The sequence below is a fragment of the Anomalospiza imberbis genome, chromosome 7 (genome assembly GCF_031753505.1).
Source record: "Anomalospiza imberbis isolate Cuckoo-Finch-1a 21T00152 chromosome 7, ASM3175350v1, whole genome shotgun sequence".
Classification (NCBI taxonomy): Eukaryota; Metazoa; Chordata; class Aves; order Passeriformes; family Viduidae; genus Anomalospiza; species Anomalospiza imberbis.
This window is the reverse complement of record NC_089687.1, coordinates 38,568,946-38,816,331: the sequence shown is the minus strand read 5'-3', so window position 1 is coordinate 38,816,331 and position 247,386 is coordinate 38,568,946. Positions and strand designations below refer to the sequence as shown.

The window sequence follows — 247,386 nt, the reverse complement described above, 5'->3', positions numbered from 1 at the left end:
AAGCCATGGACGGCTGCACGGCCAACACCGCCCTGGCTCTGCAACCCCACCCTGCTGCTGCAGGGCCCTCGGGCCAAAGGCCTGTCCCAAAGCACTGGGGCAGGTGAGGCAGGAGAGCTGGCAGCAGCTGCCTCAGCCCCTGAAGTCCTGCCAGCCCAAGGGGCTGCTTTGCCCAGCGCAGCTTCAGCCGCTGCCCCCTTCTCACCGTCAAGGGATCCTTGCTGAGCACCACGAGGCCTCTGAGCGCCAGGCGACGCCGCTCCCTGCACTCGCTCTGCAGGTGCCTTGACATGATCTTCAGGGATGCTGACACCAGATTTAGTCAAATCCAAGAACTTTAGGACCTGAAAGGCACAGGGCAGTGACAGGGGACCCTGCCGGCAGGAGCCCAGAACCGCACAGGGCTGGGGCCCAGGCAGCAGCACAGGGCGTGGGCACCGTCCTGGCCGCTGTGGCTACGAGAGGGCAGAGAGCTGGGAGGCAGCTCAGCGAGGCAGCGCTGGCCAAACAGGCTCACCTCCACAAGGAATGCCAGGAAGGGCAGATCCCAGTGTGGCGCCTCTCTGCTGAGTGGCTGGAGCAGGTGGAATGCAATGCGGGAACAGAAGGGGACCAAGATATTGCACATCTCCCTGGAAGGGGGAAAAAGCCACCAAGGCCCTGAGGTGGGGGGGCCAAACCCCTCCCAGGACTGACTCACAGAGGTCTGGTTTTTCCCCAGCATCTCTGGAGGGGATGTAGGTGCTTTTTAGGGCAGCTCTTTCTGGACACCCTCCTCTCCCCGCCTTTTCAGTCTCCTTGGCCGTCCCTTGGTGATGAGGCCCTCTGGCCCATGACCACAGGGGCACAGGGCACAGATGCTGGGGGCAGTGGGGAGAAGGGGGTCTCACCTGGCCAACAGACCCACGGCGTAGTGCTGGGTGTCAGCACACAGCAGCATGTCCCAGCCACGCTTGTGCTTCATAGCCTTCACCACACGGTCACAGCGCAGTTGGTAGAGCAGAGCCTTCATGACCTGCACTGCAAACCTGTGTGCAAAGAAAGCCCAGTCACACTGGGAGCACTGGCGCTGGCCACAAGGGCACGGGAAGGACAAGAGGACTGGGACCTGTTGGGCTTGCTGGGAAGGCGGTGTTCCTCCTGGCATGCTCTCCAGAAGTTATCACTTCCTCTGGTGGCGTCCTGCTGTGGTGGTGATGACAACATGGAAGAGCAGAGCCACAAACAGGTGGGAGGAATAAGGGATCATCGCCTTGTTGCACGCAGGCACCTGGACAATCACCCAGATCACCAGAGTTGCCTGCAAGAGAAGCAGCCCCAGGCAGGGCTCAGTGCCGAGGTGTCCATGGGGCAGGGCCCAAGGGCAGACGCTGGGGAGCAGAAGGCCTGGTGCCCCCTGAGCCTGCCCCTGGCCCCGGTTTCAGCCCAGCGCCTGAGGCGGAGAGAGGATGGAGAGCTGCTGGAGAGGCGACCTTGGGGTGAGCAAAGGCCAGTTCCAGAAACTCACAGCCAGGGCAAAAACGTCCTCGTTGTCCCCATCAGACGTGCACATTCTGTGCAGAGGCCAGTCCTCATCACACGGAGCAGTGTTGGCAGCACTTCTCTCCACTGCTGGTCCCGATGATCCTATGGTTCTCCACATCATTGCAGCAGCTCTGTGGGATCAGAGCTCTGTGTCAGGGGCATGTCGGTCACAGCACCATGCCCTGTGCAGCTGTGGGGGCCCAGGTGACAGAGCCCTGGAGCCCTGAAGGGCAGGGAAGGAGCACTGGCAGCAGGCTCAGGAAACAGAGGGGCCCGAGGGTCCTGGGCCTCTCTGCTGTCTGGCAGACCCCACGGGACAGGCTGTGCAGGGCCACGGCCCTAAAGGCTGGCTGAGCCCTGAGCTCTCCAGGCTCGTGGGCCCTGTACCTGTCACACGTTGGGGCACAGCGCAGGAGGGTCAGCACCACGTCAGCAGGGTGTTCTTCAGCCAGCTCACAAGGTCAATTTGCAGCCTGGCATCCACAGAGACGTGGGAGACGAGACTCTGGTGGATGTTCCTTACAATGCCTGGCACCTGGAGGAGGCATGGGGAAGACTTGGAGCACTGTCCAGGGGAGAAACTTCCCATGCTGCCCCCAAGAAGTGGTTTACTTCCCGCCACACTGTGCTGGCCTCAAAGGCTGAGTGGGCCCAGTTACCATGGCTTGAGGGGACACACAATCCTGGGAAGTCCTCCAGGCCTGGCCCCAAGCTGCTTACCTGCTGCTGAGAAAGAACAGCACTCTCCTCGAAAAAATCCATAGTGGGAGCATGAATCATAGTGGGAGTGGGCGTGGTGTCAGTATTTGTGATGCCCTGAGTCTCTTCATTGTTGCTGTTTGTGATGGCCACATCCTCAGTCTTTGACGAGTGAAGAGCCTTTGCCCAGGTTTCAGTCGCTGAGGCGTCAGAGTCTCTGAGCGCTCAGCCGAATCCGGGCTGACATCAGGCTCAGCCTGGAGCTCGGTCAGCCCCGAGTCAGGCTTGGCTGGGCCCTCAGCTGCTGTGCTGCGGTCTTTCTCCGCCGAATGCGCAGGAACTTCCGAACATCTGCAGGAGAACAAAGGACAGGGAAGCCTGGTGTGTTCCATGGAGTGCTCCAAGCGTGGTGCTCGGCTGAGCAGTGACAGCAGGCCCAGCCCAGGTGGGGATGGCTGCTGGTACCTTCAGGCTTTTGCGGAAGCGGCCACGGCTGGGTTCCTGCTCTTGTGTCTGGTCCAGGGCTGCACCTGGAAAAAAGCGAGCACAGCCAGAGCTGAGGGGCTGCTGGAGAGGCCCGGAGAACACAGCCCAGCCCTTTGTTCCCCAGGAAGGGACAGTCCCGGGATGCCCCAGGGGATGGAGCACGGCCACTGCGGGGTGTCTGCCCGGCCACTCTTCCATCCTGTCCATGGGCATGTCCCCAGGGGATGGGATGGGATGGGATGGAATGGGATGGGGTCAAGCTGGCTGCAGCCATCAGCCCTGTGGCTCAGCTCTGCCACTCACCTGAGACAGAGAAACCTCAGGAAGGCTGCAGGACAGCAAGTCCTGCACTCTGGTCTTGAGGGCTCCTGCCACAATGACAGGAGACTCCTTGTAAGGATTGTGGTCACCAATTCCCTCAGTCTGGCCTTGCGGGCACCTGCAAAAGAAAAGCCTCGGGAAGGCCACGGGCTGCCAAGTCCCGACGTCCTGCCACGAGGTCACCTGTAGGAATAACGCCTCGGAAAAGCTCCGGGTCGGACACGAACGAGCGCGCTGTGCGGGGGCTCCTCACGACACCGCTCTGTCCCGTCCTGTTACGTCGCCTGCTCCGAGCACTGTGGCGTGCTCTTGTCACTGCCAGCTCCTATGTCACCACGTGTCACAAAGGGAGGGCCCCTGGACACCCTGTCCCGTTCCATGCCATGGTGACCGTGCTGCAGCGTGTCACAAAGGGCCCTTGCACACACTGTTGCCACCTGCTGTGGGGCCGCCCCCAGCCCACCCTAAGTGGCCAAGGTTGGAAGGAATCCCTGGCCCCAGGTGTCTGAGACAGCCCAACAGGATCTTTAGGAGCAGCTCAAACCATCAGCAAACCCTGCCCTGCTCTGCGGGATCAGGCCATTTAAGAATCCTCAATTCAGGAAGGCTTTACTTCTCATTGGGCCACTGGAGTAGTTCCAAAATTTGCAAACTTCTCAAATTAATAGAGATTGCTGGAGAATGTGAATGATTTGGAAGTTTGTTCCCATCTAAAAGCAGCAACTCATTTGCCGTAACACATTCCACTGAAAGTCTCCTTGGAAACATAGCACTATAGAGAGGCAAAAAGAAGACCATTCTTTGGTGTGCAAATGGTTTTCAATGAAGGGATGATAATGTCGTCATTCTCTTAAGGAATAAAAGCTCTCAAGGAATGAAAGTCCACTCAGTCTTACAAAAGTAGCCCAAACAAATGAGTAGATGGAAAAAGGGCTCATCCTCCCCCAGTAAGTGGCCAATAAGGTACAGCTCTCCCATCTTGTTCCCTGCAGGAGAATCAGGACCACAAAGAGGAAAAGTCACAGATATTCCTTCTGCCCTCCATAAGCAAAGCTGTGCCAAATCACAGATGCTGCCTTCAAGTTTATTCAAATTCCAGCCTAGACCTCTCACCTTCCAGACAACTCCTTCCTCAACACGCTCCCCAACACCAACCCCCCGCAAACACCCGCAGAGAAGCCCTCAACAGCCTGCCAGGACCCCCAGCTGTCCCTGTCCCTCCTCAAAGCTTTCCCACCATCCAGCAGACCCCCTGGTTCCCTGCATGTGCCGTGGGATGGCACTCTGAAGGATCTTCTCCGAGGAATTCCCTGGCAGCAAGCTCAGGCTGCCAGGCCTATGGATCCTGGCTCATCCTGACACGCGGAGCCAGACTCTAAAACTCAGAGACAGAGTGAGTTTTAAAGTAGGTATGTTTATTCAGCCGGACGCATGTGGGACATTTCCCCAAATACATGCGTGCCCCTTGCTTACACACGTGTTCTTTTATCCCTGGAGTGTTACATATGCATTAAGTTTCCCCATGGGCCATTTCCTGGCTCCCCTCCCTCTCCGCTCTGTATGCTAATCAGCTTGTCGGTCCTCTGCGCCTGCGCAGCTGTCTCTGGTGGTCGTCCCAGGCTTCGGGGGTCGTAAAAGGGATGAAGTAAGAATGGTCTTCTTCAGGCTGACTTTTCGACCCCACTGCTTTGCACATGCCCATTGATTCCTTGGCCACGGTCCAAGCCTGGGGTCAGGATCCATCTGTTCCCAGAACATAAGGGGCCCCATTTTCAGTTGTCTTTACACCCTGTATCCTGTTTTCCATATACATTCCTTCTCCTTATCAGGTCTCTCCTTGCTGCTCTGCACGTAGTCTCTTCCTTTCCCATAGGCCAGGATACGGTATATTCTCACGTAACACAAGGATGTGGCCCTAAGCAATATCCATTATTTTATATGCCTATTACTATTCAATACCTTCTAATTAATATCTTCTAGTTCTAACCCCATGTTTCAATCCTTCCCACCAAGCCTTCCTGTGCACGGCTGTTCCACTGGCACATCTGCGCTCAGCTCGGACTTCTCCACTCAGCCAGGGCTGCTGGTAAAGGATTGAGAGCAGCCTGGCAAGCTCTTTTTCCAGCTCCCTCTGTACTCTTGGGGCAGGTAGAACATTCCACAGGAAAGCAACTGGTGCCACAGGGAGTGGGCAGCATCAGGCAGCTCTGGGGAGGCCCCTCAGGACTGCTGTACCCTGAGGGAACACTGTTGGCCATCCCCTGTGTGTATCTGCAAAAGCTTAAAATCAGCTGCCTCAGCTTCCAGGGCCTCTCTTGGCCAGCATCCTGACGTGGATGCAGGACTGCTGCGAGGCACTGCTGGGACCCAGCGGGACAGGACCGGCTGTCTCGTGTCCACGTAGCACCCCTCACGCAGCCAGGGCCATCCCGAAAGCAGACAGACGCTCCCGTGTCAGCAGAGAGGAGCAAGGAGCACTGGGCTCCTCTCAGGGTACCTCAGCTGGGCTCGCTCCACAACACGCCTCCATTGTAAGGCCTGCTGATGCCCAGCTGCCAGAAATGCCCACCTTGTGCTCTCCAAGATGCACAGGGAGAGCCAATGAGCAGGACACTTTGGGAGGCAAACCTTCCAAGCCTTTCTGAGGCCAGGCACGCACCAAGATCAGCCAAGACTCTCCACGCTGCCTGGCCCACCCAGCCCAGCTCTGTGCTGGCCCTGGGCCACAGCAGCTCCCACCAAGCAGGAGGCAAATGCATATTGCCAAGAGCTGAAACCCAGCTGTCTTGGTTTGGAAAGACAGGTGTCTGCTAAGGAAGGCAGGAACCTCCCCTGAAATGGAAAAATGTAGACCTCTTCCCTCTGAATTGCTCTAAGTTTGAAATTAAGGGGGGCTCCCAGGCAAAAATATGGGAGCAGGAATACCAGTTCTTTATTAGGGAAGGAAATAACAGATAAAATAAACAATGCAGTGAACTAAAACAACACTGACAGAGTCAGAATACAACCTGACACCCTGGTGGACAGGGTGTTGGTAGCAGTCCAATTGGAATTGTGGCTGCAGTCCTCCCGGAGTGTCAGGTGTGGTTCTGTTGGAGAAGTGATCTTGTGGAAAAGGGTGCAGTCTTCCTCTGAAGAGGCAGTGGAAGAGGCAGCTGTTCCTCTGGGAAAATCCAGCGCAGAAATAGCTTTGCTCCTGGGCCAGAAGTTCAAGACCATACATGCAGGTAGGGATGCTTGGCTCCTCCCTCTGGGCGGAGCATCTCACAATGGCATGTTACAGTTCTTTTCAGTCTTGCAGTGGCCCACTATCAGCAGATGTCTTTCCAGAGGGAGGATTGATTGTGGAAGAGGTAAGGAACAACTGCCCGCTTCACACAAGACAACTGCCATACAGATGGCAAATAGAATACATCTTGCTTTTTTCGATCTGGGGCAACAGCAGACAGGGAAGATGTGAAAAGGGTGTGTGTAAAGGCCTTTTAATTCACAGCTCCCACAGAGAGCTTTGGGGCTCACAGCGGGACAGAGACGGTTCTGCTCGCACCTCTGTCCAAAGGGGGGTAACACATCCTGCTGCAGGTGCTTGGCTTGGTCTCGGCAGGTCCAGGTGGATGCCAAACCTGCTCTTCACAGCCTTCTTCCTGCCCCTCTGCCAAGTGCAATGGGCCTTCAAGGACTGAAAGGAGCACAGAGAGCCAAAGGGGGATACTCGCACCTACCTCACTGGGAGCTCCCTGGGAAGCACTTTCCTTGAGAAGCAAGCCCCTTTCCTCCAAAGGCGTTTCCCAAAATGTGTAGGTTTTCTGGGGAACAACAACACTCCCTCAAGAAACGCTGGCAAGGCTGAAAGACTTCAGGTCCTTTCAGGACAGGCACTCCAGCTCTAGCTCGTATTCCCCCAAGCGTGTTTCCAGGTGGAGGCTCAGACGTGCAGCCTCAGGCCCTCTACAAACATGAGCTGCCCGCTGCCTCTTCAGCTGCCTCAACTCCTGCCTGCACTCACGGCACCAAAACTAGGCTGGTCCCGGCCAGAGCCCAGAGCCCTGTTCCCACAGGATGCTCTTGCCAGCACCTTCCAGCACGCAGCGCTTTTCATGCCTGCTCCCAACAGGCTTTGGAAGGCAGAGCCCAACCTGGCTGCCTCTGCCACCAGCACACCCCAAACACAGGCGGAGGAAGAAGCAGCAGGGGCTGTTTTGCGGCCATGGCCCAGAGAAACTGGAAGGGCGCCCACCCTGTGGGCTCACTTGGTTGGCTTTCTGACTGGCTCTGAGCCTGGGGCTGCCATTCTTCACTTGTGGGGACCAGAACCACACCTAGGATCCCGGCACTGCCTGACAGCGCTCCAGGCACTGGCACGGTCGCGCGTCCGAGTCTCGGGCACCGCGCTGCTGCTTCATTTGCCCTCAGGCACACCCAAAGCTCCCTGTTAAGCCCGGATGGTCGCTGGTTCTGCCCTCTTCCTCATCCTGTGCAGGGATGGAGCACCGCTGTGCTTTCAGGAAGCTATTCTTGAAAACCTCCAGCATTCCAAGCTCCTTTGCCCTCTGTGGATGCTTGCCATGGAATCCCTCACAGCTGGGTTCAGAGCATACTCAGGCTGGCTCTTCCAAAGTTCTAGGGGCTCCAAGGTGCTCAGCAAGATCTCTAACTCCACAGTGTTGTGGAATTTCAGCACAGGCACCTTTCCAGCCTGATCTGCCCTCGTTCCTCTGTGTGTGTGCACAAACCATGGCATGGAAGAGGACGGCAGCAGGGGCCTGTGTGCCCCAGGGCTCGGGATTTGCGTCGCTTCATCTCCACAGAGATGGAGGCAAAGTGAAGAAGCCAAACTGTTTATTAATGGAAGATGAAACCAAGGGCTGAGGTGGGAGGGAAAAATTGGGATCGGCAGGATCTGAGGGCTGGAGGGAAAGAGGTGTCAACAGGGAGGGAGAGTGGAGGGAAAAAGAGGGGATGGGCAATGTCTGAGGGCTGGAGGGAAGAAGCTATCTATAAGCAGGGAGAGGGCTGGAGCCCTGCAAGTTTCCCACAGGGTCAGGCGTTCCAATCATCCGCTGTGCCTGGAGCTCCAGCTGGTCTCTTCTGGTCTCAAGGTAGTCTCATCTTCCATGGCATTTGGAGGCCTGATGCAGACACTGGTTCTTCTGAGCCAGTTCTGCAGCTCTTTCATTGAATAGATGCTGAAATTCCATGTTTGTCTGGGAAGGTCTGTCATCTCTCCTCAGGGCTTGAAGGGCTGGAAGAGAGAGGAGCAGAGCCCCAGTTAGAGCCAGGAATCCTAGGAGACCTTCCTGTGAGGTCCATCACACCCAGCTCTTGCCATAGCCACAAGAAAAGGGGGTGTCAACTGGATCAGCCTGCCATGAGTCCGCCCCTCCGAGACCCTGAAATCTCTCTGTGCTCTGCCCACGCCACCTGTTATCCACACAAGGAGCAAAGCCCACCCCAGCCGGGACAGGGATTGCAGCACCCTGCCCAGGCATTGCACCTCTCCCGCCAGTCCCCGCTGTCAGCCCGCTGCCCTCACTCACCCTGACTGAGGGCGTGGAGCTCTTCCTGCTGCCCCATCAGAAGCACCCCGGCCATCCCTGTGAACACAGAGGTTGTCACGGCGCTGCCAGCGGCACAGCTCCCTGCCAGCGGCGCTGCCAGCCCTGTGGCCACACGCCCTGGTGGCCCGGCAGGGCTCAGCCCGGGCCCTTGCCGCACGCTGCCGCCCCAGGGCACGGCTGCCGGAGGGCGGCAGCAGCGCCGAGGCCAGGCGGGGCTCCACGGCGCCGGGCCCGGATGGCGCTGCCGGGGCAGCAGCCGGGGCTGGGGCCGAGCTGCGGCGGGGCGGGGAGGGAGCCCGGGCTCGTGGCTCACCCATGAACCTGACGGCCGCCTCTCGCAGGGGCTCCTGTGGGCTGTCCAGGTAGGGAAGGGTCTGGCGCAGGTGCTCGGCCACTCGGCTCCTGTCCTCTTCCAGCTGCAGAGAGCGGCAGGAGGGAAGGGTTGGCGCGGGCTCGGCCCCTGGGCCGGGCGCTCCCTGCGCCCTGCCCCGGCCTCCCCTGCCCACACAGCCCCGAGGCCCGGCCAGCAGCCGCTGGCACCGGGCTCTGGAGGGGGCAGAGGGCCGGCTGCTGCCCGGGGAGCCACGGGGCCGCCCCGCAGCCCTGCCGGGCCGGGCTCCATCAGCACCCGGCTGGGGCCCACGGGAGCCTGGAGAAGAGCCAGTGCGGCCTCTGGGTGCAGCACCGGGCAGGGGCACAGCTGCCAGCCCACACACCGAGCACCGCGCTCAGGGGGCTTCTCCAGGCTGAGCATGGGGCTTCCAGGCCATCCTTACCAGGCGCTCTGCAAACTTCCACAGCTGCTCCTTCTTCACCAGCTGCTTGAGCTTCCTTCTCTTCAGGAACTCGGCCACACGAAGCAGTGTTTCCTGAGAGGCCTGGAGAGCAGCAGAGAGCCAGAGATGGCCCCACAGCCCAGGACACAGGACCCGTGTTCCTGTGCCAAGGCCTGGAGGAGGCTGCAGCCCTGCCAGGCGCCAGGGCAGGAGGCAGCTGAGCTCCCTCCCAGGGATCCACCAGCAACACGCAAAACCTCACCTTTGCAATGCGCTGATTCTCATCATGGCAGTAGAAAAAGAGTGGGAGCAGGCTTTGGCTCAAAATCTTCTCAAGGGGCTTTTTTCCCTCATCCACTACCAGGTCCATCACCCTGAAGAAAAGCTCAAGCGAGAGCACCTGCACATAGCTGTTGTCCTGGAGGAAAGGAAGTGGGTGAAGCCTTAAGACCAATTACTCCAGGTTCACGTGGGCAAAGTTTCTGGGGAGCAGTCATGGCCTGCAGATGGGGACACAGAGCCTTACACGGTCAAAGAGCAGCAGGAGCGCCTCAGCCAGCTTTGGGGCAGTGGTGCTGGATACCAGGATGTCTTTGTGCTGGAGCACATTCCTGAACACACGGAGGCTCATGCTGACCACGTCTCCATCTGCATCTCCCAGCAACTCCAGAAGGCTTTGAGAAACACTGCACATCCTTCTGGCCTGTGTGGAACACAAGGCTGTGCTGGGAAGCCATGGACGGCTGCACGGCCAACACCGCCCTGGCTCTGCAACCCCACCCTGCTGCTGCAGGGCCCTCGGGCCAAAGGCCTGTCCCAAAGCACTGGGGCAGGTGAGGCAGGAGAGCTGGCAGCAGCTGCCTCAGCCCCTGAAGTCCTGCCAGCCCAAGGGGCTGCTTTGCCCAGCGCAGCTTCAGCCGCTGCCCCCTTCTCACCGTCAAGGGATCCTTGCTGAGCACCACGAGGCCTCTGAGCGCCAGGCGACGCCGCTCCCTGCACTCGCTCTGCAGGTGCCTTGACATGATCTTCAGGATGCTGACACCAGATTTAGTCAAATCCAAGAACTTTAGGACCTGAAAGGCACAGGGCAGTGACAGGGGACCCGGCCGGCAGGAGCCCAGAACCGCACAGGGCTGGGCCCAGGCAGCAGCACAGGGCGTGGGCACCGTCCTGGCCGCTGTGGCTACGAGAGGGCAGAGAGCTGGGAGGCAGCTCAGCGAGGCAGCGCTGGCCAACAGGCTCACCTCCACAAGGAATGCCAGGAAGGGCAGATCCCAGTGTGGCGCCTCTCTGCTGAGTGGCTGGAGCAGGTGGAATGCAATGCGGGAACAGAAGGGGACCAAGATATTGCACATCTCCCTGGAAGGGGGAAAAAGCCACCAAGGCCCTGAGGTGGGGGGGCCAAACCCCTCCCAGGACTGACTCACAGAGGTCTGGTTTTTCCCCAGCATCTCTGGAGGGGATGTAGGTGCTTTTTAGGGCAGCTCTTTCTGGACACCCTCCTCTCCCCGCCTTTTCCAGTCTCCTTGGCCGTCCCTTGGTGATGAGGCCCTCTGGCCCATGACCACAGGGGCACAGGGCACAGATGCTGGGGGCAGTGGGGAGAAGGGGGTCTCACCTGGCCAACAGACCCACGGCGTAGTGCTGGGTGTCAGCACACAGCAGCATGTCCCAGCCACGCTTGTGCTTCATAGCCTTCACCACACGGTCACAGCGCAGTTGGTAGAGCAGAGCCTTCATGACCTGCACTGCAAACCTGTGTGCAAAGAAAAGCCCAGGTCACACTGGGAGCACTGGCGCTGGCCACAAGGGCACGGGAAGGACAAGAGGACTGGGACCTGTTGGGCTTGCTGGGAAGGCGGTGTTCCTCCTGGCATGCTCTCCAGAAGTTATCAACTTCCTCTGGTGGCGTCTGCTGTGTGGTGATGACAACATGGAAGAGCAGAGCCACAAACAGGTGGGAGGAATAAGGGATCATCGCCTTGTTGCACGCAGGCACCTGGACAATCACCCAGATCACCAGAGTTGCCTGCAAGAGAAGCAGCCCCAGGCAGGGCTCAGTGCCGAGGTGTCCATGGGGCAGGGCCCAAGGGCAGACGCAGGGGAGCAGAAGGCCTGGTGCCCCCTGAGCCTGCCCCTGGCCCCGGTTTCAGCCCAGCGCCTGAGGCGGAGAGAGGATGGAGAGCTGCTGGAGAGGCGACCTGGGGGTGAGCAAAGGCCAGTTCCAGAAACTCACAGCCAGGGCAAAAACGTCCTCGTTGTCCCCATCAGACGTGCACATTCTGTGCAGAGGCCAGTCCTCCATCACACGGAGCAGTGTTGGCAGCACTTTCTCCACTGCTGGTCCCGATGATCCTATGGTTCTCCACATCATTGCAGCAGCTCTGTGGGATCAGAGCTCTGTGTCAGGGGCATGTCGGTCACAGCACCATGCCCTGTGCAGCTGTGGGGGCCCAGGTGACAGAGCCCTGGAGCCCTGAAGGGCAGGGAAGGAGCACTGGCAGCAGGCTCAGGAAACAGAGGGGCCCGAGGGTCCTGGGCCTCTCTGCCTGTCTGGCAGACCCCACGGGACAGGCTGTGCAGGGCCACGGGCCCTAAAGGCTGCTGAGCCCTGAGCTCTCAAGGCTCGTGGGCCCTGTACCTGTCACACGTTGGGGCACAGCGCAGGAGGGTCAGCACCACGTCAGCAGGGTGTTCTTCAGCCAGCCTCACAAGGTCAATTTGCAGCCTGGCATCCACAGAGACGTGGGAGACGAGACTCTGGTGGATGTTCCTTACAATGCCTGGCACCTGGAGGAGGCATGGGGAAGACTTGGAGCACTGTCCAGGGGAGAAACTTCCCATGCTGCCCCCAAGAAGTGGTTTACTTCCCGCCACACTGTGCTGGCCTCAAAGGCTGAGTGGGCCCAGTTACCATGGCTTGAGGGGACACACAATCCTGGGAAGTCCTCCAGGCCTGGCCCCAAGCTGCTTACCTGCTGCTGAGAAAGAACAGCACTCTCCTCGAAAAAATCCATAGTGGGAGCATGAATCATAGTGGGAGTGGGCGTGGTGTCAGTATTTGTGATGCCCTGAGTCTCTTCATTGTTGCTGTTTGTGATGGCCACATCCTCAGTCTTTGACGAGTGAAGAGCCTTTGCCCAGGTTTCAGTCGCTGAGGCGTCAGAGTCTTCTGAGCGCTCAGCCGAATCCGGGCTGACATCAGGCTCAGCCTGGAGCTCGGTCAGCCCCGAGTCAGGCTTGGCTGGGCCCTCAGCTGCTGTGCTGCCGGTCTTTCTCCGCCGAATGCGCAGGAACTTCCGGAACATCTGCAGGAGAACAAAGGACAGGGAAGCCTGGTGTGTTCCATGGAGTGCTCCAAGCGTGGTGCTCGGCTGAGCAGTGACAGCAGGCCCAGCCCAGGTGGGGATGGCTGCTGGTACCTTCAGGCTTTTGCGGAAGCGGCCACGGCTGGGTTCCTGCTCTTGTGTCTGGTCCAGGGCTGCACCTGGAAAAAAGCGAGCACAGCCAGAGCTGAGGGGCTGCTGGAGAGGCCGGAGAACACAGCCCAGCCCTTTGTTCCCCAGGAAGGGACAGTCCCGGGATGCCCCAGGGGATGGAGCACGGCCACTGCGGGGTGTCTGCCCGGCCACTCTTCCATCCTGTCCATGGGCATGTCCCCAGGGGATGGGATGGGATGGGATGGAATGGGATGGGGTCAAGCTGGCTGCAGCCATCAGCCCTGTGGCTCAGCTCTGCCACTCACCTGAGACAGAGAAACCTCAGGAAGGCTGCAGGACAGCAAGTCCTGCACTCTGGTCTTGAGGGCTCCTGCCACAATGACAGGAGACTCCTTGTAGGGATTGTGGTCACCAATTCCCTCAGTCTGGCCTTGCGGGCACCTGCAAAAGAAAAGCCTCGGGAAGGCCACGGGCTGCCAAGTCCCGATGTCCTGCCACGAGGTCACCTGTAGGAATAACGCCTCGGAAAAGCTCCGGGTCGGACACGAACGAGCGCGCTGTGCGGGGGCTCCTCACGACACCGCTCTGTCCCGTCCTGTTACGTCGCCTGCTCCGAGCACTGTGGCGTGCTCTTGTCACTGCCAGCTCCTATGTCACCACGTGTCACAAAGGGAGGGCCCCTGGACACCCTGTCCCGTTCCATGCCATGGTGACCGTGCTGCAGCGTGTCACAAAGGGCCCTTGCACACACTGTTGCCACCTGCTGTGGGGCCGCCCCCAGCCCACCCTAAGTGGCCAAGGTTGGAAGGAATCCCTGGCCCCAGGTGTCTGAGACAGCCCAACAGGATCTTTAGGAGCAGCTCAAACCATCAGCAAACCCTGCCCTGCTCTGCGGGATCAGGCCATTTAAGAATCCTCAATTCAGGAAGGCTTTACTTCTCATTGGGCCACTGGAGTAGTTCCAAAATTTGCAAACTTCTCAAATTAATAGAGATTGCTGGAGAATGTGAATGATTTGGAAGTTTGTTCCCATCTAAAAGCAGCAACTCATTTGCCGTAACACATTCCACTGAAAGTCTCCTTGGAAACATAGCACTATAGAGAGGCAAAAAGAAGACCATTCTTTGGTGTGCAAATGGTTTTCAATGAAGGGATGATAATGTCGTCATTCTCTTAAGGAATAAAAGCTCTCAAGGAATGAAAGTCCACTCAGTCTTACAAAAGTAGCCCAAACAAATGAGTAGATGGAAAAAGGGCTCATCCTCCCCCAGTAAGTGGCCAATAAGGTACAGCTCTCCCATCTTGTTCCCTGCAGGAGAATCAGGACCACAAAGAGGAAAAGTCACAGATATTCCTTCTGCCCTCCATAAGCAAAGCTGTGCCAAATCACAGATGCTGCCTTCAAGTTTATTCAAATTCCAGCCTAGACCTCTCACCTTCCAGACAACTCCTTCCTCAACACGCTCCCCAACACCAACCCCCCGCAAACACCCGCAGAGAAGCCCTCAACAGCCTGCCAGGACCCCCAGCTGTCCCTGTCCCTCCTCAAAGCTTTCCCACCATCCAGCAGACCCCCTGGTTCCCTGCATGTGCCGTGGGATGGCACTCTGAAGGATCTTCTCCGAGGAATTCCCTGGCAGCAAGCTCAGGCTGCCAGGCCTATGGATCCTGGCTCATCCTGACACGCGGAGCCAGACTCTAAAACTCAGAGACAGAGTGAGTTTTAAAGTAGGTATGTTTATTCAGCCGGACGCATGTGGGACATTTCCCCAAATACATGCGTGCCCCTTGCTTACACACGTGTTCTTTTATCCCTGGAGTGTTACATATGCATTAAGTTTCCCCATGGGCCATTTCCTGGCTCCCCTCCCTCTCCGCTCTGTATGCTAATCAGCTTGTCGGTCCTCTGCGCCTGCGCAGCTGTCTCTGGTGGTCGTCCCAGGCTTCGGGGGTCGTAAAAGGGATGAAGTAAGAATGGTCTTCTTCAGGCTGACTTTTCGACCCCACTGCTTTGCACATGCCCATTGATTCCTTGGCCACGGTCCAAGCCTGGGGTCAGGATCCATCTGTTCCCAGAACATAAGGGGCCCCATTTTCAGTTGTCTTTACACCCTGTATCCTGTTTTCCATATACATTCCTTCTCCTTATCAGGTCTCTCCTTGCTGCTCTGCACGTAGTCTCTTCCTTTCCCATAGGCCAGGATACGGTATATTCTCACGTAACACAAGGATGTGGCCCTAAGCAATATCCATTATTTTATATGCCTATTACTATTCAATACCTTCTAATTAATATCTTCTAGTTCTAACCCCATGTTTCAATCCTTCCCACCAAGCCTTCCTGTGCACGGCTGTTCCACTGGCACATCTGCGCTCAGCTCGGACTTCTCCACTCAGCCAGGGCTGCTGGTAAAGGATTGAGAGCAGCCTGGCAAGCTCTTTTTCCAGCTCCCTCTGTACTCTTGGGGCAGGTAGAACATTCCACAGGAAAGCAACTGGTGCCACAGGGAGTGGGCAGCATCAGGCAGCTCTGGGGAGGCCCCTCAGGACTGCTGTACCCTGAGGGAACACTGTTGGCCATCCCCTGTGTGTATCTGCAAAAGCTTAAAATCAGCTGCCTCAGCTTCCAGGGCCTCTCTTGGCCAGCATCCTGACGTGGATGCAGGACTGCTGCGAGGCACTGCTGGGACCCAGCGGGACAGGACCGGCTGTCTCGTGTCCACGTAGCACCCCTCACGCAGCCAGGGCCATCCCGAAAGCAGACAGACGCTCCCGTGTCAGCAGAGAGGAGCAAGGAGCACTGGGCTCCTCTCAGGGTACCTCAGCTGGGCTCGCTCCACAACACGCCTCCATTGTAAGGCCTGCTGATGCCCAGCTGCCAGAAATGCCTACCTTGTGCTCTCCAAGATGCACAGGGAGAGCCAATGAGCAGGACACTTTGGGAGGCAAACCTTCCAAGCCTTTCTGAGGCCAGGCACGCACCAAGATCAGCCAAGACTCTCCACGCTGCCTGGCCCACCCAGCCCAGCTCTGTGCTGGCCCTGGGCCACAGCAGCTCCCACCAAGCAGGAGGCAAATGCATATTGCCAAGAGCTGAAACCCAGCTGTCTTGGTTTGGAAAGACAGGTGTCTGCTAAGGAAGGCAGGAACCTCCCCTGAAATGGAAAAATGTAGACCTCTTCCCTCTGAATTGCTCTAAGTTTGAAATTAAGGGGGGCTCCCAGGCAAAAATATGGGAGCAGGAATACCAGTTCTTTATTAGGGAAGGAAATAACAGATAAAATAAACAATGCAGTGAACTAAAACAACACTGACAGAGTCAGAATACAACCTGACACCCTGGTGGACAGGGTGTTGGTAGCAGTCCAATTGGAATTGTGGCTGCAGTCCTCCCGGAGTGTCAGGTGTGGTTCTGTTGGAGAAGTGATCTTGTGGAAAAGGGTGCAGTCTTCCTCTGAAGAGGCAGTGGAAGAGGCAGCTGTTCCTCTGGGAAAATCCAGCGCAGAAATAGCTTTGCTCCTGGGCCAGAAGTTCAAGACCATACATGCAGGTAGGGATGCTTGGCTCCTCCCTCTGGGCGGAGCATCTCACAATGGCATGTTACAGTTCTTTTCAGTCTTGCAGTGGCCCACTATCAGCAGATGTCTTTCCAGAGGGAGGATTGATTGTGGAAGAGGTAAGGAACAACTGCCCGCTTCACACAAGACAACTGCCATACAGATGGCAAATAGAATACATCTTGCTTTTTTCGATCTGGGGCAACAGCAGACAGGGAAGATGTGAAAAGGGTGTGTGTAAAGGCCTTTTAATTCACAGCTCCCACAGAGAGCTTTGGGGCTCACAGCGGGACAGAGACGGTTCTGCTCACACCTCTGTCCAAAGGGGGGTAACACATCCTGCTGCAGGTGCTTGGCTTGGTCTCGGCAGGTCCAGGTGGATGCCAAACCTGCTCTTCACAGCCTTCTTCCTGCCCCTCTGCCAAGTGCAATGGGCCTTCAAGGACTGAAAGGAGCACAGAGAGCCAAAGGGGGATACTCGCACCTACCTCACTGGGAGCTCCCTGGGAAGCACTTTCCTTGAGAAGCAAGCCCCTTTCCTCCAAAGGCGTTTCCCAAAATGTGTAGGTTTTCTGGGGAACAACAACACTCCCTCAAGAAACGCTGGCAAGGCTGAAAGACTTCAGGTCCTTTCAGGACAGGCACTCCAGCTCTAGCTCGTATTCCCCCAAGTGTGTTTCCAGGTGGAGGCTCAGACGTGCAGCCTCAGGCCCTCTACAAACATGAGCTGCCCGCTGCCTCTTCAGCTGCCTCAACTCCTGCCTGCACTCACGGCACCAAAACTAGGCTGGTCCCGGCCAGAGCCCAGAGCCCTGTTCCCACAGGATGCTCTTGCCAGCACCTTCCAGCACACAGCGCTTTTCATGCCTGCTCCCAACAGGCTTTGGAAGGCAGAGCCCAACCTGGCTGCCTCTGCCACCAGCACACCCAAAACACAGGCGGAGGAAGAAGCAGCAGGGGCTGTTTTGCGGCCATGGCCCAGAGAAACTGGAAGGGCGCCCTCCCTGTGGGCTCACTTGGTTGGCTTTCTGACTGGCTCTGAGCCTGGGGCTGCCATTCTTCACTTGTGGGGACCAGAACCACACCTAGGATCCCGGCACTGCCTGACAGCGCTCCAGGCACTGGCACGGTCGCGCGTCCGAGTCTCGGGCACCGCGCTGCTGCTTCATTTGCCCTCAGGCACACCCAAAGCTCCCTGTTAAGCCCGGATGGTCGCTGGTTCTGCCCTCTTCCTCATCCTGTGCAGGGATGGAGCACCGCTGTGCTTTCAGGAAGCTATTCTTGAAAACCTCCAGCATTCCAAGCTCCTTTGCCCTCTGTGGATGCTTGCCATGGAATCCCTCACAGCTGGGTTCAGAGCATACTCAGGCTGGCTCTTCCAAAGTTCTAGGGGCTCCAAGGTGCTCAGCAAGATCTCTAACTCCACAGTGTTGTGGAATTTCAGCACAGGCACCTTTCCAGCCTGATCTGCCCTCGTTCCTCTGTGTGTGTGCACAAACCATGGCATGGAAGAGGACGGCAGCAGGGGCCTGTGTGCCCCAGGGCTCGGGATTTGCGTCGCTTCATCTCCACAGAGATGGAGGCAAAGTGAAGAAGCCAAACTGTTTATTAATGGAAGATGAAACCAAGGGCTGAGGTGGGAGGGAAAAATTGGGATCGGCAGGATCTGAGGGCTGGAGGGAAAGAGGTGTCAACAGGGAGGGAGAGTGGAGGGAAAAAGAGGGGATGGGCAATGTCTGAGGGCTGGAGGGAAGAAGCTATCTATAAGCAGGGAGAGGGCTGGAGCCCTGCAAGTTTCCCACAGGGTCAGGCGTTCCAATCATCCGCTGTGCCTGGAGCTCCAGCTGGTCTCTTCTGGTCTCAAGGTAGTCTCATCTTCCATGGCATTTGGAGGCCTGATGCAGACACTGGTTCTTCTGAGCCAGTTCTGCAGCTCTTTCATTGAATAGATGCTGAAATTCCATGTTTGTCTGGGAAGGTCTGTCATCTCTCCTCAGGGCTTGAAGGGCTGGAAGAGAGAGGAGCAGAGCCCCAGTTAGAGCCAGGAATCCTAGGAGACCTTCCTGTGAGGTCCATCACACCCAGCTCTTGCCATAGCCACAAGAAAAGGGGGTGTCAACTGGATCAGCCTGCCATGAGTCCGCCCCTCCGAGACCCTGAAATCTCTCTGTGCTCTGCCCACGCCACCTGTTATCCACACAAGGAGCAAAGCCCACCCCAGCCGGGACAGGGATTGCAGCACCCTGCCCAGGCATTGCACCTCTCCCGCCAGTCCCCGCTGTCAGCCCGCTGCCCTCACTCACCCTGACTGAGGGCGTGGAGCTCTTCCTGCTGCCCCATCAGAAGCACCCCGGCCATGCCTGTGAACACAGAGGTTGTCACGGCGCTGCCAGCGGCACAGCTCCCTGCCAGCGGCGCTGCCAGCCCTGTGGCCACACGCCCTGGTGGCCCGGCAGGGCTCAGCCCGGGATCTTGCCGCACGCTGCCGCCCCAGGGCACGGCTGCCGGAGGGCGGCAGCAGCGCCGAGGCCAGGCGGGGCTCCACGGCGCCGGGCCCGGATGGCGCTGCCGGGGCAGCAGCCGCGGCTGGGGCCGAGCTGCGGCGGGGCAGGGAGGGAGCCCGGGCTCGTGGCTCACCCATGAACCTGACGGCCGCCTCTCGCAGGGGCTCCTGTGGGCTGTCCAGGTAGGGAAGGGTCTGGCGCAGGTGCTCGGCCACTCGGCTCCTGTCCTCTTCCAGCTGCAGAGAGCGGCAGGAGGGAAGGGTTGGCGCGGGCTCGGCCCCTGGGCCGGGCGCTCCCTGCGCCCTGCCCCGGCCTCCCCTGCCCGCACAGCCCCGAGGCCCGGCCAGCAGCCGCTGGCACCGGGCTCTGGAGGGGGCAGAGGGCCGGCTGCTGCCCGGGGAGCCGCGGGGCCGCCCCGCAGCCCCGCCGGGCCGGGCTCCATCGGCACCCGGCTGGGGCCCACGGGAGCCTGGAGAAGAGCCAGTGCGGCCTCTGGGTGCAGCACCGGGCAGGGGCACAGCTGCCAGCCCACACACCGAGCACCGCGCTCACGGGGCTTCTCCAGGCTGAGCCTGGGGCTTCCAGGCCATCCTTACCAGGCGCTCTGCAAACTTCCACAGCTGCTCCTTCTTCACCAGCTGCTTGAGCTTCCTTCTCTTCAGGAACTCGGCCACACGAAGCAGTGTTTCCCGAGAAGCCTGGAGAGCAGCAGAGAGCCAGAGATGGCCCCACAGCCCGGGGCACAGGACCCGTGTTCCTGTGCCAAGACCTGGAGGAGGCTGCAGCCCTGCCAGGCGCCAGGGCAGGAGGCAGCTGAGCTCCCTCCCAGGGATCCACCAGCAACACGCAAAACCTCACCTTTGCAATGCGCTGATTCTCATCATGGCAGTAGAAAAAGAGTGGGAGCAGGCTTTGGCTCAAAATCTTCTCAAGGGGCTTTTTTCCCTCATCCACTACCAGGTCCATCACCCTGAAGAAAAGCTCAAGCGAGAGCACCTGCACATAGCTGTTGTCCTGGAGGAAAGGAAGTGGGTGAAGCCTTAAGACCAATTACTCCAGGTTCACGTGGGCAAAGTTTCTGGGGAGCAGTCATGGCCTGCAGATGGGGACACAGAGCCTTACGTGGTCAAAGAGCAGCAGGAGCGCCTCAGCCAGCTTTGGGGCAGTGGTGCTGGATACCAGGATGTCTTTGTGCTGGAGCACATTCCTGAACACACGGAGGCTCATGCTGACCACGTCTCCATCTGCATCTCCCAGCAACTCCAGAAGGCTTTGAGATACACTGCACATCCTTCTGGCCTGTGTGGAACACAAGGCTGTGCTGGGAAGCCATGGACGGCTGCACGGCCAACACCGCCCTGGCTCTGCAACCCCACCCTGCTGCTGCAGGGCCCACGGGCCAAAGGCCTGTCCCAAAGCACTGGGGCAGGTGAGGCAGGAGAGCTGGCAGCAGCTGCCTCAGCCCCTGAAGTCCTGCCAGCCCAAGGGGCTGCTTTGCCCAGCGCAGCTTCAGCCGCTGCCCCCTTCTCACCGTCAAGGGATCCTTGCTGAGCACCACGAGGCCTCTGAGCGCCAGGCGACGCCGCTCCCTGCACTCGCTCTGCAGGTGCCTTGACATGATCTTCAGGATGCTGACACCAGATTTAGTCAAATCCAAGAACTTTAGGACCTGAAAGGCACAGGGCAGTGACAGGGGACCCGGCCGGCAGGAGCCCAGAACCGCACAGGGCTGGGCCCAGGCAGCAGCACAGGGCGTGGGCACCGTCCTGGCAGCTGTGGCTGCGAGAGGGCAGAGAGCTGGGAGGCAGCTCAGCGAGGCAGCGCTGGCCAACAGGCTCACCTCCACAAGGAATGCCAGGAAGGGCAGATCCCAGTGTGGCGCCTCTCTGCTGAGTGGCTGGAGCAGGTGGAATGCAATGCGGGAACAGAAGGGGACCAAGATATTGCACATCTCCCTGGAAGGGGGAAAAAGCCACCAAGGCCCTGAGGTGGGGGGGCCAAACCCCTCCCAGGACTGACTCACAGAGGTCTGGTTTTTCCCCAGCATCTCTGGAGGGGATGTAGGTGCTTTTTAGGGCAGCTCTTTCTGGACACCCTCCTCTCCCCGCCTTTTCCAGTCTCCTTGGCCGTCCCTTGGTGATGAGGCCCTCTGGCCCATGACCACAGGGGCACAGGGCACAAATGCTGGGGGCAGTGGGGAGAAGGGGGTCTCACCTGGCCAACAGACCCACGGCGTAGTGCTGGGTGTCAGCACACAGCAGCATGTCCCAGCCACGCTTGTGCTTCATAGCCTTCACCACACGGTCACAGCGCAGTTGGTAGAGCAGAGCCTTCATGACCTGCACTGCAAACCTGTGTGCAAAGAAAAGCCCAGGTCACACTGGGAGCACTGGCGCTGGCCACAAGGGCACGGGAAGGACAAGAGGACTGGGACCTGTTGGGCTTGCTGGGAAGGCGGTGTTCCTCCTGGCATGCTCTCCAGAAGTTATCAACTTCCTCTGGTGGCGTCTGCTGTGTGGTGATGACAACATGGAAGAGCAGAGCCACAAACAGGTGGGAGGAATAAGGGATCATCGCCTTGTTGCACGCAGGCACCTGGACAATCACCCAGATCACCAGAGTTGCCTGCAAGAGAAGCAGCCCCAGGCAGGGCTCAGTGCCGAGGTGTCCATGGGGCAGGGCCCAAGGGCAGACGCAGGGGAGCAGCGGGCCTGGTGCCCCCTGAGCCTGCCCCTGGCCCCGGTTTCAGCCCAGCGCCTGAGGCGGAGAGAGGATGGAGAGCTGCTGGAGAGGCGACCTGGGGGTGAGCAAAGGCCAGTTCCAGAAACTCACAGCCAGGGCAAAAACGTCCTCGTTGTCCCCATCAGACGTGCACATTCTGTGCAGAGGCCAGTCCTCCATCACACGGAGCAGTGTTGGCAGCACTTTCTCCACTGCTGGTCCCGATGATCCTATGGTTCTCCACATCATTGCAGCAGCTCTGTGGGATCAGAGCTCTGTGTCAGGGGCATGTCGGTCACAGCACCATGCCCTGTGCAGCTGTGGGGGCCCAGGTGACAGAGCCCTGGAGCCCTGAAGGGCAGGGAAGGAGCACTGGCAGCAGGCTCAGGAAACAGAGGGGCCCGAGGGTCCTGGGCCTCTCTGCCTGTCTGGCAGACCCCACGGGACAGGCTGTGCAGGGCCACGGGCCCTAAAGGCTGCTGAGCCCTGAGCTCTCAAGGCTCGTGGGCCCTGTACCTGTCACACGTTGGGGCACAGCGCAGGAGGGTCAGCACCACGTCAGCAGGGTGTTCTTCAGCCAGCCTCACAAGGTCAATTTGCAGCCTGGCATCCACAGAGACGTGGGAGACGAGACTCTGGTGGATGTTCCTTACAATGCCTGGCACCTGGAGGAGGCATGGGGAAGACTTGGAGCACTGTCCAGGGGAGAAACTTCCCATGCTGCCCCCAAGAAGTGGTTTACTTCCCGCCACACTGTGCTGGCCTCAAAGGCTGAGTGGGCCCAGTTACCATGGCTTGAGGGGACACACAATCCTGGGAAGTCCTCCAGGCCTGGCCCCAAGCTGCTTACCTGCTGCTGAGAAAGAACAGCACTCTCCTCGAAAAAATCCATAGTGGGAGCATGAATCATAGTGGGAGTGGGCGTGGTGTCAGTATTTGTGATGCCCTGAGTCTCTTCATTGTTGCTGTTTGTGATGGCCACATCCTCAGTCTTTGACGAGTGAAGAGCCTTTGCCCAGGTTTCAGTCGCTGAGGCGTCAGAGTCTTCTGAGCGCTCAGCCGAATCCGGGCTGACATCAGGCTCAGCCTGGAGCTCGGTCAGCCCCGAGTCAGGCTTGGCTGGGCCCTCAGCTGCTGTGCTGCCGGTCTTTCTCCGCCGAATGCGCAGGAACTTCCGGAACATCTGCAGGAGAACAAAGGACAGGGAAGCCTGGTGTGTTCCATGGAGTGCTCCAAGCGTGGTGCTCGGCTGAGCAGTGACAGCAGGCCCAGCCCAGGTGGGGATGGCTGCTGGTACCTTCAGGCTTTTGCGGAAGCGGCCACGGCTGGGTTCCTGCTCTTGTGTCTGGTCCAGGGCTGCACCTGGAAAAAAGCGAGCACAGCCAGAGCTGAGGGGCTGCTGGAGAGGCCGGAGAACACAGCCCAGCCCTTTGTTCCCCAGGAAGGGACAGTCCCGGGATGCCCCAGGGGATGGAGCACGGCCACTGCGGGGTGTCTGCCCGGCCACTCTTCCATCCTGTCCATGGGCATGTCCCCAGGGGATGGGATGGGATGGGATGGAATGGGATGGGGTCAAGCTGGCTGCAGCCATCAGCCCTGTGGCTCAGCTCTGCCACTCACCTGAGACAGAGAAACCTCAGGAAGGCTGCAGGACAGCAAGTCCTGCACTCTGGTCTTGAGGGCTCCTGCCACAATGACAGGAGACTCCTTGTAAGGATTGTGGTCACCAATTCCCTCAGTCTGGCCTTGCGGGCACCTGCAAAAGAAAAGCCTCGGGAAGGCCACGGGCTGCCAAGTCCCGACGTCCTGCCACGAGGTCACCTGTAGGAATAACGCCTCGGAAAAGCTCCGGGTCGGACACGAACGAGCGCGCTGTGCGGGGGCTCCTCACGACACCGCTCTGTCCCGTCCTGTTACGTCGCCTGCTCCGAGCACTGTGGCGTGCTCTTGTCACTGCCAGCTCCTATGTCACCACGTGTCACAAAGGGAGGGCCCCTGGACACCCTGTCCCGTTCCATGCCATGGTGACCGTGCTGCAGCGTGTCACAAAGGGCCCTTGCACACACTGTTGCCACCTGCTGTGGGGCCGCCCCCAGCCCACCCTAAGTGGCCAAGGTTGGAAGGAATCCCTGGCCCCAGGTGTCTGAGACAGCCCAACAGGATCTTTAGGAGCAGCTCAAACCATCAGCAAACCCTGCCCTGCTCTGCAGGATCAGGCCATTTAAGAATCCTCAATTCAGGAAGGCTTTACTTCTCATTGGGCCACTGGAGTAGTTCCAAAATTTGCAAACTTCTCAAATTAATAGAGATTGCTGGAGAATGTGAATGATTTGGAAGTTTGTTCCCATCTAAAAGCAGCAACTCATTTGCCGTAACACATTCCACTGAAAGTCTCCTTGGAAACATAGCACTATAGAGAGGCAAAAAGAAGACCATTCTTTGGTGTGCAAATGGTTTTCAATGAAGGGATGATAATGTCGTCATTCTCTTAAGGAATAAAAGCTCTCAAGGAATGAAAGTCCACTCAGTCTTACAAAAGTAGCCCAAACAAATGAGTAGATGGAAAAAGGGCTCATCCTCCCCCAGTAAGTGGCCAATAAGGTACAGCTCTCCCATCTTGTTCCCTGCAGGAGAATCAGGACCACAAAGAGGAAAAGTCACAGATATTCCTTCTGCCCTCCATAAGCAAAGCTGTGCCAAATCACAGATGCTGCCTTCAAGTTTATTCAAATTTCAGCCTAGACCTCTCACCTTCCAGACAACTCCTTCCTCAACACGCTCCCCAAAACCAACCCCCCGCAAACACCCGCAGAGAAGCCCTCAACAGCCTGCCAGGACCCCCAGCTGTCCCTGTCCCTCCTCAAAGCTTTCCCACCATCCAGCAGACCCCCTGGTTCCCTGCATGTGCCGTGGGATGGCACTCTGAAGGATCTTCTCCGAGGAATTCCCTGGCAGCAAGCTCAGGCTGCCAGGCCTATGGATCCTGGCTCATCCTGACACGCGGAGCCAGACTCTAAAACTCAGAGACAGAGTGAGTTTTAAAGTAGGTATGTTTATTCAGCCGGACGCATGTGGGACATTTCCCCAAATACATGCGTGCCCCTTGCTTACACACGTGTTCTTTTATCCCTGGAGTGTTACATATGCATTAAGTTTCCCCATGGGCCATTTCCTGGCTCCCCTCCCTCTCCGCTCTGTATGCTAATCAGCTTGTCGGTCCTCTGCGCCTGCGCAGCTGTCTCTGGTGGTCATCCCAGGCTTCGGGGGTCGTAAAAGGGATGAAGTAAGAATGGTCTTCTTCAGGCTGACTTTTCGACCCCACTGCTTTGCACATGCCCATTGATTCCTTGGCCACGGTCCAAGCCTGGGGTCAGGATCCATCTGTTCCCAGAACATAAGGGGCCCCATTTTCAGTTGTCTTTACACCCTGTATCCTGTTTTCCATATACATTCCTTCTCCTTATCAGGTCTCTCCTTGCTGCTCTGCACGTAGTCTCTTCCTTTCCCATAGGCCAGGATACGGTATATTCTCACGTAACACAAGGATGTGGCCCTAAGCAATATCCATTATTTTATATGCCTATTACTATTCAATACCTTCTAATTAATATCTTCTAGTTCTAACCCCATGTTTCAATCCTTCCCACCAAGCCTTCCTGTGCACGGCTGTTCCACTGGCACATCTGCGCTCAGCTCGGACTTCTCCACTCAGCCAGGGCTGCTGGTAAAGGATTGAGAGCAGCCTGGCAAGCTCTTTTTCCAGCTCCCTCTGTACTCTTGGGGCAGGTAGAACATTCCACAGGAAAGCAACTGGTGCCACAGGGAGTTGGCGGCATCAGGCAGCTCTGGGGAGGCCCCTCAGGACTGCTGTACCCTGAGGGAACACTGTTGGCCATCCCCTGTGTGTATCTGCAAAAGCTTAAAATCAGCTGCCTCAGCTTCCAGGGCCTCTCTTGGCCAGCATCCTGACGTGGATGCAGGACTGCTGCGAGGCACTGCTGGGACCCAGCGGGACAGGACCCGCTGTCTCGTGTCCACGTAGCACCCCTCACGCAGCCAGGGCCATCCCGAAAGCAGACAGACGCTCCCGTGTCAGCGGAGAGGAGCAAGGAGCACTGGGCTCCTCTCAGGGTACCTCAGCTGGGCTCGCTCCACAACACGCCTCCATTGTAAGGCCTGCTGATGCCCAGCTGCCAGAAATGCCCACCTTGTGCTCTCCAAGATGCACAGGGAGAGCCAATGAGCAGGACACTTTGGGAGGCAAACCTTCCAAGCCTTTCTGAGGCCAGGCACGCACCAAGATCAGCCAAGACTCTCCACGCTGCCTGGCCCACCCAGCCCAGCTCTGTGCTGGCCCTGGGCCACAGCAGCTCCCACCAAGCAGGAGGCAAATGCATATTGCCAAGAGCTGAAACCCAGCTGTCTTGGTTTGGAAAGACAGGTGTCTGCTAAGGAAGGCAGGAACCTCCCCTGAAATGGAAAAATGTAGACCTCTTCCCTCTGAATTGCTCTAAGTTTGAAATTAAGGGGGGCTCCCAGGCAAAAATATGGGAGCAGGAATACCAGTTCTTTATTAGGGAAGGAAATAACAGATAAAATAAACAATGCAGTGAACTAAAACAACACTGACAGAGTCAGAATACAACCTGACACCCTGGTGGACAGGGTGTTGGTAGCAGTCCAATTGGAATTGTGGCTGCAGTCCTCCCGGAGTGTCAGGTGTGGTTCTGTTGGAGAAGTGATCTTGTGGAAAAGGGTGCAGTCTTCCTCTGAAGAGGCAGTGGAAGAGGCAGCTGTTCCTCTGGGAAAATCCAGCGCAGAAATAGCTTTGCTCCTGGGCCAGAAGTTCAAGACCATACATGCAGGTAGGGATGCTTGGCTCCTCCCTCTGGGCGGAGCATCTCACAATGGCATGTTACAGTTCTTTTCAGTCTTGCAGTGGCCCACTATCAGCAGATGTCTTTCCAGAGGGAGGATTGATTGTGGAAGAGGTAAGGAACAACTGCCCGCTTCACACAAGACAACTGCCATACAGATGGCAAATAGAATACATCTTGCTTTTTTCGATCTGGGGCAACAGCAGACAGGGAAGATGTGAAAAGGGTGTGTGTAAAGGCCTTTTAATTCACAGCTCCCACAGAGAGCTTTGGGGCTCACAGCGGGACAGAGACGGTTCTGCTCACACCTCTGTCCAAAGGGGGGTAACACATCCTGCTGCAGGTGCTTGGCTTGGTCTCGGCAGGTCCAGGTGGATGCCAAACCTGCTCTTCACAGCCTTCTTCCTGCCCCTCTGCCAAGTGCAATGGGCCTTCAAGGACTGAAAGGAGCACAGAGAGCCAAAGTGGGATACTCGCACCTACCTCACTGGGAGCTCCCTGGGAAGCACTTTCCTTGAGAAGCAAGCCCCTTTCCTCCAAAGGCGTTTCCCAAAATGTGTAGGTTTTCTGGGGAACAACAACACTCCCTCAAGAAACGCTGGCAAGGCTGAAAGACTTCAGGTCCTTTCAGGACAGGCACTCCAGCTCTAGCTCGTATTCCCCCAAGCGTGTTTCCAGGTGGAGGCTCAGACGTGCAGCCTCAGGCCCTCTACAAACATGAGCTGCCCGCTGCCTCTTCAGCTGCCTCAACTCCTGCCTGCACTCACGGCACCAAAACTAGGCTGGTCCCGGCCAGAGCCCAGAGCCCTGTTCCCACAGGATGCTCTTGCCAGCACCTTCCAGCACGCAGCGCTTTTCATGCCTGCTCCCAACAGGCTTTGGAAGGCAGAGCCCAACCTGGCTGCCTCTGCCACCAGCACACCCCAAACACAGGCGGAGGAAGAAGCAGCAGGGGCTGTTTTGCGGCCATGGCCCAGAGAAACTGGAAGGGCGCCCTCCCTGTGGGCTCACTTGGTTGGCTTTCTGACTGGCTCTGAGCCTGGGGCTGCCATTCTTCACTTGTGGGGACCAGAACCACACCTAGGATCCCGGCACTGCCTGACAGCGCTCCAGGCACTGGCACGGTCGCGCGTCCGAGTCTCGGGCACCGCGCTGCTGCTTCATTTGCCCTCAGGCACACCCAAAGCTCCCTGTTAAGCCCGGATGGTCGCTGGTTCTGCCCTCTTCCTCATCCTGTGCAGGGATGGAGCACCGCTGTGCTTTCAGGAAGCTATTCTTGAAAACCTCCAGCATTCCAAGCTCCTTTGCCCTCTGTGGATGCTTGCCATGGAATCCCTCACAGCTGGGTTCAGAGCATACTCAGGCTGGCTCTTCCAAAGTTCTAGGGGCTCCAAGGTGCTCAGCAAGATCTCTAACTCCACAGTGTTGTGGAATTTCAGCACAGGCACCTTTCCAGCCTGATCTGCCCTCGTTCCTCTGTGTGTGTGCACAAACCATGGCATGGAAGAGGACGGCAGCAGGGGCCTGTGTGCCCCAGGGCTCGGGATTTGCGTCGCTTCATCTCCACAGAGATGGAGGCAAAGTGAAGAAGCCAAACTGTTTATTAATGGAAGATGAAACCAAGGGCTGAGGTGGGAGGGAAAAATTGGGATCGGCAGGATCTGAGGGCTGGAGGGAAAGAGGTGTCAACAGGGAGGGAGAGTGGAGGGAAAAAGAGGGGATGGGCAATGTCTGAGGGCTGGAGGGAAGAAGCTATCTATAAGCAGGGAGAGGGCTGGAGCCCTGCAAGTTTCCCACAGGGTCAGGCGTTCCAATCATCCGCTGTGCCTGGAGCTCCAGCTGGTCTCTTCTGGTCTCAAGGTAGTCTCATCTTCCATGGCATTTGGAGGCCTGATGCAGACACTGGTTCTTCTGAGCCAGTTCTGCAGCTCTTTCATTGAATAGATGCTGAAATTCCATGTTTGTCTGGGAAGGTCTGTCATCTCTCCTCAGGGCTTGAAGGGCTGGAAGAGAGAGGAGCAGAGCCCCAGTTAGAGCCAGGATCTATAGGAATCCTAGGAGACCTTCCTGTGAGGTCCATCACACCCAGCTCTTGCCATAGCCACAAGAAAAGGGGGTGTCAACTGGATCAGCCTGCCATGAGTCCGCCCCTCCGAGACCCTGAAATCTCTCTGTGCTCTGCCCACGCCACCTGTTATCCACACAAGGAGCAAAGCCCACCCCAGCCGGGACAGGGATTGCAGCACCCTGCCCAGGCATTGCACCTCTCCCGCCAGTCCCCGCTGTCAGCCCGCTGCCCTCACTCACCCTGACTGAGGGCGTGGAGCTCTTCCTGCTGCCCCATCAGAAGCACCCCGGCCATGCCTGTGAACACAGAGGTTGTCACGGCGCTGCCAGCGGCACAGCTCCCTGCCAGCGGCGCTGCCAGCCCTGTGGCCACACGCCCTGGTGGCCCGGCAGGGCTCAGCCCGGGCCCTTGCCGCACGCTGCCGCCCCAGGGCACGGCTGCCGGAGGGCGGCAGCAGCGCCGGGGCCAGGCGGGGCTCCACGGCACCGGGCCCGGATGGCGCTGCCGGGGCAGCAGCCGGGGCTGGGGCCGAGCTGCGGCGGGGCGGGGAGGGAGCCCGGGCTCGTGGCTCACCCATGAACCTGACGGCCGCCTCTCGCAGGGGCTCCTGTGGGCTCTGCAGGTAGGGCAGGGCCCGGCGCAGGTGCTCGGCCACTCGGCTCCTGTCCTCTTCCAGCTGGAGAGAGCGGCAGGAGGGAAGGGTTGGCGCGGGCTCGGCCCCTGGGCCCGGCGCTCCCTGCGCCCTGCCCCGGCCTCCCCTGCCCGCACAGCCCCGAGGCCCGGCCAGCAGCCGCTGGCACCGGGCTCTGGAGGGGGCAGAGGGCCGGCTGCTGCCCGGGGAGCCGCGGGGCCGCCCCACAGCCCCGCCGGGCCGGGGCTCCATCGGCACCCGGCTGGGGCCCACGGGAGCCTGGAGAAGAGCCAGTGCGGCCTCTGGGTGCAGCACCGGGCAGGGGCACAGCTGCCAGCCCACACACCGAGCACCGCGCTCAGGGGGCTTCTCCAGGCTGAGCATGGGGCTTCCAGGCCATCCTTACCAGGCGCTCTGCAAACTTCCACAGCTGCTCCTTCTTCACCAGCTGCTTGAGCTTCCTTCTCTTCAGGAACTCGGCCACACGAAGCAGTGTTTCCTGAGAGGCCTGGAGAGCAGCAGAGAGCCAGAGATGGCCCCACAGCCCAGGACACAGGACCCGTGTTCCTGTGCCAAGGCCTGGAGGAGGCTGCAGCCCTGCCAGGCGCCAGGGCAGGAGGCAGCTGAGCTCCCTCCCAGGGATCCACCAGCAACACGCAAAACCTCACCTTTGCAATGCGCTGATTCTCATCATGGCAGTAGAAAAAGAGTGGGAGCAGGCTTTGGCTCAAAATCTTCTCAAGGGGCTTTTTTCCCTCATCCACTACCAGGTCCATCACCCTGAAGAAAAGCTCAAGCGAGAGCACCTGCACATAGCTGTTGTCCTGGAGGAAAGGAAGAGGGTGAAGCCTTAAGACCAATTACTCCAGGTTCACGTGGGCAAAGTTTCTGGGGAGCAGTCATGGCCTGCAGATGGGGACACAGAGCCTTACGTGGTCAAAGAGCAGCAGGAGCGCCTCAGCCAGCTTTGGGGCAGTGGTGCTGGATACCAGGATGTCTTTGTGCTGGAGCACATTCCTGAACACACGGAGGCTCATGCTGACCACGTCTCCATCTGCATCTCCCAGCAACTCCAGAAGGCTTTGAGATACACTGCACATCCTTCTGGCCTGTGTGGAACACAAGGCTGTGCTGGGAAGCCATGGACGGCTGCACGGCCAACACCGCCCTGGCTCTGCAACCCCACCCTGCTGCTGCAGGGCCCACGGGCCAAAGGCCTGTCCCAAAGCACCGGGGCAGGTGAGGCAGGAGAGCTGGCAGCAGCTGCCTCAGCTCCTGAAGCCCTGCCAGCCCAAGGGGCTGCTTTGCCCAGCGCAGCTTCAGCCGCTGCCCCCTTCTCACCGTCAAGGGATCCTTGCTGAGCACCACGAGGCCTCTGAGCGCCAGGCGACGCCGCTCCCTGCACTCGCTCTGCAGGTGCCTTGACATGATCTTCAGGATGCTGACACCAGATTTAGTCAAATCCAAGAACTTTAGGACCTGAAAGGCACAGGGCAGTGACAGGGGACCCGGCCGGCAGGAGCCCAGAACCGCACAGGGCTGGGCCCAGGCAGCAGCACAGGGCGTGGGCACCGTCCTGGCAGCTGTGGCTACGAGAGGGCAGAGAGCTGGGAGGCAGATCAGCGAGGCAGCGCTGGCCAACAGGCTCACCTCCACAAGGAATGCCAGGAAGGGCAGATCCCAGTGTGGCGCCTCTCTGCTGAGTGGCTGGAGCAGGTGGAATGCAATGCGGGAACAGAAGGGGACCAAGATATTGCACATCTCCCTGGAAGGGGGAAAAAGCCACCAAGGCCCTGAGGTGGGGGGGCCAAACCCCTCCCAGGACTGACTCACAGAGGTCTGGTTTTTCCCCAGCATCTCTGGAGGGGATGTAGGTGCTTTTTAGGGCAGCTCTTTCTGGACACCCTCCTCTCCCCGCCTTTTCCAGTCTCCTTGGCCGTCCCTTGGTGATGAGGCCCTCTGGCCCATGACCACAGGGGCACAGGGCACAGATGCTGGGGGCAGTGGGGAGAAGGGGGTCTCACCTGGCCAACAGACCCACGGCGTAGTGCTGGGTGTCAGCACACAGCAGCATGTCCCAGCCACGCTTGTGCTTCATAGCCTTCACCACACGGTCACAGCGCAGTTGGTAGAGCAGAGCCTTCATGACCTGCACTGCAAACCTGTGTGCAAAGAAAAGCCCAGGTCACACTGGGAGCACTGGCGCTGGCCACAAGGGCACGGGAAGGACAAGAGGACTGGGACCTGTTGGGCTTGCTGGGAAGGCGGTGTTCCTCCTGGCATGCTCTCCAGAAGTTATCAACTTCCTCTGGTGGCGTCTGCTGTGTGGTGATGACAACATGGAAGAGCAGAGCCACAAACAGGTGGGAGGAATAAGGGATCATCGCCTTGTTGCACGCAGGCACCTGGACAATCACCCAGATCACCAGAGTTGCCTGCAAGAGAAGCAGCCCCAGGCAGGGCTCAGTGCCGAGGTGTCCATGGGGCAGGACCCAAGGGCAGACGCAGGGGAGCAGCGGGCCTGGTGCCCCCTGAGCCTGCCCCTGGCCCCGGTTTCAGCCCAGCGCCTGAGGCGGAGAGAGGATGGAGAGCTGCTGGAGAGGCGACCTGGGGGTGAGCAAAGGCCAGTTCCAGAAACTCACAGCCAGGGCAAAAACGTCCTCGTTGTCCCCATCAGACGTGCACATTCTGTGCAGAGGCCAGTCCTCCATCACACGGAGCAGTGTTGGCAGCACTTTCTCCACTGCTGGTCCCGATGATCCTATGGTTCTCCACATCATTGCAGCAGCTCTGTGGGATCAGAGCTCTGTGTCAGGGGCATGTCGGTCACAGCACCATGCCCTGTGCAGCTGTGGGGGCCCAGGTGACAGAGCCCTGGAGCCCTGAAGGGCAGGGAAGGAGCACTGGCAGCAGGCTCAGGAAACAGAGGGGCCCGAGGGTCCTGGGCCTCTCTGCCTGTCTGGCAGACCCCACGGGACAGGCTGTGCAGGGCCACGGGCCCTAAAGGCTGCTGAGCCCTGAGCTCTCAAGGCTCGTGGGCCCTGTACCTGTCACACGTTGGGGCACAGCGCAGGAGGGTCAGCACCACGTCAGCAGGGTGTTCTTCAGCCAGCCTCACAAGGTCAATTTGCAGCCTGGCATCCACAGAGACGTGGGAGACGAGACTCTGGTGGATGTTCCTTACAATGCCTGGCACCTGGAGGAGGCATGGGGAAGACTTGGAGCACTGTCCAGGGGAGAAACTTCCCATGCTGCCCCCAAGAAGTGGTTTACTTCCCGCCACACTGTGCTGGCCTCAAAGGCTGAGTGGGCCCAGTTACCATGGCTTGAGGGGACACACAATCCTGGGAAGTCCTCCAGGCCTGGCCCCAAGCTGCTTACCTGCTGCTGAGAAAGAACAGCACTCTCCTCGAAAAAATCCATAGTGGGAGCATGAATCATAGTGGGAGTGGGCGTGGTGTCAGTATTTGTGATGCCCTGAGTCTCTTCATTGTTGCTGTTTGTGATGGCCACATCCTCAGTCTTTGACGAGTGAAGAGCCTTTGCCCAGGTTTCAGTCGCTGAGGCGTCAGAGTCTTCTGAGCGCTCAGCCGAATCCGGGCTGACATCAGGCTCAGCCTGGAGCTCGGTCAGCCCCGAGTCAGGCTTGGCTGGGCCCTCAGCTGCTGTGCTGCCGGTCTTTCTCCGCCGAATGCGCAGGAACTTCCGGAACATCTGCAGGAGAACAAAGGACAGGGAAGCCTGGTGTGTTCCATGGAGTGCTCCAAGCGTGGTGCTCGGCTGAGCAGTGACAGCAGGCCCAGCCCAGGTGGGGATGGCTGCTGGTACCTTCAGGCTTTTGCGGAAGCGGCCACGGCTGGGTTCCTGCTCTTGTGTCTGGTCCAGGGCTGCACCTGGAAAAAAGCGAGCACAGCCAGAGCTGAGGGGCTGCTGGAGAGGCCGGAGAACACAGCCCAGCCCTTTGTTCCCCAGGAAGGGACAGTCCCGGGATGCCCCAGGGGATGGAGCACGGCCACTGCGGGGTGTCTGCCCGGCCACTCTTCCATCCTGTCCATGGGCATGTCCCCAGGGGATGGGATGGGATGGGATGGAATGGGATGGGGTCAAGCTGGCTGCAGCCATCAGCCCTGTGGCTCAGCTCTGCCACTCACCTGAGACAGAGAAACCTCAGGAAGGCTGCAGGACAGCAAGTCCTGCACTCTGGTCTTGAGGGCTCCTGCCACAATGACAGGAGACTCCTTGTAAGGATTGTGGTCACCAATTCCCTCAGTCTGGCCTTGCGGGCACCTGCAAAAGAAAAGCCTCGGGAAGGCCACGGGCTGCCAAGTCCCGACGTCCTGCCACGAGGTCACCTGTAGGAATAACGCCTCGGAAAAGCTCCGGGTCGGACACGAACGAGCGCGCTGTGCGGGGGCTCCTCACGACACCGCTCTGTCCCGTCCTGTTACGTCGCCTGCTCCGAGCACTGTGGTGTGCTCTTGTCACTGCCAGCTCCTATGTCACCACGTGTCACAAAGGGAGGGCCCCTGGACACCCTGTCCCGTTCCATGCCATGGTGACCGTGCTGCAGCGTGTCACAAAGGGCCCTTGCACACACTGTTGCCACCTGCTGTGGGGCCGCCCCCAGCCCACCCTAAGTGGCCAAGGTTGGAAGGAATCCCTGGCCCCAGGTGTCTGAGACAGCCCAACAGGATCTTTAGGAGCAGCTCAAACCATCAGCAAACCCTGCCCTGCTCTGCGGGATCAGGCCATTTAAGAATCCTCAATTCAGGAAGGCTTTACTTCTCATTGGGCCACTGGAGTAGTTCCAAAATTTGCAAACTTCTCAAATTAATAGAGATTGCTGGAGAATGTGAATGATTTGGAAGTTTGTTCCCATCTAAAAGCAGCAACTCATTTGCCGTAACACATTCCACTGAAAGTCTCCTTGGAAACATAGCACTATAGAGAGGCAAAAAGAAGACCATTCTTTGGTGTGCAAATGGTTTTCAATGAAGGGATGATAATATCGTCATTCTCTTAAGGAATAAAAGCTCTCAAGGAATGAAAGTCCACTCAGTCTTACAAAAGTAGCCCAAACAAATGAGTAGATGGAAAAAGGGCTCATCCTCCCCCAGTAAGTGGCCAATAAGGTACAGCTCTCCCATCTTGTTCCCTGCAGGAGAATCAGGACCACAAAGAGGAAAAGTCACAGATATTCCTTCTGCCCTCCATAAGCAAAGCTGTGCCAAATCACAGATGCTGCCTTCAAGTTTATTCAAATTCCAGCCTAGACCTCTCACCTTCCAGACAACTCCTTCCTCAACACGCTCCCCAACACCAACCCCCCGCAAACACCCGCAGAGAAGCCCTCAACAGCCTGCCAGGACCCCCAGCTGTCCCTGTCCCTCCTCAAAGCTTTCCCACCATCCAGCAGACCCCCTGGTTCCCTGCATGTGCCGTGGGATGGCACTCTGAAGGATCTTCTCCGAGGAATTCCCTGGCAGCAAGCTCAGGCTGCCAGGCCTATGGATCCTGGCTCATCCTGACACGCGGAGCCAGACTCTAAAACTCAGAGACAGAGTGAGTTTTAAAGTAGGTATGTTTATTCAGCCGGACGCATGTGGGACATTTCCCCAAATACATGCGTGCCCCTTGCTTACACACGTGTTCTTTTATCCCTGGAGTGTTACATATGCATTAAGTTTCCCCATGGGCCAATTCCTGGCTCCCCTCCCTCTCCGCTCTGTATGCTAATCAGCTTGTCGGTCCTCTGCGCCTGCGCAGCTGTCTCTGGTGGTCGTCCCAGGCTTCGGGGGTCGTAAAAGGGATGAAGTAAGAATGGTCTTCTTCAGGCTGACTTTTCGACCCCACTGCTTTGCACATGCCCATTGATTCCTTGGCCACGGTCCAAGCCTGGGGTCAGGATCCATCTGTTCCCAGAACATAAGGGGCCCCATTTTCAGTTGTCTTTACACCCTGTATCCTGTTTTCCATATACATTCCTTCTCCTTATCAGGTCTCTCCTTGCTGCTCTGCACGTAGTCTCTTCCTTTCCCATAGGCCAGGATACGGTATATTCTCACGTAACACAAGGATGTGGCCCTAAGCAATATCCATTATTTTATATGCCTATTACTATTCAATACCTTCTAATTAATATCTTCTAGTTCTAACCCCATGTTTCAATCCTTCCCACCAAGCCTTCCTGTGCACGGCTGTTCCACTGGCACATCTGCGCTCAGCTCGGACTTCTCCACTCAGCCAGGGCTGCTGGTAAAGGATTGAGAGCAGCCTGGCAAGCTCTTTTTCCAGCTCCCTCTGTACTCTTGGGGCAGGTAGAACATTCCACAGGAAAGCAACTGGTGCCACAGGGAGTGGGCGGCATCAGGCAGCTCTGGGGAGGCCCCTCAGGACTGCTGTACCCTGAGGGAACACTGTTGGCCATCCCCTGTGTGTATCTGCAAAAGCTTAAAATCAGCTGCCTCAGCTTCCAGGGCCTCTCTTGGCCAGCATCCTGACGTGGATGCAGGACTGCTGCGAGGCACTGCTGGGACCCAGCGGGACAGGACCGGCTGTCTCGTGTCCACGTAGCACCCCTCACGCAGCCAGGGCCATCCCGAAAGCAGACAGACGCTCCCGTGTCAGCAGAGAGGAGCAAGGAGCACTGGGCTCCTCTCAGGGTACCTCAGCTGGGCTCGCTCCACAACACGCCTCCATTGTAAGGCCTGCTGATGCCCAGCTGCCAGAAATGCCCACCTTGTGCTCTCCAAGATGCACAGGGAGAGCCAATGAGCAGGACACTTTGGGAGGCAAACCTTCCAAGCCTTTCTGAGGCCAGGCACGCACCAAGATCAGCCAAGACTCTCCACGCTGCCTGGCCCACCCAGCCCAGCTCTGTGCTGGCCCTGGGCCACAGCAGCTCCCACCAAGCAGGAGGCAAATGCATATTGCCAAGAGCTGAAACCCAGCTGTCTTGGTTTGGAAAGACAGGTGTCTGCTAAGGAAGGCAGGAACCTCCCCTGAAATGGAAAAATGTAGACCTCTTCCCTCTGAATTGCTCTAAGTTTGCAATTAAGGGGGGCTCCCAGGCAAAAATATGGGAGCAGGAATACCAGTTCTTTATTAGGGAAGGAAATAACAGATAAAATAAACAATGCAGTGAACTAAAACAACACTGACAGAGTCAGAATACAACCTGACACCCTGGTGGACAGGGTGTTGGTAGCAGTCCAATTGGAATTGTGGCTGCAGTCCTCCCGGAGTGTCAGGTGTGGTTCTGTTGGAGAAGTGATCTTGTGGAAAAGGGTGCAGTCTTCCTCTGAAGAGGCAGTGGAAGAGGCAGCTGTTCCTCTGGGAAAATCCAGCGCAGAAATAGCTTTGCTCCTGGGCCAGAAGTTCAAGACCATACATGCAGGTAGGGATGCTTGGCTCCTCCCTCTGGGCGGAGCATCTCACAATGGCATGTTACAGTTCTTTTCAGTCTTGCAGTGGCCCACTATCAGCAGATGTCTTTCCAGAGGGAGGATTGATTGTGGAAGAGATAAGGAACAACTGCCCGCTTCACACAAGACAACTGCCATACAGATGGCAAATAGAATACATCTTGCTTTTTTCGATCTGGGGCAACAGCAGACAGGGAAGATGTGAAAAGGGTGTGTGTAAAGGCCTTTTCATTCACAGCTCCCACAGAGAGCTTTGGGGCTCACAGCGGGACAGAGACGGTTCTGCTCACACCTCTGTCCAAAGGGGGGTAACACATCCTGCTGCAGGTGCTTGGCTTGGTCTCGGCAGGTCCAGGTGGATGCCAAACCTGCTCTTCACAGCCTTCTTCCTGCCCCTCTGCCAAGTGCAATGGGCCTTCAAGGACTGAAAGGAGCACAGAGAGCCAAAGGGGGATACTCGCACCTACCTCACTGGGAGCTCCCTGGGAAGCACTTTCCTTGAGAAGCAAGCCCCTTTCCTCCAAAGGCGTTTCCCAAAATGTGTAGGTTTTCTGGGGAACAACAACACTCCCTCAAGAAACGCTGGCAAGGCTGAAAGACTTCAGGTCCTTTCAGGACAGGCACTCCAGCTCTAGCTCGTATTCCCCCAAGCGTGTTTCCAGGTGGAGGCTCAGACGTGCAGCCTCAGGCCCTCTACAAACATGAGCTGCCCGCTGCCTCTTCAGCTGACTCAACTCCTGCCTGCACTCACGGCACCAAAACTAGGCTGGTCCCGGCCAGAGCCCAGAGCCCTGTTCCCACAGGATGCTCTTGCCAGCACCTTCCAGCACGCAGCGCTTTTCATGCCTGCTCCCAACAGGCTTTGGAAGGCAGAGCCCAACCTGGCTGCCTCTGCCACCAGCACACCCCAAACACAGGCGGAGGAAGAAGCAGCAGGGGCTGTTTTGCGGCCATGGCCCAGAGAAACTGGAAGGGCGCCCTCCCTGTGGGCTCACTTGGTTGGCTTTCTGACTGGCTCTGAGCCTGGGGCTGCCATTCTTCACTTGTGGGGACCAGAACCACACCTAGGATCCCGGCACTGCCTGACAGCGCTCCAGGCACTGGCACGGTCGCGCGTCCGAGTCTCGGGCACCGCGCTGCTGCTTCATTTGCCCTCAGGCACACCCAAAGCTCCCTGTTAAGCCCGGATGGTCGCTGGTTCTGCCCTCTTCCTCATCCTGTGCAGGGATGGAGCACCGCTGTGCTTTCAGGAAGCTATTCTTGAAAACCTCCAGCATTCCAAGCTCCTTTGCCCTCTGTGGATGCTTGCCATGGAATCCCTCACAGCTGGGTTCAGAGCATACTCAGGCTGGCTCTTCCAAAGTTCTAGGGGCTCCAAGGTGCTCAGCAAGATCTCTAACTCCACAGTGTTGTGGAATTTCAGCACAGGCACCTTTCCAGCCTGATCTGCCCTCGTTCCTCTGTGTGTGTGCACAAACCATGGCATGGAAGAGGACGGCAGCAGGGGCCTGTGTGCCCCAGGGCTCGGGATTTGCGTCGCTTCATCTCCACAGAGATGGAGGCAAAGTGAAGAAGCCAAACTGTTTATTAATGGAAGATGAAACCAAGGGCTGAGGTGGGAGGGAAAAATTGGGATCGGCAGGATCTGAGGGCTGGAGGGAAAGAGGTGTCAACAGGGAGGGAGAGTGGAGGGAAAAAGAGGGGATGGGCAATGTCTGAGGGCTGGAGGGAAGAAGCTATCTATAAGCAGGGAGAGGGCTGGAGCCCTGCAAGTTTCCCACAGGGTCAGGCGTTCCAATCATCCGCTGTGCCTGGAGCTCCAGCTGGTCTCTTCTGGTCTCAAGGTAGTCTCATCTTCCATGGCATTTGGAGGCCTGATGCAGACACTGGTTCTTCTGAGCCAGTTCTGCAGCTCTTTCATTGAATAGATGCTGAAATTCCATGTTTGTCTGGGAAGGTCTGTCATCTCTCCTCAGGGCTTGAAGGGCTGGAAGAGAGAGGAGCAGAGCCCCAGTTAGAGCCAGGAATCCTAGGAGACCTTCCTGTGAGGTCCATCACACCCAGCTCTTGCCATAGCCACAAGAAAAGGGGGTGTCAACTGGATCAGCCTGCCATGAGTCCGCCCCTCCGAGACCCTGAAATCTCTCTGTGCTCTGCCCACGCCACCTGTTATCCACACAAGGAGCAAAGCCCACCCCAGCCGGGACAGGGATTGCAGCACCCTGCCCAGGCATTGCACCTCTCCCGCCAGTCCCCGCTGTCAGCCCGCTGCCCTCACTCACCCTGACTGAGGGCGTGGAGCTCTTCCTGCTGCCCCATCAGAAGCACCCCGGCCATGCCTGTGAACACAGAGGTTGTCACGGCGCTGCCAGCGGCACAGCTCCCTGCCAGCGGCGCTGCCAGCCCTGTGGCCACACGCCCTGGTGGCCCGGCAGGGCTCAGCCCGGGCCCTTGCCGCACGCTGCCGCCCCAGGGCACGGCTGCCGGAGGGCAGCAGCAGCGCCGAGGCCAGGCGGGGCTCCACGGCGCCGGGCCCGGATGGCGCTGCCGGGGCAGCAGCCGGGGCTGGGGCCGAGCTGCGGCGGGGCGGGGAGGGAGCCCGGGCTCGTGGCTCACCCATGAACCTGACGGCCGCCTCTCGCAGGGGCTCCTGTGGGCTGTCCAGGTAGGGCAGGGCCCGGCGCAGGTGCTCGGCCACTCGGCTCCTGTCCTCTTCCAGCTGGAGAGAGTGGCAGGAGGGAAGGGTTGGTGCGGGCTCGGCCCCTGGGCCGGGCGCTCCCTGTGCCCTGCCCCGGCCTCCCCTGCCCGCACAGCCCCGAGGCCCGGCCAGCAGCCGCTGGCACCGGGCTCTGGAGGGGGCAGAGGGCCGGCTGCTGCCCGGGGAGCCGCGGGGCCGCCCTGCAGCCCCTCCGGGCCGGGGCTCCATCGGCACCCGGCTGGGGCCCACGGGAGCCTGGAGAAGAGCCAGTGCGGCCTCTGGGTGCAGCACCGGGCAGGGGCACAGCTGCCGGCCCACACACCGAGCACCGCGCTCAGGGGGCTTCTCCAGGCTGAGCCTGGGGCTTCCAGGCCATCCTTACCAGGCGCTCTGCAAACTTCCACAGCTGCTCCTTCTTCACCAGCTGCTTGAGCTTCCTTCTCTTCAGGAACTCGGCCACACGAAGCAGTGTTTCCTGAGAGGCCTGGAGAGCAGCAGAGAGCCAGAGATGGCCCCACAGCCCAGGGCACAGGACCCGTGTTCCTGTGCCAAGGCCTGGAGGAGGCTGCAGCCCTGCCAGGCGCCAGGGCAGGAGGCAGCTGAGCTCCCTCCCAGGGATCCACCAGCAACACGCAAAACCTCACCTTTGCAATGCGCTGATTCTCATCATGGCAGTAGAAAAAGAGTGGGAGCAGGCTTTGGCTCAAAATCTTCTCAAGGGGCTTTTTTCCCTCATCCACTACCAGGTCCATCACCCTGAAGAAAAGCTCAAGCGAGAGCACCTGCACATAGCTGTTGTCCTGGAGGAAAGGAAGAGGGTGAAGCCTTAAGACCAATTACTCCAGGTTCACGTGGGCAAAGTTTCTGGGGAGCAGTCATGGCCTGCAGATGGGGACACAGAGCCTTACGTGGTCAAAGAGCAGCAGGAGCGCCTCAGCCAGCTTTGGGGCAGTGGTGCTGGATACCAGGATGTCTTTGTGCTGGAGCACATTCCTGAACACACGGAGGCTCATGCTGACCACGTCTCCATCTGCATCTCCCAGCAGCTCCAGAAGGCTTTGAGATACACTGCACATCCTTCTGGCCTGTGTGGAACACAAGGCTGTGCTGGGAAGCCGTGGACGGCTGCACGGCCAACACCGCCCTGGCTCTGCAACCCCACCCTGCTGCTGCAGGGCCCTCGGGCCAAAGGCCTGTCCCAAAGCACCGGGGCAGGTGAGGCAGGAGAGCTGGCAGCAGCTGCCTCAGCTCCTGAAGTCCTGCCAGCCCAAGGGGCTGCTTTGCCCAGCGCAGCTTCAGCCGCTGCCCCCTTCTCACCGTCGAGGGATCCTTGCTGAGCACCACGAGGCCTCTGAGCACCAGGCAACGCCGCTGCCTGCACTCGCTCTGCAGGTACCTTGACATGATCTTCAGGATGCTGACACCAGATTTAGTCAAATCCAAGAACTTTAGGACCTGAAAGGCACAGGGCAGTGACAGGGGACCCGGCTGGCAGGAGCCCAGAACCGCACAGGGCTGGGCCCAGGCAGCAGCACAGGGCGTGGGCACCGTCCTGGCCGCTGTGGCTACGAGAGGGCAGAGAGCTGGGAGGCAGCTCAGCGAGGCAGCGCTGGCCAACAGGCTCACCTCCACAAGGAATGCCAGGGCGGGCAGATCCCAGCGTGGCTCCTGTGTGCTGAGCAGCTGGAGCAGATAGCGAAAGATCCGGGAACACGAGCGTATGGAGATGCAGGACATCTCCCTGTCAGGAGTAAAAGTCCATAAGATTGTGAGCCAGGGGAACAAACCTCTCCCAGGATTGACTCACAGTGGTCTGGTCTTTCCCCAGCATACAGCAAGGGGACCTGGGCCATTTGAGATTTGGCTCTTTGTGGGCAGCCCCCTTTCCCTGCTTTTTCCAGGCTGCTTGGCCATCCCTCAGTGACAAGGCCCTCTGGCCCACGACCACGGGGACTGTGTGGGGCCCCCCAGGGGCAGAGCACAAATGTCAGAGGCAGTGGGGAGAAGGGGGTCTCACCTGGCCAGCAGACCCACGGCATAGTGCTGGGTGTCAGCACAGAGCAGCGTGTCCCAGCCACACCTGCGTTCCATTGCCATCACCACATCCTTGTACTGCTCTAGGCACAGCAGGGACTTCAGGGTCCGCACGGCAAACCTGTGTGCAGAGCAAGGCCCGGGTCACACTGGGAGCAGTGGCTCCTGCCCTGTTGATGCAGCAGGGACAGGAGGACTGGAATGGAGCACCTGTTGGGGCTGGTGGCAAGGCCGTGTTGCTCCTGGCATCCCTTCCAGAAGGTATCAACCTCCTCTGGCGTCTCTTCTGTGCTGAAGAACACTTGGAAGAGCAGATGCACAAGTAGACGGGAGGAGTGCACCTTCACGATGTGTGAGACACAGGGCTCCTGGAGGATCTTCCACATCACCACAGTTGCCTGCAAAGGACAAAGCCCCCCGAGACCGCGCTCAGTGCCGAGGTGTCCGTGTGGCAGGGCCCGAGCGTGGCAGGGAGAGGCCCAGAGAAACACAGGGGCAGCAGCGGGACCGGTGGCCCTGCAGCTGCCCCTAGGCCAGGTTTCAGGCCAGCACCTGAGGCAGGGAGATGCAGTGGGGGAAGGAGGAAGGAGAGCTGCAGGAGAGGCGGCTTTGGGGCCAGCAAAGGCCACTGGCCAAAACTCACAGCTAGGGCAAAGACACCCGTTTTGTCCCCATCGGAGGTGCACGTGCTGTGCTTCGGCCAGCTCCCCAGCACATCCAGGAGAATCCGCTGCGCCAGCTTCGCGGTCCTGGGCGAGGACATGATGGTCTTCCACATGGCCATGGCAGCTCTGCGGGGTTAGAGCTCTGTCTCAGGGGGTCTCAGGCACAGCACCGTGGCCTGGGTATCTCTAGGGGCCCGGGCTGACCGCCAGCTCTGCCTCTGCCCACTGCCCCTCGCCAGCAGCACCCAGGCAGCCCAGCCCTGTGGGGACAGGCCCCTGAGGAGCAGCGAGGGAGCATGGCAGCAGGCTCGGGGCTGACATGCCAGGGCTGGGAAAGGGAGCAGCCAGAGGGCCCTGGAACCCTTTGTTGGTCAGACACCTGGGATAAGCTGTACAGGGCGATGGGCTGGGGAGCCCTGAGCCCTCTGGGCAGGTGGGCCCCATACCTGTCACAGGACGGGGCCACACGCAGGAGTGTCATTACTGCGTCATTTGGCTGTGCTTCGGCGAGATGCAGCAGAGTCCTGTTCAGCCTGTGCTCAGCAGAATCATTGGCCATGAGCCACTGGTGGATGTATCTCACCATGGCGGGCACCTGGAGAAGGCACGGGGCGATGTGGAAAGCTGCCAGAGGGAGCGATGTTCCCAGTGTCCCCAGAGAAGTGCTTCCCTTCCCACCGCACTGCGATGGCCTCAAAGGCTCACAGGGACCAGCAGGTGTGGCTGGGGAAGCCATGTGACTCATGAGGGAGTTGAAGCATGGCCACAGGCTGCTTACTTGCTCTGGTCTGGAAACACCCCTCTCCAAAAGCAAATCCAGCAGGGTGGCACTGGTCTCATCTTCCTCCTCCCCCACCCAGGCCAGCTTGGGCACTCTCGGGGGTCTCTGCTCCATGTCAGTGACTGGATTTGTGGGTACTTGCAGGAGAGATGCCTTGGAAAATCTCCAGGTTAGCAGCAGGTCCTGCAGCTGTGCCTGGAATGCACCTTCCAGAGAGAAGCCTCAGGAAGGCTACAGGACAGCAAGCCCTGCGCTCTGGTCTCAAGGGCTCCTGCCACAATGACAGGAGACTCCTGTCAGGGATTGTGGTCTGGCCTCGAGGGCACTGGAGGCAGGGGTGGGAGATGCCTCAGAAAAGCTCTGGGGCACCAAGTGCCACACTGCCCTCAGGGGCACCTGCAGAATCGAAGCCTTGGAAGGCCACAGGTCACCAAGTCCTGTGGTCTGGCCTCGAGGTCAGCTGCAGGAACAACGCCTCAGAAAAGCTCCGGGGGGTCTGCAGAGGTTTTTATAGGGGGGAGTGGTATAGGGCAACCAACCAAGGAGGGCATGGCAGGGGAGGAATCTAGGGCAGGATTAACATTCTATAAACCTATCAGGGAGAGCTGAGGTCCATTGGGATGATCTAGCAAAGGCCGAATGGACATCCCATGGCCCGCTGGAGACTGCTATTCCAAGTCCTGTGAGCTACAAAATTCAGCTGTAACCAGCCGATTTTATCATGTTAGCTTGAAATCCAGGAGAGAAAAGGTAAACACGGAAAAGTGTTCTTCCAATCCTAGTGACAGCTGCGCCTGCACAGCACCTGTGGCCATGGCAGGGCGGTGGGAACTGGATGATCTTTCTGATACTTTGCAGCACAACGTGCTGTGGCATTCTGTGATTCCCCAAGTGGAGAGCAAAACTGAGCCATAGAAGACCCAGCTTTTCTCCGGCGCCTCCTTTGTTCTTTGTTGCAAGCACGTCCAGGATTTAGTTTCAGAGCTGACACATGTGTCTTTACGGTGCCTGCATGAGGGAGAGGGAGGGCAGCTGCAGCGCAGGGCTCGTGCCCCATCAGAGTCTCTCTCTCACCATGGCACCAATGCCGCTGCCTCGGGACGTCCGCCTGTGGAAGGTGGTGACTCTGCCCTCAAGCACGGCCATGGAAGCCAAGCGTTGCTGTGAGGCTGGCAAGTCAAGAGAAAGCCATTGTGGTGAACGCTGATGGAGCCTTTTGCCAAAGCACGGGCAATTGCGCCCACAGTCTCCCCCCGTCTGGCATCCCGGCGGGTGCGGGAGCCTCGTTGAGCAGGTGCCGGCGTTCAGGGTGCTGCTGTGCCTGAGCACGCTCCGGTGCTGTTCCTGTGGGGTCCAGAGGCGCCGGGGCAGCAGCGCCTCCGCAGCCCTGCTCAGTGAGACACGGCCGCCTTCCCCATGGTGACAGCAGCTCTGCGGCCCCAGAGCTCTGTGTCAGGGGGGCCTCGGTCACAGCACCGTGGCCTGGGCAGCCGCGAGAGCCGGGGCCGGCCGCCAGCCCTGCCTCTGCCGCCTGCCCCTTATTGGCAGCAGCCAGTGGCCATGCCCAGGCAACCGCCCCCTGCCCTCCGTGTCCCCAGCCAGCCCAGCCTGGGCACCTTGGGGTGTCCCCTCCCTCCTGCTGGGGTGGTGTCCCAGCATCGAGGGCTTCTGCCGCAGGCCTGGGAGACGATCTGGGGAAGCGCCAGAGCAGCCGGGTGCTGGGAACAAGGCGGCTGCCTGGGGGCCGCTGGTGGCCTCTGACACCCACTTGCTCAGGCCTGCCCACTGCCCCAGCCTCTCAGGGTCTCCCCCAGCCCGGCCAACCTGCCCGGCAGCAGCGCCACAGCCCCGCAGGAGCTCCGGAGGAGCCCCATCAAGAGGCACCTCGGAGCCCTCAGCAATCCAGCCAGCAACACACGGGCAGGAGCAGACGGATGGCGCTTCCTGCCTGGGACAGGGCTTGTGGCCATCTCCAGGCACCGCTCCCGCAGGGATCCCCGCAGCTCCGGCCCTGCCCACCCGCTCTGTGGGCGGCACAAAGGCTTCAGCAGAACCGCCAAAGGCCAAGGGGCCTCTGGCCATTTTCCCTGCAACATTGCACGCCTGGGCACCTGGCTGAGCCCAAGCAAAATTTCCCCCTCCTCCCCTATGCCCTGCACACTCTGGGCAGCAAAAGAAAGATCCTGGGAGTCTGTCTATTATAATACATTCTATATTTACATACTAAAGGAAAACGACATGAAGAAAAGAGCAATTTTGAAGAAAAATAAAATCTCTGCTAACTCAGGTGGCCCCAGCAAAGACAGCCTCCTGGATCAGCCCTCCACAGAGCTCCAGCAGCTCAGCCAGCCAAGCCGCGACAGACGAGGCCGTGTCTGCCATGCCCTGCGCAGCTGATCCCGCAGCCTCTGGAACATTGGGATGGGAGCCTGCTCTACTGCCTTGAGAATGCACATTGTGTCAATTGCCAGGCTTCCAACGGTGAGGCTGATGTCATTTGGGCTCTCCAGGTAGGGCAGGGCCCGGCGCAGGATCTCGGCCACTCGGCTCCTGTCCTCTTCCAGCTGCAGAGAGCGGCAGGAGGGAAGGGTTGGCGCGGGCTCGGCCCCTGGGCCGGGCGCTCCCTGTGCCCTGCCCCGGCCTCCCCTGCCCGCACAGCCCCGAGGCCCGGCCAGCAGCCGCTGGCACCGGGCTCTGGAGGGGGCAGAGGGCCGGCTGCTGCCCGGGGAGCCACGGGGCCGCCCCGCAGCCCCGCCGGGCCGGGGCTCCATCGGCACCCGGCTGGGGCCCACGGGAGCCTGGAGAAGAGCCAGTGCGGCCTCTGGGTGCAGCACCGGGCAGGGGCACAGCTGCCAGCCCACACACCGAGCACCGCGCTCACGGGGCTTCTCCAGGCTGAGCATGGGGCTTCCCGGCCATCCTTACTAGGCGGTTGGCGAAAATCCAGAGTTTCTCCTTCTTGACGAGTCTCGCAAGATCCCTTCTCTTCAGGAACTCGGCCACACAAAGCAGCGTTTCCCGAGAAGCCTGGAGAGCAGCAGAGATACGGGGATGGCCCCACAGCCCAGGGCACAGGACCCACGTGCCTGTGCCAAGGCCTGGAGGAGGCTGCAGCCCGCCAGGGCAGAAGACAGCCGAGCCCCCTGCCAGGGGGACAGCAGCAGCCCACAAAGTCCTCACCTCTGCCACGCGCCGATTCTCATCATGGCAGTGGAAGAAGAGTGGCAGCAGGCTGTGGCGCACTTGTAACTTCAGGGCCTTGCTTTCCCTTCCCAGTGGAAGAGTCAGCAATGTTCTGAAGAGACAAATGGAGAGCAGCTGTACCTGGCTATTGTCCTGTATTAAGAGACAAAAAGAAGACCTCAGCATGGGCTGCGAGGGGGCTCAGCTGGGCGCATGCCTGTAAATCCATAGGGCACCAAGTGTCTGGGCAGTACCCAGTGGCCGTGGCTGGGGGCACAGAGCCTTACGAGGTCAAAGAGTAGCACAAGTGCCTCAGCCAGCTGCAGGGCGATGGGGCTGCCTATCCATCTGTCGCTGTCCAAGATTATAAAGCTGAGTACCATGACTGTTATCTTAACAATCTCTCCATCTGCATCCCGCAGGAGCTCCACAAGACTTTCAGTCAGGCTCCACATTGTTTTGGTCTGTGTAGAACACAAGTTTGTGAATGGCCACCCTGCTGCCACAGGGCCTAGAGGCCAAAGGCCTGTCCCGATGCACTCGGGCAGCTGAAGTGGGAGGCAGGAGAGCTGGGAGCAGCTACCCCAGCGCCCAAACTACAGCCAAGCCCAAGCGACGGTGTTCCCCAGCCCCATGCTGCCTGCACGGCTTCAGCCACTGCCCCCTTCTCACCGTCGAGGGATTGTCAGTGAGCTTGAGAAGGCCCTTGAGTGCCAGGCGACGCCTCTCCCTGCACTCGCTCCGCAGGTGCTTTGAGAAGATTTGCAGGACTCTGTCAGCCTCGCGTTCACTCAAGTCCAGGTGTTTGAGGACCTGAAAGGCACGGGGCAGTGACAGGGGACCCGGCCGGCAGGAGCCCAGAACCGCACAGGGCTGGGCCCAGGCAGCAGCACAGGGCGTGGGCACCGTCCTGGCCGCTGTGGCTACGAGAGGGCAGAGAGCTGGGAGGCAGCTCAGCGAGGCAGCGCTGGCCAACAGGCTCACCTCCACAAGGAATGCCAGGGCGGGCAGATCCCAGCGTGGCTCCTGTGTGCTGAGCAGCTGGAGCAGATAGCGAAAGATCCGGGAACACGAGCGTATGGAGATGTAGGACATCTCCCTGTCAGGAGTAAAAGTCCATAAGATTGTGAGCCAGGGGAACAAACCTCTCCCAGGATTGACTCACAGTGGTCTGGTCTTTCCCCAGCATACAGCAAGGGGACCTGGGCCATTTGAGATTTGGCTCTTTGTGGGCACCCCCATTTCCCTGCTTTTTCCAGTCTGCTTGGCCATCCCTCAGTGACAAGGCCCTCTGGCCCACGACCACGGGGACTGTGTGGGGCCCCCCAGGGGCAGAGCACAAATGTCAGAGGCAGCGGGGAGAAGGGGGTCTCACCTGGCCAGCAGACCCACGGCATAGTGCTGGGTGTCAGCCCAGAGCAGCGTGTCCCAGCCACACCTGCGTTCCATTGCCATCACCACATCCTTGTACTGCTCTCGGCACAGCAGGGACTTCAGGGTCCGCACGGCAAACCTGTGTGCAGAGCAAGGCCCGGGTCACACTGGGAGCAGTGGCTCCTGCCCTGTTGATGCAGCAGGGACAGGAGGACTGGAATGGAGCACCTGTTGGGGCTGGTGGCAAGGCCGTGTTGCTCCTGGCATCCCTTCCAGAAGGTATCAACCTCCTCTGGCGTCTCTTCTGTGCTGAAGAACACTTGGAAAGCAGATGCACAAGTAGACGGGAGGAGTGCACCTTCACGATGTGTGAGACACAGGGCTCCTGGAGGATCTTCCACATCACCACAGTTGCCTGCAAAGGACAAAGCCCCCCGAGACCGTGCTCAGTGCCGAGATGTCCGTGCGCCAGGGCCCGAGCGTGGCAGGGAGAGGCCCAGAGAAACACAGGGGCAGCAGCGGGACCGGTGGCCCTGCAGCTGCCCCTAGGCCAGGTTTCAGGCCAGCACCTGAGGCAGGGAGATGCAGTGGGAGAAGGAGGAAGGAGAGCTGCAGGAGAGGCGGCTTTGGGGCCAGCAAAGGCCACTGGCCAAAACTCACAGCTAGGGCAAAGACACCCGTTTTGTCCCCATCGGAGGTGCACGTGCTGTGCTTCGGCCAGCTCCCCAGCACATCCAGGAGAATCCGCTGCGCCAGCTTCGCCGTCCTGGGCGAGGACATGATGGTCTTCCACATGGCCATGGCAGCTCTGCGGGGTTAGAGCTCTGTCTCAGGGGGTCTCAGGCACAGCACCGTGGCCTGGGTATCTCTAGGGGCCCGGGCTGACCGCCAGCTCTGCCTCTGCCCACTGCCCCTCGCCAGCAGCACCCAGGCAGCCCAGCCCTGTGGGGACAGGCCCCTGAGGAGCAGCGAGGGAGCATGGCAGCAGGCTCGGGGCTGACATGCCAGGGCTGGGAAAGGGAGCAGCCAGAGGGCCCTGGAACCCTTTGTTGGTCAGACACCTGGGATAAGCTGTACAGGGCGATGGGCTGGGGAGCCCTGAGCCCTCTGGGCAGGTGGGCCCCATACCTGTCACAGGACGGGGCCACACGCAGCAGTGTCATTACTGCGTCATTTGGCTGTGCTTCGGCGAGATGCAGCAGAGTCCTGTTCAGCCTGTGCTCAGCAGAATCATTGGCCATGAGCCACTGGTGGATGTATCTCACCATGGCGGGCACCTGGAGAAGGCACGGGGCGATGTGGAAAGCTGCCAGAGGGAGCGATGTTCCCAGTGTCCCCAGAGAAGTGCTTCCCTTCCCACCGCACTGCGATGGCCTCAAAGGCTCACAGGGACCAGCAGGTGTGGCTGGGGAAGCCATGTGACTCATGAGGGAGTTGAAGCATGGCCACAGGCTGCTTACTTGCTCTGGTCTGGAAACACCCCTCTCCAAAAGCAAATCCAGCAGGGTGGCACTGGTCTCATCTTCCTCCTCCCCCACCCAGGCCAGCTTGGGCACTCTCGGGGGTCTCTGCTCCATGTCAGTGACTGGATTTGTGGGTACTTGCAGGAGAGATGCCTTGGAAAATCTCCAGGTTAGCAGCAGGTCCTGCAGCTGTGCCTGGAATGCACCTTCCAGAGAGAAGCCTCAGGAAGGCTACAGGACAGCAAGCCCTGCGCTCTGGTCTCAAGGGCTCCTGCCACAATGACAGGAGACTCCTGTCAGGGATTGTGGTCTGGCCTCGAGGGCACTGGAGGCAGGGGTGGGAGATGCCTCAGAAAAGCTCTGGGGCACCAAGTGCCACACTGCCCTCAGGGGCACCTGCAGAATCAAAGCCTTGGAAGGCCACAGGTCACCAAGTCCTGTGGTCTGGCCTCGAGGTCAGCTGCAGGAACAACGCCTCAGAAAAGCTCCGGGGGGTCTGCAGAGGTTTTTATAGGGGGGAGTGGTATAGGGCAACCAACCAAGGAGGGCATGGCAGGGGAGGAATCTAGGGCAGGATTAACATTCTATAAACCTATCAGGGAGAGCTGAGGTCCATTGGGATGATCTAGCAAAGGCCGAATGGACATCCCATGGCCCGCTGGAGACTGCTATTCCAAGTCCTGTGAGCTACAAAATTCAGCTGTAACCAGCCGATTTTATCATGTTAGCTTGAAATCCAGGAGAGAAAAGGTAAACACGGAAAAGTGTTCTTCCAATCCTAGTGACAGCTGCGCCTGCACAGCACCTGTGGCCATGGCAGGGCGGTGGGAACTGGATGATCTTTCTGATACTTTGCAGCACAACGTGCTGTGGCATTCTGTGATTCCCCAAGTGGAGAGCAAAACTGAGCCATAGAAGACCCAGCTTTTCTCCGGCGCCTCCTTTGTTCTTTGTTGCAAGCACGTCCAGGATTTAGTTTCAGAGCTGACACATGTGTCTTTACGGTGCCTGCATGAGGGAGAGGGAGGGCAGCTGCAGCGCAGGGCTCGTGCCCCATCAGAGTCTCTCTCTCACCATGGCACCAATGCCGCTGCCTCGGGACGTCCGCCTGTGGAAGGTGGTGACTCTGCCCTCAAGCACGGCCATGGAAGCCAAGCGTTGCTGTGAGGCTGGCAAGTCAAGAGAAAGCCATTGTGGTGAACGCTGATGGAGCCTTTTGCCAAAGCACGGGCAATTGCGCCCACAGTCTCCCCCCGTCTGGCATCCCGGCGGGTGCGGGAGCCTCGTTGAGCAGGTGCCGGCGTTCAGGGTGCTGCTGTGCCTGAGCACGCTCCGGTGCTGTTCCTGTGGGGTCCAGAGGCGCCGGGGCAGCAGCGCCTCCGCAGCCCTGCTCAGTGAGACACGGCCGCCTTCCCCATGGTGACAGCAGCTCTGCGGCCCCAGAGCTCTGTGTCAGGGGGGCCTCGGTCACAGCACCGTGGCCTGGGTAGCCCCGAGAGCCGGGGCCGGCCGCCAGCCCTGCCTCTGCCGCCTGCCCCTTATTGGCAGCAGCCAGTGGCCATGCCCAGGCAACCGCCCCCTGCCCTCCGTGTCCCCAGCCAGCCCAGCCTGGGCACCTTGGGGTGTCCCCTCCCTCCTGCTGGGGTGGTGTCCCAGCATCGAGGGCTTCTGCCGCAGGCCTGGGAGACGATCTGGGGAAGCGCCAGAGCAGCCGGGTGCTGGGAACAAGGCGGCTGCCTGGGGGCCGCTGGTGGCCTCTGACACCCACTTGCTCAGGCCTGCCCACTGCCCCAGCCTCTCAGGGTCTCCCCCAGCCCGGCCAACCTGCCCGGCAGCAGCGCCACAGCCCCGCAGGAGCTCCGGAGGAGCCCCATCAAGAGGCACCTCGGAGCCCTCAGCAATCCAGCCAGCAACACACGGGCAGGAGCAGACGGATGGCGCTTCCTGCCTGGGACAGGGCTTGTGGCCATCTCCAGGCACCGCTCCCGCAGGGATCCCCGCAGCTCCGGCCCTGCCCACCCGCTCTGTGGGCGGCACAAAGGCTTCAGCAGAACCGCCAAAGGCCAAGGGGCCTCTGGCCATTTTCCCTGCAACATTGCACGCCTGGGCACCTGGCTGAGCCCAAGCAAAATTTCCCCCTCCTCCCCTATGCCCTGCACACTCTGGGCAGCAAAAGAAAGATCCTGGGAGTCTGTCTATTATAATACATTCTATATTTACATACTAAAGGAAAACGACATGAAGAAAAGAGCAATTTTGAAGAAAAATAAAATCTCTGCTAACTCAGGTGGCCCCAGCAAAGACAGCCTCCTGGATCAGCCCTCCACAGAGCTCCAGCAGCTCAGCCAGCCAAGCCGCGACAGACGAGGCCGTGTCTGCCATGCCCTGCGCAGCTGATCCCGCAGCCTCTGGAACATTGGGATGGGAGCCTGCTCTACTGCCTTGAGAATGCACATTGTGTCAATTGCCAGGCTTCCAACGGTGAGGCTGATGTCATTTGGGCTCTCCAGGTAGGGCAGGGCCCGGCGCAGGATCTCGGCCACTCGGCTCCTGTCCTCTTCCAGCTGCAGAGAGCGGCAGGAGGGAAGGGTTGGCGCGGGCTCGGCCCCTGGGCCGGGCGCTCCCTGCGCCCTGCCCCGGCCTCCCCTGCCCGCACAGCCCCGAGGCCCGGCCAGCAGCCGCTGGCACCGGGCTCTGGAGGGGGCAGAGGGCCGGCTGCTGCCCGGGGAGCCACGGGGCCGCCCCGCAGCCCCGCCGGGCCGGGGCTCCATCGGCACCCGGCTGGGGCCCACGGGAGCCTGGAGAAGAGCCAGTGCGGCCTCTGGGTGCAGCACCGGGCAGGGGCACAGCTGCCAGCCCACACACCGAGCACCGCGCTCACGGGGCTTCTCCAGGCTGAGCATGGGGCTTCCCGGCCATCCTTACTAGGCGGTTGGCGAAAATCCAGAGTTTCTCCTTCTTGACGAGTCTCGCAAGATCCCTTCTCTTCAGGAACTCGGCCACACAAAGCAGCGTTTCCCGAGAAGCCTGGAGAGCAGCAGAGATACGGGGATGGCCCCACAGCCCAGGGCACAGGACCCACGTGCCTGTGCCAAGGCCTGGAGGAGGCTGCAGCCCGCCAGGGCAGAAGACAGCCGAGCCCCCTGCCAGGGGGACAGCAGCAGCCCACAAAGTCCTCACCTCTGCCACGCGCCGATTCTCATCATGGCAGTGGAAGAAGAGTGGCAGCAGGCTGTGGCGCACTTGTAACTTCAGGGCCTTGCTTTCCCTTCCCAGTGGAAGAGTCAGCAATGTTCTGAAGAGACAAATGGAGAGCAGCTGTACCTGGCTATTGTCCTGTATTAAGAGACAAAAAGAAGACCTCAGCATGGGCTGCGAGGGGGCTCAGCTGGGCGCATGCCTGTAAATCCATAGGGCACCAAGTGTCTGGGCAGTACCCAGTGGCCGTGGCTGGGGGCACAGAGCCTTACGAGGTCAAAGAGTAGCACAAGTGCCTCAGCCAGCTGCAGGGCGATGGGGCTGCCTATCCATCTGTCGCTGTCCAAGATTATAAAGCTGAGTACCATGACTGTTATCTTAACAATCTCTCCATCTGCATCCCGCAGGAGCTCCACAAGACTTTCAGTCAGGCTCCACATTGTTTTGGTCTGTGTAGAACACAAGTTTGTGAATGGCCACCCTGCTGCCACAGGGCCTAGAGGCCAAAGGCCTGTCCCGATGCACTCGGGCAGCTGAAGTGGGAGGCAGGAGAGCTGGGAGCAGCTACCCCAGCGCCCAAACTACAGCCAAGCCCAAGCGACGGTGTTCCCCAGCCCCATGCTGCCTGCACGGCTTCAGCCACTGCCCCCTTCTCACCGTCGAGGGATTGTCAGTGAGCTTGAGAAGGCCCTTGAGTGCCAGGCGACGCCTCTCCCTGCACTCGCTCCGCAGGTGCTTTGAGAAGATTTGCAGGACTCTGTCAGCCTCGCGTTCACTCAAGTCCAGGTGTTTGAGGACCTGAAAGGCACGGGGCAGTGACAGGGGACCCGGCCGGCAGGAGCCCAGAACCGCACAGGGCTGGGCCCAGGCAGCAGCACAGGGCGTGGGCACCGTCCTGGCCGCTGTGGCTACGAGAGGGCAGAGAGCTGGGAGGCAGCTCAGCGAGGCAGCGCTGGCCAACAGGCTCACCTCCACAAGGAATGCCAGGGCGGGCAGATCCCAGCGTGGCTCCTGTGTGCTGAGCAGCTGGAGCAGATAGCGAAAGATCCGGGAACACGAGCGTATGGAGATGTAGGACATCTCCCTGTCAGGAGTAAAAGTCCATAAGATTGTGAGCCAGGGGAACAAACCTCTCCCAGGATTGACTCACAGTGGTCTGGTCTTTCCCCAGCATACAGCAAGGGGACCTGGGCCATTTGAGATTTGGCTCTTTGTGGGCACCCCCATTTCCCTGCTTTTTCCAGTCTGCTTGGCCATCCCTCAGTGACAAGGCCCTCTGGCCCACGACCACGGGGACTGTGTGGGGCCCCCCAGGGGCAGAGCACACATGTCAGAGGCAGTGGAGAGAAGGGGGTCTCACCTGGCCAGCAGACCCACGGCATAGTGCTGGGTGTCAGCCCAGAGCAGCGTGTCCCAGCCACACCTGCGTTCCATTGCCATCACCACATCCTTGTACTGCTCTCGGCACAGCAGGGACTTCAGGGTCCGCACGGCAAACCTGTGTGCAGAGCAAGGCCCGGGTCACACTGGGAGCAGTGGCTCCTGCCCTGTTGATGCAGCAGGGACAGGAGGACTGGAATGGAGCACCTGTTGGGGCTGGTGGCAAGGCCGTGTTGCTCCTGGCATCCCTTCCAGAAGGTATCAACCTCCTCTGGCGTCTCTTCTGTGCTGAAGAACACTTGGAAAGCAGATGCACAAGTAGACGGGAGGAGTGCACCTTCACGATGTGTGAGACACAGGGCTCCTGGAGGATCTTCCACATCACCACAGTTGCCTGCAAAGGACAAAGCCCCCCGAGACCACGCTCAGTGCCGAGATGTCCGTGCGCCAGGGCCCGAGCGTGGCAGGGAGAGGCCCAGAGAAACACAGGGGCAGCAGCGGGACCGGTGGCCCTGCAGCTGCCCCTAGGCCAGGTTTCAGGCCAGCACCTGAGGCAGGGAGATGCAGTGGGAGAAGGAGGAAGGAGAGCTGCAGGAGAGGCGGCTTTGGGGCCAGCAAAGGCCACTGGCCAAAACTCACAGCTAGGGCAAAGACACCCGTTTTGTCCCCATCGGAGGTGCACGTGCTGTGCTTCGGCCAGCTCCCCAGCACATCCAGGAGAATCCGCTGCGCCAGCTTCGCCGTCCTGGGCGAGGACATGATGGTCTTCCACATGGCCATGGCAGCTCTGCGGGGTTAGAGCTCTGTCTCAGGGGGTCTCAGGCACAGCACCGTGGCCTGGGTATCTCTAGGGGCCCGGGCTGACCGCCAGCTCTGCCTCTGCCCACTGCCCCTCGCCAGCAGCACCCAGGCAGCCCAGCCCTGTGGGGACAGGCCCCTGAGGAGCAGCGAGGGAGCATGGCAGCAGGCTCGGGGCTGACATGCCAGGGCTGGGAAAGGGAGCAGCCAGAGGGCCCTGGAACCCTTTGTTGGTCAGACACCTGGGATAAGCTGTACAGGGCGATGGGCTGGGGAGCCCTGAGCCCTCTGGGCAGGTGGGCCCCATACCTGTCACAGGACGGGGCCACACGCAGCAGTGTCATTACTGCGTCATTTGGCTGTGCTTCGGCGAGATGCAGCAGAGTCCTGTTCAGCCTGTGCTCAGCAGAATCATTGGCCATGAGCCACTGGTGGATGTATCTCACCATGGCGGGCACCTGGAGAAGGCACGGGGCGATGTGGAAAGCTGCCAGAGGGAGCGATGTTCCCAGTGTCCCCAGAGAAGTGCTTCCCTTCCCACCGCACTGCGATGGCCTCAAAGGCTCACAGGGACCAGCAGGTGTGGCTGGGGAAGCCATGTGACTCATGAGGGAGTTGAAGCATGGCCACAGGCTGCTTACTTGCTCTGGTCTGGAAACACCCCTCTCCAAAAGCAAATCCAGCAGGGTGGCACTGGTCTCATCTTCCTCCTCCCCCACCCAGGCCAGCTTGGGCACTCTCGGGGGTCTCTGCTCCATGTCAGTGACTGGATTTGTGGGTACTTGCAGGAGAGATGCCTTGGAAAATCTCCAGGTTAGCAGCAGGTCCTGCAGCTGTGCCTGGAATGCACCTTCCAGAGAGAAGCCTCAGGAAGGCTACAGGACAGCAAGCCCTGCGCTCTGGTCTCAAGGGCTCCTGCCACAATGACAGGAGACTCCTGTCAGGGATTGTGGTCTGGCCTCGAGGGCACTGGAGGCAGGGGTGGGAGATGCCTCAGAAAAGCTCTGGGGCACCAAGTGCCACACTGCCCTCAGGGGCACCTGCAGAATCAAAGCCTTGGAAGGCCACAGGTCACCAAGTCCTGTGGTCTGGCCTCGAGGTCAGCTGCAGGAACAACGCCTCAGAAAAGCTCCGGGGGGTCTGCAGAGGTTTTTATAGGGGGGAGTGGTATAGGGCAACCAACCAAGGAGGGCATGGCAGGGGAGGAATCTAGGGCAGGATTAACATTCTATAAACCTATCAGGGAGAGCTGAGGTCCATTGGGATGATCTAGCAAAGGCCGAATGGACATCCCATGGCCCGCTGGAGACTGCTATTCCAAGTCCTGTGAGCTACAAAATTCAGCTGTAACCAGCCGATTTTATCATGTTAGCTTGAAATCCAGGAGAGAAAAGGTAAACACGGAAAAGTGTTCTTCCAATCCTAGTGACAGCTGCGCCTGCACAGCACCTGTGGCCATGGCAGGGCGGTGGGAACTGGATGATCTTTCTGATACTTTGCAGCACAACGTGCTGTGGCATTCTGTGATTCCCCAAGTGGAGAGCAAAACTGAGCCATAGAAGACCCAGCTTTTCTCCGGCGCCTCCTTTGTTCTTTGTTGCAAGCACGTCCAGGATTTAGTTTCAGAGCTGACACATGTGTCTTTACGGTGCCTGCATGAGGGAGAGGGAGGGCAGCTGCAGCGCAGGGCTCGTGCCCCATCAGAGTCTCTCTCTCACCATGGCACCAATGCCGCTGCCTCGGGACGTCCGCCTGTGGAAGGTGGTGACTCTGCCCTCAAGCACGGCCATGGAAGCCAAGCGTTGCTGTGAGGCTGGCAAGTCAAGAGAAAGCCATTGTGGTGAACGCTGATGGAGCCTTTTGCCAAAGCACGGGCAATTGCGCCCACAGTCTCCCCCCGTCTGGCATCCCGGCGGGTGCGGGAGCCTCGTTGAGCAGGTGCCGGCGTTCAGGGTGCTGCTGTGCCTGAGCACGCTCCGGTGCTGTTCCTGTGGGGTCCAGAGGCGCCGGGGCAGCAGCGCCTCCGCAGCCCTGCTCAGTGAGACACGGCCGCCTTCCCCATGGTGACAGCAGCTCTGCGGCCCCAGAGCTCTGTGTCAGGGGGGCCTCGGTCACAGCACCGTGGCCTGGGTAGCCCCGAGAGCCGGGGCCGGCCGCCAGCCCTGCCTCTGCCGCCTGCCCCTTATTGGCAGCAGCCAGTGGCCATGCCCAGGCAACCGCCCCCTGCCCTCCGTGTCCCCAGCCAGCCCAGCCTGGGCACCTTGGGGTGTCCCCTCCCTCCTGCTGGGGTGGTGTCCCAGCATCGAGGGCTTCTGCCGCAGGCCTGGGAGACGATCTGGGGAAGCGCCAGAGCAGCCGGGTGCTGGGAACAAGGCGGCTGCCTGGGGGCCGCTGGTGGCCTCTGACACCCACTTGCTCAGGCCTGCCCACTGCCCCAGCCTCTCAGGGTCTCCCCCAGCCCGGCCAACCTGCCCGGCAGCAGCGCCACAGCCCCGCAGGAGCTCCGGAGGAGCCCCATCAAGAGGCACCTCGGAGCCCTCAGCAATCCAGCCAGCAACACACGGGCAGGAGCAGACGGATGGCGCTTCCTGCCTGGGACAGGGCTTGTGGCCATCTCCAGGCACCGCTCCCGCAGGGATCCCCGCAGCTCCGGCCCTGCCCACCCGCTCTGTGGGCGGCACAAAGGCTTCAGCAGAACCGCCAAAGGCCAAGGGGCCTCTGGCCATTTTCCCTGCAACATTGCACGCCTGGGCACCTGGCTGAGCCCAAGCAAAATTTCCCCCTCCTCCCCTATGCCCTGCACACTCTGGGCAGCAAAAGAAAGATCCTGGGAGTCTGTCTATTATAATACATTCTATATTTACATACTAAAGGAAAACGACATGAAGAAAAGAGCAATTTTGAAGAAAAATAAAATCTCTGCTAACTCAGGTGGCCCCAGCAAAGACAGCCTCCTGGATCAGCCCTCCACAGAGCTCCAGCAGCTCAGCCAGCCAAGCCGCGACAGACGAGGCCGTGTCTGCCATGCCCTGCGCAGCTGATCCCGCAGCCTCTGGAACATTGGGATGGGAGCCTGCTCTACTGCCTTGAGAATGCACATTGTGTCAATTGCCAGGCTTCCAACGGTGAGGCTGATGTCATTTGGGCTCTCCAGGTAGGGCAGGGCCCGGCGCAGGATCTCGGCCACTCGGCTCCTGTCCTCTTCCAGCTGCAGAGAGCGGCAGGAGGGAAGGGTTGGCGCGGGCTCGGCCCCTGGGCCGGGCGCTCCCTGCGCCCTGCCCCGGCCTCCCCTGCCCGCACAGCCCCGAGGCCCGGCCAGCAGCCGCTGGCACCGGGCTCTGGAGGGGGCAGAGGGCCGGCTGCTGCCCGGGGAGCCACGGGGCCGCCCCGCAGCCCCGCCGGGCCGGGGCTCCATCGGCACCCGGCTGGGGCCCACGGGAGCCTGGAGAAGAGCCAGTGCGGCCTCTGGGTGCAGCACCGGGCAGGGGCACAGCTGCCAGCCCACACACCGAGCACCGCGCTCACGGGGCTTCTCCAGGCTGAGCATGGGGCTTCCCGGCCATCCTTACTAGGCGGTTGGCGAAAATCCAGAGTTTCTCCTTCTTGACGAGTCTCGCAAGATCCCTTCTCTTCAGGAACTCGGCCACACAAAGCAGCGTTTCCCGAGAAGCCTGGAGAGCAGCAGAGATACGGGGATGGCCCCACAGCCCAGGGCACAGGACCCACGTGCCTGTGCCAAGGCCTGGAGGAGGCTGCAGCCCGCCAGGGCAGAAGACAGCCGAGCCCCCTGCCAGGGGGACAGCAGCAGCCCACAAAGTCCTCACCTCTGCCACGCGCCGATTCTCATCATGGCAGTGGAAGAAGAGTGGCAGCAGGCTGTGGCGCACTTGTAACTTCAGGGCCTTGCTTTCCCTTCCCAGTGGAAGAGTCAGCAATGTTCTGAAGAGACAAATGGAGAGCAGCTGTACCTGGCTATTGTCCTGTATTAAGAGACAAAAAGAAGACCTCAGCATGGGCTGCGAGGGGGCTCAGCTGGGCGCATGCCTGTAAATCCATAGGGCACCAAGTGTCTGGGCAGTACCCAGTGGCCGTGGCTGGGGGCACAGAGCCTTACGAGGTCAAAGAGTAGCACAAGTGCCTCAGCCAGCTGCAGGGCGATGGGGCTGCCTATCCATCTGTCGCTGTCCAAGATTATAAAGCTGAGTACCATGACTGTTATCTTAACAATCTCTCCATCTGCATCCCGCAGGAGCTCCACAAGACTTTCAGTCAGGCTCCACATTGTTTTGGTCTGTGTAGAACACAAGTTTGTGAATGGCCACCCTGCTGCCACAGGGCCTAGAGGCCAAAGGCCTGTCCCGATGCACTCGGGCAGCTGAAGTGGGAGGCAGGAGAGCTGGGAGCAGCTACCCCAGCGCCCAAACTACAGCCAAGCCCAAGCGACGGTGTTCCCCAGCCCCATGCTGCCTGCACGGCTTCAGCCACTGCCCCCTTCTCACCGTCGAGGGATTGTCAGTGAGCTTGAGAAGGCCCTTGAGTGCCAGGCGACGCCTCTCCCTGCACTCGCTCCGCAGGTGCTTTGAGAAGATTTGCAGGACTCTGTCAGCCTCGCGTTCACTCAAGTCCAGGTGTTTGAGGACCTGAAAGGCACGGGGCAGTGACAGGGGACCCGGCCGGCAGGAGCCCAGAACCGCACAGGGCTGGGCCCAGGCAGCAGCACAGGGCGTGGGCACCGTCCTGGCCGCTGTGGCTACGAGAGGGCAGAGAGCTGGGAGGCAGCTCAGCGAGGCAGCGCTGGCCAACAGGCTCACCTCCACAAGGAATGCCAGGGCGGGCAGATCCCAGCGTGGCTCCTGTGTGCTGAGCAGCTGGAGCAGATAGCGAAAGATCCGGGAACACGAGCGTATGGAGATGTAGGACATCTCCCTGTCAGGAGTAAAAGTCCATAAGATTGTGAGCCAGGGGAACAAACCTCTCCCAGGATTGACTCACAGTGGTCTGGTCTTTCCCCAGCATACAGCAAGGGGACCTGGGCCATTTGAGATTTGGCTCTTTGTGGGCACCCCCATTTCCCTGCTTTTTCCAGTCTGCTTGGCCATCCCTCAGTGACAAGGCCCTCTGGCCCACGACCACGGGGACTGTGTGGGGCCCCCCAGGGGCAGAGCACACATGTCAGAGGCAGTGGAGAGAAGGGGGTCTCACCTGGCCAGCAGACCCACGGCATAGTGCTGGGTGTCAGCCCAGAGCAGCGTGTCCCAGCCACACCTGCGTTCCATTGCCATCACCACATCCTTGTACTGCTCTCGGCACAGCAGGGACTTCAGGGTCCGCACGGCAAACCTGTGTGCAGAGCAAGGCCCGGGTCACACTGGGAGCAGTGGCTCCTGCCCTGTTGATGCAGCAGGGACAGGAGGACTGGAATGGAGCACCTGTTGGGGCTGGTGGCAAGGCCGTGTTGCTCCTGGCATCCCTTCCAGAAGGTATCAACCTCCTCTGGCGTCTCTTCTGTGCTGAAGAACACTTGGAAAGCAGATGCACAAGTAGACGGGAGGAGTGCACCTTCACGATGTGTGAGACACAGGGCTCCTGGAGGATCTTCCACATCACCACAGTTGCCTGCAAAGGACAAAGCCCCCCGAGACCACGCTCAGTGCCGAGATGTCCGTGCGCCAGGGCCCGAGCGTGGCAGGGAGAGGCCCAGAGAAACACAGGGGCAGCAGCGGGACCGGTGGCCCTGCAGCTGCCCCTAGGCCAGGTTTCAGGCCAGCACCTGAGGCAGGGAGATGCAGTGGGAGAAGGAGGAAGGAGAGCTGCAGGAGAGGCGGCTTTGGGGCCAGCAAAGGCCACTGGCCAAAACTCACAGCTAGGGCAAAGACACCCGTTTTGTCCCCATCGGAGGTGCACGTGCTGTGCTTCGGCCAGCTCCCCAGCACATCCAGGAGAATCCGCTGCGCCAGCTTCGCCGTCCTGGGCGAGGACATGATGGTCTTCCACATGGCCATGGCAGCTCTGCGGGGTTAGAGCTCTGTCTCAGGGGGTCTCAGGCACAGCACCGTGGCCTGGGTATCTCTAGGGGCCCGGGCTGACCGCCAGCTCTGCCTCTGCCCACTGCCCCTCGCCAGCAGCACCCAGGCAGCCCAGCCCTGTGGGGACAGGCCCCTGAGGAGCAGCGAGGGAGCATGGCAGCAGGCTCGGGGCTGACATGCCAGGGCTGGGAAAGGGAGCAGCCAGAGGGCCCTGGAACCCTTTGTTGGTCAGACACCTGGGATAAGCTGTACAGGGCGATGGGCTGGGGAGCCCTGAGCCCTCTGGGCAGGTGGGCCCCATACCTGTCACAGGACGGGGCCACACGCAGCAGTGTCATTACTGCGTCATTTGGCTGTGCTTCGGCGAGATGCAGCAGAGTCCTGTTCAGCCTGTGCTCAGCAGAATCATTGGCCATGAGCCACTGGTGGATGTATCTCACCATGGCGGGCACCTGGAGAAGGCACGGGGCGATGTGGAAAGCTGCCAGAGGGAGCGATGTTCCCAGTGTCCCCAGAGAAGTGCTTCCCTTCCCACCGCACTGCGATGGCCTCAAAGGCTCACAGGGACCAGCAGGTGTGGCTGGGGAAGCCATGTGACTCATGAGGGAGTTGAAGCATGGCCACAGGCTGCTTACTTGCTCTGGTCTGGAAACACCCCTCTCCAAAAGCAAATCCAGCAGGGTGGCACTGGTCTCATCTTCCTCCTCCCCCACCCAGGCCAGCTTGGGCACTCTCGGGGGTCTCTGCTCCATGTCAGTGACTGGATTTGTGGGTACTTGCAGGAGAGATGCCTTGGAAAATCTCCAGGTTAGCAGCAGGTCCTGCAGCTGTGCCTGGAATGCACCTTCCAGAGAGAAGCCTCAGGAAGGCTACAGGACAGCAAGCCCTGCGCTCTGGTCTCAAGGGCTCCTGCCACAATGACAGGAGACTCCTGTCAGGGATTGTGGTCTGGCCTCGAGGGCACTGGAGGCAGGGGTGGGAGATGCCTCAGAAAAGCTCTGGGGCACCAAGTGCCACACTGCCCTCAGGGGCACCTGCAGAATCAAAGCCTTGGAAGGCCACAGGTCACCAAGTCCTGTGGTCTGGCCTCGAGGTCAGCTGCAGGAACAACGCCTCAGAAAAGCTCCGGGGGGTCTGCAGAGGTTTTTATAGGGGGGAGTGGTATAGGGCAACCAACCAAGGAGGGCATGGCAGGGGAGGAATCTAGGGCAGGATTAACATTCTATAAACCTATCAGGGAGAGCTGAGGTCCATTGGGATGATCTAGCAAAGGCCGAATGGACATCCCATGGCCCGCTGGAGACTGCTATTCCAAGTCCTGTGAGCCACAAAATTCAGCTGTAACCAGCCGATTTTTTCATGTTAGCTTGAAATCCAGGAGAGAAAAGCTAAACATGGAAAAGTGTTCTTCCAATCCTAGTGACAGCTGCGCCTGCACAGCACCTGTGGCCATGGCAGGGCGGTGGGAACTGGATGATCTTTCTGATACTTTGCAGCACAACGTGCTGTGGCATTCTGTGATTCCCCAAGTGGAGAGCAAAACTGAGCCATAGAAGACCCAGCTTTTCTCCGGCGCCTCCTTTGTTCTTTGTTGCAAGCACGTCCAGGATTTAGTTTCAGAGCTGACACATGTGTCTTTACGGTGCCTGCATGAGGGAGAGGGAGGGCAGCTGCAGCGCAGGGCTCGTGCCCCATCAGAGTCTCTCTCTCACCATGGCACCAATGCCGCTGCCTCGGGACGTCCGCCTGTGGAAGGTGGTGACTCTGCCCTCAAGCACGGCCATGGAAGCCAAGCGTTGCTGTGAGGCTGGCAAGTCAAGAGAAAGCCATTGTGGTGAACGCTGATGGAGCCTTTTGCCAAAGCACGGGCAATTGCGCCCACAGTCTCCCCCCGTCTGGCATCCCGGCGGGTGCGGGAGCCTCGTTGAGCAGGTGCCGGCGTTCAGGGTGCTGCTGTGCCTGAGCACGCTCCGGTGCTGTTCCTGTGGGGTCCAGAGGCACCGGGGCAGCAGCGCCTCCGCAGCCCTGCTCAGTGAGACACGGCCGCCTTCCCCATGGTGACAGCAGCTCTGCGGCCCCAGAGCTCTGTGTCAGGGGGGCCTAGGTCACAGCACCGTGGCCTGGGCAGCTGCGAGAGCCGGGGCCGGCCGCCAGCCCTGCCTCTGCCGCCTGCCCCTCATTGGCAGCAGCCAGTGGCCATGCCCAGGCAACCGCCCCCTGCCCTCCGTGTCCCCAGCCAGCCCAGCCTGGGCACCTTGGGGTGTCCCCTCCCTCCTGCTGGGGTGGTGTCCCAGCATCGAGGGCTTCTGCCGCAGGCCTGGGAGACGATCTGGGGAAGCGCCAGAGCAGCCGGGTGCTGGGAACAAGGCGGCTGCCTGTGGGCCGCTGGTGGCCTCTGACACCCACTTGCTCAGGCCTGCCCACTGCCCCAGCCTCTCAGGGTCTCCCCCAGCCCGGCCAACCTGCCCGGCAGCAGCGCCACAGCCCCGCAGGAGCTCCGGAGGAGCCCCATCAAGAGGCACCTCGGAGCCCTCAGCAATCCAGCCAGCAACACACGGGCAGGAGCACACGGATGGCGCTTCCTGCCTGGGACAGGGCTTGTGGCCATCTCCAGGCACCGCTCCCGCAGGGATCCCCGCAGCTCCGGCCCTGCCCACCCGCTCTGTGGGCGGCACAAAGGCTTCAGCAGAACCGCCAAAGGCCAAGGGGCCTCTGGCCATTTTCCCTCCAAAATTGCATGCCTGGGCACCTGGCTGAGCCCAAGCAAAATTTCCCCCTCCTCCCCTATGCCCTGCACACTCTGGGCAGCAAAAGAAAGATCTGTCTGGGAGTCTGTCTATTAAAATACATTCTATATTTACATACTAAAGGAAAACAAAATGAAGAAAAGAGCAATTTTGAAGAAAAATAAAATCTCTGCTAACTCAGGTGGCCCCAGCAAAGACAGCCTCCTGGATCAGCCCTCCACAGAGCTCCAGCAGCTCAGCCAGCCAAGCCGCGACAGACGAGGCCGTGTTTGCCATGCCCTGCGCAGCTGATCCCGCAGCCTCTGGAACATTGGGATGGGAGCCTGCTCTACTGCCTTGAGAATGCACAATGTGTCAATTGCCAGGCGTCTGACGGTGAGGCTGGTGTCGTTTGCCATTTCTTCAAGGGCTGAAAGAGAGAGGATCAGAGCCACGGTCAGATCCTGGATCTGCGGAGAGCCGAGGAGAGGCCCCTGCCAGGGCCATCCCTGCCTGCTCTTGCCATGGTCCGGAGGGAGTAGGGACCAACGGGGTCAGCCCGAAGCTGCGGGCCACGAATCCCCCATGTGTCCCTGAAATCTCTGTGTGCTCTGCCCAGGCCAGCCCTGGTCCGCACAGGGACCAGAGCCCTCCGCAGCCGGGGCAGGGATGGCAGCTCCTCCCGCCAGCCCCCGCTGTCAGCCCGCTGCCCTCACTCACCATTGCAGATCAGCTGGAGCTCTGCCTGCTGCCCCCTCAAGCTCCGCCCGGCGATCCCTGTGAACACAGAGGCTGTCACGGCCCCAGCGGCACAGCTCCCTGCCAGCGGCGCTGCCAGCCCTGTGGCCACACGCCCTGGTGGCCCGGCAGGGCTCAGCCCGGGCCCTTGCTGCACGCTGCCGCCCCAGGGCACGGCTGCCGGAGGGCGGCAGCAGCGCCGAGGCCAGGCGGGGCTCCACGGCGCCGGGCCCGGATGGCGCTGCCGGGGCAGCAGCCGGGGCTGGGGCCGAGCTGCGGCGGGACGGGGACGGAGCCCGGGCTCGTGGCTCACCCATGAACCTGACGGCCGCCTCTCGCAGGGGCTCCTGTGGGCTCTCCAGGTAGGGCAGGGCCTGGCGCAGGATCTCAGCCGCTCGGCTCCTGTCCTGTTCCAGCTGGAGAGAGCGGAAGGAGGGAAGGGTTGGCACGAACTGGGCTGCTCTGAGCCCTGGGGCCTGGGGAGCGCTGACACCAGCAGGTGTGGCAGAGTCCCCGCCCAAGCAGACCTGCCACCCCCCGAGCCCTGGCAGCTCTGGTTCCCCTCTCCTGCCCCAGAGACCTGTGCCCGTGGGGGGCTTCTGTGCCAGAGGGAGCCAAAGCCCACGTGCATCGGGGGCTGTGCTCCTCCCTGCAGGGGCTGTTGGCAGGAGCACCTGGAGCAAGTGGTGGCAACACTTGGTCTCTGTCAGATGACGTTGCTCCTTCCTGAAATGAATGTTTTTCATGGAGGGGTTTGGCCGTCCCACCACAACACCATCAGTTTCTAAGTTTTCAAGGACATTCGGATTTGAACAGAACACTGTGCTTTTCTGACTCTTTTTCCTGTATTCTGGAAAAAAGGAATCTGGCTGGCCTGTTATATTCTGGGCTCCATTCACTGTGTCTCTGGCTGTGGCAGATCTTGTCCAAGCAAAACTGCATCCCTGCTGAGTGTGGCAACGGATGGTCACAAATGGCAAGATTACCCAGCGAACATCAAGGCAGACTCTTGGGGATGTGCAGCGTGTAGTGATAACTCTGGGAGGAGACGCTGTTCTGTGTCTCTGATTAGGGTGCTGATGCCCGAAAACTAGGCAAGAAAACAGCATAAGGCCTATGGAGGAGGTATTTGTTTATTCAAAGCCAGGAGTGAGGGCCATTGCTCCAACCACAAACTCACCCGTCCGTTCTTTGCGCAGCACTAGCCTTTATGTTTTTTACTTCATGCACACTTTATACTTTCCCCACCTTCATGTTGCAACATATTTTCTAATCACGTGATAATGCAAGCCCTTGTAGCACATGCACGGTTCCTGCACGAGGTGGTCGTCAGCCTCCTGCTGGTTGTTTTGAATGAAGGCTCATAAGTCTTCCTCGGGCTTGAACTCTCCACTCCTGCTTCTTGTGTATGCTCTATAGGATTGTCTGCTCAAATAGCCAGTGGTTAGCTTTTGCAGTTAGCTTGTTCTGCTAAATTTGCTGATTTCTAAAAGGTGCTTCATTCACATGCCCTGTTACAAAGTAACTACTTCTTTCTGCACATCTGCAGCTTTTTGTGTAGCTCAAGCATTAGCTCATTGCCTAGGTGTTGTGGTGTGGTTTTTGCTTTAAGTTTGTGTTTGCCCACTATTCTCCTCCCTAATTTCCTCCCCTCCCCAGTGGCCAATCTCCCCAAGCCCTTCCCTAACTTCCTCCCTCCCAAGTTGTCAATCCTCCCTATCCCTACCCCTTTTTCCAGAGGGTTCCTTGTCTATCTTGTAGTATTTGATACCCCATTTGTTTCTTTGTATTATCCCCCTCCCCAGCTCTCGCTGATAGGTTTATAGAATGTTAATCCTGCCCTAGATTCCTCCCCTGCCATGCCCTCCTTGGTTGGTTGCCCTATACCACTCCCCCCTATAAAAACCTCTGCAGACCCCCTAAGTTTTGTCTTGGGGTCCCAGGTCTTGGACCTAATAAATCTACCCAGTTCTACCCCAAGTCCTGTGTCATCGTTATCTGCTCCTGCGCTGGACCAAGCGATAACTGGGCATAGCAGAGCTCACGGGAGGAAGGTCGCGCCCCTGCTGTCGCTGCCCAGCACGATACAACGGCGCGCTGTGACACCTAGGCATCAAGTCCGCCCTTTCTTTTATCCTTTGCAAATTTTTTTTGCAACTATAGTCTTGTTGTGGTCTCAAAATATTTACCTCTTTCCATCCTGTATCTCATTTTATTTGGCTTCCATTCCTGATATGTGGTGGCAGTTTGTTCACAATACCATATGAAGCATTGGCTCATCATGCAGCTTCCTAAGATTGGTGTTCCAATTCCTAAAATTCCTACAAAAAGTTGTGTAGGCCAGTTCAGATTAGGTAGCCAAGATGTCAGAGTTTCCCTCAAACGTTTACTCCAAGATGTAATGTCTTCGGTTACTTCAGGGAGTACTTTTGCATTGTCCTGGTTTAGGGCAAAATTGGGAGAAAACCTCCAGAAAGAGCCACCCCAGAAAGCAAACCCCCATGGCCCCTCCCCCCACCTGGTTCAGGAAGGATTTTCTCAGAGAGAAGTGAAAAAACCCTGTTTATTTAACAGGCAATGCACTCCCCAGCACAAAAAAAAAAAAAAAAAAAAAAAAAAAAAAAAAAAAAAAAAAGAAAAACAGCCCACCAGATGACAAAACTCTTTCACTGCTCTGAAGAGATGACAAATTCAGAAAGTTTCTCCTGGGAGTGGTCACTCTGTTATCAATCCCTCCGACACTGGGAATGGCTGCTGCAGGCCACAAAGTGCAAACTCTCGGTGTTTTCCAGGTCCCAGTCTGGAGCAGGTTCAAATGGTTCCAAGAAAAGGGAAAGAAAAACAGTCCAGGGAAAATTTGGACTGCCTAGCTAAGCTAACTGATGAGCAAAAGCAAGAGCAAAAGCAGGAGCAAGAGCAGGAGCAAGAGCAAAAGCAAGAGCAAAAGCAGGAGCAAAAGCAAAAACAAAAGCAGCACTATGTACTGCGCCATCTGTGTCCAGAAGACCATGGGGGAGTGAGCAGGCTGATAACAAAACAAAACTTCACTTTTCAGAGCCAGCCTTGAGGGCACAGAACATAATATCCAGCATAAACAGGACAGGCGACTGGGGATACAAGCATCATAACGTCACCTTAGGACATGCGTGTTGCCAAATGGTCTGGATATCCATTGCTATTTGCCCTGATTGATCTATATAAGTGCAACAACTGGTATTCATTAGAATGAAAACTCCTCCCATTTGGCTGTTAGCATAGCTAACACCCCGCGGTTTTGAAAGACTGCTTCTTTTGGTGAGTCTATTTCAGTTTGTAGTCTTCTTAAGGCATCTGCTGTTGAATTAGCAATCAGTTCTCTTTCGGCTGAGATGTTTGAAATTGCCTTTTGCAGTTGTGCGATTCCTAAATTTGGGAGCAACACCCTAACAAAACTGTGAAAACTGTTGCTGTATCACACCACTGGGTTACTGAGTGTTCTCTTAGTGAGTCTGTTCATCCACAGTCTTCAAATAATTAATACCTGTCATTTCATGAGTCTGATTTGTAAGTGTAGCCAAGGGATAAGGGATCCCATGGTACATTGGCCAGTCCAGTTACCTGCCAATGGTTTTAATGTTATTCCTGATTTATTAAAGAAATATGGATATTGTCTAGTACCGATACCCAACTGTGATGGACAAAACCTCTCTAACAGTTTAAAGTTAGAAAGTGTATGTTTATTGCGACGCCGGGCAGCGTGAGGGATAGCTCCCAAATACACACTGCACCTTTCAAATGATTACAGAGTCCTTTTATCCATACAAGTTTTGAATACCCAAAATAGAAATACATATTCATAATTTTGGTACATCCTTGTGGCAAGCACATTTCTCTCTCTCTCTCAGGATTTTGATAAAGGTGCACAGAGAGAAGTGAAAGTGAAAACAATTTCTATTTCTGCTCCTTGTTTTTCTCTTGTGGATTGCGTTTGGAGATTGTTTACCTAGAGCGAATGCCTGGTTGGATCACAGTGGATTGTTTGGGCCTGATGGCCAATCGGATCCACCTGTGTCTGGACTCTGGAGAACAGGGTCACGAGTTGTGGGGGCAGTTAGATATGATAGTTAGAGAGAGTAGCATGTAGCTTTTAGTATCCTCTTTTATATAGTATATTAATGTATCATAGCATAATTATAATAAAGAAATCATTCAGCCTTCTGAAATAAGTCAGACATCATCATTCTTCCCATTGGGTTCGCCGACATCTACAACAAGTGGTGACCCCGAACGTTGAATGAAGAACCAGGCCCTGGATCGGTCCACAACCGTGATTTTACACGGGAAAGGAGGTGAACCCTCTTGAAAAGGCATGCCCGACGTCCCTGCGAGGGATAGGGGAAGTAAGACGCCGTGGGAACCCTCTCTAAGGGACCAGGTGCAGCCCCGAGCAGTTGCTGTAACCGGACGCCTCTGCCTGCCTTTGAAAAGGTACTGATTTTTGATTATAATACTGCCCTGGCCTGGGGTGGACTTTAACTTTGGGAAGAAATGTCTGAAGATATAGACACTGGTTTGTATTGTGTCCATGGCCGTATATTTGCCGTCTGGAGAGATTTGGCTAAGGTCTATGGAATTTATATCCCTGAGGATGATCTATTGGAGTTTCTTGAATATGCAGACACTCGTGTTTTTTTCAGGGATCTGGGTTTTTCCCTGAATCCAGAAGCTTGGAGATCCCTGTATTTCCTCATCAGGCAAAGCGCCATGCGAGATCTCCGAGCGTTTCGATACATGAGAGTTTATTTCGAGCTTCTTCCGACAGTCCAGAAATGGACCCCTTTTTCGACAGTCCAGTCTTTGCGGCAGGTGCCCCCCCGCGAAAGGAGGGGGGCAGAGCCTTTGTCCGTGGCTCGGAAGTTTTCTTCTGCTTCTGCGCAGAGGGAGGTTTTTTCACCGCCTCCTCCACCTCCTGCTCCGGCAGCGTGTGAGCCCCCGCTCCTCCCCTCGGAGGGGGCGGGCCCGCTCCCGACCCCGGCGGACGCGGAGACACCGCCTCCCTCGCCGGTCCGCCCGCCCGCAGCCGTGCCTCCTCCTCCTCCTCCCGCCCATTCGGAGCTGGGAGACACACCCGCCGCTGAGAGCCCGCCTGAAGCCACTTCGGCAGGGGCGGAGACACCGCCCGCGCCGGCTCCCCCGCCGGCTCCCGCGCCGGCCCCGCTCGCCGCGCCCGCCCCTGCCTCGGAGTCGGCGGCCGCGCCTCCGGCACCGCCCGTCATCGCTCCCGCGGCGGCGGCCGCGCTCCCCGCACCGGCAGCCGGTCCTCCCGCGCTGGAAGCCAGCCCCCCGGCGCCGCAGCCGGCGATGGAGCCATCGGCAGCCGAGGCCGAGAACCTCCCCGCGTCAGCTCCGCCGCCGACATCAGCCCTGACGCCCGCGCCGGCCCCGCCGGTCCCGGCTGCCCCGTCGCCTCCCGCGGCTTTCGCCGGGTCCCCAGGCGCTGCCACCAGCAGCAGCAGCGAGCAGCAGCAGCCGGGGGCCGCGCTGGAGCGGACCCCGCCGCCTCCAGTCAGCCCGGGGTCCCCTCCCGGCCTGTTCCCTGGTGCTGGCGCTCCTCGGCAGCTCCTTGCAGCTGCCGCGAAAGTGGAGGTTATGAAGTCTAGTGCCTTTCTGGGGAACAGAGTTTTTCTTGGTCCAATTCTTGCTTGGGTGGGGGATTCCCGCGGGAGCTCGAGGCCCCTCGCCCCTCCCGCTCGCGTTTGGGGGGCGGGGGGGATGAGTTCTGGGAATGCTGCCGCTGGTCTTGTGCCCGGAGAGCGTGGGGGTGCTGCTGCCAGGGGTCAGGGAGCTGCGTGCCGGCCCAGCCGTGCCGCAAGTCCTGAGAATCAACATTTCTCTGGGGAAAGCACCTTCTCTGCTGAGCCCGGGGGCAGTTCTTGTGTCCTGCTCTCGTTTGAGGTGCGGGATGAACAAAATGCTGCAGGAATTGCCGTGATGCTGGCCGCGTGGTGGGGGCGGGCTGTGAAGATGAAGATCCCGCCTCGCCGGCCGGGCTGGGGCCGATTGGTGCAGCCCCCCGGCCGGAGGGCCCCGCGCCCCCCACGGCCGGGTTTGGGATCTTGGCTCCGCCCGCATGGACCGGGGCCGCCAGCTGCGCAGGGTCTTAAAGCCTGCTACTTGCTGGGCATTCTTCTGATCCCAAGAGTTCGGAAAAAAAAAAAAAAATCATTGAAGTTATATTTAAGATTAATTAAATAGAGGTGGTTGACAAGAGAACAAGAAAAAAGTGGTCGATTTAAGAGTTTTGGCCATGGCATTTCAGAGATTTTTCAGGTTTTTTTTTTTTCTTTTTTATTTGGTGATGGGTTTTTGCACAAGAAAGGTATGTTTGCATGGTTGATGATCAGCCCAGAGTTGGTTTTATCGGTTGTTGAAGTCTCTGGGATGACATTCGGTGTTTTGGTGTTTGATAATTATATGATGTCGCATTTGGTTTTTCTTTATGGGTTTTTTCATGGTTATTTGGACTTTCTTCAGTTGTTTTGTTTCAGGATTCAGCAGTTCTCTGTTTCAGCAATGAGAAGGACTTTTGAGGATGTCAAGATAAACGTTTCCAGACAATGGACACCTTCTCCTGAGAATCAGCTGTTTGGACTTTGAACTTTGAGCTTTCTTTTCCTTGTTGTTTGGGTTTTTGTATTGTAAGCTTTGTTTTAGAGATTTGATAGATGGTTTGCAGGTAAAGGATCTCGGAACATTCCACATCAGTATGTGATTTGGCTTTTGATTGATAGCTAGCAGATTGATAAGGGGGCCTCTTGAGATGTGTTTGCTCTCTTTTGCAGGGTCCTGCAGAAGACTTGCAGATGCAGTTTTTTATTTTTAATTTTTTTTAAATTTATACTAAAACGGTGATATGTGGCAAGCACATTTCTCTCTCTCTCAGGATTTTGATAAAGGTGCACAGAGAGAAGTTAAAGTGAAAACAATTTCTATTTCTGCTCCTTGTTTTTCTCTTGTGGATTGCGTTTGGAGATTGTTTACCTAGAGCGAATGCCTGGTTGGATCACAGTGGATTGTTTGGGCCTGATGGCCAATCGGATCCACCTGTGTCTGGACTCTGGAGAACAGGGTCACGAGTTGTGGGGGGAGTTAGATATGATAGTTAGAGAGAGTAGCATGTAGCTTTTAGTATCCTCTTTTATATAGTATATTAATGTATCATAGCATAATTATAATAAAGAAATCATTCAGCCTTCTGAAATAAGTCAGACATCATCATTCTTCCCATTGGGTTCGCCGACATCTACAACACATCCCATTCCTCGCTTCGTATGCTAATCATTTCAAAAGCTATTAAGCATGCGTAGTTTGTTCCTTGAAATGGGTCGGTGGTCCCTTTCATGGGGAGGGGTCCCAAAATGAGGAAGTAAATGAAGTCTTCCTCATTCTGACCTTTCTACCTTTTCAATGCAAATATGACAAATGAACCTTGGTAGAACTCCCATTCCCTGTCTTCAATTGGTTTCAGAACAGAGGAGGCCCACAATTGTCTTATGTTCCTAAAAGCTATTTGTCAGTTTCTGTATTCTTCATTATAAACCCAGCTAACTAAACGTTGTGTTGACAAGCAATCAATTATTAGTTAACTACTAACTCTTAACTTCATCGAGGCCTAGTCATCTGTTTTAATTAACTCTAGTAAGGCTTATCTCTAACTAAAATCTTAGCTCCTCTAAAATCTCTAAATCCCTTAAAGTTGATGTTTCATTCCATTCCCGCAAAGGCACCAAGATGTATCAGGAAGATCGCAGTTGGTGTTAATTCTCACTGACTTGTTTCCCATATGTCTACCAAAAGGACAGTTTTTCCACGTTGGCTGAGTGCCATTGACCCACCCAGCTGTGTTACCGCAAAAGCTGCCGAGATTTGTTCCAGTTGTTCAGCCCTGTGTATGTGACTGACTCCTTGATAGGTAGTAATTGGAAAAGGGGCTTTCCCAAGAAGATCCTGCCTGTCTGCATTGAGCACTAGCATTGTGGAAGCTGTAGGGGTTCAAGCCTGACCAATTGCCATTGTTGCACCTCTCCGCAAAGCCTGCAGTCCCTGAGTCCTGTATAATTAGCTCTGGTTCCTATTAGTGTTACACAGGTGTTACCGTCAAAGGCAGTGACAGTATAACCAATTAAAAATACAGGGAAATACAATATGAATTTAATGGCCTATGAGTGAACTTCAATTTCAGCCCATGATCACCAACAGGTTTGGTCGTCCAGGGTTTAGTTTGTGATTTTTTGAATCAAGAAGATTGAAGGGGTGTAGTGAATCCAGGTAGGTTTTCCTAATGAATTCCAGGGAGGAATCCAGGTAGAATCCAGTAAGGCAGATTCTACATCTTTCAGAATGCAGGAGAGAGTCAGAAAAGCACAAGGAAATTTCACAGTGTTCCCTTGCGATTTAATTATCCTGGGAAACTCAGAAACTGATGGTGTTGTGGTGGGACTGCCAAACCCTTCCAGGAAAAACATTCATTTCAGGAAGGAGCAACGTCATCTGACAGAGACCAAGTGTCGCCACCACTTGCTCCAGGTGCTCCTGCCAACAGCCCCTGCAGGGAGGAGCACAGCCCCCGATGCACGTGGGCTTTGGCTCCCTCTGGCACAGAAGCCCCCCGGGGGCACAGGTCTCTGGGGCAGGAGACGGGCACCAGAGCTGCCAGGGCTCGGGGGGTGGCAGGTCTGCTTGGGCGGGGACTCTGCCACACCTGCTGGTGTCAGCGCTCCCCAGGCCCCAGGGCTCAGAGCAGCCCAGTTCGTGCCCTGGCCCACACGTTCCTTGTCCCTGTCACACCCACGGGTTTAGGATGGCCACCAGCCGGGACGTGTCCCAAGGAGGCCGGGGCAGCTTCCGTGGAAGGCCCCGTGCCCTTCCCAGCGCGGCTGCGTCGGCAGCCCTGGGGGCTCCTTCTGCTGCCCTGAGCCTGCAGAGCAGGGCAGGGTTTGCTGATGGTCTGAGCCATTCCTAAAGATCCTGTTGGGCTGTCTGAGACGTTGGGGCCAGGGATTCCTTCCAACCTGGGCCACTTTGGGTGGGCTGGGGGCAGCCCCAGGGCAGGTGACAGTGTTTCCAAGGGCCCATTGTGACACGCTGCAGCATGGTCACTGTGGAATTGGAAGGGAACTGGCTGTCCAAGGGTCCTTTGTGACACGTGGTGACATAGGAGCTGGCAGTGACAAGAGCACGCCACAGTGCTCAGAGCAGGCGACGGGACAGGACGGGACAAAGCGGCGCCGTGAGGAGCCCCCGCACAGCGCACTTGTTTGTGTCCGACCCGGAGCTTTTCTGAGGCGTTGTTCCTGCAGCTGACCTCGAGGCCAGACCACAGGACTTGGTGACCTGTGGCCTTCCAAGGCTTCGATTCTGCAGGTGCCCCTGAGGGCAGTGTGGCACTTGGTGCCCCAGAGCTTTTCTGAGGCATCTCCCACCCCTGCCTCCAGTGCCCTCGAGGCCAGACCACAATCCCTGACAGGAGTCTCCTGTCATTGTGGCAGGAGCCCTTGAGACCAGAGCGCAGGGCTTGCTGTCCTGTAGCCTTCCTGAGGCTTCTCTCTGGAAGGTGCATTCCAGGCACAGCTGCAGGACCTGCTGCTAACTTGGAGATTTTCCAAGCCGTCTCTCCTGCAAGTACCCACAAAACCAGTCACTGACATGGAGCAGAGACCCCCAAGAGTGCCCAAGCTGGCCTGGCTGGAGGAGGAGGAAGATGAGACCAGTGCCACCCTGCTGGATTTGCTTTTGGAGAGGGGTGTTTCCAGACCAGAGCAAGTAAGCAGCCTGTGGCCATGTTTCAATTCCCTCATGAGTCACATGGCTTCCCCAGCCACACCTGCTGGTCCCCGTGAGCCTTTGAGGCCATCGCAGTGCGGTGGGAAGGGAAGCACTTCTCTGGGGACACTGGGAACATCGCTCCCTCTGGCAGCTTTCCACATCGCCCCGTGCCTTCTCCAGGTGCCCGCCATGGTGAGATACATCCACCAGTGGCTCATGGCCAATGATTCTGCTGAGCCCAGGCTGAACAGGACTCTGCTGCATCTCGCCGAAGCACAGCCAAATGACGCAGTAATGACACTGCTGCGTGTGGCCCCGTCCTGTGACAGGTATGGGGCCCACCTGCCCAGAGGGCTCAGGGCTCCCCAGCCCATCGCCCTGTACAGCTTATCCCAGGTGTCTGACCAACAAAGGGTTCCAGGGCCCTCTGGCTGCTCCCTTTCCCAGCCCTGGCATGTCAGCCCCCAGCCTGCTGCCATGCTCCCTCGCTGCTCCTCAGGGGCCTGTCCCCACAGGGCTGGGCTGCCTGGGTGCTGCTGGCGAGGGGCAGTGGGCAGAGGCAGAGCTGGCGGTCAGCCCGGGCCCCTAGAGATACCCAGGCCACGGTGCTGTGCCTGAGACCCCCTGAGACAGAGCTCTAACCCCGCAGAGCTGCCATGGCCATGTGGAAGACCATCATGTCCTCGCCCAGGACCGCGAAGCTGGCGCAGCGGATTCTCCTGGATGTGCTGGGGAGCTGGCCGAAGCACAGCACGTGCACCTCCGATGGGGACAAAACGGGTGTCTTTGCCCTAGCTGTGAGTTTTGGCCAGTGGCCTTTGCTGGCCCCAAAGCCGCCTCTCCTGCAGCTCTCCTTCCTCCTTCCCCCACTGCATCTCCCTGCCTCAGGTGCTGGCCTGAAACCTGGCCTAGGGGCAGCTGCAGGGCCACCGGTCCCGCTGCTGCCCCTGTGTTTCTCTGGGCCTCTCCCTGCCACGCTCGGGCCCTGCCACACGGACACCTCGGCACTGAGCGCGGTCTCGGGGGGCTTTGTCCTTTGCAGGCAACTGTGGTGATGTGGAAGATCCTCCAGGAGCCCTGTGTCCCACACATCATGATGGTGCGTTCCTCCCGTCTACTTGTGCATCTGCTCTTCCAAGTGTTCTTCAGCACAGAAGAGACACCAGAGGAGGTTGATACCTTCTGGAAGGGATGCCAGGAGCAACACGGCCTTGCCACCAGCCCCAACAGGTGCTCCATTCCAGTCCTCCTGTCCCTGCCGCATCAACAGGGCAGGAGCCACTGCTCCCAGTGTGACCTGGGCCTTGCTCTGCACACAGGTTTGCCGTGCGGACCCTGAAGTCCCTGCTGTGCCTAGAGCAGTACAAGGATGTGGTGATGGCAATGGAACGCAGGTGTGGCTGGGACACGCTGCTCTGTGCTGACACCCAGCACTATGCCGTGGGTCTGCTGGCCAGGTGAGACCCCCTTCTCCCCGCTGCCTCTGACATGTGTGCTCTGCGCCTGGGGTGCCCCACACAGTCCCCGTGGTCGTGGGCCAGAGGGCCTTGTCACTGAGGGATGGCCAAGCAGCCTGGAAAAAGCAGGGAAATGGGGGTGCCCACAAAGAGCCAAATCTCAAATGGCCCAGGTCCCCTTGCTGTATGCTGGGGAAAGACCAGACCACTGTGAGTCAATCCTGGGAGAGGTTTGTTCCCCTGGCTCACAATCTTATGGACTTTTACTCCTGACAGGGAGATGTCCTGCATCTCCATACGCTCGTGTTCCCGGATCTTTCGCTATCTGCTCCAGCTGCTCAGCACACAGGAGCCACGCTGGGATCTGCCCGCCCTGGCATTCCTTGTGGAGGTGAGCCTGTTGGCCAGCGCTGCCTCGCTGAGCTGCCTCCCAGCTCTCTGCCCTCTCGTAGCCACAGCTGCCAGGACGGTGCCCACGCCCTGTGCTGCTGCCTGGGCCCAGCCCTGTGCGGTTCTGGGCTCCTGCCGGCCAGGTCCCCTGTCACTGCCCTGTGCCTTTCAGGTCCTCGAGCACCTGGACTTGAGTGAACGCGAGGCTGACAGAGTCCTGCAAATCTTCTCAAGGCACCTGCGGAGCGAGTGCAGGGAGAGGCGTCGCCTGGCACTCAAGGGCCTTCTCAAGCTCACTGACAATCCCTCGACGGTGAGAAGGGGGCAGTGGCTGAAGCCGTGCAGGCAGCATGGGGCTGGGGAACACCGTCGCTTGGGCTTGGCTGTAGTTTGGGCGCTGGGGCAGCTGCTCCCAGCTCTCCTGCCTCCCACTTCAGCTGCCCGAGTGCTTCGGGACAGGCCTTTGGCCTCTAGGCCCTGTGGCAGCAGGGTGGCCGTTCACAAACTTGTGTTCTACACAGACCAAAAAAATGTGGAGCCTGACTGAAAGTCTTGTGGAGCTCCTGCGGGATGCAGATGGAGAGATTGTTAAGATAACAGTCATGGTACTCAGCTTTATAATCTTGGACAGCGACAGATGGATAGGCAGCCCCATCGCCCTGCAGCTGGCTGAGGCACTTGTGCTACTCTTTGACCTCGTAAGGCTCTGTGCCCCCAGCCACGGCCACTGGGTACTGCCCAGACACTTGGTGCCCTGTGGATTTGCAGGCATGCGCCCAGCTGAGCCCCCTCGCAGCCCATGCTGAGGTCTTCTTTTTGTCTCTTAATACAGGACAATAGCCAGGTACAGCTGCTCTCCATTTGTCTCTTCAGAACATTGCTGACTCTTCCACTGGGAAGGGAAAGCAAGGCCCTGAAGTTACAAGCGCGCCACAGCCTGCTCCCACTCTTCTTCCACTGCCGTGATGAGAATCGGCGTGTGGCACGGGTGAGGACTTCGTGGGCTGCTGCTGTCCCCCTGGCAGGGGGCTCGGCTGTCTCCTGCCCTGGCGGGCTGCAGCCTCCTCCAGGCCTCGGCACAGGCACGTGGGTCCTGTGCCCTGGGCTGTGGGGCCATCTCCACGTCTCTGCTGCTCTCCAGGCTTCTCGGGAAACGCTGCATTGTGTGGCCGAGTTCCTGAAGAGAAGGGATCTTGTCAAACAGCTGAAGAACAACTTGTGGATGTTTGCTGACAGCCTGGTAAGGACGGCCTGGAAGCCCCAGGCTCAGCCTGGAGAAGCCCCGTGAGCGCGGTGCTTGGTGTGTGGGCTGGCAGCTGTGCCCCTGCCCGGTGCTGCACCCAGAGGCCGCACTGACTCTTCTCCAGGCTCCCGTGGGCCCCAGCCGGGTGCCGATGGAGCCCGGCCCGGTGGGGCTGCAGGGCGGCCCCGTGGCTCCCCGGGCAGCAGCCGGCCCTCTGCCCCCTCCAGAGCCCGGAGCCAGCGGCTGCTGGCCGGGCCTCGGGGCTGTGCGGGCAGGGGAGGCCGGGGCAGGGCGCAGGGAGCGCCCGGCCCAGGGGCCGAGCCCACGCCAACCCTTCCCTCCTGCCGCTCTCTGCAGCTGGAAGAGGACAGGAGCCGGGCGGCCGAGATCCTGCGCCAGGCCCTGCCCTACCTGGAGAGCCCACAGGAGCCCCTGCGAGAGGCGGCCGTCAGGTTCATGGGTGAGCCACGAGCCCGGGCTCCCTCCCCGCCCCGTCGCAGCTCAGCCCCAGCCCCGGCTGCTGCCCCGGCAGCGCCATCCGGGCCCGGCGCCGTGGAGCCCCGCCTGGCCTCGGCGCTGCTGCCGCCCTCCGGCAGCCGTGCCCTGGGGCGGCAGCGTGCGGCAAGGGCCCGGGCTGAGCCCTGCCGGGCCACCAGGGCGTGTGGCCACAGGGCTGGCAGCACCGCTGGCAGGGAGCTGTGCCGCTGGGGCCGTGACAGCCTCTGTGTTCACAGGGATCGCCGGGCGGAGCTTGAGGGGGCAGCAGGCAGAGCTCCAGCTGATCTACAATGGTGAGTGAGGGCAGCGGGCTGACAGCGGGGGCTGGCGGGAGGAGCTGCCATCCCTGCCCCGGCTGCGGAGGGCTCTGGTCCCTGTGCGGACCAGGGCTGGCCTGGGCAGAGCACACAGAGATTTCAGGGACACATGGGGGATTCGTGGCCCGCAGCTTCGTGCTGACCCCGTTGGTCCCTACTCCCTCCTGACCATGGCAAGAGCTGGCAGGGATGGCCCTGGCAGGGGCCTCTCCTCGGCTCCCCGCAGATCCAGGATCTGACCGTGGCTCTGATCCTCTCTCTTTCAGCCCTTGAAGAAATGGCAAATGACATCAGCCTCACCGTTGGAAGCCTGGCAATTGACACATTGTGCATTCTCAAGGCAGTAGAGCAGGCTCCCATCCCAATGTTCCAGAGGCTGCGGGATCAGCTGCGCAGGGCATGGCAGACACGGCCTCGTCTGTCGCGGCTTGGCTGGCTGAGCTGCTGGAGCTCTGTGGAGGGCTGATCCAGGAGGCTGTCTTTGCTGGGGCCACCTGAATCAGCAGCGATTTTATTTTTCTGTATAATTGATCTTTTCTTCATTTTCTTTTCCTGTACTATGTAAATATAGAATGTATTATAATAGACAGACTCCCAGGATCTTTCTTTTGCTGTCCAGAGTGTGCAGGGCATAGGGGAGGAGGGGGAAATTTTGCTTGGGCTCAGTCAGGTACCCAGGCGTGCAATGTTGCAGGGAAAATGGCCAGAGGCCCCTTGGCCTTTGGCGGTTCTGCTGAAGCCTTTGTGCCGCCCACAGAGCGGGTGGGCAGGGCCGGAGCTGCGGGGATCCCTGCGGGAGCGGTGCCTGGAGATGGCCACAAGCCCTGTCCCAGGCAGGAAGTGCCATCCGTGTGCTCCTGCCCGTGTGTTGCTGGCTGGATTGCTGAGGGCTCCGAGGTGCCTCTTGATGGGGCTCCTCCGGAGCTCCTGCGGGGCTGTGGCGCTGCTGCCGGGCAGGTTGGCCGGGCTGGGGGAGACCCTGAGAGGCTGGGGCAGTGGGCAGCCCTGAGCAAGTGGGTGTCAGAGGCCACCAGCAGCCCCCAGGCAGCCGCCTTGTTCCCAGCACCCGGCTGCTCTGGCGCTTCCCCAGATCGTCTCCCAGGCCTGCGGCAGAAGCCCTCGATGCTGGGACACCACCCCAGCAGGAGGGTGGGGACACCCCAAGATGCCCAGGCTGGGCTGGCTGGGGACACGGAGGGCAGGGGGCGGTTGCCTGGGCATGGCCACTGGCTGCTGCCAATAAGGGGCAGGGGGCAGAGGCAGGGCTGGCGGCCGGCCCCGGCTCTCGCGGCTGCCCAGGCCACGGTGCTGTGACCGAGGTCCCCCTGACACAGAGCTCTGGGGCCGCAGAGCTGCTGTCACCATGGGGAAGGCGGCCGTGTCTCACTGAGCAGGGCTGCGGAGGCGCTGCTGCCCCGGCGCCTCTGGACCCCACAGGAACAGCACCGGAGCGTGCTCAGGCACAGCAGCACCCTGAACACTGGCACCTGCTCAACGAGGCTCCCGCACCCGCCGGGATGCCAGACGGGGGGAGACTGTGGGCGCAATTGCCCGTGCTTTGGCAAAAGGCTCCATCAGCGTTCACCACAATGGCTTTCTCTTGACTTGCCAGCCTCACAGCAACGCTTGGCTTCCATGGCCGTGCTTGAGGGCAGAGTCACCACCTTCCACAGGCGGACGTCCCGAGGCAGCGGCACTGGTGCCATGGTGAGAGAGAGACTCTGATGGGGCACGAGCCCTGCGCTGCAGCTGCCCTCCCGCTCCTCCATGCAGGCACCTTAAAGACACATGTGTCAGCTCTGAAACTAAATCCTGGACGTGCTTGCAACAAAGAACAAAGGAGGCGCCGGAGAAAAGCTGGGACTTCTATGGCTCAGTTTTGCTCTCCACTTGGGGAATCACAGAATGCCACAGCACGTTGTGCTGCAAAGTATCAGAAAGATCATCCAGTTCCCACCGCCCTGCCACGGCCACAGGTGCTGTGCAGGCACAGCTGTCACTAGGATTGGAAGAACACTTTTCCATGTTTACCTTTTCTCTCCTGGATTTCAAGCTAACATGAAAAAACTGGCTGGTTACAGCTGAATTTTGTAGCTCACAGGACTTGGAATAGCAGTCTCCATGGGATGTCCATTCGGCCTTTGATAGATCATCCCAATGGAGCTCAGCCATGTGCAGCCCAGGCACAGGCACCAGGCTGGTCCATTGCAGCATCCCAAGTCTTTGTGGCTTCCTGTGCACCCTGAGGCCCCAGAATCCATTCTTGAATTCCCAGTTAGTGCTGTGCAGGACATGAGAACACAGGAATCACCTGCTCGGCTCATTCTTGGGTTTGCTGTTCCTGCCTAAAGGAATAATCGGGAGTATATGCTGATGTAAAGCTATGGCTAAGCACCAGGGGCTTTTTCTGTAGTGTTTAAAACAAAACCCTTGTGTGACTGTTCAGAGACTCTATAATGCAGGGTGCAAATGACAGCTTTGGTATTTAAGAATCCCAGAAATTTTGACATGTGATTTTCCTGGTCAAGGATTTCAACGCTTATGCAGAAATTACAAAAATGTTAGAAGTTGTTTTCATTGGCAACCCCTTTTAAATGGCATCAGCACACTTGCGGGGGACAGAGTATGACGCTGGGACAGTACTTGGTGTTGTGGTGTGTTAGTTTATTAAGTCAAATGTTCTGTTATCTTGTGGTATGTTCCAGTGTCCCCCGAGTTATTACAGTTGGTTTCTCCCCTGTGTTATGCCCTCCTACCTAGCTGTCCCTCAAAGAATCCCCTCCCTACTTGCCAGACCCTTCCCTGCCTGGCAAGGCAACCTGGCCCCTTCGCCCTGTCCGTCAGCCCAACCCCTACCCTTTGTTCCAGAAGGTTCCCTGTCCCTCCTGCTCAAATCCAATCCTCGGCCAGATCCTTTCTCCTCCCCTTGCTCTGATTTGTTTTAGTCCCAGAAACCAGACCCTAGAAGTTCCTCACTGGTTGCTGTACGGTGTCCACCGCCAGTTTTGAAAGATTTAAAATCCGGGGCACAGGTGTGCTCGGGGCTCTTTTTCGCTTGTGCTCCCCTTTGTCATCCCTCCCCTGCATACCTTCCTCTCGCTTCTCCCAGTAAATTTGCTGGACCTTGCACTGCAGAAGAGCGTCCTCTGCCTCCTTTGCCCAGTCCTTGTCACTCCTCCACGGGTCTCTACTGCTGAGCATCTGGCTCAGAGGTCCTGGCCCAGGCAAAACCCCAGCCTGGCCAGTTGCCCACTCTCGCCACTGGCCCAGGGGCATTGCAGAGCTAGCCAGGGCTCTGGAGGACAGTGGCAATTTGGCACTTAATGGCTTCAGATCAGGGAGATACATGTTTTGCCCAGCTTCACCCAGGAGTTCAAGTTCTCCCAGGACTTTGATCAGCTGGTCACTGCAGGTAACTTTCACTGAATGCAAAAGGATGTAACAGCAGAACTTCTGGAGAATATGCCCTAGGGATAGGGAGAAAACCTTGAAAATGATCAGCAGGCTCCAGAAAACTTTAAAAAAAATCAAAACCAGATGTACCCTGTGACTTTTCAGGCTTGACTCTTTGGGTCTGGAGGAAATATTTGTCTTGCATCAGCTACGACACAGACAGACATGCAGCATCTGGAGGACTGAACATCAGAGACTGGGCTAGTGTTTTTCCCAGAAGAACAGAAAGAAGATCACATTGATACATGACAGTGTCTCTCTACAGTCAAATCGTCCAGGGAAATTCAGCAGCTGACTGTCTTGTGGTGCTACTGCTAATCCCTTCCATGAAAAGAAGCATTTCCGGACTGGCTAACAGCTTCTGCCTTCTCACAGACCCCAAGTGTTGCCAGCACTTGCTGCAGGTGCTCCTGCCAACAGCCCCTGATGCACGTGGGCTTTGGCTCCCTCTGGCACAGAAGCCCCCCGGGGGCACAGGTCTCTGGGGCAGGAGACGGGCACCAGAGCTGCCAGGGCTCGGGGGGTGGCAGGTCTGCTTGGGCGGGGACTCTGCCACACCTGCTGGTGTCAGCGCTCCCCAGGCCCCAGGGCTCAGAGCAGCCCAGTTCGTGCCCTGGCCCACACGTTCCTTGTCCCTGTCACACCCACGGGTTTAGGATGGCCACCAGCCGGGACGTGTCCCAAGGAGGCCGGGGCAGCTTCCGTGGAAGGCCCCGTGCCCTTCCCAGCGCGGCTGCGTCGGCAGCCCTGGGGGCTCCTTCTGCTGCCCTGAGCCTGCAGAGCAGGGCAGGGTTTGCTGATGGTCTGAGCCATTCCTAAAGATCCTGTTGGGCTGTCTGAGACGTTGGGGCCAGGGATTCCTTCCAACCTGGGCCACTTTGGGTGGGCTGGGGGCAGCCCCAGGGCAGGTGACAGTGTTTCCAAGGGCCCATTGTGACACGCTGCAGCATGGTCACTGTGGAATTGGAAGGGAACTGGCTGTCCAAGGGTCCTTTGTGACACGTGGTGACATAGGAGCTGGCAGTGACAAGAGCACGCCACAGTGCTCAGAGCAGGCGACGGGACAGGACGGGACAAAGCGGCGCCGTGAGGAGCCCCCGCACAGCGCACTTGTTTGTGTCCGACCCGGAGCTTTTCTGAGGCGTTGTTCCTGCAGCTGACCTCGAGGCCAGACCACAGGACTTGGTGACCTGTGGCCTTCCAAGGCTTCGATTCTGCAGGTGCCCCTGAGGGCAGTGTGGCACTTGGTGCCCCAGAGCTTTTCTGAGGCATCTCCCACCCCTGCCTCCAGTGCCCTCGAGGCCAGACCACAATCCCTGACAGGAGTCTCCTGTCATTGTGGCAGGAGCCCTTGAGACCAGAGCGCAGGGCTTGCTGTCCTGTAGCCTTCCTGAGGCTTCTCTCTGGAAGGTGCATTCCAGGCACAGCTGCAGGACCTGCTGCTAACTTGGAGATTTTCCAAGCCGTCTCTCCTGCAAGTACCCACAAAACCAGTCACTGACATGGAGCAGAGACCCCCAAGAGTGCCCAAGCTGGCCTGGCTGGAGGAGGAGGAAGATGAGACCAGTGCCACCCTGCTGGATTTGCTTTTGGAGAGGGGTGTTTCCAGACCAGAGCAAGTAAGCAGCCTGTGGCCATGTTTCAATTCCCTCATGAGTCACATGGCTTCCCCAGCCACACCTGCTGGTCCCCGTGAGCCTTTGAGGCCATCGCAGTGCGGTGGGAAGGGAAGCACTTCTCTGGGGACACTGGGAACATCGCTCCCTCTGGCAGCTTTCCACATCGCCCCGTGCCTTCTCCAGGTGCCCGCCATGGTGAGATACATCCACCAGTGGCTCATGGCCAATGATTCTGCTGAGCCCAGGCTGAACAGGACTCTGCTGCATCTCGCCGAAGCACAGCCAAATGACGCAGTAATGACACTGCTGCGTGTGGCCCCGTCCTGTGACAGGTATGGGGCCCACCTGCCCAGAGGGCTCAGGGCTCCCCAGCCCATCGCCCTGTACAGCTTATCCCAGGTGTCTGACCAACAAAGGGTTCCAGGGCCCTCTGGCTGCTCCCTTTCCCAGCCCTGGCATGTCAGCCCCGAGCCTGCTGCCATGCTCCCTTGCTGCTCCTCAGGGGCCTGTCCCCACAGGGCTGGGCTGCCTGGGTGCTGCTGGCGAGGGGCAGTGGGCAGAGGCAGAGCTGGCGGTCAGCCCGGGCCCCTAGAGATACCCAGGCCACGGTGCTGTGCCTGAGACCCCCTGAGACAGAGCTCTAACCCCGCAGAGCTGCCATGGCCATGTGGAAGACCATCATGTCCTCGCCCAGGACCGCGAAGCTGGCGCAGCGGATTCTCCTGGATGTGCTGGGGAGCTGGCCGAAGCACAGCACGTGCACCTCCGATGGGGACAAAACGGGTGTCTTTGCCCTAGCTGTGAGTTTTGGCCAGTGGCCTTTGCTGGCCCCAAAGCCGCCTCTCCTGCAGCTCTCCTTCCTCCTTCCCCCACTGCATCTCCCTGCCTCAGGTGCTGGCCTGAAACCTGGCCTAGGGGCAGCTGCAGGGCCACCGGTCCCGCTGCTGCCCCTGTGTTTCTCTGGGCCTCTCCCTGCCACGCTCGGGCCCTGCCACACGGACACCTCGGCACTGAGCGCGGTCTCGGGGGGCTTTGTCCTTTGCAGGCAACTGTGGTGATGTGGAAGATCCTCCAGGAGCCCTGTGTCCCACACATCATGATGGTGCGTTCCTCCCGTCTACTTGTGCATCTGCTCTTCCAAGTGTTCTTCAGCACAGAAGAGACACCAGAGGAGGTTGATACCTTCTGGAAGGGATGCCAGGAGCAACACGGCCTTGCCACCAGCCCCAACAGGTGCTCCATTCCAGTCCTCCTGTCCCTGCCGCATCAACAGGGCAGGAGCCACTGCTCCCAGTGTGACCTGGGCCTTGCTCTGCACACAGGTTTGCCGTGCGGACCCTGAAGTCCCTGCTGTGCCTAGAGCAGTACAAGGATGTGGTGATGGCAATGGAACGCAGGTGTGGCTGGGACACGCTGCTCTGTGCTGACACCCAGCACTATGCCGTGGGTCTGCTGGCCAGGTGAGACCCCCTTCTCCCCGCTGCCTCTGACATTTGTGCTCTGCGCCTGGGGTGCCCCACACAGTCCCCGTGGTCGTGGGCCAGAGGGCCTTGTCACTGAGGGATGGCCAAGCAGCCTGGAAAAAGCAGGGAAATGGGGGTGCCCACAAAGAGCCAAATCTCAAATGGCCCAGGTCCCCTTGCTGTATGCTGGGGAAAGACCAGACCACTGTGAGTCAATCCTGGGAGAGGTTTGTTCCCCTGGCTCACAATCTTATGGACTTTTACTCCTGACAGGGAGATGTCCTGCATCTCCATACGCTCGTGTTCCCGGATCTTTCGCTATCTGCTCCAGCTGCTCAGCACACAGGAGCCACGCTGGGATCTGCCCGCCCTGGCATTCCTTGTGGAGGTGAGCCTGTTGGCCAGCGCTGCCTCGCTGAGCTGCCTCCCAGCTCTCTGCCCTCTCGTAGCCACAGCTGCCAGGACGGTGCCCACGCCCTGTGCTGCTGCCTGGGCCCAGCCCTGTGCGGTTCTGGGCTCCGGCCGGCCGGGTCCCCTGTCACTGCCCTGTGCCTTTCAGGTCCTCGAGCACCTGGACTTGAGTGAACGCGAGGCTGACAGAGTCCTGCAAATCTTCTCAAGGCACCTGCGGAGCGAGTGCAGGGAGAGGCGTCGCCTGGCACTCAAGGGCCTTCTCAAGCTCACTGACAATCCCTCGACGGTGAGAAGGGGGCAGTGGCTGAAGCCGTGCAGGCAGCATGGGGCTGGGGAACACCGTCGCTTGGGCTTGGCTGTAGTTTGGGCGCTGGGGCAGCTGCTCCCAGCTCTCCTGCCTCCCACTTCAGCTGCCCGAGTGCTTCGGGACAGGCCTTTGGCCTCTAGGCCCTGTGGCAGCAGGGTGGCCGTTCACAAACTTGTGTTCTACACAGACCAAAAAAATGTGGAGCCTGACTGAAAGTCTTGTGGAGCTCCTGCGGGATGCAGATGGAGAGATTGTTAAGATAACAGTCATGGTACTCAGCTTTATAATCTTGGACAGCGACAGATGGATAGGCAGCCCCATCGCCCTGCAGCTGGCTGAGGCACTTGTGCTACTCTTTGACCTCGTAAGGCTCTGTGCCCCCAGCCACGGCCACTGGGTACTGCCCAGACACTTGGTGCCCTGTGGATTTGCAGGCATGCGCCCAGCTGAGCCCCCTCGCAGCCCATGCTGAGGTCTTCTTTTTGTCTCTTAATACAGGACAATAGCCAGGTACAGCTGCTCTCCATTTGTCTCTTCAGAACATTGCTGACTCTTCCACTGGGAAGGGAAAGCAAGGCCCTGAAGTTACAAGCGCGCCACAGCCTGCTCCCACTCTTCTTCCACTGCCGTGATGAGAATCGGCGTGTGGCACGGGTGAGGACTTCGTGGGCTGCTGCTGTCCCCCTGGCAGGGGGCTCGGCTGTCTCCTGCCCTGGCGGGCTGCAGCCTCCTCCAGGCCTCGGCACAGGCACGTGGGTCCTGTGCCCTGGGCTGTGGGGCCATCTCCACGTCTCTGCTGCTCTCCAGGCTTCTCGGGAAACGCTGCATTGTGTGGCCGAGTTCCTGAAGAGAAGGGATCTTGTCAAACAGCTGAAGAACAACTTGTGGATGTTTGCTGACAGCCTGGTAAGGACGGCCTGGAAGCCCCAGGCTCAGCCTGGAGAAGCCCCCTGAGCGCGGTGCTCAGTGTGTGGGCTGGCAGCTGTGCCCCTGCCCGGTGCTGCACCCAGAGGCCGCACTGGCTCTTCTCCAGGCTCCCGTGGGCCCCAGCCGGGTGCCGATGGAGCCCCGGCCCGGAGGGGCTGCAGGGCGGCCCCGTGGCTCCCCGGGCAGCAGCCGGCCCTCTGCCCCCTCCAGAGCCCGGCGCCAGCGGCTGCTGGCCGGGCCTCGGGGCTGTGCGGGCAGGGGAGGCCGGGGCAGGGCGCAGGGAGCGCCCGGCCCAGGGGCCGAGCCCGCGGCAACCCTTCCCTCCTGCCGCTCTCTGCAGCTGGAAGAGGACAGGAGCCGAGTGGCCGAGATCCTGCGCCAGGCCCTGCCCTACCTGGACAGCCCACAGGAGCCCCTGCGAGAGGCGGCCGTCAGGTTCATGGGTGAGCCACGAGCCCGGGCTCCCTCCCCGCCCCGTCGCAGCTCGGCCCCAGCCCCGGCTGCTGCCCCGGCAGCGCCATCCGGGCCCGGCGCCGTGGAGCCCCGCCTGGCCTCGGCGCTGCTGCCGCCCTCCGGCAGCCGTGCCCTGGGGCGGCAGCGTGCGGCAAGGGCCCGGGCTGAGCCCTGCCGGGCCACCAGGGCGTGTGGCCACAGGGCTGGCAGCACCGCTGGCAGGGAGCTGTGCCGCTGGGGCCGTGACAGCCTCTGTGTTCACAGGGATCGCCGGGCGGAGCTTGAGGGGGCAGCAGGCAGAGCTCCAGCTGATCTACAATGGTGAGTGAGGGCAGCGGGCTGACAGCGGGGGCTGGCGGGAGGAGCTGCCATCCCTGCCCCGGCTGCGGAGGGCTCTGGTCCCTGTGCGGACCAGGGCTGGCCTGGGCAGAGCACACAGAGATTTCAGGGACACATGGGGGATTCGTGGCCCGCAGCTTCGGGCTGACCCCGTTGGTCCCTACTCCCTCCTGACCATGGCAAGAGCAGGCAGGGATGGCCCTGGCAGGGGCCTCTCCTCGGCTCCCCGCAGATCCAGGATCCGACCGTGGCTCTGATCCTCTCTCTTTCAGCCCTTGAAGAAATGGCAAATGACATCAGCCTCACCGTTGGAAGCCTGGCAATTGACACATTGTGCATTCTCAAGGCAGTAGAGCAGGCTCCCATCCCAATGTTCCAGAGGCTGCGGGATCAGCTGCGCAGGGCATGGCAGACACGGCCTCGTCTGTCGCGGCTTGGCTGGCTGAGCTGCTGGAGCTCTGTGGAGGGCTGATCCAGGAGGCTGTCTTTGCTGGGGCCACCTGAATCAGCAGCGATTTTATTTTTCTGTATAATTGATCTTTTCTTCATTTTCTTTTCCTGTACTATGTAAATATAGAATGTATTATAATAGACAGACTCCCAGGATCTTTCTTTTGCTGTCCAGAGTGTGCAGGGCATAGGGGAGGAGGGGGAAATTTTGCTTGGGCTCAGCCAGGTGCCCAGGCATGCAATGTTGCAGGGAAAATGGCCAGAGGCCCCTTGGCCTTTGGCGGTTCTGCTGAAGCCTTTGTGCCGCCCACAGATCGGGTGGGCAGGGCCGGAGCTGCGGGGATCCCTGCGGGAGCGGTGCCTGGAGGTGGCCACAAGCCCTGTCCCAGGCAGGAAGCGCCATCCGTGTGCTCCTGCCCGTGTGTTGCTGGCTGGATTGCTGAGGGCTCCGAGGTGCCTCTTGATGGGGCTCCTCCGGAGCTCCTGCGGGGCTGTGGCGCTGCTGCCGGGCAGGTTGGCCGGGCTGGGGGAGACCCTGAGAGGCTGGGGCAGTGGGCAGGCCTGAGCAAGTGGGTGTCAGAGGCCACCAGCGGCCCCCAGGCAGCCGCCTTGTCCCTGACACCTGGCTGCTCTGGCGCTTCCTGAATGGGCAGTTGGAGGGACCCCCTGGAATCAGGCACAGAACCCTGGTCCCGGCCTTTCCGGGGTGTGAGTCCTGGCGTTGGGCTGGGCGTGTGCCCTCCATGTGCTGAGACTGGAGTCCCTGGCCCCTCTGCCTTTGGCTTTGAGCTTGTCTGCCTGCTTGCTGAGTCTTGTTCCTGTTGCCATGGGGGATACCGAGCTCTGTGGATTTAGACATTATTGAGCGAGAAGAGCAGCAGCTTTGAGCCCAAGAGGGGCCACCGAAAGGCCCCCTGGGCAAAGGGCATTCCTGACATTCCCAGGGCAGGCACACAGGAGAGTGCAGCGGGCACCTTCAGGGTGCCACGCTGGCTTTGCACTGGGCCACCTCCCTGTGTGCAGGGCTGGGCCTTTGCTTTGCTGTCGTTGGCCTTTTGCCAACGTTGCTCCTTTGGCTGCCTGCAGAGAGGGGCAGCCCTACAAGGAGGTTGAAAGGCCCTGTCTCTGACACCTCAAGGGGGAACTGGAGCTCTCCCAGCCCTCAGCCCACGCTGTAAGCAGAGCAGAGCCTTTTCCCCAGCCATGGCGTCTTTCTGCCTGCTGCTGGCCCCTGGTCCTCACGACCCACTGCACTCGGTGTGAGTCCCCTAGGGGATGCCTGGTACCTCTTGATTAGAGATTGAGGGTCACTGAGGGGAAGTTGGGTGTCCCAAGTGAAGCTGAGGGGACACATGGGTCACTGAGCAGACATGAGGCTTCCACTGCAGGTTGCAGGTGCCGTATGCGTCACTGAAGGGAAGGCAGACGCCCCGTGTGCCACTGAGGTGTCATGACGGTCTCTGAATGCCAGGTGCCTGCATGCCACTGACAGGATATGAGGGTGACTGAGAGGGAAGGGGGTGACAGCTGCTCTGGATTGCACTGAGGTGACGTGGAGGTCACTGAGGGAGGTGGGTGTCTGTCGCGTCCCTCAGGGTACGTGGGTGTCATTGAGGGAACGTGAGCGTCACTTGAGGGGGACACGGGCTCGCTGAAGGTACGCCCGGGCCGCTGAGGGGACGTGGGCGCGCCCTGTGGGATACGGGAGGGCCGGGCGGGTCCCCGCCGCAGGCGGCGTTTCCCGCCCAGGCACGGTCGGCCCCGCCCCGCCGGTCCCCTCAGCCGCGGGCGGGAACTCGAACCCGCCGCGTCCGCCCCTCCGGGCGAGGCGCCGCGCGGCCTTCCGTAAGCCGTGTGGGAGGTGCCCTGGGGCTGCGCTGCGCTCACACACACGGAGGAGCACGGGGCAGTATTGTCTCAGGACTAGGGAGTGTTTCATCTTTGTGAGGGGTAAAGCTGGAGTAGCTTAGAGGGAGAGAGCTTCATAGTAGAGGAATTCTGGAATTACCTGGTGTCACCTGTAGGGCACGGATTGAACATTTGGGGGTTAACATGGAGGTAATCACTGGACTGTGAGAATAATAAAATCTGAGGTAGTCTGTGGAAATGTGTAAGGTAGTGGACATTTTGGCAGAACAAGTTGAGGTGATCTCTAGGGGGCAAAATTACTTTTGAGGAAAAGTCTGAGTAATTTCTAGAGGGCACATAGAGATAATTTTCTGACAAAAGCTTTAGTAAATGTTAGGGGAAAGAAAGAACATTTGTGGGGTAAAATCTCAGGTTATATCACTTCCCGCTACCTCGTCCCATGCCCCAGCATGGGAGCTTTGCCCTCCGTGTCCCCAGCCAGCCCAGCCTGGCCACCTCAGGGTTGTCCCCACCCTCGTGCTGAGGCCCGGCCTCGAGGGCTTCTGCCGCAGCCCTGGGAGACGCTCTGGGGAAGCGCTGGAGCAGCCGGCTGTCAGGAACGAGGAGGCTGCCTGCGGGCTGCCTGTGGCCTCTGACACCCAATTCCTCGGGGCTTCCCACCTCAGCAGCCTCCTGTCGTTCTGCCAATTGACAGAGGCAATTTAAAGGACACACCACTGGAAATAACGTTCTTATTTTACTGTGAATATTAAGGAACCACAAAACTATGATGATACATTCAATGAAACTGTGTGCTTGGTTTTAGTGACAAGCAAAGTAGTGCACCTCAATCAGTACTATACAAGAGAAAGGAGAGCGATTTAGAAAGATGCATCACCAATTGCCTAAATTGTTTATCATCTTGCAGATCCGCAGTTGCTGGGGAGCCCCGTTTTGCACCAGGGGCCTGGAGAACCATTCCCAGCAACTGGGAAAATCCTAGGTTGTCCATTCACCCATAGATGAGGTCTCCAAATTTGCCCTGAAAGTGGGTCCAACATTTATAGGCCAAAAAGAGCAAGTCAAAGTGACTTGATTATATTTTTTAGCCCAGAAACACCTGGAGCTGATGGCACACTTCACAACCAGCAGGGGACACAGCTAGGCCAAAGCCCAGACCTCTGCTGGGAGGGTTTCTCCAAGAATACCCTTCAAACAAGCCTCTATTCAAGTCAGTTGGGACAGATTCTTAAAATGATACATTTTTGGCACATAACTACACAGGGTTGTGTGAAAGTTTCTAAAGCAGCTGGTTTGCAGTCTGTTATAAACGCCAATCACTTGGTTTTTAAAATTTTAAAAGTTTAATAATAATAAACTAGTTATAAAAAATAGTAATACAATTAGAGTAATGAAAATTGAGAGTTAGGACAATTACAAGACAATGAAAAGCAAAGAATTACGGGCGTCCGGATGCTCTCGGGCACTTAAGCCCGATAAGCATGCCTTGTGAACAAAGGAATAATCTTTAAAAGCAATAGCCTGTTGCATATTCATACATCTCATACATGATGCATAAATTCCTTGCAAATTAAGAACTTTTCTGGGTTTGTCAACTTCTTCCCTTTAGTCCTGGTGGTTCCATAAAGACGGAGATTAGGTGGAAGAATGTTTGTCTTTTTCCGATAAGGAGGCAGTAATTCTTTATGGGCCCCCATCACTGGCATCTCTGTGTGAAGAGATTCTTCATTATCTCATCTCTTGCTTGAGCTAGTAAAAAAAAACCCCACCTACATAGGCTCTATTTTAACTACAAAACTACATTTACCATACTATTAAAATGTTAATACAGCACTTCTAATCAATATAACATAATACATATAGTATTCAATTTAATATTTGCGAAAAGCCAATCATAAAATATGCATTTTTCACACAGTCCAACAGCTAGCATTAAGAGTCCTAGTCAACTATTTTTAGCTAAATCACACTTAGGGGGATTTGAAGGAGTTTGGAATGAGTTAGAGACCGAACCTCTGAGTTTTTTAGATGATGCCATTGTTGCAGTGTGATTTCATGGTTTACCCCCAAACCCTGGTTCCTCCCACCGGGGAAGATTTCCTCCCAGGTGTGTCAATCACTCCTCCTTTCCCCACCCTGACCCCTGCTGAGCACTGTCTGTCACTCCGGGCATTCCAGAAGTGCGTCGAGTGATTGGCAGACTCAAAAGATGCCCTCCGCCCCCGGGGGGCATTGGGCCATCCAGGTGTCCTTTGTCCCCTGAGACCACCCCTCCCTTACCTGGTTGGTGGGCTCCCTATCCCTTCCCCCCCTCCCCTGCTCCAGGTAAAAGAGGGACAACCTCGCGGTCCGGACAGTTCTGCTTGGAGCTGTTGCTACATTCAGAGGCCTGCGGGCCAAAATAAAAGCTCTGGATTAAAACCCTCCATCAGAACCGACTCCTTTCCTTCACCATAGCCTTAAAAGCTTCTCCGGCAGAGGAAATCCTGAGGGAGCAGACCCTCTACAAGAGGAAGCTCCATCCCGCTGCCACCGGAGCTCTGGCATGCCTGGACTTGTCTCCACGTGCCCAGCTGAAATATCCAGCTAGCCAAAAGTGTCTCTGGGGTGAAACACCACAGTGGCCGCTATTTGGTTCAGCAGCAGGGCCAGACAAGCCAAGGCATGTCCCCTTCGCGATACTGGTAACACCAATATGCCATTTATTTCTCTCATCTTCTACCTAGACAGGAAGGGTGAGTTTGGCTCACATCTTCACTGCAAGTCTCAGAAGGTCACAAGACTTCTAGTAACAAGACCGTTAAAGGATTTATTGGCCAATAAAACACTGTCAACAAGGCTATTTATGGTTTTGACCCAATCCTTCAATATTTCCTCTTATGGACTCATGCTACAGTCTAAGCATTCTTAGCCAATCATGTTATGGCACACAAACCTACAGTACTGCACTCTAAACTACTTGTTTACCTTTGTAACTACTTTTATTTTTTCTATATCTTAAAACTCTAAAACTCTAAACTTTGCTCCACCTAGCTTACTGTGTCTCTGCTTTAAACTATAAATCGACTTCTAGCACCTAAGTTTGGAAGGCTTTTCCAAGGCCTCAGAACAAAGCCTGTAATTCTAAGGATTCTAAGCCTTGGCTTACCGGTCCAAAGATCTGAGAATTCCCTGCATTAGGGTTTCCAACAACACTCATGGTGTTACGGAGTGCCCAGGATCTGTCTTGTAAGTCAAACCTGGAATGAACAAGGCGGCTGCCTGGGGGCTGCTGGTGGCCTCTGACACCCACTTGCTCAGGCCTGCCCACTGCCCCAGCCTCTCAGGGTCTCCCCCAGCCCGGCCAACCTGCCCGGCAGCAGCGCCACAGCCCCGCAGGAGCTCCGGAGGAGCCCCATCAAGAGGCACCTCGGAGCCCTCAGCAATCCAGCCAGCAACACACGGGCAGGAGCACATGGATGGCGCTTCCTGCCTGGGACAGGGCTTGTGGCCATCTCCAGGCACCGCTCCCGCAGGGATCCCCGCAGCTCCGGCCCTGCCCACCTGCTCTGTGGGCGGCACAAAGGCTTCAGCAGAACCGCCAAAGGCCAAGGGGCCTCTGGCCATTTTCCCTGCAACATTGCACGCCTGGGCACCTGGCTGAGCCCAAGCAAAATTTCCCCCTCCTCCCCTATGCCCTGCACACTCTGGGCAGCAAAAGAAAGATCTGTCTGGGAGTCTGTCTATTATAATACATTCTATATTTACATAGTATAGGAAAAGAAAATGAAGAAAAGAGCAATTTTGAAGAAAAATAAAATCTCTGCTAACTCAGGTGGCCCCAGCAAAGACAGCCTCCTGGATCAGCCCTCCACAGAGCTCCAGCAGCTCAGCCAGCCAAGCCGCGACAGACGAGGCCGTGTCTGCCATGCCCTGTGCAGCTGATCCTGCAGCCTCTGGAACATTGGGATGGGAGCCTGCTCTACTGCCTTGAGAATGCACAATGTGTCAATTGCCAGGCGTCCGACGGTGAGGCTGATGTCATTTGCCATTTCTTCAAGGGCTGAAAGAGAGAGGATCAGAGCCACAGTTAGATCCTGGATCTGCGGGGAGCCGAGGAGAGGCCCCTGCCAGGGCCATCCCTGCCTGCTCTTGCCATGGTCAGGAGGGAGTAGGGACCAACGGGGTCAGCCCGAAGCTGCGGGCCACGAATCCCCCATGTGTCCCTGAAATCTCTGTGTGCTCTGCCCAGGCCAGCCCTGGTCCGCACAGGGACCAGAGCCCTCCGCAGCCGGGGCAGGGATGGCAGCTCCTCCCGCCAGCCCCCGCTGTCAGCCCGCTGCCCTCACTCAGCATTGTAGACCAGCTGGAGCTCTTCCTGCTGCCCCCTCAAGCTCCGCCCGGCGATCCCTGTGAACACAGAGGCTGTCACGGCCCCAGCGGCACAGCTCCCTGCCAGCGGCGCTGCCAGCCCTGTGGCCACACGCCCTGGTGGCCCAGCAGGGCTCAGCCCGGGCCCTTGCCGCACGCTGCCGCCCCAGGGCACGGCTGCCGGAGGGCGGCAGCAGCGCCGAGGCCAGGCGGGGCTCCACGGCGCCGGGCCCGGATGGCGCTGCCGGGGCAGCAGCCGGGGCTGGGGCCGAGCTGTGGCGGGGCGGGGAGGGAGCCCGGGCTCGTGGCTCACCCATGAACCTGACGGCCGCCTCTCGCAGGGGCTCCTGTGGGCTCTCCAGGTAGGGCAGGGCCTGGCGCAGGATCTCAGCCGCTCGGCTCCTGTCCTGTTCCAGCTGGACAGAGCGGCAGGAGGGAAGGGTTGGCGCGGGCTCGGCCCCTGGGCCGGGCGCTCCCTGCGCCCTGCCCCGGCCCGCACAGCCCCGCACAGCCCCGAGGCCCGGCCAGCAGCCGCTGGCTCCGGGCTCTGGAGGGGGCAGAGGGCCGGCTGCTGCCCGGGGAGCCACAGGGCCGCCCTGCAGCCCCTCCGGGCCGGGGCTCCATCGACACCCGGCTGGGGCCACGGGAGCCTGGAGAAGAGCCAGTGCGGCCTCTGGGTGCAGCACCGGGCAGGGGCACAGCTGCCAGCCCACACACCGAGCACCGTGCTCAGGGGCCTTCTCCAGGCTGAGCCTGGGGCTTCCAGGCCATCCTTACTAGGCAGTTGGCGAAGATCCAGAATTTCTCCTTCTTCACCAGTCTCTCAAGATCCCTTCTCTTCAGGAACTCGGCCACACAAAGCAGCGTTTCCCGAGAAGCCTGGAGAGCAGCAGAGATACGGGGATGGCCCCACAGCCCAGGGCACAGGACCCACGTGCCTGTGCCAAGGCCTGGAGGAGGCTGCAGCCCGCCAGGGCAGGAGACAGCCGAGCCCCCTGCCAGGGGGACAGCAGCAGCCCACAAAGTCCTCACCTCTGCCACGCGCCCATTCTCATCATGGCAGTGGAAGAAGAGTGGCAGCAGGCTCTGGTGCACAGGCCTTTCCAAAGGCTTTTCTTCCTTTTCCAAAAACCCCATCGTGTCTCTAAAGAGTGTTATGGAGAGCAGCTGTACCTGGCTATTATCCTGTATGAAAAAAAGGAAAAAAATACCTCCGCTTTGGCTCCTCCAGGCCTGCCTGGGCACAGGCCTGCAAATCCACAGGGCACCAGGTCTCCAGGCAGCACCCAGTGACTGTGTCTGGGGGCACAGAACCTTACCTGGTCAAAGAGTGGCACAAGTGCCTCAGCCAGCGGCAGGGCAATGGGAGTTGACATCAGGATGTATTTGTGCAAGAATATAAAGCTGAGTGCGATAAGTGTCATCCCAGCTAACTCTGCATCACTGTCCCACAGTAGGTCCATGAGGCTTTCAGTCAGGCTCCACATTTTTTCAGCCTGTGTGGAACACAAGTTGTTGAAACACCACCCTGCTGCGGCATGGCCTAGAGGCCAAAGGCCTGTCCCAAGGCGCTCAGGAAGCCAAAAGGGGAGAGCTGGGAGCAGCTGCCCCAGCGCCTGAAGCCACGCCCAAGTGACTACATTCCCAGCGCAGCTTCAGCCACTGCCCCCTTCTCACCATCGAGGGATCGTCAATGAGCTCGAGAAGGGCCCTGAGCGCCAGGCGACGCCTCTCCCTGCACTCGCTCTGCAGGTACCTTGATGAGACCTCCACAACACTGTCACCACATTCACTTGAATCTAGGCACTCGAGGACCTGAAAGGCACGGGGCAGTGACAGGGGACCCGGCCGGCCGGAGCCCAGAACCGCACAGGGCTGGGCCCAGGCAGCAGCACAGGGCGTGGGCACCGTCCTGGCCGCTGTGGCTACGAGAGGGCAGAGAGCTGGGAGGCAGCTCAGCGAGGCAGCGCTGGCCAACAGGCTCACCTCCACAAGGAATGCCAGGGCGGGCAGATCCCAGCATGGCTCCTGTGTGCTGAGCAGCCAGAGGAGGTGGAGTGCAATACTGCAACACAACTCAAGACAAGCATGGCGCATCTCCCTAGGAGGGCGAAAAAGGGACCAGGACCCTGAAGAAATCTCTCCAAGGATAGGTTCACAGAGGTCTGGTCTTCCACCACGACCCTGCAAGGGGACTTGGGCCCTTTAGGAGGTGTCTCCTTCTGTGCTCTCTCTTCTCCCAGCCTTTTCCAGTCTGCTTGGCCATCCCTCAGTGACAAGGCCCTCTGGCCCACGACCACGGGGACTGTGTGGGGCACCCCAGGCACAGAGCACACATGTCAGAGGCAGTGGGGAGAAGGGGGTCTCACCTGGCCAGCAGACCCACGGCATAGTGCTGGGTGTCAGCACAGAGCAGCGTGTCCCAGCCACACCTGCGTTCCTTTGCCATCACCACATCCTTGTACTGCTCTAGGCACAGCAGGGACTTCAGGGTCCGCACGGCAAACCTGTGTGCAGAGCAAGGCCCAGGTCACACTGGGAGCAGTGGCTCCTGCCCTGTTGATGCGGCAGGGACAGGAGGACTGGAATGGAGCACCTGTTGGGGCTGGTGGCAAGGCCGTGTTGCTCCTGGCATCCCTTCCAGAAGGTATCAACCTCCTCTGGCGTCTCTTCTGTGCTGAAGAACACTTGGAAGAGCAGATGCACAAGTAGACGGGAGGAGTGCACCTTCACGATGTGTGGGACACAGGGCTCCTGGAGGATCTTCCACATCACCACAGTTGCCTGCAAAGGACAAAGCCCCCCGAGACCGCGCTCAGTGCCGAGGTGTCCGTGTGGCAGGGCCCGAGCGTGGCAGGGAGAGGCCCAGAGAAACACAGGGGCAGCAGCGGGACCGGTGGCCCTGCAGCTGCCCCTAGGCCAGGTTTCAGGCCAGCACCTGAGGCAGGGAGATGCAGTGGGGGAAGGAGGAAGGAGAGCTGCAGGAGAGGCGGCTTTGGGGCCAGCAAAGGCCACTGGCCAAAACTCACAGCTAGGGCAAAGACACCCGTTTTGTCCCCATCGGAGGTGCACGTGCTGTGCTTCGGCCAGCTCCCCAGCACATCCAGGAGAATCCGCTGCGCCAGCTTCGCGGTCCTGGGCGAGGACATGATGGTCTTCCACATGGCCATGGCAGCTCTGCGGGGTTAGAGCTCTGTCTCAGGGGGTCTCAGGCACAGCACCGTGGCCTGGGTATCTCTAGGGGCCCGGGCTGACCGCCAGCTCTGCCTCTGCCCACTGCTCCTCGCCAGCAGCACCCAGGCAGCCCAGCCCTGTGGGGACAGGCCCCTGAGGAGCAGCGAGGGAGCATGGCAGCAGGCTCGGGGCTGACATGCCAGGGCTGGGAAAGGGAGCAGCCAGAGGGCCCTGGAACCCTTTGTTGGTCAGACACCTGGGATAAGCTGTACAGGGCGATGGGCTGGGGAGCCCTGAGCCCTCTGGGCAGGTGGGCCCCATACCTGTCACAGGACGGGGCCACACGCAGCAGTGTCATTGCTGCGTCATTTGGCTGTGCTTCGGCGAGATGCAGCAGAGTCCTGTTCAGCCTGTGCTCAGCAGAATCATTGGCCATGAGCCACTGGTGGATGTATCTCACCATGGCGGGCACCTGGAGAAGGCACGGGGCGATGTGGAAAGCTGCCAGAGGGAGCGATGTTCCCAGTGTCCCCAGAGAAGTGCTTCCCTTCCCACCGCACTGCGATGGCCTCAAAGGCTCACAGGGACCAGCAGGTGTGGCTTGGGAGGCCAAGCAATTCCTGCGATGATCAAACCCTGGCCACAGGCTGCTTACTTGCTTTGCATTGTAAAAACCTTCCTCTACAAGCATATACAGCAGGGCAGCACTGGTCTTGGTTCGGAAGATGGGCGGGTATGCTCTGAGCCCAGCACCCCTGGAGAAGGTCTCTTCCTGCCGAATTCTCTTGATGAATTTGCAAATGAGCTGTTGGGGAATGGCGAGAAGCCAGGGATGTTGCATGGAGTGCTCCACACACGGTGCTGGGCTGAGCAGTGACAGCAGGCCCAGCCCAGGTGGGGATGGCTGCAGGTACCTGCGCTGCTCTGCGGAAGCGGCCACGGGCAGGTTCCTACTCTTGTGTGTGGTCCAGGGCTGCACCTGGCAAAGATCGGCCACAGCCAGAGCTGAGGGGCCGCGGGCCAGCCCCGTGCTCCCCAGGCAGGGACAGCCCAGGGGGATGGGCCACAGCCCCTCTTCCGCCCTGTCCATGGGCATATCCCCAAGGGGATGGGATGGGATGGGATGGGATGGGGCCAAGCTGGCCGCAGGCACCAGCCCTGTGGCCCAGCTCTGCCACTCACCCTCCTGTGGTGGATGGATCAACACCACCTTTCCAGTCTCCTGTGCTGGGGCAGCTCCGGGGCCTTCTTCCTCCTCCTCCAGCCAGTCCAGCTTGGGCACTCTTGGGGGTCTCTGCTCCATGTCAGTGACTGGATTTGTGGGTACTTGCAGGAGAGGTGCCTTGGAAAATCTCCAGGTTAGCAGCAGGTCCTGCAGCTGTGCCTGGAATGCACCTTCCAGAGAGAAGCCTCAGGAAGGCTACAGGACAGCAAGCCCTGCGCTCTGGTCTCAAGGGCTCCTGCCACAATGACAGGAGACTCCTGTCAGGGATTGTGGTCTGGCCTCGAGGGCACTGGAGGCAGGGGTGGGAGATGCCTCAGAAAAGCTCTGGGGCACCAAGTGCCACACTGCCCTCAGGGGCACCTGCAGAATCGAAGCCTTGGAAGGCCACAGGTCACCAAGTCCTGTGGTCTGGCCTCGAGGTCAGCTGCAGGAACAACGCCTCAGAAAAGCTGCGGGGTTCTGCAGAGGTTTTTATAGGGGGGAGTGGTATAGGGCAACCAACCAAGGAGGGCATGGCAGGGGAGGAATCTAGGGCAGGATTAACATTCTATAAACCTATCAGGGAGAGCTGAGGTCCATTGGGATGATCTAGCAAAGGCCGAATGGACATCCCATGGCCCGCTGGAGACTGCTATTCCAAGTCCTGTGAGCCACAAAATTCAACTGTAACCAGCCGATTTTTTCATGTTAGCTTGAAATCCAGGAGAGAAAAGGTAAACATGGAAAAGTGTTCTTCCAATCCTAGTGACAGCTGCGCCTGCACAGCACCTGTGGCCGTGGCAGGGCGGTGGGAACTGGATGATCTTTCTGATACTTTGCAGCACAACGTGCTGTGGCATTCTGTGATTCCCCAAGTGGAGAGCAAAACTGAGCCATAGAAGACCCAGCTTTTCTCTGGCGCCTCCTTTGTTCTTTGTTGCAAGCACGTCCAGGATTTAGTTTTAGAGCTGACACATGTGTCTTTAAGGTGCCTGCATGAGGGAGAGGGAGGGCAGCTGCAGCGCAAGGCTCGTGCCCCATCAGAGTCTCTCTCTCACCATGGCACCAATGCCGCTGCCTCGGGACATCCGCCTGTGGAAGGTGGTGACTCTGCCCTCAAGCACGGCCATGGAAGCCAAGCGTTGCTGTGAGGCTGGCAAGTCAAGAGAAAGCCATTGTGGTGAACGCTGATGGAGCCTTTTGCCAAAGCACGGGCAATTGCGCCCACAGTCTCCCCCTGTCTGGCATCCCGGCGGGTGCGGGAGCCTCGTTGAGCAGGTGCCGGCGTTCAGGGTGCTGCTGTGCCTGAGCACGCTCCGGTGCTGTTCCTGTGGGGTCCAGAGGCGCCGGGGCAGCAGCGCCTCCGCAGCCCTGCTCAGTGAGACACGGCCGCCTTCCCCATGGTGACAGCAGCTCTGCGGCCCCAGAGCTCTGTGTCAGGGGGGCCTCGGTCACAGCACCGTGGCCTGGGCAGCCGCGAGAGCCGGGGCCGGCCGCCAGCCCTGCCTCTGCCCCCTGCCCCTTATTGGCAGCAGCCAGTGGCCATGCCCAGGCAACCGCCCCCTGCCCTCCTTGTCCCCAGCCAGCCCAGCCTGGGCACCTTGGGGTGTCCCCTCCCTCCTGCTGGGGTGGTGCCCCAGCATCGAGGGCTTCTGCCGCAGGCCTGGGAGACGATCTGGGGAATCGCCAGAGCAGCCGGGTGCTGGGAACAAGGCGGCTGCCTGGGGGCTGCTGGTGGCCTCTGACACCCACTTGCTCAGGCCTGCCCACTGCCCCAGCCTCTCAGGGTCTCCCCCAGCCCGGCCAACCTGCCCGGCAGCAGCGCCACAGCCCCGCAGGAGCTCCGGAGGAGCCCCATCAAGAGGCACCTCGGAGCCCTCAGCCATCCAGCCAGCAACACACGGGCAGGAGCACACGGATGGCGCTTCCTGCCTGGGACAGGGCTTGTGGCCATCTCCAGGCACCGCTCCCGCAGGGATCCCCGCAGCTCCGGCCCTGCCCACCTGCTCTGTGGGCGGCACAAAGGCTTCAGCAGAACCGCCAAAGGCCAAGGGGCCTCTGACCATTTTCCCTGCAACATTGCATGCCTGGGCACCTGGCTGAGCCCAAGCAAAATTTCCCCCTCCTCCCCTATGCCCTGCACACTCTGGGCAGCAAAAGAAAGATCTGTCTGGGACTCTGACTATTATAATACATTCTATATTTACATACTAAAGGAAAAGAAAATGAAGAAAAGAGCAATTTTGAAGAAAAACAAAATCTCTGCTAACTCAGGTGGCCCCAGCAAAGACAGCCTCCTGGATCAGCCCTCCACAGAGCTCCAGCAGCTCAGCCAGCCAAGCCGCGACAGACGAGGCCGTGTCTGCCATGCCCTGCGCAGCTGATCCCGCAGCGTCTGGAACATTGGGATGGGAGCCTGCTCTACTGCCTTGAGGATGCACAATGTTTCAATTGCCAGGTGTCCGACGGTGAGGCTGATGTCATTTGCCATTTCTTCAAGGGCTGAAAGAGAGAGGATCAGAGCCACGGTCAGATCCTGGATCTGCGGGGAGCCGAGGAGAGGCCCCTGCCAGGGCCATCCCTGCCTGCTCTTGCCATGGTCCGGAGGGAGTAGGGACCAACGGGGTCAGCCCGAAGCTGCGGGCCACGAATCCCCCATGTGTCCCTGAAATCTCTGTGTGCCCTGCCCAGGCCAGCCCTGGTCCGCACAGGGACCAGAGTCCTCCGCAGCCGGGGCAGGGATGGCAGCTCCTCCCGCCAGCCCCCGCTGTCAGCCCGCTGCCCTCACTCAGCATTGTAGATCAGCTGGAGCTCTGCCTGCTGCCCCCTCAAGCTCCGCCTGGCGATCCCTGTGAACACAGAGGCTGTCACGGCCCCAGCGGCACAGCTCCCTGCCAGCCCTGTGGCCACACGCCCTGGTGGCCCAGCAGGGCTCAGCCCGGGCGCTTGCCGCACGCTGCCGCCCCAGGGCACGGCTGCCGGAGGGCGGCAGCAGCGCCGAGGGAAGGCGGGGCTCCACGGCGCCGGGCCCGGATGGCGCTGCCGGGGCAGCAGCCGGGGCCGGGGCCGAGCTGCGGCGGGGCGGGGAGGTAGCCCGGGCTCGTAGCTCGCCCATGAACCTGACGGCCGCCTCTCGCAGGGGCTCCTGTGGGCTGTCCAGGTAGGGCAGGGCCCGGCGCAGGATCTCAGCCGCTCGGCTCCTGTCCTCTTCCAGCTGGAGAGAGCGGCTAGAGGGAAGGGTTGCCGCGGGCTCGGCCCCTGGGCCGGGCGCTCCCTGCGCCCTGCCCCGGCCTCCCCTGCCCGCACAGCCCCGAGGCCCGGCCAGCAGCCGCTGGCGCTGGGCTCTGGAGGGGGCAGAGGGCCGGCTGCTGCCCGGGGAGCCACAGAGCCGCCCCGCAGCCCCGCCGGGCCGGGGCTCCATGGGCACCCGGCCGGGGCCCACGGGAGCCTGGAGAAGAACCCACGCGGCCTCCGGTGTGCAGCACCGGGCAGGGGCACAGCTGCCAGCCCACACACCGAGCACCGTGCTCAGGGGGCTTCTCCAGGCTGAGCCTGGGGCTTCCCGGCCATCCTTACTAGGCAGTTGGTGAAGATCCAGAATTTCTCCTTCTTCACCAGTCTCTCAAGATCCCTTCTCTTCAGGAACTCGGCCACACAAAGCAGCGTTTCCCGAGAAGCCTGGAGAGCAGCAGAGATACGGGGATGGCCCCACAGCCCAGGGCACAGGACTCACGTGCCTGTGCCAAGGCCTGGAGGAGGCTGCAGCCCGCCAGGGCAGGAGACAGCCGAGCCCCCTGCCAGGGGGACAGCAGCAGCCCACGAAGTCCTCACCTCTGCCACGCACCCATTCTCATCATGGCAGTGGAAGAAGAGTGGAAGCAGGCTCTGGTGCACAGGCCTTTCCAAAGGCTTTTCTTCCTTTTCCAAAAACCCCATCGTGTCTCTAAAGAGTGTTATGGAGAGCAGCTGTACCTGGCTATTATCCTGTATGAAAAAAAGGAAAAAAATACCTCCGCTTTGGCTCCTCCAGGCCTGCCTGGGCACTGGCCTGCAAATCCACAGGGCACCAGGTCTCCAGGCAGCACCCAGTGACTGTGTCTGTGGGCACAGAACCTTACATGGTCAAACAGTGGCACAAGTGCCTCAGCCAGCTGCAGGGCAATGGGAGTTGACATCAGCATGTATTTGTGCAAGAATATAAAGCTGAGTGTGATAAGTGTCATCCCAGCTATCTCTGCATCACTGTCCCACAGTAGGTCCATGAGGCTTTCAGTCAGGCTCCACATTTTTTCAGCCTGTGTGGAACACAAGTTGTTGAAACACCACCCTGCTGCGGCATGGCCTAGAGGCCAAAGGCCTGTCCCAAGGCGCTCAGGAAGCCAAAAGGGGAGAGCTGGGAGCAGCTGCCCCAGCGCCTGAAGCCACGCCCAAGTGACTACATTCCCAGCGCAGCTTCAGCCACTGCCCCCTTCTCACCATCGAGGGATCGTCAATGAGCTCGAGAAGGGCCCTGAGCGCCAGGCAACGCCTCTCCCTGCACTCGCTCTGCAGGTACCTTGATGAGACCTCCACAACACTGTCACCACATTCACTTGAATCTAGGCACTCGAGGACCTGAAAGGCACGGGGCAGTGACAGGGGACCCAGCCGGCAGGAGCCCAGAACCGCACAGGGCTGGGCCCAGGCAGCAGCACAGGGCCTGGGCACCGTCCTGGCCGCTGTGGCTACGAGAGGGCAGAGAGCTGGGAGGCAGCTCAGCGAGGCAGCGCTGGCCAACAGGCTCACCTCCACAAGGAATGCCAGGGCAGGCAGATCCCAGCATGGCTCCTGTGTGCTGAGCAGCCAGAGGAGGTGGAGTGCAATACTGCAACACAACTCAAGACAAGCATGGCGCATCTCCCTAGGAGGGCGAAAAAGGGACCAGGACCCTGAAGAAATCTCTCCAAGGATAGGTTCACAGAGGTCTGGTCTTCCACCACGACCCTACAAGGGGACTTGGGCCCTTTAGGAGGTGTCTCCTTCTGTGCTCTCTCTTCTCCCAGCCTTTTCCAGGCTGCTTGGCCATCCCTCAGTGACAAGGCCCTCTGGCCCACGACCACGGGGACTGTGTGGGGCCCCCCAGGCGCAGAGCACAAATGTCAGAGGCAGCGGGGAGAAGGGGGTCTCACCTGGCCAGCAGACCCACGGCATAGTGCTGGGTGTCAGCCCAGAGCAGCGTGTCCCAGCCACACCTGCGTTCCATTGCCATCACCACATCCTTGTACTGCTCTAGGCACAGCAGGGACTTCAGGGTCCGCAAGGCAAACCTGTGTGCAGAGCAAGGCCCCGGTCACACTGGGAGCAGTGGCTCCTGCCCTGTTGATGCGGCAGGGACAGGAGGACTGGAATGGAGCACCTGTTGGGGCTGGTGGCAAGGCCGTGTTGCTCCTGGCATCCCTTCCAGAAGGTATCAATCTCCTCTGGCATCACTTCTGTGCTGAAGAACACTTGGAAGAGCAGATGCACAAGTAGACGGGAGGAGTGCACCTTCACGATGTGTGAGACACAGGGCTCCTGGAGGATCTTCCACATCACCACAGTTGCCTGCAAAGGACAAAGCCCCCCGAGACCGCGCTCAGTGCCGAGGTGTCCGTGTGGCAGGGCCCGAGCGTGGCAGGGAGAGGCCCAGAGAAACACAGGGGCAGCAGCGGGACCGGTGGCCCTGCAGCTGCCCCTAGGCCAGGTTTCAGGCCAGCACCTGAGGCAGGGAGATGCAGTGGGGGAAGGAGGAAGGAGAGCTGCAGGAGAGGCGGCTTTGGGGCCAGCAAAGGCCACTGGCCAAAACTCACAGCTAGGGCAAAGACACCCGTTTTGTCCCCATCGGAGGTGCACGTGCTGTGCTTCGGCCAGCTCCCCAGCACATCCAGGAGAATCCGCTGCGCCAGCTTCGCGGTCCTGGGCGAGGACATGATGGTCTTCCACATGGCCATGGCAGCTCTGCGGGGTTAGAGCTCTGTCTCAGGGGGTCTCAGGCACAGCACCGTGGCCTGGGTATCTCTAGGGGCCCGGGCTGACCGCCAGCTCTGCCTCTGCCCACTGCCCCTCGCCAGCAGCACCCAGGCAGCCCAGCCCTGTGGGGACAGGGCCCTGAGGAGCAGCGAGGGAGCATGGCAGCAGGCTCGGGGCTGACATGCCAGGGCTGGGAAAGGGAGCAGCCAGAGGGCCCTGGAACCCTTTGTTGGTCAGACACCTGGGATAAGCTGTACAGGGCGATGGGCTGGGGAGCCCTGAGCCCTCTGGGCAGGTGGGCCCCATACCTTTCACAGGACGGGGCCACACGCAGGAGTGTCATTACTGCGTCATTTGGCTGTGCTTCGGCGAGATGCAGCAGAGTCCTGTTCAGCCTGGGCTCAGCAGAATCATTGGCCATGAGCCACTGGTGGATGTATCTCACCATGGCGGGCACCTGGAGAAGGCACGGGGCGATGTGGAAAGCTGCCAGAGGGAGCGATGTTCCCAGTGTCCCCAGAGAAGTGCTTCCCTTCCCACCGCACTGCGATGGCCTCAAAGGCTCACGGGGACCAGCAGGTGTGGCTTGGGAGGCCAAGCAATTCCTGCGATGATCAAACCCTGGCCACAGGCTGCTTACTTGCTTTGCATTGTAAAAACCTTCCTCTACAAGCATATACAGCAGGGCAGCACTGGTCTTGGTTCGGAAGATGGGCGGGTATGCTCTGAGCCCAGCACCCCTGGAGATGGTCTCTTCCTGCCGAATTCTCTTGATGAATTTGCAAATGAGCTGTTGGGGAATGGCGAGAAGCCAGGCATGTTGCATGGAGTGCTCCACACACGGTGCTGGGCTGAGCAGTGACAGCAGGCCCAGCCCAGGTGGGGATGGCTGCAGGTACCTGCGCTGCTCTGCGGAAGCGGCCACGGGCAGGTTCCTGCTCTTGTGTGCGGTCCAGGGCTGCACCTGGCAAAGATCGGCCACAGCCAGAGCTGAGGGGCCGCGGGCCAGCCCTGTGCTCCCCAGGCAGGGACAGCCCTGGGATGACCCAGGGGGATGGGCCACAGCCCCTCTTCCGCCCTGTCCATGGGCATATCCCCAAGGGGATGGGATGGGATGGGATGGGATGGGATGGGATGGGATGGGATGGGATGGGATGGGGCCAAGCTGGCCGCAGGCACCAGCCCTGTGGCCCAGCTCTGCCACTCACCCTCCTGTGGTGGATGGATCAACACCACCTTTCCAGTCTCCTGTGCAGGGGCAGCTCCGGGGCCTTCTTCCTCCTCCTCCAGCCAGTCCAGCTTGGGCACTCTTGGGGGTCTCTGCTCCATGTCAGTGACTGGATTTGTGGGTACTTGCAGGAGAGGTGCCTTGGAAAATCTCCAGGTTAGCAGCAGGTCCTGCAGCTGTGCCTGGAATGCACCTTCCAGAGAGAAGCCTCAGGAAGGCTACAGGACAGCAAGCCCTGCGCTCTGGTCTCAAGGGCTCCTGCCACAATGACAGGAGACTCCTGTCAGGGATTGTGGTCTGGCCTCGAGGGCACTGGAGGCAGGGGTGGGAGATGCCTCAGAAAAGCTCTGGGGCACCAAGTGCCACACTGCCCTCAGGGGCACCTGCAGAATCAAAGCCTTGGAAGGCCACAGGTCACCAAGTCCTGTGGTCTGGCCTCGAGGTCAGCTGCAGGAACAACGCCTCAGAAAAGCTCCGGGGGTCTGCAGAGGTTTTTATAGGGGGGAGTGGTATAGGGCAACCAACCAAGGAGGGCATGGCAGGGGAGGAATCTAGGGCAGGATTAACATTCTATAAACCTATCAGGGAGAGCTGAGGTCCATTGGGATGATCTATCAAAGGCCGAATGGACATCCCATGGCCCGCTGGAGACTGCTATTCCAAGTCCTGTGAGCCACAAAATTCAACTGTAACCAGCCGATTTTTTCATGTTAGCTTGAAATCCAGGAGAGAAAAGGTAAACATGGAAAAGTGTTCTTCCAATCCTAGTGACAGCTGCGCCTGCACAGCACCTGTGGCCGTGGCAGGGCGGTGGGAACTGGATGATCTTTCTGATACTTTGCAGCACAACGTGCTGTGGCATTCTGTGATTCCCCAAGTGGAGAGCAAAACTGAGCCATAGAAGACCCAGCTTTTCTCCGGCGCCTCCTTTGTTCTTTGTTGCAAGCACGTCCAGGATTTAGTTTCAGAGCTGACACATGTGTCTTTACGGTGCCTGCATGAGGGAGAGGGAGGGCAGCTGCAGCGCAGGGCTCGTGCCCCATCAGAGTCTCTCTCTCACCATGGCACCAATGCCGCTGCCTCGGGACGTCCGCCTGTGGAAGGTGGTGACTCTGCCCTCAAGCACGGCCATGGAAGCCAAGCGTTGCTGTGAGGCTGGCAAGGCAAGAGAAAGCCATTGTGGTGAACGCTGATGGAGCCTTTTGCCAAAGCACGGGCAATTGCGCCCACAGTCTCCCCCCGTCTGGCATCCCGGCGGGTGCGGGAGCCTCGTTGAGCAGGTGCCGGCGTTCAGGGTGCTGCTGTGCCTGAGCAGGCTCCGGTGCTGTTCCTGTGGGGTCCAGAGGCGCCGGGGCAGCAGCGCCTCCGCAGCCCGGCTCAAGGAGACACGGCCGCCTTCCCCATGGTGACAGCAGCTCTGCGGCCCCAGAGCTCTGTGTCAGGGGGGCCTCGGTCACAGCACCGTGGCCTGGGCAGCCGCGAGAGCCAGGGCCGGCCACCAGCCCTGCCTCTGCCCCCTGCCCCTTATTGGCAGCAGCCAGTGGCCATGCCCAGGCAACCGCCCCCTGCCCTCCGTGTCCCCAGCCAGCCCAGCCTGGGCACCTTGGGGTGTCCCCACCCTCCTGCTGGGGTGGTGTCCCAGCATCGAGGGCTTCTGCCGCAGGCCTGGGAGACGATCTGGGGAATCGCCAGAGCAGCCGGGTGCTGGGAACAAGGCGGCTGCCTGGGGGCTGCTGGTGGCCTCTGACACCCACTTGCTCAGGCCTGCCCACTGCCCCAGCCTCTCAGGGTCTCCCCCAGCCCGGCCAACCTGCCCGGCAGCAGCGCCACAGCCCCGCAGGAGCTCCGGAGGAGCCCCATCAAGAGGCACCTCGGAGCCCTCAGCCATCCAGCCAGCAACACACGGGCAGGAGCACACGGATGGCGCTTCCTGCCTGGGACAGGGCTTGTGGCCATCTCCAGGCACCGCTCCCGCAGGGATCCCCGCAGCTCCGGCCCTGCCCACCCGCTCTGTGGGCGGCACAAAGGCTTCAGCAGAACCACCAAAGGCCAAGGGGCCTCTGGCCATTTTCCCTGCAACATTGCATGCCTGGGCACCTGGCTGAGCCCAAGCAAAATTTCCCCCTCCTCCCCTATGCCCTGCACGCTCTGGGCAGCAAAAGAAAGATCTGTTTGGGAGTCTGTCTATTATAATACATTCTACATTTACATACTAAAGGAAAACAAAATGAAGAAAAGAGTTATTTTGAAGAAAAATAAAATCACTGCTAACTCAGGTGGCCCCAGCAAAGACAGCCTCCTGGATCAGCCCTCCACAGAGCTCCAGCAGCTCAGCCAGCCAAGCCGCGACAGACGAGGCCGTGTCTGCCATGCCCTGCGCAGCTGATCCCGCAGCCGCTGGAACATTGGGATGGGAGCCTGCTCTACTGCCTTGAGAATGCACAATGTGTCAATTGCCAGGATTCCAGCGGTGAGGCTGATGTCATTTGCCATTTCTTCAAGGGCTGAAAGAGAGAGGATCAGAGCCACGGTTAGATCCTGGATCTGCGGGGAGCCGAGGAGAGGCCCCTGCCAGGGCCATCCCTGCCTGCTCTTGCCATGGTCCGGAGGGAGTAGGGACCAACGGGGTCAGCCCGAAGCTGCGGGCCACGAATCCCCCATGTGTCCCTGAAATCTCTGTGTGCTCTGCCCAGGCCAGCCCTGGTCCGCACAGGGACCAGAGCCCTCCGCAGCCGGGGCAGGGATGGCAGCTCCTCCCGCCAGCCCCCGCTGTCAGCCCGCTGCCCTCACTCAGCATTGTAGACCAGCTGGAGCTCTGCCTGCTGCCCCCTCAAGCTCCGCCCGGCGATCCCTGTGAACACAGAGGCTGTCACGGCCCCAGCGGCACAGCTCCCTGCCAGCGGCGCTGCCAGCCCTGTGGCCACACGCCCTGGTGGCCCGGCAGGGCTCAGCCCGGGCCATTGCCGCACGCTGCCGCCCCAGGGCACGGCTGCCGGAGGGCGGCAGCAGCGCCGAGGCCAGGCGGGGCTCCACGGCGCCGGGCCCGGATGGCGCTGCCGGGGCAGCAGCCGGGGCCGGGGCCGAGCTGCGGCGGGGCGGGGAGGGAGCCCGGGCTCGTAGCTCACCCATGAACCTGACGGCCGCCTCTCGCAGGGGCTCCTGTGGGCTGTCCAGGTAGGGCAGGGCCTGGCGCAGGATCTCAGCCACTCGGCTCCTGTCCTCTTCCAGCTGGAGAGAGCGGCAGGAGGGAAGGGTTGGCACGAACTGGGCTGCTCTGAGCCCTGGGGCCTGGGGAGCGCTGACACCAGCAGGTGTGGCAGAGTCCCCGCCCAAGCAGACCTGCCACCCCCCGAGCCCTGGCAGCTCTGGTGCCCGTCTCCTGCCCCAGAGACCTGTGCCCCCGGGGGGCTTCTGTGCCAGAGGGAGCCAAAGCCCACGTGCATCGGGGGCTGTGCTCCTCCCTGCAGGGGCTGTTGGCAGGAGCACCTGGAGCAACTGGTGGCAACACTTGGTCTCTGTCAGATGACGTTGCTCCTTCCTGAAATGAATGTTTTTCATGGAGGGGTTTGGCAGTCCCACCACAACACCATCAGTTTCTAAGTTTCCAAGGACAATCGGATTTGAACAGAACACTGTGCTTTTCTGACTCTTTTTCCTGTATTCTGGAAAAAAGGAATCTGGCTGGCCTGTTATATTCTGGGCTCCATTCACTGTGTCTCTGGCTGTGGCAGATCTTGTCCAAGCAAAACTGCATCCCTGCTGAGTGTGGCAACGGATGGTCACAAATGGCAAGATTCCCCAGCGAACATCAAGGCAGACTCTTGGGGATGTGCAGCGTGTAGTGATAACTCTGGGAGGATACGCTGTTCTGTGTCTCTGATTAGGGTGCTGATGCCCGAAAACTAGGCAAGAAAACAGCATAAGGCCTATGGAGGAAGTATTTGTTTATTCAATGCCAGGAGTGAGGGCCATTGCTCCAACCACAAACTCACCCGTCCATTCTTTGCCCAGCACTAGCCTTTATGTTTTTTACTTCATGCGCACATTATACTTTCCCCACCTTCATATTGCAACATATTTTCTAATCACGTGATAATGCAAGCCCTTGTAGCACATGCACGGTTTCTGCACGAGGTGGTCATCAGCCTCCTGCTGGTTGTTTTGAATGAAGGCTCATAAGTCTTCCTCGGGCTTGAACTCTCCACTCCTGCTTCTTGTGTATGCTCTATAGGATTGTCTGCTCAAATAGCCAGTGGTTAGCTTTTGCAGTTAGCTTGTTCTGCTAAATTTGCTGATTTCTAAAAGGTGCTTCATTCACATGCCCTGTTACAAAGTAACTACTTCTTTCTGCACATCTGCAGCTTTTTGTGTGGCTCAAGCATTAGCTCATTGCCTAGGTGTTGTGGTGTGGTTTTTGCTTTCAGTTTGTGTTTGCCCACTATTCTCCTCCCTAATTTCCTCCCCTCCCGAGTGGCCAATCTCCCCAAGCCCTTCCCTATCTTCCTCCCTCCCAAGTTGTCAATCCTCCCTATACCTACCCCTTTTTCCAGAGGGTTCCTTGTCTATCTTGTAGTATTTGATACCCCATTTGTTTCTTTGTATTATCCCCCTCCCCAGCTCTCGCTGATAGGTTTATAGAATGTTAATCCTGCCCTAGATTCCTCCCCTGCCATGCCCTCCTTGGTTGGTTGCCCTATACCACTCCCCCCTATAAAAACCTCTGAAGACCCCCTAAGTTTTTTCTTGGGGTCCCAGGTCTTGGACCTAATAAATCTACCCAGTTCTACCCCAAGTCCTGTGTCATCGTTATCTGCTCCTGCGCTGGACCAAGCGATAACTGGGCATAGCAGAGCTCACGGGAGGAAGGTCGCGCCCCTGCTGTCGCTGCCCAGCACGATACAACGGCGCGCTGTGACACCTAGGCATCAAGTCCGCCCTTTCTTTTATCCTTTGCAAATTTTTTTGCAACTATAGTCTTGTTGTGGTCTCAAAATATTTACCTCTTTCCGTCCTGTATCTCATTTTATTTGGCTTCCATTCCTGATATGTGGTGGCAGTTTGTTCACAATACCATATGAAGCATTGGCTCATCATGCAGCTTCCTAAGATTGGTGTTCCAATTCCTAAAATTCCTACAAAAAGTTGTGTAGGCCAGTTCAGATTAGGTAGCCAAGATGTCAGAGTTTCCCTCAAACGTTTACTCCAAGATGTAATGTCTTCGGTTACTTCAGGGAGTACTTTTGCATTGTCCTGGTTTAGGGCAAAATTGGGAGAAAACCTCCAGAAAGAGCCACCCCAGAAAGCAAACCCCCATGGCCCCTCCCCCCACCTGGTTCAGGAAGGATTTTCTCAGAGAGAAGTGAAAAAACCCTGTTTATTTAACAGGCAATGCACTCCCCAGCACAAAAAAAAAAAAAAAAAAAAAAAAGAAAAACAGCCCACCAGATGACAAAACTCTTTCACTGCTCTGAAGAGATGACAAATTCAGAAAGTTTCTCCTGCGAGTGGTCACTCTGTTATCAATCCCTCCGACACTGGGAATGGCTGCTGCAGGCCACAAAGTGCAAACTCTCGGTGTTTTCCAGGTCCCAGTCTGGAGCAGGTTCGAATGGTTCCAAGAAAAGGGAAAGAAAAACAGTCCAGGGAAAATTTGGACTGCCTAGCTAAGCTAACTGATGAGCAAAAGCAAGAGCAAAAGCAGGAGCAAGAGCAGGAGCAAGAGCAGGAGCAAGAGCAAAAGCAGGAGCAAAAGCAAAAACAAAAGCAGCACTATGTACTGCGCCATCTGTGTCCAGAAGACCATGGGGGAGTGAGCAGGCTGATAACAAAACAAAACTTCACTTTTCAGAGCCAGCCTTGAGGGCACAGAACATAATATCCAGCATAAACAGGACAGGCGACTGGGGATACAAGCATCATAACGTCACCTTAGGACATGCGTGTTGCCAAATGGTCTGGATATCCATTGCTATTTGCCCTGATTGATCTATATAAGTGCAACAACTGGTATTCATTAGAATGAAAACTCCTCCCATTTGGCTGTTAGCATAGCTAACACCCCGCGGTTTTGAAAGACTGCTTCTTTTGGTGAGTCTATTTCAGTTTGTAGTCTTCTTAAGGCATCTGCTGTTGAATTAGCAATCAGTTCTCTTTCGGCTGAGATGTTTGAAATTGCCTTTTGCAGTTGTGCGATTCCTAAATTTGGGAGCAACACCCTAACAAAACTGTGAAAACTGTTGCTGTATCACACCACTGGGTTACTGAGTGTTCTCTTAGTGAGTCTGTTCATCCACAGTCTTCAAATAATTAATACCTGTCATTTCATGAGTCTGATTTGTAAGTGTAGCCAAGGGATAAGGGATCCCATGGTACATTGGCCAGTCCAGTTACCTGCCAATGGTTTTAATGTTATTCCTGATTTATTAAAGAAATATGGATATTGATCTAGTACCGATACCCAACTGTGATGGACAAAAACTCTCTAACAGTTTAAAGTTAGAAAGTGTATGTTTATTGCGACGCCGGGCAGCGTGAGGGATAGCTCCCAAATACACACTGCACCTTTCAAATGATTACAGAGTCCTTTTATCCATACAAGTATTGAATACCCAAAATAGAAATACATATTCATAATTTTGGTACATCCCTGTGGCAAGCACATTTCTCTCTCTCTCTCAGGATTTTTATAAAGGTGCACAGAGAGAAGTGAAAGTGAAAACAATTTCTATTTCTGCTCCTTGTTTTTCTCTTGTGGAATGCGTTTGGAGATTGTTTACCTAGAGCGAATGCCTGGTTGGATCACAGTGGATTGTTTGGGCCTGATGGCCAATCGGATCCACCTGTGTCTGGACTCTGGCGAACAGGGTCACGAGTTGTGGGGGCAGTTAGATATGATAGTTAGAGAGAGTAGCATGTAGCTTTTAGTATCCTCTTTTATATAGTATATTAATGTATCATAGCATAATTATAATAAAGAAATCATTCAGCCTTCTGAAATAAGTCAGACATCATCATTCTTCCCATTGGGTTCGCCGACATCTACAACAAGTGGTGACCCCGAACGCTGAATGAAGAACCAGGCCCTGGATCGGTCCACAACCGTGATTTTACACGGGAAAGGAGGTGAACCCTCTTGAAAAGGCATGCCCGACGTCCCTGCGAGGGATAGGGGAAGTAAGACGCCGTGGGAACCCTCTCTATGGGACCAGGTGCAGCCCCGAGCAGTTGCTGTAACCGGACGCCTCTGCCTGCCTTTGAAAAGGTACTGATTTTTGATTATAATACTGCCCTGACCTGGGGTGGACTTTAACTTTGGGAAGAAATGTCTGAAGATATAGACACTGGTTTGTATTGTGTCCATGGCCGTATATTTGCCGTCTGGAGAGATTTGGCTAAGGTCTATGGAATTTATATCCCTGAGGATGATCTATTGGAGTTTCTTGAATATGCAGACACTCGTGTTTTTTTCAGGGATCTGGGTTTTTCCCTGAATCCAGAAGCTTGGAGATCCCTGTATTTCCTCATCAGGCAAAGCGCCATGCGAGATCTCCGAGCGTTTCGATACATGAGAGTTTATTTCGAGCTTCTTCCGACAGTCCAGAAATGGACCCCTTTTTCGACAGTCCAGTCTTTGCGGCAGGTGCCCCCCCGCGAAAGGAGGGGGGCAGAGCCTTTGTCCGTGGCTCGGAAGTTTTCTTCTGCTTCTGCGCAGAGGGAGGTTTTTTCACCGCCTCCTCCACCTCCTGCTCCGGCAGCGTGTGAGCCCCCGCTCCTCCCCTCGGAGGGGGCGGGCCCGCTCCCGACCCCGGCGGACGCGGAGACACCGCCTCCCTCGGCGGTCCGCCCGCCCGCAGCCGTGCCTCCTCCTCCTCCTCCCGCCCATTCGGAGCTGGGAGACACACCCGCCGCTGAGAGCCCGCCTGAAGCCACTTCGGCAGGGGCGGAGACACCGCCCGCGCCGGCTCCCCCGCCGGCTCCCGCGCCGGCCCCGCTCGCCGCGCCCGCCCCTGCCTCGGAGTCGGCGGCCGCGCCTCCGGCACCGCCCGTCATCGCTCCCGCGGCGGCGGCCGCGCTCCCCGCACCGGCAGCCGGTCCTCCCGCGCTGGAAGCCAGCCCCCCGGCGCCGCAGCCGGCGATGGAGCCATCGGCAGCCGAGGCCGAGAACCTCCCCGCGTCAGCTCCGCCGCCGACATCAGCCCTGACGCCCGCGCCGGCCCCGCCGGTCCCGGCTGCCCCGTCGCCTCCCGCGGCTTTCGCCGGGTCCCCAGGCGCTGCCAGCAGCAGCAGCAGCGAGCAGCAGCAGCCGGGGGCCGCGCTGGAGCGGACCCCGCCGCCTCCAGTCAGCCCGGGGTCCCCTCCCGGCCTGTTCCCTGGTGCTGGCGCTCCTCGGCAGCTCCTTGCAGCTGCCGCGAAAGTGGAGGTTATGAAGTCTAGTGCCTTTCTGGGGAACAGAGTTTTTCTTGGTCCAATTCTTGCTCGGGTGGGGGATTCCCGCGGGAGCTCGAGGCCCCTCGCCCCTCCCGCTCGCGTTTGGGGGGCGGGGGGGATGAGTTCTGGGAATGCTGCCGCTGGTCTTGTGCCCGGAGAGCGTGGGGGTGCTGCTGCCAGGGGTCAGGGAGCTGCGTGCCGGCCCAGCCGTGCCGCAAGTCCTGAGAATCAACATTTCTCTGGGGAAAGCACCTTCTCTGCTGAGCCCGGGGGCAGTTCTTGTGTCCTGCTCTCGTTTGAGGTGCGGGATGAACAAAATGCTGCAGGAATTGCCGTGATGCTGGCCGCGTGGTGGGGGCGGGCTGTGAAGATGAAGATCCCGCCTCGCCGGCCGGGCTGGGGCCGATTGGTGCAGCCCCCCGGCCGGAGGGCCCCGCGCCCCCCACGGCCGGGTTTGGGATCTTGGCTCCGCCCGCATGGACCGGGGCCGCCAGCTGCGCAGGGTCTTAAAGCCTGCTACTTGCTGGGCATTCTTCTGATCCCAAGAGTTCGGAAAAAAAAAAAAAAATCATTGAAGTTATATTTAAGATTAATTAAATAGAGGTGGTTGACAAGAGAACAAGAAAAAAGTGGTCGATTTAAGAGTTTTGGCCATGGCATTTCAGAGATTTTTCAGGTTTTCTTTTTTCTTTTTTATTTGGTGATGGGTTTTTGCACAAGAAAGGTATGTTTGCATGGTTGATGATCAGCCCAGAGTTGGTTTTATCGGTTGTTGAAGTCTCTGGGATGACATTCGGTGTTTTGGTGTTTGATAATTATATGATGTCGCATTTGGTTTTTCTTTATGGGTTTTTTCATGGTTATTTGGACTTTCTTCAGTTGTTTTGTTTCAGGATTCAGCAGTTCTCTGTTTCAGCAATGAGAAGGACTTTTGAGAATGTCAAGATAAACATTTCCAGACAATGGACACCTTCTCCTGAGAATCAGCTGTTTGGACTTTGAACTTTGAGCTTTCTTTTCCTTGTTGTTTGGGTTTTTGTATTGTAAGCTTTGTTTTAGAGATTTGATAGATGGTTTGCAGGTAAAGGATCTCTGAACATTCCACATCAGTATGTGATTTGGCTTTTGATTGATAGCTAGCAGATTGATAAGGGGGCCTCTTGAGATGTGTTTGCTCTCTTTTGCAGGGTCCTGCAGAAGACTTGCAGATGCAGTTTTTTATTTTTAATTTTTTTTAAATTTATACTAAAACGGTGATATGTGGCAAGCACATTTCTCTCTCTCTCTCAGGATTTTGATAAAGGTGCACAGAGAGAAGTGAAAGTGAAAACAATTTCTGTTTCTGCTCCTTGTTTTTCTCTTGTGGAATGCGTTTGGAGATTGTTTACCTAGAGCGAATGCCTGGTTGGATCACAGTGGATTGTTTGGGCCTGATGGCCAATCGGATCCACCTGTGTCTGGACTCTGGAGAACAGGGTCACGAGTTGTGGGGGGAGTTAGACATGATAGTTAGAGAGAGTAGCATGTAGCTTTTAGTATCCTCTTTTATATAGTATATTAATGTATCATAGCATAATTATAATAAATCATTCAGCCTTCTGAAATAAGTCAGACATCATCATTCTTCCCATTGGGTTTGCCGACATCTACAACACATCCCATTCCTCGCTTCGTATGCTAATCATTTCAAAAGCTATTAAGCATGCGTAGTTTGTTCCTTGAAATGGGTCGGTGGTCCCTTTCATGGGGAGGGGTCCCAAAATGAGGAAGTAAATGAAGTCTTCCTCATTCTGACCTTTCTACCTTTTCAATGCAAATATGACAAATGAACCTTGGTAGAACTCCCATTCCCTGTCTTCAATTGGTTTCAGAACAGAGGAGGCCCACAATTGTCTTATGTTCCTAAAAGCTATTTGTCAGTTTCTGTATTCTTCATTATAAACCCAGCTAACTAAACGTTGTGTTGACAAGCAATCAATTATTAGTTAACTACTAACTCTTAACTTCATCAAGGCCTAGTCATCTGTTTTAATTAACTCTAGTAAGGCTTATCTCTAACTAAAATCTTAGCTCCTCTAAAATCTCTAAATCCCTTAAAGTTGATGTTTCATTCCATTCCCGCAAAGGCACCAAGATGTATCAGGAAGATCGCAGTTGGTGTTAATTCTCACTGACTTGTTTCCCATATGTCTACCAAAAGGACAGTTTTTCCACGTTGGCTGAGTGCCATTGACCCACCCAGCTGTGTTACCGCAAAAGCTGCCGAGATTTGTTCCAGTTGTTCAGCCCTGTGTATGTGACTGACTCCTTGATAGGTAGTGATTGGAAAAGGGGCTTTCCCAAGAAGATCCTGCCTGTCTGCATTGAGCACTAGCATTGTGGAAGCTGTAGGGGTTCAAGCCTGACCAATTGCCTGTCAAGGGAATTGGCAATTCCCTGTTAAGGGAAGGTTCCATTGTTGCACCTCTCCGCAAAGCCTGCAGTCCCTGAGTCCTGTATAATTAGCTCTGGTTCCTATTAGTGTTACACAGGTGTTACCGTCAAAGGCAGTGACAGTATAACCAATTAAAAATACAGGGAAATACAATATGAATTTAATGGCCAATGAGTGAACTTCAATTTCAGCCCATGATCACCAACAGGTTTGGTCGTCCAGGGTTTAGTTTGTGATTTTTTGAATCAAGAAGATTGAAGGGGTGTAGTGAATCCAGGTAGGTCTTTCCTAATGAATTCCAGGGAGGAATCCAGGTAGAATCCAGTAAGGCAGATTCTACATCTTTCAGAATGCAGGAGAGAGTCAGAAAAGCACAAGGAAATTTCACAGTGTTCCCTTGCAATTTAATTATCCTGGGAAACTCAGAAACTGATGGTGTTGTGGTGGGACTGCCAAATCCTTCCATGAAAAACATTCATTTCAGGAAGGAGCAACGTCATCTGACAGAGACCAAGTGTCGCCACCACTTGCTCCAGGTGCTCCTGCCAACATCCCCTGCAGGGAGGAGCACAGCCCCCGATGCACGTGGGCTTTGGCTCCCTCTGGCACAGAAGCCCCCCGGGGGCACAGGTCTCTGGGGCAGGAGACGGGCACCAAAGCTGCCAGGGCTCGGGGGGTGGCAGGTCTCCTTGGGCGGGGACTCTGCCACACCTGCTGGTGTCAGCGCTCCCCAGGCCCCAGGGCTCGGAGCAGCCCAGTTCGTGCCCTGGCCCACACGTTCCTTGTCCCTGTCACACCCATGGGTTTAGGATGGCCACCAGCCGGGACGTGTCCCAAGGAGGCCGGGGCAGCTTCCGTGGAAGGCCCCGTGCCCTTCCCAGCGCGGCTGCGTCGGCAGCCCTGGGGGCTCCTTCTGCTGCCCTGAGCCTGCAGAGCAGGGCAGGGTTTGCTGATGGTCTGAGCCATTCCTAAAGATCCTGTTGGGCTGTCTCAGACACCTGGGGCCAGGGATTCCTTCCAACCTGGGCCACTTTGGGTGGGCTGGGGGCAGTCCCAGGGCAGGTGACGGTGTTTCCAAGGGCCCTTTGTGACACGCTGCAGCATGGTCACCGTGGAATTGGAAGGGAACTGGCTGTCCAAGGGTCCTTTGTGACACGTGGTGACATAGGAGCTGGCAGTGACAAGAGCACGCCACAGTGCTCAGAGCAGGCGACGGGACAGGACGGGACAGAGCGGCGCCGTGAGGAGCCCCCGCACAGCGCGCTCGTTCGTGTCCGACCCGGAGCTTTTCTGAGGCGTTGTTCCTGCAGCTGACCTCGAGGCCAGACCACAGGACTTGGTGACCTGTGGCCTTCCAAGGCTTCGATTCTGCAGGTGCCCCTGAGGGCAGTGTGGCACTTGGTGCCCCAGAGCTTTTCTGAGGCATCTCCCACCCCTGCCTCCAGTGCCCTCGAGGCCAGACCACAATCCCTGACAGGAGTCTCCTGTCATTGTGGCAGGAGCCCTTGAGACCAGAGCGCAGGGCTTGCTGTCCTGTAGCCTTCCTGAGGCTTCTCTCTGGAAGGTGCATTCCAGGACTGCTGCAGGACCTGCTGCTAACCTGGAGATTTTCCAAGGCACCTCTCCTGCAAGTACCCACAAATCCAGTCACTGACATGGAGCAGAGACCCCCGAGAGTGCCCAAGCTGGCCTGGGTGGGGGAGGAGGAAGATGAGACCAGTGCCATCCTGCTGGATTTGCTTTTGGAGAAGGGTGTTTCCAGACCAGAGCAAGTAAGCAGCCTGTGGCCATGCTTCAATTCCCTCATGAGTCACATGGCTTCCCCAGCCACACCTGCTGGTCCCTGTGAGCCTTTGAGGCCATCGCCATGCGGTGGGAAGGGAAGCACTTCTCTGGGGACACTGGGAACATCGCTCCCTCTGGCAGCTTTCCACATCACCCCGTGCCTTCTCCAGGTGCCCGCCATGGTGAGATACATCCACCAGTGGCTCATGGCCAATGATTCTGCTGAGCCCAGGCTGAACAGGACTCTGCTGCATCTCGCCGAAGCACAGCCAAATGACGCAGTAATGACACTGCTGCGTGTGGCCCCGTCCTGTGACAGGTATGGGGCCCACCTGCCCAGAGGGCTCAGGGCTCCCCAGCCCATCGCCCTGTACAGCTTATCCCAGGTGTCTGACCAACAAAGGGTTCCAGGGCCCTCTGGCTGCTCCCTTTCCCAGCCCTGGCATGTCAGCCCCGAGCCTGCTGCCATGCTCCCTCGCTGCTCCTCAGGGGCCTGTCCCCACAGGGCTGGGCTGCCTGGGTGCTGCTGGCGAGGGGCAGTGGGCAGAGGCAGAGCTGGCGGTCAGCCCGGGCCCCTAGAGATACCCAGGCCACGGTGCTGTGCCTGAGACCCCCTGAGACAGAGCTCTAACCCCGCAGAGCTGCCATGGCCATGTGGAAGACCATCATGTCCTCGCCCAGGACCGCGAAGCTGGCGCAGCGGATTCTCCTGGATGTGCTGGGGAGCTGGCCGAAGCACAGCACGTGCACCTCCGATGGGGACAAAACGGGTGTCTTTGCCCTAGCTGTGAGTTTTGGCCAGTGGCCTTTGCTGGCCCCAAAGCCGCCTCTCCTGCAGCTCTCCTTCCTCCTTCCCCCACTGCATCTCCCTGCCTCAGGTGCTGGCCTGAAACCTGGCCTAGGGGCAGCTGCAGGGCCACCGGTCCCGCTGCTGCCCCTGTGTTTCTCTGGGCCTCTCCCTGCCACGCTCGGGCCCTGCCACACGGACACCTCGGCACTGAGCGCGGTCTCGGGGGGCTTTGTCCTTTGCAGGCAACTGTGGTGATGTGGAAGATCCTCCAGGAGCCCTGAGTCTCACACATCGTGAAGGTGCACTCCTCCCGTGTACTTGTGCATCTGCTCTTCCAAGTGTTCTTCAGCACAGAAGAGACGCCAGAGGAGGTTGATACCTTCTGGAAGGGATGCCAGGAGCAACACGGCCTTGCCACCAGCCCCAACAGGTGCTCCATTCCAGTCCTCCTGTCCCTGCCGCATCAACAGGGCAGGAGCCACTGCTCCCAGTGTGACCCGGGCCTTGCTCTGCACACAGGTTTGCCTTGCGGACCCTGAAGTCCCTGCTGTGCCGAGAGCAGTACAAGGATGTGGTGATGGCAATGGAACGCAGGTGTGGCTGGGACACGCTGCTCTGTGCTGACACCCAGCACTATGCCGTGGGTCTGCTGGCCAGGTGAGACCCCCTTCTCCCCACTGCCTCTGACATTTGTGCTCTGCCCCTGGGGGGCCCCACACAGTCCCCGTGGTCGTGGGCCAGAGGGCCTTGTCACTGAGGGATGGCCAAGCAGACTGGAAAAAGCTGGGAAAGGGGGGTGCCCACAAAGAGCCAAATCTCAAATGGCCCAGGTCCCCTTGCTGTATGCTGGGGAAAGACCAGACCACTGTGAGTCAATCCTGGGAGAGGTTTGTTCCCCCGGCTCACAATCTTATGGACTTTTACTCCTGACAGGGAGATGTCCTGCATCTCCATACGCTCGTGTTCCCGGATCTTTCGCTATCTGCTCCAGCTGCTCAGCACACAGGAGCCACGCTGGGATCTGCCCGCCCTGGCATTCCTTGTGGAGGTGAGCCTGTTGGCCAGCGCTGCCTCGCTGAGCTGCCTCCAAGCTCTCTGCCCTCTCGTAGCCACAGCGGCCAGGACGGTGTCCACGCCCTGTGCTGCTGCCTGGGCCCAGCCCTGTGCGGTTCTGGGCTCCGGCCGGCCGGGTCCCCTGTCACTGCCCTGTGCCTTTCAGGTCCTCGAGCACCTGGACTTGAGTGAACGCGAGGCTGACAGAGTCCTGCAAATCTTCTCAAGGCACCTGCAGAGCGAGTGCAGGGAGAGGCGTCGCCTGGCACTCAAGGGCCTTCTCAAGCTCACTGACAATCCCTCGACGGTGAGAAGGGGGCAGTGGCTGAAGCCGTGCAGGCAGCATGGGGCTGGGGAACACCGTCGCTTGGGCTTGGCTGTAGTTTGGGCGCTGGGGCAGCTGCTCCCAGCTCTCCTGCCTCCCACTTCAGCTGCCCGAGTGCTTCGGGACAGGCCTTTGGCCTCTAGGCCCTGTGGCAGCAGGGTGGCCGTTCACAAACTTGTGTTCTACACAGACCAAAACAATGTGGAGCCTGACTGAAAGTCTTGTGGAGCTCCTGCGGGATGCAGATGGAGAGATTGTTAAGATAACAGTCATGGTACTCAGCTTTATAATCTTGGACAGCGACAGATGGATAGGCAGCCCCATCGCCCTGCAGCTGGCTGAGGCACTTGTGCTACTCTTTGACCTCGTAAGGCTCTGTGCCCCCAGCCACGGCCACTGGGTACTGCCCAGACACTTGGTGCCCTGTGGATTTGCAGGCATGTGCCCAGCTGAGCCCCCTCGCAGCCCATGCTGTGGTCTTCTTTTTGTCTCTTAATACAGGACAATAGCCAGGTACAGCTGCTCTCCATTTGTCTCTTCAGAAGATTGCTGACTCTTCCACTGGGAAGGGAAAGCAAGGCCCTGAAGTTACAAGTGCGCCACAGCCTGCTGCCACTCTTCTTCCACTGCCATGATGAGAATGGGCGCGTGGCAGAGGTGAGGACTTCGTGGGCTGCTGCTGTCCCCCTGGCAGGGGGCTCGGCTGTCTCCTGCCCTGGCGGGCTGCAGCCTCCTCCAGGCCTTGGCACAGGCACGTGGGTCCTGTGCCCTGGGCTGTGGGGCCATCCCCGTATCTCTGCTGCTCTCCAGGCTTCTCGGGAAACGCTGCTTTGTGTGGCCGAGTTCCTGAAGAGAAGGGATCTTGCGAGACTAGTGAAGAAGGAGAAACTCTGGATTTTCGCCAACCGCCTAGTAAGGATGGCCTGGAAGCCCCAGGCTCAGCCTGGAGAAGCCCCCTGAGCGCAGTGCTCGGTGTGTGGGCTGGCAGCTGTGCCCCTGCCCGGTGCTGCACCCAGAGGCCGCACTGGCTCTTCTCCAGGCTCCCGTGGGCCCCAGCCGGGTGCCGATGGAGCCCCGGCCCGGAGGGGCTGCGGGGCGGCCCCGTGGCTCCCCGGGCAGCAGCCGGCCCTCTGCCCCCTCCAGAGCCCGGTGCCAGCGGCTGCTGGCCGGGCCTCGGGGCTGTGCGGGCAGGGGAGGCCGGGGCAGGGCGCAGGGAGCGCCCGGCCCAGGGGCCGAGCCCGCGCCAACCCTTCCCTCCTGCCGCTCTCTCCAGCTGGAAGATGACAGGAGCCGAGTGGCCGAGATCCTGCGCCGGGCCCTGCCCTACCTGGAGAGCCCAAATGACATCAGCCTCACCGTTGGAAGCCTGGCAATTGACACAATGTGCATTCTCAAGGCAGTAGAGCAGGCTCCCATCCCAATGTTCCAGAGGCTGCGGGATCAGCTGCGCAGGGCATGGCAGACACGGCCTCGTCTGTCGCGGTTTGGCTGGCTGAGCTGCTGGAGCTCTGTGGAGGGCTGATCCAGGAGGCTGTCTTTGCTGGAGCCAACTGAGTTAGCAGAGATTTTATTTTTCTTCAAAATTGCTCTTTTCTTCATTTTGTTTTCCTTTAGTATGTAAATATAGAATGTATTATAATAGACAGACTCCCAGGATCTTTCTTTTGCTGCCCAGAGTGTGCAGGGCATAGGGGAGGAGGGGGAAATTTTGCTTGGGCTCAACCAGGTGCCCAGGCGTGCAATGTTGCAGGGAAAATGGCCAGAGGCCCCTTGGCCTTTGGCGGTTCTGCTGAAGCCTTTGTGCCGCCCACAGAGCGGGTGGGCAGGGCCGGAGCTGCGGGGATCCCTGCGGGAGCGGTGCCTGGAGGTGGCCACAAGCCCTGTCCCAGGCAGAAAGCGCCATCCGTGTGCTCCTGCCCGTGTGTTGCTGGCTGGATTGCTGAGGGCTCCGAGGTGCCTCTTGATGGGGCTCCTCCGGAGCTCCTGCGGGGCTGTGGCGCTGCTGCCGGGCAGGTTGGCCGGGCTGGGGGAGACCCTGAGAGGCTGGGGCAGTGGGCAGGCCTGAGCAAGTGGGTGTCAGAGGCCACCAGCAGCCCCCAGGCAGCCGCCTTGTTCCCAGCACCCGGCTGCTCTGGTGCTTCCCCAGATCGTCTCCCAGGCCTGCGGCAGAAGCCCTCGATGCTGGGACACCACCCCAGCAGGAGGGAGGGGACACCCCAAGGTGCCCAGGCTGGGCTGGCTGGGGACACGGAGGGCAGGGGGCGGTTGCCTGGGCATGGCCACTGGCTGCTGCCAATAAGGGGCAGGCGGCAGAGGCAGGGCTGGCGGCCGGCCCCGGCTCTCGCGGCTGCCCAGGCCACGGTGCTGTGACCGAGGCCCCCCTGACACAGAGCTCTGGGGCCGCAGAGCTGCTGTCACCATGGGGAAGGCGGCCGTGTCTCACTGAGCAGGGCTGCGGAGGCGCTGCTGCCCCGGCGCCTCTGGACCCCACAGGAACAGCACCGGAGCGTGCTCAGGCACAGCAGCACCCTGAACGCCGGCACCTGCTCAACGAGGCTCCCGCACCCGCCGGGATGCCAGACGGGGGGAGACTGTGGGCGCAATTGCCCGTGCTTTGGCAAAAGGCTCCATCAGCGTTCACCACAATGGCTTTCTCTTGACTTGCCAGCCTCACAGCAACGCTTGGCTTCCATGGCCGTGCTTGAGGGCAGAGTCACCACCTTCCACAGGCGGACGTCCCGAGGCAGTGGCATTGGTGCCATGGTGAGAGAGAGACTCTGATGGGGCACGAGCCCTGCGCTGCAGCTGCCCTCCCTCTCCTCCATGCAGGCACCTTAAAGACACATGTGTCAGCTCTGAAACTAAATCCTGGACGTGCTTGCAACAAAGAACAAAGGAGGCGCCGGAGAAAAGCTGGGTCTTCTATGGCTCAGTTTTGCTCTCCACTTGGGGAATCACAGAATGCCACAGCACTTTGTGCTGCAAAGTATCAGAAAGATCATCCAGTTCCCACCGCCCTGCCACGGCCACAGGTGCTGTGCAGGCGCAGCTGTCACTAGGATTGGAAGAACACTTTTCCATGTTTACCTTTTCTCTCCTGGATTTCAAGCTAACATGAAAAAATCAGCTGGTTACAGCTGAATTTTGTAGCTCACAGGACTTGGAATAGCAGTCTCCAGCGGGCCATGGGATGTCCATTCGGCCTTTGCTAGATCATCCCAATGGACCTCAGCTCTCCCTGATAGGTTTATAGAATGTTAATCCTGCCCTAGATTCCTCCCCTGCCATGCCCTCCTTGGTTGGTTGCCCTATACCACTCCCCCCTATAAAAACCTCTGCAGACCCTCCGCAGCTTTTCTGAGGCGTTGTTCCTGCAGCTGACCTCGAGGCCAGACCACAGGACTTGGTGACCTGTGGCCTTCCAAGGCTTCGATTCTGCAGGTGCCCCTGAGGGCAGTGTGGCACTTGGTGCCCCAGAGCTTTTCTGAGGCATCTCCCACCCCTGCCTCCAGTGCCCTCGAGGCCAGACCACAATCCCTGACAGGAGTCTCCTGTCATTGTGGCAGGAGCCCTTGAGACCAGAGCGCAGGGCTTGCTGTCCTGTAGCCTTCCTGAGGCTTCTCTCTGGAAGGTGCATTCCAGGCACAGCTGCAGGACCTGCTGCTAACCTGGAGATTTTCCAAGGCACCTCTCCTGCAAGTACCCACAAATCCAGTCACTGACATGGAGCAGAGACCCCCGAGAGTGCCCAAGCTGGCCTGGCTGGAGGAGGAGGAAGATGAGACCAGTGCCACCCTGCTGGATTTGCTTTTGGAGAAGGGTGTTTCCAGACCAGAGCAAGTAAGCAGCCTGTGGCCATGCTTCAACTCCCTCATGAGTCACATGGCTCCCCCAGCCACACCTGCTGGTGCCTGTGAGCCTTTGAGGCCATCGCCATGCGGTGGGAAGGGAAGCACTTCTCTGGGGACACTGGGAACATCGCTCCCTCTGGCAGCTTTCCACATCACCCCGTGCCTTCTCCAGGTGCCCGCCATGGTGAGATACATCCACCAGTGGCTCATGGCCAATGATTCTGCTGAGCACAGGCTGAACAGGACTCTGCTGCATCTCGCCGAAGCACAGCCAAATGACGCAGTAATGACACTGCTGCGTGTGGCCCCGTCCTGTGACAGGTATGGGGCCCACCTGCCCAGAGGGCTCAGGGCTCCCCAGCCCATCGCCCTGTACAGCTTATCCCAGGTGTCTGACCAACAAAGGGTTCCAGGGCCCTCTGGCTGCTCCCTTTCCCAGCCCTGGCATGTCAGCCCCGAGCCTGCTGCCATGCTCCCTCGCTGCTCCTCAGGGGCCTGTCCCCACAGGGCTGGGCTGCCTGGGTGCTGCTGGCGAGGGGCAGTGGGCAGAGGCAGAGCTGGCGGTCAGCCCGGGCCCCTAGAGATACCCAGGCCACGGTGCTGTGCCTGAGACCCCCTGAGACAGAGCTCTAACCCCGCAGAGCTGCCATGGCCATGTGGAAGACCATCATGTCCTCGCCCAGGACCGCGAAGCTGGCGCAGCGGATTCTCCTGGATGTGCCGGGGAGCTGGCCGAAGCACAGCACGTGCACCTCCGATGGGGACAAAACGGGTGTCTTTGCCCTAGCTGTGAGTTTTGGCCAGTGGCCTTTGCTGGCCCCAAAGCCGCCTCTCCTGCAGCTCTCCTTCCTCCTTCCCCCACTGCATCTCCCTGCCTCAGGTGCTGGCCTGAAACCTGGCCTAGGGGCAGCTGCAGGGCCACCGGTCCCGCTGCTGCCCCTGTGTTTCTCTGGGCCTCTCCCTGCCACGCTCGGGCCCTGCCACACGGACACCTCGGCACTGAGCGCGGTCTCGGGGGGGCTTTGTCCTTTGCAGGCAACTGTGGTGATGTGGAAGATCCTCCAGGAGCCCTGAGTCTCACACATCGTGAAGGTGCACTCCTCCCGTGTACTTGTGCATCTGCTCTTCCAAGTGTTCTTCAGCACAGAAGAGATGCCAGAGGAGGTTGATACCTTCTGGAAGGGATGCCAGGAGCAACACGGCCTTGCCACCAGCCCCAACAGGTGCTCCATTCCAGTCCTCCTGTCCCTGCCGCATCAACAGGGCAGGAGCCACTGCTCCCAGTGTGACCCGGGCCTTGCTCTGCACACAGGTTTGCCTTGCGGACCCTGAAGTCCCTGCTGTGCCGAGAGCAGTACAAGGATGTGGTGATGGCAATGGAACGCAGGTGTGGCTGGGACACGCTGCTCTGTGCTGACACCCAGCACTATGCCGTGGGTCTGCTGGCCAGGTGAGACCCCCTTCTCCCCGCTGCCTCTGACATGTGTGCTCTGCCCCTGGGGGGCCCCACACAGTCCCCGTGGTCGTGGGCCAGAGGGCCTTGTCACTGAGGGATGGCCAAGCAGCCTGGAAAAAGCAGGGAAAGGGGGGTGCCCACAAAGAGCCAAATCTCAAATGGCCCAGGTCCCCTTGCTGTATGCTGGGGAAAGACCAGACCACTGTGAGTCAATCCTGGGAGAGGTTTGTTCCCCTGGCTCACAATCTTATGGACTTTTACTCCTGACAGGGAGATGTCCTGCATCTCCATACGCTCGTGTTCCCGGATCTTTCGCTATCTGCTCCAGCTGCTCAGCACACAGGAGCCACGCTGGGATCTGCCCGCCCTGGCATTCCTTGTGGAGGTGAGCCTGTTGGCCAGCGCTGCCTCGCTGAGCTGCCTCCCAGCTCTCTGCCCTCTCGTAGCCACAGCTGCCAGGACGGTGCCCACGCCCTGTGCTGCTGCCTGGGCCCAGCCCTGTGCGGTTCTGGGCTCCTGCCGGCCGGGTCCCCTGTCACTGCCCTGTGCCTTTCAGGTCCTAAAGTTCTTGGATTTGACTAAATCTGGTGTCAGCATCCTGAAGATCATGTCAAGGCACCTGCAGAGCGAGTGCAGGGAGCGGCGTCGCCTGGCGCTCAGAGGCCTCGTGGTGCTCAGCAAGGATCCCTCGACGGTGAGAAGGGGGCAGCGGCTGAAGCTGCGCTGGGCAAAGCAGCCCCTTGGGCTGGCAGGACTTCAGGAGCTGAGGAAGCTGCTGCCAGCTCTCCTGCCTCACCTGCCCCGGTGCTTTGGGACAGGCCTTTGGCCCGAGGGCCCTGCAGCAGCAGGGTGGGGTTGCAGAGCCAGGGCGGTGTTGGCCGTGCAGCCGTCCATGGCTTCCCAGCACAGCCTTGTGTTCCACACAGGCCAGAAGGATGTGCAGTGTATCTCAAAGCCTTCTGGAGCTGCTGGGAGATGCAGATGGAGACGTGGTCAGCATGAGCCTCCGTGTGTTCAGGAATGTGCTCCAGCACAAAGACATCCTGGTATCCAGCACCACTGCCCCAAAGCTGGCTGAGGCGCTCCTGCTGCTCTTTGACCACGTAAGGCTCTGTGTCCCCATCTGCAGGCCATGACTGCTCCCCAGAAACTTTGCCCACGTGAACCTGGAGTAATTGGTCTTAAGGCTTCACCCTCTTCCTTTCCTCCAGGACAACAGCTATGTGCAGGTGCTCTCGCTTGAGCTTTTCTTCAGGGTGATGGACCTGGTAGTGGATGAGGGAAAAAAGCCCCTTGAGAAGATTTTGAGCCAAAGCCTGCTCCCACTCTTTTTCTACTGCCATGATGAGAATCAGCGCATTGCAAAGGTGAGGTTTTGCGTGTTGCTGGTGGATCCCTGGGAGGGAGCTCAGCTGCCTCCTGTCCTGGCGCCTGGCAGGGCTGCAGCCTCCTCCAGGTCTTGGCACAGGAACACGGGTCCTGTGCCCTGGGCTGTGGGGCCATCTCTGGCTCTCTGCTGCTCTCCAGGCCTCTCAGGAAACACTGCTTCGTGTGGCCGAGTTCCTGAAGAGAAGGAAGCTCAAGCAGCTGGTGAAGAAGGAGCAGCTGTGGAAGTTTGCAGAGCGCCTGGTAAGGATGGCCTGGAAGCCCCAGGCTCAGCCTGGAGAAGCCCCGTGAGCGCGGTGCTCGGTGTGTGGGCCGGCAGCTGTGCCCCTGCCCGGTGTTGCACCCAGAGGCTGCACTGGCTCTTCTCCAGGCTCCCGTGGGCTCCAGCCGGGTGCCGATGGAGCCCGGCCCAGTGGGGCTGCGGGGCGGCCCCGCGGCTCCCCGGGCAGCAGCCGGCCCTCTGCCCCCTCCAGAGCCCGGCGCCAGCGGCTGCTGGCCGGGCCTCGGGGCTGTGCGGGCAGGGGAGGCCGGGGCAGGGCGCAGGGAGCGCCCGGCCCAGGGGCTGAGCCCGCGCCAACCCTTCCCTCCTGCCACTCTCTCCAGCTGGAAGAGGACAGGAGCCGAGCGGCCGAGCACCTGTGCCAGACCCTTCCCTACCTGCAGAGCCCACAGGAGCCCCTGCGAGAGGCGGCCGTCAGGTTCATGGGTGAGCCACGAGCCCGGGCTCCCTCCCCGCCCCGCCGCAGCTCGGCCCCAGCCGTGGCTGCTGCCCCGGCAGCGCCATCCGGGCCCGGCGCCGTGGAGCCCCGCCTGGCCTCGGCGCTGCTGCCGCCCTCCGGCAGCCGTGCCCTGGGGCGGCAGCGTGCGGCAAGGGCCCGGGCTGAGCCCTGCCGGGCCACCAGGGCGTGTGGCCACAGGGCTGGCAGCGCCGCTGGCAGGGAGCTGTGCCGCTGGCAGCGCCGTGACAGCCTCTGTGTTCACAGGCATGGCCGGGGTGCTTCTGATGGGGCAGCAGGAAGAGCTCCACGCCCTCAGTCAGGGTGAGTGAGGGCAGCGGGCTGACAGCGGGGACTGGCGGGAGAGGTGCAATGCCTGGGCAGGGTGCTGCAATCCCTGTCCTGGCTGGGGTGGGCTTTGCTCCTTGTGTGGATAACAGGTGGCGTGGGCAGAGCACAGAGAGATTTCAGGGTCTCGGAGGGGCGGACTCATGGCAGGCTGATCCAGTTGACACCCCCTTTTCTTGTGGCTATGGCAAGAGCTGGGTGTGATGGACCTCACAGGAAGGTCTCCTAGGATTCCTATAGATCCTGGCTCTAACTGGGGCTCTGCTCCTCTCTCTTCCAGCCCTTCAAGCCCTGAGGAGAGATGACAGACCTTCCCAGACAAACTTGGAATTTCAGCATCTATTCAATGAAAGAGCTGCAGAACTGGCTCAGAAGAACCAGTGTCTGCATCAGGCCTCCAAATGCCATGGAAGATGAGACTACCTTGAGACCAGAAGAGACCAGCTGGAGCTCCAGGCACAGCGGATGATTGGAACGCCTGACCCTGTGGGAAACTTGCAGGGCTCCAGCCCTCTCCCTGCTTATAGATAGCTTCTTCCCTCCAGCCCTCAGACATTGCCCATCCCCTCTTTTTCCCTCCACTCTCCCTCCCTGTTGACACCTCTTTCCCTCCAGCCCTCAGATCCTGCCGATCCCAATTTTTCCCTCCCACCTCAGCCCTTGGTTTCATCTGCCATTAATAAACAGTTTGGCTTCTTCACTTTGCCTCCATCTCTGTGGAGATGAAGCGACGCAAATCCCGAGCCCTGGGGCACACAGGCCCCTGCTGCCGTCCTCTTCCATGCCATGGTTTGTGCACACACACAGAGGAACGAGGGCAGATCAGGCTGGAAAGGTGCCTGTGCTGAAATTCCACAACACTGTGGAGTTAGAGATCTTGCTGAGCACCTTGGAGCCCCTAGAACTTTGGAAGAGCCAGCCTGAGTATGCTCTGAACCCAGCTGTGAGGGATTCCATGGCAAGCATCCACAGAGGGCAAAGGAGCTTGGAATGCTGGAGGTTTTCAAGAATAGCTTCCTGAAAGCACAGCGGTGCTCCATCCCTGCACAGGATGAGGAAGAGGGCAGAACCAGTGACCATCCGGGCTTAACAGGGAGCTTTGGGTGTGCCTGAGGGCAAACGAAGCAGCAGCGCAGTGCCCGAGACTCGGACGCGCGACCGTGCCAGTGCCTGGAGCGCTGTCAGGCAGTGCCGGGATCCTAGGTGTGGTTCTGGTCCCCACAAGTGAAGAATGGCAGCCCCAGGCTCAGAGCCAGTCAGAAAGCCAACCAAGTGAGCCCACAGGGAGGGCGCCCTTCCAGTTTCTCTGGGCCATGGCCGCAAAACAGCCCCTGCTGCTTCTTCCTCCGCCTGTGTTTGGGGTGTGCTGGTGGCAGAGGCAGCCAGGTTGGGCTCTGCCTTCCAAAGCCTGTTGGGAGCAGGCGTGAAAAGCGCTGCGTGCTGGAAGGTGCTGGCAAGAGCATCCTGTGGGAACAGGGCTCTGGGCTCTGGCCGGGACCAGCCTGGTTTTGGTGCCGTGAGTGCAGGCAGGAGTTGAGGCAGCTGAAGAGGCAGCGGGCAGCTCATGTTTGTAGAGGGCCTGAGGCTGCACGTCTGAGCCTCCACCTGGAAACACGCTTGGGGGAATACGAGCTAGAGCTGGAGTGCCTGTCCTGAAAGGACCTGAAGTCTTTCAGCCTTGCCAGCGTTTCTTGAGGGAGTGTTGTTGTTCCCCAGAAAACCTACACATTTTGGGAAACGCCTTTGGAGGAAAGGGGCTTGCTTCTCAAGGAAAGTGCTTCCCAGGGAGCTCCCAGTGAGGTAGGTGCGAGTATCCCCCTTTGGCTCTCTGTGCTCCTTTCAGTCCTTGAAGGCCCATTGCACTTGGCAGAGGGGCAGGAAGAAGGCTGTGAAGAGCAGGTTTGGCATCCACCTGGACCTGCCGAGACCAAGCCAAGCACCTGCAGCAGGATGTGTTACCCCCCTTTGGACAGAGGTGTGAGCAGAACCGTCTCTGTCCCGCTGTGAGCCCCAAAGCTCTCTGTGGGAGCTGTGAATGAAAAGGCCTTTACACACACCCTTTTCACATCTTCCCTGTCTGCTGTTGCCCCAGATCGAAAAAAGCAAGATGTATTCTATTTGCCATCTGTATGGCAGTTGTCTTGTGTGAAGTGAGCAGTTGTTCCTTATCTCTTCCACAATCAATCCTCCCTCTGGAAAGACATCTGCTGATAGTGGGCCACTGCAAGACTGAAAAGAACTGTAACATGCCATTGTGAGATGCTCCGCCCAGAGGGAGGAGCCAAGCATCCCTACCTGCATGTATGGTCTTGAACTTCTGGCCCAGGAGCAAAGCTATTTCTGCGCTGGATTTTCCCAGAGGAACAGCTGCCTCTTCCACTGCCTCTTCAGAGGAAGACTGCACCCTTTTCCACAAGATCACTTCTCCAACAGAACCACACCTGACACTCCGGGAGGACTGCAGCCACAATTCCAATTGGACTGCTACCAACACCCTGTCCACCAGGGTGTCAGGTTGTATTCTGACTCTGTCAGTGTTGTTTTAGTTCACTGCATTGTTTATTTTATCTGTTATTTCCTTCCCTAATAAAGAACTGGTATTCCTGCTCCCATATTTTTGCCTGGGAGCCCCCCTTAATTTCAAACTTAGAGCAATTCAGAGGGAAGAGGTCTACATTTTTCCATTTCAGGGGAGGTTGCTGCCTTCCTTAGCAGACACCTGTCTTTCCAAACCAAGACAGCTGGGTTTCAGCTCTTGGCAATATGCATTTGCCTCCTGCTTGGTGGGAGCTGCTGTGGCCCAGGGCCAGCACAGAGCTGGGCTGGGTGGGCCAGGCAGCGTGGAGAGTCTTGGCTGATCTTGGTGCGTGCCTGGCCTCAGAAAGGCTTGGAAGGTTTGCCTCCCAAAGTGTCCTGCTCATTGGCTCTCCCTGTGCATCTTGGAGAGCACAAGGTAGGCATTTCTGGCAGCTGGGCATCAGCAGGCCTTACAATGGAGGCGTGTTGTGGAGCGAGCCCAGCTGAGGTACCCTGAGAGGAGCCCAGTGCTCCTTGCTCCTCTCTGCTGACACGGGAGCGTCTGTCTGCTTTCGGGATGGCCCTGGCTGCGTGAGGGGTGCTACGTGGACACGAGACAGCCGGTCCTGTCCCGCTGGGTCCCAGCAGTGCCTCGCAGCAGTCCTGCATCCACGTCAGGATGCTGGCCAAGAGAGGCCCTGGCAGCTGAGGCAGCTGATTTTAAGCTTGTGCAGATACACACAGGGGATGGCCAACAGTGTTCCCTCAGGGTACAGCAGTCCTGAGGGGCCTCCCCAGAGCTGCCTGATGCCGCCCACTCCCTGTGGCACCAGTTGCTTTCCTGTGGAATGTTCTACCTGCCCCAAGAGTACAGAGGGAGCTGGAAAAAGAGCTTGCCAGGCTGCTCTCAATCCTTTACCAGCAGCCCTGGCTGAGTGGAGAAGTCCGAGCTGAGCGCAGATGTGCCAGTGGAACAGCCGTGCACAGGAAGGCTTGGTGGGAAGGATTGAAACATGGGGTTAGAACTAGAAGATATTAATTAGAAGGTATTGAATAGTAATAGGCATATAAAATAATGGATATTGCTTAGGGCCACATCCTTATGTTACGTGAGAATATACCGTATCCTGGCCTATGGGAAAGGAAGAGACTACGTGCAGAGCAGCAAGGAGAGACCTGATAAGGAGAAGGAATGTATATGGAAAACAGGATACAGGGTGTAAAGACAACTGAAAATGGGGCCCCTTATGTTCTGGGAACAGATGGATCCTGACCCCAGGCTTGGACCGTGGCCAAGGAATCAATGGGCATGTGCAAAGCAGTGGGGTCGAAAAGTCAGCCTGAAGAAGACCATTCTTACTTCATCCCTTTTACGACCCCCGAAGCCTGGGACGACCACCAGAGACAGCTGCGCAGGCGCAGAGGACCGACAAGCAGATTAGCATACAGAGCGGAGAGGGAGGGGAGCCAGGAAATGGCCCATGGGGAAACTTAATGCATATGTAACACTCCAGGGATAAAAGAACACGTGTGTAAGCAAGGGGCACGCATGTATTTGGGGAAATGTCCCACATGCGTCCGGCTGAATAAACATACCTACTTTAAAACTCACTCTGTCTCTGAGTTTTAGAGTCTGGCTCCGCGTGTCAGGATGAGCCAGGATCCATAGGCCTGGCAGCCTGAGCTTGCTGCCAGGGAATTCCTCGGAGAAGATCCTTCAGAGTGCCATCCCACGGCACATGCAGGGAACCAGGGGGTCTGCTGGATGGTGGGAAAGCTTTGAGGAGGGACAGGGACAGCTGGGGGTCCTGGCAGGCTGTTGAGGGCTTCTCTGCGGGTGTTTGCGGGGGGTTGGTGTTGGGGAGCGTGTTGAGGAAGGAGTTGTCTGGAAGGTGAGAGGTCTAGGCTGGAATTTGAATAAACTTGAAGGCAGCATCTGTGATTTGGCACAGCTTTGCTTATGGAGGGCAGAAGGAATATCTGTGACTTTTCCTCTTTGTGGTCCTGATTCTCCTGCAGGGAACAAGATGGGAGAGCTGTACCTTATTGGCCACTTACTGGGGGAGGATGAGCCCTTTTTCCATCTACTCATTTGTTTGGGCTACTTTTGTAAGACTGAGTGGACTTTCATTCCTTGAGAGCTTTTATTCCTTAAGAGAATGACGATATTATCATCCCTTCATTGAAAACCATTTGCACACCAAAGAATGGTCTTCTTTTTGCCTCTCTATAGTGCTATGTTTCCAAGGAGACTTTCAGTGGAATGTGTTACGGCAAATGAGTTGCTGCTTTTAGATGGGAACAAACTTCCAAATCATTCACATTCTCCAGCAATCTCTATTAATTTGAGAAGTTTGCAAATTTTGGAACTACTCCAGTGGCCCAATGAGAAGTAAAGCCTTCCTGAATTGAGGATTCTTAAATGGCCTGATCCCGCAGAGCAGGGCAGGGTTTGCTGATGGTTTGAGCTGCTCCTAAAGATCCTGTTGGGCTGTCTCAGACACCTGGGGCCAGGGATTCCTTCCAACCTTGGCCACTTAGGGTGGGCTGGGGGCGGCCCCACAGCAGGTGGCAACAGTGTGTGCAAGGGCCCTTTGTGACACGCTGCAGCACGGTCACCATGGCATGGAACGGGACAGGGTGTCCAGGGGCCCTCCCTTTGTGACACGTGGTGACATAGGAGCTGGCAGTGACAAGAGCACGCCACAGTGCTCGGAGCAGGCGACGTAACAGGACGGGACAGAGCGGTGCCGTGAGGAGCCCCCGCACAGCGCGCTCGTTCGTGTCCGACCCGGAGCTTTTCCGAGGCGTTATTCCTACAGGTGACCTCGTGGCAGGACGTCGGGACTTGGCAGCCCGTGGCCTTCCCGAGGCTTTTCTTTTGCAGGTGCCCGTAAGGCCAGACTGAGGGAATTGGTGACCACAATCCTTACAAGGAGTCTCCTGTCATTGTGGCAGGAGCCCTCAAGACCAGAGTGCAGGACTTGCTGTCCTGCAGCCTTCCTGAGGTTTCTCTGTCTCAGGTGAGTGGCAGAGCTGAGCCACAGGGCTGATGGCTGCAGCCAGCTTGACCCCATCCCATTCCATCCCATCCCATCCCATCCCCTGGGGACATGCCCATGGACAGGATGGAAGAGTGGCCGGGCAGACACCCCGCAGTGGCCGTGCTCCATCCCCTGGGGCATCCCGGGACTGTCCCTTCCTGGGGAACAAAGGGCTGGGCTGTGTTCTCCGGCCTCTCCAGCAGCCCCTCAGCTCTGGCTGCGCTCGCTTTTTTCCAGGTGCAGCCCTGGACCAGACACAAGAGCAGGAACCCAGCCGTGGCCGCTTCCGCAAAAGCCTGAAGGTACCAGCAGCCATCCCCACCTGGGCTGGGCCTGCTGTCACTGCTCAGCCGAGCACCACGCTTGGAGCACTCCATAGAACACACCAGGCTTCCCTGTCCTTTGTTCTCCTGCAGATGTTCCGGAAGTTCCTGCGCATTCGGCGGAGAAAGACCGGCAGCACAGCAGCTGAGGGCCCAGCCGAGCCTGACTCGGGGCTGACCGAGCTCCAGGCTGAGCCTGATATCAGCACGGATTCGGCTGAGCGCTCAGAAGACTCTGACGCCTCAGCGACTGAAACCTGGGCAAAGGCTCTTCACTCGTCAAAGACTGAGGATGTGGCCATCACAAACAGCGACAATGAAGAGACTCAGGGCATCACAAATACTGACACCACGCCCGCTCCCACTATGATTCATGCTCCCACTATGGATTTTTTCAAGGAGAGTGCTGTTCTTTCTCAGCAGCAGGTAAGCAGCTTGGGGCCAGGCCTGGAGGACTTCCCAGGATTGTGTGTCCCCTCAAGCCATGGTAACTGGGCCCACTCAACCTTTGAGGCCAGCACAGTGTGGCGGGAAGTAAACCACTTCTTGGGGGCAGCATGGGAAGTTTCTCCCCTGGACAGTGCTCCAAGTCTTCCCCATGCCTCCTCCAGGTGCCAGGCATTGTAAGGAACATCCACCAGAGTCTCGTCTCCCACGTCTCTGTGGATGCCAGGCTGCAAATTGACCTTGTGAGGCTGGCTGAAGAACACCCTGCTGACGTGGTGCTGACCCTCCTGCGCTGTGCCCCAACGTGTGACAGGTACAGGGCCCACGAGCCTGGAGAGCTCAGGGCTCAGCAGCCTTTAGGGCCCGTGGCCCTGCACAGCCTGTCCCGTGGGGTCTGCCAGACAGGCAGAGAGGCCCAGGACCCTCGGGCCCCTCTGTTTCCTGAGCCTGCTGCCACTGCTCCTTCCCTGCCCTTCAGGGCTCCAGGGCTCTGTCACCTGGGCCCCCACAGCTGCACAGGGCATGGTGCTGTGACCGACATGCCCCTGACACAGAGCTCTGATCCCACAGAGCTGCTGCAATGATGTGGAGAACCATAGGATCATCGGGACCAGCAGTGGAGAAAGTGCTGCCAACACTGCTCCGTGTGATGGAGGACTGGCCTCTGCACAGAATGTGCACGTCTGATGGGGACAACGAGGACGTTTTTGCCCTGGCTGTGAGTTTCTGGAACTGGCCTTTGCTCACCCCCAGGTCGCCTCTCCAGCAGCTCTCCATCCTCTCTCCGCCTCAGGCGCTGGGCTGAAACCGGGGCCAGGGGCAGGCTCAGGGGGCACCAGGCCCGCTGCTCCCCTGCGTCTGCCCTTGGGCCCTGCCCCATGGACACCTCGGCACTGAGCCCTGCCTGGGGCTGCTTCTCTTGCAGGCAACTCTGGTGATCTGGGTGATTGTCCAGGTGCCTGCGTGCAACAAGGCGATGATCCCTTATTCCTCCCACCTGTTTGTGGCTCTGCTCTTCCATGTTGTCATCACCACACAGCAGACGTCACCAGAGGAAGTTGATAACTTCTGGAGAGCATGCCAGGAGGAACACCGCCTTCCCAGCAAGCCCAACAGGTCCCAGTCCTCTTGTCCTTCCCGTGCCCTTGTGGCCAGCGCCAGTGCTCCCAGTGTGACCTGGGCTTTTCTCTGCACACAGGTTTGCAGTGCAGGTCATGAAGGCTCTGCTCTACCAACTGCGCTGTGACCGTGTGGTGAAGGCTATGAAGCACAAGCGTGGCTGGGACATGCTGCTGTGTGCTGACACCCAGCACTACGCCGTGGGTCTGTTGGCCAGGTGAGACCCCCTTCTCCCCACTGCCCCCAGCATTTGTGCCCTGTGCCCCTGTGGTCATGGGCCAGAGGGCCTCATCACCAAGGGACGGCCAAGGAGACTGGAAAAGGCGGGGAGAGGAGGGTGTCCAGAAAGAGCTGCCCTAAAAAGCACCTACATCCCCTCCAGAGATGCTGGGGAAAAACCAGACCTCTGTGAGTCAGTCCTGGGAGGGGTTTGGCCCCCCCACCTCAGGGCCTTGGTGGCTTTTTCCCCCTTCCAGGGAGATGTGCAATATCTTGGTCCCCTTCTGTTCCCGCATTGCATTCCACCTGCTCCAGCCACTCAGCAGAGAGGCGCCACACTGGGATCTGCCCTTCCTGGCATTCCTTGTGGAGGTGAGCCTGTTGGCCAGCGCTGCCTCGCTGAGCTGCCTCCCAGCTCTCTGCCCTCTCGTAGCCACAGCGGCCAGGACGGTGCCCACGCCCTGTGCTGCTGCCTGGGCCCAGCCCTGTGCGGTTCTGGGCTCCTGCCGGCCGGGTCCCCTGTCACTGCCCTGTGCCTTTCAGGTCCTAAAGTTCTTGGATTTGACTAAATCTGGTGTCAGCATCCTGAAGATCATGTCAAGGCACCTGCAGAGCGAGTGCAGGGAGCGGCGTCGCCTGGCGCTCAGAGGCCTCGTGGTGCTCAGCAAGGATCCCTCGACGGTGAGAAGGGGGCAGCGGCTGAAGCTGCGCTGGGCAAAGCAGCCCCTTGGGCTGGCAGGACTTCAGGGGCTGAGGCAGCTGCTGCCAGCTCTCCTGCCTCACCTGCCCCGGTGCTTTGGGACAGGCCTTTGGCCCGAGGGCCCTGCAGCAGCAGGGTGGGGTTGCAGAGCCAGGGCGGTGTTGGCCGTGCAGCCGTCCATGGCTTCCCAGCACAGCCTTGTGTTCCACACAGGCCAGAAGGATGTGCAGTGTATCTCAAAGCCTTCTGGAGTTGCTGGGAGATGCAGATGGAGACGTGGTCAGCATGAGCCTCCGTGTGTTCAGGAATGTGCTCCAGCACAAAGACATCCTGGTATCCAGCACCACTGCCCCAAAGCTGGCTGAGGCGCTCCTGCTGCTCTTTGACCACGTAAGGCTCTGTGTCCCCATCTGCAGGCCATGACTGCTCCCCAGAAACTTTGCCCACGTGAACCTGGAGTAATTGGTCTTAAGGCTTCACCCTCTTCCTTTCCTCCAGGACAACAGCTATGTGCAGGTGCTCTCGCTTGAGCTTTTCTTCAGGGTGATGGACCTGGTAGTGGATGAGGGAAAAAAGCCCCTTGAGAAGATTTTGAGCCAAAGCCTGCTCCCACTCTTTTTCTACTGCCATGATGAGAATCAGCGCATTGCAAAGGTGAGGTTTTGCGTGTTGCTGGTGGATCCCTGGGAGGGAGCTCAGCTGCCTCCTGTCCTGGCGCCTGGCAGGGCTGCAGCCTCCTCCAGGTCTTGGCACAGGAACACGGGTCCTGTGCCCTGGGCTGTGGGGCCATCTCTGGCTCTCTGCTGCTCTCCAGGCCTCTCAGGAAACACTGCTTCGTGTGGCCGAGTTCCTGAAGAGAAGGAAGCTCAAGCAGCTGGTGAAGAAGGAGCAGCTGTGGAAGTTTGCAGAGCGCCTGGTAAGGATGGCCTGGAAGCCCCAGGCTCAGCCTGGAGAAGCCCCCTGAGCGCGGTGCTCGGTGTGTGGGCCGGCAGCTGTGCCCCTGCCCGGTGTTGCACCCAGAGGCTGCACTGGCTCTTCTCCAGGCTCCCGTGGGCTCCAGACGGGTGCCGATGGAGCCCCGGCCCAGTGGGGCTGCGGGGCGGCCCCGTGGCTCCCCGGGCAGCAGCCGGCCCTCTGCCCCCTCCAGAGCCCGGTGCCAGCGGCTGCTGGCCGGGCCTCGGGGCTGTGCGGGCAGGGGAGGCCGGGGCAGGGCGCAGGGAGCGCCCGGCCCAGGGGCCGAGCCCGCGCCAACCCTTCCCTCCTGCCGCTCTCTGCAGCTGGAAGAGGACAGGAGCCGAGCGGCCGAGCACCTGTGCCAGACCCTTCCCTACCTGGAGAGCCCACAGGAGCCCCTGCGAGAGGCGGCCGTCAGGTTCATGGGTGAGCTACGAGCCCGGGCTCCCTCCCTGCCCCGCCGCAGCTCGGCCCCAGCCCCGGCTGCTGCCCCGGCAGCGCCATCCGGGCCCGGCGCCGTGGAGCCCCGCCTGGCCTCGGCGCCGCTGCCGCCCTCCGGCAGCCGTGCCCTGGGGTGGCAGCGTGCGGCAAGGGCCCGGGCTGAGCCCTGCCGGGCCACCAGGGCGTGTGGCCACAGGGCTGGCAGCGCCGCTGGCAGGGAGCTGTGCCGCTGGCAGCGCCGTGACAGCCTCTGTGTTCACAGGCATGGCCGGGGTGCTTCTGATGGGGCAGCAGGAAGAGCTCCACGCCCTCAGTCAGGGTGAGTGAGGGCAGCGGGCTGACAGCGGGGACTGGCGGGAGAGGTGCAATGCCTGGGCAGGGTGCTGCAATCCCTGTCCTGGCTGGGGTGGGCTTTGCTCCTTGTGTGGATAACAGGTGGCGTGGGCAGAGCACAGAGAGATTTCAGGGTCTCGGAGGGGCGGACTCATGGCAGGCTGATCCAGTTGACACCCCCTTTTCTTGTGGCTATGGCAAGAGCTGGGTGTGATGGACCTCACAGGAAGGTCTCCTGGGATTCCTATAGATCCTGGCTCTAACTGGGGCTCTGCTCCTCTCTCTTCCAGCCCTTCAAGCCCTGAGGAGAGATGACAGACCTTCCCAGACAAACATGGAATTTCAGCATCTATTCAATGAAAGAGCTGCAGAACTGGCTCAGAAGAACCAGTGTCTGCATCAGGCCTCCAAATGCCATGGAAGATGAGACTACCTTGAGACCAGAAGAGACCAGCTGGAGCTCCAGGCACAGCGGATGATTGGAACGCCTGACCCTGTGGGAAACTTGCAGGGCTCCAGCCCTCTCCCTGCTTATAGATAGCTTCTTCCCTCCAGCCCTCAGACATTGCCCATCCCCTCTTTTTCCCTCCACTCTCCCTCCCTGTTGACACCTCTTTCCCTCCAGCCCTCAGATCCTGCCGATCCCAATTTTTCCCTCCCACCTCAGCCCTTGGTTTCATCTGCCATTAATAAACAGTTTGGCTTCTTCACTTTGCCTCCATCTCTGTGGAGATGAAGCGACGCAAATCCCGAGCCCTGGGGCACACAGGCCCCCTGCTGCCGTCCTCTTCCATGCCATGGTTTGTGCACACACACAGAGGAACGAGGGCAGATCAGGCTGGAAAGGTGCCTGTGCTGAAATTCCACAACACTGTGGAGTTAGAGATCTTGCTGAGCACCTTGGAGCCCCTAGAACTTTGGAAGAGCCAGCCTGAGTATGCTCTGAACCCAGCTGTGAGGGATTCCATGGCAAGCATCCACGGAGGGCAAAGGAGCTTGGAATGCTGGAAGTTTTCAAGAATAGCTTCCTGAAAGCACAGCAGTGCTCCATCCCTGCACAGGATGAGAAAGAGGGCAGAACCAGCGACCATCCGGGCTTAACAGGGAGCTTTGGGTGTGCCTGAGGGCAAATGAAGCAGCAGCGCAGTGCCCGAGACTCGGACGCGCGACCGTGCCAGTGCCTGGAGCGCTGTCAGGCAGTGCCGGGATCCTGGGTGTGGTTCTGGTCCCCACAAGTGAGGAATGGCAGCCCCAGGCTCAGAGCCAGTCAGAAAGCCAACCAAGTGAGCCCACAGGGAGGGCGCCCTTCCAGTTTCTCTGGGCCATGGCCGCAAAACAGCCCCTGCTGCTTCTTCCTCCGCCTGTGTTTGGGGTGTGCTGGTGGCAGAGGCAGCCAGGTTGGGCTCTGCCTTCCAAAGCCTGTTGGGAGCAGGCATGAAAAGCGCTGCGTGCACAGCGGAGAGTCCTGGAAGGTGCTGGCAAGAGCGTCCCGTGGGAACAGGGCTCTGGTCTGTGGCCGGGAACAGCCTGGTTTTGGTGCCGTGAGCGCAGGCAGGAGTTGAGTCAGCTGAAGAGGTGTAGGAATATAAAAAGGTAAAAGACACTTTCCAAAGCTGAGAAAGGCTGGGAAATTTCTACACCTTCTCCTGAGAAAGGAAGTTAAGAACCAAGTGAATACATTGATATTTGTCATAAGGAACAAGAAAGAACAAGAACGTATTGATAGCTCAAGATGTGAAGAGTCCGAGATATATGCTTTGCAAAGATAGAACAAGTTTCCATCTTAAAGAACGAATTATTGTGTATTGTTTGAGGTTCATAGAAGTCCTTTTGTCAATGTTTAACCCACGTGGGTCCTTTTCTGATTGCTTAGAGTATAATGACTTTACACCTTTTCTTTTATGCTATTGGTTCAAAGAATGTGTATAAAAAGGCTTTGCATGGGCTGCCATCTTGTCTCTGATCTGTGTTTGCATGGATGTTGTCATTTTCCTGTGCCTCTTGCTTTTTGCTTGTATGATGCAGACAGATAATAAATCACAAGTCTGCAATCAGTCAGGGTCCCGTCCCGTTTGTGAGACACGGACCGATCCGGAAGAAAGAGGCAGCGGGCAGCCCATGTTTGTAGAAGGCCTGGGGCTGCACGTCTGAGCCTCCACCTGGAAACACACTTGGGGGAATACAAGCTAGAGCTGGAGTGCCTGTCCGGAAAGGACCTGAAGTCTTTCAGCCTTGACAGTGTTTCTTGAGGGTGTGTTGGTGTTCCCCAGAAAACCTACACATTTTGGGAAACGCCTTTGGAGGAAAGGGGCTTGCTTCTCAAGGAAAGTGCTTCCCAGGGAGCTCCCAGTGAGGTAGGTGCGAGTATCCCCCTTTGGCTCTCTGTGCTCCTTTCAGTCCTTGAAGGCCCATTGCACTTGGCAGAGGGGCAGGAAGAAGGCTGTGAAGAGCAGGTTTGGCATCCACCTGGACCTGCCGAGACCAAGCCAAGCACCTGCAGCAGGATGTGTTACCCCCCTTTGGACAGAGGTGTGAGCAGAACCGTCTCTGTCCCGCTGTGAGCCCCAAAGCTCTCTGTGGGAGCTGTGAATGTAAAGGCCTTTACACACACCCTTTTCACATCTTCCCTGTCTGCTGTTGCCCCAGATCGAAAAAAGCAAGATGTATTCTATTTGCCATCTGTATGGCAGTTGTCTTGTGTGAAGTGGGCAGTTGTTCCTTATCTCTTCCACAATCAATCCTCCCTCTGGAAAGACATCTGCTGATAGTGGGCCACTGCAAGACTGAAAAGAACTGTAACATGCCATTGTGAGATGCTCCGCCCAGAGGGAGGAGCCAAGCATCCCTACCTGCATGTATGGTCTTGAACTTCTGGCCCAGGAGCAAAGCTATTTCTGCGCTGGATTTTCCCAGAGGAACAGCTGCCTCTTCCACTGCCTCTTCAGAGGAAGACTGCACCCTTTTCCACAAGATCACTTCTCCAACAGAACCACACCTGACACTCCGGGAGGACTGCAGCCACAATTCCAATTGGACTGCTACCAACACCCTGTCCACCAGGGTGTCAGGTTGTATTCTGACTCTGTCAGTGTTGTTTTAGTTCACTGCATTGTTTATTTTATCTGTTATTTCCTTCCCTAATAAAGAACTGGTATTCCTGCTCCCATATTTTTGCCTGGGAGCCCCCCTTAATTTCAAACTTAGAGCAATTCAGAGGGAAGAGGTCTACATTTTTCCATTTCAGGGGAGGTTGCTGCCTTCCTTAGCAGACACCTGTCTTTCCAAACCAAGACAGCTGGGTTTCAGCTCTTGGCAATATGCATTTGCCTCCTGCTTGGTGGGAGCTGCTGTGGCCCAGGGCCAGCACAGAGCTGGGCTGGGTGGGCCAGGCAGCGTGGAGAGTCTTGGCTGATCTTGGTGCGTGCCTGGCCTCAGAAAGGCTTGGAAGGTTTGCCTCCCAAAGTGTCCTGCTCATTGGCTCTCCCTGTGCATCTTGGAGAGCACAAGGTGGGCATTTCTGGCAGCTGGGCATCAGCAGGCCTTACAATGGGGGCGTGTTGTGGAGCAAGCCCAGCTGAGGTACCCTTCCGCCGTGCCTGCCTGAAGCTCCCTGGGTTCCCCTGCCCCACCGAGGCACGGTCAGCAGCAGGGGATACTCCCCTGTTTCTCGAGGAGTTTCGGGGAGCGGCTAAGACAGAGCGCTTCGCTGTTTGCCTGTTAAGGAGGAGAGGCGGCGTCCGAGGAGGTCATGAGGGAGTCAACACAAGGCTGGGGAAAAAGTCTCAGGTTTAATGCAAGCTCCAGGGAGCTCTGAATGCCCTTGTCCCAGCTTTTTTCAATCTCCGCCATTATCTACTTCTTAGTCTATTTTCCACCTGTGTTACAATGCAACTTTAAAGACTGTTTTTACTTAAGACTAGGTTTTCCTGTGGTATACAATGGCTTTCTCCATCTCCATCTCCATCTTTCTGCAAAACTTACTAAGTGTGACTAGGTTCTTGAGCAAAAACAACCTCACGGATGGGTTTGCCTTTGCCTGAGGTGGGATTAATCTAAACAGTCTTTCTTAAAATACTTTCTATATGTACCACAGGGACTTTATCGCTGTTTACTGTGTGCAGGGGTTCAGACTGGGCAGGACTAGCTTGATTGATGGATCTTTGGGTGTTGACTACCTAGGTGGCTTTTGTTAAATTTATTTTTCAATTTCTAAAAGTTTCTCCGCCAAGTGCCTTCAGGGGAGTTTTAAGTAGTCTGTTGCACCGTTCAACTTTCCCGGCAGTTGGTGTATGATAGGGGATATGATATATCCATTCAATACCATGTCGCCTGGCCCAGGTGTTGATAAGGCCGTTCTTGAAATAGGTCCCATTGTCCAATTCAATTCTCTCAGGGGTGTCGTGTCTTTACAGGACTTGCTTTTCTAGTCTCAGGATGGTGTTTTGGGCAGTAGCATGAGACACAGGGTAGGTATCTAACTAGGGCTGCTTCAGAAAGTCCCAATGGATGGAAGGCAGAGACAAGACCATTGAGGAACTTGGATATGAGCTCTACCAAATCTGCCAACACATCAAGCTCAAAGGTGGACAGCACAGTGTGATTTAAATAACATTCCTGTTCCATTATACTGGGGAACAAGATGTTACCATCTGAACTAGTCCTTCATTAATTAAGTCTGGACAGGAGAGTTCTGAAGGTTGGTTCGGAGCAGATGCTCATGTAGGAGGAAACCTTGAAGGCACCCTGTGAATCTGCATGTGCAGCTTTCTATCTCTGTATTTCATGAGTTACTTTTTATTTCTTCTTCTGGATCCTTCTCAAAACGGGTCAAAAAAAAAAAAAAAAGGCAAAATGGTAGTGGCAGAGACTAAAGAGAAACATGAAAAAAGAAAAAAATTTGGAAGAGGACATCCCTCACAGCATGCAGCCAGTGCTGTTCCCTGGAGGGACAGCCATGCTTTAAAGAGCTGATTTTCCTCCTTCTTTTCCAGGAGACTCTGAAGCCAAAATGCAACATTTGTAGGCCAGCTCACTCACTCCACCAAACTCCTCCAGTGCTGCAGGCTCTGCAGCTAAGGATGAGCCTGGCCCAACACCTGGGTTTGGGAGGCAGAGTGGGGACAGAAGGGAACAAACAGCTCATCACTGACACTCCAGAGAGGAAATATATTAATTAAACACCAAGGGTGACAGAGAATTCCCATGTGCCAATAGGATGACGAAACTGAGGAAAAAATATCTGAAATTAATGATTATTAATCTTCTATACCCACCCCAACTGATTATTCCTGCAGGTATAGAGTTAGAAATGCTTTATGTAGGATACATGCTGTTGATACTGTTTACTCAGCCCCAAATAAAGTTTTCAAATGCTTCAAAACCCTGTTTGTATTAGGAATACATAAATTCCTATCTGATTCAGACATTCATCACCTGCATATTCTTCTGAATATTTCAATGTAATCTGGTTTGAATGCAGATCATTGACTTTCTGTTCCAACACTGTCTGTAAACACCACGCTCTATTTTGCTCAAAGCACACTAAATAATCTCTGACTTCACTGTAAGTGTCCAGAAAAAAATTAGCACTATTAATCAACTGAAACTGTTTACAGACATGTTTGGACAATGGATGCAGAAGATCAGGACTAAAGATTATTTTTAGCTGTTATTGTCCAATTTTACTTCTCTCCACACAAACCATTAAAGAACAGGTTTGAATAGTCTCAGAAACATTTATTAAAGCACTACAGGCAGCTGCAAACAGTCAGTTCCAAATAAATGCACCATTTAACAGCTAGAATAGCTGAAATTCCAACTAGCAATAGAGAGCAGCACATAAGTATTTGCCTGAAGGGTTCAGACAGTTTAATTCTCTTTTATTACCAACAAAGCAGAAAAGAAAGCTAGCTGAGAATTCTGCAGGAAAGGATGTGCTTTTGCTTTGAAGGAAGGGATTATTTTTAACCATTGCACCTCCTTGCTCAAGGGCTGAGGACAGCACCCCGTAGTAGCACCTGCTCCTGGGCCTTCAGCTCGTTGCGCTGGAGCCTCCTCTTCCTCTGAGCATCATAAACCTGCCCACGGTCATTCTCCACCTTGTCCTGCAAGGCCTGCAACAACAGCAAAACACACGTGAGAAACATGGGATGGCAGCAAAACTTCCAGGTCACGTCTCCAACGAGCTCGGGAAGGACGTGGAGCACTGTGAGTCCAGCTGGACTTGGTGCTGAGGCATGACAGAGGCAGTTTGGCCACTCAGAAAATTTACTTTGCACAGGTGGGACCGTTGGCTGAACAAGAGTAGTTACAGCTTAAAAGTCTTATCTTCTTATAGGCTACTCATCCTAAAAATATATTATTTTTATATCTTCTTACCGACTATTCATCCTAAAAATGCAAGAAATACTCTCAAAGGTTGGAAGGCAAATGGAAATATTGCACCATTTGCATCTGCAAATGTCCCAGGTTTTTGTTGTCATCCTATCTGCACCACCTGAGCTTCTTAGGTGCAGTTTTGCAGTGTACCAACAGGTTTTTTTCTTTAAGCCAGAATAATCCTCTCTCTGGAAAGCAATGTCTGGAATTTGGAGTGGAAATCTATTCCATATTACTGAAGTGGGATGCTGGCCGAGATGAGGGTCTCCCCTCCTGCCCTGTAGTCAAATCTAGCACGTGATCTACAAATGAAGTATAAATGGCAATAAATAAAAGGAATAATATGATCCTGTCACTTTACCACAACTACCCAGTCCTTATTTAGTTCAGAAGTAATCACTCCTAAACCAAGCTCATAAAATGCATCAACAAATTTATTTTGCCATGATTGTTCTCCTTATACATTTATTTTTATTCCAGCAGTCACTCAGAGCCTTGATCTTTTTGTTACGTGCTTAAGAAAGGAACAGCATGCCCCAAGGAACTGATAGTCTGTGTTATTGCTAACAGATACACACCAAGCAAACAATACAAAGTTTTTTTTGTTTGTTTCCTCCTTATTGTGGGATGTTTGAATACACGCTTAACATTTACTTACACATTTACTAAAAGCTTAGCGATGTTGTCAGCTTGAATAAAGGCATTGTTAACTGCAAGTGCTGACTCCAAGCAAAGTGCACAATGTGGATGGGGGATTGACACCAACACAGAAGCGGCTGTGGCTGCAGAAAGGGAATATTTTGAGTTATCTTTTGTATGGCAGGAAATCGGGGCATTGATACCCATCAGAAAAGCAGCACGGGGCTGGACCTGGGAAGGGGCTCGTGCTGCAAATGCCACTGAAGGAGCCCTCCAGTGCTGCTTTTAAAAAAGCTGATCTGCACAGAGGCCTTCTGCAGAGCACCCTGGAGTTACAGAATCATTAAGGCTGGAAAAGACCTCCCAGATCATTGAGTCCAACCTTTGACCAACCCTACAATGGTCACTAAATCGTATCACGAAATGCCACGTTCACTTGTTTTTTGAACACTTCAGGGATGGTGACTCCACCACTTCCCTGGGCAGTTCCAGTTCTTGACCGTACTTTCAATGAAGAAATTTTTCTTAATACCCAACCTAAACCTCCCTTGCTGCCCCTGCCTTTCCCTTGAGAGGAGAGACCAAGAACCCCACGGACTCAGGGAGTTTTGCAGGACCTGCCATATGGTTTATGTTTGCTTCCAGCAGCCCAGGGTACCCGTGCACAACTCAGGATCATTAAAAGTCCTCATGGTGCAAAGATTTAACAGCAAAAATGCCTCGCTCTTTTCCACAGCACCAAAATCCTGCACTCTCCAATAATTTACAGGCTAAAATTGCTATTGAGGTAAGATAAGAGGACTACTTATGATAGATCTTGCATGCTGTTTTGACGTGATGCCAGGCATTAACTTTAAAGTCTTATAGCTGTAAGATTGTTACATGTTCTGATGCCAAAAATTGCAACCAGACCCAAGCATGAACTTCAAATCTGCCCAGGGACTTTTATGCTATCAGAGCTGCTGAGAAATGTTGAAATCCAGGCTTTGAATGCATAACCCGTCTTCAATAATCAACAAGTCTTGCAGGACCAGGAATTTGCATTATGAGAATGAAATATATGTGGCAATTATATGGGAACTGTAGGCTTTTTGTTTGCTTTTTGTCCACCTATCTTGTGAGGTAAAACACAAACAAACATAAAAGCTAAAATGAGCAGTGTAGATATGCAATAAGGAGCAGGGTCATTCCACATTTGAGGAAGATCACCAAAAACCCAATTAATTAAACAAAGATCCTGCCATAACCCCACAGTGTCCATTCATAACCAGCCCAGGATGACTCTCAGGAACATTCCTGAAGCACATTTTGGATAAACTACAAAGTATGACCCATCTTCTCCTGCTCTTTCAGGATCAGCTTTTCCAGCCCAAATGCTGAAAAATAAGGAGGCAAGAAACCTCATCACACATCACTCATCCTTCCCTTGTGCTCAAGAGCAAGTTGGACCCTTTCACAGGACTTGGAAGCTGGCCAAGAGATAACATTTAAAGGTTTAAATACATGTGAGTCCATATAAATGAGTTTGTGCCAGAAAACAGATTTCTATCACCCCCATCCGCAGGTCCTGAGTACAAAACTGGATCTCAGACTGCTCATGCACAGGACAGCAGCCCCGTGGTGGCAAAGAGAACTGGTGCCCTGCTCCTTCCTTCCCTTCTCCACTTTTACATCTCTTATTTACAACAAACTTCTTCTGCAGAGGGTAAAACAAGAGGCTCCTTTAAATCTGAGGGTTTGCAATGCATCTGAAAGTCTTTAAATTTGGGAAATTCAGATAGCACAGCCTTTATTAGGTTCACCTACTCTAGGTAGTGTTTGCCAGCACGGAGCACACATGTTTTATTTCATTAGGACAGCAGAAAATGTCCTAAATTTAAATTTAGAAAGAAAGTATTTTTACTATAGCATGTAAGTACAGCAAACTAACAACTCTTCCAGTTATCCATTCACCATTTGTCCAAACCAGAACTGACTGTATGAACTCCCAGATTTTTCCAATCACATCATAACTGGCTGTTGGCAGGTTTTGTATTGGGATGGCAAAAAACAACTCAGCTAACTCCTTGGATCAATCACAAATACCTTTACTGGACCCTTTTTGGACTATTCCTGTGCTGCATAAATTCCACGAGTAATTAATGTTCATTTGAGTACTCCAGATATTGTATCAGCACAATGGCAAAAAAAGTAAAACCAAAAGCTCAGCATTTGATCAAAGCCGTGCCAGAATGAAAAAGCAACATCAAAATCTCATGGTTGCTGTAGATTCCTGCATGCGATTAACTCTGAAAATAACTATTGGAAGTACACAAGTTTGTTGCTCGTGATTTTAATTTTCTAGGAGGGATCATGAGAGATGTCATGAATAATGCACCTTTTTGAAGATCACACTGAAAATTCTCTCTGTAGTCAAAAAGCCTCACATGCAGTGGCCAGAGCCTGAATGCTGATGGCAATTCCTGAAGCTACCAGAACCTCAGATCTTTCTCTGAATCAGACAGGGAAGCTTTTGCCATATAGAACGCTCTTAAAAACAGCAGAGGATTTACCCCAGGTACACCCCAGAACATCTCTTTTATAAAATTAAACAAAGTTCTGTTTTGTTCAGAAATGCAGTTTTTATTCTACTTCAAAGTGTCACATTTTGCCCAAAGAGCAGCAGAGCCTATGATTAATAACTGCCGAGATGAGGAAAAAGGGATTAAAAATAAAAATCCAGGCCAATTTTTAAGCGTCAGAGGCTTTTTTTGCCCCGAACAGAAAACAAAACTTAACTTATTTAGTTAAATTTGTCCAGGTTCGTTTCACCGTAGAGCAGGACGGGAACAGAAATGACTCCAAGTCGAAGGCAAGAGAATGAACTCTGATTTATTTCAAATGCACCGCTCTATTTATAGGGATCATCGTGCAGACTGATTTCGTTGGTCTTAGAGTAAAAACACCTCACACCATTGGTGTGCAGTGAATGACGCACGGTGGCAGAACCTATCTATAAACAATGTGAGCAACAAGATAGATTAGAGAGGTATTTACATTCTTTCCCAACTGTCTCCCAGGCTCTCGCCTGGTTAGAAAACCTTCTAAAGCTGAACACCTGTGAGATGTCCCTCACCCTTCCAGAGGCCAGCATGTCACCTCTGTCAGGTGGCAGCACAAGTGGTGCCATTGCTTTGATCTGGCCCAACAGACTCCCTTCTGTTCCAAAAGCCACACACAAAACACACCATTGTTCCCCCCAGCACAGAGCAGGGTCTCTCAACACCTACCAAAGTGATCTTGTTCCTTAATTCCCTGAAAAAGCCCCTTCCAGATGGACCAGAGCAGGCCTGGCACCAAAGCCGACCGCAGTGTTTCATCCTCTCACGGCACAGAAGATAAACAGAAATGAAACCACATTTCCCTGCTGGAAATGCAAGCTTAGATCCACACAGGAACAGTGATAAGAGAGAACTTTCGTGGATTAACCACCTCATTCCTACAAAGTACTAAAAACCCCCTTTCAATCCTTCAGCAGGTGTCACCAACAAAGGCCACTTGAGTTTCATGACCAAGCTCACACCCGTGTCTGGTGCAGCTCCTTAGCTCCCTAGTCTGTGTCATGCAGTAATTTCTCTCCTTCTGCTTTTCCCCCCTTTACATTTCACAGCAGTACTGAACAAAACTTTCTTGTCTCCACCCAAACGTTTCCTGAGTATTTCCCAACCCTGAAATTACATTACAAAGAAGAAAATCACCTTCAGTGGGCCAAATCCAGCATTCATACGAACATTCCCCGTGTCAAAAATGATAAAAAGAATAAACCGCTGTTTCTTGACAAGAAGAGAAACAGATAATGCATTAAATAATTGAACCTGGTGATTATGAAAATAGGTGTTGCCACCTGTAAGCCTGGGGAACAATTTGAAAGAGTCGGAGGTACAAAGGATTGTGAGGAGGAAACAAAAAGCATTTTCTGTGTAGGTTCTCCCCCCTCCGTCCCCATCACAAAATTCTATATATAAAATAAATATAATATCTAGAAATGGTGCTTTTATAGGAAGGACAGCAGCACACCGTGACCTACAGCTGCAGGAAGGGGTGTTTTCTCCCCTCCACCTGCAGGAGCAAAGCAACTGCCCTGTTGTTCATATCTTTTCTCGATCTCATCCAACTGCCAGGAGAATTCTTTGGCTTGCTTTTCCCAGAGCAATTTTGATCTGCTTAGATCTGCTTCAACCTCTGCCATCTACATGGGAAAAGAAAGGGAATATTTAATTTTTTTTTTTTTAAGGCATAGGTTGAAATGTTCTGACATTTCTACAGTTGTTTGTAAACCATCAAAGAGGAGAATATCACTTGTTGGGAATGATAACAACACCATTTGTACGTAGTGAAAATGAATATTCAGTCTCTACCGGATTATTAGTTACTCAAGGTCATAGTGATCACTGTCATGCCACTCCCTAATTACAAAAGATTGGCTCCATTTTTCACTTAAGAGTGCTGAATATCCCATCAAAATTAAGTAAATATTTTCTCTAGACATATTTAAGACTGAAATATATTTCTCCTAAAAATATACTGCCTGTGGAAATTCAAGGGAAATCGTGTGAGTCAGAGCATATACTACACAATTAAAGCAAGTTTACATTAAATCAGAAAATAACTTTAAATAACTTAAAAGAGAATTAATCGGGCTGCAAGTGAAGTCCTCTGAAGATAGTCATCGCCTATGAATAATGAGTCCCACAGATTCCAGCACGCAGCATCAAGGAAGCAATTTCACAACTCAATTGACAAAGGCTTTTGTATCAAAAGCACAACTGTTAGCTGCACATCAGGCATGTTTCCAAGGAAATGTATATAAATATACATATGTAACTCTGCTGCAGTGCACACTCATCAGTGACTTTCAGATCTAGATCCCAAGAGAAGCAGTGAATAAACTGTGTCCCTAAAAAGGGAAAAGAGGTGGAGGGGTTTGAAGGACCACAAGCCCATCTGCTCCAAAAAAAGAAGAAACCCATGGATTTCTGAACCACGAGCCAAAATCCTGCTTGGGCTAAGGGAGTGCTCAGTGTTCAAGAGATGTCTGTGCCAATTGGCCTGGACATCACTCCCCAGGCAGGAAGGAGGAGAAAAGGCAGCACTCGCAGTGGGAAAAGCATTTTATTGCAGAGTACTCCAGCAGGAAAGGAAGGGACTGGAGTAGGAGCAGTTGGCCAAATAGAAAGTGGAAAAAGAGAACAGCGAGGAAGCAGCTCCTGAACCTCACTGCTACTATCTTCCCTTAAGAAAAGGGACTGCAATCAATGTTTTATGAATCATTTTCTTCCAGCTCCAAACTTACTCAAATTGCATGTCTATGGCCATATTTTACTCAGGTTCATAAAACCCAGAAAAATAACAGATCTTGTTGCTGCACCAAAGGAGGTCTTTTTGGGGTTTTTTTTTTGAGAATGAAAATGTTCTAAAAAGTGAAATAGTAAAAACACGTGCAAAGATGCTTTCAATCTACTGGCTTCTGCAGTTTATTCGCTAGGTCACGTTCATCTGTTTCCAACAACTGCCACAAAGGCTCTTGATCACTGTTGGCCAAACCCAGGAAGCCCCAGATCTACAGTTCCATGACATAGCCTATGTATTATTTCTCTTTGTTTTAGTTACTACTGGAAAAAATGCAGATCTTGCAGTTAAACACATGCCACCCACCCACCAGTGGACATCAGATGACTCTTAATAATCACAAGCTTGACAAAATAGGAAGCAGATGGCAAAATAAATGATATTATCATAGAGCCAAACTAAAGAATCAGATATTGATTGCAACAACTGAAAATGACCCCATCCGACTCATCTCCATAATTAACTTCATCTCACACCAAAAATGGGTTTAAAGCCGAGTATTCCTAATGCAGATCAAAGGACAGAGTTGCTATGGCTTCTGCAGTTGTTTTGTAAGTAATACCTATCACCTCACCGCAAAACACAGAATTTTCCAGTATGTCCCAATGTACTGGGGGATTTATCTAAGGGTAGGTGGATTCAGAGGAATGAGAAAGGCCAAAGCCATGAAGAGAGAGCTTCAGCAGTGTTCCTCTGATGTATTTCCTTGGACCTTGGCTCCTGGAGAATAGAATAACTCAACTGCACAATATCATTTAGTATTTCTAGATTTTAGCACCCAAGTAGTAAAGAGAAAGAAGTAAAGAGAAAAGAAGGAGTAAATTTTGGCTGATTCATGAAGTACAGCAAAACTGATTTTCAAAATTTCCCAGAATGCAGCAATATTCTGAAAGAAATTGACTGTCATTTTAAAATTATGGTTGACTATGTTTTCCAATTTTTTTTACACATTCTTATGTTTTTTATTGGTTTTCTTTGATGAAGTGTTTTTTGGTTTTTTTTTAAGTGAATGAAACTATTATTAGCCTTTCTAGAACTAGACAACATCCCTTTTAGAGCAGAACTAGGGTATTATTTTAAGTCATCATGAAGAAATTTCAGGAGGGTCACACAGTACAGAAAATGTCAGATCAAAATGGTGGTGGGATTTCTTGTATTGCCCTTGTGGGTATGGCCTGCTGTACATCTTGTTTTTATAAGTTTGTTCTTACCTTTTTTTTTTTTTTTTTAATTTCCAAATTCTGTTATTTGCTGCCTGCCTGGGTCTTAAAAATATCAGCAGTGAAGATTTTCAAAAAACTTTGAGAACAACAAAAAGGGAGTTTCCTCAGCCCTAAGGCAGCACTCTCAGGCACCCATTCCAGTCCCAGCCTGCAGCACCCTCCTGTCAGCAGTGAGGTTTGGTCAAGGTAGGTGAGGTTGGAACTTGCAATCCAGAATGACAAGCTGGAGTTCTGCCTGGAGATCTCAACCACAGGAGGAGTAAGGAAATATCCCTTCTCTCCCCTTCTTTTTGATCACCTTTTGCTTGTTCCCTTTCACTCCTTGGGCTGCTTTTATAAACTCCAAGGAGAATGGTTTCACTGCTGTTTGCTCCATAAGAAATTTAAGCCACCAAACTCCCTGATTTTCAGGGACACAAAAGTGGATTTTTCCATCCTCTGCACATGACTGCCAGCAGCCACCATGGCTCTGCCCCTATTTGGGCTCAAACTGATTACAGGAGCTCATTAATGGAAGACAGAGTTGCTGGGAAAAGAGTAGGAAGAGACACATGTAAGTGGGAAATGACAAGCGTTGTTCCATAGGGTGTATAAACTAACCCTTTATACTCTCACTCCTGAAAAATCCCTAATCGGTATCATAACTGCAGCTATCTTTATAACAATGACAATTCTGGCTTTGTCAGAAAGATCAAACACCCGCCACCATCCCTTTCTGACTTGCTGCAAAGACACTACATTGTGAAAGATTTTGACGTAGCACTCTCAAGCGGAGCATGTTTCTGGCATTATAAGATCAGAATCCGCTATCCCACTGCGCCAGAGTTTCAGGAAGGCTGGCATTGTGACCTCCTCACCGGCTGTTTCATTTCAGCAGGGTCTTTCTCTGCGTTCAGCTCCACCTGCCGCTTCAACTCCTCCCGGGCAGCGCCTGCCTGCTGGGCCTGCAGCCTCTGTACCTCCGTCACCCGCCTCAGCTGCTCCTCCTTCTCCCTAGAAAGTCACAGAAAATTTTCAGAGTTCAAGTATCAAACAAAAGAACAAGTGTGCTGGTGTGAAAGAGAGGCCTTTCACCCCATCAGTTTAAAATAGTATTCAGATTTCAATTTCCTGTCCCAGCTTCTGCCCAACCTCCCTTTGCAGGGCTTTGAAGAAGGCGATGGAAGGCCCGAGTTATTTTCGCTTTCTCTGATAGAATTTCACACGCCCAAACACGGCGTCCACAGCTCACAACAAAACCTCCACCTTCAAAGTCTCTCTTCCTGTCAATGGCTCCCTACCCACTGTAGAACCCCTTTTATTAATCTCATCTAATTAATAAGATTGAATAATAGTAACAATAAATAAATACAAATTAGATTTCATTAAATTAGATTTAACACCCCCCAATATTTAAACAAACTCTTTTTAGCATGATTGCCTTTCCAGATTAAAAAAAAGACAAAACAAAACAAAACAAAAAAAAACCATGAAAAGTATCCCAGTGCCATCTTTGCTCAGACAAGGGACAGGATTATTCCCTGCTTGTCATAAATCAAAAAGCAAAGCAGGGCAGTGCGTGACACGTGGTTCCTTCTTAATCTATCAGAAAGCCATAATGCTGTGATGTCTAGTCAGCCTTTACAGTAATGACAGATGTTAAATCTCTGTGCAAAGATATTTCATATCAACAGCCCGCACTATTTGACATATTAAAGCTGATACATCTATAGAAATCAGGCTGGGTTTCTTCAGACTGGATGGTACATCAAAAGTAAGGTTTCTGTAATATTTTATGTACATTCACATATATGAAAAGATACACATGAAAAGACAGAGACATTCACTGTATTGACACAACACAGACAAAAGTTCGGGTAACTTATAAATATTTCAGAAATGTTGATGTGAGTCCTCAAACATTACTAACTTTTATTAACTTGTTACTGGCTTTGTTATTAACTTTCTGTGACATGTTGCTGCTCCCACAGGTCAGCAGAGCTTCCTGACTTTGTGTTCAGACACTGGAGAACACGATGGTGGCATCGAGGGACAAAGCTGACTCCACCCATGGCTTGTAACAGAAGACACATTCAAACAGACCTGGGGCTGACATTTTCATTTTGCAGGCAGAGGACGTACCTCACGATAAATTTCCCATTTTGACAGAAATTATTTCCATATAAAACAAAGAATCTGACACGTAAGAGACGGAAAAGCCCAGTTAATTCATCTCGTCTGTCACCTCGCCAGCCCTGGAGGAGCTGCTGCAGCACTGAGTGAGCCTTTCAGAAAGGTCAGGAAGCTGCCAAGCCCAAAGTTACAGTACTCCCATCCTCTTCTGTGGTTTGCAGACCAGACTTTGACAACAGGACAAAGACCATAATCCTACATCTTCACAAAGCGGCCGTTTGCAGTGCAGGAGAGCCGCGTAATTCCATTAGCAAAGAGATCAAAGAAATGCCACAAGCCCTGAGTCAGTACATTGCTGTTTACTTCTAGAGGTTTTGTTCATGGAAAAAAAAAAAAAAAAAATTGGTGCCTCACTCACAGCTGATGGAATAACTGGGAATAGGGAGACTGCTCCTCTCGTTACAGAAGAAGGAAAATTCCCTTTTTCCCCAGCAGAAACTGGAGGAAAACGGAACAAAGTCCTGAACCACAGTTTTGAGGATGATTGTTTTGGGGTTTTGGTTTTTTTGTTCTTAGAATACCTGTGCAAATTATCTTCAAATTTGCTAGAGAGCATCCATCACTCCTCCAGACATGCTTTATTTCCACAGCCTCATCGATTCCATTTCCCACACTCCTTTGAGGGGGAAGCACATCTGTGTTAATCTAAGCCATCACATTCCCCACTCATTGATGAGACAATAAAAAGTATTCCGCAAAAAAACATCACTTCCAAAATCAACATTTCTTTCCCCATCTAAACTCAAATGGCAAAATGCCATTTAGGATTTAAATTCCTCCTGCAGAGGATCCAACAGATCCAAATCCCAAGTACAAAACTCCTCCTCCACCATTCCTCAGAATGGGCACACCAGTGACACCTCCAGAGCTCAAAGTGATAGGAACTGTCTGATGGATCAGTTATCCATCTGCTCCTGCTGTTTGGCTCAGTTATCCCCCAAAGCCCACATCCCAGGGAGCTGCTGAATACAGGTATTTTTATTTTACAGCTGTTTGACACTGAATTGCATCAAGCACATCACTCCCCTCTCCCAGCACAAAATCTGCCTCAGAAAGAAGAATATGAAAGAGCTCCGCCCGATTTTGTTACCTTGGAGAGACCACGGAGAGGGGAAAATGTCCACTTCTCCTCCCAAAGATCCATAATTCAGCAATGGGCCCTGGATAACAAATCTCTCTCCCTGCAAAACACATCTAACAATTCCACTCCACACTGGAAGCAAAACCGAAAATTGAAGCTTAGTCAAACACTTTCACACTGCCAAGTGTCACAGGACACTGGGACAACAGCTTTGGTCCAGTCAGATGGAAACACAACAAATCTAAACTTAAAAGGACAAGATATCAGGCCTCGTGCTCATAGTGAGGCTCCAAATTTATGCATCTTCTTCCTCATGAAGATGTTTTTATTTCAAAATATTATGATGTAAACTACTTGGAATGTGGTTTTATGCACCTTCCTTTCTTTTAAGGACTTAATCCCATGAATAAATGCAACATCTCATTATAAGCAGGAAAAAACCTTCATTTTTAAGGATTTAAGGATGTGGGAGCCAGCACTCTATTTTTTGTGCAGTTCAGATTTGTACAGAAGCTTAGAAAACCTGTACAACAATGGCCCTCGGTTCACAAATAAAAGAAAAGCTTCACTTTTTTTCCCAAGACACCGAGCAATGTGCCTTGCATGAAGCACTAAAATATTCACTTTGAAGATTATTTTTTTTCAGTTGGACTAGTTGTGGGGCCCAGTACAATACAATTACATCACTCAAATCCCCTAAAGCTGAGCTGGTCTGATTATAAAAACAGGGTGAATTTACTCTTGGCCCCCAACTTAAAAGGCAGCAAATTCCTCTTGTTGCAGTGTATAAAGGACATGGCAATGGAATGAGGAGTCTTACAGCACAAACCATCTCAGGGAAAGTTGGCTGTGAAGACCAGAATTTCAGTTTCAGAAATCAACACCCTGAAGTGCACTCATGAGAAATACAAATATCTTACGTGCTTCCTCTTCATGCCTAATCATAAATATTTGTCTTGCTCTGTAAAATGTCTTCCAAGAGGTAACAACTAAACGCAGTGAGACTTTATAGCACTGCACTAACAAAACCCAGGGCAATTCAGGGGTTAACGGGAAAGGTTAATGAGTTTGGGCTGTCCCAGCAAATGTTGGATGAATCAACACCTTCCTGGAGGGCTCCCACCATGCCCTGAACAACAGCAAGGGCTCACCAACAGCACAGGGAGCAGGAGATGCACCTGGCTGGGTCTCAGCCTCATCAACAAATTAAAACCCTTGAGACATGAAGTGCCAGCACACACTGAGCACACTCACCCCCAAGGCTGCACAGGGACAGAGTTTCACATCCCAGCAGTAAACCCACACCCAAGCTCCCTGTGTGTCATTTAGAGAGATTTTCAGTGGAAAATGGTAGTAGGCTGTGAAACTCTTCATGATTTCTTATAAACTTACCCCAGGCTTTAATTCACAAATAGGCAAATTCTCCCCCAGGTTTTCAAAACCTGCTGGCAGCACAGCCCACTGAATCCCAGCTGTACTGGAGAACAGAAGCAGAGCAAGGAATATATTTTGCCACTGAATGAGCTTCTGAAATTTAAATTCTGATGGACTCCACAAGAGGGAGAGGCTCCATCCCTTGTCTAAGTCTCTCTCAGGTTGTTATGACTCTGGGTTTCTGCCTGGAGATAAACAGGAACCCCAGAATATCTCCAGTTGGAAGGGACCCACACTGAGTCCAACTCCCTGCTTCCCACAGAGCTACTTACAACAAAATCAAATGACTGAGAGAAGGCTGAGGTATGGGAAAAGCAGAGTCATGGCTGAGCCTGCAGCCCCTCTGCTGCTGCTGAGATCTGCTGGGAAAGGCCAGGCTGCCCTGCCATTCCCACATTACACATACTCTAATCCTAGGTACTCAGATTTGATGTACTCACACAAGTCTTTGCCCATTCCTTCCTCTCTTTCCTAAATATTGCTGCTTCTGAGGGAAAATTGCTTTGCTCCCCACCAAACTGCAAACTATTCACTTGCTGGAAGGCAGCTGAAGAAGGATATTGTTGGTTCTGCACAGCCTTCCTTTTCATTTAATGTCACAAGAAATAAAAAATTGACTCTCACTAATACCTGCTGAAAAAAAAACAGTTATCACCATTCATATAATTAATTGAGATTCAAAAAACCCTAAAAAAACCCTCTATATAAACACATTTCCAAAGGAGAGCACAATTTCTTATATAATACACAGCAAACTGTGTAGCTGAAAACACAACCTGCATCAAAACATACCCAAATTTCCCATGCAAACCAAAATTCAGGAATTTCACCTTAGTATCTTCAGTGTCTACAGATATGAGGACCCATCCAGTGTACAGACACATGCACTTGACTGTACATAGGGAAATTCAAGCAGACCCATGATCCTGCTCCTGTTCCCAGAGAGTCCCTCACATGGAGATGCACTGGTACTGCCAGGACTCCACCAAATTGCAGCAGTTTAATTAATTCATTAAATTTATAGCCAAATGCAAGACCCATGCTACCACCTTTAGTACCACAACCAGTAAAATCCACTCCCTGCCACAGCCCCTCTGACCTAACTTCTAGCATGCAGCTATTCCACTACGTAAATAATGTATTCAGGCCTAGAACACCACGTATCTATAAAAGAAGGGGTTAATGGGCTAATTGTTACAGAAAAATGCTTCAGTAGTAATGCCAAATCTGTGAAATACACAACAATCTATTTTGTTTCTCTGCTCTGTTTTTAACACACAGTGATAGCTCAGCTTTGGGCCTAACTCCATCCCAGCTGTGGCTGGAGCATCCCTGGGCACAGGCTGGGATTCCCACAAACATCGAGGAACAACCAGGGCTCTCCTACCATGCCAGCCCCAAACATATGGAAGATGTGCAGAACACTCCTTTTTGGTGTGGAGAGGAGGAGAGACACTGCAAAGTCATTCAAGCGGAATGATAACTAAACCAAAGCCAGCTCCAAGGAGCGAAGAAGAAAGACTGAAATGTGAAGCCGAAATACTTATTGCCTTCAAAACATCATCCCTATCCTGTCCCTGGGCACTTTAATATCTGGGACTTGTTAGAAAGCATTCTAACTTGTTTCACCATTTCAAAGAAATAAAGCCAAAAATATAAAGGCAAGAAATAAATATAAAGTGTTCCCCAGTTTTAAGAATAAGATGAGTTTGTCTTTGTGAGAAAAAGCACAAATCCACTCATAAACTGTTTTCAGTTTGCATAATTTGAGATGTATAACATCAAAAAGCTGGTCTGCATTCCTTCAAGTAAGCTCCAACAATGGAAGATATTTACAATACAGTTATTGTTTTAAACTATAAACTTATGTTTTAAACAAATCACGAGAAAACATTAACAAATTAAATCACTCCTTAAAGCCATTAATGATTTCGGAGCAAATAATACTCCACGTGTGCAGTATCCCACTGAAATAAGAATAACGCATTAGATTCAAAATGAACGGCTCACAAATTAGGCAGGCATTGGTTAAACACACTAATAATTATTATAACTATTTCTCATTACAAAAATGACAGGGCACTGTTGTGCTAGGTGCTGTGCAAACAGAATAAAAGAGCAACTGCCAAATGATGAATGTGATGTGGGTTAGAAGGCTGGGCAAGTGCTGTACATGTGGCTGGAAAGGAAAACTTGGCAATTTTGCTCCAGACTGCAGAAACTGTCTCCAAGATTTAGATCCACCACATATAGGAGAGAGCACAGGGCCTCAGTTATCAAGGGAGGAGGATTAGAACAGAGATTAAACAGTCACGGCTTTCCCATGCTGAGACCACGGCTAAACCTCAGCGAGGACAACACGGAGGGGAGAATTAGAGAGACAGGTGCAGCTAATGGCTTAGAAAAGGGGAGACAAGTCTGTAGTTAAAAGGTGGCCCTGAAAGCCAGCACAGACAGCAAAGAGATTCACGAGGTACCCAAAGAAGAGGAGCAGGGAAGGCAAAGAGGGAGATCAGAGAACGGCGCTGTGGCACTGAGAGCTGGGGGTGGATAAAATAAACCATCCAAGGACAAACTATGTGAGAAATCACCAGGCACAGGACAGAGACAGGCAAGGAGAATCACTTAACACTAACAAAGCACAGCCCAGGCTGTGTGAAGAGTGGCAGAACCAATAGTGGTTGGCAAACCAAAGATGCTGAGGATGAGCTGCCAGGATTAAGACTGTTAAGGAGGTACAAGGGCTCAGAATTCATCTTGTCATTCTACTGACTTAAGGTAACTAATTATATGGTTAAAATAATTGGTTAGTTCAGGATTCAGAGTAATAATATTAATGTTGTAGTAGATAATTAAGATATTTAATTCTGGGGAACCATGAGTGTCTACTTGGCTCATTCGTTTCTTCTTTCCAAGAGGACATGGATTGTGTCACAATTTTCTTTTCCTTAAAAGTACTGTTTGAATGATCAGATTCAACTCCTCCATGAAGGTTGGTTGTATTGTTGCTGAAGCTGAAGGAAAGTTGTACAAAGTACATAAAAAGCAAAAGCAAAATTAAGAAAATCAAATGTAATTGAAGTAGAGAGATCACAATCATCACGCAACAACACAGAACAGAGTTTTTCCTTGTACTGTTTTGTAGATGGTTTCTAAGTGACTCAAAGGAGGTGACTGCCTGAAACATTTCATGCTTTTTAACAATCAGTAATCAAATTCAATCATCTGTACAACTTTCTTTAGCCAACTGAAAGCTTTTCTCATTTCATCAATGTTTTGGCCATTATATAACCTCAAAATGAGAAAAGAAACAAGAAATCTGAAACATACACCAATGTGAGAGGGAAGCCTTTGGAGTTACAAGGAAACAATTCTGCCATTAGTGTTGTTTATTTGTATTTTCATTTAGTCAATGTAATTGTGATAGTCCTTAACTACATGAATTATTAGAATAGCAATTTACAGCAATTAATGAAGTGCTACAGCATGACACAGCAACGCTCTTTACCTCACAAGGCAATACTTTCAATTTCATAAGCTGTGTGCCATATCAAACCAGTTTCACAGTTGTTATCACTAAAAAGATGTCATGTGATATCTCTATAACCATCTTGAGGGACGTAACAGTCCCAGAGCCAAGGATTAAAAATCAACTGTTACATTTTTTTCTACAACTGGAGCCTTCCTTTCAAGACATATTTCATTATTGCCAGTAGGTCTCCAGAGAAAGAGGGGGAAAGAAAACGAAAGGCTGCAAATAGTTAATAGAACACTTCATTTTTGCTTTTAAGTGAGACTATTAAACAAAGCTACCATATTTCGGAGCCCTCTGTTCATGCTCCACGTTGTGGCCCCTCGAGCGAGGGTTAGGGAGTGTTTACAATACGCTGGAAACTTTGACTGGGTTTGCTCTAAAAGGTTTCAGGTGCTCAAGCACCAAGTGGAGAACGGCTGCTAGGCTTTCCACTGATTCTTAAAGGAGAAAAAAAAAACAAAAGCCAAACCAAAACCCACCATACCAAAAAAACACACACGGTTTTAAAGAGTAAGACTATATCCCAACTCCTCAGCCACATCACATTGCCATTGTTTTTAAATCACAGACGCGGCTTTTTTCATCATATTGCAATGGCTGTAACGAGACAACCCTCAACATTTAATAAAAGATAATGATGAACACAATGAACATGAGTATAAACTCTTAACAATGCTCTTCTATTGCAACACTTGGAAGTAAAGACAATGCCTGCTCATATTCCTTTAATTATTTCTGGCTTTAAATAGTAATAGCTTTTCCATTCTGACAAGAATTGTCTCCACACACAAATACTCCATTTTCAAGGAAAAATGGAATTAACTGCAGGAAAACAGCTACACTTAGGCAATTACCCGGAAAATTGTAATGATTAAGCTGTACAATCAAAAACGTATCAGCAGCTCTAGGAAATCCTTTTGGCCAATACTGATCAAAGGCCCAGCAAGGAGTCAAAAATTCAAATGGTGTTCAGCTGTAGCCAAGCTACTTAGCAGGTGCTGCCCTGACAGGGCAGCTCTCCCCCATCCCTCCCTCTCCCTTTGCTTCCAAAAGAAGTGCTCAGGAGGAAGCAGAAGCCGGGGTGGCTACAGGGCCAGCCCTGTCTGGTGTCTTCAGTAACTACAGGCAGGGCTGTAAAACAAACACTTACTGTTCTAACTTCAGGTCTTCTTGTCTTGTCTTGTCTTGTCCTTATGTGGCAGAGAAGTCAATTCTTCTCATCCCCTGCAGATCCCTGAAAAACCACAGAGAGAAAGCTGGTCAGAGAGAGATGCCTAAAGCAATTCCAAAGCCAGGCTTTCCTAAATTTCCAGAGAAAATGTTCATTTCTCCCAGGCATAGTCTATGTAACGGGCTCTTCCGCTCTTGCCTTCTTTCCTAGCACTCCCTCCAATAATCGAAATGGAACCTTGGCTTCTCACCTGGCAGCTCACATTGCTTTGTACCATTAAACTTTTCCCAAGCACAGAAAAATTCAGCAGCAGGTTCCTTGTTCAATGGCTGAGAGTGCAGTGAGGACTGGAAGCAGGAAAATTATCAGGAAAAAGCAAGCAATTAGAAGGCAGCTAATCAGTGTGCACAGTCTGGCCTAACATATAGCCCTGCCCCCGCCCCCCCCCCCAAAACATCCTCGACCCCATAACTCCAGCTGTCAGTAAAGAGCCAAATTTTTAAAAACAGCCAGTAAAATCTGATTTTTTAACCCATAAATGTAACAATTTTGTCAGCATGCTATAAAACCCGAGGCCCAGGTTGCAGCCACACCCACAGTTATTTATAAATAAATCAAAATTTCTTTTTATAAACACACTCCTTTTTATAAACACACTGCAGTTGCCTACAGTCAGAAATGGTCACTTATCTGAGAGGATGCTTCTGAAGTGAATCCCACAGCACGCCTGGGTTGCAGGAATCCTCCCACCAGCTCTCCTGGGTACCAATGTTGATGCCCTGGGATTGCTCCTTGTGGTCTTCCTCCACTTTCCTGTGCTTGGCAAACAAAGGATCCTGGCTCATGGCAGGGTTATCCACGGCAGGCAGGTCCAGGTCATCAGTCGCAGTTCTGGGTCTCTTTTGGGTCGTCGTGGTCAAATTTGGTGCACGTTGTGCAGCAGTCATGGCCGGCAGTGCTGGCAGCACCACATTTTTCCTCTCAGTTTGGAATGAATCTTCTGATGCTCTGGACCAGAGAAGCAAATTCATGATCATGATGTACATATAACCTAGGCATTTCTTAAAAGCTTGCCTATATCCTGCCATTCATGCCAACGTCTCAACTAGACATCACTGCCAAAGCTGAGCGGCTCCAAATAAGAGGGAGTTTGAATTGGCAGAGACTTTCACATTCAATAACAGTGGCCTAGCAGATTTCTGATCATCTGAAATCAGGATGACCTGGGAATTCTGGCAGCAAGAAGCAGCCCCAAATAGCTCTCAGCCTTGTTTCACCACTGCCCATTTCCATCATTTTTAGCCAGCTTCGCAAGGTTTCCAAGAACACACCAAGTAGTGAATCCCAGCTCATGGACTGCAGCATCAGAAGAGCAGGAAATGAAGTTAAACCCAGGGAGAAGGCTCAGGGGTGAGGCTGCACTTCTTGCCTAACTCTGCTGGGCATGGGACGGTCCGCTCACCTCTTTCAGCACCCACTTTTCCCGTGTTTTGGTCCCTACTCACTGCACACGTGCTCTCCAGCTGCTCTGCCTTGGCTCAGCTGATGCTGCACCAAGGATGATTTGACACAGAGCACAGCACCATCCTCGACCCAATCCAGACTCCTCTCTGCCCAAAACTACCTCCTACCCTTCCCACTCCAAAAGCCAGCACATGACTAAGACAGCTGCTCATTTTCCCTGAGGAAAAGGGAGGAAGGAACTCCAGAATTAAAGCTCTTCCACTCCTACTGCAATTGGAATATCCCTTCCCCCAGCCAGTCATCAGCCCCGACACCTCTGTGCTTTCAAAGGATGTCAGAAGCGAAGGGCTCCCTACCCTTACTCACCTACACCTTCAGAGTGGCTTTCTGCACTCGTTGCTTCTGTGGGAATCGTCAAAATCAGAGAGTTTTAGGGAAGCTACAAAAAGCAGACCTCAGAGACAACAAAACTACAATTAGAGCTAAGCAATAGCCGTAAGATTTTTCACCAGAAAAATTATATAAGAAGTAGAAAAACAAGGACAATAGAACAATAGTCTGTATATTAACACTTGTCTAGAATAACTCCCTCAGGTACAGAAAAGTACATCTAGCAAGATATTAAGAAGTTCCAAGCTTAACAATGGAGCTCTGTGCATTGTGTTTTAAAGCTTACAAACAAGTATTACATTCAAAATAAGGAAACACTCTTAACAAAAAATGCATGTACTTCTAGTAGTTAGATACAACTACTATCAATATGCTTTTGTTTTTTGTGATTAGTCAAAAAACTTTTGAAGTAAGTTGTAACATTAAGTTCTTTGTATGCTACCAAAAGTGTAGACTACTACTGTCTTCCCATTGTCGTAACCATGTCATAAGACTAATGCTAAAAAAGAAACTTGACACGCGTTCCACAGCAATCCCATCCCATTCATAATTTATACATAACCCCCCAACCAACAATAGCTTCCAGCATGTAAAGGCCAATCTGCAGCAGCTGTAGCTGCAGAATGCACATCATGTTAGAAGCCAACTCTTGAGTGTCTGGACAGGAGATACAGTTCTTCATCTTTCCCTTCTGAAGAGAGACTTAGATTTACACATCTTTCTGACATCCCATCACTGCATACTCACTTCACTTTATTGGAGCCTTTGTTTGCTGAAAGCTGAAATTATTTTGTTGGGATTTTTTGTCTCATTCCTTTTTCTTCCTGGGAGTATCCCCCTTGTCTTCCCTCTAGCAGCAAGAATAAAAACAGGGAAAAAAATTCACTCAGGTCTTGGAAGTTCACCTAAAGTACAGACCAATACAGCTCAGTTTGATCGATTCTGGTTGAAAACAGAAAAAAACAGCACACTGGAACTCCCTCTAGAGGAGAAGCATCACGGCTCTACTGCCAAACTATGAAGGGGAAACTCCACACGGGTTTTTCAAACACCACCTTGGTCATTGTCCAAACCCACTTCCTCTAGCCCCTCTCACCTTCTTTTTGGGGGACTCCTCAGGACTCCTCATGGCTTTCCTCTTCACGTCTGCCTCCCTTGCAGGCAAGAACAACTTCTTCTCCCCAGGAGGCAAGGGCACCTTCCCTTTGTGCAAATCCCCAGGCCTGTGGCCACTGGGCATGAAGGCATCATACTCCTGAGCATGTCTCAGGAGACTGGGCTCCAAAAAGCCTTTGGTGTTGACCTGGTGGGAGCCCTTTCTCTTCTCAGAGGCCTTGTGAAGTGCTGGCTTCAGGCCTTTTTTGTCGGTGGCTTTTGGCTTCACTGTTTTCTTGACTTGGGGCTGGTTCTTGCAAGATTGGTCTGTGACCTGCAAAAGACCAGCCTCACTCTCTACCTTCCAGACTCTCTTGGATTCGTCATGTACCTGGGACATACTTGGCCTTTTGATACCTAGAGTGTTCTTGGGCAAGGCCTCCTTGGTGTGCACAGGAGGCTTCAGAAAGCTGGGCTTGGATGTAACATCAGATTCGTGGGCAGGCTTGGCCACTTGGCCACAACTCTGGGCAGGAACCTTGGGCACGTGGGCAAAGCTCTTGTCAGGCTCCTCGTGCTTCCTGTTCTCAGAGGGTTTTTGCACTCCCAGCTTCAGGCCTTTTCAGAAAGCAGGTTTTGGTTTCTCTGCTTCTTGGACTTACAGCTTGTCTTTGGAGGACTGGTCTCTGACCTCCAACAGACCAGGCTCACTCTCCAGCTTCAGGACTTTCTTGGATTTGTCATGCTCCAGGGGCTCGCTGGGTCTTTTGATACCCACAATCTTCCTGGGCAAGGCCTCCTTGGTGTGCACAAGAGGCTTTAGAGAGCTGGGTGTGCTCATACCATGAGATTCCTGAGGAGCCTTTGTCACTTGGCCATAGGTCTTGTGAAAATGCTCGGTCATTTGGCCAGAGGTCTTGTGAGTGTCCTCGGCCACTTGGGCAAAGGTCTTGTGGACATCCATGGCCACTTGGCCACAGCTCTTGTAAGAAGGCTCCCTTGCCTTGGACTGGTGCTGGCAGGAATTGCTGCTGATGCCCTGCTCCTGCTTCACACCCTCCTCACGTCCATGCCCATGGGCAATTTCCATGGGAGCCTCTCTTTGTACTGCTCCTCGCTTTATCTGGGTCATTAGGTTGTCAAGCTGCCACTTTTTAGAAGCTGATGGCTCAGGCTGCCAACAAAAGAGAAAAGAAGGATTCAAGACTGATGCCTTTTTGGCTCTTTCTGTCCTAGCACAGCTCCCCAGAGCCCAGAGACTCTTGCCCAGAAGTCTGGCCTTTGGCCTGTGAAGAACTGACTCTAAACTAACAGGCCACAGGCACTAACTTGCTCCTTGAGCACCATGGATGCACGTGTGATGAATAAAATTCATAAACCAGTCAGTGGCGAATGCCTGAGCCTTCACTGGAGTGAGAGGGGTCTTGCAAATCAGTATTTCCAGGACAAACCGGGCAGAATTTGGTAACGGAGGAGAAGTACAACATCTGCGTCCTTCCTAAGACACCAGCCCTGCAGTGGGCAAGGGGCTGTGGAAGCAGCCTCTCCATGGTCTCTCAATTCACCTCACATGCGGGCAGGTCCAGCCCCCTTGGAAGGTTATCCTGCTCACTGTCACAGGAGCTGGTCTCTCTGTCACAGACTGAGGAGCTGTGGCAGTCCCTGGTGCTCTCTGACTCCGAGCTGCTGGGCTGTGCTGGTGCCATCCTCTTGTGCTGGAACTGGAGAGCTCTGCCAGGCCACCAGAAGACAAAATTAGGAAGCAGCAGGGGGGAAGGTTACTTACTTATTCCACTGACATGGCAGCATTCAAAACTAAAACTGAGCCCCGTGTTTGGGCACTGGGAGCAGAGGGGAGAAGGCCAGAGGAATACATTGCCGTGCTCAAAATACCAAGCACCAGAATAAAAAAAAGCTTGGAAATTATCAAACCTTCCACTCACACCCATTCAGACAAACATACACAATTCCCATAGGTTATAGAAACGTTGCCTTTATCCCACTCTACAACTAGCTATATTCTTAGCATATAAAGTGAGGTTTTTAGACCGTCCATGTGAAATACTATATTTCTTTGTGTTTCTTTTTAAATAAAATACCTCCAACACTTTTTTGAAAACTTCTACTTGGGCAATGGAAGAAAGTTTTACAACAAAATAACTTTAAAATGTCATCAGTAGATCTACACAGTTTAGGTAGCTGTAGCTTTACTTGTCCTGCTTGGCATCAAAACCATATCCAGGAATGATCAGATTCAGCTGGTATCCCTTAGCATTTCTACCAGCTTAATCTATTGTCAGTAGGTTGAGAAGTTCAAAGTGTGACAAGATGTTAAGCACCACAGATTAAAAGAAGACAAAAACCTCAGTCTGGTACACAAAGACTGAGGTTTTTTCTCTTCGCTTTTATTCTGTTCTGGTTTGAATCGCAGTCATTGTCACCATGACATGGTTGAGTGCACTCGGCCTTGCTGCGTTAACCATAGGACTTGATGATCTTCCAGGTCTTTTCAGACCTAAACAATTTAGTGAGACCTTCATAAAACAATAATGTTTCTGTTGGTGAAAATTCCCTGCAATGAAGTTTTCTGAGAAGAATCTGACTGATAAGCCAAATTTTTGTACATTCCAGGTTCTTTTAAGTACCTGCCCAGCAGAGATGAGGACAGAGTCTGGTTACTTACACTGGTCTTGGCTGAGAACTCGGCAAGGTTTCTGAAGCTGTGCCAGCCTGCTCTGGAAAGCAAAAATGAAAAAGTTGCATTTATATGCCTCCCTTGTCGCGTATTTTACCCTGTGGTCTGTCAGCACCAGATGAGAGAGCCACTTTTTTCTAGGGAAGGGTATGCCACCAAGATTGTTCATCACTCCAGGTGGGAGTTTCCTAACTAAATACTGCTGGTCCTCTGCTGAACAGCTACCTTAAGGTCTAGGTAATGATTGGTTACAGTTTCTTAAGCCATTCCTAAATTCATCCCTGTTCAGCAAAGCAGAGGAAATCACGCTGCTGAATCAGTGTAAGCATTCTATGGTCTCTGCCACAAATAACATTAAAAAATTTACCTGTCAGCACACAAAGAACTGCGTTTTCTTTGCATTTCTACTTACTCTGCTTCTGTGCTGCAGATCCATCAGGTTGGGATTCCTAGAATAAAAGGACAAAGTAGCTTAGCATGTAGCTAAACAACACAGCTACTGACACCAAGACTGTGTTAACGGCACGTTACGGGCATGTGCACTTTTGAATAAATATTTCTAAAGCATTCTAAGAGCTGCCAAACAGCTGAGCTGGATTTCTGCTAAGCAGAAAGATCTCTTGCATTTAATCAGAAGCCCTGGCATAAATGGGCTGGGTCACCTTTGTTGCCGATGGAAGTTTGGAAGTCTCTGCTCTAGCTGGCGTCTGAAGAGGTGACAGTGAGCTGCTCATTTCCTGGAAAGAGAGGGAGAGAAGCAGCTCTCAAAATGTATTTTTGTCCCCACTCATTTCGTTAACGTATGCAAAACATAAGCAAGCACAGAGATCTTCTATTTAAGAGCACTTACCCTCAAAATGTCTTCAATCAGTGGCACATCAGAGGGCTTCTTTGCCTGAAACAAGAACAAGGGAAACAGAAGGGGTTTGTTTGGGTTTTTTACTAATCGGCAAGAACTCAGCAAACCTTTGCTTACCAACAGCTCTGTATATGCATTGCAAGTGTACTAAGAATATAATTAAAGTAAGGATGAAAAGCCTATCTAAAGGGGAGTTAATAATGGAGACCAGGCATGGAGAGAGCTGAACCCAGAATCTGGCAGTCAGGGAGCACTGATTCCATTTCTACTCCTACTTCTCTTTGTTACTATTACTATTTTTATTTATTATTAATATTATCACTATTATTATTATTACCATCATTATCATATCCTTATTATCACTATTTTTAATAAGGTATGTTCTTGTAGTCTGCTCCCTTAATGGAACTGCATTTTCCTTAAGATGCTGTTGAAGCAGTTGAGCCTTGCCTGCAAAGGCACAGGCTGCCTCTGCATGTAAGAGTTGTGCATAAAGCCTCAGGAGTTAAAAAAAAAAACCAGTTAGAAATAAGAGTTCCCAATTCTCCTAAGACAGTTCACAAGTGACAAGAATATTTGTCATTCACACAAATAAAATCAGACTCTTTCTTGTAAAAAAAAAAAAAAACCCAAAACCACCTGGGTATGATGGAACCCCACACAAGGTGCAGTTTCTGCTTGGTTTCTAACTCTCAACACTGTTTATGGTCAAGGAACTTAGGCTGGCCTCCAGGCAGGCTCCTTCTGCCAAGACTGAAGTTCTGCTCAGCAGAGAGATCTCTTGTAATTTATCAGAAGCCCTGGCCAAAATGGGCAGGGTTACCTTTGCCTGCAATGGAAATTCGGAAGTCTCTGTTCTAGCAGGTGTCCGAAAAGGTGGCAGGAGAGATGACAGGGGGCTGCTCATTTCCTGGAAAGAGAAGGAGAGAAGAAGCTCACAGGAGTTTTGCTGATGGACACAGAGGCAGTTTCACCCTTCCCAGAGTCAGAGGGATCCACCTCCCCATGGATTTGTACCGGCTTTCCCATGGAGATCTGGTATTGAAGAGCACCCACCTCCAGTATTCCTTCAGTGGACTGCTCATACATGTGCACGATGGGCTGAAACAAGAAAGAGGGAAGCACTGTGAGTTTGTTTGGGTATTTTACTCCTTGATACCAAACAAGCATGCGCTCAGCAAACATTTGTTGACCAACAGCTCTAGAAATGTCTTTCAAGTCCATTCATAATGAAATGCTAATAAGGAATAACAGTTCCATCTGAAGGGCAGTAAGGAACAGAGACCAGGCAGAGCAAGAGCTGAAACCACCAGTCACCTCCTGCAAGATCAATGTCTGGCTTCCCTGGCAGTCAGGAAACACCGTTTCCATTGCTGACTTTTATTGAATATGGTTAAGAAAGCTCCACATTCTTACTTTGCTTGGGAGTTTCTGGGATGACGCATCCTTCGCACAAAGACATTCTCAAGTCCCCCAAACCCCAGAGTCAGCACGAGCCACTGCAGAAGGTGCCCCATGGAACGTGTCCATTACATCCCTGCTTAGGTCAGCACAATAAAAAAACAGATTTCCAAATAGCTTTGCTTAGGAAAAAATGCTCAGTGATCAAGACCAAACTAATGTAAAACATAAAAATTGTGTATTTAAATACTGGCATGATTTGAAGACATAGTTTACACTCATTTGCTCTTTCTTCATATCATTATAATAGAGAAAAGCTGCAGGTAGCTTTTATCTTCTTCTTTTTGGAGAAGGAGTGTTTGGGGAATAGGGAAGGGGTAAAACAATGTTATTAGTCCTTCAGAGTCATTAATATGAAGAAAGAAAAGTGCTCCAAGATGACTTGCTTACAGCTGCAGAACATGTCATGGAGTAAACCCCACCTTCATTAAATGGGTGAGAAAGCATTCTAATTGTTTGGAAGTTCTTATGATCAGTCTAGATGTGCTTCATTGTAACGTGATGCTAAAGTGCCTCAATTACGATGTGTATATTTTGGTGCCAGAAGGGTTTTTTTCTTATGCTAAATTATTAAGTTCTGTCAGCTGCTGGGCTGTCATATAGAGATACAGTAAATCACATTATATTTTGTCATGGATTACACAGAGCAATAAATTTGGGAACAGAGATCAAAGTAGTTTTGCAATCACATCTGAGTGTAGGAGGTGTGTTTAACTTGTAGAAAATCTGATTTAGGTGAAATTGTTGCAGTTCTTGTGTGAATTTGAAATGAATTTGAATGTTTGCTTGAAAATGAATAAGGTACAAATCCCCAAAAGAGTTCTCCTGTATGTAGTTCAGAGGAGTTAATTCTGACCTACAGCTGCAGGACAGAGAACAGATAAATAATTAAACATTAGGATTGTTAAGAGTCTTGCAATGCCTTATTTATGTTTTTAATTGCTTTGATGATGGAGCAATATATTCTATTTTCTTTTTAATTGGGCCTTTGCTGGACTTGGGAAGTTTCTCCTCGGCTCGGTAACGCGGTCTGGCTCTGGGAAGTTGTCACTCTTTTGGGGAAGCTTTGTTGTATTTAAAATACAAAAGTAATCCAACATAATCTTGCTAAGGAGCACGGATGGCTTCAGATCACAGATTTGTTGGGGGATATGGTTATGTTTTCAGTGTCTGTCTTTCCAACTGTAGAAGCTTAACTTTTGTTGGGCTCTTGTCTAATGATGCAGCTTCAAAGTACTGAGTTAACTTTGTGATACTGAGTTAATTTGGTGATACCAAGTTAAGTCAGGGGTGCAGAGTTTGTCCTTTGTTCCCACTTTTTCTTCTATTTAATAGCAAAGATTCTGTCTTAAAATTACGCATACGTAGAATATTTTTCTACTCATTGTTCTCTTAATAAATGCTTGTTCTTGCCACAAAACTCAAAACAGCAATGCAAAAGGAGGAGAGCCTTCATCCAGATGACCACCAGAGAGCAGAAGGCGACCCCCTAGCAACTGGAGGCGCACGCGCAGAGTACTCCCGGAAAAGCCACAAACGCGGAAAAAGGGGGAGAATAAAGGACCATGGGAAAAGGGAAACGGGGTGAGCCGTTGGCGGAGCACTGACTCCCCGGCTGCACCCAGCGCTGTTTGCTGGTCATTGCTTGCTGTAATCAATAAATTTTCTAATCAATCTCTAAAGGATTGGACAAATTATTTACCTTAACTTATAACACCACCATCAGCCCTTCTGACGGTCATTTTCTTCTGACATCTATCAAATTACACAGTCTTGAATTTTGGTACAAAGCATAGTGCTGTCAAACTTAAAATATAAATATTCCAGAATGTGGAGTGGTGTGTTGTTTTTTGAGGTAAATGGGCCCCATTTACATTAGTTCATTGATATTAAATTCCTTGCTGCACGTCAGAGAACAGTTGCTTCTTCCCTGGAGCAAGTTTTCTTTCTTCTTCTTCCCCCACCCTTTGATTTTTCCCTCCTTTTTTTTTTTTTCTTCTTTTTTTTTTTTTTAAAGTCTGCTTACACTTTCATCTAACTAATTATTGAGGATCAGCTTATGGATGGCCACTTTTAGCTAGTTGCAGACATTTTGAAAAATGATTCTTTCATACATACTACCCTAAACAGAAAAGTTCTTTAATCTGCTGCTTCTTTATCAGTGAATGTGGTGGTGTGTGTGTGTGTGTGTGTGTGTGTGAGTGTGTGTATATAGCTGGAAGATAGAGAAACATGGAATTATTCAGATTGGAAAAGATCTCTGGGGTCATGGAGTCCAATCATAAACCCAACACTGCCAAGCCCATCACTAAACCCTGATTGTTGTGGTTGGAAGGGGCCTTAAAACTCATCCAGTGCCACCCCTGCCATGGGCACGGACACCTTCCACTGTCCCAGGCTGCTCCAGGCCCTGTCCAGCCTGGCCTTGGGCACTGCCACCGATCCAGGGGCAGCCACAGCTGCTCTGGGCACCCTGTGCCAGGGCCTGCCCACCCTCACAGGGGTGGATTTTTCCCCAATACCTTACACAACGCACAGATTTGTAATGTTTCGAGGCTTCTGAACAGCTTCATTTTTGAGAAATATCCAAGACGTCTCAAATGCTTCCATGGGTGTTGCTGGAGGATGGAATTGTCCACGTGGCTGCCAACCCCAGCATGCAGCTGAGGGAGAAGAGGGACTTAGGGGTGTTCAGGGCATGTGCTCCATCGAGTGGAACTGGGACTGGAAGTTCCTTCTGCTGCACCTCATACCTTCAAATAGCTTATAAATACTTGGTAATTAGGGTAGGACACGGTGTGCTCTTGTGATGTGGTCCTGTCATAGATCCTGTGCTCTTTTACTGATGCTGTTCTGTTCCATGAAAGGAGAAAGTGAAAATGGGGCAGTGTTAGAAGAACATCCATTAATTCAGTCTCCACATCTGGAGTTTTATCCAGATCATCTGTTTTAATTTTTATCTGAAATGTTTTGTTGAAGTCGATGCAGTTTTGCTCAGCAACCACAATATGATGCTTTAAGGCTTGTTAAAGAATTACAGTTGGTTTTTAAAACCAATCAACTGCAAAAAGGATATAATCTTTTTAATGCAAAAGTCCCCTGTAATATAAAATAACTGCATGTAAAATCATCATAATCAGATAATTTTAGCTAAAATATGTATTAACTGTGTGAAACTAAACAGGAGTTTGTTTATGAATTAGTGGAATTCCTCTGCTGCTTATCCAATTTAAACCTTTTTCATTATAAAAATGGATATTCCAATTGATATTTCTGGCAAGCTTCTGCCAAGTGGGAATTTCAGCAGCCACTTCTCGCACACAGAAATCTGGTTCCAGACCATTAACTCTATTTGTGGTGCTGCCCATTGCTATAAAAAGGGCTGGACTTTAATGAACACTGGCTGACCCTCCAAATGTTCACCTTCCACTTGGATTCTTATTCATTATGTTTCTGAAATAGCAGCTAACCCGAAAGGGAGGGAATGCCCTTAAAACAATTCAGAAACAGCTTGTGCTTCCTCCAGCACGTGCACTCAGCAGCCAGTTGAAAAAGAAGGAACCCAGGAAACTGCTCTGTGTATGTGCACCAGGCCAGTGTGAACCTTCTCATTTATGAAGATAAATGTGATATAAATTCCCGCTGATGTTCCCTGTACACAGCTCTGTGTGTATTTACTCATTCCTTAAAACAAAAAAGAGTAAAAAGTGTAGCGGTGCTACCTCTGCCCCGGGGAAGGTGGTTTATGTCTCCCTTGGTTGCAAAGCAACAGTCTGTATAGAGAGGTACTAAATTAGTTTTAGTTGCAGGTTTTAAGAAAGGAGAAGCTTCATATTTCTGCAGTTAAAAGATGGCAGTGGAAAAGAGGGTGCCCAGGCAGCCCCACGAGTTGGCTCTTTTCAGTGCTGCAAATTGTGGTCTCTGCCTTCATCAGAGCTGCTCGTGTGGTTTGTGATGATGCAAGAGCTGCTGGGTGTTACAGACCTCAGGGAAAAGCTGAAGTCAGCAGGAGCCACAGAATTATGGAATGGTTTGGGTTGGAAGGGATCTTAAAAATCATCTCATTCCACCTCCTGCTGTGGGCAGGGACACCTTCCACTGTCCCAGGTTGCTCCAAGCTCCATCCAAGCTGGCCTTGGGCACTGCCAGGGATCCAGGGCCAACCACAGCTTCTCTGGGCACCTGTGCCAGAGCCTCACCCCCCTCGCAGGGACCAATTCCTTACCACTATCCCATCTAACCCTGCCCTCCATCAGTGGGAAGCCATTCCCCCTTTTCCTGTCACTGCATGCCCTTGTGAAAAGCCCCTCTCCAGTCTTCCTGTAAGACCCTTTAAGGTACTGGCAGGGACTGTCCATAGTTTTTAGTGCCACAGGGCCAATATAACCAGTTTTAGACAACCAGAGCCCATGAAGCTGTGCTTGTGCTATTTCCAGGGGAAGCTTTGGGAGCTCAGTACCTCTGCAATTCAGATGCCGCAAATGTTTGGGACTGCGAAAAAATGTAAGAATTTACGGTTTTTTGGTGACTGGGAGACAAAAATTATAAATATTTTGCTACCTGTAAGTTGTTAAAGCCATTATAAAGTAAAATGTTGCAATTCCTTTTAAGTGAACTGGTAGGATATCCATTCTTTGCCTTGAGTTAGGAATAAAACAATGAAATTCTGAGTATCTTTCTTTTGGATCACCTCTGTCCTGTCTCTCAGAGGTCAGCCTGATTCTACTCAGTGTGAACAAACAAATTCTAATTTGTTTATGGAACTCATGAGTGGTTCATTATTTATTGAGATTTCTTCTGTGGGTTCAGGAGGTTATAAAGCAGCATCTGTGAAAGATGAGGACTTTTACCCCAAGCAAGTTGAGCGAGAGCAGCTGTAACGTGATCTGTGCAGTGCCTTGCTGATGAGTCCCTCTCCCTTTCTGGGACTAACAGTCATTTATGCTATTGCAATAAATTTTTTTTTTTTTTTTGCTTCTTTTCTCTAAAGATAAACTGGCAGTTTCGGTCACTTTATGACATGCAGTGGTGGTAAAACATCATCTGAAACTAGGCTGCAGTACAATGGAACGAGTGTTAACGTGGGTCAGCCCGAGTACAAGGAGAAACAGAGCATGGACAGAGCTCCCTGGGATAACTGGTGCTGTGTCACCACTCCTTTTATTTATGCACCCCCACCATGGGCCCTTACAGTGTTTGTGGTCCACTTTGAGTGATAAATGGAGAAAAAGTGAAATTTGATTTGTCTGGTGCTCCAGAATTCTTCCCAATGCTGATTCAAGCCAATGTGTATTGCCATTATCTCTGTTTATAACAAAACCAAGTCATAATGTTATCTCAAAAATGATGCACACATTTGACAATTGGTTCTGATAACTTTTTTAGCAGATTCCTTAGTACCGACAAACAGATGGAGACATCCATATGTTTCATAATTTTAGAATTTGAAGGGATTGAGGATCTGAAATGGCAATTTCATGTAAAGTTTAGGATTACTTTGAACTGGCTGTAATATTCTCATGCTGAACTGCACCTTACAGAGCTGCCCGGATTGCCAAGGATGATTCCAGCCCTACCATGACGATCCGCAGCTCTAAGCTCCTCGATTTATAGCCCGGTGAAATCAACAAGACTCTTTGCCTGCCTGAAATCCCTGGAGTTTGCAGAAACGGAGCCTGAGCTGGATGCACGCAGGGTTCAGAGGCTTTGGGGGCCCCTGTGGGTTTTTTTGGTCCCTCCAAAGAGGGGCTGGTGGCACCTGGGCGCTGGATGCGGTGATGTAAAACTAAGGACGACAGATCAAAGGTTTGAGCAGGAGGTCAGATAGATTTTGGAAACTTAATCAGCTTAAATTTGCTTCAGAACTCAGCTGCGAGATACTCTGTCCCCCCTAAGAAAATATTTGCCTTAGACACCTGTCCTCAGGTTTGAGAGCCAAGGAGATGAGAGCGCCGAGCAGTTCACCTGAGGACAGCGTGGTGGGGCTGGGCTGCTTTCTGCAAGAAAAATGCAAATCAGGTTTCGCTCCTGAAAGGAAATTGTATTTTTTTTTATTAATATCACTATTGTCAAATTATTTCTGAAATTAAATTATTTGATGGAAAAGAAAAACATTAAGAGCTGTTTTTCTTGGGATTATAGAAATATTTGCTGGTTTGATTCTGATATGACCAAGCAGCCTTGTTTCAGTTTGGTTTATTCTTTAGCTTTGAGTTGTGAAAAAAAAAAGCTGGGGTAAGGAAAGAGCTGTATATCCATGCTGGTTCAGCTGCATCTTGGGTGGATTTTCAGTGTTATTCCCACCTTTCCTTAGGGAGGGATGAGCAGTGGCAAAAAGGACAGTTGCAGACACAGAACTGAGAGGTGTAGCTGCATCCCCCATGTCACAATGCATGAGACTTTCTCCTCATTTCCCCCCCTCTGTTCAGAAACAAATTCATCCTGATAAATTCGTTTACGTGTGTTGCCTCCTTCCCCTGCCCCCCCCCCCCCAACACACACACTCTCATTCTCTCCTTTTTTTTAAACTTTTTTTAATCCGCAGAACTCTTTATGTTTTTCTAATAATTGGCAGCAGAGGTACAATTTCTTCCCTCTTCCAAGTGATGAATAGTTGGCCCGAGATCAAAGCCCAGCATTAAGCTGGAAAATAGAGGTGGGTTTTTTGAGTTCTGAATTTCATCTTTTTCATCTCCATTGTCATCTCCTGAGGACCCCAGGGGACCAAGTCCTCCTTCAGCCAGTGGGAAGAAGGTGAGGTGCTCCATCAGCTAGCACACCTCGCAAAATCAGGAGCCGTTGCACAGCCAGGGCTTGCATTTCATGTTAAAGGTGGTGTCACCCAAGGTTTTTTCACCTTTATCATTGATCCCCACCAGTTCTGCATTCGTGCCCAAAACAGCACCTTGAGGAATGTCAGTGCCCTGGAGGCAGACTGGTTTTGACTTGAGTTTTTGGTCTTCAGAGAACTCAAAAGAAGAAAATGAGTGTTGAATTTACAAATATGCCTAAAAATAGGCTGGATAATTTTTACATACTTCAGCTGTCAATTTGACTGACAGGTAGTAGTGAAGTGTGAAAAATGATGGAGGTGCAACCAGGAGTTAAGCTTTTAATAAGAAGAAAATTGCCACCAGGATTTATTTGGAGGTGTCGTTCTCCTCATTGCTCCCAGCCACAGCAGAATGTCTGCCTTGCACTGCAAAGTGAATTTGCAGCCACTAGTCCAATAATAGTCTTTTAAAATCAATAAAAGCTCTACAAAGAAGGGTTTTGCAGCCTCTAATCTAGACAGAAATGATCAGTGAGGCAATAACAAGAAACTGCCAACTTTACTGTTTTACCAACACTTCAAAATATTTAAACCCCTTGATTTCAGCTTTTCAGCTCCTTTGAGTCTTATTCTCTGCAACACTTGTCCAAAACTGTGACTTCAGTTTTGGTGACATTTATTGTCACTTTTTCACACTGCTTTATCAGAATCATTGGTAAATATGTCTTCTATTTCTGAAATCTAACCCGTAGTTTTACACATATATTTGCATACAGAGAGGTTGTAGTGTCTCCATCCTTGGAGATACTTAAAACCTGACTGGGCTGATCCTGAGCACCCAGCTCTGGGTAACACTTCTTTAAACTGGTCCATTCCACCCTCACCAACTCCACGATTTTGTGGTAAAGAGAGATAATGTTCTCTTTCCAAAATACCCTTCCAGTAATTTTAAATTAATAATTTAGTAATTTTAAATTAGTAATTTAGCAATTTTTGAGAGCCTTATTGATTTTTAAAGAAAGAAAGAGACAACAAAAAAACCTCATTTTTTTTAATCTTTCCATCCAAACCTGAAAAGCAGGAACTGGTTAAAGCTCAAAAAGTAACATTTGTGGTGTCATATTTTAGTTAAATGGTATGCTCTGTCTCACCCCTGGAAAATGTATGGCTTATTCCAAGCCTCTGATCCTCCCCTGCAGTATCCTGTGTCTGTAATCCCACTGGCCCAATCTGTTCCGCGCCCTCTTTGAATCTCCCTGTTCAGTGTGCCGGGGGGACGGTTCGCTCTCTCTCTTCGCCGGCCCTCCTGGCTGCTGCCCGCTCAGCCCCTCTCTCTTCCTCTCCTTTTCCCCCTCGCTCCCCTTTCCCCCTTCTCCCTCAGAAACCATGCTGCCTCCCGGGGGTAGGACCCCCAACAGACCCTCATCTAATGAGCACCCTCAGAAGCCCTGTGGAGTCTCCTTGCCTGCCTGCTGCCACCAGCCAACTCACAGCCTGGGGGGGCCCCCCGGAGACACCCCCGGGGGTTCCCCCCGGAATGTGCCGCTACAAACTTTTAATCCATGTCAGACCTGAAGGAAGAGAACCCTTCCATTGCTGCCTCTATTTTAGCTTTTGTCATTGTCACCTACATGTGAGTGGAATCAAGGCAGCCTCTCCGTGCCAGACACAATCCAATGTCGATACAAAAATGGTTCTTGGTCCCTTTTTTAAAGACAGCTGGAATAATTGAAGCATTTCTGAATTTTTAAGCAAGGGACGAGGGAAATTGCTTTAATTGTTGCAGCGGGAACACGTAGGTAGGGCAAGGTAAGAACTTTTTAACCTAAATGTCATAATAAATTTTGTCAGATTGACAAAATTTATTATGTTATATAATATTTATTGGCCTGCTGAACAGTCTCAAGATTTGGGGATATGTTTTGCATTAAGGTGACTTTGCTGTGTAGCTGGGGCATTTTTCTGGTGAGAGCTGGACCCAGTTCCTCAGCACTTTCTGGGGCAGACACAACACATCCTTCATCTGTCAGGGCTGTTTGGCTCAATAAAACAGTTTCACCCTGATGTCTGAATTTCTTTACTTGTAGGGGTTTAAATCAAATGCCTCAAGTTACTTGGACATGTTTGGTTTGGGGTGTTTTTGTAGCTCACTGTTAATAATTGGTCGATTGCAACTTTTCTTGTGGTCGCCTTGCTGACAACATCTGTCCAATCTTTCTCTCTGTGGCCTCTTGGAACATTCACTTTTAACACACACACAGAGAAGATATTTCAGGAAATGTCCTCTGAAGTTTATACAAAGTAAATAGAAATTTTTGCTCTGAAAAGTACTGCACCAAGCAGATCTTTCTTCATCAATTCCTGCTGAAATTTCCTTGCTTGGATTTCAGAACTCCTGTGCTAGACCAGGGTCTCAAACCAGTAAAAGCTTTAAATCTCAGGTTTGTGTTATACTGAGGAGTTTGCTGCTTTGTTTTCTTCTTAAAATGACAAAATGGGACGTACTCAAAATGCTGTAGTTTTGCATGGCTTCAGGTTGTTATCTTAATAATTTATAGAATCCATTGCTTTCTTCTGCTTTCTCCTGTGCATCATACACCTGGTAAAACCACACTTCTGCAAATTGTCTGTCTTCTAAACAATTACCTGAACTGCAAACCCAGAGACACTGTTTAATCCTGGCTAAAGAGTTGCAGCCTATCCAGATAATCTCTAAACTTTGGCATATGGGTCTCCAAAACCCTTCTTTTTGATGGGTATTACCTTTTGAAATATGCATTTCCTTTTTAGAAAAGCAATACAGAAATACAAAGGTAGGTTTTACACATAATCTGGGCTACTTCCTGGGCTCTTCAGGTAGGTAAAGAGAAATAAATTTACTACAAAGTTTTAATCAGGCTTTTCCCCCTTTCTCAATGATTTCAATACCTTCATTTGTAGCACAGTTCTTCTTACACCGGGCCTGGCCTATTATTAGGGGGTTTTTAACTTGATTTTTTTTTTCCTAAAAAACCATGTAATTAATATAGATAAATGTTTTTCTGCCAGTGAGGAGGCCTGGCAGAGTCTAAGCACTCTGGTAGTCTCTCCCTGAACTGCCTGTGTGTTAAAATGCTTTTAGAATTATTCTCTAATATGCTCCTACAGCAGCTTAACCTTAAGCTTGACTATATACATTAAAGTCAGTGACTCTCCCACATGTTTAAGTGCTTTGCTGGGTGATGACATGTCAGTATAAAATTCTGTAAATGTGCCTAAAGGATCAGGGTTAGTTATGACTTTCCCCAGTGATGAAAAAGGTGAAACAAATACGATTCAACCTATGACAAGTGAATCACCTGAAAGGTCTGGATGAAGGTCCTGGATGTGGAGTCAGGCCCTCACTGTATTGCTTAGCAAAATCTGCTCCTTTCAGCAGCTCAGAAATGTCACTGTCAGGTTTAAATTTCATTCCAGTGTGTGAATGTGGGCGTTTTTCTTCTCAGCAGTATCAAGGTGTAAAATATCCCCCCGGAAAAGGAGCAGCACCATCCCAATGTAAACTCACACTCCACCTTTCAGAGCGGTGCAAGACGGGGAAAAGGCTCCAGTTTGAAGATCACAGATGTGCTTTGTTCTCGTGAGTAAATATTTTGGAATGTCACAGTGGAAAACACTTCCAAATATTTTGTGTTCAGCCATTCTTGTCATTGACAGCCTTGCTCTATTCCTTTTCTCTGCGTGGAGTTCCATGCCCTGCTAGAGTGCAGTGTGCTGATTTCAATCATCCAGCTCGCACAGCAGAGCTTGCCGTTACCGTGTTTATATTAAAAAAATGCAAAATACGTGTCTTTTACTGAGGGGAGCTTCAACATGCTGCTTTCTTTTCAGGAGATAGCTGAACTGAAAACAACCCTTTCCTTCCTGACAGAGGAGAACAGCCGGCAGCGGCTCGTGGCGGAGCAGCGGCTCCAGGAAGTGGCACAGAAGTTGGAAGATGAGGAGCAGCGGCTGATGACAGATAATGACAGAGCAATCAAGGTAATCTGGGGATTTCAGTCGCCGATGCTGCTGCCTGGGTGAGGGTAATTAAAAGTTCTGAATGCAGGGATGGTTTCTGCTCACACGGAGCTCACCCAGACGCCCCCAGACCTTGCCTTTGATGGAGCTGACGAGTCAGGCTCCCTCTGCTCTAGCTGATCCTATGCCTGCACAAAACGCCTGGATTTGGCAAATCTGATCCATCCATGTCCATCAAACACTTGAATCTTTCCTGTTCTCTTTCTTTTTGTACTGGCCCTGATGTTCTAGTGTATTTTCAGCACCTTTATGCTGTGCTTTCAGGGCTTAAAAGAGAGGAAAGGTGAAAATTAGGAGAATGAGGCAGCAGCGTGGCCTGGGCTGCAGCCTGGTTTTCACAAACTTTCCCAACTTTTATGTGTAAGGCTGCATTGAAGGACAGTTTGTGCATAGCTTCCACTGAAAAATACAAGCTAAGTCTGTGCTGAATGTTAAAGGAATAAAGTATTTGTTTTCTGTAATTTTATACCTATTTTATTATCTTTTTTAAGACATATTTTGCATCAGAATTCCGTTCTTTGGCCTTTCTCATTGTTCTAAGGGACTGAACAGCCACATTGTGTTCTTGCTGCTTTGACACCTTGACTCAAAGCGGTTGCAGGGAATCGCACCTGTAGAAGTGAGCAGAATTGGCTTTTAAACATTTTTTCTTCTCAGAGTAGAAAAGAGCAATGGGAAAATTTTGAAACTGTCATCTGCCGTGTTTGACAACAAAAGCACCTCATGAGAAGTTGCATAGAAGGATGAAATTCCTTTTCTTTTCCTTTGTAAAGGCATTCAATCATACCAAAGAATTACATTATTAAATGTAAAAACTCATGGAAAAATCAACTCCTGCAGTTTACGAAGATACCATGAAAGTTTTTAAGTGTTGGAAATCCATTGGATTATGGTGCAATTAATGCGGTCCTCTATATTGGAATGACTTGCATTACATTGTCATTACTGTCTCATCATCTGCAGAGTGGCTTTTCCCTTTCTTTCATCAGTTTTTAATTGTCATTATTTTTTCTTAAGGAAAATGTCTGCCTTTCTTTGTGTGCTTGTTGAGGAAAAGAATTTTCTTTCTGATCATTCTGTGAAAGGTGTAACTATAAAATGCTGGCTCTAATCTGTTATGCAGGTAGAATCACCACAGGTATGTTATTTTATCACCAGGCTCTGCAGGGAGGACACAGGTAAATCACATTATTTTCAGGTGCAGGTGAATTTTTACCACTTAGGAACATGGACTATTTGTAGTTAATTTTTCCAGTGGCCACCAGGATCTGCAGAAACCCCGTGACAGTGGAATCATCTTCCACAGAGTCAGAAATACACTGTAATTCAAGTTATCATGTGCCTTCTTGAGTTACATGCTGGAAAAACATGGTTTAGACTCTTAAGCAGCATTTTTCTTCTGGTGCAAACTCTACTCTTGAATTTCTGGATTCTCTTAAGTTACACGCAGTGGAATAATTCAGCTGTTTAAACACCAGTTTTTGAACAGTAATTATTATAGGTGGTATGAAACCCTTCTGCATGTAAATCTGTTATAAACTTCATTTTGATGGTATTACTTCACAATGTAATGAAATCCATAAAAACCACAGGGAAATTCTGCACAGGATTTCTGAGCATCGTCCCAGGGAGTTTTTAGCACTGGTGTTGGGAGTATGTTTTAAAAGATTTTGTCAGCTTGGAGAAGAAATTGGAGAAGCTGTTTTGCTTGGAGTTCTTGAATTTTGTTTAGTATCATTAATACTGTATTTAAAAAAAAAAAATCTTCCTTTGAAACCACTGATTTAATGGAAATATACTGAAATTCAGATACCCAAGCAGAAAATTCCTAGGAAGCTAAAATGCTGTGTATACTTCTGGAAACAGAAAAAGGTGGCTTAATATTTGATCAGTTTGTATTTTTAAGAACCACACATATTTCTAGGCAAGCATATGCAGAAATACTTTGCTTTTTATTAGCCTGGGGCAAAAAAAAAAAAAAAAAAGGGGTTTGGTGAAAACTGAATCCCGGATGTCCTGGAGATGGGGAACAACATCTAACCTAGGGTAAGCTGAAGACCTTGATTAAAGAAACATTTTACAAACAAAGCAATTCTTAATATAATGCAAGCCTTTGAGAAGACTCAGTGTAGTAAAAGCTATTGAAAATACTATCATTAAAAAACAGCCTTTGCTAAATATAACACTGATTTAAACCAACATTGAGGAATTGCAATTTCCTCTATTGGTATTGGGTGGCTTCCTGTAAGACCTTCCAATTATTATTTCCTTTCAAAGACAGAAATACATTTTTACAGAAACCAATTGGCTCTAAGAGAAGTTTGGAATTTAGGCAGTTAAGTGATATCCAGATGTGGATGCCATAACACATGATTTTGATGTTAATTCAAGTTCCTGACTCTCTTTGCTAGTAAAAGATTTCTGATTTGTTATTATTGCACAATTGCATCCATCTCCTTCAACTCAATATTTTTTAAGGTAGTATCTTAAATATTTAGTCAAAAAGAAGGAATGAAATTTTCAAGAATGTTCTGCTTCTTTTGACAACCTAAAAAGGCAATTTGAACAAGGCTTTTTGCCTTCAGATGGCCTCAGTTTGGGTCAGTTTGAGACAAAAGCTTGAAGGCCTTGGCACTCTGTGTTAGGTCTGGCCCAAGGGCAAGTCAGACTTGTCATCACTCCTAAGATCAGGACAAACCTTTGGCTCTCACGTTCCTCTCTTGTGGCTCACAGGGTGACCCCTCTGGGTGTCACAGAGCAGCAATGGCTCGGGGCAGAGCCCACAGCAGCTGAGGTGTGACCCCAAACCCAGCTCCCCCTCAGTGCCATGGATGTCCTTGCTTTGGGCTCTCCAGGAGCTCAATTCAGAGCAGAGCCCAAGGACACTGAGCTGGGGCAGAGGGGACACAGAGCAGAGCTCACCTGGTCACTGAGCTGTGCCTCAGGTGCGCTCACCCCAGAGATCAGGAATCACAGTCCCAGGTCCAGCTGGGATCAGAGCTGTGTGATGTTTTCCAAACACCCTGCGGATGTTTGGAAAACCTGCCTGAAGTGCCATGTCTGGTACCCCTTTGTGATGCTTCAGGCTGGGATTGCAGCTCTCCAGTGAGGGGCTGGCACTGAACTGGCAATGTCTGGGCAGGAGCTTCCCTGGCCACTGATGCGTGGGGTAAGCTTTTTATTTTTGAAAAAATATTTTAATTTTTAATAATTTTGTTATTTTTAATTTTTTAAAATTAATTCGTTTTTTTATTTTATTTTAAAATTTTAAAATTATGTTTCCTGCATCCTTGTAGTGATCTACCCACAGCAGCCTGGAGCTTGATAATTCCAACAATCAGAGCATTTACCAAACTTCTCTGCTGCTTTTGGTTACTGGACTGGGCAAAACAAGAAGTTGGTGGCATCATAAAGATACCTTGAGGTTATTTATGAAATCCCAGCCTTGGTTGTTTAGGCTTAGTTGTTCAGTTTTTTATTAAATCCTTTTGGATCCTGGGATTGAAAGTACAAAACATTTCCTGGGATTGGAACTGCAAAACATGTTCAGAGCATTTTAATGCTGAAATTGATGGCCAAGTGGGGACTCCACATCAAAAAGTAGATTCTGGAAAGAAATGGATGATGGAGAGCATACAGTGACAAACCCACAACAGAAAAGGGGGAAATTGCTGTTTTTTTTTCCAGATGAACCACAATTGTTGTTTGATTCCTGTTACAGATTCTAGGGGTCTGTTAAATCCCTGAATTAGGACCAAAATTTCATTAGCAAAGCATGGTTGGAAGATGACATATTTCAACCCTTTGTATGTCAGCCAGCTTATGATCAGATTAATTCTGTTAATGAATGAGACTTAAAAGATTTCTAGAAAAGAATGGCCTATAATAATGTTCCCCTTTATGTGAAAAATTTTGAAACAGTTGTTTTTCTTTGTTATGTTTAAAAATGTTGAGAGGGGGGGAAAAAGTCAAAGTGTTTTATAGCCATAGCAGAGCAAAGGGAAAAATTTTGGGGTTTAAATTGCCTGGGCCTTTGTGGGCATTGAGTATTCCTGATGTCCTATATTTGTTAAATGCTGCTGCATCTTGGAGTCAAAGACTCTTCTCCTCTGCAAAGTCCTGAGGGTTTTATCAACACAGTGAATTTCCTCCGTGCAACTGTAAAAATTACCAAATTTTTCTATCAAAAATATGTGTTTTCAAAAATTTGATGCACAAGCTAATTTTACTTGTAGTTCTATTTCATCATCAGCCATGTCTATTAGCAAATTCCACTGGTAACTACAAATAATATTCTTTATTAAAAGGAAAAGCACATTAGGTCTCTAGGAACATTAACTGAGCAACTGCAGCCCTGCAGAGGTATTCAGTTTTTTGTCCTCAAAACACCTTTTGGAACACCAGCATTGCACTCTGCCAGAGCCAGGGCTGGAGTTGGTAATAAATAAATAATTTGAGTTGATTGGTTTAAAAGTCCCAAGCAAAGGTAAATCTCAGTGGTTTAAATGCCATTAATTAGTGCTTATTAAGGGATGAGAGGCATCTGAGAGCACCCAAGCTAAGCTGCCCTGATGTGGAGAAGAAGCATTTTTAGTCCTGGTTTAAAAGGGAGACAGGAGGGCAAAGCCTTGACTTCACCCAAGGGTTGTGGCAAAGGTGGAAATGAAGGCTGTGGTGACTGGTGGTTCAGGAGGCTGTGGTCCTGTGTAAGTGACAGCACAGGGGACATTAATTAGGGGAGAAAAGCCCTGAAAGCTTGGTGTAAACTCTAAATGAAAATCTAAAACTCAGGGTAAAGGTATATATTTTGTCAAGGGCTTTTTGGAAGGGGAGTCTTGACTCGCTTTATTCCCCAGGATACACTGAGGTGGCAGAATTAACTGCTACAACCTCAACTACTAGCTCAGGATAAATTTTGTCAACAGATCCATATTATGGGTGAGATTTTAAAGATATTTTGTTGCATTTTCTGTTTTAACTTGGATGAAGGAGTTTTTTGGTTGTTTGAATGTTTTGGGGTATTTGTTGTTGTTGTTGTTGTTTTGTTTTTTTGGGTTTTGTGGTTTCTTTTTTTTTTTTTTTTTTTTTTTTTTTTTTAGCCAGCAGTGCCTGTAGAAAGGAGGTCAGCATTTCAGTGTTGGCACTGGCTGATGTCTTGTAAGACATCTGGTCAGAACATGCCCCACTGTTGGTGGTGGCTCTGTGGCCACAGCCGTGCCAGATGCTGTCAGTCACCGCAGAGCCTCGGAGATGTGCGTGTCACAAAGTTCTCCAGAGGCACTTCTAATCCTCCTAATTGCCTTCGTGCCCAAGCATTACCATGATAAACCATTTGGCATGGTGAAAGAAAGACTTGTAAGGGACCATCTTGGTGTTAAATACATGGAGTGCTTTTTCATGGATTTGTTTGTCACTGACTTTAGCCTGTAATAACATCCATAACTCTGCCGTGTCTTTTATTAGCAGGGAATTACAAGGCACCAGCACTGGTGCTTTAGCATTGGAAGGCAGACCTTAAAATTTACCAGGCAAATGACTTTATCTTGCTCATAACTTCCTATATTCTGTTTGATCAGCAGAGGAAGTCACATCTTCCAAAAGAATAGGCAAATTAAATCTGCAGGTCTTTTATGGCTTTGCTTTCTCTGTTTCATGGGGTCCAAACTCTGAGGCACCTGTTTTTCAGAGTCTTTGTTGATGTAAATGGTAGTTTCACCCAAATTCTGTCTGTTAGAGAAATGAGGGTTTAGCCCTGAGGTTTTCAACTCTTCCTTCAGCTCTGTCTCTTGATTCCATTACCTGGTTATCTTTAAAGGCCTGGATTGACTCATTCCTTATAAATGATAATTAAAATAGGCTGACTTCCGTGTTAGGCTTAGATAGCTATTGATCACAACTGAAATTCTGATTTTAAAATCTCTTCCTTTCAAAAGCATCTCTCTTTTTCTGCTGCCACAGAAATTATTTCATTGTCTGAAGCATAGTACCTTCTCTTCAAAATTACAGGGTTTCCGATGTTTGGCCAGCCAGGCAATCCGAGTGGCTGAGCATCTGTAAGTACTTTATAATATCTTTGACATGCTTTGTGAGGCAAAGAATTGAGTAATCTTTTTTTTTTATTTTTCCTGCAGCAAACTTTGCACTCTGGCATTTTTCTTGACTTTTCATGTCTCAACACATTGAAGAACTTACCATGGCCAACAACAAAATCAGACTTACAAGTTTTATAAAAGACTAAAGCTAGAGCCAGCCTTTTCTTCTGAACTGCAGTCCAGATTTATCTGACAGGTTTAAAAGTTGGTATTTTTACTTTTTCCTACATTATTATCATTGTTGTCCTCAATGTTTTATTTTCCCTCCAGAAGGCACTTTGCTCTGCATGAAGTCCTTTTTATTCCTTGTTAGCCCGAGAAGGGATGCCACCTGTCTCCACATTATGGAGTTAAAGATTCTATAAATGCAGAATAAAATATTAAAATAAAGACGGCTAAACTGTCTTGCTTGTAATAATGTGAACTACACTAAATTTGCACTGGAAAAATAGGGAAAAAAATTCAAAACCAGCCATAAAATTCACTGCTTTTAATTGACAAGACAAGCGTAATAACACTGAGAGGGTCCTGGGTAATTAAAAAGGTGCAGACAAAACACTCTTATTATTAGTAAGTGTTAAGTAATACTGATAGAAGCCCAAACAGTTTGTAAAGAGGAGCGGACAAGGTTTAGAAGTGTGTTATAAGAAAATGGAAATCAGCTTTTTTAAGGCTGCTGTGATGCTCAGAGTTTACTGCTGCATTTCAATGGCGTTTTTCTCTCCAGAGAGCAGAAGGAGAAAGTGGTGCTTAAAAAAGACAGAGCTGGGGAGATACCCAGGAGTTAGGAGGCAGAATGCCCAGGAGGAAGAGCCTGTGCTCCAAGGTCTGGGACTTTACTGGAGAGGGGAAGAAAAAAAGATAAAGATAAAAACAAGTGTCTATTGCCATCCAAAGACGGGGCATCTGTAAAACAGTCTGTGCCCAGGGCTGTGTAGGCTTTCCAAGGGCTGTGCTTTGTTGCAGTTCCAGTGAGTTCCTGGAACACAGCCTCCTTCCCTGCTCCTGGAACAGCCTTGACTGCAGGGCTTCTCCAGCCATGGAGGTGGAAACACAATCTGTGTGAACCACGGATTCCACCAACAAAAGGGTGCCGGGGAAAGCGACGTCTTCAAAGCGAGGCTGCCGCGGGCCACAAACGTTTGTAGCTCTGCACTGAAGGGTTTAAAGCCTGCCACAGCAAGGCAAGGTGCAGGGTTTGGCAAGCAGGGGTTTGGGGATGTGGACCTGCTTTGTTATCAACATCTCCTTTCCCTGAGAGATCTCTCTCTTACGGCCTGGCTCATCCCAGGGGCGAGCTGGAGCAGCACCAGGTTGCCCTGGCTGATGCCACTGTGCCTACACCACTTCCAGCATTTGTGTCCACATCCTTTTTTTTGCAGAGCTGTATGTTCTGCTGTAGGTTGCTTTTGATTTTGTGCTAATCGTGGTGATGGCTACTCCAGGGATATCAGCAGGAGAGAGTCACTGAGGATTTCAGCTTTGTGCATTAAAATGCTCCTGCCAAAATGAGTGTTGACTTAAGAAATCTTCAGATTCCACTTAGAATTTTCTGCTGGCTCTCCAGCTTCATATGTAACTGAAACTCAAGAAGATCAAATATCAAGAGTGTTTTTTAAAAAATGACTGGCTAGCACTTTTGAATGGCACCTCACAGGGAAATTGAAATATATTTGTTAAACTTCACCATTTTCATACTAGTTGGGCTTTTCTTGAGTGTAACAAGGGAAACCTGGAGAATCCGATACCTGTGCATGGTAACTATTTACCAATATTTAAAGGCAGGGTAGGAGAAGAATCAAGTGGTCAGTAGCACTTTTTGAAAGGCGTTGCCTTAATTTTCTATAACAGGAATGATTTTCCATCCAAAATGAAAATACCTATGGTTTTGTTAGCATTAAAAGATTATTTACAAAGAGCTACAAAAGGAAAGCAGCCAAAGCTGCCATATTCCTGCCACTTTCTTGCGTCAGCAGAGTTGAGAATGAAAGAACTTCCCAAGTTACAGTGCTGCACTTGAAAAGGGAGAAAAGTCTGCAGGGACTTTTATCTGTGTGTTCAGCAGATCAGATGGCAAACTCAACTCAGAGCTGAGCAGGGGAGCAGCTCCTGCCTTTCTCTGGAGCCCCAGTGGTGTGAAACAGCACCAGGCACGACATCAAAAGGTCCAAATAAAAGCGTAAAGTTTGGGGTTCTTCAAAACCCCTGTTTAATTAGCTCAGCTCGGTGTTTGCCAGAGCTCTAGCTCTGACTTTCTCACAGTTGTGTGTGGCAAGCACATTTCTCTCTCTCTCAGGATTTTGATAAAGGTGCACAGTGAGAAGTAAAAGAGAAAACAATTTCTATTTCTGCTCCTTGTTTTTCTCTTGTGGAATGCGTTTGGAGAATTGTTTACCTAGAGCAAATGCTTGGTTGGATCATGGTGGATTGTTTGGGCCTGATGGCCAATCGGATCCACCTGTGTCTGGACTCTGGCGAACAGGGTCACGAGTTGTGAGTTAGTTAGAAAGGATAGTTAGAGAAAGTAGCATGTAGTTTTTAGTGTCCTCTTTTATATAGTATATTAATGTATCATAGCATAATTATAATAAAGAAATCATTCAGCCTTCTGAAATAAGTCAGACATCATCATTCTTCTCATTGGGTTCGCCAACACCTACAACAGTTGTGTGCTCAGCAGAAGTGGCTTGTTCATCTCAGAGATTTGGGTAAGAGGTGAAAACTACAGACACTGTCACCAAACCTGACCCATCGGCTCCTCGGTACAAACCTATCCCATTTCCTTGCAGCATCAATCGCCCCATTGTGCCCAGCTAGGAAAGGTGAGGTGGAGCTGTTTGCCAGCTTTTTCTAGAGGAACGAGATCATTTTAATTGAATGTTCCTATCAGCCAGTCCTTGCGGTTTGACATGGATTCAAAGTGAAGCTGCTCATCTGCTTAGAGAACGCGTAGGCACCCACGGAATAACCTCAGCGAGTTTTTGGATGCCTCCATCCTCAGGGAAATTGGTTTGATTTGCCCTTCTGTGGAAATTTTGTGTACTGCTGGCAGCCAAAATAGCACTGGAGTCCAGAAGCAGGAGAAAGTCTATTCTGTGTGTTGTACTCTGCTCCTTTTCCCACTAAAATTTCTGCAGTGAATATTTTCTGTTTGTACACCTCGTTGCCTTTCAGCCCAAGGAACTTGCCTCTGTGAGTTCATACAGCACACCTGTATAAAATAAGATGGAAAACTAGATTAGTTGTATTAAAAATATACTTTATTCTTTGAGCCTGTTGCATGTGGATATGCCTTTTGTGTCCATCCCCCATCCTGCATTGGAGAGTGGGATGCCTTTCCTGGGAACAGTTCATTGTTGCTGATTCTTGCACCATCATGTCTTGATTCACTGATGAACAGGATCTGAGACACTAAATATTTGATTTGTTGACCCTTGAAAATATGCATGAGGAAGACTGAGGGCTTGAGGCTTATGGAAAAGACTGTGAACCTCAAGGCTGAAGCTTTTACTGAAGTGCTTCTGTGCAGGCATCTGTAGTTTTGTATCTTTGGCCTCTTCAGGAAGCCTGACTGACTCATGGGGCAAAGAGTTCCCCCATTTTCTTCTTCAGGGGTCTGTCTATGAAATTTATTCTCAGGAAACAGAAATAAGTGTTGCCTACAGGATAAAATTTAGGACTTTAAATTAATTTCTTGGCAGCATCCCCTCCAAAACTGCTAGATAACAGAGGAGTGGAAGAGCAGTAAAGCAGGGATGAGTCAAGGACAACCAAAACCTTCCTACTCTGAGTAAGGAGGAGGACACAATCACTTTTTAACAACTTCTACTACTAAAACTGCCTCTGCTTATTTTAGTTTAAGCCTTCACTGCACTGAAGTCAATCACTTCAATTAAATCAACACGTTTTAATAATTATGAAACCAAATTCTTCAGCACTGATGCACCTTCATGTACCAATCTAATTCCTGATACACCTCAAAGAGTGACCTGCAGTGGTGTTGGAACTGCTTCACTGATTCTCTTTTCTCTGCTTCTCTCCCAGCTTCTCTCGGGAGAAATCCTGAGAAAGCTAAATCTCTCTGTTCAGAGGGTATGTGAATGCCACACTTCACTGGCCTGGACAACCAACTGTCAGACCCAAATTTGTATTTCCAGCGTTGAATTTGTCTCCTTTGTTTGGCACCTCCAGAAAAGAAGTCACCAGTGAAAACCCCAGATTGCCAGTTATGAAGAGTTCATTAAGATTTGCTGAAGTTCAAAGCAAAAACACCAGTTCCTCGCAGGTCAGGGCAGCTCTTCTAATGGTTCCTGCTTTGCCTCCAGCAGCAGCTTATCCCCAGAATCTGTTTATTTTTCTGCCAGGGCTGTTGGCAGGTGAACAGAGTCACATCAGATCAGCTCACTTGTATTTTATGCTGGAAGCCCATGCCCTGGATATGCCATTTTCCTGGCCCAGCATGGCATGAGATCATGGATTTCAAACCAGGCCACATTGGCCGTAGAAGACAAAACATGCAATGCCCTGTTCACTTCCCTCTTGAGATCTGCCAGGAAGTCCCAGTTCAGTTTTGCCCTGGGGTTTGCTGTCTCACAGTTCAGATCATCCCAAAGGAATAAAGCCTGGTGTGGGGAGGAAGGAGAGCATCACTCGTGTCCTGAAAACGGATCATTTGTAAGACAAAAAAGAGTGGATGCAAGTTCTTCTAGAACCAGATCAGGGGAAAAACAAGTCAGTCCCTTTTCTAGGCAAATATCAGTTCGGACATGGCAGCACTAAAGCTTCATGCAGATATCCTGTGGTTTAGGAAAACACGTCATTCGTGCACTTTCCAGATGGGCAGTGGTGCTGGTCCAGACTCACAGAATTATTAAGGCTGGAAAAGACCTCTGAGATCACTGAGTCCATCCCGGCTCCTGAGAGTTGATGTCTCAGCAGCACAGTATTTTCATTTCAATGGAAGGTTGTGCTATCTCTCTTTCCAACTAAAATTGTTGAAAATATGTTAAACCCTGAAGTGCTGTAATGTTTTCCTTTCCATTTTTTATGTGAGTGCCCAGGGACTGCCATGAGCTCCCACTTGTGGTGCCTCCTTGGCTTTTTCATTCCCTTGCCACCCTGCACCCACCTTTCCACAGCAGGAACCCACCTGGAGGAGACCCAGGAAGAGGATGTGCTCGCTCAGGGAGGGATGATGCCCACAAGGAGTGTCCAACCCCCTGCACCCACAGCGGGAGCCCCGGGTGCTCTCCCTGCTCTGCTCTCTGCCAGCATTGTTATGTAAGAAAGGGTAAAGTAACAAACAAGAACACTGAACGTGAAAAGTGAGTTTGTTTGCTTACTGAGAAGCCTGGCAGGGGCCGAATGGAGCTGTATAAATAAAAATTCAGGATGACAGATGTTAGGTACCAGCAGGAACACCTGCACCACTGAACCAAGCCAGGACTCTGCAGGCAGGTGGAAGGAGAAATGCAGCACGGGTATTGACACTCTCTGGCTCCAGAAAACAACTCTGTGTGCTGTATTTAAATTCCCCTTGCTTTTGTTTCTACTGTCAATATCATTCATGTCCTTTCCAGTTTTGCACTTGTAATTCAGCAATGTAGAACAGCAATTACTGAAGATATTTAACAGTTTGGATATTATCAGTGGATTTTTTAATTGTCTGCCTGGAAACACCTTTGACCACAGCCCTGCTCTGAACTCCAAGGGATTCCTACGTGATGTATTGTTTTCTTCCTTCTACCAGAATAACACATCACTTTTACTCAATGTTTGTGTCTATTCATAACCATTGTATGGAAATGTGTGTTTGCAGATGAAGTCTGGTGTTGCTGAGCACTCATTTGTGTTTCTAACTCAGCCTTGTGGTGGGTGTGAAGAGCTGACGTCCCTTCTCCATCTCAGCAGAGACTAAGATCATTTGCGCTTCCTTATCAGATCCTGAACTGGACTGAGCTTTATGAACTTAACCAGTACTGGAATTCTTAGATCTTTCACATTGTGACACAGTTCTTCTTGTTTTTCCTGCAGTTTTTGTCTCAGTTGTGATAAGGGGAAGGTTTTGAGGTGCATGAAGTTATCTGTGCAGTTCGGCTGAGAGTCGTTAATGTGGAGCTGCACAAATGAGAACCTCATGGTGCTTCAGAACCTGATCTGTTTTCTGTTCTTTTTAGTCCTGTTGTATTTTAAAAATGTTGTCCATATAGGAATGTTTGGAACTATTTACATACATTTTTTTAAAAAAGCTTTGTGTGCCTTTTGGGGGTATCTCGGCTGACTTGTCAGGACCCTGTGGGTGTTCCTGGGAAGCAGAAGCAGGGGGATATCGTGGGGATGCCTGTTAGAGTCACAAGTAACTCAGCAGGACTGAGCTCCTCTCTTCCTGTGCCTTTTCATGTAAGACTTTTCTGCCACTGCAGAAAGATCTTCACACTGAAACACCAGTTTCAGCTCAAAACTAAGCTGAAACAGACTTAACAAAAAACCCCACAAAAACAAACAAACAAACAAAGCCCAAAAGCTCTCAATGGAAATCAATCTGCACTGTCACAGCTGTGATAAGAGCTCTTGACACCCCACTAAAACTGTATCTGAGGCACAGCAATAGCTTTGGTGAGTGTTTTTCCCCTCTTATCCTCTTCCTAGCTTGCCTATGTATAAATTACACCTTATTCTTACCTCTGCTGGAGAAACTATTAGCACCAAAAATTGCAGCATGGGCTTGAATGCTTAAATAATTGCTTTTAAGGGAAACAAACCCAGTAAATTTAAACTAGACAAATTCTGATTTTTTTTTATTGATGATTCCAGTTCAGCTGTAAAGAATACAACAGAGTTAAGGAAATACAGTGGTGAGGACTTCCAGAAACGAGTTATGCAGGAATTGGAGTAAAATGTTTTGTATAAAAAGCTATCAGAAATATTTAAATAAGTCATGGAGCCTGACATTGTTCCATGCTATGTCTGTATGTGTCTGTCTATCTGAAATATTCTGCACTACTTTTGTAGAGCTCTAAAATGGACAGAAAAACTTCTGAAGAAGCTGAAATAGATCTTCCCCATGTCTAATTTGGAAAAAAAAAAAAACCTTAAAGGATTTTAGAAATGTTTAGAAACATTGGCATTATGACAGCAAGAATCTCTGTCATAACGTCATATGATTAACTAGATCAGAAACGTTCTGGGATGTTCTGATCAGTTATGTTAATACCTCTTTTAAAAAGTATAAAGCTAGTGCTCTATAAAATAGATACTTGAAAAACAGTTTTGGTTTTCCTCAGGCTACTGAGATTAGAGTTTTGTAATCTGTTTGACCAGCTGCAGAGGACGATCTGTTTCATTTTTTCTTTTTAAGTAAATGAGCTTCATCTCAACATGATTAAAAAGTAAAAAAAAAATAATAATCAGGCTTAAAAAATACTCCATTTTCACTCATACTTTTAAATAGGAGCAACTGCATTGTCATGTCTTGTTGCAAATGTAATTGAGTTGGAGGTCATTAAAGACTTTGAATAAAAGAATTTCCAAGTTTCCAAGTGTGCATCCTCCCCTGTCAAGGATCACCCCATTTTTGGCTTCCAGACATAATTTTAGCAGCTATTACTTTGCTGCCTCTCACATCTCACATGTGTTGAGTCAAGCTCGCTCTTGTTCAGTTCAAAAAGCAGTGGTTTGCCTTGCGAGTTAATTTTGTTGATTAAGGTTACTTTGAAAGGTAAAAAGACATTGTTAGATTTCTTTGTGTGTGCCTTGTGTGCAAGAAAATGTGTGTTATTTTATGTAATGGGAGAATTGCAGCAATACTGAGCACTTGATTGCACAAAATAAATAGCTTTTCTTTCATTCTTACTGGGAATCAGATTGGCCCATTGATTAGAAATATTTCATATTTCTGTTTTCAAAGAGCAAAACTAAATAAGAGGCTCAGTACGGCCTGTAAGAAAAGTTTATATTTCCAAGTCTTGGTGTATCTGTGAGGAGCAATGCATTTTAAAGAGACATTTGTAGAGCACCAGGGGTCTGCTGGAGCCTCTGCGCAGGCTCCAGGTGTGAAGTATCTGAACACCCACTTAAAGTGGCAGTTTGGTGATAAACTTGGTTGGGAATGAAGTCCCGGGCAGCAGAAGATTGCCTCGTTCAGACAGGGATTGATAAATCTGCTTTATCACAACTCCGGCGTTCTCCAAGTCATTGCAGGAAATTCTGCCCCAACCCCTGATGTTTGTTTTTGCAGAACTGTGGTTAAGAGTACAGCAAGCAGCAGAACCAGATGTTTTGCTGGTTAATTTGTGTTCATAGTAGCATTTTTTCAGTAGCACAGTGTTGACACAACGTTTTAGATGTTCTTGAGACAGAGCATCACAAATTCAAGAAGTTGCCTGAAAATGTTGAAGCTGACATCAGGCCTTCACACGAAACCTGCTCAGAGAGTGGCAGACTCCTCACCATTCCCTTTGATTGCAAAGTGTTTAATAAAAAGCAAATTAGGAAATGAAAATTGTCTCACGGATCAATCAGGCACAGGGGTTCTGCCTGCTCAGCATTATCTGTCAGACATTAACCTGATGGGGAGTGTTGTGTTTTGTATAATAGTCTCAAAATCAGACTGAAAAAATACCTGATGTATTTTGTGTGTGCTCTGAGTCTGATGACAAACTCTGCAGTTCCAGTTTTAATAACTTGGGGGAAGCTAAGAAACTTCAGAAGTTTTGTGATAAATGTTTCTGACAAAGCGTCAGCTGAACATTAGGCAGAGTCTTGGTAAATGCTCTCATGAGTGGTTTAAAATGGAGTTCTGAACTTTTCCTTTATAAGTGTATGCTTAAGATGTCATGGTATCTTTGGGTTTAAAAGATTTTATCTGGTAAATGTGGACCACTGGTGTTTCTGCCTAAGCCTGGGCAAGTGCAAGGGGGAAATAGGTCAGGGCTTTTCTTCTTTTGGCAGCCTCTGCTCTGCTCTTGACCATGGCACTCGTGCAGGCTGGGAAAAAGGGGAAGCAGTGTTAAAGCAAACTGCAAAATACTCCAGGTAAATATTACAGTAAATCTTCCAGCTGTCAGGCTTTTGATTGACTTCATCACAACGGCCCCAAAGTGTCCTGGTCATAGACAAAGCAGTGCTTGGACATGGCAAGTGCTTGTTGGGTTTTGTGGCCCGTTGAGAAAAGCAGATGAAAGCCAGTTTATTACAGCCTTTGAACCTTGCCTCCCTTTCCCTCCTGTCACCTGAGCCACTAAAACAAAGCAAAACCAATTCCCTCCTCGGCTCCCCCTGACAAAAATGCCCGACTTTACAATTTATGCTGCTGTTTTCTTTGAATGGTTATCTCTGCAGGACCTTATGGCATCCTTTGCCTTTCAAAAGAATTGAGTTTATCACGTCCTGCAGTGAAGCCCTGACTCAGCAAAATGCTAAAGCCTCTGCCTAATTTTATGTCTACAAATAGCCCTGTTGGTGCCATCAAGGTTTTTTAGGGATGTTTCTTAGAATCACAGAGTCTTGAAAAGATTTGGGTTGGAAGAGACCTTAAAGCCCATCTTATCCCCCCCCCCTGCTGTGGGCAGGTGTGGCAAGCACATTTCTCTCTCTCTCAGAATTCTTATAAAGGTGCACAGAGAGAAGTGAAAGTGAAAACAATTTCTGTTTCTGCTCCTTGTTTTTCTCTTGTGGAATGCGTTTGGAGATTGTTTACCTAGAGCGAATGCTTGGTTGGATCACAGTGGATTGTTTGGGCCTGATGGCCAATCGGATCCACCTGTGTCTGGACTCTGGAGAACAGGGTCACGAGTTGTGGGGGGAGTTAGACATGATAGTTAGAGAGAGTAGCATGTAGTTTTTAGTATCCTCTTTTATATAGTATATTAATGTATCATAGCATAATTATAATAAAGAAATCATTCAGCCTTCTGAAATAAGTCAGACATCATCATTCTTCCCATTGGGTTTGCCGACATCTACAACACATCCCATTCCTCGCTTCGTATGCTAATCATTTCAAAAGCTATTAAGCATGCGTAGTTTGTTCCTTGAAATGGGTCGGTGGTCCCTTTCATGGGGAGGGGTCCCAAAATGAGGAAGTAAATGAAGTCTTCCTCATTCTGACCTTTCTACCTTTTCAATGCAAATATGACAAATGAACCTTGGTAGAACTCCCATTCCCTGTCTTCAATTGGTTTCAGAACAGAGGAGGCCCACAATTGTCTTATGTTCCTAAAAGCTATTTGTCAGTTTCTGTATTCTTCATTATAAACCCAGCTAACTAAACGTTGTGTTGACAAGCAATCAATTATTAGTTAACTACTAACTCTTAACTTCATCGAGGCCTAGTCATCTGTTTTAATTAACTCTAGTAAGGCTTATCTCTAACTAAAATCTTAGCTCCTCTAAAATCTCTAAATCCCTTAAAGTTGATGTTTCATTCCATTCCCGCAAAGGCACCAAGATGTATCAGGAAGATCGCAGTTGGTGTTAATTCTCACTGACTTGTTTCCCATATGTCTACCAAAAGGACAGTTTTTCCACGTTGGCTGAGTGCCATTGACCCACCCAGCTGTGTTACCGCAAAAGCTGCCGAGATTTGTTCCAGTTGTTCAGCCCTGTGTATGTGACTGACTCCTTGATAGGTAGTGATTGGAAAAGGGGCTTTCCCAAGAAGATCCTGCCTGTCTGCATTGAGCACTAGCATTGTGGAAGCTGTAGGGGTTCAAGCCTGACCAATTGCCTGTTAAGGGAATTGACAATTCCCTGTTAAGGGAAGGTTCCATTGTTGCACCTCTCCGCAAAGCCTGCAGTCCCTGAGTCCTGTATAATTAGCTCTGGTTCCTATTAGTGTTACACAGGTGTTACCGTCAAAGGCAGTGACAGTATAACCAATTAAAAATACAGGGAAATACAATATGAATTTAATGGCCAATGAGTGAACTTCAATTTCAGCCCATGATCACCAACAGGTTTGGTCGTCCAGGGTTTAGTTTGTGATTTTTTGAATCAAGAAGATTGAAGGGGTGTAGTGAATCCAGGTAGGTCTTTCCTAATGAATTCCAGGGAGGAATCCAGGTAGAATCCAGTAAGGCAGATTCTACATCTTTCAGAATGCAGGAGAGAGTCAGAAAAGAACAAGTAAATTTCACAGTGTTCCCTTGCAATTTAATTATCCTGGGAAACTCAGAAACTGATGGTGTTGTGGTGGGACTGCCAAATCCTTCCATGAAAAACATTCATTTCAGGAAGGAGCAACGTCATCTGACAGAGACCAAGTGTCGCCACCACTTGCTCCAGGTGCTCCTGCCAACAGCCCCTGCAGGGAGGAGCACAGCCCCCGATGCACGTGGGCTTTGGCTCCCTCTGGCACAGAAGCCTCCCGGGGGCACAGGTCTCTGGGGCAGAAGACGGGCACCAGAGCTGCCAGGGCTCGGGGGGTGGCAGGTCTGCTTGGGCGGGGACTCTGCCACACCTGCTGGTGTCAGCGCTCCCCAGGCCCCAGGGCTCAGAGCAGCCCAGTTCGTGCCCTGGCCCACACGTTCCTTGTCCCTGTCACACCCACGGGTTTAGGATGGCCACCAGCCGGGACGTGTCCCAAGGAGGCCGGGGCAGCTTCCGTGGAAGGCCCCGTGCCCTTCCCAGCGCGGCTGCGTCGGCAGCCCTGGGGGCTCCTTCTGCTGCCCTGAGCCTGCAGAGCAGGGCAGGGTTTGCTGATGGTCTGAGCCATTCCTAAAGATCCTGTTGGGCTGTCTGAGACGTTGGGGCCAGGGATTCCTTCCAACCTGGGCCACTTTGGGTGGGCTGGGGGCAGCCCCAGGGCAGGTGACGGTGTTTCCAAGGGCCCTTTGTGACACGCTGCAGCATGGTCACCGTGGAATTGGAAGGGAACTGGCTGTCCAAGGGTCCTTTGTGACACGTGGTGACATAGGAGCTGGCAGTGACAAGAGCACGCCACAGTGCTCAGAGCAGGCGACGGGACAGGACGGGACAGAGCGGCGCCGTGAGGAGCCCCCGCACAGCGTGCTCGTTCGTGCCCGAACCGGAGCTTTTCTGAGGCGTTGTTCCTGCAGCTGACCTCGAGGCCAGACCACAGGACTTGGTGAGTTGTAGCCTTCCAAGGCTTCGATTCTGCAGGTGCCCCTGAGGGCAGTGTGGCACTTGGTGCCCCAGAGCTTTTCTGAGGCATCTCCCACCCCTGCCTCCAGTGCCCTCGAGGCCAGACCACAATCCCTGACAGGAGTCTCCTGTCATTGTGGCAGGAGCCCTTGAGAGCAGAGCGCAGGGCTTGCTGTCCTGTAGCCTTCCTGAGGCTTCTCTCTGGAAGGTGCATTCCAGGACTGCTGCAGGACCTGCTGCTAACTTGGAGATTTTCCAAGGCATCTCTCCTGCGAGTACCCACAAATCCAGTCACTGACATGGAGCAGAGACCCCCAAGAGTGCCCAAGCTGGACTGGGTGGAGGAGGAGGAAGAAGGCCCCGGAGCTGCCCCAGCACAGGAGACTGGAAAGGTGGTGTTGATCCATCCACGACAGGAGGGCGAGTGGCAGAGCTGGGCCACAGGGCTGGTGCCTGCGGCCAGCTTGGCCCCATCCCATCCCATCCCATCCCATCTCATCCCATCCCATCCCATCCCATCCCATCCCATCCCATCCCCTTGGGGACATGCCCATGGACAGGACGGAAGAGGGGCTGTGCCCCATCCCCCTGGGTCATCCCAGGGCTGTCCCTGCCTGGGGAGCAGGGCTGGCCCGCGGCCCCTCAGCTCTGGCTGTGGCCGATCTTTGCCAGGTGCAGCCCTGGACCGCACACAAGAGCAGGAACCTGCCCGTGGCCGCTTCCGCAGAGCAGCGCAGGTACCTGCAGCCATCCCCACCTGGGCTGGGCCTGCTGTCACTGCTCAGCCCAGCACCGTGTGTGGAGCACTCCATGCAACATCCCTGGCTTCTCGCCATTCCCCAACAGCTCATTTGCAAATTCATCAAGAGAATTCGGCAGGAAGAGACCATCTCCAGGGGTGCTGGGCTCAGAGCATACCCGCCCATCTTCCGAACCAAGACCAGTGCTGCCCTGCTGTATATGCTTGTAGAGGAAGGTTTTTACAATGCAAAGCAAGTAAGCAGCCTGTGGCCAGGGTTTGATCATCCCAGGAATTGCTTGGCCTCCCAAGCCACACCTGCTGGTCCCTGTGAGCCTTTGAGGCCATCGCAGTGCAGTGGGAAGGGAAGCACTTCTCTGGGGACACTGGGAACATCGCTCCCTCTGGCAGCTTTCCACATCGCCCCGTGCCTTCTCCAGGTGCCCGCCATGGTGAGATACATCCACCAGTGGCTCATGGCCAATGATTCTGCTGAGCACAGGCTGAACAGGACTCTGCTGCATCTCACCAAAGCACAGCCAAATGACGCAGTAATGACACTCCTGCGTGTGGCCCCGTCCTGTGACAGGTATGGGGCCCACCTGCCCAGAGGGCTCAGGGCTCCCCAGCCCATCGCCCTGTACCGCTTATCCCAGGTGTCTGACCAACAAAGGGTTCCAGGGCCCTCTGGCTGCTCCCTTTCCCAGCCCTGGCATGTCAGCCCCGAGCCTGCTGCCATGCTCCCTCGCTGCTCCTCAGGGCCCTGTCCCCACAGGGCTGGGCTGCCTGGGTGCTGCTGGCGAGGGGCAGTGGGCAGAGGCAGAGCTGGCGGTCAGCCCGGGCCCCTAGAGATACCCAGGCCACGGTGCTGTGCCTGAGACCCCCTGAGACAGAGTTCTAACCCCGCAGAGCTGCCATGGCCATGTGGAAGACCATCATGTCCTCGCCCAGGACCGCGAAGCTGGCGCAGCGGATTCTCCTGGATGTGCTGGGGAGCTGGCCGAAGCACAGCACGTGCACCTCCGATGGGGACAAAACGGGTGTCTTTGCCCTAGCTGTGAGTTTTGGCCAGTGGCCTTTGCTGGCCCCAAAGCCGCCTCTCCTGCAGCTCTCCTTCCTCCTTCCCCCACTGCATCTCCCTGCCTCAGGTGCTGGCCTGAAACCTGGCCTAGGGGCAGCTGCAGGGCCACCGGTCCCGCTGCTGCCCCTGTGTTTCTCTGGGCCTCTCCCTGCCACGCTCGGGCCCTGCCACACGGACACCTCGGCACTGAGCGCGGTCTCGGGGGGCTTTGTCCTTTGCAGGCAACTGTGGTGATGTGGAAGATCCTCCAGGAGCCCTGTGTCTCACACATCGTGAAGGTGCGCTCCTCCCGTGTACTTGTGCATCTGCTCTTCCAAGTGTTCTTCAGCACAGAAGAGACGCCAGAGGAGGTTGATACCTTCTGGAAGGGATGCCAGGAGCAACACGGCCTTGCCACCAGCCCCAACAGGTGCTCCATTCCAGTCCTCCTGTCCCTGCCGCATCAACAGGGCAGGAGCCACTGCTCCCAGTGTGACCCGGGCGTTGCTCTGCACACAGGTTTGCCGTGCGGACCCTGAAGTCCCTGCTGTGCCGAGAGCAGTACAAGGATGTGGTGATGGCAATGGAACGCAGGTGTGGCTGGGACATGCTGCTCTGGGCTGACACCCAGCACTATGCCATGGGTCTGCTGGCCAGGTGAGACCCCCTTCTCCCCGCTGCCTCTGACATTTGTGCTCTGCCCCTGGGGTGCCCCACACAGTCCCCGTGGTCGTGGGCCAGAGGGCCTTGTCACTGAGGGATGGCCAAGCAGACTGGAAAAAGCTGGGAGAAGAGAGAGCACAGAAGGAGACACCTCCTAAAGGGCCCAAGTCCCCTTACAGGGTCGTGGTGAAAGACCAGACCTCTGTGAACCTATCCTCGGAGAGATTTCTTTAGGGTCCTGGTCCCTTTTTCGCCCTCCTAGGGAGATGCGCCATGCTTGTCTTGAGTTGTGTTGCAGTATTGCACTCCACCTCCTCTGGCTGCTCAGCACACAGGAGCCACGCTGGGATCTGCCCGCCCTGGCATTCCTTGTGGAGGTGAGCCTGTTGGCCAGCGCTGCCTCGCTGAGCTGCCTCCCAGCTCTCTGCCCTCTCGTAGCCACAGCGGCCAGGACGGTGCCCACGCCCTGTGCTGCTGCCTGGGCCCAGCCCTGTGCGGTTCTGGGCTCCGGCCGGCCGGGTCCCCTGTCACTGCCCCGTGCCTTTCAGGTCCTCAAGTGCCTAGATTCAAGTGAATGTGGTGACAGTGTTGTGGAGGTCTCATCAAGGTACCTGCAGAGCGAGTGCAGGGAGAGGCGTCGCCTGGCGCTCAGGGCCCTTCTCGAGCTCATTGACGATCCCTCGATGGTGAGAAGGGGGCAGTGGCTGAAGCTGTGCTGGGAATGTAGTCACTTGGGCGTGGCTTCAGGTGCTGGGGCAGCTGCTCCCAGCTCTCCCCTTTTGGCTTCCTGAGCGCCTTGGGACAGGCCTTTGGCCTCTAGGCCATGCCGCAGCAGGGTGGTGTTTCAACAACTTGTGTTCCACACAGGCTGAAAAAATGTGGAGCCTGACTGAAAGCCTCATGGACCTACTGTGGGACAGTGATGCAGAGATAGCTGGGATGACACTTATCACACTCAGCTTTATATTCTTGCACAAATACATGCTGATGTCAACTCCCATTGCCCTGCAGCTGGCTGAGGCACTTGTGCCACTCTTTGACCATGTAAGGTTCTGTGGCCCCAGACACAGTCACTGGGTGCTGCCTGGAGACCTGGTGCCCTGTGGATTTGCAGGCCTGTGCCCAGGCAGGCCTGGAGGAGCCAAAGCGGAGGTATTTTTTTCCTTTTTTTCATATAGGATAATAGCCAGGTACAGCTGCTCTCCATAACACTCTTTAGAGACACGATGGGGTTTTTGGAAAAGGAAGAAAAGCCTTTGGAAAGGCCTGTGCACCAGAGCCTGCTGCCACTCTTCTTCCACTGCCATGATGAGAATCGGCGTGTGGCAGAGGTGAGGACTTTGTGGGCTGCTGCTGTCCCCCTGGCAGGGGGCTTGGCTGTCTCCTGCCCTGGCGGGCTGCAGCCTCCTCCAGGCCTTGGCACAGGGACGTGGGTCCTGTGCCCTGGGCTGTGGGGCCATCCCCGTATCTCTGCTGCTCTCCAGGCTTCTCGGGAAACGCTGCTTTGTGTGGCCGAGTTCCTGAAGAGAAGGGATCTTGCGAGACTGGTGAAGAAGGAGAAATTCTGGATCTTCGCCAACTGCCTAGTAAGGATGGCCTGGAAGCCCCAGGCTCAGCCTGGAGAAGCCCCCTGAGCGCGGTGCTGGGTGTGTGGGCTGGCAGCTGTGCCCCTGCCAGGTGCTGCACCCAGAGGCCGCACTGGCTCTTCTCCAGGCTCCCGTGGCCCCAGCCGGGTGCCGATGGAGCCCCGGCCCGGAGGGGCTGCAGGGTGGCCCCGTGGCTCCCCGGGCAGCAGCCGGCCCTCTGCCCCCTCCAGAGCCCGGTGCCAGCGGCTGCTGGCCGGGCCTCGGGGCTGTGCGGGCAGGGGAGGCCGGGGCAGGGCGCAGGGAGCGCCCGGCCCAGGGGCCGAGCCCGTGCCAACCCTTCCCTCCTGCCGCTCTCTGCAGCTGGAAGAGGACCGGAGCCAAGCGGCCGAGATCCTGCGCCGGGCGCTGCGCTACCTGGAGAGCCCACAGGAGCCCCTGCGAGAGGCAGCCGTCAGGTTCATGGGTGAGCCACGAGCCCGGGCTCCCTCCCCACCCCGCCGCAGCTCGTCCCCAGCCCCGGCTGCTGCCCCGGCAGCGCCATCCGGGCCCGGCGCCGTGGAGCCCCGACTGGCCTCGGGGCTGCTGCCGCCCTGCGGCAGCCGTGCCCTGGGGCAGCAGCGTGCGGCAAGGGCCCGGGCTGAGCCCTGCCGGGCCACCAGGGCGTGTGGCCACAGGGCTGGCAGCACCGCTGGCAGGGAGCTGTGCCGCTGGGGCCGTGACAGCCTCTGTGTTCACAGGGATCGCCGGGCGGAGCTTGAGGGGGCAGCAGGCAGAGCTCCAGCTGATCTACAATGGTGAGTGAGGGCAGCGGGCTGACAGCGGGGGCTGGCGGAAGGAGCTGCCATCCCTGCCCCGGCTGCGGAGGACTCTGGTCCCTGTGCGGACCAGGGCTGGCCTGGGCAGAGCACACAGAGATTTCAGGGACACATGGGGGATTCGTGGCCCGCAGCTTCGGGCTGACCCCGTTGGTCCCTACTCCCTCCTGACCATGGCAAGAGCAGGCAGGGATGGCCCTGGCAGGGGCCTCTCCTCGGCTCCCCGCAGATCCAGGATCTGACCGTGGCTCTGATCCTCTCTCTTTCAGCCCTTGAAGAAATGGCAAACGACACCAGCCTCACCGTTGGAATCCTGGCAATTGACACATTGTGCATTCTCAAGGCAGTAGAGCAGGCTCCCATCCCAATGTTCCAGAGGCTGCGGGATCAGCTGCGCAGGGCATGGCAGACACGGCCTCGTCTGTCTCGGCTTGGCTGGCTGAGCTGCTGGAGCTCTGTGGAGGGCTGATCCAGGAGGCTGTCTTTGCTGGGGCCACCTGAGTTAGCAGAGATTTTATTTTTCTTCAAAATTGCTCTTTTCTTCATGTCGTTTTCCTTTAGTATGTAAATATAGAATGTATTATAATAGACAGACTCCCAGGATCTTTCTTTTGCTGCCCAGAGTGTGCAGGGCATAGGGGAGGAGGGGGAAATTTTGCTTGGGCTCAGCCAGGTGCCCAGGCGTGCAATGTTGCAGGGAAAATGGCCAGAGGCCCCTTGGCCTTTGGCGGTTCTGCTGAAGCCTTTGTGCCGCCCACAGAGCGGGTGGGCAGGGCCGGAGCTGCGGGGATCCCTGCGGGAGCGGTGCCTGGAGATGGCCACAAGCCCTGTCCCAGGCAGGAAGCGCCATCCGTGTGCTCCTGCCCGTGTGTTGCTGGCTGGATTGCTGAGGGCTCCGAGGTGCCTCTTGATGGGGCTCCTCTGGAGCTCCTGCGGGGCTGTGGCGCTGCTGCCGGGCAGGTTGGCCGGGCTGGGGGAGACCCTGAGAGGCTGGGGCAGTGGGCAGGCCTGAGCAAGTGGGTGTCAGAGGCCACCAGCGGCCCCCAGGCAGCCGCCTTGTTCCAAGCACCCGGCTGCTCTGGCGCTTCCCCAGATCGTCTCCCAGGCCTGCGGCAGAAGCCCTCGATGCTGGGACACCACCCCAGCAGGAGGGTGGAGACACCCCAAGGTGCCCAGGCTGAGCTAGCTGGGGACACGGAGGGCAGGGGGCGGGGTCCTGGGCATGGCCACTGGCTGCTGCCAATGAGGGGCAGGCGGCAGAGGCAGGGCTGGCGGCCGGCCCCGGCTCTCGCGGCTGCCCAGGCCACGGTGCTGTGACCGAGGCCCCCCTGACACAGAGCTCTGGGGCCGCAGAGCTGCTGTCACCATGGGGAAGGCGGCTGTGTCTTCTTGAGCAGGGCTGCGGAGGCGCTGCTGCCCCGGTGCCTCTGGACCCCACAGGAACAGCACCGGAGCGTGCTCAGGCACAGCAGCACCCTGAACGCCGGCACCTGCTCAACGAGGCTCCCGCACCCGCCGGGATGCCAGACGGGGGGAGACTGTGGGCGCAATTGCCCGTGCTTTGGCAAAAGGCTCCATCAGCCTTCACCACAATGGCTTTCTCTTGACTTGCCAGCCTCACAGCAACGCTTGGCTTCCATGGCCGTGCTTGAGGGCAGAGTCACCACCTTCCACAGGCGGACGTCCCGAGGCAGCGGCATTGGTGCCATGGTGAGAGAGAGACTCTGATGGGGCACGAGCCCTGCGCTGCAGCTGCCCTCCCTCTCCCTCATGTGGGCACCTTAAAGGCACATGTGTCAGCTCTGAAACTAAATCCTGGACGTGCTTGCAACAAAGAACAAAGGAGGCGCCGGAGAAAAGCTGGGTCTTCTATGGCTCAGTTTTGCTCTCCACTTGGGGAATCACAGAATGCCACAGCACGTTGTTCTGCAAAGTATCAGAAAGATCATCCAGTTCCCACCGCCCTGCCACGGCCACAGGTGCTGTGCAGGCGCAGCTGTCACTAGGATTGGAAGAACACTTTTCCATGTTTACCTTTTCTCTCCTGGATTTCAAGCTAACATGAAAAAATCGGCTGGTTACAGCTGAATTTTGTGGCTCACAGGACTTGGAATAGCAGTCTCCAGCGGGCCATGGGATGTCCATTCGGCCTTTGCTAGATCATCCCAATGGACCTCAGCTCTCCCTGATAGGTTTATAGAATGTTAATCCTGCCCTAGATTCCTCCCCTGCCATGCCCTCCTTGGTTGGTTGCCCTATACCACTCCCCCCTATAAAAACCTCTGCAGACCCCCGGAGCTTTTCTGAGGCGTTGTTCCTGCAGCTGACCTCGAGGCCAGACCACAGGACTTGGTGACCTGTGGCCTTCCAAGGCTTCGATTCTGCAGGTGCCCCTGAGGGCAGTGTGGCACTTGGTGCCCCAGAGCTTTTCTGAGGCATCTCCCACCCCTGCCTCCAGTGCCCTCGAGGCCAGACCACAATCCCTGACAGGAGTCTCCTGTCATTGTGGCAGGAGCCCTTGAGACCAGAGCGCAGGGCTTGCTGTCCTGTAGCCTTCCTGAGGCTTCTCTCTGGAAGGTGCATTCCAGGACTGCTGCAGGACCTGCTGCTAACCTGGAGATTTTCCAAGGCACCTCTCCTGCAAGTACCCACAAATCCAGTCACTGACATGGAGCAGAGACCCCCGAGAGTGCCCAAGCTGGCCTGGCTGGAGGAGGAGGAAGATGAGACCAGTGCCATCCTGCTGGATTTGCTTTAGGAGAAGGGTGTTTCCAGACCAGAGCAAGTAAGCAGCCTGTGGCCATGCTTCAACTCCCTCATGAGTCACATGGCTTCCCCAGCCACACCTGCTGGTCCCTGTGAGCCTTTGAGGCCATCGCAGTGCGGTGGGAAGGGAAGCACTTCTCTGGGGACACTGGGAACATCGCTCCCTCTGGCAGCTTTCCACATCGCCCCGTGCCTTCTCCAGGTGCCCGCCATGGCACCAGTGGCTCATGGCCAATGATTCTGCTGAGCACAGGCTGAACAGGACTCTGCTGCATCTCGCCCAAGCACAGCCAAATGACGCAGTAATGACACTCCTGCGTGTGGCCCCGTCCTGTGACAGGTATGGGGCCCACCTGCCCAGAGGGCTCAGGGCTCCCCAGCCCATCGCCCTGTACAGCTTATCCCAGGTGTCTGACCAACAAAGGGTTCCAGGGCCCTCTGGCTGCTCCCTTTCCCAGCCCTGGCATGTCAGCCCCGAGCCTGCTGCCATGCTCCCTCGCTGCTCCTCAGGGGCCTGTCCCCACAGGGCTGGGCTGCCTGGGTGCTGCTGGCGAGGGGCAGTGGGCAGAGGCAGAGCTGGCGGTCAGCCCGGGCCCCTAGAGATACCCAGGCCACGGTGCTGTGCCTGAGACCCCCTGAGACAGAGCTCTAACCCCGCAGAGCTGTCATGGCCATGTGGAAGACCATCATGTCCTTGCCCAGGACCGCGAAGCTGGCGCAGCGAATTCTCCTGGATGTGCTGGGGAGCTGGCCGAAGCACAGCACGTGCACCTCCGATGGGGACAAAACGGGTGTCTTTGCCCTAGCTGTGAGTTTTGGCCAGTGGCCTTTGCTGGCCCCAAAGCCGCCTCTCCTGCAGCTCTCCTTCCTCCTTCCCCCACTGCATCTCCCTGCCTCAGGTGCTGGCCTGAAACATGGCCTAGGGGCAGCTGCAGGGCCACCGGTCCCGCTGCTGCCCCTGTGTTTCTCTGGGCCTCTCCCTGCCACACTCGGGCCCTGCCACACGGACATCTCGGCACTGAGCGTGGTCTCGGGGGGCTTTGTCCTTTGCAGGCAACTGTGGTGATGTGGAAGATCCTCCAGGAGCCCTGTGTCTCACACATCGTGAAGGTGCACTCCTCCCGTGTACTTGTGCATCTGCTCTTCCAAGTGTTCTTCAGCACAGAAGAGACGCCAGAGGAGGTTGATACCTTCTGGAAGGGATGCCAGGAGCAACACGGCCTTGCCACCAGCCCCAACAGGTGCTCCATTCCAGTCCTCCTGTCCCTGCCGCATCAACAGGGCAGGAGCCACTGCTCCCAGTGTGACCCGGGCCTTGCTCTGCACACAGGTTTGCCGTGCGGACCCTGAAGTCCCTGCTGTGCCGAGAGCAGTACAAGGATGTGGTGATGGCAATGGAACGCAGGTGTGGCTGGGACACGCTGCTCTGTGCTGACACCCAGCACTATGCCGTGGGTCTGCTGGCCAGGTGAGACCCCCTTCTCCCCGCTGCCTCTGACATTTGTGCTCTGCCCCTGGGGGGCCCCACACAGTCCCCGTGGTCGTGGGCCAGAGGGCCTTGTCACTGAGGGATGGCCAAGCAGCCTGGAAAAAGCAGGGAAAGGGGGGTGCCCACAAAGAGCCAAATCTCAAATGGCCCAGGTCCCCTTGCTGTATGCTGGGGAAAGACCAGACCACTGTGAGTCAATCCTGGGAGAGGTTTGTTCCCCCGGCTCACAATCTTATGGACTTTTACTCCTGACAGGGAGATGTCCGGCATCTCCATACGCTCATGTTCCCGGATCTTTCGCTATCTTCTCCAGCTGCTCAGCACACAGGAGCCACGCTGGGATCTGCCCGCCCTGGCATTCCTTGTGGAGGTGAGCCTGTTGGCCAGCGCTGCCTCGCTGAGCTGCCTCCCAGCTCTCTGCCCTCTTGTAGCCAGAGCGGCCAGGACAGTGTCCACGCCCTGTGCTGCTGCCTGGGCCCAGCCCTGTGCGTTTCTGGGCTCCGGCCGGCCGGGTCCCCTGTCAGTGCCCCGTGCCTTTCAGGTCCTCAAGCACCTGGACTTGAGTGAACGCGAGGCTGACAGAGTCCTGCAAATCTTCTCAAGGCACCTGCGCAGCGAGTGCAGGGAGAGGCGTCGCCTGGCACTCAAGGGCCTTCTCAAGCTCACTGACAATCCCTCGACGGTGAGAAGGGGGCAGTGGCTGAAGCCGTGCAGGCAGCATGGGGCTGGGGAACACCGTCGCTTGGGCTTGGCTGTAGTTTGGGCGCTGGGGCAGCTGCTCCCAGCTCTCCTGCCTCCCACTTCAGCTGCCCGAGTGCTTCGGGACAGGCCTTTGGCCTCTTGGCCCTGTGGCAGCAGGGTGGCCATTCACAAACTTGTGTTCTACACAGACCAAAACAATGTGGAGCCTGACTGAAAGTCTTGTGGAGCTCCTGCGGGATGCAGATGGAGAGATTGTTAAGATAACAGTCATGGTACTCAGCTTTATAATCTTGGACAGCGACAGATGGATAGGCAGCCCCATCGCCCTGCAGCTGGCTGAGGCACTTGTGCTACTCTTTGACCTCGTAAGGCTCTGTGCCCCCAGCCACGGCCACTGGGTACTGCCCAGACACTTGGTGCCCTGTGGATTTGCAGGCATGCGCCCAGCTGAGCCCCCTCGCAGCCCATGCTGAGGTCTTCTTTTTGTCTCTTAATACAGGACAATAGCCAGGTACAGCTGCTCTCCATTTGTCTCTTCAGAACATTGCTGACTCTTCTACTGGGAAGGGAAAGCAAGGCCCTGAAGTTACAAGTGCGCCACAGCCTGCTGCCACTCTTCTTCCACTGCCATGATGAGAATGGGCGCGTGGCAAAGGTGAGGACTTTGTGGGCTGCTGCTGTCCCCCTGGCAGGGGGCTCGGCTGTCTCCTGCCCTGGCGGGCTGCAGCCTCCTCCAGGCCTTGGCACAGGGACGTGGGTCCTGTGCCCTGGGCTGTGGGGCCATCCCCGTATCTCTGCTGCTCTCCAGGCTTCTCGGGAAACGCTGCTTTGTGTGGCCGAGTTCCTGAAGAGAAGGGATCTTGCGAGACTGGTGAAGAAGGAGAAATTCTGGATCTTCGCCAACTGCCTAGTAAGGATGGCCTGGAAGCCCCAGGCTCAGCCTGGAGAAGCCCCCTGAGCGCGGTGCTGGGTGTGTGGGCTGGCAGCTGTGCCCCTGCCCGGTGCTGCACCCAGAGGCCGCACTGGCTCTTCTCCAGGCTCCCGTGGGCCCCAGCCGGGTGCCGATGGAGCCCCGGCCCGGCGGGGCTGCGGGGCCGCCCCGCGGCTCCCCGGGCAGCAGCCGGCCCTCTGCCCCCTCCAGAGCCCGGTGCCAGCGGCTGCTGGCCGGGCCTCGGGGCTGTGCGGGCAGGGGAGGCCGGGGCAGGGCGCAGGGAGCGCCCGGCCCAGGGGCCGAGCCCGCGCCAACCCTTCCCTCCTGCCGCTCTCTGCAGCTGGAAGAGGACAGGAGCCGAGTGGCCGAGATCCTGCGCCGGGCCCTGCCCTACCTGGAGAGCCCAAATGACATCAGCCTAACCGTTGGAAGCCTGGCAATTGAAACATTGTGCATTCTCAAGGCAGTAGAGCAGGCTCCCATCCCAATGTTCCAGAGGCTGCGGGATCAGCTGCGCAGGGCATGGCAGACACGGCCTCGTCTGTCGCGGCTTGGCTGGCTGAGCTGCTGGAGCTCTGTGGAGGGCTGATCCAGGAGGCTGTCTTTGCTGGGGCCACCTGAATCAGCAGCGATTTTATTTTTCTGTATAATTGATCTTTTCTTCATTTTCTTTTCCTATACTATGTAAATATAGAATGTATTATAATAGACAGACTCCCAGGATCTTTCTTTTGCTGCCCAGAGCATGCAGGGCATAGGGGAGGAGGGGGAAATTTTGCTTGGGCTCAGCCAGGTGCCCAGGCGTGCAATGTTGCAGGGAAAATGGCCAGAGGCCCCTTGGCCTTTGGCGGTTCTTCTGAAGCCTTTGTGCCGCCCACAGAGCGGGTGGGCAGGGCCGGAGCTGCGGGGATCCCTGCGGGAGCGGTGCCTGGAGGTGGCCACAAGCCCTGTCCCAGGCAGGAAGCGCCATCCGTGTGCTCCTGCCCGTGTGTTGCTGGCTGGATTGCTGAGGGCTCCGAGGTGCCTCTTGATGGGGCTCCTCTGGAGCTCCTGCGGGGCTGTGGCGCTGCTGCCGGGCAGGTTGGCCGGGCTGGGGGAGACCCTGAGAGGCTGGGGCAGTGGGCAGGCCTGAGCAAGTGGGTGTCAGAGGCCACCAGCGGCCCCCAGGCAGCCGCCTTGTTCCAAGCACCCGGCTGCTCTGGCGCTTCCCCAGATCGTCTCCCAGGCCTGCGGCAGAAGCCCTCGATGCTGGGACACCACCCCAGCAGGAGGGTGGAGACACCCCAAGGTGCCCAGGCTGAGCTAGCTGGGGACACGGAGGGCAGGGGGCGGTTGCCTGGGCATGGCCACTGGCTGCTGCCAATGAGGGGCAGGCGGCAGAGGCAGGGCTGGCGGCCGGCCCCGGCTCTCGCGGCTGCCCAGGCCACGGTGCTGTGACCGAGGCCCCCCTGACACAGAGCTCTGGGGCCGCAGAGCTGCTGTCACCATGGGGAAGGCGGCTGTGTCTTCTTGAGCAGGGCTGCGGAGGCGCTGCTGCCCCGGTGCCTCTGGACCCCACAGGAACAGCACCGGAGCGTGCTCAGGCACAGCAGCACCCTGAACGCCGGCACCTGCTCAACGAGGCTCCCGCACCCGCCGGGATGCCAGACGGGGGGAGACTGTGGGCGCAATTGCCCGTGCTTTGGCAAAAGGCTCCATCAGCCTTCACCACAATGGCTTTCTCTTGACTTGCCAGCCTCACAGCAACGCTTGGCTTCCATGGCCGTGCTTGAGGGCAGAGTCACCACCTTCCACAGGCGGACGTCCCGAGGCAGCGGCATTGGTGCCATGGTGAGAGAGAGACTCTGATGGGGCACGAGCCCTGCGCTGCAGCTGCCCTCCCTCTCCCTCATGTGGGCACCTTAAAGGCACATGTGTCAGCTCTGAAACTAAATCCTGGACGTGCTTGCAACAAAGAACAAAGGAGGCGCCGGAGAAAAGCTGGGTCTTCTATGGCTCAGTTTTGCTCTCCACTTGGGGAATCACAGAATGCCACAGCACGTTGTTCTGCAAAGTATCAGAAAGATCATCCAGTTCCCACCGCCCTGCCACGGCCACAGGTGCTGTGCAGGCGCAGCTGTCACTAGGATTGGAAGAACACTTTTCCATGTTTACCTTTTCTCTCCTGGATTTCAAGCTAACATGAAAAAATCGGCTGGTTACAGCTGAATTTTGTGGCTCACAGGACTTGGAATAGCAGTCTCCAGCGGGCCATGGGATGTCCATTCGGCCTTTGCTAGATCATCCCAATGGACCTCAGCTCTCCCTGATAGGTTTATAGAATGTTCATCCTGCCCTAGATTCCTCCCCTGCCATGCCCTCCTTGGTTGGTTGCCCTATACCACTCCCCCCTATAAAAACCTCTGCAGACCCCCGGAGCTTTTCTGAGGCGTTGTTCCTGCAGCTGACCTCGAGGCCAGACCACAGGACTTGGTGACCTGTGGCCTTCCAAGGCTTCGATTCTGCAGGTGCCCCTGAGGGCAGTGTGGCACTTGGTGCCCCAGAGCTTTTCTGAGGCATCTCCCACCCCTGCCTCCAGTGCCCTCGAGGCCAGACCACAATCCCTGACAGGAGTCTCCTGTCATTGTGGCAGGAGCCCTTGAGACCAGAGCGCAGGGCTTGCTGTCCTGTAGCCTTCCTGAGGCTTCTCTCTGGAAGGTGCATTCCAGGACTGCTGCAGGACCTGCTGCTAACCTGGAGATTTTCCAAGGCACCTCTCCTGCAAGTACCCACAAATCCAGTCACTGACATGGAGCAGAGACCCCCGAGAGTGCCCAAGCTGGCCTGGCTGGAGGAGGAGGAAGATGAGACCAGTGCCATCCTGCTGGATTTGCTTTAGGAGAAGGGTGTTTCCAGACCAGAGCAAGTAAGCAGCCTGTGGCCATGCTTCAACTCCCTCATGAGTCACATGGCTTCCCCAGCCACACCTGCTGGTCCCTGTGAGCCTTTGAGGCCATCGCAGTGCGGTGGGAAGGGAAGCACTTCTCTGGGGACACTGGGAACATCGCTCCCTCTGGCAGCTTTCCACATCGCCCCGTGCCTTCTCCAGGTGCCCGCCATGGCACCAGTGGCTCATGGCCAATGATTCTGCTGAGCACAGGCTGAACAGGACTCTGCTGCATCTCGCCCAAGCACAGCCAAATGACGCAGTAATGACACTCCTGCGTGTGGCCCCGTCCTGTGACAGGTATGGGGCCCACCTGCCCAGAGGGCTCAGGGCTCCCCAGCCCATCGCCCTGTACAGCTTATCCCAGGTGTCTGACCAACAAAGGGTTCCAGGGCCCTCTGGCTGCTCCCTTTCCCAGCCCTGGCATGTCAGCCCCGAGCCTGCTGCCATGCTCCCTCGCTGCTCCTCAGGGGCCTGTCCCCACAGGGCTGGGCTGCCTGGGTGCTGCTGGCGAGGGGCAGTGGGCAGAGGCAGAGCTGGCGGTCAGCCCGGGCCCCTAGAGATACCCAGGCCACGGTGCTGTGCCTGAGACCCCCTGAGACAGAGCTCTAACCCCGCAGAGCTGTCATGGCCATGTGGAAGACCATCATGTCCTTGCCCAGGACCGCGAAGCTGGCGCAGCGAATTCTCCTGGATGTGCTGGGGAGCTGGCCGAAGCACAGCACGTGCACCTCCGATGGGGACAAAACGGGTGTCTTTGCCCTAGCTGTGAGTTTTGGCCAGTGGCCTTTGCTGGCCCCAAAGCCGCCTCTCCTGCAGCTCTCCTTCCTCCTTCCCCCACTGCATCTCCCTGCCTCAGGTGCTGGCCTGAAACCTGGCCTAGGGGCAGCTGCAGGGCCACCGGTCCCGCTGCTGCCCCTGTGTTTCTCTGGGCCTCTCCCTGCCACACTCGGGCCCTGCCACACGGACATCTCGGCACTGAGCGTGGTCTCGGGGGGCTTTGTCCTTTGCAGGCAACTGTGGTGATGTGGAAGATCCTCCAGGAGCCCTGTGTCTCACACATCGTGAAGGTGCACTCCTCCCGTCTACTTGTGCATCTGCTCTTCCAAGTGTTCTTCAGCACAGAAGAGACGCCAGAGGAGGTTGATACCTTCTGGAAGGGATGCCAGGAGCAACACGGCCTTGCCACCAGCCCCAACAGGTGCTCCATTCCAGTCCTCCTGTCCCTGCTGCATCAACAAGGCAGGAGCCACTGCTCCCAGTGTGACCCGGGCCTTGCTCTGCACACAGGTTTGCCGTGCGGACCCTGAAGTCCCTGCTGTGCCGAGAGCAGTACAAGGATGTGGTGATGGCAATGGAACGCAGGTGTGGCTGGGACACGCTGCTCTGTGCTGACACCCAGCACTATGCCGTGGGTCTGCTGGCCAGGTGAGACCCCCTTCTCCCCGCTGCCTCTGACATTTGTGCTCTGCCCCTGGGGGGCCCCACACAGTCCCCGTGGTCGTGGGCCAGAGGGCCTTGTCACTGAGGGATGGCCAAGCAGCCTGGAAAAAGCAGGGAAAGGGGGGTGCCCACAAAGAGCCAAATCTCAAATGGCCCAGGTCCCCTTGCTGTATGCTGGGGAAAGACCAGACCACTGTGAGTCAATCCTGGGAGAGGTTTGTTCCCCCGGCTCACAATCTTATGGACTTTTACTCCTGACAGGGAGATGTCCGGCATCTCCATACGCTCATGTTCCCGGATCTTTCGCTATCTTCTCCAGCTGCTCAGCACACAGGAGCCACGCTGGGATCTGCCCGCCCTGGCATTCCTTGTGGAGGTGAGCCTGTTGGCCAGCGCTGCCTCGCTGAGCTGCCTCCCAGCTCTCTGCCCTCTTGTAGCCAGAGCGGCCAGGACAGTGTCCACGCCCTGTGCTGCTGCCTGGGCCCAGCCCTGTGCGTTTCTGGGCTCCGGCCGGCCGGGTCCCCTGTCAGTGCCCCGTGCCTTTCAGGTCCTCAAGCACCTGGACTTGAGTGAACGCGAGGCTGACAGAGTCCTGCAAATCTTCTCAAGGCACCTGCGCAGCGAGTGCAGGGAGAGGCGTCGCCTGGCACTCAAGGGCCTTCTCAAGCTCACTGACAATCCCTCGACGGTGAGAAGGGGGCAGTGGCTGAAGCCGTGCAGGCAGCATGGGGCTGGGGAACACCGTCGCTTGGGCTTGGCTGTAGTTTGGGCGCTGGGGCAGCTGCTCCCAGCTCTCCTGCCTCCCACTTCAGCTGCCCGAGTGCTTCGGGACAGGCCTTTGGCCTCTTGGCCCTGTGGCAGCAGGGTGGCCATTCACAAACTTGTGTTCTACACAGACCAAAACAATGTGGAGCCTGACTGAAAGTCTTGTGGAGCTCCTGCGGGATGCAGATGGAGAGATTGTTAAGATAACAGTCATGGTACTCAGCTTTATAATCTTGGACAGCGACAGATGGATAGGCAGCCCCATCGCCCTGCAGCTGGCTGAGGCACTTGTGCTACTCTTTGACCTCGTAAGGCTCTGTGCCCCCAGCCACGGCCACTGGGTACTGCCCAGACACTTGGTGCCCTGTGGATTTGCAGGCATGCGCCCAGCTGAGCCCCCTCGCAGCCCATGCTGAGGTCTTCTTTTTGTCTCTTAATACAGGACAATAGCCAGGTACAGCTGCTCTCCATTTGTCTCTTCAGAACATTGCTGACTCTTCTACTGGGAAGGGAAAGCAAGGCCCTGAAGTTACAAGTGCGCCACAGCCTGCTGCCACTCTTCTTCCACTGCCATGATGAGAATGGGCGCGTGGCAAAGGTGAGGACTTTGTGGGCTGCTGCTGTCCCCCTGGCAGGGGGCTCGGCTGTCTCCTGCCCTGGCGGGCTGCAGCCTCCTCCAGGCCTTGGCACAGGGACGTGGGTCCTGTGCCCTGGGCTGTGGGGCCATCCCCGTATCTCTGCTGCTCTCCAGGCTTCTCGGGAAACGCTGCTTTGTGTGGCCGAGTTCCTGAAGAGAAGGGATCTTGCGAGACTGGTGAAGAAGGAGAAATTCTGGATCTTCGCCAACTGCCTAGTAAGGATGGCCTGGAAGCCCCAGGCTCAGCCTGGAGAAGCCCCCTGAGCGCGGTGCTGGGTGTGTGGGCTGGCAGCTGTGCCCCTGCCCGGTGCTGCACCCAGAGGCCGCACTGGCTCTTCTCCAGGCTCCCGTGGGCCCCAGCCGGGTGCCGATGGAGCCCCGGCCCGGCGGGGCTGCGGGGCCGCCCCGCGGCTCCCCGGGCAGCAGCCGGCCCTCTGCCCCCTCCAGAGCCCGGTGCCAGCGGCTGCTGGCCGGGCCTCGGGGCTGTGCGGGCAGGGGAGGCCGGGGCAGGGCGCAGGGAGCGCCCGGCCCAGGGGCCGAGCCCGCGCCAACCCTTCCCTCCTGCCGCTCTCTGCAGCTGGAAGAGGACAGGAGCCGAGTGGCCGAGATCCTGCGCCGGGCCCTGCCCTACCTGGAGAGCCCAAATGACATCAGCCTAACCGTTGGAAGCCTGGCAATTGAAACATTGTGCATTCTCAAGGCAGTAGAGCAGGCTCCCATCCCAATGTTCCAGAGGCTGCGGGATCAGCTGCGCAGGGCATGGCAGACACGGCCTCGTCTGTCGCGGCTTGGCTGGCTGAGCTGCTGGAGCTCTGTGGAGGGCTGATCCAGGAGGCTGTCTTTGCTGGGGCCACCTGAATCAGCAGCGATTTTATTTTTCTGTATAATTGATCTTTTCTTCATTTTCTTTTCCTATACTATGTAAATATAGAATGTATTATAATAGACAGACTCCCAGGATCTTTCTTTTGCTGCCCAGAGCGTGCAGGGCATAGGGGAGGAGGGGGAAATTTTGCTTGGGCTCAGCCAGGTGCCCAGGCATGCAATGTTGCAGGGAAAATGGCCAGAGGCCCCTTGGCCTTTGGCGGTTCTGCTGAAGCCTTTGTGCCGCCCACAGAGCGGGTGGGCAGGGCCGGAGCTGCGGGGATCCCTGCGGGAGCGGTGCCTGGAGATGGCCACAAGCCCTGTCCCAGGCAGGAAGCGCCATCCGTGTGCTCCTGCCCGTGTGTTGCTGGCTGGATTGCTGAGGGCTCCGAGGTGCCTCTTGATGGGGCTCCTCTGGAGCTCCTGCGGGGCTGTGGCGCTGCTGCCGGGCAGGTTGGCCGGGCTGGGGGAGACCCTGAGAGGCTGGGGCAGTGGGCAGCCCTGAGCAAGTGGGTGTCAGAGGCCACCAGCAGCCCCCAGGCAGCCGCCTTGTTCATTCCAGGTTTGACTTACAAGACAGATCCTGGGCACTCTGTAACACCATGAGTGTTGTTGGAAACCGTAATGCAGGGAATTCTCAGATCTTTGGACCTGTAAGCCAAGGCTTAGAATCCTTAGAATTACAGGCTTTGTTCTGAGGCCTTGGAAAAGCCTTCCAAACTTAGGTGCTAGAAGTCGATTTATAGTTTAAAGCAGAGACACATTAAGCTAGGTGGAGCAAAGTTTAGAGTTTTAGAGTTTTAAGATATAGAAAAAATAAAAGTAGTTACAAAGGTAAACAAGTAGTTTAGAGTGCAGTACTGTAGGTTTGTGTGCCATAACATGATTGGCTAAGAATGCTTAGACTGTAGCATGAGTCCATAAGAGGAAATATTGAAGGATTGGGTCAAAACCATAAATAGCCTTGTTGACAGTGTTTTATTGGCCAATAAATCCTTTAACGGTCTTGTTACTAGAAGTCTTGTGACCTTCTGAGACTTGCGGTGAAGATGTGAGCCAAACTCACCCTTCCTGTCTAGGTAGAAGATGAGAGAAATAAATGGCATATTGGTGTTACCAGTATTGCGAAGGGGACATGCCTTGGCTTGTCTGGCCCTGCTGCTGAACCAAATAGCGGCCACTGTGGTGTTTCACCCCAGAGACACTTTTGGCTAGCTGGATATTTCAGCTGGGCACGTGGAGACAAGTCCAGGCATGCCAGAGCTCCGGTGGCGGTGGGATGGAGCTTCCTCTTGTAGAGGGTCTGCTCCCTCAGGATTTCCTCTGCCGGAGAAGCTTTTATGGCTATGGTGAAGGAAAGGAGTCGGTTCTGATGGAGGGTTTTAATCCAGAGCTTTTATTTTGGCCCGCAGGCCTCTGAATGTAGCAACAGCTCCAAGCAGAACTGTCCGGACCGCGAGGTTGTCCCTCTTTTACCTGGAGCAGGGGAGGGGGGGAAGGGATAGGGAGCCCACCAACCAGGTAAGGGAGGGGTGGTCTCAGGGGACAAAGGACACCTGGATGGCCCAATGCCCCCCGGGGGCGGAGGGCATCTTTTGAGTCTGCCAATCACTCGACGCACTTCTGGAATGCCCGGAGTGACAGACAGTGCTCAGCAGGGGTCAGGGTGGGGAAAGGAGGAGTGATTGACACACCTGGGAGGAAATCTTCCCCGGTGGGAGGAACCAGGGTTTGGGGGTAAACCATGAAATCACACTGCAACAATGGCATCATCTAAAAAACTCAGAGGTTCGGTCTCTAACTCATTCCAAACTCCTTCAAATCCCCCTAAGTGTGATTTAGCTAAAAATAGTTGACAAGGACTCTTAATGCTAGCTGTTGGACTGTGTGAAAAATGCATATTTTATGATTGGCTTTTCGCAAATATTAAATTGAATACTATATGTATTATGTTATATTGATTAGAAGTGCTCTATTAACATTTTAATAGTATGGTAAATGTAGTTTTATAGTTAAAATAGAGCCTATGTAGGTGGGGGTTTTTTTTACTAGCTCAAGCAAGAGATGAGATAATGAAGAATCTCTTCACACAGAGATGCCAGTGATGGGGGCCCATAAAGAATTACTGCCTCCTTATCGGAAAAAGACAAACATTCTTCCACCTAATCTCTGTCTTTATGGAACCACCAGGACTAAAGGGAAGAAGTTGACAAACCCAGAAAAGTTCTTAATTTGCAAGGAATTTATGCATCATGTATGAGATGTATGAATATGCAACAGGCTATTGCTTTTAAAGATTATTCCTTTGTTCACAAGGCATGCTTATCAGGCTTAAGTGCCCGAGAGCATCCGGACGCCCGTAATTCTTTGCTTTTCATTGTCTTGTAATTGTCCTAACTCTAAATTTTCATTACTCTAATTGTATTACTATTTTTATAACTATTTTATTACTATTAAACTTTTAAAATTTTAAAAACCAAGTGATTGGCGTTTATAACAGACTGCAAACCAGCTGCTTTAGAAACTTTCACACAACCCTGTGTAGTTATGTGCCAAAAATGTATCATTTTAAGAATCTGTCCCAACTGACTTGAATAGAGGCTTGTTTGAAGGGTATTCTTGGAGAAACCCTCCCAGCAGAGGTCTGGGCTTTGGCCTAGCTGTGTCCCCTGCTGGTTGTGAAGTGTGCCATCAGCTCCAGGTGTTTCTGGGCTAAAAAATATAATCAAGTCACTTTGACTTGCTCTTTTTGGCCTATAAATGCTGGACCCACTTTCAGGGCAAATTTGGAGACCTCATCTATGGGTGAATGGACAACCTAGGATCTTCCCAGTTGCTGGGAATGGTTCTCCAGGCCCCTGGTGCAAAACGGGGCTCCCCAGCAACTGCGGATCTGCAAGATGATAAACAATTTAGGCAATTGGTGATGCATCTTTCTAAATCGCTCTCCTTTCTCTTGTATAGTACTGATTGAGGTGCACTACTTTGCTTGCTTTGCTTGTCACTAAAACCAAGCACACAGTTTCATTGAATGTATCATCATACTTTTGTGGTTCCTTAATATTCACAGTAAAATAAGAACATTATTTCCAGTGGTGTGTCCTTTAAATTGCCTCTGTCAATTGGCAGAACGACAGGAGGCTGCTGAGGTGGGAAGCCCCGAGGAATTGGGTGTCAGAGGCCACAGGCAGCCCGCAGGCAGCCTCCTCGTTCCTGACAGCCGGCTGCTCCAGCGCTTCCCCAGAGCGTCTCCCAGGGCTGCGGCAGAAGCCCTCGAGGCCGGGCCTCAGCACGAGGGTGGGGACAACCCTGAGGTGCCCAGGCTGGGCTGGCTGGGGACACGGAGGGCAAAGCTCCCATGCTGGGGCATGGGACGAGGTAGCGGGAAGTGATATAACCTGAGATTTTACCCCACAAATGTTCTTTCTTTCCCCTAACATTTACTAAAGCTTTTGTCAGAAAATTATCTCTATGTGCCCTCTAGAAATTACTCAGACTTTTCCTCAAAAGTAATTTTGCCCCCTAGAGATCACCTCAACTTGTTCTGCCAAAATGTCCACTACCTTACACATTTCCACAGACTACCTCAGATTTTATTATTCTCACAGTCCAGTGATTACCTCCATGTTAACCCCCAAATGTTCAATCCGTGCCCTACAGGTGACACCAGGTAATTCCAGAATTCCTCTACTATGAAGCTCTCTCCCTCTAAGCTACTCCAGCTTTACCCCTCACAAAGATGAAACACTCCCTAGTCCTGAGACAATACTGCCCCGTGCTCCTCCGTGTGTGTGAGCGCAGCGCAGCCCCAGGGCACCTCCCACACGGCTTACGGAAGGCCGCGCGGCGCCTCGCCCGGAGGGGCGGACGCGGCGGGTTCGAGTTCCCCGCCCGCGGCTGAGGGGACCGGCGGGGCGGGGCCGACCGTGCCTGGGCGGGAAACGCCGCCTGCGGCGGGGACCCGCCCGGCCCTCCCGTATCCCGCAGGGCGCGCCCACGTCCCCTCAGCGGCCCGGGCGTACCTTCAGCGAGCCCGTGTCCCCCTCAAGTGACGCTCACCTTCCCTCAATGACACCCACGTACCCTGAGGGACGCGACAGACACCCACCTCCCTCAGTGACCTCCGCGTCACCTCAGTGGAATCCAGAGCAGCTGTCACCCCCTTCCCTCTCAGTCACCCTCATATCCTGTCAGTGGCATGCAGGCACCTGGCATTCAGAGACCGTCATGACACCTCAGTGGCACACGGGGCGTCTGCCTTCCCTTCAGTGACGCATAAGGCACCTGCAACCTGCAGTGGAAGCCTCATGTCTGCTCAGTGACCCATGTGTCCCCTCAGCTTCACTTGGGACACCCAACTTCCCCTCAGTGACCCTCAATCTCTAATCAAGAGGTACCAGGCATCCCCTAGGGGACTCACACCGAGTGCAGTGGGTCGTGAGGACCAGGGGCCAGCAGCAGGCAGAAAGACGCCATGGCTGGGGAAAAGGCTCTGCTCTGCTTACAGCGTGGGCTGAGGGCTGGGAGAGCTCCAGTTCCCCCTTGAGGTGTCAGAGACAGCGCCTTTCAACCTCCTTGTAGGGCTGCCCCTCTCTGCAGGCAGCCAAAGGAGCAACGTTGGCAAAAGGCCAACGACAGCAAAGCAAAGGCCCAGCCCTGCACACAGGGAGGTGGCCCAGTGCAAAGCCAGCGTGGCACCCTGAAGGTGCCCGCTGCACTCTCCTGTGTGCCTGCCCTGGGAATGTCAGGAATGCCCTTTGCCCAGGGGGCCTTTCGGTGGCCCCTCTTGGGCTCAAAGCTGCTGCTCTTCTCGCTCAATAATGTCTAAACCCACAGAGCTCGGCATCCCCCATGGCAACAGGAACAAGACTCAGCAAGCTCAGGCAGTCAAGCTCGATGCCAAAGGCAGAGGGGCCAGGGACTCCAGTCTCAGCACATGGAGGGCACACGCCCAGCCCAACTCCAGGACTCACAGCCCCGAAAGGCCGGGACCAGGGTTCTGTGCCTGATTCCAGGGGGTCCCTCCAACTGCCCATTCAGGAAGTGCCAGAGCAGCCAGGTGTCAGGGACAAGGCGGCTGCCTGGGGGCTGCTGGTGGCCTCTGACACCCACTTGCTCAGGCCTGCCCACTGCCCCAGCCTCTCAGGGTCTCCCCCAGCCCGGCCAACCTGCCCGGCAGCAGCGCCACAGCCCCGCAGGAGCTCCGGAGGAGCCCCATCAAGAGGCACCTCGGAGCCCTCAGCAATCCAGCCAGCAACACACGGGCAGGAGCACACGGATGGCGCTTCCTGCCTGGGCAGGGCTTGTGGCCACCTCCAGGCACCGCTCCCGCAGGGATCCCCGCAGCTCCGGCCCTGCCCACCCGCTCTGTGGGCGGCACAAAGGCTTCAGCAGAACCGCCAAAGGCCAAGGGGCCTCTGGCCATTTTCCCTGCAACATTGCACGCCTGGGCACCTGGCTGAGCCCAAGCAAAATTTCCCCCTCCTCCCCTATGCCCTGCACACTCTGGGCAGCAAAAGAAAGATCCTGGGAGTCTGTCTATTATAATACATTCTATATTTACATACTAAAGGAAAAGAAAATGAAGAAAAGAGCAATTTTGAAGAAAAATAAAATCTCTGCTAACTCAGGTGGCCCCAGCAAAGACAGCCTCCTGGATCAGCCCTCCACAGAGCTCCAGCAGCTCAGCCAGCCAAGCCGCGACAGACGAGGCCGTGTCTGCCATGCCCTGCGCAGCTGATCCCGCAGCCTCTGGAACATTGGGATGGGAGCCTGCTCTACTGCCTTGAGGATGCACAATGTGTCAATTGCCAGGCGTCCGACCGTGAGGCTGGTGTCGTTTGCCATTTCTTCAAGGGCTGAAAGAGAGAGGATCAGAGCCACGGTCAGATGCTGGATCTGCGGGGAGCCGAGGAGAGGCCCCTGCCAGGGCCATCCCTGCCTGCTCTTGCCATGGTCCGGAGGGAGTAGGGACCAACGGGGTCAGCCCGAAGCTGCGGGCCACGAATCCCCCATGTGTCCCTGAAATCTCTGTGTGCTCTGCCCAGGCCAGCCCTGGTCCGCACAGGGACCAGAGCCCTCCGCAGCCAGGGCAGGGATGGCAGCTCCTCCCGCCAGCCCCCGCTGTCAGCCCGCTGCCCTCACTAAGCATTGTAGACCAGCTGGAGCTCTGCCTGCTGCCCCCTCAAGCTCCGCCCGGCAATCCCTGTGAACACAGAGGCTGTCACGGCCCCAGCGGCACAGCTCCCTGCCAGCGGCGCTGCCAGCCCTGTGGCCACACGCCCTGGTGGCCCGGCAGGGCTCAGCCCGGGCCCTTGCCGCACGCTGCCGCCCCACGGCACGGCTGCCGGAGGGCGGCAGCAGCGCCGAGGCCAGGCGGGGCTCCACGGCGCCGGGCCCGGATGGCGCTGCCGGGGGCAGCAGCCGGGGCTGGGGCCGAGCTGCGGCGGGGCGGGGAGGGAGCCCGGGCTTGTGGCTTACCCATGAACCTGACGGCCGCCTCTCGCAGGGGCTCCTGTGGGCTGTCCAGGTAGGGCAGGGCCTGGCGCAGGATCTCGGCCACTCGGCTCCTGTCCTCTTCCAGCTGCAGAGAGCGGCAGGAGGGAAGAAGGGTTGGCGCGGGCTCGGCCCCTGGGCCGGGCGCTCCCTGCGCCCTGCCCCGGCCTCCCCTGCCCGCACAGCCCCGAGGCCCGGCCAGCAGCCGCTGGCACCGGGCTCTGGAGGGGGCAGAGGGCCGGCTGCTGCCCGGGGAGCCACGGGGCCGCCCTGCAGCCCCTCCGGGCCGGGGGCTCCATCGGCACCCGGCTGGGGCCACAGGAGCCTGGAGAAGAGCCAGTGCGGCCTCTGGGTGCAGCACCGGGCAGGGGCACAGCTGCCAGCCCACACACCGAGCACTGCGCTCAGGGGGCTTCTCCAGGCTGAGCATGGGGCTTCCCGGCCATCCTTACTAGGCGGTTGGCGAAAATCCAGACTTTCTCCTTCTTGACGAGTCTCGCAAGATCCCTTCTCTTCAGGAACTCGGCCACACAAAGCAGCGTTTCCCGAGAAGCCTGGAGAGCAGCAGAGATACGGGGATGGCCCCACAGCCCAGGGCACAGGACCCACGTCCCTCTGCCAAGGCCTGGAGGAGGCTGCAGCCCGCCAGGGCAGGAGACAGCCGAGCCCCCTGCCAGGGGGACAGCAGCAGCCCACAAAGTCCTCACCTCTGCCACGCGCCGATTCTCATCATGGCAGTGGAAGAAGAGTGGCAGCAGGCTGTGGCGCACTTGTAACTTCAGGGCCTTGCTTTCCCTTCCCAGTGGAAGAGTCAGCAATGTTCTGAAGAGACAAATGGAGAGCAGCTGTACCTGGCTATTGTCCTGTATTAAGAGACAAAAAGAAGACCTCAGCATGGGCTGCGAGGGGGCTCAGCTGGGCGCATGCCTGCAAATCCACAGGGCACCAAGTGTCTGGGCAGTACCCAGTGGCCGTGGCTGGGGGCACAGAGCCTTACGAGGTCAAAGAGTAGCACAAGTGCCTCAGCCAGCTGCAGGGCGATGGGGCTGCCTATCCATCTGTCGCTGTCCAAGATTATAAAGCTGAGTACCATGACTGTTATCTTAACAATCTCTCCATCTGCATCCCGCAGGAGCTCCACAAGACTTTCAGTCAGGCTCCACATTGTTTTGGTCTGTGTAGAACACAAGTTTGTGAACGGCCACCCTGCTGCCACAGGGCCAAGAGGCCAAAGGCCTGTCCCGAAGCACTCGGGCAGCTGAAGTGGGAGGCAGGAGAGCTGGGAGCAGCTGCCCCAGCGCCCAAACTACAGCCAAGCCCAAGCGACGGTGTTCCCCAGCCCCATGCTGCCTGCACGGCTTCAGCCACTGCCCCCTTCTCACCGTCGAGGGATTGTCAGTGAGCTTGAGAAGGCCCTTGAGTGCCAGGCGACGCCTCTCCCTGCACTCACTCTGCAGGTGCCTTGAGAAGATTTGCAGGACTCTGTCAGCCTCGCGTTCACTCAAGTCCAGGTGCTCAAGGACCTGAAAGGCACGGGGCAGTGACAGGGGACCCGGCCGGCAGGAGCCCAGAACCGCACAGGGCTGGGCCCAGGCAGCAGCACAGGGCGTGGACACCGTCCTGGCCGCTGTGGCTACGAGAGGGCAGAGAGCTGGGAGGCAGCTCAGCGAGGCAGCGCTGGCCAACAGGCTCACCTCCACAAGGAACGCCAGGGCGGGCAGATCCCAGCGTGGCTCCTGTGTGCTGAGCAGCTGGAGCAGATAGCGAAAGATCCGGGAACACGAGCGTATGGAGATGCAGGACATCTCCCTGTCAGGAGTAAAAGTCCATAAGATTGTGAGCCAGGGGAACAAACCTCTCCCAGGATTGACTCACAGTGGTCTGGTCTTTCCCCAGCATACAGCAAGGGGACCTGGGCCATTTGAGATTTGGCTCTTTGTGGGCACCCCCCTTTCCCTGCTTTTTCCAGGCTGCTTGGCCATCCCTCAGTGACAAGGCCCTCTGGCCCACGACCACGGGGACTGTGTGGGGCCCCCCAGGGGCAGAGCACAAATGTCAGAGGCAGTGGGGAGAAGGGGGTCTCACCTGGCCAGCAGACCCACGGCATAGTGCTGGGTGTCAGCACAGAGCAGCGTGTCACAGCCACACCTGCGTTCCATTGCCATCACCACATCCTTGTACTGCTCTCGGCACAGCAGGGACTTCAGGGTCCGCAAGGCAAACCTGTGTGCAGAGCAAGGCCCGGGTCACACTGGGAGCAGTGGCTCCTGCCCTGTTGATGCGGCAGGGACAGGAGGACTGGAATGGAGCACCTGTTGGGGCTGGTGGCAAGGCCGTGTTGCTCCTGGCATCCCTTCCAGAAGGTATCAACCTCCTCTGGCGTCTCTTCTGTGCTGAAGAACACTTGGAAGAGCAGATGCACAAGTACACGGGAGGAGTGCACCTTCACGATGTGTGAGACACAGGGCTCCTGGAGGATCTTCCACATCACCACAGTTGCCTGCAAAGGACAAAGCCCCCCGAGACCACGCTCAGTGCCGAGATGTCCGTGTGGCAGGGCCCGAGCGTGGCAGGGAGAGGCCCAGAGAAACACAGGGGCAGCAGCGGGACCGGCGGCCCTGCAGCTGCCCCTAGGCCAGGTTTCAGGCCAGCACCTGAGGCAGGGAGATGCAGTGGGGGAAGGAGGAAGGAGAGCTGCAGGAGAGGCGGCTTTGGGGCCAGCAAAGGCCACTGGCCAAAACTCACAGCTAGGGCAAAGACACCCGTTTTGTCCCCATCGGAGGTGCACGTGCTGTGCTTCGGCCAGCTCCCCAGCACATCCAGGAGAATCCGCTGCGCCAGCTTCGCGGTCCTGGGCGAGGACATGATGGTCTTCCACATGGCCATGGCAGCTCTGCGGGGTTAGAGCTCTGTCTCAGGGGGTCTCAGGCACAGCACCGTGGCCTGGGTATCTCTAGGGGCCCGGGCTGACCGCCAGCTCTGCCCACTGCCCACTGCCCCTCGCCAGCAGCACCCAGGCAGCCCAGCCCTGTGGGGACAGGCCCCTGAGGAGCAGCGAGGGAGCATGGCAGCAGGCTCGGGGCTGACATGCCAGGGCTGGGAAAGGGAGCAGCCAGAGGGCCCTGGAACCCTTTGTTGGTCAGACACCCGGGATAAGCTGTACAGGGCGATGGGCTGGGGAGCCCTGAGCCCTCTGGGCAGGTGGGCCCCATACCTGTCACAGGACGGGGCCACACGCAGGAGTGTCATTACTGCGTCATTTGGCTGTGCTTGGGCGAGATGCAGCAGAGTCCTGTTCAGCCTGTGCTCAGCAGAATCATTGGCCATGAGCCACTGGTGGATGTATCTCACCATGGCGGGCACCTGGAGAAGGCACGGGGCGATGTGGAAAACTGCCAGAGGGAGCGATGTTCCCAGTGTCCCCAGAGAAGTGCTTCCCTTCCCACCGCACTGCGATGGCCTCAAAGGCTCACAGGGACCAGCAGGTGTGGCTGGGGAAGCCATGTGACTCATGAGGGAGTTGAAGCATGGCCACAGGCTGCTTACTTGCTCTGGTCTGGAAACACCCTTCTCCAAAAGCAAATCCAGCAGGATGGCACTGGTCTCGTCTTCCTCCTTCCCCACCCAGGCCAGCTTGGGCACTCTCGGGGGTCTCTGCTCCATGTCAGTGACTGGATTTGTGGGTACTTGCAGGAGAGATGCCTTGGAAAATCTCCAGGTTAGCAGCAGGTCCTGCAGCAGTCCTGGAATGCACCTTCCAGAGAGAAGCCTCAGGAAGGCTACAGGACAGCAAGCCCTGCGCTCTGCTCTCAAGGGCTCCTGCCACAATGACAGGAGACTCCTGTCAGGGATTGTGGTCTGGCCTCGAGGGCACTGGAGGCAGGGGTGGGAGATGCCTCAGAAAAGCTCTGGGGCACCAAGTGCCACACTGCCCTCAGGGGCACCTGCAGAATCGAAGCCTTGGAAGGCCACAGGTCACCAAGTCCTGTGGTCTGGCCTCGAGGTCAGCTGCAGGAACAACGCCTCAGAAAAGCTCCGGTTCGGACACGAACGAGCGCGCTGTGCGGGGGCTCCTCACGGCGCCGCTCTGTCCCGTCCTGTCCCGTCGCCTGCTCTGAGCACTGTGGCGTGCTCTTGTCACTGCCAGCTCCTGTGTCACCACGTGTCACAAAGGACCCTTGGACAGCCAGTTCCCTTCCAATTCCACGGTGACCATGCTGCAGCGTGTCACAAAGGGCCCTTGGAAACACCGTCACCTGCCCTGGGGCTGCCCCCAGCCCACCCAAAGTGGCCCAGGTTGGAAGGAATCCCTGGCCCCAACGTCTCAGACAGCCCAACAGGATCTTTAGGAACGGCTCAGACCATCAGCAAACCCTGCCCTGCTCTGCAGGCTCAGGGCAGCAGAAGGAGCCCCCAGGGCTGCCGACGCAGCCCCACTGGGAAGGGCACGGGGCCTTCCACGGAAGCTGCCCCGGCCTCCTTGGGACACGTCCCGGCTGGTGGCCATCCTAAACCCATGGGTGTGACAGGGACAAGGAACGTGTGGGCCAGGGCACGAACTGGGCTGCTCTGAGCCCTGGGGCCTGGGGAGCGCTGACACCAGCAGGTGTGGCAGAGTCCCCGCCCAAGCAGACCTGCCACCCCCCGAGCCCTGGCAGCTCTGGTGCCCGTCTCCTGCCCCAGAGACCTGTGCCCCCGGGGGGCTTCTGTGCCAGAGGGAGCCAAAGCCCACGTGCATCGGGGGCTGTGCTCCTCCCTACAGGGGATGTTGGCAGGAGCACCTGGAGCAAGTGGTGGCGACACTTGGTCTCTGTCAGATGACGTTGCTCCTTCCTGAAATGAATGTTTTTCATGGAAGGGTTTGGCAGTCCCACCACAACACCATCAGTTTCTGAGTTTCCCTGGATAATTAAATCGCAAGGGAACACTGTGAAATTTCCTTGTGCTTTTCTGACTCTCTCCTGCATTCTGAAAGATGTAGAATCTGCCTTACTGGATTCTACCTGGATTCCTCCCTGGAATTCATTAGGAAAGACCTACCTGGATTCACTACACCCCTACAGAGCTAATTATACAGGACTCAGGGACTGCAGGCTTTGCGGAGAGGTGCAACAATGGAACCTTCCCTTAACAGGGAATTGTCAATTCCCTTGACAGGCAATTGGTCAGGCTTGAACCCCTACAGCTTCCACAATGCTAGTGCTCAATGCAGACAGGCAGGATCTTCTTGGGAAAGCCCCTTTTCCAATCACTACCTATCAAGGAGTCAGTCACATACACAGGGCTGAACAACTGGAACAAATCTCGGCAGCTTTTGCGGTAACACAGCTGGGTGGGTCAATGGCACTCAGCCAACGTGGAAAAACTGTCCTTTTGGTAGACATATGGGAAACAAGTCAGTGAGAATTAACACCAACTGCGATCTTCCTGATACATCTTGGTGCCTTTGCGGGAATGGAATGAAACATCAACTTTAAGGGATTTAGAGATTTTAGAGGAGCTAAGATTTTAGTTAGAGATAAGCCTTACTAGAGTTAATTAAAACAGATGACTAGGCCTCGATGAAGTTAAGAGTTAGTAGTTAACTAATAATTGATTGCTTGTCAACACAACGTTTAGTTAGCTGGGTTTATAATGAAGAATACAGAAACTGACAAATAGCTTTTAGGAACATAAGACAATTGTGGGCCTCCTCTGTTCTGAAACCAATTGAAGACAGGGAATGGGAGTTCTACCAAGGTTCATTTGTCATATTTGCATTGAAAAGGTAGAAAGGTCAGAATGAGGAAGACTTCATTTACTTCCTCATTTTGGGACCCCTCCCCATGAAAGGGACCACCGACCCATTTCAAGGAACAAACTACGCATGCTTAATAGCTTTTGAAATGATTAGCATACGAAGCGAGGAATGGGATGTGTTGTAGATGTCGGCAAACCCAATGGGAAGAATGATGATGTCTGACTTATTTCAGAAGGCTGAATGATTTCTTTATTATAATTATGCTATGATACATTAATATACTATATAAAAGAGGATACTAAAAACTACATGCTACTCTCTCTAACTATCATATCTAACTCCCCCCACAACTCGTGACCCTGTTCTCCAGAGTCCAGACACAGGTGGATCCGATTGGCCATCAGGCCCAAACAATCCACTGTGATCCAACCAGGCATTCGCTCTAGGTAAACAATCTCCAAACGCAATCCACAAGAGAAAAACAAGGAGCAGAAATAGAAATTGTTTTCACTTTAACTTCTCTCTGTGCACCTTTATCAAAATCCTGAGAGAGAGAGAAATGTGCTTGCCACATATCACCGTTTTAGTATAAATTTAAAAAAAATTAAAAATAAAAAACTGCATCTGCAAGTCTTCTGCAGGACCCTGCAAAAGAGAGCAAACACATCTCAAGAGGCCCCCTTATCAATCTGCTAGCTATCAATCAAAAGCCAAATCACATACTGATGTGGAATGTTCCGAGATCCTTTACCTGCAAACCATCTATCAAATCTCTAAAACAAAGCTTACAATACAAAAACCCAAACAACAAGGAAAAGAAAGCTCAAAGTTCAAAGTCCAAACAGCTGATTCTCAGGAGAAGGTGTCCATTGTCTGGAAACGTTTATCTTGACATCCTCAAAAGTCCTTCTCATTGCTGAAACAGAGAACTGCTGAATCCTGAAACAAAACAACTGAAGAAAGTCCAAATAACCATGAAAAAACCCATGAAGAAAAACCAAATGCGACATCATATAATTATCAAACACCAAAACACCGAATGTCATCCCAGAGACTTCAACAACCGATAAAACCAACTCTGGGCTGATCATCAACCATGCAAACATACCTTTCTTGTGCAAAAACCCATCACCAAATAAAAAAGAAAAAAAACCTGAAAAATCTCTGAAATGCCATGGCCAAAACTCTTAAATCGACCACTTTTTTCTTGTTCTCTTGTCAACCACCTCTATTTAATTAATCTTAAATATAACTTCAATGATTTTTTTTTTTTTCCGAACTCTTGGGATCAGAAGAATGCCCAGCAAGTAGCAGGCTTTAAGACCCTGCGCAGCTGGCGGCCCCGGTCCATGCGGGCGGAGCCAAGATCCCAAACCCGGCCGTGGGGGGCGCGGGGCCCTCCGGCCGGGGGGCTGCACCAATCGGCCCCAGCCCGGCCGGCGAGGCGGGATCTTCATCTTCACAGCCCGCCCCCACCACGCGGCCAGCATCACGGCAATTCCTGCAGCATTTTGTTCATCCCGCACCTCAAACGAGAGCAGGACACAAGAACTGCCCCCGGGCTCAGCAGAGAAGGTGCTTTCCCCAGAGAAATGTTGATTCTCAGGACTTGCGGCACGGCTGGGCCGGCACGCAGCTCCCTGACCCCTGGCAGCAGCACCCCCACGCTCTCCGGGCACAAGACCAGCGGCAGCATTCCCAGAACTCATCCCCCCCGCCCCCCAAACGCGAGCGGGAGGGGCGAGGGGCCTCGAGCTCCCGCGGGAATCCCCCACCCAAGCAAGAATTGGACCAAGAAAAACTCTGTTCCCCAGAAAGGCACTAGACTTCATAACCTCCACTTTCGCGGCAGCTGCAAGGAGCTGCCGAGGAGCGCCAGCACCAGGGAACAGGCCGGGAGGGGACCCCGGGCTGACTGGAGGCGGCGGGGTCCGCTCCAGCGCGGCCCCCGGCTGCTGCTGCTCGCTGCTGCTGCTGCTGGCAGCGCCTGGGGACCCGGCGAAAGCCGCGGGAGGCGACGGGGCAGCCGGGACCGGCGGGGCCGGCGCGGGCGTCAGGGCTGATGTCGGCGGCGGAGCTGACGCGGGGAGGTTCTCGGCCTCGGCTGCCGATGGCTCCATCGCCGGCTGCGGCGCCGGGGGGCTGGCTTCCAGCGCGGGAGGACCGGCTGCCGGTGCGGGGAGCGCGGCCGCCGCCGCGGGAGCGATGACGGGCGGTGCCGGAGGCGCGGCCGCCGACTCCGAGGCAGGGGCGGGCGCGGCGAGCGGGGCCGGCGCGGGAGCCGGCGGGGGAGCCGGCGCGGGCGGTGTCTCCGCCCCTGCCGAAGTGGCTTCAGGCGGGCTCTCAGCGGCGGGTGTGTCTCCCAGCTCCGAATGGGCGGGAGGAGGAGGAGGAGGCACGGCTGCGGGCGGGCGGACCGGCGAGGGAGGCGGTGTCTCCGCGTCCGCCGGGGTCGGGAGCGGGCCCGCCCCCTCCGAGGGGAGGAGCGGGGACTCACACGCTGCCGGAGCAGGAGGTGGAGGAGGCGGTGAAAAAACCTCCCTCTGCGCAGAAGCAGAAGAAAACTTCCGAGCCACGGACAAAGGCTCTGCCCCCCTCCTTTCGCGGGGGGGCACCTGCCGCAAAGACTGGACTGTCGAAAAAGGGGTCCATTTCTGGACTGTCGGAAGAAGCTCGAAATAAACTCTCATGTATCGAAACGCTCGGAGATCTCGCATGGCGCTTTGCCTGATGAGGAAATACAGGGATCTCCAAGCTTCTGGATTCAGGGAAAAACCCAGATCCCTGAAAAAAACACGAGTGTCTGCATATTCAAGAAACTCCAATAGATCATCCTCAGGGATATAAATTCCATAGACCTTAGCCAAATCTCTCCAGACGGCAAATATACGGCCATGGACACAATACAAACCAGTGTCTATATCTTCAGACATTTCTTCCCAAAGTTAAAGTCCACCCCAGGTCAGGGCAGTATTATAATCAAAAATCAGTACCTTTTCAAAGGCAGGCAGAGGCGTCCGGTTACAGCAACTGCTCGGGGCTGCACCTGGTCCCATAGAGAGGGTTCCCACGGCGTCTTACTTCCCCTATCCCTCGCAGGGACGTCGGGCATGCCTTTTCAAGAGGGTTCACCTCCTTTCCCGTGTAAAATCACGGTTGTGGACCGATCCAGGGCCTGGTTCTTCATTCAACGTTCGGGGTCACCACTTGTTGTAGATGTCGGCGAACCCAATGGGAAGAATGATGATGTCTGACTTATTTCAGAAGGCTGAATGATTTCTTTATTATAATTATGCTATGATACATTAATATACTATATAAAAGAGGATACTAAAAGCTACATGCTACTCTCTCTAACTATCATATCTAACTCCCCCCACAACTCGTGACCCTGTTCGCCAGAGTCCAGACACAGGTGGATCCGATTGGCCATCAGGCCCAAACAATCCACTGTGATCCAACCAGGCATTCGCTCTAGGTAAACAATCTCCAAACGCATTCCACAAGAGAAAAACAAGGAGCAGAAACAGAAATTGTTTTCACTTTCACTTCTCTCTGTGCACCTTTATCAAAATCCTGAGAGAGAGAGAGAAATGTGCTTGCCACAAGGATGTACCAAAATTATGAATATGTATTTCTATTTTGGGTATTCAAAACTTGTATGGATAAAAGGACTCTGTAATCATTTGAAAGGTGCAGTGTGTATTTGGGAGCTATCCCTCACGCTGCCCGGCGTCGCAATAAACATACACTTTCTAACTTTAAACTGTTAGAGAGGTTTTGTCCATCACAGTTGGGTATCGGTACTAGATCAATATCCATATTTCTTTAATAAATCAGGAATAACATTAAAACCATTGGCAGGTAACTGGACTGGCCAATGTACCATGGGATCCCTTATCCCTTGGCTACACTTACAAATCAGACTCATGAAATGACAGGTATTAATTATTTGAAGACTGTGGATGAACAGACTCACTAAGAGAACACTCAGTAACCCAGTGGTGTGATACAGCAACAGTTTTCACAGTTTTGTTAGGGTGTTGCTCCCAAATTTAGGAATCGCACAACTGCAAAAGGCAATTTCAAACATCTCAGCCGAAAGAGAACTGATTGCTAATTCAACAGCAGATGCCTTAAGAAGACTACAAACTGAAATAGACTCACCAAAAGAAGCAGTCTTTCAAAACCGCGGGGTGTTAGCTATGCTAACAGCCAAATGGGAGGAGTTTTCATTCTAATGAATACCAGTTGTTGCACTTATATAGATCAATCAGGGCAAATAGCAATGGATATCCAGACCATTTGGCAACACGCATGTCCTAAGGTGACGTTATGATGCTTGTATCCCCAGTCGCCTGTCCTGTTTATGCTGGATATTATGTTCTGTGCCCTCAAGGCTGGCTCTGAAAAGTGAAGTTTTGTTTTGTTATCAGCCTGCTCACTCTCCCATGGTCTTCTGGACACAGATGGCGCAGTACATAGTGCTGCTTTTGTTTTTGCTTTTGCTCCTGCTTTTGCTCTTGCTTTTGCTCTTGCTCCTGCTCTTGCTTCTGCTTTTGCTCTTGCTTTTGCTCATCAGTTAGCTTAGCTAGGCAGTCCAAATTTTCCCTGGACTGTTTTTCTTTCCCTTTTCTTGGAACCATTTGAACCTGCTCCAGACTGGGACCTGGAAAACACCGAGAGTTTGCACTTTGTGGCCTGCAGCAGCCATTCCCAGTGTCGGAGGGATTGATAACAGAGTGACCACTCCCAGGAGAAACTTTCTGAATTTGTCATCTCTTCAGAGCAGTGAAAGAGTTTTGTCATCTGGTGGGCTGGTGGGTTTTTTTGTTTGTTTGTTTTATTTTCTTTTTTTTTTTTTTTTTTTGTGCTGGGGAGTGCATTGCCTGTTAAATAAACAGGGTTTTTTTCACTTCTCTCTGAGAAAATCCTTCCTGAACCAGGTGGGGGGAGGGGCCATGGGGGTTTGCTTTCTGGGGTGGCTCTTTCTGGAGGTTTTCTCCCAGTTTTGCCCTAAACCAGGACAATGCAAAAGTACTCCCTGAAGTAACCGAAGACATTACATCTTGGAGTAAACGTTTGAGGGAAACTCTGACATCTTGGCTACCTAATCTGAACTGGCCTACACAACTTTTTGTAGGAATTTTAGGAATTGGAACACCAATCTTAGGAAGCTGCATGATGAGCCAATGCTTCATATGGTATTGTGAACAAACTGCCACCACATATCAGGAATGGAAGCCAAATAAAATGAGATACTGGATGGAAAGAGGTAAATATTTTGAGACCACAACAAGACTATAGTTGCAAAAAAAATTTGCAAAGGATAAAAGAAAGGGCGGACTTGATGCCTAGGTGTCACAGCGCGCCGTTGTATCGTGCTGGGCAGCGACAGCAGGGGCGCGACCTTCCTCCCGTGAGCTCTGCTATGCCCAGTTATCGCTTGGTCCAGCGCAGGAGCAGATAACGATGACACAGGACTTGGGGTAGAACTGGGTAGATTTATTAGGTCCAAGACCTGGGACCCCAAGACAAAACTTAGGGGGTCTGCAGAGGTTTTATAGGGGGGAGTGGTATAGGGCAACCAACCAAGGAGGGCATGGCAGGGGAGGAATCTAGGGCAGGATTAACATTCTATAAACCTATCAGCGAGAGCTGGGGAGGGGGATAATACAAAGAAACAAATGGGGTATCAAATACTACAAGATAGACAAGGAACCCTCTGGAAAAAGGGGTAGGGATAGGGAAGATTGACAACTTGGGAGGGAGGAAGTTAGGGAAGGGTTTGGGGAGATTGGCCACTGGGGAGGGGAGGAAATTAGGGAGGAGAATAGTGGGCAAACACAAACTTAAAGCAAAAACCACACCACAACACCTAGGCAATGAGCTAATGCTTGAGCTACACAAAAAGCTGCAGATGTGCAGAAAGAAGTAGTTACTTTGTAACAGGGCATGTGAATGAAGCACCTTTTAGAAATCAGCAAATTTAGCAGAACAAGCTAACTGCAAAAGCTAACCACTGGCTATTTGAGCAGACAATCCTATAGAGCATACACAAGAAGCAGGAGTGGAGAGTTCAAGCCCGAGGAAGACTTATGAGCCTTCATTCAAAACAACCAGCAGGAGGCTGACGACCACCTCGTGCAGGAACCGTGCATGTGCTACAAGGGCTTGCATTATCACGTGATTAGAAAATATGTTGCAATATGAAGGTGGGGAAAGTATAATGTGCGCATGAAGTAAAAAACATAAAGGCTAGTGCTGGGCAAAGAATGGACGGGTGAGTTTGTGGTTGGAGCAATGGCCCTCACTCCTGGCATTGAATAAACAAATACTTCCTCCATAGGCCTTATACTGTTTTCTTGCCTAGTTTTCGGGCATCAGCACCCTAATCAGAGACACAGAACAGCGTCTCCTCCCAGAGTTATCACTACACGCTGCACATCCCCAAGAGTCTGCCTTGATGTTCGCTGGGGAATCTTGCCATTTGTGACCATCCGTTGCCACACTCAGCAGGGATGCAGTTTTGCTTGGACAAGATCTGCCACAGCCAGAGACACAGTGAATGGAGCCCAGAATATAACAGGCCAGCCAGATTCCTTTTTTCCAGAATACAGGAAAAAGAGTCAGAAAAGCACAGTGTTCTGTTCAAATCTGATTGTCCTTGGAAACTTAGAAACTGATGGTGTTGTGGTGGGACGGCCAAACCCCTCCATGAAAAACATTCATTTCAGGAAGGAGCAATGTCATCTGACAGAGACCAAGTGTTGCCACCAGTTGCTCCAGGTGCTCCTGCCAACAGCCCCTGCAGGGAGGAGCACAGCCCCCGATGCACGTGGGCTTTGGCTCCCTCTGGCACAGAAGCCCCCCACGGGCACAGGTCTCTGGGGCAGGAGACGGGCACCAGAGCTGCCAGGGCTCGGGGGGTGGCAGGTCTACTTGGGCGGGGACTCTGCCACACCTGCTGGTGTCAGCGCTCCCCAGGCCCCAGGGCTCAGAGCAGCCCAGTTCGTGCCAACCCTTCCCTCCTGCCGCTCTCTCCAGCTGGAAGAGGACAGGAGCCGAGTAGCCGAGATCCTGCGCCGGGCCCTGCCCTACCTGGACAGCCCACAGGAGCCCCTGCGAGAGGCGGCCGTCAGGTTCATGGGCGAGCCACGATCCCGGGATCCCTCCCCGCCCCGTCGCAGCTCAGCCCCAGTCCCGGCTGCTGCCCCGGCAGCGCCATCCAGGCCCGGCGCCGTGGAGCCCCGCCTGGCCTCGGCGCTGCTGCCGCCCTCCGGCAGCCGTGCCCTGGGGCGGCAGCGTGCGGCAAGGGCCCGGGCTGAGCCCTGCCGGGCCGCCAGGGCGGGTGGCCACAGGGCTGGCAGCGCCGCTGGCAGGGAGCTGTGCCGCTGGGGCCGTGACAGCCTCTGTGTTCACAGGGATCGCCGGGCGGAGCTTGAGGGGGCAGCAGGCAGAGCTCCAGCTGATCTACAATGCTGAGTGAGGGCAGCGGGCTGACAGCGGGGGCTAGCGGGAGGAGCTGCCATCCCTGCCCCGGCTGCGGAGGGCTCTGGTCCCTGTGCGGACCAGGGCTGGCCTGGGCAGAGCACACAGAGATTTCAGGGACACATGGGGGATTCGTGGCCCGCAGCTTCGGGCTGACCCCGTTGGTCCCTACTCCCTCCTGACCATGGCAAGAGCAGGCCGGGATGGCCCTGGCAGGGGCCTCTCCTCGGCTCCCCGCAGATCCAGGATCTGACCGTGGCTCTGATCCTCTCTCTTTCAGCCCTTGAAGAAATGGCAAACGACACCAGCCTCACCGTTGAAAGCCTGGCAATTGAAACATTGTGCATTCTCAAGGCAGTAGAGCAGGCTCCCATCCCAATGTTCCAGAGGCTGCGGGATCAGCTGCGCAGGGCATGGCAGACACGGCCTCGTCTGTCGCGGCTTGGCTGGCTGAGCTGCTGGAGCTCTGTGGAGGGCTGATCCAGGAGGCTGTCTTTGCTGGGGCCACCTGAGTTAGCAGAGATTTTATTTTTCTTCAAAATTGCTATTTTCTTCATTTTGTTTTCCTTTAGTATGTAAATATAGAATGTATTATAATAGACAGACTCCCAGGATCTTTCTTTTGCTGCCCAGAGTGTGCAGGGCATAGGGGAGGAGGGGGAAATTTTGCTTGGGCTCAGCCAGGTGCCCAGGCATGCAATGTTGCAGGGAAAATGGCCAGAGGCCCCTTGGCCTTTGGCGGTTCTTCTGAAGCCTTTGTGCCGCCCACAGAGCGGGTGGGCAGGGCCGGAGCTGCGGGGATCCCTGCGGGAGCGGTGCCTGGAGATGGCCACAAGCCCTGTCCCAGGCAGGAAGCGCCATCCGTGTGCTCCTGCCCGTGTGTTGCTGGCTGGATTGCTGAGGGCTCCGAGGTGCCTCTTGATGGGGCTCCTCCGGAGCTCCTGCGGGGCTGTGGCGCTGCTGCCGGGCAGGTTGGCCGGGCTGGGGGAGACCCTGAGAGGCTGGGGCAGTGGGCAGCCCTGAGCAAGTGGGTGTCAGAGGCCACCAGCGGCCCACAGGCAGCCGCCTTGTTCCCAGCACCCGGCTGCTCTGGCGCTTCCCCAGATCATCTCCCAGGCCTGCGGCAGAAGCCCTCGATGCTGGGACACCACCCCAGCAGGAGGGAGGGGACACCCCAAGGTGCCCAGGCTGAGCTGGCTGGGGACACGGAGGGCAGGGGGCGGTTGCCTGGGCATGGCCACTGGCTGCTGCCAATGAGGGGCAGGCGGCAGAGGCAGGGCTGGCGGCCGGCCCCGGCTCTCGCGGCTGCCCCGGCCACGGTGCTGTGACCGAGGCCCCCCTGACACAGAGCTCTGGGGCCGCAGAGCTGCTGTCACCATGGGGAAGTCGGCCGTGTCTCACTGAGCAGGGCTGCGGAGGCGCTGCTGCCCCGGCGCCTCTGGACCCCACAGGAACAGCACCGGAGCGTGCTCAGGCGCAGCAGCACCCTGAACACCGGCACCTGCTGAACGAGGCTCCCGCACCCACCGGGATGCCAGACGGGGGGAGACTGTGGGCGCAATTGCCCGTGCTTTGGCAAAAGGCTCCATCAGCGTTCACCACAATGGCTTTCTCTTGACTTGCCAGCCTCACAGCAACGCTTGGCTTCCATGGCCGTTGTCTTGGTTTGAAAAGACAGGAGTCTGTGAAGGAAGGCAAAAGCCTCCTGTGAAATGGAAAAGGTAAACCCCCTCCTTCCGAATTATCACAATTTCAGAATTAAAAGGGCTCTCAGGCAAAGATATGAGAATGGGAATAACAGTTTTTTACTAGGAAGGAAAAAAAAAACTAAATAACAATGCAATTTAGCACAAGCAAAAAAAAAAAAAACCACTGGCAGAGTGAGAAAAACCTGACACCCTGAGAAGTTAGGGTGTTGATAGTAGTCCAGCCAGATGGTGGCTGCTCCTCCTGGAGCGGCAATCTGCAGAAGGGTGTAGGTCCTTTCTGAAGATGCGGCGAAGGAGCAGCTGGGCCTGGTTCCTGATTCCTCTGGGAAATCCGGCGAAGAAGGCTTTCTGTTGTCTCAGAAATGCTTGTTTTATGGTGGCAGGGATGCTTGGCTCCTCCCTCTGGGTGGAGCATCTCACAATGGGATGATGTAACTAGTCTTACCAGCCACAGTGAGTAATTCAATAGCCCATTAACAGGAGATTATCTTCCTGGCAGTGTCATTGTTCTTGAAAGAGATAAGAAAAACTGCCTAACTCCCAACAGATGGCAAAAATAGAATACATGCTTATTTTACAAGCCAGGACATTATCCACCCCTTATTCTATTTCCATCTGTGTCACAATGAAATCTTATACTCAGTTCTCACTTAAGACCAGGTTTCCCTGTGGTACACAACGGGTTTCCCCATCTTTCTCCATTACCCACCAAGTGTAACCAGGTCCTTGAGCAAAAACAATCCCACGGATGGGTTTGTCTCTGCCTGAGGTGGGATTAATCCAAACAGTTTTCCCTAAAATACCCTTCATAAGTACCACAGGGACTTTATCTCCATCTACTGTGTGCAAGGGTTCAGGCTGGGCAGGGCCAGCTCGATTGATGGATCCTCGGGTGTTGACCATCCAGGTTGCTTTTGCCAGGTTATTTTCCCAGTTTCTAAATGTTCCCCCACCAAGTGCCTTCAGGGTAGTCTTAAGGAGTCCGTTGCACCGTTCAACTTTGCCGGCAGCTGGAGCATGATAGGGGATATGATATATCCATTCGATACCATGTTCTCTGGCCCAGGTGTTGATAAGGCCGTTCTTGAAATGGGTGCTGTTGTCAGATTCAATTCTCTCAGGTGTGCCATGTCTCCACAGGACTTGCTTTTCCAGTCCTAAGATGGTGTTCCGGGCAGTGGCATGAGGTACAGGGTAGGTCTCTAGCCATCCAGTGGTGGCTTCCACCATGGTCAGCACGTAGCGCTTGCCTTGGCGTGTCTGGGGCAGTGTGATGTAGTCAATCTGCCAGGCCTCCCCATACTTGTACTTGGACCACCGCCCCCCATACCACAGGGGCTTTACCCGCTTGGCCTGTTTGATGGCAGCACATGTCTCACAGTCGTGGATAACCTGAGAAATACTGTCCATGGTTAGATCCACCCCTCGGTCTCGTGCCCACTTGTAGGTGGCATCTCTGCCCTGATGACCCGAGGCATCGTGAGCCCATCGAGCCAGGAACAACTCCCCCTTATGGTGCCAATCTAAGTCTATCTTTGACACTTCTACTCAGGCTGCCTGATCTACCTGCTCGTTGTTTCGGTGTTCCTCATTAGCCCGACTTTTGGGGACATGGGCATCTACATGATGGACTTTCACTGTTAGTTTCTCCACCCGAGAGGCAATGTCTTTCCATATATCAGCAGCCCAGATTGGTTTTCCTTACGTTGCCAGTTGGCTTTCCTCCACCTTCCCAGCCAGCCCCATAGAGCATTGGCTACCATCCATGAATCAGTATAAAGGTAGAGCTTTGGCCACCTCTCCCTTTCCGCAATGTCCAGGGTCAGCTGAACGGCCTTGAGTTCAGCAAGTTGGCTCGATCCACCTTCTCCTTCGGTAGCTTGTGCAACTTGTCGTGTGGGGCTCCATACGGCTGCTTTCCACTTCCGGTTCATCCCTACGATGCGACAAGAACCGTCAGTGAAAAGAGCGTAACGTGTTTCCTCTGCTGGTAGTTGATTATAGGGTGGAGCTTCTTCAGCTCTTGTCGCTTGTACCTGCTCCTCATCGTCAGTGAGACTAAAGTTTTCACCTTCTGGCCAGTTCGTAATGATCTCTAAAATCCCAGGGCGATTCGGGTTTCCAATACGGGCGCGCTGTGTGATGAGAGCAATCCATTTGCTCCATGTGGCGTCGGTGGCGTGGTGAGTAGTAGGAACCTTTCCTTTGAACATCCACCCCAGCACTGGTAGTCGGGGTGCCAGGAGGAGTTGTGCTTCCGTGCCAATCACCTCCGAGGCGGCTTGAACTCCTTCATAGGCAGCCAAGATTTCCTTCTCTGTTGGGGTGTAGTTGGCTTCGGACCCTTTGAAACTTCGGCTCCAGAATCCCAATGGTCGACCTCGAGTCTCACTAGGCACCTTCTGCCAAAGGCTCCAGGACAGGCCATTGTTCCCGGCTGCAGAGTAGAGCACATTATTGACCTCTGGTCCTGTTCTGACTGGGCCAAGGGCTAGAGCATGAGCGATCTCCTGCTTGATCTGGGTGAAGGCTTGTTGCTGCTCAGGGCCCCCCAGTGGAAATCGTTCTTTTTGCGGGTAACCAGGTAAAGAGGGCTCACAATCTGGCTATACTCGGGAATGTGCATCCTCCAAAAACCTATGGCACCTAGGAAAGCTTGTGTTTCCTTCTTGCTGGTTGGTGGGGACATAGCGGTGATCTTGTTGATGACCTCAGTGTGAATCTGGCGCCGTCCGTCTTGCCATTTCACTCCCAGGAACTGGATTTCTCGGGCAGGTCCCTTGACTTTGCTTTTCTTGATGGCGAAGCCAGCTTCTAGCAGTATCTGGATGATCCTCTTACCTCTCTCAAACACTTCTGCCGCTGTGCTCCCCCACACAATGATATCATCGATGTACTGCAGGTGTTCTGGAGCCTCACCTTTTTCTAGTGCAGTCTGGATCAGTCCATGGCAGATAGTGGGACTATGTTTCCACCCCTGGGGTAGTCGGTTCCAGGAGTACTGCACGCCCCTCCAGGTGAAAGCAAACTGAGGCCTGCATTCTGCTGTCAGAGGAATGGAAAAAAATGCATTAGCAATATCAATAGTGGCATACCACTTCGCTGCCTTGGACTCCAGCTCGTACTGGAGTTCCAGCATATCCGGTACAGCGGCGCTCAGCGGTGGAGTCACTTCATTTAAGCCACGATAGTCCACAGTCAATCTCCATTCTCCGTCAGATTTGCGCACAGGCCAGATGGGGCTGTTGAAGGGTGAGTGGGTTTTGCTAACCACCCCTTGGCTCTCCAGCTCACGAATCATCCTGTGGATGGGGATCACGGCATCTCGATCCGTCCGATACTGCCGGCGGTGCACTGTTGAGGTCGCAATTGGCACGAGTTGCTCTTCTACCCTCAGGAGTCCTACTGCAGACGGGTTTTCTGACAGTCCAGGCAAGGTGTTCAATTGCTCGATGTCCTCTGCCTTTACAGCAGCTATGCCAAAAGCCCACCTGAGTCCCTTCGGGTCTTTGTAATGGCCGTTCCGGAGGAAGTCTATGCCCAGAATACACGGGGCCTCTGGGCCAGTCACAATAGGATGTTTCTGCCACTCCTTCCCAGTCAGGCTCACCTCGGCTTCCACCAGGGTCAATTGCTGTGATCCCCCTGTCACACCAGCAATGGAAACAGGCTCTGCCCCCACATGTCCCGATGGTATCAGGGTACACTGTGCACCAGTATCAACTAAGGCATCGTATTTTTGTGGCTCTGATGTGCCAGGCCATCGGATCCACACCGTCTAGAAGATCCGGTTTTCCCGTGCCTCTCCCTGGCTAGAGGCAGGGCCCCTCTAACACTGGTTATTATTCCTCTCCTGGGTATACATACTAGAGGTCCCTTCAAGGGGATCTGACAGATCGTACCCAAAAGCTTGGTCATGGGAGGTTGAGGCTACCTTCACCTTGGTGGAACTCCCCCGGTTAGAGTTTCCCTCCTTGAGTTGACGGACCCGTGCTGCCAGGACAGAAGTGGGTTTCCCATCCCACCTCCCCATGTCTTCCCCGTGGTCACACAGGAAGAACCACAGATTAGCCCTTGGGGTGTACCCTCTCTCTCTAGCTGGAGAATGTTGGGGTCTGACTTTGGGGCCTGTGACTCGTATGGGTGCTGCATTAACCTTCCTCATTTCCTCCCTCATCTCTTCTTTGAACTCCTTAATCACAGCTGAGATATGAGCCTGCATTGGGCCATTAATCATACTCTCATAATTCCTAAGTTTGTTGGCAACAGAGCCCACTGTCTCTCGGTTAGTGTCAGCATCAATTGTTGCAATGAAAGTGGTGTACTGAAATGGCCCAAGATTTGCCAGACTCCACAGCATTTGCCCTGTGCACCTGACCTTGTCGGGGTCATTATTATGTTGTCCATCCCTCCCAAAGAGTACCTCTAATACTGCCACTTCCCTCAGCTGTTGGATCCCTTCCTCCAGGGTCTTCCAGCGCATTCTATGGTGGTGCTCCTGCATTCTCTCCCTGTGGACAAACCTCTCTCTGACACTCATTAAAAGCCGCTCCCAGAGAGAAAGGGATCCTGGCTCCCTTACAAAAATCTGATTCATACCTGAGTCCTGGGTTAAGGGTCCCAAGTTCCTTGCCTCACCACCGTCCAGCTGCACGCCTGTACCCATAAGGTCCCAGACCCGGAGTAACCAGGTAGTATAAGCCTCACGCCCTCGTCGCACAATGTCTTTGTGCAGATTACGGAGACTTTCGTACGTCAGGGACTCGGTGATGATTGCAACCTCTGGCTCCCCTGTGGGTTGTGAGGGCCCTCCCCTATCTGGGTGCTCTGCTTTCATCTTAGACCTCCTTGTTTCTACCGGGGCAACTGCTGCTGGCTGTGACTGCCTTTGTGGTTCAGCTGGAACCTGGACAGTTGTAACATTTGTGGGTTCCACAGCTGTACTATTAGACTGTCCCTCTTCAAGGCAAAGGGCGGGTTTCTCACCAGCTGGTGAAATGCACTCCTTCAGCATCTCTTGCATCTCCTGCATCTCCTTAACCAGCACCCTCACCCAATCTGGGTGGTTCGTTTCTGAGGCAGGCTCTGGGGCAGGGTCAGGCTCTGGAGCAGCAGCATCTCCAGTCTCTGGGGTAGTGTCAGTCTCTGCAGCAGCATCTTTAGTCTCTGGTGTAGGTGTCAGGGTAGTTATCCAGGTTAATCTTCTCTTATCTCTGAGTGCTAAACATAACAGGCATATCAGCAACACCACCCATTGTATGATATCATTAGCACTTCGAGTGGATCTTAACCCTTCGAAAACTGGTGGAGCAGACCCAAAAAGATGGTTAAAAGGTTGGGAGAAAGTTTCCCCCCGTGTCATTTCCTCACAGTAGGTACCATTATTAAAGTAACTCCAAAAACATGCAGTTAGTGTGTGATAGCTCTGAATCCATGTACCTGCCATCCAGAGGAAATTAAAGATCCATGAATCCTTCACCCAGAGGACAAACTTGATAACAGACACAGTAGCCTTAGTTATAGGACCCATATTTAGATAAGGGCCTGTAAATGGGAAGTATACACTTGCGATCACATGCCACCCAAACCAGGGAAAACTAGACTACATGGTGGTACTTAAAAATTAAATTACCTAAGAACTGTTAATCCCTTTTTTTCTCAATGCCCTCGAGCCCCACGTTGGGCGCCAAAATCTGTCTTAGTTTGAAAAGACAGGAGTCTGTGAAGAAAGGCAAAAGCCTCCTGTGAAGTGGAAAAGGTAAACCCCCTCCTTCCGAATTATCACAATTTCAGAATTAAAAGGGCTCTCAGGCAAAGATATGAGAATGGGAATAACAGTTTTTTACTAGGAAGGAAAAAAAAAACTAAATAACAATGCAATTTAGCACAAGCAAAAAAAAAAACACTGGCAGAGTGAGAAAAACCTGACACCCTGAGAAGTTAGGGTGTTGATAGTAGTCCAGCCAGATGGTGGCTGCTCCTCCTGGAGCGGCAATCTGCAGAAGGGTGTAGGTCCTTTCTGAAGATGCGGCGAAGGAGCAGCTGGGCCTGGTTCCTGATTCCTCTGGGAAATCCGGCGAAGAAGGCTTTCTGTTGTCTCAGAAATGCTTGTTTTATGGTGGCAGGGATGCTTGGCTCCTCCCTCTGGGTGGAGCATCTCACAATGGGATGATGTAACTAGTCTTACCAGCCACAGTGAGTAATTCAATAGCCCATTAACAGGAGATTATCTTCCTGGCAGTGTCATTGTTCTTGAAAGAGATAAGAAAAACTGCCTAACTCCCAACAGATGGCAAAAATAGAATACATACTTATTTTACAAGCCAGGACAGCCGTGCTTGAGGGCAGAGTCACCACCTTCCACAGGCGGACGTCCCAAGGCAGCGGCATTGGTGCCATGGTGAGAGAGAGACTCTGATGGGGCACGAGCCCTGCGCTGCAGCTGCCCTCCCTCTCCCTCATGCAGGCACCGTAAAGACACATGTGTCAGCTCTGAAACTAAATCCTGGACGTGCTTGCAACAAAGAACAAAGGAGGCGCCGGAGAAAAGCTGGGTCTTCTATGGCTCAGTTTTGCTCTCCACTTGGGGAATCACAGAATGCCACAGCACGTTGTGCTGCAAAGTATCAGAAAGATCATCCAGTTCCCACCGCCCTGCCACGGACACAGGTGCTGTGCAGGCGCAGCTGTCACTAGGATTGGAAGAACACTTTTCCATGTTTACCTTTTCTCTCCTGGATTTCAAGCTAACATGAAAAAATCGGCTGGTTACAGCTGAATTTTGTGGCTCACAGGACTTGGAATAGCAGTCTCCAGCGGGCCATGGGATGTCCATTCGGCCTTTGCTAGATCATCCCAATGGACCTCAGCTCTCCCTGATAGGTTTATAGAATGTTAATCCTGCCCTAGATTCCTCCCCTGCCATGCCCTCCTTGGTTGGTTGCCCTATACCACTCCCCCCTATAAAAACCTCTGCAGACCCCCGGAGCTTTTCTGAGGCGTTGTTCCTGCAGCTGACCTCGAGGCCAGACCACAGGACTTGGTGACCTGTGGCCTTCCAAGGCTTCGATTCTGCAGGTGCCCCTGAGGGCAGTGTGGCACTTGGTGCCCCAGAGCTTTTCTGAGGCATCTCCCACCCCTGCCTCCAGTGCCCTCGAGGCCAGACCACAATCCCTGACAGGAGTCTCCTGTCATTGTGGCAGGAGCCCTTGAGACCAGAGCGCAGGGCTTGCTGTCCTGTAGCCTTCCTGAGGCTTCTCTCTGGAAGGTGCATTCCAGGACTGCTGCAGGACCTGCTGCTAACTTGGAGATTTTCCAAGGCATCTCTCCTGCAAGTACCCACAAATCCAGTCACTGACATGGAGCAGAGACCCCCGAGAGTGCCCAAGCTGGCCTGGCTGGAGGAGGAGGAAGATGAGACCACTGCCACCCTGCTGGATTTGCTTTTGGAGAGGGGTGTTTCCAGACCAGAGCAAGTAAGCAGCCTGTGGCCATGCTTCAACTCCCTCATGAGTCACATGGCTTCCCCAGCCACACCTGCTGGTCCCTGTGAGCCTTTGAGGCCATCACAGTGCGGTGGGAAGGGAAGCACTTCTCTGGGGACACTGGGAACATCGCTCCCTCTGGCAGCTTTCCACATCGCCCCGTGCCTTCTCCAGGTGCCCGCCATGGTGAGATACATCCACCAGTGGCTCATGGCCAATGATTCTGCTGAGCACAGGCTGAACAGGACTCTGCTGCATCTCGCCGAAGCACAGCCAAATGACGCAGTAATGACACTGCTGCGTGTGGCCCCGTCCTGTGACAGGTATGGGGCCCACCTGCCCAGAGGGCTCAGGGCTCCCCAGCCCATCGCCCTGTACAGCTTATCCCGGGTGTCTGACCAACAAAGGGTTCCAGGGCCCTCTGGCTGCTCCCTTTCCCAGCCCTGGCATGTCAGCCCCGAGCCTGCTGCCATGCTCCCTCGCTGCTCCTCAGGGGCCTGTCCCCACAGGGCTGGGCTGCCTGGGTGCTGCTGGCGAGGGGCAGTGGGCAGAGGCAGAGCTGGCGGTCAGCCCGGGCCCCTAGAGATACCCAGGCCACGGTGCTGTGCCTGAGACCCCCTGAGACAGAGCTCTAACCCCGCAGAGCTGCCATGGCCATGTGGAAGACCATCATGTCCTCGCCCAGGACCGCGAAGCTGGCGCAGCGGATTCTCCTGGATGTGCTGGGGAGCTGGCCGAAGCACAGCACGTGCACCTCCGATGGGGACAAAACGGGTGTCTTTGCCCTAGCTGTGAGTTTTGGCCAGTGGCCTTTGCTGGCCCCAAAGCCGCCTCTCCTGCAGCTCTCCTTCCTCCTTCTCCCACTGCATCTCCCTGCCTCAGGTGCTGGCCTGAAACCTGGCCTAGGGGCAGCTGCAGGGCCACCGGTCCCGCTGCTGCCCCTGTGTTTCTCTGGGCCTCTCCCTGCCACGCTCTGGCCCTGCCACACAGACACCTCGGCACTGAGCGCGGTCTCGGGGGGCTTTGTCCTTTGCAGGCAACTGTGGTGATGTGGAAGATCCTCCAGGAGCCCTGTGTCTCACACATCGTGAAGGTGCACTCCTCCCGTGTACTTGTGCATCTGCTCTTCCAAGTGTTCTTCAGCACAGAAGAGACGCCAGAGGAGGTTGATACCTTCTGGAAGGGATGCCAGGAGCAACACGGCCTTGCCACCAGCCCCAACAGGTGCTCCATTCCAGTCCTCCTGTCCCTGCCGCATCAACAGGGCAGGAGCCACTGCTCCCAGTGTGACCTGGGCGTTGCTCTGCACACAGGTTTGTCGTGCGGACCCTGAAGTCCCTGCTGTGCCTAGAGCAGTACAAGGATGTGGTGATGGCAATGGAACGCAGGTGTGGCTGGGACACGCTGCTCTGTGCTGACACCCAGCACTATGCCGTGGGTCTGCTGGCCAGGTTAGACCCCCTTCTCCCCGCTGCCTCTGACATTTGTGCTCTGCCCCTGGGGGGCCCAACACAGTCCCCGTGGTCGTGGGCCAGAGGGCCTTGTCACTGAGGGATGGCCAAGCAGACTGGAAAAGGCTGGGAGAAGAGAGAGCACAGAAGGAGACACCTCCTAAAGGGCCCAAGTCCCCTTGCAGGGTCGTGGTGGAAGACCAGACCTCTGTGAACCTATCCTCGGAGAGATTTTCTTCAGGGTCCTGGTCCCTTTTTCGCCCTCCTAGGGAGATGCGCCATGCTTGTCTTGAGTTGTGTTGCAGTATTGCACTCCACCTCCTCTGGCTGCTCAGCACACAGGAGCCACGCTGGGATCTGCCCGCCCTGGCATTCCTTGTGGAGGTGAGCCTGTTGGCCAGCGCTGCCTCGCTGAGCTGCCTCCCAGCTCTCTGCCCTCTCGTAGCCACAGCGGCCAGGACGGTGCCCACGCCCTGTGCTGCTGCCTGGGCCCAGCCCTGTGCGGTTCTGGGCTCCGGCCGGCCGGGTCCCCTGTCACTGCCCCGTGCCTTTCAGGTCCTCGAGTGCCTAGATTCAAGTGAAAGTGATGACAGTGTTGTGGAGGTCTCATCAAGGTACCTGCAGAGCGAGTGCAGGGAGTGGCGTCTCCTGGCGCTCAGGGCCCTTCTCGAGCTCATTGACAATCCCTCGATGGTGAGAAGGGGGCAGTGGCTGAAGCTGTGCTGGGAATGTAGTCACTTGGGCGTGGCTTCAGGCGCTGGGGCAGCTGCTCCCAGCTCTCCCCTTTTGGCTTCCTGAGCGCCTTGGGACAGGCCTTTGGCCTCTAGGCCATGCCGCAGCAGGGTGGTGTTTCAACAACTTGTGTTCCACACAGGCTGAAAAAATGTGGAGCCTGACTGAAAGCCTCATGGACCTACTGTGGGACAGTGATGCAGAGATAGCTGGGATGACACTTATCGCACTCAGCTTTATATTCTTGCATAAATACATCCTGATGTCAACTCCCATTGCCCTGCAGCTGGCTGAGGCACTTGTGCCACTCTTTGACCAGGTAAGGTTCTGTGCCCCCAGACACAGTCACTGGGTGCTGCCTGGAGACCTGGTGCCCTGTGGATTTGCAGGCCTGTGCCCAGGCAGGCCTGGAGGAGCCAAAGCGGAGGTATTTTTTCCTTTTTTTCATATAGGATAATAGCCAGGTACAGCTGCTCTCCATAACACTCTTTAGAGAAACGATGGGGTTTTTGGAAAAGGAAGAAAAGCCTTTGGAAAGGCCTGTGCACCAGAGCCTGCTGCCACTCTTCTTCCACTGCCATGATGAGAATGGGCGCGTGGCAGAGGTGAGGACTTCGTGGGCTGCTGCTGTCCCCCTGGCAGGGCGCTCGGCTGTCTCCTGCCCTGGCGGGCTGCAGCCTCCTCCAGGCCTTGGCACAGGCACGTGGGTCCTGTGCCCTGGGCTGTGGGGCCATCCCAGTATCTCTGCTGCTCTCCAGGCTTCTCAGGAAACGCTGCTTTGTGTGGCCGAGTTCCTGAAGAGAAGGGATCTTGCGAGACTGGTGAAGAAGGAGAAACTCTGGATTTTCACCAACCGCCTAGTAAGGATGGCTGGGAAGCCCCAGGCTCAGCCTGGAGAAGCCCCCTGAGCGCAGTGCTCGGTGTGTGGGCTGGCAGCTGTGCCCCTGCCCGGTGCTGCACCCAGAGGCCGCACTGGCTCTTCTCCAGGCTCCTGTGGGCCCCAGCGGGGTGCCGATGGAGCCCCGGCCCGGCGGGGCTGCGGGGCGGCCCCGCGGCTCCCCGGGCAGCAGCCGGCCCTCTGCCCCCTCCAGAGCCCGGTGCCAGCGGCTGCTGGCCGGGCCTCGGGGCTGTGCGGGCAGGGAAGGCCGGGGCAGGGTGCAGGGAGCGCCCGGCCCAGGGGCCGAGCCCGCGCCAACCCTTCCCTCCTGCCGCTCTCTCCAGCTGGAAGAAGACAGGAGCCGAGCGGCCGAGATCCTGCGCCAGGCCCTGCCCTACCTGGACAGCCCACAGGAGCCCCTGCGAGAGGCGGCCGTCAGGTTCATGGGCGAGCCACGATCCCGGGATCCCTCCCCGCCCCGTCGCAGCTCAGCCCCAGTCCCGGCTGCTGCCCCGGCAGCGCCATCCAGGCCCGGCGCCGTGGAGCCCCGCCTGGCCTCGGCGCTGCTGCCGCCCTCCGGCAGCCGTGCCGTGGGGCGGCAGCGTGCGGCAAGGGCCCGGGCTGAGCCCTGCCGGGCCACCAGGGCGTGTGGCCACAGGGCTGGCAGCGCCGCTGGCAGGGAGCTGTGCCGCTGGGGCCGTGACAGCCTCTGTGTTCACAGGGATCGCCGGGCGGAGCTTGAGGGG

At 54.8% G+C, this 247,386-nt stretch overlaps 12 protein-coding genes and 6 long non-coding RNA genes across 20 annotated transcripts; 3 read left to right on the top strand and 15 right to left on the bottom strand.

The window, feature by feature from the left end:
- Positions 1–9,894: 9,894 nt before the first annotated feature.
- LOC137477656 (uncharacterized) lies at positions 9,895–10,714 on the bottom strand. The gene is made up of 3 exons (XR_011001132.1): positions 10,609–10,714; positions 10,300–10,437; positions 9,895–10,067 (listed from the first exon to the last, which is right to left on the bottom strand). It is a non-coding gene; the product is annotated as an uncharacterized lncRNA (long non-coding RNA).
- Positions 10,715–10,978: 264 nt separating this feature from the next.
- LOC137477671 (maestro heat-like repeat-containing protein family member 6) lies at positions 10,979–12,995 on the bottom strand. The gene is made up of 6 exons (XM_068196828.1): positions 12,787–12,995; positions 12,340–12,672; positions 12,006–12,154; positions 11,601–11,748; positions 11,203–11,393; positions 10,979–11,120 (listed from the first exon to the last, which is right to left on the bottom strand). The coding sequence occupies exons 2-6, from the start codon at positions 12,670–12,672 to the stop codon at positions 10,979–10,981; spliced, it is 963 nt and encodes a 320-aa protein (XP_068052929.1). The 5' UTR covers positions 12,787–12,995.
- Positions 12,996–18,656: 5,661 nt separating this feature from the next.
- On the bottom strand, positions 18,657–20,920 carry LOC137477670 (maestro heat-like repeat-containing protein family member 6). Its single transcript, XM_068196827.1, has 7 exons — positions 20,706–20,920; positions 20,397–20,534; positions 19,988–20,164; positions 19,724–19,879; positions 19,462–19,563; positions 18,999–19,101; positions 18,657–18,721 (listed from the first exon to the last, which is right to left on the bottom strand). Exons 1-7 carry the CDS (start codon positions 20,910–20,912, stop codon positions 18,657–18,659), a joined length of 948 nt encoding a protein of 315 aa, XP_068052928.1. The 5' UTR covers positions 20,913–20,920.
- Positions 20,921–21,075: 155 nt separating this feature from the next.
- On the bottom strand, positions 21,076–23,844 carry LOC137477669 (maestro heat-like repeat-containing protein family member 6). The gene is made up of 6 exons (XM_068196826.1): positions 23,838–23,844; positions 22,437–22,948; positions 22,103–22,251; positions 21,698–21,845; positions 21,300–21,490; positions 21,076–21,217 (listed from the first exon to the last, which is right to left on the bottom strand). The coding sequence occupies exons 1-6, from the start codon at positions 23,842–23,844 to the stop codon at positions 21,076–21,078; spliced, it is 1,149 nt and encodes a 382-aa protein (XP_068052927.1).
- Positions 23,845–29,630: 5,786 nt separating this feature from the next.
- LOC137477668 (maestro heat-like repeat-containing protein family member 7) lies at positions 29,631–33,951 on the bottom strand. Its single transcript, XM_068196825.1, has 11 exons — positions 33,945–33,951; positions 32,544–33,055; positions 32,210–32,358; positions 31,805–31,952; positions 31,407–31,597; positions 31,187–31,324; positions 30,813–30,927; positions 30,504–30,641; positions 30,095–30,271; positions 29,831–29,986; positions 29,631–29,759 (listed from the first exon to the last, which is right to left on the bottom strand). The coding sequence occupies exons 1-11, from the start codon at positions 33,949–33,951 to the stop codon at positions 29,631–29,633; spliced, it is 1,860 nt and encodes a 619-aa protein (XP_068052926.1).
- Positions 33,952–38,845: 4,894 nt separating this feature from the next.
- LOC137477519 (maestro heat-like repeat-containing protein family member 7) lies at positions 38,846–97,490 on the bottom strand. The gene is made up of 13 exons (XM_068196731.1): positions 97,360–97,490; positions 96,833–97,156; positions 96,501–96,649; positions 96,033–96,180; positions 95,600–95,787; positions 95,373–95,510; positions 94,990–95,104; positions 94,681–94,818; positions 94,323–94,499; positions 94,036–94,188; positions 93,781–93,882; positions 39,203–39,305; positions 38,846–38,925 (listed from the first exon to the last, which is right to left on the bottom strand). Exons 2-13 carry the CDS (start codon positions 97,016–97,018, stop codon positions 38,861–38,863), a joined length of 1,662 nt encoding a protein of 553 aa, XP_068052832.1. The 5' UTR covers positions 97,019–97,156; positions 97,360–97,490; the 3' UTR covers positions 38,846–38,860.
- Positions 39,619–42,687, bottom strand: LOC137477559 (maestro heat-like repeat-containing protein family member 7). The gene is made up of 9 exons (XM_068196783.1): positions 42,430–42,687; positions 41,962–42,109; positions 41,529–41,716; positions 41,302–41,439; positions 40,911–41,025; positions 40,602–40,739; positions 40,193–40,369; positions 39,929–40,084; positions 39,619–39,768 (listed from the first exon to the last, which is right to left on the bottom strand). The coding sequence occupies exons 1-9, from the start codon at positions 42,567–42,569 to the stop codon at positions 39,619–39,621; spliced, it is 1,350 nt and encodes a 449-aa protein (XP_068052884.1). The 5' UTR covers positions 42,570–42,687.
- On the bottom strand, positions 45,737–46,097 carry LOC137477523 (uncharacterized). The gene is made up of 2 exons (XR_011001045.1): positions 45,945–46,097; positions 45,737–45,791 (listed from the first exon to the last, which is right to left on the bottom strand). It is a non-coding gene; the product is annotated as an uncharacterized lncRNA (long non-coding RNA).
- On the bottom strand, positions 47,695–48,744 carry LOC137477655 (uncharacterized). The gene is made up of 3 exons (XR_011001131.1): positions 48,450–48,744; positions 47,982–48,129; positions 47,695–47,736 (listed from the first exon to the last, which is right to left on the bottom strand). It is a non-coding gene; the product is annotated as an uncharacterized lncRNA (long non-coding RNA).
- On the bottom strand, positions 53,715–54,764 carry LOC137477654 (uncharacterized). Its single transcript, XR_011001130.1, has 3 exons — positions 54,470–54,764; positions 54,002–54,149; positions 53,715–53,756 (listed from the first exon to the last, which is right to left on the bottom strand). It is a non-coding gene; the product is annotated as an uncharacterized lncRNA (long non-coding RNA).
- On the bottom strand, positions 59,735–60,792 carry LOC137477653 (uncharacterized). The gene is made up of 3 exons (XR_011001129.1): positions 60,490–60,792; positions 60,022–60,169; positions 59,735–59,776 (listed from the first exon to the last, which is right to left on the bottom strand). It is a non-coding gene; the product is annotated as an uncharacterized lncRNA (long non-coding RNA).
- A 2,193-nt stretch (positions 97,491–99,683) lies between the features above and the next one.
- LOC137477667 (maestro heat-like repeat-containing protein family member 7) lies at positions 99,684–104,705 on the bottom strand. The gene is made up of 14 exons (XM_068196824.1): positions 104,578–104,705; positions 104,269–104,333; positions 104,010–104,159; positions 103,678–103,826; positions 103,210–103,357; positions 102,777–102,964; positions 102,550–102,687; positions 102,167–102,281; positions 101,858–101,995; positions 101,500–101,676; positions 101,213–101,365; positions 100,958–101,059; positions 100,493–100,595; positions 99,684–99,883 (listed from the first exon to the last, which is right to left on the bottom strand). Exons 1-14 carry the CDS (start codon positions 104,696–104,698, stop codon positions 99,684–99,686), a joined length of 1,947 nt encoding a protein of 648 aa, XP_068052925.1. The 5' UTR covers positions 104,699–104,705.
- An 18,429-nt stretch (positions 104,706–123,134) lies between these two features.
- On the top strand, positions 123,135–246,686 carry LOC137477554 (maestro heat-like repeat-containing protein family member 6). The gene is made up of 9 exons (XM_068196779.1): positions 123,135–123,251; positions 123,435–123,583; positions 123,904–124,065; positions 124,575–124,712; positions 135,095–135,209; positions 200,286–200,423; positions 200,605–200,781; positions 200,916–201,068; positions 246,522–246,686. The coding sequence occupies exons 1-9, from the start codon at positions 123,135–123,137 to the stop codon at positions 246,669–246,671; spliced, it is 1,299 nt and encodes a 432-aa protein (XP_068052880.1). The 3' UTR covers positions 246,672–246,686.
- On the top strand, positions 132,797–199,735 carry LOC137477556 (uncharacterized). The gene is made up of 5 exons (XM_068196781.1): positions 132,797–133,031; positions 198,122–198,271; positions 198,455–198,603; positions 198,924–199,256; positions 199,594–199,735. Exons 2-5 carry the CDS (start codon positions 198,236–198,238, stop codon positions 199,733–199,735), a joined length of 660 nt encoding a protein of 219 aa, XP_068052882.1. The 5' UTR covers positions 132,797–133,031; positions 198,122–198,235.
- On the top strand, positions 133,146–134,745 carry LOC137477557 (uncharacterized). The gene is made up of 4 exons (XM_068196782.1): positions 133,146–133,478; positions 133,664–133,812; positions 134,070–134,217; positions 134,425–134,745. Exons 1-4 carry the CDS (start codon positions 133,146–133,148, stop codon positions 134,743–134,745), a joined length of 951 nt encoding a protein of 316 aa, XP_068052883.1.
- On the bottom strand, positions 160,911–167,711 carry LOC137477520 (AF4/FMR2 family member 1-like). 3 transcript variants are annotated; one of them, XR_011001044.1, is made up of 9 exons: positions 167,613–167,711; positions 166,781–166,825; positions 166,343–166,379; positions 165,919–165,970; positions 164,801–164,966; positions 164,216–164,409; positions 163,927–164,182; positions 162,888–163,569; positions 160,911–161,294 (listed from the first exon to the last, which is right to left on the bottom strand). XR_011001044.1 is itself a non-coding variant. In XM_068196732.1 (9 exons), the coding sequence occupies exons 1-9, from the start codon at positions 167,694–167,696 to the stop codon at positions 163,201–163,203; spliced, it is 1,278 nt and encodes a 425-aa protein (XP_068052833.1). In that variant the 5' UTR covers positions 167,697–167,711; the 3' UTR covers positions 163,186–163,200. The 3 variants fall into 3 exon arrangements, 2 of the variants coding, with proteins under 2 accessions (XP_068052833.1, XP_068052834.1); XM_068196732.1 differs by lacking the exon at positions 160,911–161,294 and adding an exon at positions 166,593–166,667 and having other exon boundaries at positions 163,186–163,569; XM_068196733.1 differs by lacking the exon at positions 160,911–161,294 and adding an exon at positions 166,593–166,667 and having other exon boundaries at positions 163,186–163,569; positions 167,429–167,651.
- LOC137477555 (uncharacterized) lies at positions 222,046–237,506 on the bottom strand. Its single transcript, XM_068196780.1, has 9 exons — positions 237,146–237,506; positions 228,779–229,396; positions 224,371–224,548; positions 223,902–224,049; positions 223,469–223,656; positions 223,242–223,379; positions 222,851–222,965; positions 222,539–222,679; positions 222,046–222,330 (listed from the first exon to the last, which is right to left on the bottom strand). Exons 1-9 carry the CDS (start codon positions 237,504–237,506, stop codon positions 222,046–222,048), a joined length of 2,172 nt encoding a protein of 723 aa, XP_068052881.1.
- LOC137477518 (uncharacterized) lies at positions 238,681–242,421 on the bottom strand. Its single transcript, XR_011001042.1, has 2 exons — positions 241,083–242,421; positions 238,681–241,002 (listed from the first exon to the last, which is right to left on the bottom strand). It is a non-coding gene; the product is annotated as an uncharacterized lncRNA (long non-coding RNA).
- Positions 246,687–247,386: the final 700 nt, after the last annotated feature.

What these genes read in the sequence shown, in the direction of transcription:
- LOC137477671 (XM_068196828.1), bottom strand. Translation starts at nt 12,672, where the DNA reads ATGTTCCGGAAGTTCCTGCGCATTCGGCGGAGAAAGACCGGCAGCACA. An exon ending in CTGTTCTTTCTCAGCAGCAG is followed by an intron (nt 12,155 to 12,339) that starts GTAAGCAGCTTG and finishes TGCCTCCTCCAG; the next exon opens with GTGCCAGGCATTGTAAGGAA. An exon ending in CTTCCCAGCAAGCCCAACAG is followed by an intron (nt 11,121 to 11,202) that starts GTCCCAGTCCTC and finishes CTTTGCACACAG; the next exon opens with GTTTGCAGTGCAGGTCATGA.
- LOC137477670 (XM_068196827.1), bottom strand. Translation starts at nt 20,912, where the DNA reads ATGCTGGGGAAAAACCAGACCTCTGTGAGTCAGTCCTGGGAGGGGTTT. An exon ending in TCCTGGCATTCCTTGTGGAG is followed by an intron (nt 20,535 to 20,705) that starts GTGAGCCTGTTG and finishes TGTGCCTTTCAG; the next exon opens with GTCCTAAAGTTCTTGGATTT. An exon ending in GGAAGTTTGCAGAGCGCCTG is followed by an intron (nt 19,102 to 19,461) that starts GTAAGGATGGCC and finishes CGCTCTCTGCAG; the next exon opens with CTGGAAGAGGACAGGAGCCG.
- LOC137477669 (XM_068196826.1), bottom strand. An exon ending in AGGACGTTTTTGCCCTGGCT is followed by an intron (nt 21,491 to 21,697) that starts GTGAGTTTCTGG and finishes CTTCTCTTGCAG; the next exon opens with GCAACTCTGGTGATCTGGGT. An exon ending in CTTCCCAGCAAGCCCAACAG is followed by an intron (nt 21,218 to 21,299) that starts GTCCCAGTCCTC and finishes CTTTGCACACAG; the next exon opens with GTTTGCAGTGCAGGTCATGA.
- LOC137477668 (XM_068196825.1), bottom strand. An exon ending in TGTGCCCCAACGTGTGACAG is followed by an intron (nt 31,953 to 32,209) that starts GTACAGGGCCCA and finishes CTGATCCCACAG; the next exon opens with AGCTGCTGCAATGATGTGGA. An exon ending in AGGACGTTTTTGCCCTGGCT is followed by an intron (nt 31,598 to 31,804) that starts GTGAGTTTCTGG and finishes CTTCTCTTGCAG; the next exon opens with GCAACTCTGGTGATCTGGGT.
- LOC137477559 (XM_068196783.1), bottom strand. Translation starts at nt 42,569, where the DNA reads ATGGTGAGATACATCCACCAGTGGCTCATGGCCAATGATTCTGCTGAG. An exon ending in CGGGTGTCTTTGCCCTAGCT is followed by an intron (nt 41,717 to 41,961) that starts GTGAGTTTTGGC and finishes TGTCCTTTGCAG; the next exon opens with GCAACTGTGGTGATGTGGAA. An exon ending in CCCTGGCATTCCTTGTGGAG is followed by an intron (nt 40,740 to 40,910) that starts GTGAGCCTGTTG and finishes TGTGCCTTTCAG; the next exon opens with GTCCTAAAGTTCTTGGATTT.
- LOC137477519 (XM_068196731.1), bottom strand. Translation starts at nt 97,018, where the DNA reads ATGCAACATCCCTGGCTTCTCGCCATTCCCCAACAGCTCATTTGCAAA. An exon ending in GTTTTTACAATGCAAAGCAA is followed by an intron (nt 96,650 to 96,832) that starts GTAAGCAGCCTG and finishes TGCCTTCTCCAG; the next exon opens with GTGCCCGCCATGGTGAGATA. An exon ending in TTGTGCCACTCTTTGACCAG is followed by an intron (nt 94,189 to 94,322) that starts GTAAGGTTCTGT and finishes TTTTTCATACAG; the next exon opens with GATAATAGCCAGGTACAGCT.
- LOC137477667 (XM_068196824.1), bottom strand. Translation starts at nt 104,698, where the DNA reads ATGGAGCAGAGACCCCCAAGAGTGCCCAAGCTGGACTGGCTGGAGGAG. An exon ending in GCTTCCGCAGAGCAGCGCAG is followed by an intron (nt 104,160 to 104,268) that starts GTACCTGCAGCC and finishes ATTCCCCAACAG; the next exon opens with CTCATTTGCAAATTCATCAA. An exon ending in GGCGGCCGTCAGGTTCATGG is followed by an intron (nt 99,884 to 100,492) that starts GCGAGCTACGAG and finishes TCTCTCTTTCAG; the next exon opens with CCCTTGAAGAAATGGCAAAT.
- LOC137477554 (XM_068196779.1), top strand. Translation starts at nt 123,135, where the DNA reads ATGGAGCAGAGACCCCCGAGAGTGCCCAAGCTGGCCTGGCTGGAGGAG. An exon ending in GTGTTTCCAGACCAGAGCAA is followed by an intron (nt 123,252 to 123,434) that starts GTAAGCAGCCTG and finishes TGCCTTCTCCAG; the next exon opens with GTGCCCGCCATGGTGAGATA. An exon ending in CTAGCTGTGAGTTTTGGCCA is followed by an intron (nt 124,066 to 124,574) that starts GTGGCCTTTGCT and finishes CTCTGCACACAG; the next exon opens with GTTTGCCTTGCGGACCCTGA.
- LOC137477557 (XM_068196782.1), top strand. Translation starts at nt 133,146, where the DNA reads ATGTTCCGGAAGTTCCTGCGCATTCGGCGGAGAAAGACCGGCAGCACA. An exon ending in CTGTTCTTTCTCAGCAGCAG is followed by an intron (nt 133,479 to 133,663) that starts GTAAGCAGCTTG and finishes TGCCTCCTCCAG; the next exon opens with GTGCCAGGCATTGTAAGGAA. An exon ending in AGGACGTTTTTGCCCTGGCT is followed by an intron (nt 134,218 to 134,424) that starts GTGAGTTTCTGG and finishes CTTCTCTTGCAG; the next exon opens with GCAACTCTGGTGATCTGGGT.
- LOC137477520 (XM_068196732.1), bottom strand. Translation starts at nt 167,696, where the DNA reads ATGAGCAGCCCCCTGTCATCTCTCCTGCCACCTTTTCGGACACCTGCT. An exon ending in AGTTCTCAGCCAAGACCAGT is followed by an intron (nt 164,967 to 165,918) that starts GTAAGTAACCAG and finishes GTGGCCTGGCAG; the next exon opens with AGCTCTCCAGTTCCAGCACA. An exon ending in GTGAGCCTGGTCTGTTGGAG is followed by an intron (nt 163,570 to 163,926) that starts GTCAGAGACCAG and finishes GGTCTTTTGCAG; the next exon opens with GTCACAGACCAATCTTGCAA.
- LOC137477556 (XM_068196781.1), top strand. Translation starts at nt 198,236, where the DNA reads ATGCTTGTAGAGGAAGGTTTTTACAATGCAAAGCAA. An exon ending in GTTTTTACAATGCAAAGCAA is followed by an intron (nt 198,272 to 198,454) that starts GTAAGCAGCCTG and finishes TGCCTTCTCCAG; the next exon opens with GTGCCCGCCATGGTGAGATA. An exon ending in CCTCTCCCTGCCACGCTCGG is followed by an intron (nt 199,257 to 199,593) that starts GCCCTGCCACAC and finishes CTCTGCACACAG; the next exon opens with GTTTGCCGTGCGGACCCTGA.
- LOC137477555 (XM_068196780.1), bottom strand. Translation starts at nt 237,506, where the DNA reads ATGGACAGTATTTCTCAGGTTATCCACGACTGTGAGACATGTGCTGCC. An exon ending in CACCTGGGCCAGAGAACATG is followed by an intron (nt 229,397 to 237,145) that starts GTATCGAATGGA and finishes CTGCTCCGGCAG; the next exon opens with CGTGTGAGTCCCCGCTCCTC. An exon ending in CTTGCCACCAGCCCCAACAG is followed by an intron (nt 223,380 to 223,468) that starts GTGCTCCATTCC and finishes CTCTGCACACAG; the next exon opens with GTTTGCCTTGCGGACCCTGA.